This window comes from Tauraco erythrolophus, chromosome Z (genome assembly GCF_009769465.1).
Source record: "Tauraco erythrolophus isolate bTauEry1 chromosome Z, bTauEry1.pri, whole genome shotgun sequence".
NCBI classification, from domain to species: Eukaryota; Metazoa; Chordata; class Aves; order Musophagiformes; family Musophagidae; genus Tauraco; species Tauraco erythrolophus.
The window spans coordinates 13,864,591-14,108,522 of NC_141496.1; the positions used below are offsets into that span (position 1 = coordinate 13,864,591).

Genomic DNA, 243,932 nt, shown 5'->3' on the forward strand with positions numbered 1-243,932 from the left:
CTTGTAGGATGGACAGATAGAGGTTGCATATATAACAATTGGCAGACAGTCAGTGGTTACTTATGAAACGTAGTAAATAACTTCTCTCTGTAGCTATTCCTGGATACCTACATCTACATTACATAAAATTCTGCTTAAGCATAGGTAATATCAAGCAGTTCTCATGTATTTCCATAAAACTGATACAGCCACTGACTGACAACTGGTTTTGTACAGAAGTCATTGGGGAAAATGGACAACTGATTGCTTAAATCCACCCACACTCTAGGGACTCTATTTCTACTAAAATTATGGAGGGAATCACTAGAGCCACAAGCGCATGTTTTCCCTGCATGCTGATTTCATTTCGAGTTGATGCTAGGCAGCCAAAAGGCAGCTCCTTTGCCGGGTGCGGCATGCCTGGCTAGGCCAAAGAACTGCAGCAAGCCATGACACACAGAGCAACAGGCAGCAGAAACTGCTCATCAGGCTGTGTGCTGTGCAGCAGGTGATCAGGGAACACTTAAACAGCCTTTGCAAAAGCAGAGGGAGCTTCAACTCATTTCTCAATTCAATTCCTTCCTCTCCCTTGCACATGTGCAGGATGCTGCCTCTGTGGGCTGGAGATCCGCACTTTGTGAAGCAAGGAGGAGAAGCTTCCTGCAACTTCCATAGGGTGTTACGAGGCTGAACCCATGGATAGATGCCCAGGTGGAGTTTGGTAACTGAGTGCAAACTGATGGTGCTCGCTACGCAAGCATATATGCCTAACTGTCTCTCCGGGACTGCACGTCCAGGAAGAGGGTTAGTGTGACAAGTTTCTGGGCATCAGGGGGCATCAGCAGTACTTGCAAAACTTGAGTATCGAAAAGATTCTGGGGCGCAGTGAGAGGTGAGGGAGTGGGCATGATCATATTTTATACAACTGTTCAGGAAAACAAATACATCCCACAATAGGCATGCACACATCTGCTGCCAAGGAGCTAAGGCACATCTGCTTGGGCTAGAAGTGGTAAGATGTCAACTATTTCATAGGAAATAACTAAGCCTATTAATACATATTTTTACTTAGCACCATGCTTTAATCTACCGCTTTTCGCTCGCCCTTTTTAATTATCTCTTTTATATCAGAATACCAAGCATCAAAGTACCTCAATGATGAGGATTCCCCTAGAATAGAAAAGATGCTTTCTAAGGCTTTTTTCCTTGGAATTCCATCTTATGAATCTTCTTGCACCGGAAACATAAAATACCAGAGACATCAGACATTAGCAATGCCATTTATTGAAGCTTGAAACAAATATGTCATCATAGTTTGCTTTTTAAACCTTGAAATCTTAGAACAAGCAGTGAATGTGCCAAATACGCATTTTTTCCTGAGCAACCCATTGAAGCTGATGTGTCTTAGGCTAATACGATAATATAATGATATTACAGCTCTGCACTTAATCCTCTACTCAGTTTTCAGAATAGTGATCAACTGGGTTAGGATCATAAATCCACCTTTACTTAAAAGGAGTTATGCCATAAGAAATGAACCTTGGTAAATGGATGAGAGAGATGACTGCACATATTATTAGCATAGAGGAGATATTAGGCTGATGAGTGCGATGTGAGAACTTATGTAAAACAGAGCAGTGGCACTGCTCTATTAAAACAGTTCATGTTGTTGTCACAGTCTTTTCCATAAAGTTTTAAGCTGAGCAACAGTGATGACCGTGCTTCCCTGGGTAGAAAGATTATTTTGATTAATGTCCATAATTTAATTTATTCACTTTAATCCATTTAAAATGAAATAACAGCTCCCTGAAGAAAACAACAAAGCCAGAAATGGTTACACTCCACATTAGCCATAAGGAGCACCGGAAAGGACAACTCCCCCAGGCACTTTTCCTCTGACCTGCACTACATCCACTCAGTCAGTCCTCTATCGCCAGTCCACATACCTGATGGTCTAATTCTGCTGACCTCTGTGGATAAAATGTTGTAGGTACCTCTGCGCACAGAAGATTTTGACTCTGAAGTGAATCTAACTTCGTCCTGCTCAAATCCTAGAAGATGCTTCGGGAAACATCAGAAGTGTCTCCACTGTCCACCACTCTAGGTTGTTTGGCCATCAAAGAACTGCCTTGGACGTAGCAGCAGAGGCTCTGCTCTACAACACAGCCTGAGGCCAAGCCCTGCCCAAACGCCTCCTGAATCAGATGGGCCACCTCCACTCCTTCACATGATTCAGTGTTTCTGTGTCCAGTGGAGTAGAACTGCCCAGATTTCTATTGCTCAGAGGGTCAGTAGCCATTCAGGACCTTAGGAGGACATAAGCACACTGTGAAACTTAAAAAGCATTATGCCTGGCATTGGCCAGCAACACCACAGACATGTATTATTTTAAGAGTATGTGCATGTGTGCTATATACACACATGCATGCACACGCACCATTGGAAGTCATCCCCCGCATCTGTTATACTAGCACCATGTTTTTAGCAGTGGATTTTAAGTTTTATCAGCACCTATAACTGGGGTTATATTGCCATCACAGAGGTTAATAAATCTAACCTTACCATGCTGCATATCCTGAACTTCCAGAGACTTCAAGTGAAGAAGTGAGCCCTTAGCCTAAGGCCACAAACCTATGAAAAAGGACAATTAGACTTGTGGCCTTCATTAGGCTAATACATTATAGCCAGGCCCAAATATTTCTATTAATTTTCATAAAGATCTGTCTAGAAATAGGGCTATTGATAGTCACAGCTCTGAAACTATAGTGACACTTGGATTCATGGCTGTGTGTCTCACTGTACATTGCATAAAATGTGACATTTCCCTGTATTACAGTGTCAAATTGTCAGGTAGCTAGGGAGTAAATCTGAGATTTTCAGAAGAGCATGAAGAACCGAGGTGCCCAAATCCTATAGAATTTCTAAGACATCTAAATGTCAGACTCTGCCCAGCTCTTTTGAAAATGCTCAGCTTTGCTTCAAAGGGTCCAGTCTGGTCTCCCTAAAGTTTGTTCTGCTGTTTTCTTCAATAGCAAAACAGATATAGGGTAGTGCTTTCCTAACACCTGAGGCCCAGAGCTGTGCACACACTCTGGGTCTCAGGCTCCTGTCCCAAGTGCCCTCACCCTCACTGTGGTCAAGGATTGGCACTGGAGGAAAAGTTTGCTGTGAGCGAGGTGATAAGAGTACTCATGTGGATGTGGGCTTACACTCTACCAGGAGGTACTGGACTAAATGATACTCTACCATGGAATATTAGTGTGAATTATAATCTGTCTATCAGGGTGGTAGATGCAAACAGCCTTGCTTTCACGGTACCAAGAAATGTTGCTTAAAACATATTTGGGAACTTAACATCCCATATTTGTTGGGGTTTTGAGGTTAGAGTAAGACTTTTGCAGCTGAAGAAAACTGGCCAGGACAGGCTATTGCTGAGGTATCCTTTAGACGTTCAGTCAAGTACTAAATGAACATTTTTTCTTTTGAAAAACCCAATGTTTCAATTCGGCCCGAGTATCATAATTAGTTATTATAAAACTCTACTTTTAAATTTATGAAGTGAGCAAACAATTTACAGAAACACTGCCACTTCACCTCGATTCCTAAAAAAACAGAAAAGTGAGTGAGCATAGAGGGATCTGGCCCACAGTACAGATCTGTGTCTGCTTCCCTGTTGGCCGCCCTCACTCAGCACTCTTGAGTAAGCGGTGCTGCTGTTTCAAGTGGGTTTCAGAAAAGAGATGGAAGAAAGGACAAGTAAAACATTCATTTAAAAAAATCCCCAAATTCTTGCAAGCTTGTTTCTAGCCTCTATGCATGCCTAAGAAGTACTAGCTGCTGGTACATCGCAAATTACATTAGAAATTTTGGACTTTTACAGAGAAAAATTTGAAGCAGTAAATTCGGACTGATAACCGTAAGGGATGTGTTTTCCCAGTTTTGGTCACAGATTTCCATTTATGCTGGATGGTTCAGAAAATAAAAAGAAGTAATGTAAAACCTGTAAACAGAAGCCCTATTTGAAGCAACTAGATAAAAAAACAGCTAGAGCCGAGCAGCTTGGTCGTTGTTTTCCTGGTTCTGAGGTGATTTTCTTCTAGATTTAGTGTAATTTTGTTGTTTGAGGCCTCGCTGATCCCCGTATCTTGCTTTGTTACGAATTCGGGGCTGACTACACGTGAAGCAGCACTGAGTCTGTATTGATGGCAGCAGGCACTTGCCAATGCCCTTCAGCCTCTGGCAGAAGTGAACCGACAACTGGTCTTTGCTGCAAGGTAGCCCTGTGGTGGAGAACATGAAAGGAATTAGCTATATTTTGCTGACAAATTATATGTATTTCTAGAATTTTAAACTGCTTTATGCCAGACAGTCATGCCTGTTAAGGCTCTTATTTATGATGGCTTTCTCCTCCTTTGTACTACGGGTTAGCTTGATCCCCCTGAAATTTTAGGACTTTTAAGTCAACAGGTCCTATTAACCTTCACAGAACCTCCTGCCTTTGAAAACAGCACTTTTTTATTATTGTTCAGTGAGGCTTCACTTTTGCAACAGATATAGCTGATCTATGTTTTTCACTTTAATGTTTCCGCTCTCAAGAACTGCCAGAGACAGTCTAGCAACAATGATTTGTGAGTCTGGTGCTGTCGCACTCTTGTAACACCACATTTAAGACAAGCACGATGGGCGGGCAGCGTGCTGCAGAGCCATGCAGGGCAGGGCAGGGCAAGGCAGGGCAGGCAGAAGAGCACAGATGAGGAAATGACATGTTCAGCTTGACTACGCTTCAATTTCTGCAGCACTAGAATAAGCAAAGGACTGGTACCGTCTGTATTATGGTGCTGATAGGTCTGTGGTAGCTTTAATAAACTGAGATGTGCTAGGTTTAGTTAGATATTACAAAACGGGGGTCCTCAGCTGTATGAAGAGGTGGCTGCGGGGGGAGAGTCAAGGTTTGCAAAAGCAGGAAGGTGTTGGATTAACCAAATGCAAGGCTCTTGTTCAGCAAATCCCTCAACACTAGAACTAGGGAAACTCAATGAAACTAGTATAACCTTAGTTCAAAACAGATACAAGCACTTTTCACAGCAGGCTGTGAACCTCTGGAACTTCCTGCCAACAGAAGAGGGTGGAAGCAGACCACATCACAGGGTCCAAAAGGGATGCAACACATTCATGGACAAAGTTTCACAAATTTAAACTAAAAGGCACTAAAAAGGGTGCCTTTAGTAGGCCTAGTATGTCAGTTGGGAATGCTGGAGGAAGACCCTGGAAACAAATCACAGGAAAGGACTGAGCTTCTGTATTCTCTCTAAGTAGCACCTTCTAATGCCACTGCTGGAGACACAATATCAAGTTGCATGAACCACTGGTCTACTCAGCAGGACATTTTTATGTTTTACTGGCCCCTTGAGCTTCCATTCACAGAAATAACTATTACTAATCGGGGTAGGTAGTATTTTTCTGAGTCCTTCTGAACATGAGAGGGACAGGAGATAAGCAGACCAATCAACCCTAGGGCAAAAGGTGTGACTGCACAGCAGCAGAAGTGATGCATCACTACCAAGCGTATGTCAGATCTGCACTGTCCTTGGGAGTCAAGCTCTTGTCTCATTGCCAGACTGGACTCTTACTGTTGACTTGCTAACAGGAAAGATTCCTTCTCCAAAAGGCCATTAAAGGCTCTTCCAGAAGGACTTTGAGCTGTTGTTGTTCTTACCTTAGCGTACCTCCTGGATACTGCAGCACACAGAGTACAGAGATTCAGGTTTTCCTCTGCTTTGCATTTGTCACAAACAGGGATAAAGATACCCTTCTGTAAGATTCCCTCACCCCTTTCTTTTCTGGGCTATTGCCATCTGGCTCCTGGGCCCTTGAAGGAGAGAGGTACAGCACACCCTGAGTCACAAGGGCACTCCTCTCCACCTGTTCATTTTGGAGACAGTCTCACCCTGTGAGACGCTGAATTCATAGTTCCGAGACTGCACATGCGTTCACTGCCAGCCAGATTTTTCTTACAGTGTCTGCCTCACTTTGCTTGCTTGTACTCCCAGTCCAGAATTTGTGGTTCCCATAGCGATATCTGCCTTCAGAAACAGCATCTGTTTGGACTCACAGCATGTCCTTCCACAGCCCTCAAAGCAGCCTGTGAATTACCTAAAACAGGTCAATACAAGCAGACCTCTTCATTTAGTTGGGGCACCATAAATTAGGGATGCATGCTCAGAGAACTGCATTTCCCATCATGGCAACACAAGGCCAGCAGGGCTGGAGAACATGACAACGTGATTCTGCCAACGGTGCAGCTGAGCAGAAGCAGATACAGGCAGAGCATAATAACAGAGCCTGTAGTATTCACAACAAGCTGATAAATGGGGTCAGCTCCTAGTTTTTGCAGAATCTCAGCACAAATGGAGAACTTTTGGAAACTGCTGGATGCAGGTGTATTATCTTACCTGTAATTTTCCTGCAGTCTTGCAGACTGCATTTCTGATAATCTGTGGGCTTGGGTTTATCCACACACATACTGTCATCTTCAGTTTCATTAGTTTCTATATTCATGCACTTCACAGTTCTTTGCTGAATGCCTCCTCCGCAAGAAACGGTGCACTGAAAGAGAGTAATTTTAACATAAATAAATGTGTTTTACATGAAAATTGTGTAACATACCAATACTTGAGCTGTAATGTGACAGAGAGCTAAAAATGCCACATGATCCAGAACCAATGACACTTAAGTATTTTGTGTACTGCATTCTCCATACAGACATCTCCACAGTGCATCGTGGCAGGATATGGTGGTGGGGTGAATAGTACAAATACAGCATCTTCAAACGGGTAACCAGGGTAAGAAGACTGTTTTCTAAAGAGAGGGAGGAGAAGGATGATCTGCAATGTAAGTCCTACAAAGTAAGAGAGTAGTAATACAAATTAGTACTGCACACTGACATGTTTTGCTTCCTGTGCTTTCTCACCATCTAAATTAAACACAAATAATCAATTGCAATGTCAGGTCTAGAAATGACCGAACCGAAGATTTCAAAAAAGCTCAGTGAGATGTTTTTAATTTGGTGACATTTACACTGTGGCTACCCTTTCTTTACGACCATAAAACAACTGCCAGCTGCTTGTTATGGCTGCACACAGATGGCCACGAAAAAGAGCATTTTCAAAACATGTCCTTGTACTATTCTGCAAATGTGCTTAATCCTTCTGACGTCTGAGAATTCCAGTTAATTTTAAACTCTTTTTCTCTTCAGATAAATAGTGGCATGCAAGATAAAGCCTGTCAGCTAATGAAGCACAAGAGATGAAGATAGGACTGCTACCTCTGTATTTTTTCTGCAAATTATCCTCTCTCTAATGTACGTCTCTGCACATAAGATACAATATTACTGGTGTGAAATACATTAAAAGATCTCAGGTACCCTCATGGCAACTTTAGATTAATGTTTAAAATAGTTTTTTTTTATAAAGTGTAATAAATGGGATTAATAAATCAGTAAAAGATCTGCTATACATTCAGTTGCTTATTTTATGCATGTCCCAACATTTCACTTCCATATTTAAGTGTGGAACTCTTTAACATATTTAAATCTACATTACATTATACTCATATCCCACCTAATGGCTTTATGTCAAAAGCAATCATTAAATTTTCTGCGTTGAATGACTCTCCTTTATTTTCTTATTTGTGGCTCCTGGCTTTTGGTGTTCTTTCAATGTTCTCTTCTGCTGTGAGGACTATTTGTAACGTATGAATAGGCTTATTAAGGAAACTGGAGGGAAAGGTTTATTAGATATGCCAGTTTCTTTATAACTAAACATGCATTACAGATACCGGAAGGTTCCCCAAAGATAGACCCCATATTTATCAATTAGATTTCCAGAAGCCAAAGTAGAGGGCTACTGGTCAAAATTCAGAATTTCTGTTTGCGTGGATAAACTCAATATTCCACAAAGCTGCTTTAAGGGTCACCCCCCTGCCCTCCTCTCCAAATATTCTCGAACATTAAAACATTACAACTACTGGAGAGGCTCTGGAAGCACAGACAGATCGAATAGCCTGGTTGTACTTGGGAGGATTCGGCTAGATGTGTAGCAGGGGCTTCTACTAGCAATTCAACCTTTTCCCTCCCTCTCTAAAAATGCTCTGTCCTGCCATCCTCTTGAAACGTTACCTTATTCTATATCTAAGTGAGTATGATGGAATTTACCATCCAGCAGCCTCTTCCAGTGGAAAATTTCAAATGAGTAATGGAAAAATGTCAATGGTAACTCCCTTTTTATTAGAAAAGGAAAAAAAATACCAACCCAGCCCTCCATCCAACAACATCTAATGCAGCAACAAACATCTGACTACTGGAGGAACAGAGATGGGCTAGCTCTGAAATGTTTAGTATTATTTTCAAAAGATCTTTCTTTGTAGCTCCAGCTGCGCATAAGAAACTATACTTGCCATAGGGACCGAGGTTGACAGACAAGTGGATCATATGACCAAATATGGCCAACTGATGACAACAATCAAACCAAAGAAGAACTGAATCCTACCGGGCCCCACTCCTGGTTAATCCACTGTGTACAAGGTTGCCTGTTACACGACGCAATGGCATTAGGCCTTTTTGTCCAGTCACAGTAGCCGCCTTCAGGGCAGTAGATACGTCGCTTTTGCTGGCCACCACCACATGATCTTGAACACTAACAAAAGAAGCACACAAACCCGTGAGGAGAGAGGTGGGAATGGATGAGAACCCAGACAGACCATAAAGACAGTAGAAAATGTTCTTCATTTAGAAATGTGGAGCCACAGGTAACAAGAAGCATGTCACTGACCCATGTGATTTAGAAAGATATACAGGGTAGCCTGCATACCAAGTCTTACAGTCCAGATATGAAGAAAAGCTCTGCGTTAAGACATTTATTTCATTGCATGTTTGGAAAGAGACAGGGAAGAAGCCATCATGGGTCCAAAATCCTTGGTATAAAGCTGCTCCTGACATGGATTCATGCAAGGAATACAGGTCAGCACAGAGGTGGCGACATAAACAGGCAACACTGAACTGCTCATGCAGCACCACCAGCAAGTAACTTCCCCAACAGGAATGAGATTGGAAGTCACATGTTTGTAGAATTAATCTGCTATATTTACTGAAAACATTGCAAGTTCATGAGATGCAACATCTTGTTTTTATGGGGCAGTTGCGGACATTAAAATTCACCCAATGCATACAATAAATTAACTATTTGGCAATAAAAGTGTCATACGAAGACAGTGACCCAGGTTATTTTTCAAACAATCTTTTGTCCACGTTCTGTTGGCCTATTATTACCAACTAATTTTTATTTAATTTATTTTTGTTTTATTTCATTTACTATTACAGAATCACAGAATGTTAGGGATTGGAAGGGACCTCAAAGAATCATCTGGTCCAATCCCTCTGCTGGAGCAGGACCACCTAGATTAGATCACACAAGAAAGTGTCCAGGCGGGTTTGGAACATCTCCAGAGAAGGAGACTCCACAACCTCTCTGGGCAGCCTGTTCCAGTGTTCTGTTACCCTTACTGGGAAGAAGTTCTTGCTTAGGCAGAACCTCCTATGTTCCAGCTTATATCCATTTCCCCTTGTCCTATCATTGGATGCCACTGAGAAGAGCCTGGCTCCATCCTCATGACAGTCACCCTTTACATATTTATAAACATTAATGAGGTCTCCCCTCAGTCTCCTCTTCTCCAAGCTAAAGAGACCCAGCTCCCTCAGCCTTTCCTCATAAGGGAGATGCTCCACTCCCTTCATCATCTTTGTGGCCCTGCGCTGGACTCTCTTAAGCAGTCCCTTGTCCTTGTTGAACTGAGGGACCCAGAACTGGACACAATATTCCAGATGTGGCCTCACCAGGGAAGAGTAGAGGGGGAGAAGAACCTCTCTCGATCTACTAACCACACCCCTTCTAATACACCCCAGGATGCCATTGGCCTTCTTGGCCACAAGGGCACATTGCTGGCTCATGGTCATCCTGCTGTCCACCAGGGCCCCCACGTCCCCTTCCTCTGTGCTGCTCCCCAACAGTTCAGCCCCCAACTTGTACTGGTACATGGGGTTGTTCTTACCCAGATGCAAGACTCTACACTTGCCCTTGTTGTATTTCATAAAATTTCTCCCCGCCCAATTCTCCAGCCTGTCCAGGTCTCTCTGAATGGCAGCACAGCCTTCAGGTGTGTCAGCCACTCCTCCCAGTTTTGTGTCGTCAGCAAACTTGCTGACAATGCACTCTATCCCCTCATCCAAGTCATTGATGAATATGTTTAATAATACAGGTCCCAGTACAGACCCTTGAGGGACTCCACTGAATACAGGCCTCCAACTGGACTCTGTCCCATTGACCACTACTCTCTGGCTTCTATCCTTCAGCCAGTTCACAATCCACCTCGCTATCCGATCATGCAGACCACACTTCCTCAGTTTAGCTGTGAGGTGCTGTGGGAGACTGTGTCAAATGCTTTACTGAAGTCAAGATAGACCACATCCACTGCTCTACCATCACCCACCCACTGGGTGATGGCCTCATAAAAGGCTATCAGGTTTGTCAAGCACGACTTCCCCTTAGTGAAGCCACGTTGACTGCCCCTAATGACCCTCTTATCCTTGATATGCCTAGAGACAGCACCAAGGATAAGTTGTTCCATTATCTTTCCAGGGATGGAGGTGAGGCTGACCTGTCTATAGTTACCTGGGTCTTCCTTCTTGCCCTTTTTGAAGACCGGAGGGACATTTGCTTTCCTCCAGTCCTCAGGCACCTCTCCCGTTCCCCACGATTTAGCAAAGATGATGGTGAGTGGCCTGGCAATGACATCTGCCATCTCCCTCAGCACCCGCGGGTGCATCCCATCAGGACCCATGGACTTATGGATGGCCAAGTTGCTTAACTGGTCCCTAACCAAGTCCTCATCAACCAGGGTAGACTCCTCCTCTATCCTGACTTCCTCAGGAGCCTCAGGGTTCCAGGGCTCATCAGGATAGCCTCCAGCAGTATAGACTGAGGCAAAGAAGGCATTCAGTAACTCTGCCTTCTTATCCTCTGTCACCAGGGCACCCTCCTCATTCAGCAGTGGGCCTACATTGCCTCTAGTGTTAGTTTTATCTGCAATGTATTTGAAGAAGCCCTTTATTCACCTATTGTTGAAGAAGCCATTTACTCATGTATTATATAGAAGCCTATTATTCACCAGGCCTGCAGTAGAGTCTTGAAATATGCCCAAAATTTCGTACTCGGACATGAAATAAGGCGTCAAATGCACCAGATATACTTTGAATAATGTATTGTTCCTATCCTACAAGGAACTGCATCCCTATGGACAGAGGACCAGAACTGACATCTGATAAATGAACCTTTTCAATCCAATTCTATCCAGTATCCTCATCATGAAGGCAACTGCCAGCATTGGACAAGTGGTTTTGTAAGATATTTTAAGTGGCAAACAAGCACAATCATAAGGTTACTCTTATTTTTCAGCCCTTGCTGACTGCTCTGACAGGAAACCTGTATGCTGCACAGAGGATGAGGTCTCCTCCTTATTACAGGTGCGATCACCTCCCTTGAAATCTAAAAGCATCAGGTCCACAGTGCTGCAAACATTGTGGCGCTTTCTCCAAAGCTGCTTTTAGTGGAAGCAAATATTAAAATGTAATCAGACCATGTGTTTTAGCTGACATAAGTATGTGCCTGGCTGCCTATGAAAGTTTGTTGAAATAGATTTATATTACAAAGTGACCCAAAAGTCAGATTTATCTTATGTCTGACCTCAGTCTCTGGCTCCATAAAATTCCAGTCAAAAAGTGTAAAGGAAAATTCTGAATTAATCATAATTAGAAAGCAACATTAAAATGGAAGCAAAAGGGATTAGTCTGAATTAATCACATTTACCGATCCAGTAGGAAAGCTAAAATAAATCTTCCAGGCCATCTGCTTCTCTGTTTCATGGTATGGTAATTGACAGCTCTACCTGTGTATCACATGCAATCCTAGGACTGATTCTGGGAAGTCGTATGAATGTCTGTGATAATTTTTGCTGTAACCATACACAGGGACTACATAGCCTTTGAGTAGTACTAGCTGTTAGTCATCCTTTGAGTAAAAGTTTACCTAACATCATGGTCACTGTTAACTGACAGATAACTGCTCATATCAAAGTTTCTTTTAAAGAACAATACCTCATTCCAGGGCTCCACATGCCACTGCAAGCAAGGCTCCATGTTACAACTAGTGTTGAGTTGTGGTTTATATCCAAGTAATTGGCAATGAAAAGGCCTGAGAAGTCGCTTTTCACGAACATCAATGCAGTGAACATCTCGGGTCTTGAAACCACCATTGCAGTTGGCAGAGCACTGTACAGAAAACAGAAAAGGGCACATCTCCAAATGATGCTTTGCTGAGCAGCTGTTCCTTCCCCAGTTGTGGAGGACAGGCGTGAGCTTTGAGCATTCTGACTCACAGAGGAAATTTCCAGTTTACCGTAACAACAATCCGTTGTTAGGCTTAAAAACTGTGGTTTTCATCACAGCAAATCAGAACACACCACATAAATATTTCCCTTTCTTCACTGAAACATCCATTAATAACGTGGATGAATATTTAATTAGGAAATCTTGCCAGCTATTTCAAAACATGTCATAGTGAAAGAGTCATAATGCAATAAATGCAAAAAGCAAATCCTGTATGCAGGGAAATTGGCCGTTCTCCAGTTGTTTCTGAGGGAGGGAGAGAGGAAAGAGGCACAGTTGCGTGAGCTGATTTCTCGTTCACCCATGGAAGAGGTAGGTGTCCATGGCAGCAGATTGCTCAGGCTGGCAAAACTGCTTCTTGTCTTAGCCCATAAACTTGAGTTGCTGCTGATACAAATGCCAGATGGTGGACCCATCCTGCACTAGCAGTTCCCACCCTCACCTTCCTCACCTCTCCACAGCACCAGGAAGATCTATATCCCAAGGGCAGCTTAAACATGAGACAATGAGAGAGAAGGGCAAGACACCCTGAGCCTCACTCACAGCCTGTGAAATCAGTTCTCAGCTTGGAGCATGACTGGCGAGCCAAGCGAGCCCTTCCAGTCTCCTATTTCTCCCCAGAGCTTGCTTGAAGGCCTCAAGCAGCAGCACCAGGTTCTGTCCCCACATATCAAAGAGCAGGATCTCTCCTGCTGCTGAGGAAGAACTGGATTTCCTACCCCAAGGGTAAGGACAAATGCACATTTAATTCTTTTGTCTTCATCCAGAATCAAAGCCAATTCTGCCTGCACCACTGAGTAACCTCAGATCAGCTTTCATCTTTACCACCATGATGCAATATAAGAACTGATGCTCTTCTCCTTTGCATTAAATAAGCCTACTTCAGTTGAACAAGGAACCTGAATATAATGTTTGCCCTGGCAGCCGAAGGATGGATGGAAAGGGAGCCCATACCCTTGTTCACAAGGCACAAGAAACTTCTGCCCCTCTGGATAGAAATCACGGGCAGAAGTGTTCTGAAGAAACACAAATTGTGTGCAAGAAACTGAGTACACACAGCCTTAAAATACCTGCAAATTACATTCCGTATTAAACTCAGACTGTAAGATCTAGTCTGAGGCACCTTTCTTTTAGGGATGAGCATAAAGGAACAGAGAAACCTCTACTACACTAGCAGGAGAATATGGGCATCTTGCTGTGATAAGATGCCTTAAAAATATTTGAAACACGTAGTGAGAAAAACAATTGCCACTTGCAAAAGCAAAAAAAAAAAATAGCCATTTTTATATATGAAATTGTAATCAGGTTTGTATAGTTCAATTCCTTAAAAATAAGCGTGGCTAACACAATAGAAATACGCTAGGAAAAGTCTTTTGTCTCAACTGGCCTCACAACTGGACTGACACTTTAAAACATTTGTTCCCATAATATTTTACCATTAAACCTGATTTCTAGCTACTTTCTGTGACATAACTATCATCCACTTGTTGCAAGAGCGATAACGTTTACAAAGAAAAAGTGAAGGTGAAACATGCCCTCCTGCAACTGAGACTGCAGAATGTCTATGTATCATTGAAAATGAATTTTGAAGGTTTAAATGTGGTTATGCAATGCCTTGGCCTTGCCTGGACTTTCTAAACAGGCACGTATTTCACATACAAATCAACTCTATGTCACAGAGCTCAACAATATAACACAGGTTTTGTGACTATAACCTCTTCTGCAGACTCTTCTTTGTATGCATCTGCCCTCTAGTCCAATGGTAACAGCACTGTCTGCAAAAATGATACATATTGACAAAGTCTGACATCTATCTTTTTCTTTATTAAAGCAACATTATTTCAAATAGAATTTCATAGTTTTTCTCTTCTGAGACTTGAAAAATAACTCACTGTTTGAAGCCTCAATTTTAGACAGCATGAAGACGAAATGTAACGAGCTTCAAGAAGTCACTGAAGTCCTTCCAGGTGTTCCTCACATGTCTTACAATACCAAAAAAGAACGTAAATGCAATTCCTTCGGTTCCACTTACCACCTTGGACACTCTTCTGTCTCTCGACCAGGCTTGTGCACACAACTAGGACCAAATAAGACCCTAGACATAACAGGTATCCTCCCCAATACATTTTTCTTTAGTTTTTGTAACGTGAAACTTACAGGTTACATGAATGGGGAACAGATCATGTCATGTAAGAGACTAATACACACTGGCAAGGGTGAAGAGGAATATGTTGACTCCCTCTCCCGAATTCCCACCTGCTTTTTAAAATTAGAATATACCTCTGGAGGCAGACATCAAAAAGAAGCCACATGCAAATATGTACAGCTTTGCCCTAGGATCACCACAGAATATGGACGGTGAGCCCTGCTTTAGCTCTAGATACAAGAGTTAAAGAGCATGACGCCCACAGGGAAAGAACAAAATTCACAGCAGATGCGTTTCCATAAATAACTTAGTCAGGAAATTAGTAAATCAGTGCCGAATGGTCAACTGGGAATCATGTATGCATTCACTGAGTAAATAATTATTTTTAAAATGAAGTATTTAGTACTCCCTAGTCTTTGAAGTTAGCAAGTTTACTGTTCACACACAGCTCTGAATGAAGGTACCTTGCTCCAATTTCCTGTTTTCCAGCTAGCACATGGGCGGACATAACATTTTCTTGCAGGATCAGGCTTTTTCATGTGCTGACAGCGAGATGTGTTCCCACTGCTGCACTCCACATGTCTCCAGAAAGTCCCCATTCCACAGGTGGTAGAACACTGCACAAGGGTGAGAGGAAAGCAGAGGGGCAAACTCAATGTTAGTAAATAATTCCAGAAACAATCCAGGAACCTAAATATAAATATCTAGAGCCATTTCAGATGACCTAGCTTAACTGAGATGCCCAAAAGAAGATTTCAAATTCACTTAAATCTTACTTAAGGTTCTGAAGGAGTGCTTTTTGTTGCGTTGTTAAGAAAATACCAATTCTGATTTATACCATGCACTGCTCTTCTTTGGCAAACTCCTGCTTACTGAGACATTCTAAATCTGTACCAGGTGGTCCACCGTTTCCTTCTCTGACTTTTGGGGATCCGATGCAAAATGTCATTGAATCCAGTCTTCATCACTGTTTCCTCTCTAATACTGCTGATGAGATATTCAGCAAACAGAGTGCGTGATACTGAATATCTGAAATAAATTGTGTGACGCTCTTGGGAAAACTGTGCAGGAAAAGAATTTTTTAAATGACAAATTCAGAGAGTGGCTAAGTATTTCCAACATTTGAGTGGGTTTTAGTGTCTGAAGTATAAGAATATTGATCATGTCAGTCCAGATCCCAAGAGTGCACACTCTTCACCAAAAGAGACACTAACATTATATTCTGAAGCAGAAAGAAGTGAAAAGTGGCTGGAGACACCCATTTACTTTTTTCTGCCTTAAAAAGGGAAGAACAGTGAGCTATTCACTTAAGAGTCAAATCCAACAGATGCAAAGGAGTCTGTAGCTGGCATGACAAACAGCATAATTTTGGATTAAGACAGCACATTAACAAAGAGAGCAATTGCTATTGTGTGGTTTGAACTGCATGAACAGAAGTGGGAGAGTTAAACAGGAAAAGCTGAGTAAGTGTCCTTGGAAAGATAAGGAAAGCTAAAGTGAAGCTAGGGCAGGAGAAAAAAGACAATTGAAGGCATGGAGTTGCTACCAGATTCAATCAGAGAAATGGAAAAATGATTAATGGTCACAACAAAGAATTTTTGAAAAGTTGCACATTATGAAGAGTGTGAATCTGCAATGCCTGTGCAGCATGCCATCTCCAGCTTCCAAGATTACTGGGACAGTTGTCCGAGACGTCATAAAGACCCTGTTAAAGGGGACTGTGTACCACTGTTCCGTCTTGCATAGTCACATATCTATCCAAGACAACTTGTCTGTTCAAGAGGATGGACTATCCTCGCCTTAGGTGCTGACTGTTGATGGCTCCCCTCAACCCTGCTATACCAATCTGACAACACCAAGACTTTACTGAAGGGCTGCTTGGTCTTTGACCAAAGCCCCATTCTGAGCATTTAAACTCCAGGGATGATGCTAGGCAGATCACACTTACAAAGCTTTCTGTTCTTTTCTGAGGATCATGAAACACAGCAGAATTCTTTCAAAAAATGCTGTGTGCAGGTACAGGAACAGGAGAGAAAGGTGTAAGTAACACTTGGAGAAAGCTTTAGCTTTCTTGACCATGGTTTCATATTTCACAAAGGACAACAACTGGAGGATGTTCATATATATACACCTGCTCTGACGTTCAGGAAGAGTTAAGAGGCAAGCTTATCACTTTTCCCTCCTGTCATTCAGAAACCAAAACTTCCTCTTGTCACAGTCTATGTCTGTTACACAGAGGGAGGAGGTGCAGGTGACTTTTTATGTCCAATAACGGAGGTGCAGAATGAGCAGATCTGGTGGTAATGGAGTATCTTTGGTACCCAGAAAGCTCTTAGAAAGGGAAAATGACAGGCCAGAATGACCTGGGAAAGTTGTAAGAAAGAAGTTAAAAGTTACAGATAGAGACACTGGAGTCATTGGATGATGTTTTGCCCTATTCTAATTAGCAATCTCCCTTGGCAGTTAAGTGTCAACAGCGCTATGGGATATGTCACACTATTTATCTCAGTGATCATTGCTATTCTTGGGCACTATTTATTTACTAGTATACACATATTCTAAGAAACAAAGAAATGTCAGAATATTGGCAGCCACTAAAAGAGAAAGATAGAGACCATAGCAAGAGATTCATGTAGGTAGATGTGGCGGTCTTGAAATACCAATGCCTTGGAGAGATATTATCTAAAAACAGGCACAAAGTTTTACTAAGTGCAGGAAAAGAGAAAGAGCAAAAATAAAGTCAGAAAACTGGCTCCACAGTAACTACTGCCTGAGGACACAGCAAGGTAACAGCACAGAAACCTGTCAAAAAGCCTGGTGCTGGGTATTGGTAAAGGAACGTCAAGAGCAATAAATGAAGAACAGTAAGCACTTCTCTGAGGGCAGAGAAAACTTTGCAATCTATATTGCTCCTGCACAGAAAGTAGAAGTTACCCAAGTATTACCATTCTGTAATGACCAGAGATCAGAAGAGTCTCAGATAAGTCATCACCTTTCAGAATAAGTATCTTCCGAATGCTTTACACCTCAAAGGAGTTTTCAAACTCCCTGTAAGACGTACTTGTTTCATTTACTCAAACAGAAAGACAGTGCTTTCAAAAGTGAGTATTAGAGGATATTAACACCTATTCTGATTGAATTTAATTACCTTTAGAAACCGAAAAGTTCATTTTGGCACAACCATTAATGCAGATAAAATAACTGTTCATTTCTACAATCAAACAAGACATAGTATAACACTGTAATTATTAGCTGCTGTATCCAGAGAATACTGCACAATCACAACTGGCCTGATAATTTTAATTTCTATGTCAACCAGATAAAAAATCTTTTACTTTACCACTGCTACAACCCAGTTCCAATGCATAATCACCTAAACTTCAAACAAAGCTGTAGAACTCCAAATTACAATGTCTACCCATGGGCATGTGCTGGACAAAGTACAAACCCCGGATACACCACTTTAACTTTGGACTAATATTCTTATCTTTTCTTTGTAGACTCAAACTGGTTTTACCAGGCTGAATGCTACTCTGAGTTCAGAGGCATTTGCTTAATGGTGGATGCAAACTCTGATGGTGGGATGAGATAGAAATGCACCACAAAAATCTGTTTTACATTAACAGACAACTAAAAATATGTTTAAGTATCCACGGTCTTAAAGTGCTTTATACAGTAATAAAGCTAGTTTACCTACATGACCCTGGTCACGTACTAAGTTAGAAAACACACATAATTTAGAGCGAAATGATACGTAAGTGAAGGTTAGAACATAACGGCACATCTACAGCTAATTTGTGCTATGTACGTATTTGGAAATACAAGCATATTAATTTGGTGTGTACAGGATTCACCTAATATCTGAATTTTTTGCTGTGCTCCAAAACAAAATTCTTGAGGTGTTTCTAGTTATAGTCAAACCTAAATATCATGCCCCTGGAAGAGTTACAGAATAGAGTAGAATAGAATAGAGTAGAATAGAACAGAATAGAACAGAATAGAATATTTTAGTTGGAAGAGACTACATCAATCATCTAGTCCAACTGCCTGACCACTTCAGGGCTGACCAGAAGTTAAGGCAAGTTATTAAGGGCATTGTCTAAATATCCCTTAAATATAGACAGACTTGGAGCATTGTCCACCTCTCCAGGAAGCCTGTTCCAGGGTTTGACCACCCTCTTGGTAAAGAAATTCTTCCTAATGTCCAGTGTAAGCCTCCCCTAGCTCTGCTTTGAACCATTCCCACATGTCCTGTCACTGGATGCCAGGGAGAAGAGCTCAGCACCTCTCCCTCCGCGTCGTCTCCTCAGGAAGCTGGAGAGAGCCATGAGGTGGCCTCTCAGCCTCCTTTTCTCCAAAATAGACAGCCCAAAGTCCTCAGCCGCTCTTCACAGGACATGCCTTCCAACCCTTTCACCAGCTTTGTTGCCCTCCTCATCCCTTCACATCCTTCTTAAATTGTGGGGCCCACAACTGCACACAGTGCTCCAGGTGAGGCCACACCAACGGTGAATAGAGAGGGATAATCCGCTCTCTTACTGGCTGGTTATGCTGTTTGATGCACCCCAGGATGCGGTTTGCCCCCTTGGCTGCCAGGGCACACTGCCGACTCACGTTAAGCCTGCTGCTGACCAGCACCCCCAGATCCCTTTCTGCAGGGCTGTTCTCCAGCCACTCATCTCCTAATTTATACTTGTGCCCGGCGTTACTCTATCGTAGCTGCAGAATCCGGCATTTTGAGTTGTTAAATTTAATCCCATTAATGATTGTCCAATGCTCCAATCTATCTAGATTCCTCTGCAAGGCCTCTGGTCCCTCAAGAGAGTCAACAGCACCTCCCAGTTTACTATCATCAGCAAACTTGCTCATGGTGCATTCAGCTCCTGTCTCCAGATCATTGATAAATATATTGAACAGATCAGGCCTTATGATTGAACCCTGAGAAATGCTGCTGGTGACTGGTCACCAGCCAGATGTAGCCTCATTCACTACAATCCTTTCAGCCCTGCCCTTCAGCCAGTTCTTCACTCAGTGCACCAGAAACCTGCTCATCCCACAGCCTGGCAACTTGTCCAGAAGGATGCTGTGAGGGACAGCATCAAAAGCCTTACTAGGATCCAGAAAAACTATATCCACTGCATTCCCTTCATCCACTAGGCGAGTGACCTTAACATAGAAGGATATCACGTTAGCTAAACAGGACTTTCCCTTTGTGAACCATGTTGACTGTGCCTGATCATCACATTGTTCTTTAAATGCCTTTCAACAGTACGCAGCATAATCTTCTCCATACTTTTTCCAGGAACTGAGGGCAGACTAACAGGTCTGTAGATCCCCCGATCTTCCCCAGGGAAGATTTAGAGCAGTCCTAAGGAGGACTTAGGGGTATTGGCTGATAAGAAGCTCAACATGAGCCGGCAATGTGCACTGGCAGCCCAGAAAGCCAACCGTATCCTGGGCTGCATCCAAAGAAGCATGGCCAGCAGGTCGAGGGAGGGGATTCTGCCCCTCTACTCGGCTCTCGTGAGACCCCACCTGGAATACTGCATTCAGCTCTGGAGTCCCCAACACAAGAAGGACATGGAGCTGTTGGAATGAGTCCAGAGGAGGGCCACGAAGATGATCAGAGGGCTGGAGCACTTCTTCTATGAAGACAGGCTGAGAGAGTTGGGGCTGTTCAGCCTGGAGAAGAGAAGGCTCAGGAGTGATCTTATAGCAGCCTTCCATTACTTAAAGGGGGTCTACAGGAAAGCTGGAGAGGGACTTTTTACAAGGGCGTGTAGTGACAGGACAAGGGGCAGTGGATTTAAATTGAAAGAGGGTAGATTTAGATTTGATCTAAGGAAGAAATTTTTCACTCAGAGGGTGGTGAGGCACTGGAACAGGTTGCCCAGAGAAGTTGTGGATGGCCCATCCCTGGAAGTGTTCAAGGCCAGGTTGGATGAGGCTTTGAGCAACCTGATCTAGGGGAAGGTGTCCCTACCCATGGCAGAGGGGGTGGAACTAGATGATCTTTACGGTCCCTTCCAACCTAAACCATTCTATGATTCTATGATTCCCTCACACCCTTTTTGCAAATTGGAATAACATTGGCTAGCTTCCAGTCAGCAGGGACCTCATCAGACTCCCAAGACTTTTTGTAGATGATCAAAAAGGGTCTTGCTATAATCTCTGCCAGCTCCTTCAGTACTCTGGGATGAATCCCAACAGTCCCATGGACTTCTGAATTTCCAGTTGATACAGCTGGTCCCTTAAAATTTTAGTGTCCACTTAGGCATAGTATTGCAGAATCCACAAATACAGGCACATTCTATGCAAGCAATCTAGTTTAGATATTTCAAGTCACAATTTTTTTTTGTGACCAGTATTTCGAGTGTATGATACTCATTTTAGATAATCGTGACAAACTAAGAAGCTTTACTTCCTCAGCAGTGGTTCAGACAGCTGTTAACACTCTCCACTTGTTATGAGTTAAAAATAACTTACCTCACTCCAGTTGCCCACTATCCAGTAGGCATCACCAGGCAAACTGTTAGATGTTACTAGCTGGCTGTTTTCTGTGACGTTTGTTAAAACACCCACGGATATTGCACTTTGGTTCCTGAGAGCACGATCGAGAGCTGACGATTGTGTGCTGGAAGTTAGGGGGTCAGGTAGCTTAATTTCTTTTCTGTTGTCAGTCTGGTCTCTTGGTACATGATCAAAGACTGTGGGCATTACTGTAGCTGACACTTGTGGAGTAGTTACTTCCACAAAAGGCACATCAACTTGTAGACTGATATAGTTTGCTGTTGTTGGAAATGCCATCCCTTGTGCTGCTCTTCTAATGGGAAGGAGTGTAGAAGGGTCTAGGTCATGAGATGCTGGGGGGCGCTGAGAAGTCACACTCTCATTTTGAAGGATGTGAGAGTCGATATCCAGGGTTGTGTCCCTGGTTCTGATTTCAGGACTGAGTTCTGTGCTGTAAAGATCAATCGGTTTCTCACTGCCTCCAACTGACCCATCAATGTCGTCAGATTCTTCAGTCAAGTAATCATAGCTGGAAGTTATTTCTGGGCTATGGGTAAAAGAGGAGACAGGAGTGTCTTCACTCTCACTCGCTACAGTAGAAACTAGCTCACTCTCAGAAATATTTTCAGTGTGCCTTATAATTTCAGTACTTAAGCTATTATGAAAAGACCACGAAGTAGTATTTTGGTGTGAACTGTTTTCAGTAGAAACAACTGGATAATTGTAAACATCACTTGGTCCACCAAAATGATTTTGTAATGTTTCGTTGGCTATTCGTTCTTTTTCTGAGGCATTACCCAAACCAGAGGACGTAGGCGAACAGGGAGTTACACTTTCAGGCTCAGGTATTTTTGTTGTTGTATGGGACGTTGGGCTTGGTACGGGTATTCTCTGAGGAGGACTCCATTCAGGATTAGTAGCTGTTTTTCTGATTATGATTTTTCCTCTTCTGGGTGCCAGTGGGGGTATCAGAAATCTTCCAGCAGAAGGACATTGCTGGAGACCACACAGGGCCTTAGAGTTTGGTCTCTTCGAAGTATCACATGGCTCATAATTATTTTTGGCACAAGTGACATTACGAGTCCTTATTCCACCACCACAAGTAACTGTGCACTGCAAAGGAAACAGAATTAATACATCTCACCTTTTCATTCTGGTGCACATATAAATAAAAATGAGTATCAAATGGCATCCATTTACAATAAAGAAGCATCATTACAAATAATCAATAACAAAGCTTTTCCTGCAGAACAAGTCCTTCACTCTACTGATATTCTGCTATTACGGAGCTCTTTCCAAATTTTTAGAACAATAAATGTCACCTTGGAAAAAGAGCAGTGAAAAAAGACTACACAATAAAAACAAAATATGAAAGCAATATGCTAGAATTTCATTTCTTCAGTGAATCATAGAAGTTCTCTAGCCAATACCTTTCCCACTAGGGTTATAAAAAGCAGCCTAAAAACATGCCATCAAAAAGGTATCTGACTGGCTCAGTGCTGGCTACTTACAGTGCCACAAACCTGCTGCCATCATCTGTGCAGCTCACAGATTCTTGTTGACTTTATGAAATGGATTTTTCATTCAGTCTTAGTGCAATCACCACATGCTGCCAGGGCTGCTAGCATGTCTCTCCTAAATTACAGACTACTGAAAGTAATTAACTTATCTGCTTCTATTTATTTAACTTATCTGCCTCTCTATGAATGCCCGCAGCTTGGGCAATAAACAAGAGGAGCTGGAGATGCTTGTGAGCCTGCAGCGCTATGGCCTGATCAGCATCACAGAGACATGGTGGAATGACTCCTGCGATTGGTGTGTTGGACTAGACGGGTATAAACTGTTCAGGAAGGACAGGCAGGGTAGATGAGGAGGTGGTGTTGTCCTCTATGTCAAAGAACAGCTAGAATGCATGGAGCTCCACCTGGCAAGTGATGACGAAAGAACCGAGTGCCTGGGCCAGGATGAAAGGAACGGTAGGAGACTTTACAGTGGGACTGTGCTACAGACCACCCAATCAGGAGGACCAAGTGGATGAGGCACTACATAGGCAGACAGGAGGTGCTGCTCGTTCACAAGCCCTGGTCCTCATGGGGGATTTTAACCACCCTGATATCAGTTGGAAAAACAACACGTTGGGGAACAAGCAATCCAGGGGATTCCTGGAATGCATTAACGATAACTTCCTTATCCAAGTGACAGAGGAACCAACAAGGAGAGGTGCCATGTTAGACCTCGTTCTCGGCAACAGGGAAGGGCTGGTAAGTAATGTTGAACTCGTGGGTAGCCTTGGCTGGAGTGACCATGAGATGGTGGAGTTTGAGATCCTAAGGGCAGCTAAGAGGGGGAAGCTCAGCAAGCTTAAAACCCCCGATTTCAGAAGAGCTGACTTTTGCTGCTTCAGGAACCTCCTTGGTAGTGTGCCATGGGATAAAGCCCTGGAAGGACTGGGAGCCCAAGATTGCTGGTTGACTTTCAAGGATCATCTCCTCCAAGTTCAAAGGCATTGCATCCCTAAAAGGAAGAAATCAGTCAAAAACACCAGGAGACCTATAGGGATAAACAAAGAACGCCTGGCTAAAATCAAATACAAAAGGGGATTACACAAAGCATGGAAGCAGGGACCGGTAACACGGGATGAGTACAAGGAAGTTGCTTGTGTACTCACAGACCAGGCTAGAAAAGCTAAGGCCCTGACAGAGTCAAATCTGGCCAGCAATATTAGAAATAACAGAAAAGGATTTTATAGGTATGTGAGAGAAAAAAGGAAAATGAGAGAGAATGTGGGGTGTCTCCGGAAAGATACGGGTGACCTGGTTGCTGAGGACATGGAGAAGGCTGAAATTTTCAACAACTTTTCTGCCTCAGTCTTCACTGGCAACCACTTGAACCACACCACCCAAATCACAGAGGATGTTGGCTGGGTCTGGGAGAGTGAAGAACCACCCAGGGTAGGAGTAGATCAGGTCCGGAAACACCTAGAGAACCTGAAGGTGCACAAGTCCATGCGACCTGATGAGATACATCCACAGGTCCTGAAGGAACTGGCGGCTGAAGTTGCTAGGCCACTAGCCATCATACTTGAGAGGTCCTGGCAGTCTGGTGAGGTTCCTACAGATTGGAAAAGGGCAAACATAACCCCCATCTTTAAAAAAGGGACCAAGGACAACCTGGGAAACTACAGACCAGTCAGCCTTACCTCTGTGCCAGGTAAAATCATGGAACAGATTCTCCTGGTAGCTGTACTAAGGCACATAACAAATAACCAAGTGGTTGGTGACAGCCAACATGGCTTCACTAGGGGCAAGTCGTGCCTGACTAATTTAGTGGCCTTCTACGACAAAGCTACAGCGCTGGTTGACGTGGGTAAAGCAACGGATGTCGTTTTCCTGGACTTGTGCAAGGCGTTTGACACTGTCCCACATGACATCCTTGTCTCTAAAATGGAGAGACACGCATTTGACAAATGGACCACTTGGTGGATAAAGAACTGGCTGGATGGTCGCACTCAAAGAGTTGTGGTCAATGGTGCAATGTCTACATGGAGACCAGTGTCAAGCGGTGTCCCTCAGGGGTCTGTTCTGGGTCCAGTGCTGTTCAACATCTTTGTCAGCGACATGGATGACGGCATTGAGTGCACCCTCAGTAAGTTTGCCGATGACACCAAGTTGTGTGGTGCCGTGGACTCACTTGAGGGAAGAGATGCCATCCAGAGGGACCTTGCTAGGCTCGAGAAATGGGCCAGTGCAAACTGCATGAGCTTCAACAAGTCAAAATGCAAGGTCCTTCACCTGGGTCGGGCCAATCCTAGGCACAAATAAAAACTAGGCACAGAGTCGGTTGAGAGTAGCCCTGAAGAGAAGGATTTGGGAGTGTTTATAGATGAGAAGCTCAACATGAGCCGGCAGTGCGCTCATGCGGCCCAGAAGGCCAACTGCATCCTGGGGTGTATCAAGAGAAGCGTGGTCAGCAGGTCAAGAGAGGTGATTCTCCCCCTCTACTCTGCTCTTGTGAGACCCCACCTCGAATACTGCGTCCAGTTCTGGTGTCCCCACCATACGAGAGACATAGATTTGTTGGAGTGTGTTCAGAGGAGGGCCACAAAGATGATCCAGGGGCTGGAGCACCTCTGCTACGAGGACAGGTTGCGGGAGCTGGGATTGTTCAGCCTTGAAAAGAGAAGACTTCGGGGGGACCTAATAGCTGCCTTCCAGTACGTGAAGGGAACTTACAGGAAGGCTGGGAGGGACTTTTTACAAGAGTGTCCACTGATAGGACAAGGGGAAATGGGTTTAAGTTGAAGGAGAACAGATTTAGATTGGATCTTAGGAAGAAATTCTTCAGTACGAGGGTGGTAGGACTTTAGAATAAAGTGCCCAGAGCAGTTGTGGATGCCCCCTCCCTGGAGGTGTTCAAGGCCAGGTTGGATGGAGCCTTGAGTAGCCTGGTCTAGTTCAGAGCCGTCCCTGCCCATGACAGGGAGGTTGGATTAGATGATCTCTAAAGTCCCTTCCAGCCTATGCCATTCTATGATTCTATGATTCTACGATTCTATGATTCTATGATTCTATTTAAATGGGACCACTGTTTTTTATTGTTTGGAAGCTAAGGAGATCCAGTTTTTCTGTAATGTTTTTCACCCTCAGCCCCACAGTCATGCCTTGAGCAGCTGTCACTCTACTGAGGACTTTCTGAAATTTCAACACACTTCTCTGGTTTGAAGTACTAGGGCTGGATGATTGGTTGGGTATGAATGGAGATGTTACATATAACCTGTTGGAGGAAGTCTTCCCAGGATATGTGGGAGCCTGACCAGCTAATACAGCTGGCTTAAACCAGATGCTCGACGTGAAGTGATGAACACTCCTACTGCCAGCACTTTAAAGCCCCTGGCAGATCTAACACTTTTCAGAGCTAGTCTAGGTCACAGGGCAGTAGAAACACCAGTGACCTTGTGTTATTGGGGCACTTTCTGTTACTAACACCTGTAATATAATACCAGCTCCGGATGGAAAGTAGAGTAACATCAGGAGACAAGTTCATTAGCTATTCCGCCTGTCCTCCTTGTGCTTCCAGCTGTATAGCACATTTAAAGTACTCAGAGCGATGCAATTTGACCTCTGAAGCTATTCAGTAAAGGATTTTGCTTATTGAGGAAGACAGCATCTACTAATACTACGTTGCTGCCACTTGGATGATTTAGATTAGCATTCGTGTGAGTTAAAAGGAACATTCGACCTCATTAACTTTTTGGGGTAATGGCTGCCTCCCAGAATTAGCTTTGAAAATGTCTGCTTTAGATTACAACCATGTACTAAAAAGAGATTCCAGAATTGCTACAACACTCTATCCTCATTGTCTGCCTGATTAAGTACGTTCAGTTTATAAGATACAGAATGATTTTCTAGCACTCAGATAAGTTCAGAACAAAAGGCAGCTTTGCCTGTGTAAAATATCTTCTTTATATTCACCAGTAAAGAACATTTTGCAGTTACAAGTCTCCTGACAATCCTGTCCTTTGTGCAGGAGAAACAGTCTGTCCTACACTCCCTTGCCAATTTCTACAGCCGTAGAAATTTATTTCTGTCAGTAACTCACAAATATCATCCAACGACACACAAGCGTAGGCTGCATTCTGTAACAGCATGCCATTTCTATAAATCATACTGCTAGCCATGTACTTCCAGTATGTTTTCACAGGCAGTTGAAACATGGTGGCTACTAAATTCACAAAACAATCAGCATTCAGTGATGATGGTTTGTAAGCTGTATAAATTGAATTAATACTGTCACAAAATTCGATTACTTCAGTACCTGTATCTGCTCTCAAGCACAATAGTAAATTTGGTAAAAAAAGGAGTTAGGAGAAATAAGGGAGAGGAGTTTTCAAAAAGGAAAGTCTTAGAAGTTTTAAAAAACTTAGTAATTTTTATTGACACCTGAAACGGAAAATATTTGCTGTGCATTTGTTGTCATGATTGCTGGCTACGCTGATAACTGAAGTGCCTAGCTGTGAGGTGAACCATGAACAAGTCTTACTAGAATAGAATCATAAGGAGACAATTTTAAAATTCCACATGACTCAAAACCTACTTCCCCCTCCAGAAGAAATATCTTCATTCCTTTTTACTTTTCAAGAAGAAGTAGACTGTTTCAGTGTTTGTCAGGGCTCCAGACTAACACTAGAAGTAAAAAGCTTGCATGCTGTGGCAAAAATAGCAGTGTTATGCATAAAAGATACATGAATGAAAAAAAACGTAAAAATGTTTCTTTGTATGCCTATAGACATGACACAGAGGCTCCTCCCATTTGGTCTACAGCAGTAATGAGTACTGCACAGATGTCTGAGCATGCAAGCATGCTCTCTTTGACAGTCCCAAAAACTCAGCAAGCCAAACCCCTAGAAACAGCTAGCATGCCACATATGGTGAGGTCTTTAGCAAGCAGTACAGCTATTTTTCCTCTGTGCAATGGACTTGTGAAGACATGTTAACAAAAAAAAATTAAAAAAAGGCAAAAAAGCAAGTCATTGGTCCTCTCTGCTAACTATAATAGGTCATTTTAAAGTAAACGTTCAATATTCAGTTGACATGAATTTACCTGGGTCCAGTTGCTCACTGTCCAGTCAGATGGACACAAGACATCTCTGTTGCATGACAGATGCGTCTTTGGTTTGAGCAGGTGCTGGCATTCCGTGGCAGCCAACGCCTGCTCATCAGATCCCACTGTCTGGATGCAAAGCACAGTTCGCTTCTTCTGGCCTGTTGGGCCACACGTAGTCGAACATTTCTGCCATTCTCCTGCCCACCACCTGAAAAACAGGGGGGTGAGAAACATCAGAAAACAATCCATCACAAGCACATTAAGGAAAAGGTCAGAGACCACACGAAAAAGCACCAGAAATTTCAATTCTGGGTTCAGATACATGCTTTTCATATTAAATCCAGAGCACTCAAGCTTTCGCATCTGCCTTGTGCTTTAGTGCAAGCCAGTCATCGACAGACGCTGATTTCCAGACAGCAGTAGGCACTGAGAATTATATTTCTACAACACGTAAGAATCCAGTGCGTAGATAGCCTTTAAAATCCACATTTGAAGAACTGCTAGGAAGTTTAGTAATCTATTTACTCTATCCTATTTTTTATCTGCGTATTGTTACCTCAGTACAGAAAGAGTTAAGAAATGAGAACCACTGGAGAGTCTGTAATTACAGCACAGAGGTGGAAAAGATCCCCTCATACATGTCTATGCAAGTGCTTAAACTGGCCTTGGTGTGTCACTTCCAGAAAGGGAAGTAGCAAGGCACACACCTCCAAAAGACCAGGCTACTCAGAGCTGTGCTGCGTGCTCCCACGTGGGATCAGTGCCCCGCAGTGCCGTATCTCTGAGCCCAGCTAGGTGGTCTGTACTAGGCTGGGCTTTCCTGTACTTCGCTCCTTCATGAAGTGAAAGCGAGCCCCTTACGTGTCTCTCTCTTGATTAAAGATAGTCTTAGAATCATAGAATGGTTAAGGTTGGAAGGGACCTCAAAGATCATCTAGCTCCAAACCCCACTGCCATGGGCAGGGAAACCCTCCACTACACCACGTTGCCCAAAGCCTCATCCAACCTGGCCTTGAACACTTCCAGGGATGGGGCATCCACAACTTCTCTGTGCAACCTGTTCCAGTGCCTCACCACCCTCTGAGTGAAAAATTTCTTCCTTAGATCAAATCTAAATCTGCCCTCTTTCAGTTTAAAGACATTGCCCCTTGTCCTATCACTACACGTCCTTGTAAAAAGTCCCTCTCCAGCTTTCCTGTAGGCCCCCTTTAAGTAATGGAAGGCTGTGATAAGATCACCCCGGAGCCTCCTCTTCTCCAGGCTGAACAGCCCCAACTCTCTCAGCCTGTCTTCATAGCAGAGGTGCTCCAGCCCTCGCATCATCTTCGTGGCCCTCCTCTGGACTTGCTGCAGCAGCTCCATGTCTTTCTTGTGTTGAGGACTCCAGAGCTGAATGCAGTATTCCAGGTGGGGTCTCACGAGAGCAGAGTAGAGGGGCAGAAACCCCTCCCTTGACCTGCTGGCCACGCTTCTTTGGATGGTTGGCTTTCTGGGCTGCCAGCACACATTGCTGGCTCATGTTGAGCTTCTCGTCCACCAGCACTCCTGAGTCCTTTTCCTCAGGGCTGCTCTCAATCCATTCTCCGCCCAGCCTGCACTTGTGCTTGGCATTACCCTGACCCACATGCAGGACCTTGCACTTGGCCTTGTTGAACTTCATGAAGTTCTCACAGGCCCACCTCTCCAGCCTGTCAAGGTCCCTCTGGATGGCATCCCTTCCCTCCAGCGTGTCCACAACACCACACAACATGGTGTCATCTGCAAACTTGCTGAGGGTGCACTTGATCCCACTGTCCATGTCGCCAACAAAGATGTTAAATAGCACTGGCCCCAGTACTGACCCCCGAGGAACACCACTCATCACTGGCCTCCACTTGAGCATTGAACCGTTCACCACAACTCTTTCAGTGCGACCATCCAGCCAATTCCTTATCGACCCAAGTGGTCCATCCATCAAAATCATGTCTTTTCCAGTTTAGAGACAAGGATGTTGTGTGGGACAGTAACAAATGCTCTGGATAAGTCCAGGTAGGCGATGTCAGTTGCTCTTCCCTTATCCATCAATGCTGTAACCTCATCATAGAAGGCTTCCAAATTAATCAGGCAGGATTTGCCCTTAGTGAAGCCATGTTGACTGTCACCAATCACCTTCTTGTTTTCTATGTGCCTTAGCATAGTCGCCAGGAGGATCTGGTCCATGACTGGCCTGTAGTTCCCTGGGTCTTCCTTTTTTCCCTTTTTAAAGATGGGGGCTATGTTTTCCCTTTTCCAGTCATTGGGAACTTCACCGGACTGCCACGACTTCTGAAATATGATGGATAGTGGCTTAGCAATTTCATCTGCCAGTTCCCTCAGGACCCGCGGATGAACCTCATCAGGTCCCATGGACTTGTCCACCTTCAGGTTCTTTAGATGGTCTTGAACCTGATCTTCTCCTACAGTGGGTGGTTCTTCATTCTCCCAGTCCCTGCCTTTGCCTTCCGTGACTTAGGCTGTGCAGCTGGAGCTCTTGCCAGTGAAGACTGAGGCAAAGAAATCATTGAGAACCTCAGCCTTCTCCATATCCCGGGTAGCCAGGTCCCCTGTTTCCTTCCAGAGAAGGCCTACGTTTTCCCTTTTTATCACTGACATATCTATAGAAGTTTTTCTTGTTGCCCTTGATGTCCCTGGCCAGATTTAACTCTATCAGGGCTTTAGCTTTCCTAACCTGATCTCTGGTTGCTTGGACCATTTCTCTGTATTCTTCCCAGGCTGCCTGTCCTTGCTTCCACCATACTATGTCTTCCATAGTATAGTATGCAATGTTCTACTATACGAAAGATAAATGTTTCCTCTAGTGCAGTATTTTCTAATGCAAAACACCTTACTATAAGAGCCGTCCCCTTTGTATTTGGTTTACCTTATATTCTTCCCTCAGGTTCATCCAAGTATTTATCCCCATGCTGACCCAGAGTGGGTCAAATATCTGCATACCTGCCTTGCATGGTAAGAAAGGAGGACAAATGTGTCTGGGTTTCTACTTGAGAAGCACTGGCATCAACTGTGAAACATGCCACTTACCTAAAGATTTACCTTTAGAATTTAGAAAAAAAAAAAAAAAAAGTCTTATTTCTTCCAGTTTAGAGTGCCCTAGGGAAGAACACAGCTCCAAAGTGCTGTATAATAAATGTGGCCCAGCTCTGAACTCTAAGCCTCAAAAGCTCCTAGACATTATTACGAGTTTTAAAGCAGGTCATGCCAAAGCCTTACACTGGAAACAAAACAAGGATATATTTAGAAAACACCTTTCTAGACAGAAAGGTGAAAAAGTGGGTTTGGCTTACAACTAACATAATTATATTGTATTTTTTTTCCTTTTAAGATCAATAAACTTAGAGCAAAATAATCACATTCTGGTAAATACATCAAAGTTCAATGTCGTGTTTTATTACAGTTTTTACTCCTTGCCTTGACTACCATCTTACTGCATTTCTAGGTTCTTCAGTTTACTGACAATTCCTGTCCCCTTTCCTCTGTAGTTTCCATGTTCCTTCTCTGTGTCCTGACTAATTTATTCTTCAATTGCTGACGAGCTGTCACTGATGTGGAAGGCATTGACACCTATTATTATTATTATTATTATTATTATTATTATTATTATTATTATTATTATTATTATTATTATTATTATTATTATTATTATTATTATTATTATTATTATTGTAATAATAATAGTAATAATAAAGACTCAGAGCAATCAAGCTATGAACACAGCTCATTTGTGCAACCATCTGGTCTTCTCTGAGGTACCTATGCTTACCTTCCTTCTCTTTAGTTATTTTAAAGTTATTTCCTTTTAAATTACTCTATAAGCCCTTGGGGCACAGGCTGTTTGGCTACATGATGTAGAATGCAGTCCATTGTCACCACAACCCTGTGTGAGGCCTCTGGACATTGCTGTCATAAAAGAACAAATTATTTTTCTCCTCCAGCCTTTCTTTGGATTGTTTCTTGCTATTCCAGGCTTCTACAAACAACAAAGGAAAACTAACAAGTGGTTAAAGAGCAAAAGCGAGTGCACCTCAGTCGAACACAGCAATAAAAATGAGAAAAATACATTAGTGCAACGTGAATCAAGCCATTTCAGGGCTGTTTTTATCCCTTGCATCTTCTTTCCAATTTTATCATCTCTAGTATTTTGTAAATTGCCGACACTTCAGCACAAATGCAACTTGAAGTATGTGAATTGCCCTATTAATTTTAATGGAACCAGATCACATATTTCAAGCTACAGACGTGCTAAACTGACACCCCCTCCCATGGCATTTTCAAATGGCTCTGAGTGCAGGTTCAGCAATTTGCAGGTTTAAATACTGAACTCCTAGCAATAAATTATCAGAGCTTACTACGGAACCTATCTTGATCAGCACTAATGGTGCAAGATCAATTATTGCATACAAAACATTTTTAAAAAGTCATGGAAGAAAGTAAGGTGATCCATAGTTAGGAAATTTCAGAATTAAGATTTTATCCTATTGCACCTTCATGGTCAATCTTAAATTACATTTAGTCATGTAACTTTTTCTATAGCGTCCTTCCTCATTCAGTGCAGGTAACAGATGGTACTGGGGAGCAAAGCAGTTAATTGCCCAGCACTTTGTTTACCAGACACAACTTCAAAAAACTTGCTCTGACTAAAAGCTTATTCTTACCAGTAACTGGAGTTTTCAATGGTGCATTTTCCATATTTCCATTCTAGGGTACATGCACATGCCTTAAACACTCAAGCATGAGCAACTTAACATGGAAGCGCATGCACTCTTGTCTCTTCATGGTCCCTACTGAGGACTTTGGAACTGTGGCATCCCAGCCAAAAGGGAAGAAAGGCAAAGCAAAGACGACAGAATATCTACCATCCATTTGTCTGTTCTGGTACAGGATGCCCCAAAGCAGGTCCTGGACCACACAGAAGGGAGCAGTGCCTAAGTGACTACTTTGCCAATCACTACTTATCTTGGAGCTTCTGCTCTCTCCTCACACTGCAGAGGCAAAACCAAACTGGAGGTGACTGCTGAGCACACATCCAGAATTGACACAGCAATCTGAGATCCAAACATGCAGCTTTTAAGTTGAAATGACCAAGCTGTCAGACCTCCCAGCTGTAAGCTAAAGAGCAGAGGGCACTGCCAGACAGACTTGGCTTTGGGCAGATTGTACACGAGGCTTTATTCAGATCACACGTACAGAGCGATGCTTGGTGAAGAAAAGGATACGGGGAAGCAAACTAGTAGGTAGTTGTGCTGATTGTAGTGAGAGACTGGGCTGAACTGGTGGAAACTGAAGCCTGATGGCATTTACCACCACAGCAACTGAGTCATTCTTAAATATTAATGTGTCATTTGGTTCCTGCACCTTATCTCCACAGGCAGGCATGGCATGGAAAGATTGTGGTACCAAACAAACAAGCAAAATGGATAATTTGGGCAATTAATTCATGTAAGCACTAATGTTCCTGAGTTCCTGTTGAACTAGAGAGCAGTCTGTATGGTGAAAGCATAACCTCAATCAGTTTTCAGCTGCAGCTGTGCGTGCTCTTCTGTAATCCAGCCTGGGACAGAGGTAGGAAGAAAATCTGATTCCCTCAGGTGGCACTTAAATGAGACCTCTCTCTTTTTCCTATCACACTGAGTTTCCACGGTCTGTAACAATTAAGGCAGGGCCCAACAGCCTTGTCCATTTTACAGTCCGCATATACAACTACATGATGTGTTATGAATGAGGTGTGGATCCTGTTGAAAAAGTAGTAGTACGGGATTTTGGAACAAAAGTTCACTATATTAATGCCTACAGGGCTGAATGTTCCCTCCAACCATATTGTGTCACACCTGAAGAATGACTGTCTTCTTTCACTATGTGTTTGTACAGCATCAGGCACAGCAGATCCCAACAGGGCGCTGATTTTTACTTTGTATATTATAGTAGAAAAAATATTTTCTGTCATATTATGCAGCTGGAGTTTACTAAGAGTTTTGAAGCAGGACAATACAGTATCAGCTGATAAAAAGAATATCCCAAGTACTTGAAAAATAATCTATTTATGATTACTGTGCTCAAGTGGGTAGTCAGGTTAAAAAGGCTAAAGGCAATTTTCTTTAAAGGGGAGTGCAAAACTTTTATTCACAACACTATGAACAGTTAAAATCTCACCCTTTTTCTTCAAGTACCATTTATTGATTTTTATCATTAACACCCATGGAGCTAAATACTTGCCTATCAAAGAAACACATAACTGGAAACCATATTCCATAGCACAACATGGAAAAAAGCATACATTGATGCTACAGTATCATTGCACTTCTGCTAAGCAGTATCACTCAAGCTTTATATGAGTGGTCGCATGACATTTTACCTCTCAGCGTTCAGTCATCTTCATGTCTGGTGAAGTTCCCACTGACTGGAAAAGGGGAAACATAGCCCCCATCTTTAAAAAAGGAAAAAAAGAAGACCCAGGGAACTACAGGCCAGTCAGTCTCACCTCTGTGCCTGGCAAGATGATGGAGCAGATCCTCCTGGCGACTATGCTAAGGCACATAGAAAATAAGGAGGTGATTGGTGACAGCCAACATGGCTTCACTAAGGGCAAATCCTGCCTGATCAATTTGGAAGCCTTCTGTGATGAGGTTACAGCATTGATGGATAAGGGAAGAGCAACTGACATCGCCTACCTGGACTTATCCAAAGCATTTGATACTGTCCCACGTGACATCCTTGTCTCTAAACTGGAAAAGACATGGTTTTGATGGATGGACCACTCGGTGGATAAGGAATCAGCTGGATGGTCGGTCTCAAAGAGTTGTGGTCAACAGCTTGATGTCCAAGTGGAGGCTAGTGACGAGTGGTGTTCCTCAGGGGTCAGGATTGGGGCCAGTGCTATGTAACATCTTTGTTGGAGACATGGACAGTGGGATTGAGTGCACCCTCAGCAAGTTTGCAGATGACACCAAGCTGTGTGGTGTTGTGGACACGCTGGAGGGAAGGGATGCCATCCAGAGGGACCTCGACAGGCTGGAGAGATGGGCCTGTGAGAACCTCATGAAGTTCAACAAGGCCAAGTGCAAGGTCCTGCACATGGGTCGGGGCAATCCCAAACCCAAGTACAGGCTGGGCGAAGAATGGATTGAGAGCAGCCCTGAGGAAAAGGACTTGGGAGTGCTGGTGGATGAGAAGCTCAACACGAGCCAGCAATGTGTGCTGGCAGCCCAGAAAGTCAACCATATCCTGGGCTGCATCAAAAGGAGTGTGGCCAGCAGGTCGAGGGAGGGGATTCTGCCCCTCTACTCTGCTCTCGTGAGACCCCACCTGGAACACTGTGTTCAGCTCTGGAGTCCCCAACACAAGAAAGACATGGGCTGCTGGAGTGGGTCCAGAGGAGGGCCGCGAAGATGATGCGAGGGCTGGAACACCTCTGCTATGAAGAGAGGCTTCAGAGAGTTGGGGCTGTTCAGCCTGGAGAAGAGACGGCTCCAGGGTGATCTTATCACAGCCTTCCAGTACTTAAAGGGGGCCTACAGGAAAGCTGGAGAGGGACTTTTTACAAGGACGTGTAGTGATAGGACAAGGGGCAATGGCTTTAAACTGAAGGAGCGTAGATTTAGATTTGATCTAAGGAAGAAATTTTTCACTCAGAGGGTGGTGAGGCACTGGAACAGGTTGCACAGAGAAGTTGTAGGTGCCCCATCCCTGGAAGTGCTCAAGGCCAGGTTGGATGAGGCTTTGGGCAACGTGGTGTAGTGGAGGGTTTCCCTGCCCATGGCAGTGGGGTTTGGAGCTAGATGATCTTTAAGGTCCCTTCCAATCCAAACCATTCCATGATTCTATGATTCTATGATTTATTTTGTTCTAAGCCAACATGAGGCATACATGTACTGTGATATTTTAAATATTTTATTTGTTTTGCTTCAGATTCTTTTAGTAGAAAGTGTGGGAAAAAAAAATGTAGACCAAGTCAGCTAACAAACAAGAATGTTAAGATGTGGACTTATCACAAGCCTGTCATTTAAATGGTTTATAATTAACTTCCTGAAATGGATTAATGAGATAAGATCTGGTTTGTGACAGTCACAAGCATTATAGTGATGTTATTCTTTGTCTGTAGCTACTGTTTTGATAAATTATTGAATTCTGATTTAATTGTCTAGTAGCTAATTTCATGGTGGCATGTTTTCCATCAGTGGGATTTGACAGATCACTGGAGGGAGAGTTGTGCAAAGTAACGTCCTTCTTGTTTTAGACAGGATGTTCCTATAAAGAAACTGGTTCACTGTTGGCAAGCATGATATCATCTAATGATTTCAGTCCTGTGGCTACAGCATTAACCAAAGGTCCCCATCAGTGCTGTGTTTAACGACAGTGTCCTCAACTCTAGCACAGAATTTAGACATCTCTCTAAAGACTGGCAGCTTCACATGAACCCTGTTAGCTGCATCATGCCGTATGGGACAGTCACACCTTCCTCTAGCATTCAGATTTTCTTTAGAACCAACAAACCACCAGACTGCACTATCCTGTGGGCTTGAAGTGCCTTCTTGCTTTTCAGATGGAGATGTGTAACTGTCTATCTGAATTAGAGTTGACACATACGCCATGGAAACTAAATACCAACTAAATTCCACGCTGGGACTACAGCTTGGAACAGAGACCAGATCTACAAAATGGGAGGGCTACTACTACATGAGGGGCTGTATATACTTCCAGAGGAAGCTGTATATGATAGAAGTTTTATAAGGTTGCAGAGTGAGGCTGGACAAGTACTTAGAAGAGAGGTCCACTGGAAGTTACTGATTAGACAAGCCATAAAAGCCTCTGGAAATGTCATGAATTAAAAACAGTTGGAAGCTGGAAGAATATTATAAAGCGATATAATTTATGCTTCTTGTCTTTACTCTTCCTTAGGCATGTAGGCTCCACTGGGAGTCAGAAGAGCGACTTAGATAGACCCTTGGTCAAACTACTTCAGTCACTTCTCTGTTCTTAAGAGAAAAATAAGTACACAATGTGACTCTAGAACTAAATATGTATGGGTTTCCTGCACTGCATTTTGTCAGTATTTCGCTATCCTCAGGAGGATAACCAGTCCTTTCCTCTGCAGTGCAGAATGAGCTTGAGAAGCATCAGTCAGGCTGGTAGCACATGAGAGCTTTTCTGCCTGACCTGCAGAAGAGCTTGGTTCACACGTCACATAATTGTACAATCTTCCCAACAGGGGACAAATTCTGATCCCTGATGTTCAAGAGCAGGTCTGAATAGTGCAGTCACTTAGAACAAATGAGATAAACTGACCTAGATGAAACTCCGTAACAAGTAGCACAGTTTATACATGCTATAAATAAAAAACACCCCTATGCACATGGGTAGCCTCAGCTGTTAACTAATGAACTAGTTAATAAGTTTGATCTACTGTCAAATCTACTGCTGATTTCCTAGCAATCTACACAGAATTATGAAATGCTTGTAGTTTAGGCTTTTAACAGTCATTTATAGAGGCAGCAAGTGCGAAGATGTAATTCCCAGGGGAGGCATCATATACTGTTGCAAAGATACTTGGAAACGACTAATAAAACTAACAGCCATGCAGAATTTTTTACATTAAAGCTTCATGAAATTCACTGCTGGCAAATGTAACGCAATACACTTTAAGGGAATCATTGTAATGACTTCCATTTGCTTCTGACTTAACTGGAATTACTAGGGAAATACTGGTATACCATGTGAACAGCATGATAAACAATTTCCAAAGCCAATGAAAGATAAAAGCAAGTTGTTCCGGTACCTGAAGCATGAAACTAAAACCAGCACTGATCCCCTCCAGCAAATTTGTGCCTATTTTACAAGCCCACAGTTCTGCTGTCACCTGGAATGAATGTTTGCTGTCATTAGTCTTCCTTATCCTACTCCCTAAAATGGCACAACAGCAAAAATAGAGATGAAGAGGAATTAAAATAACATTGTAGGGATGGAAAAAATTATTCCTGCGTGATCACAGAATGAAGAAAGCTGCACTTCACTGAAAGGAAAAAACAAGAAGGGACATGATAAAAAGAAGCTAAATAACAAGTGTGTTAAAGAAGGTATAATAATTCAAGATAGAAGTGGGTATTTCCACTCATCCTCTCCCATGAAAAGGACAAAAGAGTATCAAAAATACTGAAAAATAGCATCAAAAGGCCTAAAAAAACCTCTCTGCAAGTTAGTTTTCGAAACACACAATAATACATTATCACTTGAGCTAAGACAGTACTAGGATTTTTAAAATAAGTAAGAATTTGTATGGTTTTCAGGCACACCTGCACATAAACTGAACAAAAAGAGGATCTATACAGGTGAGAGAGCAATCTCTGCCATTCCCAGCATGTGCTGTGCAGGAACCCATGCTGGAAACCTCTGAGGGCAGCTCAGCCCTCCCTTGTTCATTACCGGGTTGCTGCCATCCTCCTCTGAAATACTTGGGAGCTCTCACCGTGGCAGGCCCTAGATAACACACTAATCTGGGATTTAGAAACATCATCTCCGTTTGAACAAGGCTGCTATTTAAGACTATCAGAGCCCTCTCCGTATCCATTACCTGGGTGGACAGTCCTTTTCATAGCATTTCTTTTGTCGCCCTTTTGGCTGCGTTGCTGGCTCGCAGAAAGAGTTTTTGATCGCTCCACTTCCCTTCCACATGCAGTGGGCAATCTGGCGCCGCACTCCTGCAAGAGAAAGACAAAAAAACGGAAGAGTAATCCCTGTAAGGCTGGGGAGGATGTCCAGAAATCCTATAGCATAAGAAAGACACATCGGTCATAATCCACATCCCAGAATACAATAACAGCTGTGAAAGTCAGTTCTGCTGAATGCTGAGCTAAATCAGGTGGGAGTATCAACCTGAAAGGTGTTAGGCAGGGCTCTTCTGGATCAGATATCTCAAGCAACACATCAGAAAGCACTTTATCTAATCTCAAGCTAGTTGTCAGCCTCCGAAGGGGCTCCTGCAGGCCCTGAGGCAGGTTTAAAGGCCTGTGAATTGTTTTGGACTACTCACAGATAAGACAGTAGCATCAGACTACTCAGAGCAAAGGTATTTTTATAGAATCATAGAATGGTTTGGGTTGGAAGGGACCTCAAAGATCACCTAGTTCCAAACCCCACTGCCATGGGCAGGGAAACCCTCCACTACACCAGGTTGCCCAAAGCCTCATCCAACCTGGCCTTGAGCACTTCCAGGGATGGGGCACCTACAACTTCTCTGGGCAACCTGTTCCAGTGCCTCACCACCCTCTGAGTGAAAAATTTCTTCCTAATATCCAATCTAAATCTCCCCTCTTTCAGTTTACATGCCCTTGTAAAAAGTCTCTCTCCAGCTTTCCTGTAGGCCCCCTTTAAGTACTGGAAGGCTGCTATGAGATCACCCCGGAGCCTTCTCTTCTCCAGGCTGAACAGCCCCAACTCTCTGAAGCCTGTCTTCATAGCAGAGGTGTTCCAGCCCTCAGATCATCTTCGTGGCCCTTCTCTGGACCCGCTCCAGCAGCCCATGTCTTTCTTGTGTTGGGGACTCCAGAGCTGAACACAGTATTCCAGGTGGGGTCTAACGAGAGCTGAGTAGAGGGGCAGAATCCCCTCCCTCGACCTGCTAGCCACGCTCCTTTGGATACAGCCCAGGATACGGTTGGCTTTCTGGGCTGCCAGCGCACATTGCCGGCTCATGCTGAGCTTCTCATCCACCAGCACTCCCAAGTCCTTTTCCTCAGGGCTGCTCTCAATCCATTCTCCGCCCAGCCTGCACTTGTGCTTGGCATTGTCCCGACCCATGTGCAGGACCTTGCACTTGGCCTTGTTGAACTTCATGAGGTTCTCACAGGCCCACCTCTCCAGCCTGTCGAGGTCCCTCTGGATGGCATCCCTTCCCTCCAGCGTGTCCACAACACCACACAGCCTGGTGTCATCTGCAAACTTGCTGAGGGTGCACTCGATCCCACTGTCCATGTCGCCAACAAAGATGTTAAATAGCACTGGCCCCAATCCTAACCCCTGAGGAACACCACTCATCACTGGCCTCCACATGGACATTGAACTGTTGACCACAACTCTTTGGGAGCGACCATCCAGCCAATTCCTTATCCACCGAGTGGTCCATCCATCAAAACCACGTCTCTCCAGTTTAGAGACAAGGATGTCACGTGGGATAGTATCAAATGCTTTGGATAAGTCCAGGTAGACAATGTCAGTTGCTCTTCCCCTATCCATCAATGCTGTAACCTCATCATAGAAGGCCACCAAATTAGTCGGGCAGGATTTGCCCTTAGTGAAGCCATGTTGGCTGTCACCAATCACCTCCTTATTTTCTATGTGCCTTAGCATAGTCGCCAGAAGGATCTGCTCCATGATCTTGCCGGGCACAGAGGTGACACTGACTGGCCTGTAGTTCCCGGGTCTTCTTTTTTTCCCTTTTTAAAGATGGGGGCTATGTTTCCCCTTTTCCAGTCAGTGGGAACTTGGGAACATCGTGACTTTTTTGGGAACATCATGACTCTGAAATAGGATGGATAGTGGCTTAGCAATTTCATTTGCCAGTTCCCTCAGGACCTGCTGATGCACCTCATCAGGTCCCATGGACTTGTCCACCTTCAGGTTCTTTAGATGGTCTCGGACCCGATCTTCTCTTACAGTGGGCAGTTCTACATTCTCCCAGTCCCTGACTTTGCCTTCTGTGGCTTGGGCTGTGCAGCTGGAGCTCTTGCCAGTGAAGACTGAGGCAAAGAAATCATTGAGAACCTCAGCCTTCTCCATATCCTGGGTGGCCAGGTCCCCCATTTCCTTCCGGAGAGGGCCTACATTTTCCCTAGATCTCTTTTTATCACTGACATATCTATAGAAGTTTTTCTTGTTGCTCTTGATGTCCTCGGCCAGATTTAACTCTATCAGGGCTTTAGCTTTCCTAATCTGATCTCTGGTTGCTCGGACGATCGCTCTGTATTCTTCCCATGCTACCTGTCCTTCTTTCCATCCTCTGTAGGCCTTCTTTTTGTGCCCGAGTTGGTCCAGGAGCTACTTGTTCATCCATGCAGGCCTCCTGGTGTTCCTACCTGGCTTTCTCTTTATTGGGATGCACTGCTCCTGATCTTGGAAGGAGATGATCCTTGAATATTAACCAGCTTTCTTGGGCCCCTCTTCCTTCTAGAGCAGCATCCCATTGTACTCTACCGAGGAGATACCTGAAGAGGTTGAAGTCTGCTCTCCCGAAATCCATGGTAGTGAGCTTGCTGTACACTCTCCTTGATTCCCTAAGAATCTTGAATTCCACCATTTCATGATCACTGCAGCCAAGGCTGTCCTTGTGCGTCACGTTCCCCACTAGCTCTTCTTTGGTGGTGAGAACAAGGTCCACCAAAGCACCTCTCCTCATTGGTTCCTCTACCACTTGGAGAAGGAAGTTATCATCCATGCATTCCAGGAACCCCCTGGATTGCCTATGCCCTTCTGTGTTGTCCCTTCAACAGATATTGGGGTGGTTGAAGTCCCCCACGAAGACCAGGGCTTGTGAACGTTAGGCAGCTCCTATCTGTCTGTAGAGGGCCTCATCCACATGGTCCTCCTGGTCAGCAGGTCTGTAGCAGACCCCTACTACTACGTCCCCTGTCCCTGCTCTGCCTTTAATCCTAACCCATAAGCTCTCAGTTGGGACCTCATCCACTCCCAGGTGCAGCTCCATGCACTCCAGCTGGTCTGTGACAGAAAGGACAACCCCTCCTCCTCTTCTCCCCTGCCTGTCCTTCCTAAAGAACCTGAATCCTTCCATTCTGACACTCTAGTCATAGGATTTATCTCACCACGTCTCCGTGATGCCAGTAAGATCATATTCCAACAGGTGCACACACACTTCTAACTCCTCTTGCTTGTTCCCCATGCTGCGCGTATTTGCATAGAGGCATTTAAGTTGGGCCCCAGATGAATCTGACTTCCTGGCTGGAGTGGCTGGAATTCCAGCATATCTATATGGCTTCCAGCACATCTTTATCAGTCTTGGTATTGCCCCCCTCCCCCTTCATATCTAGTTTAAAGCCCTGTCAATGAGCCCCGCTAGCTGTTGCGCTAAGATCCTTGTTCCCCTTTTTTTGCTGATCTTTTCTTTGTACTTCTGGAAGGGCTGTTTAAACAGAACATACTGGATCATAACAGCAAAACTATAACCCTGTGACCCTTAATGCTGAATTCCACTTTTAAGATATTTCGGTACAAATCTTGACCGAAAATGATGATGTCATAATACGAGGGAGAATATCATCTGTTTTCTAAATAACCAATACACAACACTTATCACAAGAGGCAAAGCACAGTAATGACGAGAGAGACAGAGACATCCCATACATACATACAATTTGGGCTATTTCCTAACAGTTCCACTTAACCAAAACTCCCACTCATTTAACAGAAAGGAATATGAACCAAAATACTGCATTACTCTAGTGTGAATCTAAAGAAAGCCAGTATCCAGGGGTCTGCATTCCACAGAGTTTTGCAATAATTTGAGGTAGGTCCTGTGCTGCAAACCCAGTGTAAAAAACACTATTGCAATATCACAGTTTGAAAGGTTGTAGCTAGACTGACATAGAGGCATTAAAATACTAGCATTACACCCAAACAAATCCTTGGGACTAATAAAGACTGAAAAAACTTTGTTTATTAACTCTTGTTAAATTAACTGTGCTATTAATCCACAGCAATTAATAAGCAGACGATAGGTCACTGTATCTCTGTGTCTTTTAGCCTTCTCCTGGGAAGCAAAGAGCCTGATAGCATGTTACTATGGTGTTAGAGATAAGTGTTAGGCTATTTCGCAGCCTGTTTAGGAATCAAGCTTTTACTTGCCCCTCACCTCCTAATAACTAGTGTAGGAAACTATCTGGAAGATAAAAACAGCAATCTATAGATAATAATACCTGGAAAATATGAAACTATTCCTGTATACAACATATTCTTGTATTCCTCTATACAGCAATGTCCCCATATATGGCAATTGAAATGTAGTTCCTAAAATTTCATGCTACCGTTATGGCTATCTTGCTTTAAGTAATTTCACAGCATTCAAATTCTTTCTCCTCTGAAAAATTTAACAATCTACTCATAAAAATAAATACAAAAAAACCCCAAAATACCAACTCTAATACTAGGAAATAGAAAGCTAACAACAGAGGTAACTTTTGGTGGAAGAACTGAGCATGGACTGTATCTGTGAATATTACTGCAAAATGCCTCCACAACACAAGCAAATTAAAAACTTTCTATGCATATTTGGTTCATTCCATAGAAGCAGATGGAAACCTATATCTCATTTTTACAGCACCTCATGACATCAGGTCTGTGACATTGTGAGGAAATGCTATAGCTTCTAGAGTACTTTCAGACTTGTGACTGAGACATATATGACAATTACCGACAACAGCACAGGATTTGATGACTGAGTCTCCTCCAGTCATACACGAAGGCTGACTTTCTAGAACAAGAATTAGTTTATTTTAGAAGGGAGGATTAGAGGACTGCAGCCCTGTGCTGCCACTAATACTCATCGCTGAGGTATGTGGAAGTAGCTGCACGACTCTGTGCGGTGGCTGGACATGGCTGTCTCCTCTCCCTAGGAGACTTTGAGCTTTATGGTTCAGTGCAGGACTCCCAGGGAGCAGTGCTCTGTTTTATGCTATGAAAGATACAACTGGAATAGTTAGTGACCTCCCTGCTAGTTGTAAACAAAGCCATTCACAGAAATACATTACTGTCCCTTTCAAAATCATGATATGTTGCTGTTACAAATGCAAATAAGAGAACCCTTTTGCTTTCATAAATTGTTTAGTGTCATTTCAACTGCTATAATTCACTTTAAAACCACTATAAACCTTTGCAAAACTTTTGTTTTGAGGCTAAATATTATCATAAAACATTTGCTGATCGCTAACATCAATAAACTAATTTATTCACATAAACAATTTTTATTATGGATGTTATGTGACCTCTCACTGTAATTTCAAAATCTGAAAGTTCTGGGATGGATGTATACATTTAAAGAAGCCATAAATGCACAGTTTTTTCATCACGACTATGTATAATTCAGTTTCAAAGTTGGAAGAAATTCTATATGTGTATATTTCTACACATACATATGTATAGGTATACATATAATGACATAATGAAATAAAATTTGTTTTTTCAGCTTGAGGAAGCTGAACTAGAAAACATCGCATAAGTAGAAATGTAGTCACCTCTCACAGACTCTGCCCTACCGAACACTTACACAGTTATATAATTTATATCTCTAATATCCCACTTAAGTCCCAGATTAAAAACTCTAAATATATTTAAAACTCAGAAAAATTGGAAACCTAACCACTATTTCTATAGGGCTCTGTAAGGATAGCTGTTTTCCTCCCTTCACCTCTTTTACTTCCCTCTGACCTCAGTGCTAACTAGTACATGCTGACAACTGTTTTGCATGCACAAAGACGGCAGCTGTATTCATCATCTGTGATCATAATACCACTGCAAAGATCTTGCTTTTTCCTCTGGAGTGGGAACAACCTATTCCTTTCAGCTCAACTCAGCGCTCATTGCACCGTAGGTTTCACTACCATCCCTTCACCATCTCCCTTGCTGTAATAGTCACTTGCAAGTAAATATAAAGCTAGCTGAAGCAGCCCCTTCCACACGCACGTTTCTTTACACAGTAGTGTACCATCTTAGTTCCGTAAAAAAACCACTACAAATATTTTTGGAAAAAAAAGAGAAACCAAGAACGACAGAGTCAGATCAAAGAACGGTGTTGATTTCACTAAATTTGCTCAGAGACTGCTTTTACCTCTCTCTGCCACTTCATCCCTAACGCAGGACTTTTCAGATGGGCGGCTGACCCATGTGACTCCTGATTTCTCACTTGTTTGCAAAAAAAGATGCCAGTTTTAAATCACTGGGGTGTGGAATGTTTTTGAAACAGAGATTAGAAATCCGTTGGCTGAAAAGCCCTCAGTTTGGGAAAAATTAAGGCTGAGAACAACAGAAATGAAGGACTAGAAGCAAACATACAAAACGTGTATGCAAAAGAGCATATTTGATTGTAAAACTAATTTAACATGTAATTCATAGAATCATAGAATCACAGCATCATAGAATGTTTTGGGTTGGAAGGGACCTCAAAGATCATCTAGTTCCAACCCCCCTGCCATAAGCAGGGAAACCCTCCACACTACACCACGTTGCCCAAAGCCTCATCCAACCTGGCCTTGAGCGCTTCCAGGGATGGGGCACCTACAACTTCTCTGGGCAACCTGTTTCAGTGCCTCACCACCCTGAGTGAAAAATTTCTTCCTTATATCCAATCTAAATCTTCCCTCTTTCAGTTTACATGCCATTGCCCCTTGTCCTATCACTACAAGCCCTTGTAAAAAGTCTCTCTCCAGCTATCCTGTAGGCTCCCTTTAAGTAATGGAAGGCTGCTGGAAGATCACCCCGGAGCCTTCTCTTCTCCAGGCTGAACTGCCCCAACTCTCTCAGCCTGTCTTCATAGAAGAAGTGTTCCAGCCCTCAGATCATCTTCGTGGCCTCCTCTGGACCTGCTCCAGCAGCTTCATGTCCTTCTTCTGTTGGGGACTCCAGAGCTGAACACAGTATTCCAGGTGGGGTCTCACGAGAGCAGAGTAGAGGGGCAGAATCCCCTCCCTTGACCTGCTGGCCACGCTCCTTTGGATACAGCCCAGGATACGGTTGGCTTTCTGGGCTGCCAGTGCACATTGCCAGCTCATGTTGAGCTTCTCATCCACCAGCACTCCCAAGTCCTTTTCCTCAGGGCTGCTCTCAATCCATTCTCCGCCCAGCCTGTACTTGTGCTTGGCATTGTCCCGACCCATGTGCAGGACCTTGCACTTGGCCTTGTTGAACTTCATGAGGTTCTCACAGGCCCACCTCTCCAGCCTGTCGAGGTCCCTCTGGATGGCATCCCTTCCCTCCAGCGTGTCCACAACACCACACAGCTTGGTGTCATCTGCAAACTTGCTGAGGGTGCACTCGATCCCACTGTCCATGTCACCAACAAAGATGTTAAATAGCACTGGCAATTGTCACAGTTGTGCATCAAATCAGATACTCTGCAAGGAGTTCACTTTGGTATTTGAATGAATATATTCAGCACATGTTCAAGTTAGGTACACAATACAAGACGCAACCTTTATATTCTTGGTGTTGTAAAACTTACACTCATAATATCAAAGGAAAACACAGTGACCCCTGTTTTTTAAAATCCACGCTATAACTTTCAACACTACATTTCAGCTCAGGAACACCTAAAGGTAATTTTGCAAAGCAGCCCTGATAACAGCAGTAAAGGATTTAGAGGGCACACAACAATTAACCCCTCAACCAATTTTACTGTTAAGTCCTTTTGCCAAGCTTTGAAAACTTGCCAGTTACTGATGTTATCTATGGAGAAGTAAATCGTTGAAGTTGCCTAATATTCTCCCTTAGTTGCAGCTGTGCTGCGCTTTGCTTCTCCTTACATTCAATGCCACTCAAAGCTAGTCTAAGAAATACAATTAAAGCCTTTAAACAAGGATGAAGGATTATACTTGTAATTTCTAATTGACCATTATTCAAAGAAAGCTTAAGGGCTTTACATGCTGTCTTGACAGCAGGCTCTGGAGGGACAGGCTCTTGGCCAGAGGGTGCAGCAGTTTGCAGGACAGTATCCAGTGTGCACACATCCTGGCTGCAAAGCAGTTCCTTTCTGCATAAGGCAAAAGGCAGGCAATGATTTAAACCGTCCTACAGTGAGGACAGAGCAAGGCTTATGATTCTTACCATAAATTGTCCCCTTCAGCATTTCTTTGCCATGAAATTGATTGCAATGTAATTACTGAACTAACTCCTACACTGCAAATGGATATTAGATGCGTTCTCCTTTTCCCTGCATGCAGTATTAGGTATGTTTGCAACACAAAACACTGATTTTTCAGACAGTATTTTTTTCCCTGTTAAATGGTGTTATTGTAGGCTGGTCAGACCCACTCTTTAAGACTACAAAAGACAGGCACATGAAGGAAATGAAAGAAAACCTAAGCACATTTGCTTCTTCTCTTTCTCTGTTGCAATATAGTTGGGGAAGGACACGAGGGAGGGCATGGCACGGTGCTACCTTAAGGCCACGAGCCTTTTGGAAAATATCTCTAGGGAGCTGCCCTGGGTTAATTCTGAGAAGGACAGTCTCACTCTAAGAAGACATTATTAATCATTGGGAATTTTTCGAGGTACATTTCCCTTGGATAAGGAGCTGTATCATAGAGTTAAAACCCTATTTTTTCCCTTAGCACAGATGAGGTTTTCCTGCATCATCCCATTTCCTGTAGCCTGCAGCCCCATCTGTCAATCCCTAACTCAGCTTCGCTCTCTTTGCTCCAGAAAGTATTTGTTTGCATTCCTCTGATCTCTGTTGCCTACAAAAGACCAAAGTGCCCTTGGATTTACTGCTACCATATTGACCAGTAACAATGAGAGACCTTATGTTGAATCTTTAGACAGATCCAGGTTTGCCAAGACAACAAAATTCTAGTTAAGGATCAATTTCTTCCACTGGCTATGGCTGCCAAAGTTAGTTCAAAGTTCACCTTCCCTGGCCCTCCCTTTTATCCTGAAAAACTAATTGTTTATTACTTACCAAATGATGACTGCAGAACTCCTTGAAGGTTATTTTGCCACCACATTAAGTCTAAATAAATGCAAAATTTCTTATCTCCTTGACTCCCACTGTCAGCTCGTGGTAAGTCTTCAGTAAGACTTATCATGCTGCATACTGATAGCAGAAGATGATCTTCTTGCCTACATCAATGCACTTTATCTCAGAAACCTTTCAAAACCCTTCAAATGCCTGAGATTTGGCACAACAGGTCTGTTGTTGCCACTGGCAATATATTGTGAATCTCAACAGAGCGTACGTTCAGATAAAATCAATCTCATCATTTAAAGTCAGAAGGAAGTTTTGTAGAAGTTAGAGAAGGGTGTTGCTTAATTCAACAACACTGGGAACATTCAGTTCTGCCTTTTTTCTGCCTCCTGGTCCTGAACTGAACTCGAGGGGATCACACCACAGCAATGCATAACCACGTAAGGCTTTCCAGTTCTAGGTCAACAATTACTACCATGCTCATTCCCTGCTAAATGTAGCAAGACTTCAGATCTTCCAAATTTCCATAATGATGCAGAGCTAATACTTTTCAGATAAACCTTCTCTGCTACTACACCCTGTTTTCCATGCAGCAGAGCTGCAGGTTTTTTTGCTGATGTGTTTGTGCTCTGCTCATCTAGGCATAAAACTGCAATATTAAAGGACCAGTGTGGTGCTCAGGGCGGCCAGCTAGCTCAGACTCGGTGCCAAGCTAACATGACAACAGCCTGTCTGGTCCACATTCAGACAGCCCAGAGCACAGCCAGATAAAGCACAGGGTATCTGGAGAAAACTGCAGACAGACTGTAGTATCAGAGCTCCATCGGTTCAAGTTATGCACTGAAGCTCTGTGCCAGGGTTTCCCTTTTTTTCTGGACATGGAGTAAGTGACAATCCCTGACTGCATCTAATGTTCGCAGGTTACATCCTCCTTTAGACTTGTTCAGTTACTTTCATACATGTATGTATCTAAGAGGAAAGAGAGCAAAGGGTCTTTTCATTCCTTTTCTCCTGTCCGTGAGGGAATGCAGAAAACTGGGAAGGGCAACAAGAAAGGCTTCTATAGATATGTCAGTGATAAAAAGAGATCTAGGGAAAATGTAGGCCCTCTCTGGAAGGAAATGGGGGACCTGGCCACCCAGGATATGGAGAAGGCTGAGGTTCTCAATGATATCTTTGCCTCAGTCTTCACTGGCAAGAGCTCTAGCGGCATGGCCCAAGTCACGGAAGGCAAAGGCAGGGACTGGGAGAATGAAGAACCGCCCACTGTAGGAGAAGATCAGGTCCGAGACCGTCTAAAGAACCTGAAGGTGGACAAGTCCGTGGGACCTGATGAGGTGCATCCACAGGTCCTGAGGGAACTGGCAGATGAAGTTGCTAAGCCACTAACCATCATATTTCAGAAGTCGTGGCAATCTGGTGAAGTTCCCAATGACTGGAAAAGGGGAAACATAGCCCCCATCTTTAAAAAGGGGAAAAAAGAAGACCCAGGGAACTACAGGCCAGTCAGTGTCACCTCTGTGCCCGGCAAGATCATGGACCAGATCCTCCTGGCGACTATGCTAAGGCACATAGAAAATAAGGTGATTGGTAACAGCCAGCATGGCTTCACTAAGGGCAAATCCTGCCTGATTAATTTGGTGGCCTTCTATGATGAGGCTGCAGCATTGATGGATAGGGGAAGAGCAACTGACATTGTCTACCTGGACTTATCCAAAGCATTTGATACTGTCCCACATGACATCCTTGTCTCTAAACTGGAAAGATGTGGTTTTGATGGATGGACCACTCGGTGGATAAGGAATTGGCTGGATGGTCACACTCAAAGAGTTGTGCTCAATGGTTCAATGTCCACATGGAGGCCAGTGACGAGTGGTGTTCCTCAGGGGTCGGTACTGGGACCAGTGCTATTTAACATCTTTGTTGGAGACACGGACAGTGGAATCGAGTGCACCCTCAGCAAGTTTGCAGATGACACCAAGTTGTGTGGTGTTGTGGACACGCTGGAGGGAAGGGATGCCATCCAGAGGGACCTCGACAGGCTGGAGAGGTGGGCCTGTGAGAACCTCATGAAGTTCAACAAGGCCAAGTGCAAGGTCCTGCACATGGGTCGGGACAATGCCAAGCACAAGTGCAGGCTGGGCGGAGAACGGATTGAGAGCAGCCCTGAGGAGAAGGACTTGGGAGTGCTGGTGGATGAGAAGCTCAACATGAGCCGGCAATGTGCGCTGGCAGCCCAGAAAGCCAACCGTGTCCTGGGCTGTATCAAAAGGAGCGTGGCCAGCAGGTCAAGGGAGGGGATTCTGCCCCTCTACTCAGCTCTCGTGAGACCCCACCTGGAATACTGTGTTCAGCTCTGGAGTCCTCAACACAAGAAGGACATGGACCTACTAGAACAAGTCCAGAGGAGGGCCACAAAGATGATCAGAGGGCTGGAGCACCTCTGCTATGAAGACAGGCTGAGAGAGTTGGGGCTGTTCAGCCTGGAGAAGAGAAGGCTCCAGAGTGATCTTATTGCAGCCTTCCATTACTTAAAGGGGGCCTACAGGAAAGCTGGAGAGGGACTTTTTACAAGGGCGTGTAGTGATAGGACAAGGGGCAATGGATTTAAAATGAAAGAGGGCAGATTTAGGTTAGATATAAGAGAGAAATTCTTTACATTGAGGGTGGGGAGGTACTGGAACAGGTTGCCCAGACAAGTTGTGGATGCCCCATCCCTGGAGGTGTTCAAGGCCAGGCTGGATGAGGCTTTGGGCAACCTGGTGTAGTGGAGGGTTTCCCTGCCATGGCAGGGGGGTTGGTACTAGATGATCTTTGAGGTTCCTTTCCAACCCTAACCATTCTATGATTCTATGATTCTATGATTCTTTGCTCTTTTTGAACTGTGATGCACCTCTTGGTTGCCCTGTAAATTCGTGTCAATAAGTGCACAATCTTGCCTGAAACATATCATTTCTACTTACGCAAAGAAAAAGCCAATGAGCTAAAGAAATATTTATTAAAAGCTCTAAGACAGTAAACAGGGGAAGCCACTTATTTAATAAAAACTGGAAAAAAACCCACCATATCCTGCAGTACTCTACTTAAGTAATCCACGTGGCAGTTAGAAATCAAAGCCAAGCCACATAGTTCTTTAGCCCAAAGGTAGTACACAGGGTTATAATTTACTTAGTGAGAAATAGTTCTGGGAAAAGTGGAGCTGATGTGAAAAAAAACACAAAACAACATAAGAAGCAGTCTAATAACACTCTCTAACCCCTCTTTTTGTTATCATGCCAATTGTTATATTAAACACAACTAGGTAACAGAACTAGAACACAGAGTGTAATTAAGCAAAACACTTGTTTTGGGTACCTATTTAAAGAAAATATTTTTTTTTTCTGTAACCAGAAAGCACATGGTGTTTTGTGCTGACTCTTCTCAAAGAAAAAACCCCAAACCAAACCACAGAGGTATTAGCACAAACATATACTTATGGATGGATGGATGGATGGATGGATGGATGGATGGATGGATGGATGGATGGATGTGCAAACATCTTTCTGTCTACTATATATATCAAAATATTTTTTTAACATATAGGAATGTTATTGGAGCGGTGTAATTTACACTATTCTTCTAAAATTCTTCTTTTAATCTTCTAAAATGAAGGCCATACAATGCGTTTTGTTCCAATCTCTGAAAAGGCATTTTTTTAGTGTCTTCCCTGACAAGAAATATTTAAAAATTGTTACTCCTGTAATCATCACTACTGCTAGACTCCCAGCTCAATTTGTTACAACATTTGTTGTCTTTTTCTTTCTTTCTGAAAAGTAGTTAAAGCAAGCAGTGATTATCAAAAAACACCAACAAACTCCTAGTACTAGAAAGAGAAAAGGCTTATTTCATGTTTTGTCCAGTGGCTGTAACATTGATCTTCTACTGTTTTGTACACTTTTCACACAGACAGTCAAAGAACAAAGTTCCCATTGTATCTCCAGGACTCTTCTTCTGTCCAGTCAAACTCATAAACTAATTCCGACAGAAGGCTGCAATGTCTTCTCCTCAAGTGCAGACTTCCTTTCACACATAACATTTTTCTCATCTTTTAAAAACCTATTCCCACAAAGAATGGATTAGAAACCTTTACTTTTGTAAAGATACTTTCAATCCTTTGATCAGTATCATTGGCTTACTGCTAGCATTAACTTCATCTCATTGATTCTCTAAGCACTGTAAAGAAAGTTTGCCTGCTAGCATTTTCTGTGTGCTACCAAAGGCAAACTTCTAGACCTGTTGTTATATTCCACCTCTGGTTGTCATTCTGCCTGTCTGGTTTAACATGGTGCACAGAACTACAATATAACTGCAGCTATTCCCAAGCCATTTTACTGAGAGTGGCAGATTCATAAGTTCTCAAGACTGATGTAAATAATTATTGAGAAAGGCACAAAAGGAATTGTTGCTTATCAAGGCAGGACAGAAATAAATAATATTTTTTGTAGTTCAACATATTGGAAAGATTCAGTAGGGAAACAATACTAGGCCACGAATTAGTATTGCTGAGAAGCAGCGTTGCTGCGACCAACATTGACAACAGACTATGAGGAAAAGAAAAATGTAGTTTTTGCTTTCAATTCACAGAGGTAGAGAATTTCTGGGCAGGTATTATAGAAACTTATTTACCTTAAATGATTTAATAACATTTTATTTTAAAGCCCAAATATATTACTATAACCATGTGATCTGCTTTCCCACCAAACGTAGATTAAAGAGCCTTACCTCTTTGAGAACACTGTCTGGATAACTTAAAAGTAAAGATGAGATTTACCAGTAATGAAGATGAACAGTAATAGAAAAAGGAAGTGAGGAATTACCTTTTCCACAGGTAACGCTGCAGGCTGTCCAGTCTCCATACTGCCAAAAATACTCGGGCTCTCCAATCTCATTCTGATGACTTTCTTCTTTACGTACAGTATATTCATACTTGATTCCAGGGTTAGTTTCTTGAAAAAGTAGCTGGAAAAAGAGTGTGGTATTTATGATTTCCATAATCTACTGGCCCAAAGCTTTCTAAGCGTGAAAACAGAAGAATTGACAAGGTTTAAACCAGCCCATTTTGGAGCATACTACCAGTTCAGAGAAGGAGACCAGCAAAATTTCCATTTGTGCACCAAGACTAGTGCACACGTGTATCTTTCTAAGATATAGCTGTTTGCCATGCACTTTTGCAAGCACAGGTGGGAGTAAGTGGGTCAGCACAACTGGTATCCTATTGACTGTAAGAAAATATAATGCAAAGCCCATCCAAGGCACTGTCAAATGTGCTGCTGATTAAGAGCTATTGCCTAACACCATTATAAATGATAATTTCCCTACCCATAGGAAAGAGCTGTTACAAAATAACCAGTAGGTCAGAAAATTAGAGACTTCATTCAGATAACTGCCTTGTTATTTTTCCGTGTTTCTGGATTAAGAAGGAAAATTCCACTTGAGAAGAGCCACTCGAGAAATTTACTGAGGGATAAAAGAAAAACATCGTCAAGAGATAAGACTTCAGCAATGAAATTCTACTCTTCCTCCTAATCGTTTCCTTGACCTTGTTTCTGACAGTGAACGTTGAGCACCCACTAGGTGTGCCTTCTCACCAGACATTCAAAGTGTCTAAGTGGCTCTCATCACTCCCCTAATACTTCTAATTGCATGGTGGATACACAGGCAAACAAGTCAGGAAAGACACATTCAGAGAACAAAGAGGCAATTTAAAACTATTTTTGCAGAATTAAAAGAAGCTGAATAAGTTTAAGTCAGAATCTATAAAACAACAGACAAGAAACAAAGAGAGCAACCTCTTTGGATGCTAAATGGATACATTTCACTTACCATAAGATATTAATCCATCTATCTAACGTTGCATTTTCTTGCTCAGTGTACGCTGTCACTGCTGTCAGCATTCCCTAGCTCTCGCTCAACACAGCCTTACTGCAGCTCTTTTTTTGTGATCAACAGTTACTTTTCATTTGGGTCTAGCTCAGATCACAGCCATGTGTTGGTCTAAGCTGGCACAAGAGACAGGGAAATTTAGGCATAGGACTGTCCAACTACAGGTGGAAAGATCCCTATCCTATTGACAGCACCAGATATACCAGCCCTTAATAATCATCAAACTATGACACTGGACATCTATTTTCAGGCAGGATGAACAAACCTCTTAAGCAATTTGTTTACTTCTCTCCAAAATAGCTCAACTGATATTTGCAAGACAGCATGCTAATAGAGTGGTTCATATACAAATATAAGTATTTTTCCAGCCTCAGTTTCAGAGCCTCAGCACATTCTGCTGACATTCAAATCCAGCAGGTTCTGCTAGTGATCTCCTATTTACCTGAATCCATATTGATTCATTGGTGGGTCCTGGAGCACTGAGATTTTCTAGATCCCCTGTTCTGTCATACTGAAATATCGTTCCTGCCACTTTGTATTCACCATTCCACTGGATGATAAAGCCTCCATTCAGATAGTATTTTTCTGGGTCTTTGCTTCGCACAGCAAGGAAATTTCCTGCTTCTGCAACTTCCATGACTTTGATTCCCCTTGCACCTTTCGGAATTAGCCCAATATCAACGTATCCTAAGAGACAAGAAAGGTTCACAGAGGTGAACAACAAAAATATCACTGCATTGTACTTAGGTATAAGATTATTAAAACACCAGCTTTGCTTGAAAATATATACAAATGTGCTATCACAGAACCTGTATTTCAGTTAGTTAACAGTGTGACTTCCCAACCCAGGTTTTCCAGCATCAGCTGGGGAATACGAGTACGTATTGTGGCATTCAGAAGGGATATGGAGGTGAATGCTTTTCTGAGCAGGACCAGGTGAAATCTACTCCATAGATGAGCATCAACATCTCCGTAACAATATCCAAGGACTCTGGCATTCTCCAACTCTGGAGAAATGCCAGGGATTCCCAGCAAATTAACAGCCTGTTGTGGGAAAGGTCTTTTCAATTTGCAAGGAAAGTTTTCATCTGTCACCAATGTACAGGTATGTGCATCATTCCATGTACCTTCTCCTAAGTCATGTACCTTCCATGTACGTTCTCTTAACTTCTCCACAACTGTTTCCCATAGATGGCCTTGCTACCAAAACCCAAACATCATTGAAATGCCTCAAATTACTATGATCAGCTAAACAGATTTTTATGAACTACTGATTTTCATAGAATCATAGAATTTCTAGGTTGGAAAAGACCTTAGAGATCATCCAGTCCAACCGTCCCTAATCCCCCATTAAACCATATCCCTAAGCAGTTCATCCACCCTTTTCTTAAATACATCCAGGGATGGGGACTCAACCACCTCCCTGGACAGCCTATTCCAGTGGCTGACAACCCTTTCAGAGAAGAAATTCTTTTTAACATCCAACCTGAACCTCCCCTGACTAAGCTTGTACCCATTTCCTCTTGTCCTATCACCCATAACAAGGTGACAACAAGGTGGGGAGGCTTTCGCTGAACCAGGTCTGATGGCACCGGATGGGACTTGCCTTTCTCAGAGGGGAACCAGGGTCTTAGCTCAAAAGCTAGCAGGGATCATTGGCAGGGCTTTAAACTAGATTTGAAGGGGGAAGGGGGGAATACCAAGAATGATAAAGATATGCTGGAAGTACCTGTAGAACAGAAGAAGGGAATTCCAGCCGCTCCAGCCAAGAAGTCAGAGTCATACGGCTGTCAGCATGGCACCAGTGCCAGCACCGAGGGTCCAGAAGCTGAGGAAGGATCGCAGGTATGTTCAAACGAACTTACACTGCCGTCCAAGAGAACCCCTGTCGCTCCAGCCAGCGAGTCGGCTTTGTCGGAGGCCCAGCTGAAGTGTATGTACACCAACGCACGCAGCATGGGAAATAAACAGGATGAGCTGGAGATGCGTGCACATGAGCAGGGCTACGACCTTATTGGCATCACGGAGACGTGGTGGGACGACTCCTATGACTGGAGTGTCAACATGGAGGGGTATAAGCTTTTTAGAAAGGACAGGAAGGGGAGACGAGGAGGGGGTGTCGCTCTCTACGTCAGCAACCGGCTGGAGTGCGTGGAGCTTCGCCTGGGGTTGGAGGACGAGCTGACAGAGAGCTTATGGGTCAAGATTAGAGGACGGGGACGGATAGGGGATGTTATGGTAGGGGTCTGTTACAGGCCACCTGGCCAGGAGGACAGAGCAGATGAGGCGCTTTATAGCCAGATAGAAGCAGCCTCACGGTCACAAGCCCTGGTCCTCATGGGGGACTTCAACCACCCTGACATCTGTTGGAGAGACAATACGTCAGGGCACGGGCAGTCCAGGAGGTTCCTGGAATGCGTGGACGACAACTTCCTCCTGCAAGTGATAGAGGAGCCGACAAGGAGGGGTGCCATGCTTGACCTTGTGCTCACCAACAGGGAGGGACTGGTGGGCGATGTGAAACTTAAGGACAGCCTTGGCTGCAGTGACCACGACACGGTGGAGTTCAAGATCCACGGGGCAGCAAGGAAACTATACAGCAAGCTCTGTGCCCTAGACTTCAAGAAGGCGGACTTCAGCCTCTTCAAGGACCTGATGGGCAAAGTGCCGTGGGAGGCGGCCCTGGAGGGACGAGGGGCCCAGGAAAGTTGGTCCACATTCAAGGAGCACCTCCTCCAAGCTCAGCAGAGGTGCATCCCGATGAAGAACAAGTCAGGCAAAAAGACCAGGAAGCCCGCGTGGATGAGCAAGGAGCTCCTGGACCAACTGAAAATGAAGAGGTTAGCCTATAGAGGGTGGAAGCGGAGACAGATAGCCTGGGAGGAATACAGAGAAGCTGTACGAGTGACCAGGGATCAGGTGAGGAAGGCTAAAGCCCTGAAGGAATTGAATTTGGCAAGGGATATAAAAAGCAATAAGAAGAGCTTCTATAGGTATGTAGGGGACAAAAGGAAGTCCAAGGAGAATGTAGGCCCCCTCCGGAAGGATACTGGTGCTCTGGTCACCCGCGACATAGAGAAGGCTGAGTTACTCAATGACTTTTTTGCCTCAGTCTTCACTGATAAAGCCTCTTGTCTTACTGCCCAAGCTGTGGAAAGAACTAGCAGGGACTGTGAGGATGAACCACTGCCCACTGTACTTGAAGAGCAGGTTCGGGAACATCTGAGGAACTTGAAGGTGCACAAGTCCATGGGACCTGATGAGATCCATCCACGGGTCCTGAAGGAACTGGCGGATGAAGTTGCCAAGCCACTGGCCATTGTATTTGAGAAGTCGTGGCGGTCTGGCGAGGTCCCTGATGACTGGAAGAGAGGGAACGTAACCCCCATATTTAAAAAGGGGAACAAGGAGGACCCGGGCAACTACAGGCCGGTCAGCCTCACCTCTGTGCCTGGCAAGGTCATGGAGCAGATTCTCCTGGGAACCATGCTAAGGCACATGGAGAGCAAGGAGGTGGTGGGTGACAGCCAACACGGCTTCACCAAAGGCAGATCGTGCCTGACCAACTTGGTGGCCTTTTATGATGGGGTGACAGCATCGGTGGACAAGGGTCGACCAACGGATATCATCTACCTGGACTTGTGCAAAGCTTTTGACACTGTCCCGCACAACATTCTTCTCTCTAAACTAGAGAGGCATGGGTTTGATGGATGGACCACTCGGTGAATAAGGAATTGGCTCAATGGCTGCACTCAGAGAGTAGTGGTCAACGGCTCGATGTCCAAGTGGAGACCGGTCACGAGTGGCGTCCCTCAGGGGTCCATGTTGGGCCCGGCCCTCTTCAACATCTTTGTCGGTGACATGGACAGTGGCATGGAGTGCACCCTCAGCAAGTTCGCCGATGACAACAAGCTGTGTGGTGCCGTCGACACGCTGGAAGGGAGGGATGCCATCCAGAGGGACCTCGACAGGCTGGAGAGGTGGGCCCGTGTCAACCTCATGAAGTTCAACCAGGCCAAGTGCAAGGTCCTACATCTGGGTCGTGGCAATCCCAGGCACAAATACAGACTGGGTGGTGAATGGATCGAGAGCAGCCCTGAGGAGAAGGACTTGGGAGTACTGGTGGATGAGAAGCTCAATATGAGCCAGCAATGTGCTCTTGCGGCCCAGAAGGCCAACCGCGTCCTGGGCTGCATCAAGAGGAGCTTGGCCAGCAGGTCGAGAGAGGTGATTCTCCCCCTCTACTCTGCCCTCATGAAACCTCACCTGGAGTACTGCATCCAGTTCTGGAGCCCCCAACATAAGAAGGACATGGACCAGTTGGAGAGGGTCCAGAGGAGGGCCACGAAGATGATAAGAGGGCTGGAGCACCTTTCCTATGAGGACAGGCTGAAACAGTCGGGGCTGTTCAGCCTGGAGAAGAGGAGGCTCTGGGGTGACCTTATAGCGGTCTTCCAGTACCTCAAGGGGGCCTACAAGAAAGATGGGGAGAGGCTGTTCAGGAGGGCCAGTTGTGATAGGACAAGGGGTAATGGTTTTAAAATAGAGGGAGGTAGATTCAGATTGGATATTAGGAAAAAATTTTTTACCATGAGAGTTGTAGAACACTGGAACAGGTTGCCCAGAGAGGTGGTGGATGCTCCATCCCTGGAGATGTTCGAGGCCAGGTTGGACGAGGCCCTGAGCAACCTGATCTAGTTGGAGATATCCCTGTTCCTTGCAGGGGGGTTGGACTAGATGACCTTTGAAGGTCCCTTCGAGCCCTAACCATTCTATGATCCTATGATTCTAACTAATAGAATCATTATTAATATTCTTTACATAAGAGCCCTTCCCCCACCTCCCCACCATCCCTTCTCAAGTATTTGTAGGCTGTAATCAGGTCTCCCCTCAGCCTCCTCTTCTCTAGGCTAAACAGCCCCAATTCCCTCAGCCGCTCCTCATAAGTTTTATTTTCCAGCCCCTTGACCAGTTTAGTCGCCCTTCTCTGGACTTGCTCCAGGAGCTCAATATCTCTCTTAAAGCGAGGGGCCCAAAACTGGACACAATATTCCAGGTGCGGCCTCACCAGTGCTGAGTAAAGGGGCAGGATCACTTCCTTGTTCCTGCTGGTCACACTATTCTTGATACACACCAGTATCCCATTGGCCTTTTTGGCCACCTGGGCACACTGCTGGCTCATATCAAGCCGGTAGTCAACCAACACTTCCAGGTCCTTCTCCGCCAGGCAGCTCTCCAGCCACTCTTCCCCGAGCCTATAGCGATGCTTGGGGTTTTTGTACCCCAAGTGAAGGACTCTGCACTTGGCCTTATTAAAGCTCATGCCATTGGCCTCAGCCCAACGATCCAGTCTGTTCAAATCCCTCTGAAGGGCCTCCCTACCCTCGAGCAGATCGACACAGCCTCCCAGCTTGGTGTCGTCCGCAAATTTACTGAGGGTACATTCGATCCCCTCATCCAGGTCATTGATAAAGATGTTAAACAGAACCGGACCCAGCACTGAGCCCTGGGGAACCCCACTGGTGACCGGCCTCCAGCCGGATTTAGCCCCATTTACCACCACTCTTTGGGCCCGGCCATCCAGCCAGTTTTTAACCCAAAGGAGGGTGTGCCTATCCAGGCCAGCAGTTATCAGTTTCTCAACCAGAACACTATGAGAAACTGTATCAAAGACTTCACTGAGGTCAAGGAAACTACATCCACAGCCCTTCCCTCGTCAACCAGGCGGGTCACCCCATCATAGAAGGTGATCAGGTTTGATTGGCAAGACCTGCCTTTCATAAACCCATGTTGACTGGGCCTGATCACCCGGTTAACCTGTATGTGCTCATTAATAGCACTCAAGATAACCTGTTCCATGACTTTGCCCGTCACTGAGGTCAGACTGACAGGCCTGTAGTTCCCCGGATCCTCCTTCCGCCCTTTTTTGTAAATGGGGGTAACATCCACCAGCCTCCAGTCCAGCGGAACCTCCCCAGTGAGCCAAGACTGCCCAGAGATAATGGACATGGGTTTGGCAATGACATCCGCCAGCTCTCTCAGGAACCTCGGGTGGATACCACCAGGCCCCATAGACTTGTGGGCATCCAGCTGGTGAAGCAGATCCTTGACCCGTTCCTCTTGGATCACAGGAGCTTCGATTTGCTCTCCCTCCCTGCCCTCAGACACCGAAGGCCAGCTCACCTGGGAACTACTAACCTTATTATTAAAGACTGAGGCAAAGAAGGCATTAAGGACCTCAGCCTTGTCCTCGTCCCTAGTGACTTAATGTACTCCTTTTGTCCAGTAGGAGCTGGAGGTGATCTTTAGCCCTCCTTTTGTTATTAATGTATTTATAGAAGGACTTTTTGTTGTCCTTTACGGAGCAGGCTAGTCTAAGTTCCAGTTGGGCTTTTGCCCCCCTGATTATCTCCCTACATGCCCTAACTTCCTCCCTGTAGTCCTCCCTGGATGTCTGCCCATTCTTCCAAAACTTATAGACATCCCTTTTTCTTTTTCCTTCTTCTTCACAAGGAAGTTCAACAGCTCCTCATGTATAAAGTTATCTGTAAAAAGAGAATTTTGGCATGTGTGTTAAGAATGAATCCGCAGTATCTATTACAGAACTTTGTACCACAGGCAATATATGACATCAGCCTCTATGCTTCTACCTTCTAGGGAACTGCTATTGCTACTGAATAAAATCGGTAAAAATAGAAGTTCACATAGAAATTTGAACGCAGACTAGGATAGCTTTCTTACTATTGCTCCTGGCTGGGCTTTAGAAATTGAATGGGTAACAGCTCTACAAGCAGGCACCTTGGCAGTGTGAGCTGCAGTTTCTGCTGGTTTTACTTCAAGGTTGGAACGTACGTGGTTCCTCATTTCTCATCGCACACTCCTGAGGTCATGAACTAAACTCTGAGATTCACATCCCACTCGCCTTTCTTGTGAAATAAGCTTATCACCTTTGATTACTTACTCTCATGAGTGTGATAAACCACACTGAGCACACAAAGTGATCTTCAGTACCAATGCTCTCCACCTACCAGAGGTACTTATATGCTGTACAACAACCTACTGTCATAAGTAAATGCCCCAAAGTCTTTAATACATGAATTTTCTTTGCAGGTCTATTGTGGCGTGGTAAATATTTGTTCTGTCTTATGTTGCTTATGGTACCAAAAAAAAAAAAAATCTATCTACTTCAGTCCCTTCCAAATGAAATGCCATATATATTTTTCCTGTGAATAGCATTCAGCAGGGAGAGTTTCCCAGTTGTCACCTTTTACAAGTTTCCTAGCCTGACCGTGGAAATTCAAACTTTTCAGTTTTTCATAAGTGAAGAGAATAGCAAAATCTGGAGGATTACTGAATAACTTTATTATAGGAAATCAGTCTAGGCCTACTACAAGTAACCAAGCTCTAGTGACTCTCCCAAATGTTCTATTCAGTCAGCGTAGAGGAGACGTGTCATGAACACAGTGTGTGATCATGTAACTAAAGACTTGATTAGAAAGTATACTCACAAGTAGGCCAAATTAACACAGTGTGAGAAATCTTAATTGTGTCATGTCCTGAGAGCTTGGCTTTGCAACCTTGGTATCCTTTTCCAGTAGGTTTTTTTTTTTTTTAGTATAATTAGAATAACATTTATTCAAAACACACAGTATAAAAACAATAAAACATAATTTTCTTTCTGTTTTAACATAAAAATCTGTATCCTCTCAAGCTTTTGCGTAATTATTTGTCTGTATCACCTGCTGTTGCTCACAAACCTGATTTTAAACATATTGCAACTGTCTGGTGATAGAGGTTACCATTTTGTCAATGTATCACATTCGCTTCCTCCCTGCCGTCCCTTTTTTAAATAGCTAAATTACCTCCTGATTTCCCAGAACCTCATGCTAATTCCCAATGAATATTATCTGCTTTTGAAAGCAAAGCTAATCAGCAGCAAGCTTTTGAGTTTACCATTCAACATAATAAATTTTTGTTTAAAAATGATGTGGATGGCATTTATAGAATTTTTCCTGGTTATATGGTTTCATCCGATAAGGATCTATGAGATCCGAGATTCAATAATAGTCAAAATGTCAGCTGTCCAACCTACATGCTGTGTTCATTAAATCCTGAAGCATCCATATTGTGGGTGCTCCCACACACCCGTGAAATGGCAGCTCTCAGATGCTATTAATCTTCCCTTTCTGATTAAAATTAAATCTATATTCTCTTGAACATGGATGACAGTACAAAGTGAATAAATTCATGCAACCCTTGTTGTGGGCACAGTTCTACCAGGACTGAAAAGCTTGTTTCTATTTTCCCATTGCTGTGAGAAAGGAGTAATTTCACCGAGGTCGTTTGCACAGTATCACAGATCAGTTGATAATCAGATCTAGCTATTCTTACCACAACACCTCACATCCCACTCTCTAGTTTGTCCTATCTGTGAGCTTCTCTCTCTTAAAACTGCATGTTCCTGAGACACAACTTTCCTCTAGGCCAGGCTCTAGGCACTACCACAAGAATATTACAGCACAGGCTTCCACTGGCATATTCGGTTTGCAAGTCAAGGTATGGAATACTCCCATGGAATAGAAGGAGCATTGCAGCGTGTGATGGTAACGGGAAAAAACGATAGTCCAGAGAGAGTCTCTGAAATGAGGCTCCAGAAGACCTTCCAGCCTCTTAGACCCATATTTGCATCATGGCTGGGTTCAGACTCCATCTTGAATCATATACCAGGCATGTACCAGATTTGTCTGCACTTGGTTGCACAAAACAGAAACAGGGGTAGCAAGGAGACCATGGCATGTGTTGATTCAGTCCCAGCCAAGTTGGTCAGGAGGATAACAGGACCAGGATAAACTTCAGGTTAGGGTGAGTACAGTCACAGTTTCCTTGTTTTCCCATCACTTTGCTAAAATTCAGCCCTCCACAGGAGTGACATGCACCTAATTTCACCTTCTGACAGACACAGTAAGACACCTCCAGCCCTACTGTACAATCCTTCATGTCCAAATTTTCATAAATTTAAATCCATTGTCCTCTTGCCACTAAAAACTGGAAAATTCGTTCCTACCTATACGCACAAAAGGGTGAAGACAGGACAATTCTTCATCTTTAGGATCATCATCCTTTTCCCAGCCACCCTCCACCTCCCAGGCAGATACTCACAACCTCATTCCCCCTTTTTGCTACCCACTTAATCCACACTCCATTCACTTACCACAGCCCTAAGCCCCTGTCCCTTGTGCCTCAGTCTTTCTTCTGCCCAGTCTTTCTTCTATCCCAACACTTCTCCCCATCCAGCCCTGCAATTCATTCTCCTTCCAAAAGAGGTGGCACACCTCGTGAATGATCTGCTGCACACAAAAATGCTCTTTTACAGCCATCACAACATGAACAAGAACAGGGATTTCCCATTTCAAACACTTTAGCTTAAAATAAAGCTGACTTCTTCTACCTTATCAACAGGAGAGCTTGTAACTTCTTTGCCCAGGCCTGAGCTCTGCTTTTCAATTCCCTGCTCATGTTGCAATGTTTCTGCTATAACAGTCCAGCTGAAGCAACTTGAATGATTCTCAAATGAACCTTCTGAAAACAAAGTACAGACTACGTACTTGCTAATATTACTGTCAACAGCTGAGACCATCTGTGCACATCAAACCTCTGACTTGTTTTCCATCACAAAACTCTAACGGAATCCATTACACACATGAAGCTGTCATTCCTGCAGCTGTCTTGGGAGCCCCTGGCCCACTCTTCCCATTTTGCGCTCACAGGAAAGACAAAGAATTTTAAAGAAAACCCAAGTAATAATACAGATTTAAAACTTTCTGAACATGAAGAGGTAAGACTGCAGGTAAAACTGATCACCCTGCCCTGCAGTGAAAGGCTGAATTATTAAAATGCTCTTTCCTAGCATTTCATTAGTCTGAGCTGGCAACTTAGTAAACTTGGAGACAGAATACACACTGCTGCAGCACCAGACCCAAGAAAGGCCCTGCTGAACTTTAGTTCTGAGGAAAGCTTTAAATCAAAACATATTAGCTTTGATTTTCTATTTCTCTGTGCCTTTAAACATAGGAAAACCTCTTTGAATCTTCCATGCCAGTGACTGGCAGCATGATTTGGTCTAGTTTTGTTACCTTTACGGAATTTATGAGCCTTAAGTCTTCATGCTTACATTAACTATTCAGTAGTCAGTCTGCCATAAATCTGTACTGCAAGACAGAAAATCACAGTACCTGTCAGAGACAAAAAGAAGCCAGATATTGTGAATAAAACTATTTTCCTATTCTCAGTTTAACACTTGTGAACATCAGTGAGATCCATATATTGTCTTAAAAGCTGAGAAGCCCACCTCTACCTTTCCTGACACTTTTTCTTATTTTTTTCTGCAAAGTAGTCAACATCTTTAGAGGGGAATAATCTGCAGAATCAATCCATTTTTTACTGAATCTAAAGAAAGCAATGAAATAATTTTACTTAATATCCCTCAGCAGCACCTATCAGTGAGGTTTATCGAATCTTCGGGCAAGAAAAACTAAGTGAAGAGGAAAACAGAAAATGAGTTTACATAAAATAAGAGGCACTTATCCTCCCATGTGTTACAGTACTGGACCTTCTTTTTGAAACAAACTTCACATCATCTGCAGCCTTCGAAAACCCACACACAGTCAAAGGCAGAGTGAATGTTAGAGTAGCAGAAGTAAAAGATCAGAGGCTGGAGGATTACTGTAGTATTGGAGGAGAAGAGAGCTCTAGATTTTCCTTTGTAAGTCTCACGTACATACACAGCCTCCACTGCTGCAAGGTGGCAGGCATCTTCACAGTTCACCTATGGGATATGGAGCAGAGGGAAGCAAATCCAAGAATCATAGAATCATGGAATCATAGAATGGTTAGGGTTGGAAGGGACCTTAAAGATCATCTAGTTCCAAACCCCCCGGACATGGGCAGAGAATCCTCCACTACACCAGATTGCCCAAAGCCTCATCTAACCTGGCCTTGAACACTTCCAGGGAAGTGTTCCACTTTCTTTCTCTTTTAAGCAAGGCATTTAACAGTGAATCATCCCAGTATGGCAAAAATGAGTTTGCAGTGCTATAAAAATTCTGCAGGTATTAGTGGTGCTTTAAAATAAAACTACAACACATTCTACCTTAAAATTATGTTGAAAATAGAAGATATGGACCCTAACTTGGAAGGCCAGTGCAGATAAATCCATCAGAAAATGAGAGGAAGTTGTGTTTATAATTCTTGCTTACATAAAGATCTTGTTTAAGCTTGTTTAAGATCTTCAAATCTATATATTTGATCTATTCTAGATGCTAGAACTGTGATTTCATAGCAAGGAAGAAATTTGATTAAAAAAGAGAAATTAAACTTTAGAGAACTAGAGATTTGAGAACATTTTAGAAGAGTCATTTGGAAATTCCAGAAATCAGATTGTGGTACTACAGAATAACCCTACTCATCTGCAGAATCAGATTACACCTAGAAAACGTTAGAATTTAAAAAGCCAGGCAAACATTTTGCAAATTAATACTGCAGTTCATCAGATCAAACTCTGGGATAAATCATGTGCCCTACCACACATGACCCTTGGCTCCATATCACTGTAGAAGTAATTGTCAATTTTAATGCTAATGTTGAAATTAGACACAGGACAGAAAAAAATCCAAAATATTAAAAAGTGCTTTTCCCCCAAACTTTGGAAAAATCTTCTCAAACCAGCTCTAAATTATTAGCACAAATCGTATTTGTGCAAGTTGTTTTATGAAAACAAACAAAGAAAACCCAACAACAAACCAAAAGCCAGCCAAAGCCACGCCCTCACACCACACTTTTTCCCTTCTCACTAGCATGGTAACGATTATTGCTCTTGAGACTTCCCACCTCTGTACCAGGCCAACTCTTCAGACACAGACCTTGCTCTAAGTACGCTCTCCAGTGCCCTGTATTCTCACCTCTCCCTCTCCTGTCCTCTCCTGTTCTGGCTCCCCATTCAAAGCTGTTCATCTTGTCTCTCTCTCATCTCCAACTCACTGCCATGATTCTCATTCAGTTTTAGTCTCCCAATCCCTCTTCTAGATGCTTTGGCTCCCATTCATCCCACACAAGGCAATTAAAGCTCGAATGTCTCACTGCTGTCAGTGAAGAAAGGCTCAGTTCTCGAAGTGCTGACTCAGACCAACTTAACCCTGCAGAGAGCTACTTTCCTCCCCCTTCCAAGCCAGAGGCATGCCACAGAAAATTTTAGAGGAACCAGAAGTGCAAAGTTCTGCATGGAGAAGAGGTGGCACACAGTCAACCAGAAACAATGGTATCAGATTTATGCCACTTGGAAATGAATCCCAAAACCACTGACTCCAGCATTTTCTTGGTGCTTTACACTGCCAGAGCCTTGGTCCTGATTTTCCAAGGCGGTAAATTACATTCATTTTGCAAATGTATTTGCTATTCTGGGTTTTATTATCATTTGTGTAGGGTCTGGTTGGTCTCTGACCTCAGTTTTATTAGACAAGGTGAACTTAAAAACTGTGACACATCCATTTACAATTTCCTACGCTGATCGATCACTCAGTTAGCAATGAGAAGCGCTTAAGCCTTTTTATGAAGAGAAATGACTTCACTAACTGAAGAATTTAAACAAAGAACTCATTTTACCAAATCCTTCACTTTGATTAAACATCATCTTCACTGTACGACAAGCAGAGCCATCTCCCAGGCAAACTCCACACTGGTCTTCAGTTGCATTGGAATTATCTCATAATCACAGCCAACAGTCTAGAAGGAAAAACAGTTTCAGAATAAATGTGGTTTCCCACGGTGAAATACTCAAAAGCACTGTGTCACTGCCTTCAGTGTACTCCGCTCTTTCAAGGAGGGAAATAATCAGTTGTGGAAGAGTATACATCCCATACACAAAACCTAAGAGTAGAGATTGTTATATCTAGGTCAACTCATGTGTATCAATGAAGGTTAAAAAAACATGAACATACAGTAGTGATCAGACAGTTACTTGAGACGGAAACGTACCACTTCAAATGCCTCAACATCTAGGACAGGCCAATACATCTAGGATTTGTGTCTGCTTGCTTATGTCGTAGAAGCAAACCATGGATTCCCAGGAATACAATCCAGTAACAGAACCGAAATCTCTGTGCTAGCTTTTCATGGCAGTCAGACAGTGCAGGACTGCTACTGCAGACAAACCCCCGCTTCAGCAGGTGTGAAGATTTATACTCGTGACAGCTGCTTCTCTAGCTAGCCAGCATAGGGCAATAGGTCAAAGAGAAAGTTCTGGCAAAGACTGATTTTTCAGTCATGCTTGCTACAGGGAAAAAGTGAGAGATAAAGTTATTTTGAGTCAGAATAAATTTCCTCCTTGCCAAACCAAAAATTCTGTGCACTAATTCCTTTAAACATCAACAAAAACTTCATTCAGTTTTGGGGTGGTTTTTGCCTCTCTTTAAAAACAAACAAGGTTGCAGAATAGAATCATAGAATCGTAGAATGGTTTGGGTTGGGAGGGACCTCAAAGATCACCTAGTTCCAACCCCACTGCCATGGGCAGGGACACCTCCACTACACCAGGTTGCTCAAAGCCTCATCCACCTGGCCTTGAACACTTCCAGGGATGGGCCATCCACAACTTCTCTGGGCAACCTGTTCCAGTGCCTCACCACCCTCTAAGTGAAAAAATTTCTTCCTAATATCCAATCTAAATCTCCCCTCTTTCAGTTTGAATCCATTGCCCCTTGTCCTATCACTACATGCCCTTGGAAAAAGTCCCTCTCCAGCTTTCCTGTAGGCTCCCTTTAAGTAATGGAAGGCTGCAATAAGATCACTCTGGAGCCTTCTCTTCTCCAGGCCTGAACAGCCCCAACTCTCTCAGCCTGTCTTCATAGCAGAGGTGCTCCAGCCCTCAGATCATCTTCATGGCCCTCCTCTGGACCCGCTGCAGCAGCTCCATGTCTTTCTTGTGTTGGGACTCCAGAGCTGAACACAGTATTCCAGGTGGGGTCTCACGAGAGCTGAGTAGAGGGGCAGAACCACCTCCCTGGGTCTGCTGGCCACGCTTCTTTGGATGCAGCCCAGGATACGGTTGGCTTTCTGGGCTGCCAGCACACATTGCTGGCTCATGTTGAGCTTCTCATCCACCAGCACTCCCAAGTCCTTTCCTCAGGGCTGCTCTCAATCCGTTCTCCACCCAGCCTGTACTTGTGCTTGGGATTGCCCCGACCCACGTGCAGGACCTTGCACTTGGCCTGTTGAACTTCACGAGGTTCTCACAGGCCCACCTCTCCAGCCTGTCAAGGTCCCTCTGGATGGCATCCCTTCCACTTAGCAGCTGTCAATAGTATCTAAGACATCTGGAGACCTGTGATTCAGATGAATGGCCATGTTTGGTGGCATGCAAAGTTCTTCTTGGCTGATTTTTCTCCAAATAAGCTTTCAGGTTCAGCATCTGCCAACTTACCTAACTCCCTCTTGATGTATGAAAATCTGGGTATCCCTTCTTTTGATTCTGATCTTATTTTACCTTCAGTAAATCAGCTACCTTAATATTCTGCAAGCTTCTGACAGGGAAATCCATCTGTTAGACTAACATAAGGATAAAGGCTCCTTCAACTCTATTCTATTTTTCTGTCATTTTCAGCTCAAGAAACACTGAGCTTTTTCCTCTGTGTGTCAGTGACTTAACGAACAGCTAAAGAAGCTGCAAAAACAGAAGCACGGAAAGGCCTCAAGTTACAAATGGTGTTAAACCCTGTCACTTGCCTTCTTACAGAGGATTCAAAAAGACTCATCCATCACTTAATGCCAATACTTAGCCAGCACATTTGAAACCTGCTCTGAAAAAACCATGGCCATTCCAAAAGGTTCTGCAGCAGCCTCAACTTCTCTCTCCTTTCAGAGAAGTCTACTTTCACAAAAGGGAAAGTTTGGTAAGGCCTTTCACACAAAACATATCTCAGCTCCAAGGACCATGTTATGAGCAGTGCAGAAGGCTACAGAGATAAGCACATGCTAAGAAGGTTCATGACTACAGTTTTGCCTTCAAGCACGTAGCTATTTGATCAAGAATGTATTTAATGAAGTACTCAAATATGCGGATGCCACTCGCTGCAGTGCAGGATGATTCTTTATCTTGTCAGAGTTCAGATCCAACTGATAATCTGTTAGCTAAGGATGCACTGCAGTTTTATAGTTGACACTTCCTAAGAATTTAAAGAGGTAGGTGTGCAGCTATGTTCTTAAAGATACGCATTCTGCAGTATATTTGCTGTACTATCAGTACGTTTGTTAATGATCCACAAACAGTTAGTAAAGTCATTGTTATCGGGTTTATTATTAGACCAGACCAGCCTCTCTGGGGAGTCCTGCAAGCTGAAGTTTATTTTCTATTCTATACAAACATCACTATTAATAGAAAGCTGGGGATAAAATCTGGGGACAGAAACTTGGCATTGCAATTTTGATTTTTTAGATTTTATCTTACCAAAAAAAAAAATAATTTTTAAAACTACAAAAAGAAAATTCTGAAAACAGAAACACTTCCACTTCATGTTTTGCTATTATAAAATATTATTAATGGGTATTTTGGAGCTTCTCTTTTGACTTCTGAAAGAAAAAAAGTAAAACAAAAGACATGTCTTCAAATTGTATCATTTCTGCCAAATTAGCATTCTAGTGGAAAATGCATGTTCTTGAAATGGTTTCTGTTCATCTCTACTGCTCAGGCTTGTTTGAGTGATTACACCTAGAAATGTAACTAGTTCAGGCTGCCAATCCACATTCTGAAATTAACATCACTGAGCGTATTTCCCTTGTGAATACTGTGTAGTGTAAAAATCCCCAAGCACTGAACAAATTAGTCCTGAACTACTGCACTGGCACTAGCAAACGAGTCTGGCAGCCGCACCACAGTATCATGGCTTTCCTGCCTTTGGGGTGCCAGTCTGAGTCTCTGCATGGGCCGTACTCTGTATCAGCTCAGTCAGGATTGGCTCAGATGTTTCCCACTTGGTCATAAATATCCCACCCTTAGCAACACATCCATGGCATCAAAGTATGACATCGTTATGACATGAAGGGAATCTCTTTGTCCCTTCCAGTTACAACCACAGAAGCCTGTATTTTGTTTCTCTTCTGACAATGAAACATCGTTTGTATCTGAATCAGGCATCACAGTCTATCACTGTGCGCCTATACGCGTGGCACAGCGCGGTACAGAGACACCCAAAAATCAGGCACTACAGGCAAGCACAGCAGGGCAAGGCAGTTTACTGTGTCACAGTAAATGAGGTGTTCGTTTTAATTCCCTAGCTCTGGTCATCATCTTACAAGGCCCTTAATGACCATCACAAAGTGTATATTCTCATGCGTCACAGTAAAACAGATCCAGGAGTCGTCATTCATTCTAAATACATTTACATGAATTTTAATTTCCAGGCCATGTTTACTTTCCCACTCCAGTGAATTCACATTATTTTTGTCATTCGTTAGATTCATTTCTAGATGCTTCCTCTTCTCTTTTTTCTTGCTTTCCTCATTCTTTTGATTCTTCTAAATAGCCGTATTTTCTGAAACTGCCCTAAATAATGTTGCCTCAAATTTCTGCCAAATTGTCTGTTAAAAGGGATCTGGAGTCCAAATGCAGGTTATTAAAACCAGAAAAAAAAAATCAGAAGCAATTAGGCTCTGATTCTTTTGCACACACACGTCCTTGTATACTCTGTCAGTGAAACACACTGTGCTACAGCAACCACCGCGTGCCACAGCATGTGTATTGCAAATTATCATCGCTCCATGCAGCCCTTTGCCATTGCCCCATTCACCAAGAGCCTCTTTGACGCCCGGAGACTAGCTTTATTACTGGTCCCGCCACACAGTGTGGAGGCAGAAATAATGACCTGTATTGCTTGGCTGCATTACAGGAAGGATAAACAATTTATTTCCTGCTGCTCAGGGACTAAAGGGAAAACATCCAGAGATATTACCCTTTTGCCACTTCAATGTCAAATGGCAGCAGGGTGCAGATACAAAAAGTCTTTGCTGTCGCTGAAGGGTACCGCCTGGATGTACTGGCTGAATATCGAAGTTACATGGATGTTACATCATGCTTTTAAGCTCTTCCTTTAGTTTCTCCCCCACTGGTCTCCAAATAAAGAAATCATGTTCATGTCATGTTGGCCATAACATTGCCTTGAACGGGGAGAACGTGTCCTGATGTACCTGTTTCTCTTATAATTTATCTAGATGGGTCTGAATCAATGCCCTTTAGGGCTAGCAGTGGCAGGAGAAGACTGAACCATAGTGAGAGGTAGCAAAGTTACTACAAAAAATATGAGACTGTAATCTGCTTTTCAGCACGATAAAAAAATGTAATTTTCCACCCTGGTGCTACATAGCTGTGTAATTCTCCATTACCATGTTCGTCTCTCTACATAATTGCATGACTGAAGGTCATTTAAGCATATTAAAATTCTGTGCGGGAAATGAAGGCTTGCGAGGAACAGCAGAGATGCCAGGTCCTCCATCCTCAGTGTCTGCACGCTCTCAGAGCATACAGTACGCAAGACTTCACTTTTAGATGATGCCATAACCAAACTCCTCAGTTATGATATATCAGTTATAGGTATATATCAGTTATGTATATATCAGTGCTCAACAAACATACTCTGGTGGCAGCATCTTTGCTTATTAAACACTGGGAGAGCCACTGACTGCTCTAGTAAGATTAGAGTGCACATGTGATGTATAACTTAAACACAGGAAGATCGGATATGTGCTTTAAAGATCTTCTAAATAAAGGGAAAAAAGTGATACTCAAAGGATGAGTGCAGAGGAATATGGTGAAATAGCAAACTAGTCAGGATATATCTTGATTTTAGATTAAATTACTGACAGACCATGTTGACCCTTCCACTCAAAGCTGTTTAGAAGTCAGACCTCATGACAGGAGGGAGTGTAAGAAGGCACCTGACAGAAAGCTAGGCTGGGTGCAAATACAATAAAAGGATTAAGGGGACTGCATCTCTTATCTCCTTATTAGCACCACCTAGAACACAACATGGTTGCAACTGCAGGCATGTAGCTTTGAGATCCCCCTTAGCAGTCATTTGTGCCAGCACTGAGTGATTTAATGGCATTACACACATGCTTAGGGAACTCCTGTGTAAGGACAAAGCTGAGAGAGGACCCAGGTATTTTATATGCCAGACCCTCAAACGACTTAGCAATTCTTGTCTTTGAATTGATGAGGCAATTTCTAAAGGAAATAGCATACCAACACCTCCTCACTGGTAAGGCTTCCTTCTGCATTGAGGCATAGGCAGCACTTCTGAAAAATTAGAATCGTAGAACATACAGATCCACTAGATCAGGTTGCTCAATGCTCCATTCAACCCGGCCTTGAACACTTCCAGGGATAAGGCAACTACAGCTTCTCTGGACAATCTGTTCCAGGGCCTCATGACAGTGAAGAATTTCTTTTCCATAGCTAATCGAAATCTACCCTTTCAATTTAAATCCATTGGCTCTTGTCTTATCACTGCAGGCCCTTGGAAAAAGTCCCTCTCCAGCCTTCCTGTAGGCCCCCTTTAAGTACTGTAAGGCAGTGATAAGATCACCCCAGAGCCTTCTCCTTCTCCAGCCTGAAGAGCCCCAACTCTCTCAGCCTGTCTTCATAGGAGAGGTGCTCCAGCCCTCGGATCATTTTTGTGGCCCTCCTCTGGACTTGCTCCAACTGCTCCATGTGCTTCTGATGTTGGGGACTCCAGAGCTGAACGCAGTACTGCAGCTGGGGTCTCACGAGAGCAGAAGGACCCATATATTGGATGAATTGCAATGACCAAATGAATCAGCGCTAGTGTCTGCCTGTACCTACTTCCTGCTTGAAGGTGCACATTATGGCTTGCCAAGGTGGCTAGGAAAGCACCTAGTATACCTCAGGTAGCTAAAATGAGGCATCACAATCCATATTTAGCCATCCAAGTAAGAACAATTTCTCTGACTGCTTGGAACAAAACCACAATAAACTGCAAAATCTGATTGAAATCAGCTGAATTTAGAAGATTAAGTTCTTAATTGAATCTGAATCTATCTACCTTGTTTCGACATATCCAGTTGGAAAACTCTGAACTCAGTTGTTAAAATATAGCTACTCTGCACACCAAACCCATGAGCAATACAGACAGTGAATCTAATGTACAACATCTCACCATTTTAAATTTTTGCTAAATTTCAGACTTAAGTGAAGTGTTATTTTACTACTCAGAACCAATGTGAAGTGCTTTTATAAGATATAACACTGAAAACCATAACAGGGCTTTAATGGACATTGCCACTAATGTTTGTGGACATCTTTTTCACATCATTAGCAACATGATGCTATCGGAGTACAAGAATTATGTACCACACTTATATATTAAATGCATTTCTGGATTTATTCACCATGACCTGCAATCTATGTATTGTGTTTAACTAGCCACATAAAATACTAGTGAATTATATGGAAATACCTGAAAAAGCTTCTCCTCAAGTGTTATGTTGGGTACCTATTTCAGATAAAAACACACTGTCTTCAGAAATGTGAGCTCTTTTGGTTACTTATTCATTGTTTGGTCTCATTTGTGGCAGTTCACAGAATCACAGAATCACAGAATGTTAGGGATTGGAAGGGACCTCAAAGGATCATCTAGTCCAATTCCTCTGCCGGAGCAGGACCACCTAGATCAGATCACACAAGAACGCGTCCAGGCAGGTTTTGAACATCTCCAGAGAAGACGACTCCACAACCTCTCTGGGCAGCCTGTTCCAGTGTTCTGTTACCCTTATTGGGAAGTTTTTCCTCATGTTCAAGCAGAACCTCCTATGTTCCAGCTTATATCCATTTCCCCTTGTCCTATCATTGGATGCCACTGAGAAGAGCCTGGCTCCATCCTCATGACAGTCACCCTTTACATATTTATAAACATTAATGAGGTCCCCCCTCAGTCTCCTCCAAGCTAAAGAGACGCAGCTCCCTCAGCCTTTCCTCATAAGGCAGATGCTCCACTCCCTTCATCATCTTTGTGGCCCTGCGCTGGACTCTCTCAAGCAGTCCCTTGTCCTTCTTGAACTGAGGGGCCCAGAACTGGACACAATATTCCAGATGTGGCCTCACCAGAGCAGAGTAGAGAGGGAGGAGAACCTCTCTCGACCTGCTAACCACACCCCTTCTAATACACCCCAGGATGCCATTGGCCTTCTTGGCCACAAGGGCGCATTGCTGGCTCATGGTCATCCTGCTGTCCGCCAGGACCCCCAGGTCCCTTTCCCCTGTGCTGTTCCCCAGCAGTTCAGTCCCCAACTTGTACTGCTACATGGGGTTGTTCTACCCAGATGCAAGACTCTACACTTGCCCTTGTTGTATTTCATAAAATTTCTCCCCCCCCAATTCTCCAGCCCGTCCAGGTCTCTCTGAATGGCAGCACAGCCTTCAGGTGTGTCAGCCACTCCTCCAGTTTTGTGTCATCAGCAAACTTGCTGACCATGCACTCTATCCCCTCATCCAAGTCATTGATGAATATGTTGAACAATACTGGTCCCAGTACCGACCCTTGAGGGACTCCACTGGATACAGGCCTCCAACTGGACTCTGTCCCATTGACCACTACTCTCTGGCTTCTATCCTTCAGCCAGTTCACAATCCACCTCAATATCTGATCATCCAGATCACACTTCCTCAGTTTAGCTGTGAGGATGCCATGGGAGACTGTGTCAAATGCTTTACTGAAGTCAAGATAGATCACATCTCCTGCTCTACCATCATCCACCCACTGGGTGATGGCCTCATAAAGAGCTGACAGGTTTGTCAAGCACGACTTCCCCTTAGTGAAGCCATGTTGACCGCCCCTAATGACCCTCTTATCCTTGATATGCCTAGAGACAGCACCAAGGATAAGTTGTTCCATTATCTTTCCAGGGATGGAGGTGAGGCTGACCTGTCTATAGTTACCTGGGTCTTCCTTCTTGCCCTTTTTGAAGACCGGAGGGACATTTGCTTTCCTCCAGTCCTCAGGCACCTCTCCCGTTCCCCACAATTTAGCAAAGATGACGGCGAGTGGCCTGGCAATGACATCCGCCAGCTCCCTCAGCACCCACGGGTGCATCACATCAGGACCTATGGATTTATGGATGGCCAGGTTGCTTAACTGGTCCCTAACCAAGTCCTCATCAACCAGGGTAGACTCCTCCTCTATCCTGACTTCCTCAGGAGCCTCAGGGTTCCAGGGCTCATCAGGATAGCCTTCAGCAGAGGCAAAGAAGGCATTCGGTAACTCTGCCTTCTTCTTATCCTCTGTCACCAGGGCACCCTTCTCATTCACCAGTGGGCCTACATTGCCTCTAGTTTTAGTTTATCTGCAATGTATTTGAAGAAGCCTTTTCTGTTGTCCTTGACCTTTCTTGCAAGGTTTAATTCCAAGGAGGTTTTAGCTTTCCTAGTTGTCTCCCTACATCCTTGACAGCAGACCTATATTCCTCCTAAGTGACCTGCCACTCCTTCCATGATTTGTACACTCTCTTTTTCCACTGAGTTTGCCCAACAGTTCCCCATTTAACCATGCAGGTCTCTGGTACCATTTCTTGACTTCCTACCTGTTGGGATGCACCGGTCTTGAGCTTGTTCACTCCGTGATTCTGACCCCAATTCAATCTGTTTGTCAGAAGATGCGCAACAGTAGTCAACATGTGAAATGCTGACAAAACTGTATTTATGATAGCATCAGTACCTTGAAGGAAATTTTTTAGAAAGGCTTTGAGTCCCCAGAACTATTAGTGCTGAAGTATATCTAGTATCTACAAACTGCAATTAGAATTAGCTTTCCTTTCATCTCTAATGAGTTAAGTTTTTAAAACAGATATAAATTTGAACTGTCACAGTCAAGGTTCAAAATAGAAAGCACTTGAACTGCTCACGGCCAGGTAAGGTCTTTCACCATCATAGTTAAAAGGCCCATCCTGGCTCCTGGCTCTCACCAAAATCAAGCAGAATCTCTTCGCTATGCATTTGAGCAGGGACTCCCAATTGCATGTCCTGCAAGGAAAGCTTAAAACAAATCTTTTACTGCTGCTCTCTGTGACACTGGCATTCTACTAAAATACAAAGTCTTCAGAGAGGATATGCCAATGACCTATTAAAAATATGAAGTTTCCATTTCTAGAAGTCTTTAAGAAAAGAATGTGAAAATGTCAAAAAAGGAACATGATTCTGTAAAGGGATTAAACAGATGACTTCTTAAAGACCCTTCTAGTTGCATTTTATATGATTCAATGACTTAGAACATACAATCCCAAGCTCCCTATAGTAAGCTAATATGGTTTACACAAGACACTTAAGTCCTGCTCTTGTTTCAAAGTTGTTGAAGTGAGAAAACTATCAGGCTTCAAGAGGGTACAGCACACAAATCCCCAGTTTGAAGAAATAAACCAAAGCACATCCCCTACAAGCAAAGTACTCATTTTATTTATGAGAACTCACTAAAACCAATGCTAAGACTGTGGGTGTTACAGCACTTACAGAACACACCTTCAAATGCCACAAACACACACGTCATCCTGGAAACCTATTATCAACACGCAGAACATGCAGAGAACTTTATACTTATTCTTTAATAAATGGAACGTTATTGAACCATATACTCTATGTTTGCCCATTATCTCATTGCGCAACATTATTCAATTTACTGTTGTAAACAAATTTTTACTGCCCTCAAGTGCAAATGTTTGATCCTATTACAAGTCAGTTCAGAACTGCTACATAACGTGCAATGTTAAACTGCATTTTCATTAAAAAACCACAAGGAACGGTGACACCAATTACAACCCTAGAGCCACAAACTTTTGTGAAAACATCTCAACAGAAACAGATTTTCTTAAATTGATGTTTTAAAACAATGGAAGAAGAAGAGACGTGTTAAAAGGTACAAAAAGTAAGTAGCACTTAGTCTACTGGATTCATTAAAAATGATGAAAATGACTCTTACGTCAACTTGGAAAAGCTGTTTCTATAAACTTGTTTCTGTGATCATTTAGAAAATGTGATAAAATGGAGTACTTGGCCTCGATCCTTCAAAAAAACTCATTAAACATTTTCCCTTAACTTTAAAAAATAAAATTGTAGAGAAAGAAACATGCAAACATACCCAATACCTTACACATGCCATTGATACAGATATCTCGGCTGTGCCTTCCTTCAAAGCAAGGAGTACCATCAGTCACTGCATCAAGCATCTTCTCTGAAAAATGTCCGTCTATTGGGCGACAGTGGAGCTCACAGGGGTTTGCTGAAAGGAAAATAAAGACATTTTCTCAGAAAATACTTCAGTGGGACATTGCACTGTAATGCACAGGGAATGATAGTATGTCTTTACTGCACCATCCACTCACTTTCCCTGGCATTTGCCAGAAATGGCCTAATTAGAAGCAGTTAGCAGAGTCAGGGCTGCATTGCTAACAGAGTGACACAGGGCTGACGAATTACACTTGTGGACTTCTATGAGGCAGCTGGAGGTTGGTGCCCTCAAGCCTCCATGCTCTCCATCGCTGGTAGTTAACAGCCACTTGGCTGAGTCCAGCAGCAATGAGGCCGTCAGCTGTGGCAGAGAAAGGGACAGGAAACCAATGAAAACAGCTGTCATTAGTGAGGGGAAAGGAGGAATCTAGGGGTGAGATTTCCAAGGACACTGACAAGCAACAGTTTTCCATCAGCTGATGACTGTGTGATTTCAGATATAACTACCCATCACTGCTGCCAGCCTCTCTCAGAGAGCAGTCAAATGTTTGCTTCTGATCTTCTGCATGTCAGTTGAGTGTCACATCACTGCTTATTTTCAACTATCTCCTGGTACTTAACAAATTATTTCAAACACTGAACTTTCATCCTACTTGGCAACTTATGAAATGGGGATAATATTGGCTGGTCTGACTGACCCAGGCTGTTCTTGGATAGATGTGCACAGAAGCAACTGGGAAGAGAAAAGCTGTAGCAAAAGCAATCTGTGGGTCTCTGAAACAAGATTTTCTGAAATAGACCAGTCTTAGTCTACTCCATCTACGGAGTGACAAGAGCCAAACACACACTGCCCTGCCTCACAGACACTGGCTCTTGGGAATGGGAAACTTTGAAACTCAGGCTTTGGAGAGTTAAAAGACTCAAGTTTGATAATACATTGTGTACATGGAAGGCAAGTTAGAATCAAAACCTGGGTCAAGGCAAAGACAGATATAATCCCTGTCCTTATATCACTCCCTGCAAACCCTCCAGCAGAGCCAGAGCTATCTGACCGAAAAAAAATCATCCACTCTCATGTTGATGAGGGACAGCAACAGAGGACTTGTCTTCTGGGTTTGGTCTACTCCAAGATCCCAGTCTAGCCAGTTGCTAAAGCAATTTGTTCATGCTCAGCAAGCTGAAATGCTTTGCTGAGCCAAGCAGCGGGCCTTAAAACCACCAGTCAGTAGGGACTTCAAGGCACCATTATTGGGCCATTTTAATACAAACTCCCTGTGTGCTGCACAGGTGCCTCTGCTGAATGACAGTTTCATTCTATGCCTGACAGAGCTGACAAAAGCCATCCCTTGGTCTCAGAGGGATGAAGGGTAACTACAAATCTTCTACATCCTGGCTAATGAATTTCTTTCTCCCTCTTCCTCCTTTTCCTCCTTTGTTGACCTGGCTCATGTCATACAAAGGACTGTGTTTGAAATTGGAGGAATTTCTAGTAGTGAAAGAAACTTTTGGTAATGCAAAGAAACTAAATAATTTCCTTTAAAAGGGTTTGTTCTTTTGAAGGGAGAAATTTGCTCTCATTGCTCTCGTTTGTACAGCATCAACATATACAGAGGATCTCACAATGCAAAAAAGTGACAGCAGCTTCTGCCCCCAAAGTGCTTGCAGCTTAAGGACTGAATCCTACACAGCTTTGAGCTTTTAAAACTATGCATCTCATGCATGTAAACAGGATCTTTGCAGAACTGGGATCCAAAATATCAAAAAGGGGATGCTAAAGGAAATTAAAAATCTTAATAGGGAGTTTGTGTTTACCCCTCTTGTCAGTAGAGCTAAAATGGCATCTTAGGACTGACAATAGTGTCGTGCATGTGGCTTCTCAAACAAAGATGCCTTTGTAAAGGGCAGTAGAGTGATTATAGGCAGAGGACATACATGCACCAAGGTTATAAAACTGGTGAATTCAAGGTGATGTGTAGTCATGTTCAAAAATTATCAACAAGATGAAGCTACGAAAGAGTCTCAGGCAAGAACATCAAGTTTGTAACCCTTACCAGCCCTCAGCCTCTCTGTGAAAACTGCAGTCACAACATCCATCAGTTTGTTCTGATAAGGAGCTGTCACGTAAAGCATTACAAGTAATTTTACTTCTATCTGCAGAAATCTTTTTCTGGCCATGTGGCTAGTTAGATTACTTTAGTGCTCCATTTTGTTTCAGCTTGCTTACCTTCTCCATTTACCATGTTTTTAACACAAAGCACAATACCCTTATGGAAAGAAGAATCCCAGAATTCCAGCTAGCCTGTTATCTGCTCAGAATTGATTCTGACAGACAGACTTTGTAGAAAGCTATTTCAGCTTTTACATTGCTCAGAAGGAAACATGTTAGAGCAGCAGTTTCGATATCTGCACCTCCTCCCTAGTTGTGTGCTGTCATAACAGCAAGATGGTATTCCAATTTCATTCAGAAATCACTGAGTAAGAATAAGCAGGCAGTGCTGACTGCTGACATATTCCTCTCATAACTACGATGCTCTAAGTATATAACTCAGAAGAAGTTTGTAAGAAGAAAGATAACTCCCTCACTAAGTCAAATAAAAAAGCAAAAACAAATACAAGCAAACTTTTAGACTTCCAAAGGTTCATGATTCAAAGAAGAGCTTTTCTAGGCATGAAAGATTTCCTGGTTTTCCTAACTGTAGAAACTGATCTAAAATTAGATCCTACGTGTGCCCACAAATTTCGTATTGCTTTCTTCTTACCAGTTTTCTACTGAGCCCCACTGGAAATGAGGAGAATAGAGCTCCCTCTGCACAAACTCAATCTTATCCAATATTTATACTTCTGCCATGAGTCTTCAAGTTATTTTGATATTTCGTGTGCACAGAAGGCTGGTAGGGCACCACTAAGGAAATTATCCTAGAACTGTACTAGTCATTCATTTTCTAAAATTACTTACTTATCTATTGTTATTATTTTTTTACAGCTGAGCTCAGGGACCTGACAAAAGATCAGAGCTCCGTTATTCTAGCTGTAAATAAACCGTACCAGAATCAGCCACTGTCCTCAAGAAGTCTAACATTTTAAACATGAAACAGATACAGTTGTGGAAAGTATTTTCACTTCCTATTTTCAGATAGGGGATTGACACACAAGGAAAATAAGTAAATGATGGAAGAACTTGAAAGCAAATGCTGACATTGAATTCAGATTTTCTAAACTCTTATTTCAATCCCAAAAATCTAAAAGATTAAACTGAGATTATATGAACACTAGGGTTGCTCAGAAAGAACGCATTAAAGCAGTTGTTTGGTTTCATTTACTTCAGCAAATTTGATTAATTCATGATGAGACTTTAACAAAAAGACTGTCATCTTAGTAACTTTTAGGCCAAAATACACAAAAATTCTTGCAATCCAGCATATCCATAAAATACTAGATTCAATCTGTGAACACTCGGTAATGACCATGATCACACCATCCTTGTTCAGAAAAAGCACACTGAAGTCCTGTTTAAACAGAGCTGATTTCTGCCTGTGTAAAGCCTACAGAATTTTACTCATCCTTCCACACCAAATATGATCAAAGCTCCTTAGACTGCTCCTGCTTAGATTGTATTTATATCTACAATGATAATATAATCACTCCAAACACTCTAGGCAACCTGCTCTAATGTTTAAACCACCCACATGGCAATGAAGATTTCTTAATGTGTACACTAAAGTTCCCTCATGCTGTTTTGGCTATTTCTTTCTTTGTCCTACCTTTCATGGACATGAAGAACTGCTGGACTGTCTCTCTCTAGGGATTCCTGTACTGTTTGAGTGAAGGGGATGGAAGGTGCAGTATGAAGTACAGTGGCAGAAAACTTGATGCCAATCCCAGTTTGAAAGTAGAAGAGCTACATGTAAACAGAGCTGATAAGGCCACAAGGTCCTGCTTTCAAAGTCAGTTAACAAGGGCACAGAACTGCTTGGATCTTGACGTTTTCTTCCAGACCTGAGCACAACACTGCATGGAGCACATGCAGTCTTGCTAGCCTGTGTCTCTACTGTCTCAGGGATATGCATGCTAAATACCCTTAGAAAGTCTCTTCCAGTAGTTGGCATTTAACTCACTCCATCTTCTCTTTTCTAGAGCAAAACTTGCTTTCTCAACCTTTCCCATAAACTACATATTTCAAATCATTTGACTTCCATGGTGCTCTCCTGTAAACCTCCTCCACTTTGTCTATACCCTTCTGGCAGTGCATTGCTCCCAGCTGGACATAAGATTTTAGCTGAGGTGCCACCAATATTCAGCAGCCCTAGAAAAATTACATCCTGTTTTTCATCTGTAGTGCCCATATCCTGCACCCAAGGTTATGCTGCTGGTTCGAACAGAGACAAGATCAATCCTCTAATATACAGAAGAAACTCAGATGTAATGGAATCCCAAGCCACAGAGCTCTCATAAGTGCCTAGGGACTTATCTGTAATCAAATGGGACTGAGGAAGCAAGCCAGCAAGGCTGAGTAAAAATTCTAAAATTCAGGTATGTGATTTTTTCCCCTGTGCATGTTATAACAGAGTTCAGATTCACCAGTGTAAACAGAACATGAAGATAACTAGAAAGGAACATATTCCCTTCCCAATTTAAATTGGTTTGCCTTGCAGCTGACTCCCATGAGCTCACACGCAGGAAGGATACAGCTTAACCTGACTGAGAAGGATGGATTAATGTGTCTGCCAGCAGAAGATAAGTCTCAATATTTTTTCCTACTTCACAAGGAAGAAAAGAGGTGGGCCTCTTCTCTTCAAACCCCTCATCTCTGTGAGAGCTCAGAATTGGATGAGAAAATCCAAAAACAAAGAAAATTAGAAAAGACAATTACCAAACACAGGACAAAACAGAGGAAAAAAAGCTGAGGTGAAGCTACTTCATCACTTTAACCAAGCTTGCAACTCCAAAAGAAAGTTTAATTTCAAAGCAATGGCAGCAGAAACATTATCTCATGCCCCTGCAACTATATCAGTACAGATCTTACTTGATACACGTTTTGGAAGAAATATGAAATTTAAGACACTTTAGCAACATAGCCACTATCTGCCAGTACATGACATGATCCTGGCACTGATTGAGAAAAGGAAGGTATTTATACGATTCAATGTAGGACTCATACTTACTACATGGAAGTTAAGCCCTGAGAAGCTATCAGATTCAGATAAATGTAATTTGTCAAACGGTATGAAATCATAAATGTTGGGGTCAGCCTAATGGCAGAGAATTGGATGAGCACAAAAGTCTGACTAAAGTGTTAAAGTAGGAGCAATATATCCTGGTCAGAGCTGCTGGATGCTTAGTCAGCCTTGAACCTGGACTCCCCTTCACATCAAGACTCCCAGGGATACTCAGGTGCACCAGCTTGAGCACACGGGTTTCTGTGCTCTGGGGCAAATCCACAATAGGACAATGCAATTCCCCAATAGGCCCAAACTAATGTAAAACAGAAGGGAAAAACTCTCATTTGAAACCTTAAAGATAGTTAGCCTAGGTAACGCGAGATGTCATTCACTGCTTTTCTGCCAGGTGGCTTGTTTAAAGCTGTTCGTTGCATCTCATAGAATCATAGAATGGTTAGGGACCATCTCCATAGAATCATAGAATGGAAGGGACCTCAAAGATCATCTAGTTCCCACCCCACTGCCATGGGCAGGGAAAACCTCCACTACACCACGTTGCCCAAGCCTCATCCAACCTGGCCTTGAACACTTCCAGGGATGGGGTATCCCACAACTTCTCTGGGCACCTGTTCCAGTGCCTCACCACCCTCTGAGTGTAAAATTTCTTCTTTATATCTAATCAAAATCTCCCCTCTTTTAGTTTAAATCATTGCCCCTTGTCCTATCACTACTGCCCTTGGAAAAGTCCCTCTCCAGCTTCCTGTAGGCCCCTTTAGGTACTGGAAGGCTGCAATAAGATCACTCTGGAGCCTTCTCTTCTCCAGCCTGAACAGCCCCAACTCTCTCAGCCTGTTCTCATAGTAGGAGGTGCTCCAGCCCTCGCATCATCTTTGTGGCCCTCCTCTGGACCCGCTGCAGCAGCTCCATGTCTTTCTTGTGTTGAGGACTCCAGAGCTGAACGCAGTATCCCAGGTTGGGGTCTCATGAGAGCAAAGGGGCAGAATCCCCTCCCTTGGCCTGCTGGCCACACTTCTTTGGATGCAGCCCAGAATACGATTGGCTTTCTGGGCTGCCAGCGCACATTGCTGGCTCATGTTGAGCTTTTGAAAAAGCCTTTGTCCTCTTGTGAAGGTACAATTTACACAACAGAAAAGGACGAGTGTTTAACTATGTGACATTCATTAGAACGGGCCATATGTAAGCTATGAAATTAAAGCCAGGAGAGAGAACTGCAACCGTCTAGATCATTTACTGTTTATCCAGCAGGGTGAAGGAACACAGAATGTCTATTTGTCACAAATTGTCTAGCTCTGGATTTCATCTCCTCACCTAGACACTTCCACACAAAAACTGCTATGTGCACACAGGGTTTGGAAAAGTTTCAATGTGTTTTCTTTTCCTCTTATATTGCATGTGCAGCATAAGAGGATTTAAAATGCCTGACAATATAACACAAGCCAAACCTTCTGGCAGCAAGCTAAAGTAGTTAACACAGTGCTGTGAAAAGTCTTTGAAGTTGGATTGCACCAGTTAAGGTAAAAAGCAAGGGAAGCCGGTGTACACTGACAAAAAGTTGGTATACATATGGTGGACATGATGATTAAGTCTCCAGAGCCCTGAAACATCATCTCTTTTTGTGTAGGGTTTACAAGAGGTTGGTGGTTTGCTTTTGTTTAAAGTCTTGGTTTGTTTAGGACAAAACACTCACAAGAAAAGCTCAAACTGCGCCATCTCACTGAGAAAGCACTGTTTCATGAGTCTATTTGAAGTTATTTCGCCCAAGACACCATTAGAAACCATGGAAGGTGAAAGAAAACTTGAAACTGAGGCGGCAGGAAAACTCTCAGATGTATTTCAGTGCAGTAGGTAATGCTGGCAGGACAAAACTGGAAGCAGTGTGCCCACAATAGACATCCACCCTCAATCATACAAACAATGATGTCAAATTAAGGATCAGCACAGGATTTGGCCAACTCCTTGTCTAGATAAGTGCTTCCAGGAGAGCCTGTCTATCCAAGGAAACCAGGATTTTGTAAGTTAGAGTTTAGGCAGCAAGAAAAGACTTCAAATGCTGTTAATGGAATGTAAGAATGATGTCGCAAACATTAAGGCCCTCAAAGATCACAGGGGAGACACGTAACTCTAGATTGAATTCTGGCTGTTGAGAACACAGGTGAAAACAGTCAAAAAAGCCCTTCAAGACAAAGAATAAATATTTTCTTGGTATTTTAGGGACTTTGCAAAAGGTCACTGAAACCCAGGATGTCCCAGATGAAGTACATCAGGATCGACAACCTAGCATTTTAAAGATAAGTGGTTTGTCTGTAAGCTCCAGTCAGTTCTATTTGAAATACGGCATGGACACACCATAGGCCTGCCTTCCTATGTGCAGGAAGCATTTGATTCATGATTCTTAATGCCTTTTAAAAGCAGACCTTCTGCAACAAATGCACATGCAGAACTACCTGTTCTGTAGTACTGCCCTAGAGTGGCGATGACCAGAGCAAACGCTGTACCCTGCAGAGGTACACACGACTAACAGAGAGGACTGGAATCCCAAATTCAATGACAGGCGCCTGCAGAAAACGGTTTATGAGTTTGGCTTGGACTAAGCCAAAGCCTTGTTAGCATTTGCCGTGGTTGTTCTATGGGAGTCCTTCTGAAAAAGTCCTTTTCTATCAACCATATTGTCTTTCATCGGAAATTTTACCGGAAGTCTGTATGCTCCAGGCTCATCTTCCAACAGTGCATTTGTTAGACAAAATTGAAACAGTAGCTGGAATTTAGGAAACTTATTCAGAACTGCCAATAACACTGAAAATGCAATGAATATGCTGAAAAATACTACTGGCAAACAAAATTGAAAGTTGACTTTTGAGCTTCACTTCCTAACTGGTTTATTTTTTCATTAAAAATAAAATCTATTGCTAACTTCTACTGGATAATATGCTCCTTACATTTATGCATACACCAAGAATCAAACTGCATGGTAATAACTATTACCCCTGTATTAGTAACTAGCTGTTACATAGCAAGTTATAAGGCAGAGACATCAATTCTGTCTCTACAATACAGGGCAGTACAATACTGAACCTTTTGAGGTACTACTTCCTCAGTGTGGTGTCAGGTACACTTCCATGCAGATCTGAGTTTGGAAGAAGTAAAGCTACATTTGTGCAGCAGAAGAGGTCTGCTTATTGGGTGCAGTGATGCCTGCAGGCCCAAACATGCAGTTCTACACTACACTGCTGTACTCCTTGTTCTGCAGTTGACACTGGAAAAGATGGTTTAGGTCTATCCCAAACAATTAGTATAGACACAACTTCAAACAGCTTTTCTTAGCACAATATCTTCCAGGAACCAGGATAGTTACACTCAGAGCCAGTATCACCAGAGCTTTGCAAAAACATCTACGGTGTACAGAACCACTGCCTTTGTGTATACACAAAAGGCACACCCGCATATAGAAGCACACCAGATTCTTAAAAGACTTAAAATTCAGTAACTTCTTGCCCTCACAGAGGTTTCTCATAGGTCTGTAAATCCGATTTTTTTATACAAGATATTAAAAAATTTGTAGCTTCTTACCCAGTGTTATAAACAGGAACCCAGTGGTAGAATTCATTCTGGTAGGGAACGGTATCAAATTCACTGCACTGCATCTGACGAAAGGTTGGCAAGCCTTTGCGACAGGGACTAATGTTTACACATGCGATAGCGCTTCCTTTCTCCAGTGCAGTAATCTCCTCCAAATTGTGGTCTAGAAAAGGCACATTGAGACTGGGACATGAGATTCTGGGTAAAAAATAGTTTTAAAAGAGCAAGGTCCTTCCAGGTTAAAATGGGATAACAAGGTGCATCTGAATCCTTGACAGGGTAGAGATAACGTTCACGTGTTCAAGTAACCAAACACGTCAGTATGGAGTACAGAAATCTAGACAAACCCTTGTATCCCCAAGAAGTGCTTGGTACATTGGCCGGCTGAGCTTACAACAAACTACCTTATCAAACGAACTCCCCCAAAATACCGTATTTCCCAGAATGTTTGACAGTTCTTCCAGAAAATCCAAGTGATTTCTGCTGTTAGGCACTCTCTTGGTGATTTCTGAAATGAGACGTAGGTCTTCATGAACTCAGATCTGTATTAGAAAATTCTGACTTCTTGTTCTGTACCTATCAACTTATGCATCTGAAGCTCAAAAAAGCTGATGACTAGAACAAAACATGAAAGGTGAGTCCTTGATTTCCCTCAGGAACAGATTGCTAGCTGTTGTTCTCACCTGGTGTTTAAGGACATTTATTTATTCATGGCAGTATTATTAAAGCAACATTTATATTATTTCTGCAAAGTATGAATGCTAAATAACAGGATTTTTTTTTCATTTTGTGTAGTAGTAAGCTCCATGGAGGGTAAGGAATAAAGAATGAGAAGATGATTGTAAAACACGAGACAACTGATTTTCACACAGGTATACTTATCTGGGAAGGAGAGGTGTTCAGTGTCTCTCTTGCTGTAGCACCTGCTGGTAACAGTCTCATACAAAGAGTTTCCAATATTTTAAGTACCTCAAAGATTTTTAATAAAAGGTAAGAAAAGATTGTGCACTCAGCTTACTCTGGGTTATCGCACGGTCTCTCTGCACTCTGAACTCCTGCCCCACATGTCCTTGTGCAATGGGACCAGGATGACCAAACACCCCATCCGCCATGGATTGCTTCTGGAGTCTTGCCTACCGTAATGCACTCACCAGAAAAGCACCACTGAAGAGAGAAGGGAAAGGACAAACAGCTTAAGATCATTACAGCAGAAAATGTTATTGTGAATCATTCATTTCAGTCCCTACAGGTTGAAGACTTAAGTGGAAATGTAAATTGAGATGTTACAGGATGTTCCTCCTTCACACTAAATAACGGCAAAGCTACTGATGGTTCCTCAGCTGCCCTTTTGCAGGCAGCGCAGCTCGCAGGCAGCGTGGCTCACGGTCACCTTGTTTTCCTCCGCATCGAGTTCCATCTGCAGCTGCATCCAGTTTGGAGCGGCAGGAGCCTTTCACTGAGCACCAGAGTGTTTGGCAAAGGTTCTGCAAAAAGAAAGAAAATGCAGCAGTCTGAAGTAAAGCTGAACTCCTATGGCCAAGATTTGAAAAAGTCTCCCACAGTTTTGTACATCCATTTACAAAGCTTTATAAGTTCTGCATTTTCAGAGATAGATGTTCAGGGCTCTCCACAAGTTACAACCCACCGCGGGTCAAAATTTAGGTTCATTAGTGTACAGGAAAGGACTATCTGACAAACACAAAATGATGAATACTTTCTCTCAAGTGAATTACGTGAACTATGTGTGTTGAAATATTCTCCTCATTGGCTGCTCAGCTCCCAGCTACATACAGGAAAAATGGCTTTACAAAGTTGGGACACTACTGTTTATAATAAAGGCGAACAGAGTTTGCGTTATTTTCATTTGATGAGTACTAACGAATACAATGTTCAGTTTTGCATTGCTGTCTGCCTGAAAATATTCAGTGAAATCAAAGGTCAGAAAACCTAGCCAGGTAAGTAAAAATGACATCATGTCTCCAAGTACAACTCAGGTTAACATTCACGGAGGTCCCAAAACCGGATGAGGAAAAAGAGATCAAGACTCATCAGCCAAGCAGATGGCAAAGGAACGATCTAAAAAGAAGCAGTCTAGGTTAGCTGGCAGAGAAAAAAAGCATAGAGGGCCGGGTAGAGTTAGGGCTCTGGTTAGCAAATGCTTACATATTAAGTTACTCAGAAACTGGTGCCAGTTTAATGCAGTACATTGCCAGTAAAGCACAGCATTTCAGCTGCTGCTCCACATGCAGTGGTGAACTCCACAGAAGGGATAGAACTCCTGACAGTCAACAAAACTAGGGAGGCAACAAACACTACAGCTACTTTATAACAAGTCTTCCTCATCAAACTACTCTGTAGAGAGTGAGGATAGACACCACATTGAGGGCTATTCCCCCCTCCTCAGTTCACATACACATGAGCCTCTCTTTTGGTTGACACACAGGCACTCTGCATGCTTGGGAACTCCTGAATGAGCCAGGCTTTGTGTGGAAGACCAGTTCCAAGGTGGAGAAACTAGGGGTGTCATAGAGACTGTGCACTCCCAACTGGAACAGCAGAGGCAAAAGCCCAGGGGCTCTGGTCCAGCTCTTGGCTGAGGGTGTTTGAACTGCAGAGTTCAGCACTGGGAGAGGGAACAGAGCTGGCAGCATCTACCTGTGAAGCAGGGACAGCTGTAAGGGTCATCAGAGAAAGAAGTCGACATGAAAGATCCCACTAGCAGCAACCACTGGGATTCACAGAGCAAACAACATGCCAGGTTTGGGAGCCAACACGGAAATTGGGCACTGGTGAAAATTCAGCCCCAATAAGCTAGCAGCAATATTGGCCAAGTGTGAAATGCCAAACTCAGCTCCTGGTTTCTGACCTGCTTCTACTTTAAGAGAAAGTTTTGAAAGAGTTGTCTTATATTTACTTTTTGCATTGCGTGTACACCTTGTTCATCTAGAACACCGGAAAGAAAGTTGATACTACAGAACATGTCAAAGCACCTCCAGATCTCCAGTTGGAATGCAATGTCTGGGGTACTGCATCTCGGCTCATTCAGCTTCTTTTGGGCAACGTATACAAGTCAAAGGTGTTTTGCAGTTCCCCATTCATAGTTGAAGAGTAGCATCACTTAGCAACTCTTGCGGAGGCCACCATAAGGTTCTTTAGGCAGAGCTACCCAAGTATTCTGGCTGATTAATTTTCTTTCATTATAAAATTAATGCTTTATTTTTAACTCTTGTATATAGAACATGTTTTGTGCTTTTTAGTGTATAAAGTTCACTCTTGCACTGTGCTTCAGATATCAGAGAAAGGCACAGAAACCGAACACAGCTTTCCCTGACAGTTACATTTTTTTGAGGTGCACCCATACATTTCAAGTCAAGAGTTCACAGAGAAAATTATCTATGCAAGAATTTTTCCATATTGATCTACATGTACCAGAGCTTTTTTCCATCTTTAAGAATACTGGAATAACAATACTACAAGAAAAAGCAATGTTTACTGTGTGCTTTTGGAAGTAACAGCAAAAAATTCATGACTCTATCATGGACTCACTGCAGGGCAAGTGATTTTTATCATCAGCATTACAGTATACACCCAACCTAGAAGATCAGAGTCTATATCCTGAGGAAAGCTGAGTCAAAAAAACCCCGAGTTTCACTGCAGTCAATGGAAATTTTTGAGATAAAGAGAGGGCAACAAGATAAGGGTTCTGAGCTCCTATAGCCTGTCTCTAGGAAGCTACAGATCTACCTACAACTTGGAAAATTTCTCCCCCTAATCTGCATTTTGCTTTTCTTTTCCTTATTAGAGAGACATTATTTATGTACTTCACAAGATGCTTGGAAGACTTACTACCTAAATGGTTCATGGAAACCACTTTCCTCAATTCTAAATCTCAGTCTTTTCCAAGTCTAATCACTGAGCTCCTGGGCATCTTCAGCTAAACACAACGCTTCTCTCAAAAAGAATCCATGAATCGAATTCAGTCAGACATTAAAAGTTATAAAACAAATGTAGCCTGGTGAGTGAATGAGTGTAAACAGCAGAAAGGCAAAGAACAATCAGACCTCTTAGTTGAAATGACTATACTGATCATTTAACATACCAGGCAGACTATACTATTCACAATTCCTCTCCTTGAGAGTGCAGCTACCTGCAAAGCACCAGCCTTCCAGTAAAATGTAAAATGAGATGATAGCAATTAATTTTCTGACATATGTCTAGCTGTAAATTGGTTAATCGGGAAATACTGAACGTAAAGGCCTACTAGGTTCAAATCCAAGGAGACACAAAATGAACCAATACTGTAAAATTACACTTCAATTTCTATCTGTACCAAGACAAACTACAGTAACTGAGGAAACTGGAACAGTCAATACCTGCTTCAGATTCAGTAGATGCAGTTCAACACTGGTAATCATGTTATCTATTGAGGCTGAGAAGATTAATCAGAAAGAATCTCCCTAATAGATGAGGTAGATGACGACACAAGTAATTATCTGAATGGAATAAACAGTCAACATCAGCAGTCCCCAGTTCACAGCTGTGCACAATACCTTGCCTAAAAAACACTCCAGCACTGCCAATAGCCTTAACACCACTTCTGCCACAGCCCTGTTTAAGAGAGGGAGCAAGCTGGCCGTTGTCTGCAACATTTGCTGCGTATTGCTGCCCAAATACAGCAAAAATTAGTGATCACTTAGCTAGAGTAGCACTTGAAACCACTGTTTCTGAACTGTTCTATGTAGAAAAGTGTTGCACGGAGCCAAATAGCTCTGAAAATGCTAGATACACCATACCACTGCACCTTAGTTAATATAACCCATTACTCTGCAGTGGCTCCTAGCTCTTGTCTAGAGTTGTGCTGCTGTGACTATACTTCTCCCTTGCATCTCCACACAACATTGTTTTGCTGCACTGTGAGACCAACCTCAGGGTACCGTGTAAATTATGTGTTTCCACATAAGAATCTCATATTTGATAGGAAAATAAAGATTCTTCAAGGTACATGGACCAAAATCTCCTTTAATTAGTTAGACCATCAAGAGCTTGAAAAATCAGGACATATGGGAAGACAGCACAATCCTGATCTCTTCAGAAAACTCTTCCTGGAACTGAAGATTTGTTTCCAGAGTGGTTTGGTCTGTTGAAAGCTATAAGCTAGAAGGATCTTGATTTTTAAAATGGGATTTTAGCTGCATTGACAATTTGCCTAAGATCAGTATTGTAAGTTTAAAAACAAAGTGATGCCACTGCTGCAGGACAGGCATTTAACAACAGGTATGTGGCCAGATCCAGTAAAGGTCTTGCAAAATACAAGGCAAACAGTGCAAAAACTCACTTGCAGAATCTGCAGAGTGGAATTAAAACAGTGTTAGGCAATGCCTGCACCGCACATTTAGCCTATGAGACTCTGAACATGCTGCATTTGCAGTTAGCAATGGAGGTTCAACTGACTGCACTTTCCACACCGTTCAGAAGCTTAAGTTCTTATTAGGAGAATGAAGAAAAATACACAGCACTTACATCCACGTCTTCACAGAAAGTAGCATTGGAACCATACTGAAGCTGGCACTGGTGATGCACATCATAAATCACTCCAGGAGCAATGACCGGGGACTTTAAAACTTCTTTTTGGGGGATATCATCCAGACAGAATCCCCACCCGCGGCTAAAAGACAAAAACTGCATATTAAAAAAGCACCACAGCCACACTTTTTTGACACTTCTATACAGACTTGCAGTATCTAATTTTTAATGGTAACTTTTGATATGGGAAATAGTACTTCCAGATTCCAGCTAAGATATACTAAAGCGCAGCTAACAAACAGCATGCCATTTAGTTTGGGAGGGTTACAAAGGCAAAATATAGCTGTCCAAATGGAAATATTATAAGGTTGTTGTGGTTTGCAGAGAGGCTTCAGAGCACACCACAGCCTCTGCTTAAAGTTATATCACATTGCTGCTCTTAAAAAGAACCGAACAAATTTGAGCAACTCATTGAAGTCAAGCACATGTCATTGTTGCCACAGACAAGGTTTATGATGTTCCATCAGAGTCCCTGATGGAAAGGCTGCTTTCTTCCAGATAACTGTGAAGTGCTGCAGGTGGAACCCAACCTGAGCCAATATGACAAGACTTGAGTTTCCTTCCAGAAAACAAGAATATAATGGAGCTTTTCCCAAATACTAAGTAAGCCATAAGCTTGGAGTATGCCCTCCATGGGAATTAACTCAAGCATACTACCAAAACCTACACCTAGTAATGTAATAATACAGGATTTACCTTAAAATCCACATAAACATCTCGTACACAGTTGTAATCATTTCAGGGAATCTGCTACAATCTGATCACTCACTCTAGGAAACGTGTGATGTATTCCTTGCTGCACTGCGACCAGGTGAGTGGAGTAGGATCATACTGCAACTGTCGGGACATAATATACGGGCGCTTTCCAACAGGCTCACAGTCATTCTCTTTTCCATCATGCTGGATACCAAAACTGAAGATAAAAAACAGTATCTAATAATTCCAGCTGATTGGTTGTACTACAACACCCGTCTATCGGTTCCACACAGTGCTTTTAAAGACACTGAGGTTGCTTCTTCACCTGGTGGGCTGTAGATACCTTTTGCTAAGAAAAAACACATAGATGATCTGACCCAAAGCCTACTAAAAAATCTACACTCCAACAGGCTTTCAAACATGTCTGTTATGTACAGCAATATTGTCCAGCACAAAATAAAGAACAGATTGCCAGGGACTATATTCAGGGGAGTCAAAACACTATTGCACAGCTGGGCCAGGAGTCACAGTTTAAACCTCAGTTACGTTAAAGCTGCTAAAGCTGCAAGCTTCCTAGCTCTTGGATGTGAGTAATTTCAGAATTGTACCACTTTAACTAAGATCAGGCTTTGTTGCATTCTGTCTTACACTGTCTTATAATCATGTCTTACTGCTTGTTTCTTTTTAAATCTCTTTTGAGACAGAAATACGTTTTCTAAATTACTGAACGTTCAGCAAATTAGCCTCCAACCTCCAGTTCTTCCTCCTACTTAGCATTCTCAAACTGTGCCTTACAAACAGACCTCCATAGCAGGTCTTCCCAACATAGTTCTCTACAGTTTCTCTAACTTATTAAGGAATTGCTTTATTCAAGAACTTATAACAGTCATAAACATTAAAAACTTCAGGTAGGACTCAGGTGATTAAATATCCATGACTCCAAGTCATCTCATTGCAAAGGAGATTAGCTGAAATAATAATATACAAAGAAATTGACATATGAAGATGTTGACACTGAGACTGTTAACATCTGAAGGTATGTAAGACCTTGTATGAAAAAGCAGTGAAAACTGACTCAGGTCATGATTCAGTCATGGATCAGACAAAGTGAGTTCAAATCACTTAAGACACTGTTTCTGGAAAATGTAATTGTACCATGACTCAAATGTTCCAAAAGCAGGGAACGATTTCCGTCTGATTCAACTTCAGTAATGAGTCTGTGGTATAAAAACAAGTGTGTCCCCTTATTGACAAGCTCTTTCCCATGAACGGAGTCTGTTGACACAGGAGAAGGTGAACGTCTAAAGGGACAGTATGGGAAAGAGTTGGCTTTTAGCATCCACAGAATGGGTGCATGGCTTTCTTCTCATTTTTGTTCACCTATTCTTACAGACTTTGATTGTCCATATTTGAACCTATTAACATACAAACTCTAACCTGGCCTGAGGGAAGGATGGTTTCATGTTAACAACAAACGCTACAGTATTCAATTTTCTTTGTGGAGACAATTCTTATGGGCATGGCCCTGCACCACTCCCGGAAAGGCAAGTATAGCACAGCACAGCATAGCTCTGACTCACAGCATCCAAAGGACAGCGAGTTACCAGCCATGCAGGCTAGATCAGGAGAAGGTCACACACAGTTCTATGGGTGTGGAAAAAACAGCAAAAAGGTGAAGAAGTGTCTTCTGATAATTGATGTTAATGAAAAAAGCTCCCTGTCTGCAAGAGGTTGTGGGATACAAGTAATTAAACTCAGAGTAGCCAGATCCAATTGTAACTGGAAATGGGAATTGGCATGTGGAAAATAAGGAGATGACTGGTGACAGCCAACATGGCTTCACTAAGGGCGAATCCTGCCTGACTAATTTGGTGACCTTCTACGATGAGGTTACAGCATTGATGGAAAAGGGAAGGGCAAATGACATCATCTACCTGGACTTGTCCAAAACATTTGATATTGTCCCACATGACATCCTTGTCTCTAAACTAGAGAGATATGGATTTGACGGATTGTCCACTTGGTGGAGAAGGAATTGGCTGGATGGTTGCACTCAAAGTGTTGTGGTCAACGGTTCAATGTCCAAGTGGAGGCCAGTGACGAGAGGTGTTCCTGAGGGGTCAGTACGGGGACCGGTGCTATTTAACATCTTTGTTGGTGACATGGACAGTGGAATCGAGTTCACTCTCAGCAAGTTTGCAGATGACACCAAGCTGGGTGGTGTTGTGGACACGCTGGAGGGAAGGGATGCCATCCAGAGGGACCTTGACAGGCTGGAGAGGTGGGCCTGTGAGAACCTCATGAAGTTCAACAAGGCCAAGTGCAAGGGCCTGCACACGGATCGGGGCTATCCCAAGCACAAGTACAGGCTGGGCGGAGAAGGGATTGAGAGCAGCCCTGAGGAAAAAGACTTGGGAGTGCTGGTGGATGAGAAGCTCAACATGAGCCAGCAATGTACGCTGGCAGCCCAGAAAGCCAAGCGTGTCTTGGGCTGCATCGAATGAAGCGTGGCCAGCAGGTCAGGGAGGTGATTGTGCCCCTTTACTCTGCTCTCGTGAGACCCCACCTGGAATACTGCATTCAGCTCTGGAGTCCCCAACACAAGAAGGACATGGAGCTGCTGAAGCAGGTCCAGAGGAGGGCCACGAAGATGATCAGAGGGCTGGAACACCTCTGCTGTGGAGACAGGCTGAGAGAGTTGGGGCTGTTCAGCCTGAAGAAGCTCCACAACACCACTCAACTTTGTGTCATTGGTGTCATCTGCAAACTTGCTGAAGGTGAACTTGATTCCACTGTCCATGTCACCAACAAAGATGTTAAACAGCACCGGCCCCAGTACTGACCCCAGAGGAACACCACTCGTCACTGGTCTCCACTTGGACACTGAACCGTTCACCACAACTCTTTGAGTGTGACCATCCAGACGATTCCTTATCCACCGAGCGGTCCATCCATCAAAACCATGTCTTTCCAGTTTAGAGATAAGGATGCTGTGTGAGACAGTATCAAATGCTTTGGACAAGTCCAGGTAGATGATGTCAGTTGCTCTTCCCCTATCCATCAATGCTGTAACCTCATCATAGAAGGACATCAAATCAGTCAGGCAGGATTTGCCCTTAGTGAAGCCATGTTGACTGTCACCAATCACCTCCTTATTCTCCATGTGCCTTAGCGTAGTCACCAGGAGGATCTGCTCCATGATCTTGCCAGGCACAGAGGTGACACTGACTGGCCTGTAGTTCCCTGGGTCTTCTTTTTTCCCCTTTTTAAAAATGGGGGCTATGTTTCCCCTTTTCCAGCCACTGGGAACTTCACCGGACTGCCACACTTCTGAAATATGATGGATAGTGGCTTAGGAACTTCATCCGCCAGTTCCCTCAGGACCCACAGATGCACCTCATCAGGTCCCATGGACTTGTCCACCTTCAGGTTCTTTAGATGGTCTTGGACCTGATCTTCTCCTACAGTGGGCAATTCTTCAATCTCACAGTCCCTGCCTTTGCTTTCTGTGACTTGGGCTGTGCCGCTGGAGCTCTTGCCAGTGAAGACTGAGGCAAAGAAGTCATTGAGAACCTCAGCCTTCTCCATATCCCAGGTAGCCAGGTCCCCCGTTTCCTTCCGGAGAGGGCATACATTTTCTCTGGATCTCTTTTTATCACTGACATATCTATAGAAGTTTTTCTTGTTGCCCTTGATGTCCCTGGCCAGATTTAACTCTATCAGGGCTTTAGCTTTCCTAACCTTATCTCTGATTGCTCCCACAATTTCTTTGTATTCTTCCCAGTCCACCTGTCCTTGCTTCCATCCCCTGAAGGCCTTCTTTTTGTGTCCGAGTTGGTCCAGGAGCTCCTTGTTCATCCATGCAGGCCTCCTGGTGTGCCTACCTGACTTTGTCTTTGTTGGGATGCACCACTCCTGAGCTCGGAGGAGGTGATCCTGGTCTCAGCTAATCTGCACTATGGAAATACTCTGATACAATCAAACAAGTATATTTTCTGTAAATGATTTGGATTGATTTGGAAATCATCTAAAGTAATTCCACAGTAATTCAGTATATGTTCGGAAAAATTAGCACGATTAAGTGATGTTTCTTTGTGGCTTAATTATTTCATCCTATGTACTGCCTTAGTAGACTGTTATAAGTGGCAGACCAAATAGTCGTAAATATAAATAAAGGTCAAAGGCTGAAGAATCTATTTCTTATTCCTTTGCTTTGAAAAAACACAGTTTTGATTTGAAAAATTGAGACACTAACACAATCCTTGGTTTGCTTCCATCTGACAATTGGAGTATTAACATACAAATAATAAATTATACTCATCTAGGTCCCCTCTTCACTTTCAACTATACCTGTGTCCAAGTTCATGAGCAATAGTGAAAGCCAACGGAAGGCCAGAATCCTCGTTGATGTTACAGCTTCTGTGAGGCTGACACATGCCTGACAGATGAGACAAACCTAAGGTTTCACAGGGACGATTCATGCCAGCACAAATGTCCTTTCTAGAATCACAGAAAAGACGTGTCATTAAAAGAGCTTAAAAACAACTGTAGACTGTCACTTAAATTGGGTGGTAAGTCTCCATCTCATATATAGCGTATCAATGCTAAATTGCATTTTAAGCAAGCATAGCGTTAACATTTTACAAACATACATGCAACAACAACATGCACTTGTTCTGCTACTACCATATTGTACTGCTACAATTTGCAGCCAATATTTATGTTGCTGTAGTGCCTAAATACATGTTTATTGTCAACTTGCATAAGAAAAAGTTTTAAAACTTCCACTTCTGACAGCGTTTTAAGGTATGGTTTACTAAACTCACCACAACTCAGCTTCATCCAGGTGAACTGTTTGAAGCTTGTTTATTTGGAGAGGTAAACCACGCATCATTGTGAGACTTCTTTTTCCTCATTCTTATTTTAAAATCTATTGACTCTCTTCTTTACTGTGCGACTTGAAAGGGTTCTTTTTGCGTTGTTGTTTTTCTGTCTGACAGACTTTAACTTGGGACTTTTTTTTGCAGGCTTTAGACCCAATCTTTTCTCTCAGTTGTGTGCAGATTGGATCAATTTCTAAGGCCCTGTAGTTCTGTTTCATGCCCTGCCACAAACTCCCTGTGTAACCTCAGACATTACCTTTAAGTTTTCTGAGCCTCCCTTGCTCAATGTAAAAAAATATTTTGTGTTGCCTTAAATACAGAGATAATACTTTAAATTCATACACGTTAAAGCTTAAAAATAAATGGCACTATGATTGCAAAATACACTTCCGTTCTGAGCTGCACCTATGTATTCCTTTAGGATTTGTCATTATGAAGTTGTTCATCTACATGCTACACTGTTTTGGTATATTGACTCAAAGAATAGAGAAGTGACCAAGCACAAAATGAGTTGGATCAAGTGGGGAACAAGACCTGAGCTCTGCAAATTGCTAGTCTCTTGGGACATACAGATCTCAATTTCCTGACTAAGATGCATCTCTAATAAAACACCCACGTGCACACATAAAGTTTATATGTACTTTGAAAACAAATTAAAAACAATCTCTTTAAAAGGTACAGCAGCTCTAACTTTAACCACACGTTTTTATAATATAGCTCATATTCTCTTCCTGTTTGAGTGTCAGACACTCACACTAGGTTATTTTCTAATTAACACTGGGTTTCAGAAACAGCATGTTTCAATAGCTCACTTTACACAATCAGATCACTTTACCAGGTTCTATGCAGGATGAACTAAATGATGGCATGAGCCTATAAAAGAAAAATCATCACCCAAAAATCACAACTAAACAATAGTCAGTCACGGCCACTGAACAGCTATCACACCTGGTTAGAAGGACGGCCACGTCATGGTGTGTGGGGTTGACGTCACTCTTGGGATTGACACTCTTCTGCCACTTGCAGAAGCTTGCTAGTGTCTTATCAGCATGGTGAACTATCTTCAAACCTTGCTAATAGGAAATGAAGGAAAATGTTATTTTGAAGACCACACTGCATTGCAATAGCATGTCAGTGATGTTAGCAGTGAATTTGGTTAATCTGTGAAATGCAACTGATTATGCTTTTACCTGAAGTTAGAGCCATCATTAGGAGAAAATACATCTATTTGTGTAACATATTGGATATTAAGTTAAAATGTTGATATTTTTGTAATTGGGCAGCTAAAGGAAAAAAATAAATGCAGAAATGTACCATTTTTTTTTTGTAAATGAGCTTCATAAGATCCAACATTGAATTGAAACTTTCAAACAAACATTTTCTATTCTCTTGAAAACAAGTTTTCCTCTACAGAGAACGTAAAGACTAATTAGTCTGGGACTTCATGCTGAAGTTTGTCACTCAATATTATGTGAACAATGTCATGCTCAGTGAACAATTATGTTTCTAAAAGTGTATTTCTTTCATAATATTTTTCAATTCCAAAGAGAAACAATGCAGTCACAGATGTTTCTTCCTCATCTTATTATTATGTAGTAAACATGCAAGTTACTGAAATTTCTTCTGAAATACAGACAACGCAAAATAAATTAATTGAAAAACATATTTTTCTCATTTCTGTTCTTGGCCATTCCCTGTATCTTGTATCACTGTATTTAAGTAAACTTTTTACAAAGCATCTAAATAACATTGTTACCAGATAGCAATTTCGGGATAACAAACCAGATTTTGAAAGATAGCCAACACTGTTGCTTCCAATATTGCCCTACTCAACTGAACAGGAATCCATGGTTTATTACGAAAACAGTCACAGAAGTTTAGCAAGTAAACTTAACAGGAGGTCACCATGGACTTTAGGTCCTAATTGTCCTGCTAAGATGCGAACTACAGATTTTGGCCTGCATATTCTTACACCGAGGACTATAAGGATAGACTCTATCCTAATAATTATTTCAGAAGTTATAGCCTGGCCTCATAGCTTGGTTCGCTGCCTTCTACAGCATTGGGATCATCTGGCCTGTGGTGGCCATAAAATATAAGCCACTGAGAAAATCCTTTTAATGTGTTCCTGCAATCAGAACGAGCCTTGCCATGCACAGGGCTTTAAAAGTAACTACAAATTGATGACAATCAGCATATATTTAAGCATGTAGCAACATACTAGTGAATGAGAGACACTGGAAACTATCAGAACACAGCTAGTTTACAGTAATTAGCTTCTACTTAGTCCTAAATTTTTGGTTTGAAAAAGATCTAAAAATAACAATGTATGTTTGAGCTGCACAATAACGGATTTACTTCTTCAGAGATCTGCAAATATAAATACTCTAGCATTACACTTGTTAATACATTTCAGGTAATGCCAAGTAATTAGATTCTGAGTGATGATGAACATGTTAATTTCTGTTTCTCATCTAGTCTTCCTTGGCATTTCGTGTTCTTTTGACACTGAGGAGATTCCACTTCCCCATTCCTAATCTGCCTGTTTTGATTACATTTTCCTTGGTAATTTTATGCAGAAATACCTGAAGTCATCAGCTAATTACTTTGCTATCCAGGGCAGCATTTATTCCAAAACCAGACATGCTGAGGATTAATAGAAGAGGAAAACAAACATATTATTTTAAGCAAATAAACTCTCCTCTCCATAATTCTGGCTCAATGCATTGAACTCCCAAGTTTTATTAAGTTACTTGAGGAAAATAGAAACCTTACCTCTTCCTCCTCAAAGAGGATGAGCCGGACCAGCACAATGTGAATTGCATTGCCAATGCTTGGATCATGGAACAACCCAGTGACCTGTGCCAGAGCCAGGAGGTATGAGATTAACTGATTCCTCTATAGCAGAACAGGACTTTAGAGAGAAAACACATTTACTTCAAGCACACTGTTCATCTTGGGGTAGGGGTGGTGTTTTGTTTTTTAAAACCTCAATGCACTTCATTGAAAGTTCACTGAAATGCAACAAATAAGGCCAGGTTGGACGGAGCCTTGAGTAGCCTGGTCTAGTTGAGAGGCGTCCCTGCCCATGACAGGGAGGTTGGATTAGATGATCTCTGAGGCCCCTTCCAGTCTATGCCATTCTGTGATTCTATGATTCTATGATACTGCAAAGGACAGCTCTGCCAAATGACAGATGATACAGGATTTGGCAGAAGTTACTAAACTAAAGAGCAAGAGCACACACAAGATTATTTATGTCCATTTCCTTTCAAGAACACCAGAGTTCTTAAAAAACACTAGCAGAAAAGAATGCAACATCTGGAGTTACGTAACACTGATGGAGAGGTCCACTCGGTGTGCTAAAAAAAAACAGCATATCAAATCATTGTTTTTGATTCGACAGGAATCAGCTTTTGCCACAACAAAGCAAAAATTAGTCGGTACTAGGCAAAGAGAAATCAGTTAAATGATGGATACTCTTGTGCTTCAACAGCACAGAAGAGTATCATAAGAACAAAAACAAAGATAATGAATCAATTAAAAAACATCCACATTAAAAAATGCAAGAACTGAACTCAGCAAAATTTGACCCCAATAAAATGTCAAAAATGTCACCACAATGTTGAATTAGGCAGGAGGAAAGCGAATCAGAAGAGCAGATAGTAATAGTCTATCTATATGTGAGCTATGCCATATATCACAAGAAATACGAATGAACAAAATGGATTGTGTTTGGATCAAAACTGTTCTGGAGAAAATCATTAAAGGAGAAATTACTGAAATGAAGTAGAAATTGTATTTATAGAGATCTGATTTCGTTATGGGTCTTTTCAAGGTATTAAACTGAAAATCGAATCATTGTGAGTAACCCTACCATCTCAGGTATAGACTACAGAGAAAATGTTAATATTTGTTTGTTCCTGAATCTGATTGTGACAGAAAATATATTCCATGTATTTTCCGTGTGTGGACAAAACCTCACGTGCTCAAATCAGCTTTATGTCTGTTTAATCAGTAGCTAGTCAGACTGCTTGGGACACAGTCAGGAACATACTGTATAAACATATGGGAAAGACCGGTTACCATGGCTAGGAATTACACTGTGATTAATTTCACATATATTACACGCGTACCATGATAATGACATAGAACACATCCTCAATAGACTCTCCAAGGTCAATACTCGCTATGATACAGATAATAACAGGAGACATATCTGTAGGCAGGCTCATGAAAAGCTATTGCTTTTCCCAGATCAATTTACATTTTGAAACTTGCCATGCAGGAGAACACGGGAAGTTAAATTTTCCTTTTTTTTTCAACATGGACTTTGTATTATGGCCAGGATACTTATCGGGAAAAGCAGTTGTACTTGTTTGAACTCAGACAGAGTTAACTTTCCTCATAATAGCTCATATGGTGCTGTTTGGATTTGCAACCAAGCAGTAACACACTGATATTTTAATTCTTGCTAAGTTACTACAATTTCCAGTGGGCTCCTGTATGCCTTTCTCATTCACAGACATGGGAAAGAATCCATATGCTTAAAACCATAGAATTTCTCTCTAAAACCGTAGAATTTCTCTCTATCGCTGTAGCTACCAATGAACAACAGGTTCCAGGAGAGACAGGGAATTTCAGTGGAAATAAAATTAGTGCTAGCATTTATAGCTATGAAACTTCTCTCACTTAAAGTCCAGAAAAAAATTGTGACTATGAAAATATAAGGTAACAAATGCTTTAAAATACTGAGTTTCAAAGCACACATATGAATGATACTCCATTTCTTTCAGTGAATAATGTTACAGACTTGTTTCAAGGTGACCAGTAACATAACCAAATTAAACTTGGCTTCATACACCTATCTGAAAAAAGGAAATGTTGTACATACCATATTCATTATAGTGAGGATATATGATTCCACATGGTCACTTCCATGATATTCAACCATCTTACTGTCTGCAACCACAAGCGTCTCCACCCATCGCTCCTTGCTGATAGAGCGCCGAGAAACCTTTCTGACAGCCATATGATTTTGTTGCCATCTCTCCCTCCGATGCTGCTGCTGTTTGAAAAAGCTGAGGGTATCTGGAAGAGTAAGAAGCAATGCTGACTAGAAAATACTTTCAAGCTTGATTTGAAGCGTATGTCTGCAACACTTGCAGACAGAACAGCAGCATCGCAGAACCACAGGATGATATACTGAGACTTCTGGCTGCCACCTGTCTGACACCACGCAGGACCAACTCCCAAGTGACACCAGCCCGCTGAGGGCCCTGTTCAGTAAAGTTCTGAATACCCTCCAAGATGGATTAAACATGCATCCAAAAGTTACCCCTACTCAAATGCCAGGGATTAACATGCGAGATAGAGCCAAGCCAAAAAAAATGAATTGGGAATGCCAATGAAGAGGTTGCCCAGAGAAGCTGTGGATGCCCCAGCCCTGGAAACGTTCAAGGCCAGGTTGGATGAGGCTTTGGGCAACCTGGTCTAGTGGAAGGTGTCCCTGCCATGGCAGGGGGTTGGAACTAGATGATTTTCAAAGTCCCTTCCAACCCTAACTATTCTACGATTCTATGATTTTCAAGGAATTTTTCTTCTGCTGTTTGGTTCCAAACTTTCTAATGACATCAGTTATTATTTTAAGACAGGGATATGCTTTCTCCACAGGCAGCTCTTATTCTCAGCAGGATGGTACATTAAGCCTAGTGCTTTGGCACATCAATGAAACATTTGTTTTGTGCATGGAAAATATTCCTGAGGTGCAGGGACACTTCACCAGTAGGTGTCATCTAAATACCAGCCAGGCAGACGGCTGCGGGCTCTCCAGCTGCTATCATCTTGTCTGACTAACAGGCGAGACTTGCTTAGTGCTTCCACTGCAATTTTGGGATCTGTGCATCTAAATCCTTTCAAGAAGGTATATTTACTCTGTAGACTCACTAGGAACCTTGCACTGTGCTCAGTGGAGTTAATTACTCTCCACTTATTCTAGCTTTGAACACCAGCTGACTGTGTTACCAAGGAAATACTGGGAATGTAAATACCACTATGCCTGCAAAAGAAGTGAGAGATGCCAGTTTCACAGCAACTGGTGGCATTTTTCCAATCTAGAAGCCAGAGAAACACTTCTACGGTGCTGGGATTCCCTGAGTCCTAGGAATGATCAGGAGCACTTGTTGCTATTACTGATACTACACTAGTCCTTTGGCATCTCACTCACAGAAGAGGATGTCTGTATTCCAGATGGGGCAAATTCACAGACCAGAAAGACAGCTCCTGCCTTAAAGTGCTTATGGCCTGTCCAGTGTAAGCCCCACTACTGTGTGGCACGGGACAGTTATCCAGCACTACCTCCATCTCCCAGCACTAGCAAGCATTGAGGGAGAGTTACCCAGACCACTCTTCCCTTCAAGAATGGAAGACCTGGCAGCTAAGTCCCAAATTTTGTGTTCATACCAGCAGAAGATCATAGAATCAGAATGATTACAGCAGAAGATCTGTTATGCCTTTATTGTGAGCACGCTCTTTGCCTTTTAGAAGACCTAAATTCAGCCAGAATGTATCATAGTGTCTTGCTTGTCTACAAAATGTGGCGCCACTGGACTATTAATGATGTGTATAATACATCTCTGAGAGTAAAAGGTGATCATATCTTGGCTTATTGTGTATGTGCAACAGAAGATGCATGGGTTTCTAGAAATGGGTTCTCCGAGGTCAGTCTGAAAGACTCCTAGAAAAAGAAATGCTGGTACTGGTAACACATTATGTAGAGAATAGAAATATGTCTTATTAATAATCAAAACGACAACAGCCACACTACACACTCAGAACTGAGCTGCAATGCACAAGTGTGCAGTGCATAGCAGCTCCATTAGTTGACACACACTGTGACCAGTTATCACCGCACTGCAGTACCAGTTCAGGATTTCAGTCAGCACCAGGCATGTATCACTGAGAACCACACAAATCTACAAACCTATCCTAGCCAGGTTCATTCTACCATATGGGCACTCGTACCTCCCTGGACCACCATTTAAAGTATACTGTAGGAAGCTGAATTAATATACTAAGCAGAATGTCATGCATTCTATATTGTAGGTTTCGAATATAATAAATCAATAAATAAGTACACGTGTAAGTAAACTTCTTTTTGCATGAACTGGCATTTGTATTTTAAAAGAGGCTGAAAAGACTGCTTCTGAAGGACAAAGAACTGTAAATTTTTGACCTGCTTGGCAAGGCAAACAGCATAAAAAGTCATTGAACATAAGAGAAGTTTGAATAAACGTAAATAAACTCCAATAAACATGTAAGCTTCTAATTTTTACTATCCATACATTGTCATAATAAAGAGCCCAAGAATATAAATTTCCTTTGAGCTTACCAACCCAGACCACTTATCAGTGTCATCCTGTGCAACCACACAAGCAGATTCTGTCCTGTAGATACATCAACTAGTGAAAAAAGTTAGCCAATAAAGAAAGCTGCCTTCCCACCAACACAAGGGACTCAAAGAAAGGCATGCATTTTTGTATTAAGATACATGATTAAGATCATGAAGAAGGAACTGCATGGAAAAATAGCTTATTGTCTACATGGAAGAATATAATTTGTGAGTAAAGACAAAGAAAAGAAAGTGGGTGGTTTATTTGGTTTTGTTGGTTTGGGGGGGGTTTGTTTTAAGAGAAGAGAAACGGACTATCACTGCTATAAGCTCTACTCTAACCCCACTAACCCAGGCTGCAGCATCCCTCCGGCTGTTCCCCTCAATCTTTGTTCAGTTATTGCAATAGTCATCTCTACCAGGGGCTATTTTATGAGCTGCATACGTTAGTCTCTCTTGTACATTTGCATGGTTTTCAGCATTCTTCTTTCTATGAAGCACAGTTCTCAGTATCTACATTTTCAAGGGTTTTGTGCTGAGAAAAACCTTCCCCACAGCTATCTGAACAAAAAATCTGTTCAGACTGCTGGTTAAGTGATTTGTTTATGGGCAAAGAAAACATCGCACCAGCTGTCAGGCTTTGTATTCACATCTAGCAAAGACTTTTGTTTATTGTCTGGACAGGTGATAGCACTGGAGATAAAAATGTTTAAAGCCATACAGACTGCAATGGCGAACAACTCTCAGAGAAAGGTTAGGAGATCTGGTTAAGCACGAGGCTATGTACCGCAGGAAAATCTCAGAAGAGATTTGACTTGTGAAAATTAATGCCAGGTAGCAAGAGGCTTCTGCAGACAAAACCCTCTCCTTGGTGACCAATGCCCTCCAGAAAAGAGATCTAACCTGGAAGGGAGTCCTCTAAGGACTGGATCCCTGCTGTGTTAAGTCTCTTGGAAGCTTTTTTAGTTAGATGAAGCAGAGAGGGAGAACCTCTTGGAGCTACACTAACATACAGGACGCTATAAAGTATGTTTCTACTTCTGCTTTTATATCTCTCCAAATGATGATTGTCTCTGTTAAGCTTTTCATTCTGAAGTAAAATAATCTCACCTTGTTTTTACCTTAAATTAGCAAAGTGTTCCAAGTGATTTCAGGTTTCCTGAGAAATTACAAGTGCTCCATTGTTCAGGAATGGAAATACTGACCAGGAGCCCACCAGTTCAGGAATACCCAAGCAGTGATGGATGGTTTGAGACGTAGTAACTCACGGTGCTGTCTGAGAAATGCCTGCCTCTCCATACTCTTCCCTCATAACTGTTCAGCAGAGCACACACCAGAAGCAGCAGAAGAGAGAAAGCGGATACTTGATCCCTAAGGATTTCCATGCATTTTTGAGAAAGAGGTATAACACAGGTAGGCATAGTGCTGGAGTCCTTAGGAACAGAAATGAAGATAGTGCTAAATGGACACCCAGGATAGCCTAAGACTAAATGAAAAGAAGGCTGGTAAGAGATCCAGGTAACAAACTGCATGAAATTCAAGCAATAATATTCAGAAGTTTCTGTCTGTTGTGGGAGATAATTTCGCAGTTGTGAGGACTGTATTAGAAAACCTGATTCAGTCAAATAAGTCACATACTATGTTCCATGAGTCATATGTGATATCCAGCCATATCACTGCATAACCAGGAGAAACGGTGTAGATGGCAACATTTTGTCAACTTCTAACTAGAAATGTCTAATGAATTTCAGCAAAAGGGTTGTTTTTTAAAATCAAAATTCAAATTGTTTTTAGTTAAAAATCAAAATGTCCCCTGAAACTATCCATACAAATCCTACCTGATTAATTCAACAACAGACGGGACCCTTAACTCTCAGCTACAAGGAAAAATGTTAACTGTAAGACTCAGCTATATATATGAAAAAACACTACTATACAAACTTCAGTACAGGCTAAGGCAGCATGGCTTCTATGTAGGAAAAAAAAGGTTATATTCTCTCTTTTAGCAAAACAATTTCATTTTTCATTAGGTGACAACAGAACTATATCATACTTTGCCAATCCCTATCAAGAAACAGCTTTCGAATCTTTAAGAGTAATATCAATAAAAAAAAACCATGTAAGTTCTTTACTTTGAACAACTCATTCACTCAAAATGTTCTTGATTTGTTTTTTGTTAATTTCTGCTTTTTTTTCCCCCCAAAATGCCCTTAAAGAACAGATATGACTCACCTCACTTCAAGGTATTATGTGAGATTTTCATATCAAAGGCTTTTTTTTCACCTTTGTTTCCTGCAGATGTTGGTTAAGGAAGAACGCAGCACACAGTGCAACACAAGGAGACCTCAAAGTGCTAACTGCACACAGTCACCTTTCAACACCTTTGGAGGTACACAGGGCTTTGCAGAAGCAAGGTGAAAATGTCTGGAAATTCCCAGAAGAGGAGAATGTAAGCTACAACCGAAGGCTGTCAGACAAAACATAGTAGTACAGATTTACATCTTCACTTCCGATCCTCACCTCCTTTCTCTTTGTGCAAAAGCTCTTTCATTTTCACCACTCTATGTTATTCACAGTCAAAATGCTACATCTCCAGACATGAGGCATGAATGATGCTAGGGATGCTAGACTAATAAATCCCACACTGTTCAGGACTTGCTATATTACGATTTTTCCTATAACCTTCCCTTCGTCTTTGTTCTAAGACATGTCTTTAAGTATTAACAAAAAGAGTATAGTTTTGGGGCAAGTTTTCAAGAGGTCAATAAACTCTGTTGAAACAGAGTAATTGTACAAGGGGAGAAGAATAAACATGTGAAATTGTCATAATCAACATCAACCTAGCACTAAAAACTATGCATTTAGTCATAGACTAAATAAACGAAAGGCTGAGGATTGACTCAGTGTTGTGATTTTAGGCCGATCCAGCAACTAAAACTCACACAGTCGCTCCGTCTCCAGTAAAGTGGAGAGGAGAGAAATACAATCAAGGGACTGAGGGTTGAGACAAGAACAGAGGGAGCACCCACCAACCATGGTCCTGGGCAAAACAGACTGGGCTTTCTTAAAGCAAAACAATTTATTAATGGTTACTTAAGAGGACAAAGGGAAACAAAACCGGTTACTTTAAAGGATAAAAAGAAACAAAGCCAGACCTTAAAACCGACACCTTCCCCCCGCCCTCCCCCCTTTCTTTTCTTCCTGGCTCTACCTCCCCCCCCAGCAGTGCAGGGGGCAGGGACTGGGGGAGTGCAGGTCAGTTCATTCCGTGCTGTTACTGCCGCTTCTTTCTTAAAGGAGGAGGAGTCCTTACACCCTTTTCCCCTGCTCCAGTGGATCCCCTACTCACAAGGAAAAATCCACAAACTTTTCCAGTGTGAGTCCAGCCCACAGGAAACAATCCTTCCCCATCGGATTGCCCCAGTGTGGGCTTTACCACAGTCTCGGATTCTCAGGAAGCTGTAGCCACTCGCTCCAGTGTGGGTCATCACGCAGACTCCAGATGCCTCTCTGCCTTGTCATGCGTCCCGACACGACTGTCCTCAGGCTCAGGCATCTCCTCTCCAAGGGCTGCGAGTGGGTCTCTGCTCCACCAAGACCATCCTGGTTGCAGGGGGGCAGTGCCCTCCTCCCTTCTCTCCTCGCTCCTGGGCAAAGCACCTTTTCTGGTTCCTTTGTCCCGACTTAAATAGGGCAATTCGCAGAGGCGCTGATTGGCTCAGCCCCGAGGGGGATGGCAGTCCGATCTGGTGGCCAGAACCAGGTCTAACCTGGTTCCAAAACCAGGGAGGTCACAGGGAGCAACGCCCCTCTCCTGCCACCAGAACCCCCAACCCCCCCCTACATCAAACCATGACACCCAGCTAATAAGAATTAAAAGGACAGTAAAGTAGAAGAAATCAACACAGTTTTCTGAAAAGTTATTATTATCCACTCAGCTTTGGGCTAAATCTAATAAGAGACTTGGGATTTCCCAGGACAGTGCTCTAGCCACTACCCTTCTGGATAAAGAAGGTGGGACCTTTTCCTCTTTCACTCATGAAGGGGAGCAACTCTAATAGCTGATTTACTGCAAGAATTTACAAATTATTTACAAAACTCCAATACATTAAGTGAATCCCTTCCCCTATTCTAACTATCTCTGCTGAAATAAATAAGGCAGCCATCTAGAAGAGCTCACTGAAAACAAATACACTAGACAGTATCTTCTTACACACACAATCGTGGTTACAAATATCTGTAACAAAACTAAGCCTGGAGGCTGACTGTGTGAGAGTAAGGGCTCACACACTATACAGAAAAACTGTTTTAAAACAAGGAAGAAAGGATGTGCATTTAAAACCGAACAGGTAACCAAACCAGCTCTTTCTATAAGGATTTCTGAAACAGGCTAAGCTAGATGACAAACGCTTTTCAAGTATGAAGCAGTGTTCACATCGGAAACTATTACAGCTATTGAATCACGTACTTCACCATGTTGACAACCCCCAAGTCCCAACAAAAACAAGCACAGAGAAAGAAAACCCACAGCTTTACAAGCTTTGTTTAATTTTAACATTCCTGCTGTCAAAACACGAAGTATCAAACAGTGGAGTCACACCACTCTAATGCAGAACAAAGACAAAATTGTACCTGTGTTGACTGATGCACTTAATCAGCTACTGCTGCTGAGTGTGTTTGCCGTTCATTACCACTTATGCTGGAAGGATGCAATGATAAATATTCTGGGCCACTGGCATCAGGAGGTACAGAGAGAACAACATCGTGGGAAACAGCTATAACTGGAGCTGCCTACATTTTGCAATCACAATTTTCCTTCTGCCTGAATGCTCTAATTATTTTTTTCCAGGGATTAAACCCAAGTCGATAAGTGACGATAAAAAATTATAGCTTCAAAAGATGCTGTCCTAGGAGTACAGTACTTAATGTCATTTGAACTTTCCATGCTCATTCACCTGGTAACTTGAGTGGCTGGTTCCTCTTATTTTGGTGAAAACATTAATGATATGGATTAGAAGAACAAGGCGACTTTTTTATGAATTAATCTAGCACTTAGAAAAATGGCATCTGAATACAATTAAACTTGAAGCATAATTCTACTTTCATTTCATGAAAAACAAGTATCTTCTAAAACAGAATACGACTCACTGCAAAACAAATCTGCAGACTGAAAATTCCCAGTAAATTATGTTTATGTCTTAATGTCTGCTACCAACTAAGTTAAGAACTGTTGACCTAAAAATGACGGAGATATGCAGTTTTGGGAAACCATTATGATGTAAATGAGAACATAAACATATGGGCTTTATTAATAATTTTTCTTATTTTTACATATCTATATGAAAATTCATTCGCATAAAATGAATGCAAAAAACTGAAAGTGACATCTTGAAATAGTTGTCCTGTGCATTTTCAGAGTTGATCTGCTTTCCAGTGAGGCAAGCTCTTGAAATAGACTGCAAAAATTTCTATTAATGTTCTAATAAATTTCATTCACATAATAATGAAGAAAAAACAAACTGGTTATATGCTGGTGATTAGAGGTCACCAACCTGCTTAAATCAGGAATAAGAATAAAGCTAAAAGGCTACAAGGAGATTGTAGCAAGGTGGAGGTTGGTCTCTTCTCCCAGGTAACAAACAATAGGACAAAAGAAAATCGCTTCAAGTTGTGCCAGAGGAGGTTTAGATTCGATATTATGAAAAATATCTTCACCAAATGGGTTGTCAAGCATTGGAACAGGCTTCCCAGGGAAGTGCTGGACTCACCATGGAGGTACTTAAAAGACATGTAGATGCGGTGCTTAGGGACATGGTTTAGTGGTGGACTTGGCAGTGTTAGGTTAGTTGTTGGACTCAATGATCTTAAGAGTCTTTTCCAACCTAAATGATTCCATGATTCTATTCTGTAAACTCACTGCAGGTAAGTTTGCACAGGCACTCCAGAATTCAGCAGTGAAAGAAAGTGTTGAAACTCTGGAAGGATGCATGCTTTGTGGAGCTTCTTGGACATACGGAGAGGAGGACAGTTATGAACCAGTAGGATCCAGAAATTGGCAGCACAGGTGTCTGGAACAACCATTAGCTCTTCGAAGTTACCTAAGTGAGTTCCACAACAGACACTCATTGCAGGCTGCCCTAATGCCAATCTTCAAGAGCTGGTGAGAACACAGGAATGGTGGACAGAGTATCAATGCAAGTAAAGGCGCCAGAAAAAAGCAAAACAATGCTAGAAGAGGCAAAGGATGGGAAAGGACTACTACTGGTTTTAATTCCAAGGATTTGGGTGGTGTGAGTGATTTGATAGAAGGTTTGCTCTTCACATGTGGTAGAGACAAGACAGTAACGGGGTTTTCAAGCTGTGCAGGTTGCAACGAGCCAATGCAGGGACTCAAGAGGCAGCTGAAAGAGGCCTCCATCTCCTGGGCTTTAATAAGCTTATGTATTTAGTGGTAGGCCAGGTGCCATACCATCGGGACTGGAGAGAGCCACTTCTCTTGGGCAAAGGCCATTAAGGCAGCTTATGTATCCATATTTACATATTTAAATTCACAATATTATCTGAATCTAAAACTGGTGAACATCAGCAGTCCTCTCTTCAAGAAAGAATGACTGAGAATAATCACATTTGATTCAGGGATTATAACTAAACTGATGCATTTCGCTGTGCAAATATCTTACGCCAGAAATGTCGCGCAGCTCCTCCTCTATCAGACACCAAATGGTACACATGGTACACATACCTATTTAAGTCCTAAATCGACGAAACATTTTGTTCCATTCTCAAACAGAACCATAAGCTGAAGCACAACAAAGCAGGCAGGTATGTCAGCACAATGCTCTCCTCTGGTCCATAACACACGCTTCCTTCCACACTTGTACATCCTTCAGCCAGCGTGTAAGTTTCCTGTGGTTTGACCAGGGATATACAGCTGCAGAGCAGAAAAGGAGGGTTTAGGATTCCCCTTGAGGAAAAACAAGAGGCCTCTTTTCCCACTTGCAGTCTTGCTCAGCTCTCTGCAAACACTTCAAGATTTCCCTGCACTTCCCTGGAGAGGACAGACTGCTGCTCCATACACCCAAGATGCCCATATTGGCTTTTTCAGTCTTGCAACAACTGAGGATGGACTCCTTCAACATTGATATCCTTCTGAAAATCCTCTCTGTACTATCACCATCACCACCAAAACAATATGTCCAGCACTATTTCACCTGTATATGTCTCCCACCTTGCATAATCACAAATGTTGGGTGGGTTTAAAAGCCTCCTTTAGGTCTCCAAGAGCCAACCTGTGCACCACAGAAACTCCTCTCTGGCAAGAGAGGAAACTCATCATCATTCCTCTTCAGTAAAAAGAGCAAAATCAGCCACTTGCATCTCTCTGTGCTTGTAGATGACAAGTACAGAATCAGCTGGGACCAGCTGCTCCTGCCTCCTCTCGTGGAGGGATAGGAAGTCAGAGGCAAACACACACAGGCAGCACAGAACAGCTGCAAGATGCCACCACTCCTGTGTTTATCCAGCTGCTTAGGGGTCCCAAAACAGGATGCAGCCCCCCTGTGGGCTGTGACCCTGCTCCAGCTCACAGTTTCACCCTCACAAAGAAAACTGCAAGTTAACAAGAACTGAATCTCAGCTGTTTGACTTGCAAATGTCTGTGAAAAGCGTGGTTACTGAACCACATCACCCACCTCTGTTCTCCTGTTTGGCCTCCTGCTCTTCATATTTTTCTGCATCTCTTGTCCTAACTGCACCTCTTCTCAAAACACCAAGCAACTCTCCTTGCTGAATACACCAAGATTCCAGCTCAGCTGTGACTTCCATGAGGGAGAGCAGACATCCTGAACTCCGCATGCCGTTTTCGGGGATGACCCTCAGTTGTCAGAACACTCTGCTCTGCTGCCTCCACTCTGCTCGGACTTGTTCTGGGTCAAAGACAGCTCAGAAAGTGCTGCTCAGCAAATCCCCCAGGAAGCTCCTGATAGATTCTAATAGTCAAAACTGGCAAGCAGACAATTGTGCCTGTCAGGCCTTCTTCGACCTTGTGAATTAATTATCCATATTCTCCTGGCTAAAAGTTGAATCATAGAGAGATTTTTCATCTGAGGAAAGCATTAACATTGCCTTGCAAGTAGTAGTTATTGTCAGCTGTGTTTGTAACATGAGTGTTACAAAAATACAGGAATTCAGGATATGACTCCACGTCAAAAGCTTGAGCTGAGATCTGCCACATCCTACATGAACCATGGAATGAATCACCTAAAATTACATATGGGACAGGGCCCACCTACCTATACATGGGCTGGCTGAGGACAGAACAGACTCCAGAAATATTTAGAGATTGGAACAGGTCCTCTAAGTTGTGTCAAAACAAGGCACCAACAGGTACGAGCTCTTTATCTTTCCAAACTGTCCCCAAGCCCATAGCATGTATTCCCCACTCCAGACATCTTACTGGGTACCATGAATGAACGCTATCTACGTACATTGAGTCTCTACATAAAACCTAACAACAGCTATTGTGTAACTGCTCTCGAGTAGTCTCTTGTAGTTATGTTCTCTGAATAAGGCTTGCTGTCATGAGGAGGGCTCACAGTCTAAATAGGCTTTGTAAAGAAACAGAAACTTAACAATATTCCATAACAATTGACTGTTTCTAGCTTCCAAATAACATTGCCTGTTAAAAATACTGAGTAGATTTGCTTTTCATTATCTCCATTGGCTTCTGGAAGTCAATGGCAGTTCTTTCCATCTCAGCTAATATTACTAGAAATAGTAATTTTGCAGTTTCTTGCACTTGGGTAATATTACCAGTACACTGGGCCACTACCTTATAGATAATCATCTCACTTTTCTCTACACATAGAGATTATTTTTGATAGCACCTTAAAAGACATTACATTTCACCTCTCTCTATAATTCTAGTATTGGCTTCATTTACTGCCAGGGAAAAAGGGAACAGAAACTGACGGTATTTGTGTCGCAACAGATTGGAAAAACATGGCAAGAGGTTAAACTTAGCAGTGGCATCCAGTACAGCTCATATTTGTTATTTAACTAAACTATTAAAGTTGACCCCCTTAAGTTACAGACCGTCTGAAGTATTCTGTAGCAATGTTTCTTGACCACTCATGATCCATGAAACATCTATAAGACAGTTCAAAAATACTAACACTTCCACACATATGAGCCAACAAAATAAGAGCCACAAATGCTCACTCAAAGCTTAGCCAATTTTTAGCTGGACATAAATGATAACTGCACAAAACACTGTTTTTTTTCTCACCCAAACCAATTGATCCTGCAACTAAAAAAAGGTTCAGAAACACTATTCTGTAACAGCAGTTAGTAATGACCATAATTCTTGACTTGCTATTTGTTAGCATGGGGAGTATTCATCAAAACACTATTACAGCGTTCATTTCTGACATTAATGTTCAACTGCTTGTCTCTACGGCTGTAGATTCAAGTGACTGAGAAAGTGCTATTCTGACATATGAACACCATCAAGAGCTGCAAGAAAATTTTCAGCATGCTATTTCTGTCACCAAAAACAGAGTCAAGTTTACCTTAAAATTAATTCAAAGAAACGCCATAAAAGTCAAATGACCAACCTGTTGGTCATACCTCAGCAGCTGCAAGCAGAAATCACTGAGCAGTGACAATGAGAATTTCCTGGTCTTATAACCAGCAGTATAAAAATCCTGACTTACAATACAAAAGGACAGGAGAATACTAAGAAAATAATCTAGATTACACTTTCTTCTTTTTCTGCATCTTATCTTAGGCCTATTAACGTAGAAGACAGAACCCCATTTTTTTCGAAACTTACCAGAAGGTATCCTCTATGTCAGTCATAAAACTACTTACTGTACATGGCAGCCACATCAAAGAAAATGTATTATACATTTTTTTCACAAAAAATACAGAGAGAGAAGGAGGTGGAAGAAGAATATTCTACAATCCAATACAAAGTATTTCGAGTAGCCCTCATAACTTTTAAACAAATTTCTCCATCATCCAAGGAACTGAACAGAAGGTCCATTAGTGTTCCTTATATGAATTGCCAGGCTTTGTTCTAGCACTGTGTTTCAACATTTTGTTTAGCTCATGGATATAAACACATTCCTTTTCATCCTTTTTTCTCCCCAAATTTTCTTACAATTAATAGGTAGTGTACACTAATAGGACAGGAAAGAGGTATGAAAAGCTAAAAAGCAAGGAAGTAATCAGTGCTTTCCAAATAGTCCAAAAGCCTGCTGAAAAAACAGTGTCCTTGGACGTACGTAAAGCAAAGATGAAACCCTAAATTGGTATTTGTATTAGCTATTTTATGAGTCATTGCTATCCTCAGCGATTCTCCAGTGCTCTTATTCTACAAACTGTACCTGCTCATTAATTTAGCTAAAGGTAAGTTTACACAGGACAAACCAGAAACGACTGCAGCACACTGGACACGGCACAGCAGACAGGCTAAGACACCACGGAATTCAAGTCACAGTGTCACATCCACCTGAGAATCGAGAAAAATTAGTCTACACCAAGAGCCCCGTATGAGCACTGGCAGTGTAGCAGTGCTCCCAGTGCCCTTCATCCATGGCAGCTCTGCAGTTCTGCAGATCTAGAAGGCACAACTGCCTCCGTGCCTTTCCCTGCGAAAGGATGTAAAACATACTGTGGTGGATCATATAGCATAGTTAGAGAGCAAATAAAGCTGATGTGTGCTTCCAAAATGAAGTGTAATCCAACATTCCCTGGCAAAAACATCTTAGCCGACAGTTCTGCTTCACCTCTTCCAGGCTGCCACTGTGTCTGTCCCACTCTCATTTCGTGAGCTCCAGATCTCTTGGAAATATGTCAGTACCAAAGTGGTTTCCATAGCAAAACCCAAGCCTAAGAGAAAATCCAGAAGCATCTCCAACCATTTCACCCACTAACATTGAGTTTTACTATGTAAAAGCCTAGAAATGACAAATCAATCTGAAGACGCCAATAGATGGTAATATTCTGAGAGCATTTATCTGAACTAGCAGAGCAAATAATTAATGTCAATAATTTTATAACAGAACTAATCAGCTATTGTAATGAACTGCACAAGTCCTGATGTTTCCCTTCTAACATTACGTTTATAGGATTTAAATTTCAACCGCTTTTTTGCCCCTCCTTCCTCTAGAACTATGGAGAAAATAGTACTTTTTCTAGACATTATTCAAAGCTATCATGACTTATTTTCATTATGAAGTGACTGTGAGGAGCACAATGAGCATGAGCCATTATGGGGTAGCAAGGGTGAAAGCTAGAGAGAATGGCTGGATCCTATTCCTTTGCTCATCAGCCATCCTTAGAAACACCCAAAACAAACAGCTACTTCCCCAAAATACTGTAGCCTATTCAAGCTTTTTGGCATCATCATAAGAGATGCAATCTGAAAGGAAGATGGGGGAGTGGACAGTGCTGGGTGGCAGGTGTCAAGTCAATTAAATTCTGTGCCTCATTTTCCCCATCTCCCAATCTTCATGCACCTATTTGAAGACCTTCATGCTGGAGGCATGCTGCAGACACAGAGGCCAAGTTCTCATGAATGCACCATCCACCAGTAAGTGCACATTCCTGGCAGAGCAGCCTGTTATACATGGAAAATTGCCATTTCAGTAATTCCAGAAACTTGAACTGTTTAACAGAAGTCTCAGTTTTAGATGTTTCAAAGATAGTTTAAGAAATGTAAAGTACCCCAACTAAATTAATGTATAAGAGAAAAGGCTACTCACAGAATAGGTCTTTGAAGTGGTAGTTAAAATATGCCTTTTGATTAGTTTGGTTTAAATTCACATTACTAAGGAAAAAAGAAGAGAAAGACAGTCTAGAATCAATCTTGAAACAAAATGCTATTCTTTCAAGGTTTGATATGATATCTTTAAGAAATGCTGCATATGCTATAACCTTCTTATCTCTGGGATTATACAACAGAGTTTATTTGTCCTCTTTCTGGACCAGCTGTTGTTTTTCCATTCCATTTCTCCACTGTGTTTAAAACATACCAATCCCCCAAGGGTGTTCAAAGGAAAATACACATGCTAGCACTTTAAGCACCCTCCTTGTCCTTGGCTGAGGCCAAATGTCTTGTGTATCGCATGACATTACTAGAGCAATACAGCCTTCAAAGCCTCAGCCCCAACCCTGCTGTGCTTCTGCAGCAAACATTAGCAGTGCAAGAGCAGCTCTCACAGGTGAGGACTCTCCTCTGAGCCTGGGCCTCAGAAAGGGTTGGTCAGCCTGAGAATTACTGAAACAAATTATGCTAATATAACATCTTGTAAATCTCAGATTCATACTGCTTCTAATGTTTTTTCTTCTTAGAAGCAGGTCCTGATAACAACATTTTCCAACTCCATGACACTTTGAAAGATGACCATGGAGGTTCTCCTTCTCCAACTCAGCAGACGAGATTTCATTTTGCCTGATTAAGCCCCTGAAGAGGCATCTGTGCACAGACACCAGCTGTTGAAACGGCAGAGCAGGGACAGCCCATCACCCAGCTACTCTGTTGTGCAACTGGGGAGAGCATCTGTAAACTTCTAGAATAAGCAAGGGAAAGAACAGCACAAATGACATTGACACGTCTCAGGGGAGGCAGCTGACAGCATCTTTGCATGCAACAGGTTACAGACTCCTGCCACTGGGCACCTCGCACGAGCGGTCAGGTGTTAGGATAACACCGTCTTGGAGTGACTGGTGCCATTCTCAACTTTTCATGAGAACCACCAAATGGGATGAAGTATGTTTCCAGTTGTAGACAGTTTTCAGAGTGACTTTTTCCTTTGATTCCAGTTTCCTATCAAAGATCGGTTATGAGAGGCATTACAACCTGTTGGATGTCACAATCCCATTAATTCAATTCCAGTTTTGTCATGCATAGGGTGGCGGTTCACCATTAACACCAGCTGTAATTAACTGGACTCCCTGTGGTTTGCTGCCTACAGAAAACTATGCCAGAATCCTTCAAAGACAGGAGCTATTGGGGCACAGCAAAATGTCAAGAAGTTTGAAAATGTTTGCTTAGACTGCGTTTCAGTTTTGAAATTTGCACTCCAATGGAAAGAGAATCAAGCAAAGCCCTGTCAACAGACCCAGCCTCTGTTATTTTCTAAATGACAATCTCAGTCTTCATTGGCAGAAAGTTCCTGGCTCTTCTTTCCAGGTAGCACTGAAATTATAAAGGTATGTAAACGCACGGGACCAGAAAGAGAGAAAAATGCAGAAGCGTTTGCCTGAAAGAAATATCCAGTTCACACACATCATAAAACAGTATGATTAATTATAGCTTAAGGAGAGAAAAATATCCCAAAAATGGATAATGGTGGATAAAATCAGGTTACACCCATCAGCTGGAGGAAGGGGCTGTTATTAATCCATTCCCCAATGTTAAGGCTATATCTGCTTGGATAACTTTCAGCTGCCCATCAATGCTACTGGTCTGGTTTGCAGGAAACTTCTTTCTTTTATTGCCCTTCTTCCTCGTTACCTCCCTGGCAGATGAAATTTCATCCCTCTCATCTCTTTCTGTCTCCTCTGAGGAAGACCTGACTGACAGAAGCACCTCATGATGGGCAATGGATGCAACTGGGACACTGAAAAGAAAATATCATAAAACAGAGAGTGGTTCAGTGAATATTTTACCTGGAGAATGTCAGGCAAATAATACAGAAAATGTCAGGACTGATCCTTGTTAAAACTGCAGCACCTGAAAGAAGACTTTGATCCAAATCCAAATTCTCCACAGAGCTGAGGGGAATCCAGACTGGGGGCTCAACTGACAATACTGCAGATCAGAGCAGAAGGAACTTGATTCAGCTTGTTTTAGAGCTCAGGCAGGCAAGAAACTTGCTGCTAATTCTAACTTCAGCAGAGTAAAAGACTCAGGCTGAAGCTGTTTTTTAATCCTGTTTTCAAAGTATTTAAAATACAAAAATCTGTCTCTCGGTAGCTTCAACTCAAACACTGTTTTGCAGATGAGCAAAATATTAGACAAGACCTTTTTTTAAATGAGTACAAACCAGAGATGGAACGGAATTAGACCTTTTTTTTTTAATAAATGAATAAAGGACATCAAGACTTTGGACTTTCTCTTTTGCACTAAGATTCATTTTGAGGCAGTGTTTCTTGAGACTGACTAGAACAGTTGAGAAGAGACTTTCTCTAATTTAACAGTCTAATTTATATGCAGAAAGACTTCATCATTAGTTGTTTAAAGAGGACAGAAATACGTAGTTTTTTCGGCGAAGCCACATGATAACATGTTGCTTGCTGAAGTAAGTTTAAGTTGAATATTTGCAAGAGAAGAAAAGCAGAAGTGTAGAAGAGATCACGGCAAAAAAAAATCAATATTCTCTTTTATGCTCTTTCATATAGAAACCTGGACATGCATCAAATGGTTCCACAGTCTTCAAACAAGTGCAGAATTTAAGGGCATCAACTAAAAACATTCTCTATACTTTTCAGCATAGCAATCTTCCAGTCTTTTTTTTTTTTTTCTCATAAAGGTGGACGCCTATTTCTGTTGGACAATTTCTTTTTCCAGAAAAAAAAAAGCGTGTGTAATTCTGTATGATCTTTAAGTGAATAGCACCCCTCCAGCCTGTAATTTACATGCAGTTTTTTCAGGAGAGTTCAGAAATAGGACACAGTAAAGAGGTATTATTTGCAAAGATACCCTGAACAGGTACTCTTTACACGAACACCATAAAACTGAGGAACAAACCTCACTCTACCAGAAGTCTTTCACAACAAATCAAATCCAGCTAGCAAGTCCAGTAGCTCACTAAGTATGTGTTGAGACAGATCTTTGTTTTCCACAAAAAAATGTAAAAAAAGTTCACACATAAAGACCTGTGTCAAAAATTACATCCTGGTCTCCAAAAGATGTCCTTGGCAGGCTGCTGTCTAGTGAAATTGCACGTACTAAACTCAATGTCCCAAGCTACTCAATATTGCCAGAAATTCATTATGAGGACAGTCCCCACAAGCACCCATCACAGGAGTTGAGAACTCAATCCTACACTCTGCACATAATCTGGAGTGCAGAATAGAATCTGTGTACCCCAGAACATTCTACTGAGTAATTGTGCATGGAGTGGGATAAGTCCAGGCATGGGCCCACTTCTACCTAAAAAGGAGAGAACTTACAGTTCTCTACAAGACAACTGAAGTAGTGGTAAATAGAAAAAAATCTCATAAACTCCTAAGTTATGCAATTCCCCTTGTTATCCACTAATCATAAAGCTAAAATCTAGGCAGAGATAAGTATGATCTCCTTTTAAGTACAATTCATCCAGAGGAGTCTCTCCAAGTACACAAAATGCATCCCAGTTTAAGTAGATGCTGGGAGCATGGTGTGAAGAACACCAGCCCCAAGCAAGAAGAGGACAAGCTGCTGGACACTGTACTTCATGCAGAAAAACTGTGCTCAGGCACCTGTTTAAAATGAGTCACGTATGACAGGAGGCTGCCAGAGGCTCATCAGGGACACGCAGACTTCGGAGAAATGAGCTGTGAACACTGAGCCCATATTAGTGCATTAGCCCCACAGCACAAGTCCAGCACTTCTCAGAAGAATTAGAAATCTGTGATCTGCCCAGAAATAATAAGGTAATTGTAGTTTCTTTTTAGAAAGTTCACAGGGAGTTCAGTACGACTGAGAAATCTGGCACTAACCAGACTGGAGGCTGAACAGCTTTGCCAATACTACTCCATTAATGGGTCAAGTGCTCTGAGCAAATTTTCAGACTCCTGAAACAAAAATGTTTTATAAATGCAGCCTTCTGGGTTTTCTATTTCAGCTGTGGAAATAAGGTTTAATATTGTTCAAGGCTAGCGTTATCCTACAAAAGAGAAAGGGATGGCATGTGGCATGTAACAGTTTAATTTTAAAGCTTGCTATTGATCTCCTGTGTTGGGTTTGTGCGGTGGGGTTTTGGTGGTGGGGGAGGGTCTACAGGGACCACTCCTGTGAGAAGCTGGCAGAAGCTTCCCTGGCTCCAAGTGGGACCCACCTCTGGCCAGGGCTGAGTCATTCAGCGCCTCTGGGAATGACATACGTTAAGAAGGGACAAAGAAACCTGTGCCATGAGGAACCTGCAGCAGAGAGAGGGGCAAGGCGCGGGTGGGTGGCTCTCTGCACTGCGCCGCCGCCCCTCGCCTGGCAGCAGGAGGTGGGGGGCAGCCACAGCTTGGAGCGGCTTGGCACGTTCCGAAGCTCCCCGCTCCCAGGGTATCCACTAGGCAGAGCTTGTCCCAGGTGCTGCCAGGCTTTGTGGGGCCAGTCAGGCCCAGCATGGCTGTAGCGGACAGAGGAGCGGGATGTGAGAGAAACAACTCTGCAGACACCATGTCAGTGCAGATGGAGCAGGAGGAGGTGTGCTGGAGCTGGGATTCCCCTGCAGCCCGTGGTGAGATGGCAGTGGCCCCTCTGCAGCCTGTGAAGATTAACGGTGGTGCAGTTCGTGAAGACCTGCAGCCCATGGAAGACCCTACATGGAGCAGGTGGCTGCACCCAAAGTAGGCTATGACTCCGTGGGAAGCCTGTGCTGGAGCAGTCTGTTCCTGAAGGACTGCACCCAGTGCGAGGGACCCACACTGGAGCTGTTCGTGTAGAGCTGCAGCCCATGGGAAGGACCCATGTTGGAGAAGTTCGTGGAGGACTGCCTTCCATGGGAAGAGAGCCCACGTTGGAGCAGAGGAAAGAGTCCTGTCCTGAGGGGAAGGAGCGGCAGAAACAGCATGTCATGAATTGACCACAACCCCCATTCCCTGTCCTCCTGCGCCGCAGGGAGGGAGGAAGTAGAGCCGAGAAGAAGGTAGGGGTGGGGGAAAGTGTTTTTAAGATCTGGCTTTGTTTCTCGTTATCCTCTCTGATTTGACTGATAACAAATTAAATTGATTTTTCCCCGAGTCGAGCCTGTTTTGCCATGACCATAATGGGTGAGTGATCCCTCCCTTTCCCTGTTTCAGCTCTCGAGTCTGTTATTATATTTTCTCCATCCCACCAGGGAGAGGTATGCGTGAGCAGCTGTGTGATGCTTAGTTGCTGGCTGGGCTAAACCACGACACCTCCGAATCAATACTACACCAATTTAACATTCACGTGACCAAAGTATTTTTTTACCCAATCAACAGCAACACTCAAAGCGTGCAATAGCATCACATACAGTTTGACAAGCTGTAGGCACAGAGCAAGAGCAGAACACATTCCTCTACGACAGTACATGGTTGGTTAGAAATGCAGAAGTAAATTCAGCCTGAATCCAGACACTCCTCAATCTGATGGGTGGTTAAGCAAATGGTTTCAATGAAGACAAAGTAGAGACCACAATCTGCCCTTTAAACTACAGGAAAGCAAGTGCAGTAAGGAAGCATGGTGTAGCAAACACTACTTCTTTCCAGTGACACAGGGACTGAACAGAAACACTGCTGAAACAGTGAAGCAGATTTTTCCCTCCTTATAGTTTTGACTCACATTATTTGGAAAATGGCCTATCACAGAACTATAAAATTTATCCAGTCATTGAGTGAGGAAGTATATCACACTTCTGATACCTTTTGGTGGCAACAAGTGGCTATTACCCCATTACAACAACAATTTCCTGATTTCACATTTTTCTCCCCATCTCCCACACAACACAAGTACTTACGGAAAGAATCTTGTTTCAGTTAGTAGGAGCTAGTGAAATTATGAAGGTTAAATTCTAGGGGAAAAGAGAAGAAGATGAGTAAACAATCAGAGAAGGGGAAAGCAGGTGCTAGCACTCTGCCAGCATTGAGCTTTCTCTGGCCCCTGTTCAGCACAGACTTTGGATCCACTTGGAGAAAGTTCTAGTTCTGACTCTGCGCTCATTTAACTGGAGAGGAAGAATTGCACAAAATACAGTATTTTATTCCTTTCTACTCTACCAATATTTCTACTGCCTGTAACTACAGCCTAGGCAGCTCCCAAAGACAGTTCATCCCAAAAGTCAAAGACGACATCGTAGGATAGGACGAATCAGCCTTTGACAATGACTGTTCTACTACCCTAACTATAGAAGGAGCCAGCTTGTAACACAATTATCTTAAACTAAAGTATTTATCTGCTAGAATACTCAAGAGATAAGAACCTTATCCTGTGTCCTTAAAACTGGAACTAAAGTTCAAGTAATAGTAAACATATCTATTAAACATTTGTATGCTAATGAAATGTAGAATCCTTTTTTATTGCTTTGCAAGGCTACACATTTGCGCCTGCTCATTTGTTAGAAGTAACAGGATTTTTGACAGCAAAGTGAAATGAACACAAGAGTCTTCTTAAATTCCTATGCAAGATGTTAGAAACTCAAAGTTGAAGGATTCTTATTCCCTCGGCACAGAATGCAGAAGTTTTAGAAACAGAAGAGGATTCTTCCTTTTTCTGGAGAAGGAAAGCACAAGACAATGAAAAAAGCTCTATCTTATCTATGACTAGCTTATAGAGAGAAACTGAAAAAAACTTTTTCTGAAACCTAAAAGAAAGTTAGAATCTTCTGCTTTCATTTCATGAGCTCCTTTGGAGGGCAAAAAAATCTCTTTATAGCACTTAGCAGCAATTGTTTCATCCACTGCTAGAACAAACCAGCTATCACGTCGTTGTTTCCCAGGCACCCCACCCCTGAAATGCTGAATCTCTTGCTGTCTGCAGAAGCAGGCACTCACTGTTTTCAGCTCAATGCAAACTGTTCCAGAGCCGAGAGATACTCCATGTACTCCTGCAAGCTGTTTGTTTTGTTCCTATTTTACAACAGAAGTCATTCTGACTGAATGTATCTATTTGCTCTTTTATCATGGCAAGCATCTTTTAAACAGGTTAGTAGAGCCTGTTCGTAGAAAGCAGAGGGATGCAGGGAGAAAGATGCTCTTGCTTCTACATTGAATTAATCTCAGTTACTACAATTCAATGTGTGAACTCACCACCCTAAGAATAATAGTCTCTGTGTTTTGGAAAAACTACACAAATTAGGCTGCATAATAACTGATGTGGTTAAATATAGGATAAACAAATACTGGAAAAATGTCAGCATCATTCTTTATCAGATATGGAGGCTACACAGCATGTACCAGGGGTTCTGCCAGCAAGCAAGGCTGCTTACGTTGGCCACAATGTTCTTCCAAAAAAAGATAAGCTATCCTTCGAGAATAAAACAAGTGTCCTGGGCTTTTTCTCCCTCCCTCTTCCAAGTGGTTAAACAAAGGACTTCACTGTCAAAAGCCAATACTAAGTTTATACTGTACACTTGCAGACAGGAAAATTGAAGAGAATCCTCTGGCAGCATGAAGTTAATTATCGAAAAGCAAGACCATGATTGAATAAAATCCTGCATTAAGACATAACCCTTAGGAAGAACAACAGGTAATTAACTATCATTTGAAACAGCTTAATGGCACTCTTATCACCTGTTAAATGAACTATGCCACCAAGCCATCATTCAAAAGACTTAAAAAACAGCTTTGCATGGATGATGATGCTCTGCTTTTTCAGCTCATTTCGCCTCTCTGCTCATTTCACACAGCACCCAGTCTCAGTCTCCTCCCTCCCATCCTAGCCTTATTCCATCCCAGCTCCAATGCAAAATTACTTCGAATGCAAAATTTTCAGTTCTAAGATTTATAACTCCTCTGCAGACAAATAATTGGAGGTCCATGCACAATCCAAACTAAGCCTAATTCTGATCTGCGTGGAACTCATCTATTAAATCCTTTCAATGCTACAATGAGCAAAAACATATGATAACTTCTACATACCTAAAGCTTCAATGAAGCATTCTCAGAGGTCTATTTTAATACTCTAAACCTTTCTTTCCTTAGTTATATATTACAGCTTACTGTAGCAATCACTGCAGTGCAGTCTGAGTACCCAATTACCCTCCTTCTAAACAACAGCAGCCTGACCACCTCACCAGTCCAGGTAAAGGAAGTCCATCCGTTCGTATCATGTCAGTCCCCTCTGTAGCACTTAGTCAGGAAGAGCTCCATTATATCACAGCATTCACATTCACAAACTTCACAAAAATTCTCCATTTTGCAGCTAACAAACAAACCAATACCTTGTGGCAGACCACATGAAAACAAACAGAAAGAAACTGGAGCAGATCTTTTCTTATTCTGTAGAACAGAAGATAATTTCTTCTCTCTTGCATTATGTCTCAAAACACTGTCAAGCTTTTAAGATAACCTACTTAGAAAAACAAAACAAATCCCCAGATCTTTAGTTTCCTCTCTACAGGCACAAATTATTAGAGAAGTTATTTATAAAGCTCAGGGATGTTTTTCATTTATCATTTTTGCTACTTCTCACACAGAATTCAAACGGTACAGTAAGACAGCCGCTTACAACGTGCAGTATTGTAATGCTACTTTGAAGATCAGCACTCAGTTTTGCATGCAGCTAATGACTGAGTCATCTGGCAGTTGCCTAAGCAGCAGTGCGTACAGTACAAACCTAAGTTTTAATTTACATCATTATCACAATGACTTTTCTCCAAATATCTGAAACTGTTAAAAATATTGCAAATTATAAAATAAGTAATATAATCATTGCAAAAGCACAGGAATGTAACTGATGCTACAGTATTACTGTATGTAGATGAGACAGACGACAAGCAGGTTGGAGCCTGGAGATTCGTGTGGTGGTTAGAATCATAGAATCATAGAATGGTTAGGGCTGGAAGGGACCTTCAAAGGTCATCTAGTCCAACCCCCCTGCAAGGAACAGGGATATTTGCATCCTGGCTATTATTTAAATAAAGGGACTGACTAAAAAGAAAGCTCGTCTGCTGACTCGCCAAAGTTATGGCTTAGATTGTTACTGGTAAAATTCTACAAACTCTTCTAAACTGTTCTTTTTGCGTGGTGGCCTCCCTGAAGGCACCCTAGTGCATGGTTAACTTTGGGTGAGTTCTGACAGAGCTCATTCCCAGCACGAGTTTGGTGCCAACCAGGATTCTCCTGAACTCCGAGCCACGGTCTGGCAGTCAGCATTGGCAAACTGGCACTGGTGGTTCGGATCCCGTGGGGCAGGATGGGATGGGTCATACCAGCCTTCGTTTTAAGGTTCTGCTGTACTGATCCATGTTTTCCTGTGGTGCTTGGGTCTAACAAAGGAGGCTAAAAAAAGTGCAAGAGACCTTTAATTTCCGCATTACAGATCTTTTGGGGAAACTTGGAGATAGTTCGTGACAGATGAGAGTTGTAGAACACTGGAACAGGTTGCCCAGAGAGGTGGTGGATGCTCCATCCCTGGAGACGTTCAAGGTCAGGTTGGACGAGGCCCTGAGCAACCTTATCTAGTTGGAGTTATCCCTGTTCCTTGCAGGGGGGTTGGACTAGATGACCTTTGAAGGTCCCTTCCAGCCCTAACCATTCTATGATTCTATGATTCTATGATTCTGTATCTCCAACTAGATCAGGTTGCTCAGGGCCTCGTCCAACCTGGCCTTGAACGTCTCATGGGATGGAGCATCCACCACCTCTCTGGGCAACCTGTTCCAGTGTTCTACAACTCTCATGGTAAAAAATCTTTTCCTAATATCCAATCTGAATCTACCTCCCGCTATTTTAAAACCATTACCCCTTGTCCTATCACAACAGGCCCGCCTGAACAGCCTCTCCCCATCTTTCTTGTAGGCCCCCTTGAGGTACTGGAAGACCGCTATAAGGTCACCCCGGAGCCTCCTCTTCTCCAGGCTGAACAGCCCCAACTCTTTCAGCCTGTCCTCATAGGAAAGGTGCTCCAGCCCTCTTATCATCTTCGTGGCCCTCCTCTGGACCCTCTCCAACTGGTCCATGTCCTTCTTATGTTGGGGACTCCAGAACTGGACGCAATACTCCAGGTGAGGTCTCACGAGGGCAGAGTAGAGGGGGAGAATCACCTCCCTCGACCTGCTGGCCACGCCCCTCTTGATGCAGCCCAGGATGCGGTTGGCCTTCTGGGCCGCAAGAGCACGTTGCTGGCTCATATTGAGCTTCTCGTCCACCAGTACTCCCAAGTCCTTCTCCTCAGGGCTGCTCTCAATCCATTCACCACCCAGTCTGTATTTGTGCCTGGGATTGCCACGACCCAGATGTAGGACCTTGCACTTGGCCTGGTTGAACTTCATAAGTTTGGCACGGGCCCACCTCTCCAGCCTGTCGAGGTCCCTCTGGATGGCATCCCTCCCTTCCAGCGTGTCGACGGCACCACACAGCTTGTGGTGTCATCGGCGAACTTGCTGAGGGTGCACTCCATGCCACTGTCCACATCACCAATAAAGATGTTGAAGAAGCGCCGAGCCCAACACGGACCCCTGAGGGACGCCACTCGTGACCGGTCTCCACTTGGACATCGAGCCGTTGACCACCACTCTCTGAGTGCGGCCATTGAGCCAATTCCTTATCCACCGAGTGGTCCATCCATCAAACCCATGCTTCTCTAGTTTAGAGAGAAGAATGTCGTGTGGGACAGTGTCAAAAGCTTTGCACAAGTCCAGGTAGATGATATCCGTTGGTCGACCCTTGTCCACCGATGCTGTCACCCCATCATAAAAGGCCACAAAGTTGGTCAGGCACGATCTGCCTTTGGTGAAGCCATGTTGGCTGTCACCCACCACCTTCTTGCTCTCCATGTGCCTTAGCATAGTTCCCAGGAGAATCTGCTCCATGACCTTGCCAGGCACAGAGGTGAGGCTGACCGGTCTGTAGTTGCCCGGCTCCTCCTTGTTCCCCTTTTTAAAAATGGGGGTTATGTTCCCTCTCTTCCAGTCATGGGGGACCTCGCCAGACCGCCACGACTTCTCAAATACAATGGCCAGTGGCTTGGCAACTTCATCCGCCAGTTCCTTCAGGACCCGCGGATGGATCTCATCAGGTCCCATGGACTTGTGCACCTTCAAGTTCCTCGGATGTTCTCGAACCTGCTCTTCAAGTACAGTGGGCGGTGGTTCATCCTCACAGTCCCTGCTAGTTCTTTCCACAGCTTGGGTGGTAAGACAAGAGGCTTTATCAGTGAAGACTGAGGCAAAAAATTCATTGAGTACCTCAGCTTTCTCTATGTCCCAGGTAACCAGAGCACCAGTATCCTTCCGGAGGGGGCCTACATTCTCCTTGGACATCCTTTTGTCCCCTACATACCTATAGAAGCTCTTCTTATTGCTTTTTATATCCCTTGCCAAATTCAATTCCTTCAGGGCTTTAGCCTTCCTCACCTGATCCCTGGTCACTCATACAGCTTCTCTGTATTCCTCCCAGGCTATCTGTCTCCGCTTCCACCCTCTGTAGGCTATCCTCTTCATTTTCAGTTGGTCCAGGAAAATTATGTCAGTTGGTTGTCACAGTAAAAGTCATGAACACACTGCACAGGGCTTCTTCCATGAGGTGACATGGTCCTTGCATTAAAAAAAAACTTGAGAAAGACCGACAGGAGGTCAGCATCCTCTACCTATTCTCTCCCACAGTAATTCCTCTATTTTGATTTTGCCTGTCAAACTAGTCTTTACATTCCTTGCCTGACAGACAGGTTAGTTCTGACTGAAAGATTACTATTATCACCACTCAATTTTGTATGCTGACTCGAAAGCATCCAGGCTCAAGTTTTCCAAGCAAAACTCACCACTACATTTTATCCTGGACATACAAAGGGTTTCCCAAGCACAAGTCTTAGAAATAATTCAATTGCCTTAGCTTAAGTTTAAAAAACAAATAGAATCAGAGCTCAAATAAACAAAAGCACACACTCTGTACGATGAAACTCAGCTCACGAAGTTAAAACACTTGATTCTGAAAACCAGTTCCTACAAAGAGATAAGGCAGGTAACTCTTCATCAGTTAAGCCCCAGCTCAGTGGGGACAAAGCTAGGGCTGAGACTACAAAATGGTCATGATGTTTAATCTGTAAAATAGAACTCATTTCTACAATTAAATGTGAACTGTAAATTGAAATTGTTTTGCTTTAAGGTGATCCCAAGAGGCATTACTCTAGGCCATCTGTGGTATCATGTGGGTGTACCAGACTTTCGGCATAAAACCTAACAGCATGAAGTGCTTGAGATCTTGAAAAGGGTGAAGACTTAACTTATCACCTTTAAAATTTATTTAGGCACCAGGTACTCCCCAAATGTGGTGAAAATACTCAGCACAGAAAGTAAGAATTAACTCACTTTCCTTTTTTTGTTCTGTATTTCACTTCTAACAAGAGCAATTGCTCTGACAATGCATAGTGTAAGTGGGAGATGCCGCTGACTTTTTTCTACCCTTCTTGAAGAGCTGGCTACCACAGAAATGAGGTAACAAAACGTAACACACAAATTAAACATTAAGGGTTTTAGAGGAACCAATGGTTGCTATATCCTATCACATTAAGGGCGAAAATGTAACGAAGGAAATGCTTTTTTCCCCCATGCACTTTTTCACACTGATTACTTAACTTTGATGACAGTCAAGCAGATTACCTCTAAGGGCTGATCAAGCCAGTTAAACATACATGACAGTATATTACTTCGTTAGTTCATAAAACACTCCCTTTGTTAGCCTGGAATATCATGAACATATTATTACCACCAGAAATAGTTCTGTCACATTAGAATGAATAACATCAGTCAGGCAGTTTAAATTCAAAAGTCTATTAGAGTAAAATTAGCCAGTCTAAGTGATGAAATCTCAGGGAAGCTGTGCTCAGATTATCCCAGAGTCCAGGTACAGCCAGTCTGTCTCATTCTGCAGGACTTTGAAAGAAGACACGAGACAAAAAGTGAGAGATAGAAAGGAAACAAGCAGGTTACACAAAACAAACACACAGCATGATCTCTGGTATCTTGTCTGTCCTCTCCATATTTAAAAATTATTGCTTACAGATGTTATTTCATCCATAAAAGAAACCTGGAAGATAGTAGGCAAGAACATTTCCTCATTCTTCACAGGCAAATCTAAACTAATTCCTCTCATTTATCCCAGCAGTCATCAGAAGAAAAGGAAAATCAGGGAGCTATTTTAGATTTAAACCAAAATAGTCAACAACTTTAGATGTTCATGGCTTTTTAACTTCCAGGCTTGTTTGTCTAACAAGTAGGTATATTTTTATCTAATGAAAAATAATAAGGAACAGCCTATATATTAGTTCTTACGGCTTCCCCTTATCCTCACCTTCCCAGAAGACTGAACAGCTCCCCCACAAGCCATGAGCTTTCTGGTTTCCCCCAGCTATCATTTCACATTGCTCTTGGCCAACAAGAAAGAAGTGCAAAGCAGGTCTATGACCAGGAACACTGTAGGGCTGTGTTGTTGTTTGATTCTTTAATTTATCAATTCATACTACACAGTAGTAAAATTTCAGCAGCACTTGTGACTGAGGATTAAAAATTGCTACATTCCTCCTTGTTTTCCACCCCTGGAAAGGAACTAACTACTTTTAACCATAACCTGTGAAAGACAGAAACATACTCCTGCATATTCTGCAACTCCATTTATACATAATTTGGGCCTTTCATCATTTAGGTTATTATTCTGTCTCCCTACCAACACTGTACCTTTTCTAAAGTTTGGTGCAGACTCAGCTTGAAGGCCTCAAGCATCAGAGAACCAATGTAAGAATTCAATCAAGTAAATTATTTTACTAAATAAAGGAATTCATTTTGTAATTCTGAGATGTCAACTACCCTCTAGGTAACACTCTTCCTTTCCATGACAGTGTATTTGTTTTCCCAAAAGACATGATGCTGAGTATTACTGCACCAATATTTAAGTTATTTTTACTTACACTTCTACAAAAAACACCTTGCTGTTGATGGCCTGCATTCCACTTTCAGAACAACCAAATAAAAGTATTTTAATATTCTGGTAACTATCACAGAGAATCTAGAAATCCTAAATTTAAACTATGGATTAGAAGGGGGATATTTTATGTTGAGGGCAGTATTTGCACGTGGTGATAATATTTTATTAAAAACAATAATTACTGCAATTCTTGTCATCCCAGAACTACTCAAGAATTGAAGCCAAACTCACTGAACAGTTCTGCTAGGAGAAAAAGTGAAGAGTAGAAAGGATCAATGGTGTGAAAAACATATTCCAGCAGTCATAAGGGGAATTCAAGTTCTCAGAAAGGAACCTTCAGAAAGGGTGGCTGGCTCCCGAGGTGTTTTGACTGAGATGCTCCCATTTTGCATAATCTCTTTTTACAGAATTTAAAAAAGCCTGGCAGAAGGAAAGGTATAGACCACTGAAAAATAAAAGCTGCTTAAAAAGATGTAGAAAGTAAATAGGCAGAAATACAGCAGTATTTGTACCATTCAATCCACATGCTTGTTCTTTTTCAATTGGGATTGCCCGTCTTCTCCTTAAAGCATTTTGAAGGATGTTTGCCCCATAGATAATATGAGGACGAGGTGTTCCCTCCTTCTGTGGATGCTTTTTAATGGGCTCAATGAAGTAATCCCCATGAGGCAGATGGAAATATCCAGTCTGAAAATAAGCACAAAAGAGTTAATCTCTACTATCCAGTACTGGAAATGAAAAACAAAATAGACTTTTTTCGCATCACCATCCTGGGCTTTTCTCATAAGCCAGTCATTACACTGCAGAAATACGAAAACAACAGGTTTCCAGCATTTATTTTGCTGCATACATCAAGGTTGCTTCATAACTCACAAAGGCGTAACAGTCCAAAGGAGAATAGAAAAAATATCTTCTTCCTAATAACCTAAAATCCTGTATACTGAGGCAGAGGTTCCCATATTTGTGCAAAGCCACTGAAAGGTCAAAAGTTAATTTGTCAAACATGATGCACTAGGAAGAGTTGCGACTTCTTCTTCTGGTGCTTTGCATCCATTTCCCAGAGAACCAGACCTGAATAGAAGTTGTTTCATAAGTGCCAAGCATAATTCTGCTCTTAGCTGCAATTCCACGGTCAGACTACGCAACCCATCAAATGGGTTGGACTGTGTGGTCCCCTCTTGAATGAGATGACAAATCCCTCTGGCCCCCAGGCTTCCAGTGGCAGAAATAAGCAGCTTTTCACAAATTATAGCAAGCTATTGTGATCATACAATAGATCTGTCTAACAAAGGCTGAAACGTTTCTCAAGCTATAACGTCTGCATCAATCTCCCAGCTTTGACTGAGCTACAGGGCCTTTGATATCCATCTGGACTACAGAGGATTAGTTTACACCTCCTTCTGCCATGAGCTAAGAGACACATGCAACTGGACATGACCTTGGTCACTTGTGTCTCAGCATTCAGTGCTATTTAACATCTCTGTGGGTGACATGGACAGTGGGATCGAGTGCACCCTCAGTAAGTTTGCTGATGACAACAAGCTGTGCGGTGTTGTGGACACGCTGGAGGGAAGGGATGCCATCCAGAGGGACCTTGACAGGCTGGAGAGGTGGGCCTGTGAGAACCTCATGAAGTTCAACAAGGCCAAGTGCAAGGTCCTGCACATGGGTCGGGGCAATCCCAGGCACAAGTATAGGCTGGGTGGGGAATGGATTGAGAGCAGCCCTGAGGAGAAGGACTTGGGAGTGCTGGTGGATGAGAAGCTCAACATGAGCCGGCAATGTGCGCTGGCAGCCCAGAAAGCCAACCGTATCCTGGGCTGCATCAAAAGAAGCGTTGCCAGCAGGTCGAGGGAAGTGATTCTACCCCTCTGCTCTGCTCTCGTGAGACCCCACCTGGAGTACTGTGTTCAGGTCTGGAGTCCCAACACAAGAAGGACATGGAGCTACTGGAACAAGTCCAGAGGAGGGCCACAAAGATGATCCAAGGGCTGGAGCACCTCTCCTATGGAGACGGGTGGCGAGAGTTGGGGCTGTTCAGCCTGGAGAAGAGAAGGCTCCGGGGTGATCTTATAGCAGCTTTCTAGTACCTAAAGGGGGCCTACAGGAGAGCTGGAGAGGGACTTTTTACAAGGGCATGTAGTGATAGGACAAGGAGCAATGGATTTAAACTGAAAGAGGGGAGATTTAGGTTAGATATAAGAAAGAAATTCTTTACATTAGGGTGGTGTGGCACTGGAACAGGTTGCCCGGAGAACTTGTGGATGCCCCATCCCTGGAGGTGTTCAAGGCCAGGTTGGATGAGGCTTTGGGCAACGTGGTGTAGTGGAGGATTTCTCTGCCCATGGCAGGGGGGTTGGAACTAGATGATCTTTGAGGTCCCTTGCAACCCTAACCATTCTATGATTCTATGATTCTGTGAAATAAGCCAGCCTTATTTATGTCCATTACAGAGTTTAGTTTTCACCACAGAAAAAAATTACTGCGGCCAAGTATCCCTCATTTAAACTTCTTTATGAAAAGCTACCACGTAAAATAGTAATAGAAATGGCCAGAAAAGAGAGGGTGATGGGAAGGGGGGGAGGGGTGTTGGATGGTTGGGATGTGTTGGGCAAGTGGAGGGTGTGGGACGTGTGTGTGGTCGGGGGGCGGGGGACACGCGCGCGCACGTGTGTCTGTGTGTGTAAACAATGCCTACAGGGGAAAACTGAAAAATCTAGTACATATTTTTTTTCTAAATTGTTGTTCTCCCCTCCTTCAAATCTCCCCCTTCGCCTCCAAATTCTGACATATTTTGGCCAAAAATGTTTCCCAGACTGTATCTGGAAGTGCTGCTACATTCTTTACATCATTACATACATTAATGCGATTTTTAGTTCAAGTGCCTCACTATTTTGACACAAACAGCTCCCTGGACACATCGCATCTCCCACACTGCATATCACTCGCCAGGAGGACATGGTGATCTTGGGACAGTTCTGTCTCAAAGTTTTCAACCATCTTTTTTGATTTCAGTAGAAATCTGCATTTTCTAGTAGAAAGCAGATATTTTTCACATATTTCTTCCAGTCAAAAGTTCAGGGGTTTTGTCAAAATATATTTTCTGGCAGAATTTTTCCAATCAATTCCACATGGGAAGCTGAAGCCAAGTCCTGTGGGAAGGAAAAGAGCAGCTTTAGCCTTGGCTAAGGTTTTGCAGTCACTTCCAGACAGGAGGGGCTGGAATTAGTGGGTGGATGCCAGGAGAAGAAGAGAGAGAAAAAAACAACAATCTGCAGTCTAAAGCTATATAACTGAGAATGCTGACAATAATGCCAAAAAATAACATCTGTAGTGAGAACAGTGTGTAGCTCACCGAAAACAGACGGCAATATTTCTGACAACAGGGCAGCAACAGACTCTGAAAATATGGTGAATTTTCAGAAGCAACGCAAAACAAAAATAAGAAGACAATATACTGGTTTTACCTTTCAATACTTTGCTCCAGCTGCTTATTACAACTGCAATGGATGGTAAAAGAAATTAATTTTGAAGAAAACAATTTTCTAATTAAAGAAAAAATTGTGCCTTAGGAAACATGCATTACCAAATAACTTCAGCCACAAATAATCAAAACTGAACAGGTGAAGTAAATTATCTGTAAACATTACACATACTGAGTTTATTTTCTTTTTTCAGCTTATGACTTAATTATTTTCTGTAGCTGTCTTTTTTTTTCTCAAGGATCTTTCTCTTTGAGTCATCATCTGTTCATATCTCAGCCAGAACACACCCAGTGACATGAGGGTCCAGATGAGATTTTCACATACACCCTCAGCTAGAGCTACAAAAAGTGGACCTGTCATACTGTGGCTCAGGCAGAAAGAGCAGGTTGACTATTTTTTAGGTACTGAGAAATTTGACAAAAGACTTTTATGAACATCACCCACAGAAAGAACAATATTCTAGCTCTTAGAGATCTACAGAAAAAACCCCAATGTTTTCAGCAGGATTTGGTGAAAAAGGTGCCACAACACTGGAACACAGCCCTGTAGTTTAACATAGCTTTGGTCCAAAATTAAAATAGCTTATTTTTAAGATGACGAGGTAAGTAAAAGCATGCGATACCATGACATCATAAGATTTTACATTCTTTTGTCACGCTTGCTACCTCGTATATTTTACAAGCTGCCAGAAAACTAGCCAGGGGTGTCAAAAATGTGCAGAGTTAGGCCCTGCACACTGTGGTCTCAGAAAGTTCAAACGCAAAGAAGAGGAAAAAGAAAACCAATGCAAAGCCAAATTTACAGTAAGGTGGACTTTTATGGAACAAAATAAGGTATCAGAGAAGGAAGAAGCATCTGATATCCTCCAGTTCTCAGGTTCTTAACAGTCAGACATCAGTCCTGGATACTTCAGAGATAAGGGTCTTTCTGGCTGGGGACACACCCTCAGCAAAGGAGAATAGTCAAGTTTCTATGGTAATGTGGATCAGCTACCATACAACTACTTACAATACATCATCACTCAGCTGAGAGACTTGGCAGAGAAACATTACTCCGAGTTATGGCATCAGCTTACTGCTGACCACACTCAACTTCTTTTCTTCTTTTCACTGCACTTGAGCAGGACAGATTAACATCCTTTCCCACAGTTTAGTGGAGGTGGATGAAGGTTATCTAGGATACATTTTAAGAAGCTAAAGCATTAAAAATCCAACCTTCATAAAAATGAAGAAGAGAAGCAAACAGTCCAAGTCCTGTGTTCAGCTGCTCCTCTGGTGTGCCCCAGAATCAATTCAGTAGGTAATACTGATAGCCAAGAATAATTTCTATGGACTTCTAACTCACTGCAAGTATTGCATCTCTTACATAATCTGAAGTACCCTGGCTACATTCATTTATACTCAAGGAAATTCTCTGTGAAATTAATGTCCTGTGGAGATTTGGGCATGCTCACATGAAAAAAATACAACTTGGAAGACATCATTTTAAAAGACATTTTTGTTCACACCTCAGGTCATGGCGTCCCCCACTATCAATCTTTGTTGCCCATCTCAAAAACATTACTTCTTCCAACTATTTTCTGATTATCCTCAGAAGAAACAGTCCAGGTATCTTACACATTCACTTGTGGGTGCCCTCTTTGCCATGGCTGTATTTGCATTGTAGAAATATCTCGTCTTGCTTCTTTTCTTATGATAGAAGATCCACAAACAAAAGATAATAATGGTGTGCCTGTGAAGCTGCTTAGAGCCTCGTTAGTCTCTCTACAGGCTTCTGCTTTGGGACCTCCAGCAGTTCATGAGAAACATGAAGCTGTGTTCCCACAGCTTCTACATCTCTAACTGTATCACAGTGCCCAGCAGCAGTCACTTCACATCCAATTCCCAGAGAGCCATTCAGCTTCCTTCCACATTCTCATTTTCTACTTTTTGAAATATGTCCCATTTGATTTTCTTAAGCCAGAACTGTCCTCCTTTGCTGCATCTAAAGCTCAGACACACCATTAAATTCCAACAGGGTAAAAATTTATTGTCCATTAGAGAAGATTTAGTAACTAGCCATTTTTATAGTCTTAAAATACAACAAAGATGACATTTAATAAATTTAAGCAACTTCCAGTGCTGGTTATATTAAGTTGAAACAAGCCTGTGTTTGCCACAGGCTTAGTATCCAGCAGGGAGATTGCACGGCACAGCTGACTCTTAATTCATAAACCCAAATACAGTTTGAACCCTTATTCTATTTACCAGTGTAATTTCCACTTTGCAGCTGAGAGATGGACTACGAAGGGCTCTCTGAAGCCCAGAGAACTCCTGAGATCTGAGGCACCTTTTATCAACATTTTCTTTGTCTCTCAATTGCTGACAAGTACGTTGTGTCTTCAGAGAAGACAATGTTGTAGTCCTTTGGGCTGCCTTGTCTACCCAAAGCCAGTGAGGACACCCCATCGGGACAGGCTGGGTGGATGGTACCTAGTCTGTGCTCTGAGCCTGTCCACACAGCAAATTACATCGCTTCTGAGGATAAAGCACACTCAGAAGTCTTTCCTCCTGCAAAAATCAGCTAGGTCACATAGGGCAATCCATCAAGCAAGGAGTATGAAGAAGTATTCAATAAAGCCTCAAGCTCTGCCTCAGGGCAAATCTAATAGCAAGTTATATCTAAATTAAAAATCAATAAGCTTTGCTATCCAGCCTGAAGGACACTCTTTGGTGAACAATAACAGAATGTTTTTCTGAGTCTTTGACTCTTCTTCTTAACCACGCTTTCTCCCTACCCCTTCTTCCCTGTTTTTGCACTGGAAGTTTTAAAGGCAGCATGTGCTGCAAGAAAAAAGTGAGCTGTTTCTCCAGGTGCAAGAGGCTTACTTTGACTACAGTCACCAGAGAGTGAGACTCTTCCAAGTTTTTTACTTCATTTGGTATCCAAAAACAACTTGGCAAGTGTCACTGTTCTGAGACAAAACAAAAAGTTTGCCCAATTCTTCCAAAAACGACCTTTAGTTTGGAAGAGTAGGAAAAGAGCAACAGCTGTTTTATTCCTGGAAAATGCTCTTGGAACATCTAATTAAGATCTTTCTAATTAAACTTGTTCAGAAAGCACTGTATCCAGGGGGCTTATAATGTACAAATAGATTTTTTTTTCATCTCATTAATATCAAAACAGCCTCTCATGAAAATGAAAATAAACACTATAAAAATGATGTGTACTACGGAGCATTTGAAATCTCCTCAGAGACTTTTGATAGCAGGATGAGAAGTTCTAAAGCTTTGATTTGGAAGACAGTAAACTTCTACAGCTTGCAAAGCAGATCAAGTTTGACGATTTAAAGCCTATGTAACACTGAAAAGTAAAGATTTAAACACCAGATTGGTAAGAGGTTCTGTCATGGTTTGATGTGGAGGGGGGGTGGTTCTGGTGGCAGGAGAGGGATTTTGCTCCCTGCGACCTCCCCGGTTTTGGATCCGGGTTAGGCTTAGTTCTGGCCACCCGATCAGACTGCCATCCCCCTCGGGGTTGAGCCAATAGGGCGCCTCTGCGAATTGCCCTATTTAAGTCAGGACAAGGGAACCGGAAAAGGTGCTTCGCCCAGGATCGACCAGAGAAGGGAGGAGGGCACTGCCCCCGCTCCCTGGCTCCCGGCCGGGCGGCTGCCTGCGTCGGGCCGGCGCCGCCCATGGAGAATGGCGGCGGCGGAGCCAGCTGGGGAACTCGGGGGCACCCCACTCCCAGGGTGCCCACTGGGCTGAGTTCACCTGGAGAGGACTGAGATCTGAGAGAAACAGCCGCATCGACAGCAGGTCAGTGAGGATGGAGCGGGAGGAGGTGTGCCGGAGCCGAGTTTCCCCTGCGGCTGATGGTGAGATAGCAGGCGGCCCCCCTGCAACCAGGACGGCCTCGGTGGAGCAGCGACCCACTCGCAGCCCGTGGGGAGAAGATGCCTGAGCCCGAGGATGGTCGTGTTGGGGGCACGACAAGGCAGAAAGGCATCTGGAGTCTTCGTGACGACCCACGCCGGAGCGAGTGGCTACAGCTCCCTAAGTACCCGAGACTGTGGTAAAGCCCACACCGGAGCAATCTGTGGGGAAGGATTGTTTCCAGTGGGCTGGACTCACGTTGGAGAAATTTGTGGATTTTTTCCTCGTGGGTAGGGGATCCATTGGAGCAGGGGAAAAGGGTGTAAGGACTCCTTCTCCTTTAAGAAAGAAGCAGCAGTAACAGCACAGAATGAACTGACCTGCACTCCCCCAGTCCCTGCCCCCTGTGCTGCTGGGGGGAGGAGGTAGAGCCGGGAGGAAAAGGAAGGTGGGGGGAGGGAAGGTGTCGGTTTTAAGATCTGGTTTTGTTTCTTTCTGTCCTCTCAAGTAATCGGTTTTTATTTCCCTTTGTCCTTCTAAGTAATCATTAATAAACTGTTTTGCTTTGAGAAAAGCGCTGCCTGTTTTGCCCAGGACCATGGTTGGTGGGTGCTCCCTCTGTTCTTGCCTCAACCCTCAGTCCTTTTTTTTTTTTTTTTTTTTTTTCCTCTCCTCTCTACTTTATTGGAGAAGGAGAGACTGTGTGAGTTTTAGTTGCTGGATCAGCCTAAAACCACAACAGGTTCCTTGCCTAAACTGTGCTTTCTGTTAACAATAAAAACACAAGCAAGAGGATCCACAGCATGGACATGATCTCTAATCCTAGAGACAGAAAGCCCTGTGGCTTACTTCCTGCTTACTTATATTTTAAAACTAATTTCAAGCTAGTGAGCATGACAACATTAATAATGCAGAGCTCAAGCTTTATTAGAGAGTAACTAAATGCAAATATTTTATCAAATGACAAGTGGCATTGTTTCTATTGACAAGTATGTTTGTATTACTGTGACCCACAGGAACCCCAGTCAACAGCCTGAAAAGCAGAGACAGAAATGATGACAACTGCCACAACGTGGGCAGATAGATGGAAGAAAGCACAATTATCCCTTTTCCCAGTGGATGAAAGCCTGGCAGGAGCTCTACTCTCCTCAAGATCAGAGCAAGAGAAGGTCACAGCCCAACTTCTTCCACTCCACAGAAATTATTTTGCTCAAAGAAACATAAGTCTGTGGGGAAAAGCAACACTGACCCATCTGCTGACCCACTCCGAGCTTCATTCTGTCCAGCCCAAAAGCAAGCAGAGATATCAAGAGTAGATGGCACATTTTAGGTCTGCAGTCGTGATCATAGGCGTGTTGGAGTAAGAGGATTCTGGATCTCTTTTCTCCAAGCTCATGAAGACTCTGGCTGTGCACCGCAGAAGGGACTCAGGAATGAATTTCAGCATGCCTAGGAAGAGTCATGCTACCTCTTATCATACAAGTGTCACATCAAGGTGCCCTAAAAGCCAGCCCGTACTGATGTCCTCAGTCTCTTCTTCACTTAAAACTTATGCTTCCAATGCCTTTCTAAAAGGTGACTTCCCCACACTGAAGGATAAGGCCAGAGCAGGACTGTGACAGAGTTTCAGCTCCGTTCCTACAGGAAGAATCATGGCTTCTGCTTAACAACTGCAACTTGAAACACACTGTCCTCATTTCTGTGGGTGGTATGAGAAAACAGGTGCTTCATTTGCTCTGCACAGCCTTGCAACAGGCTGTAAGTCATGCTCATGCTGCAGCTTGCTGCACTGTCACTAGGGAGGAATGAAGAGGGAGGGAGCTTATCAAAACCAAATACCTTACAAAACAGGAAAATACAGTCTTCACTTGAGGGCAGTGCTGGTGCGTTAAGATATCAGTGTAAATGAGTGGCACACTACACCAAAAAGGTTATTCTGCATCACAACGAGTGTTTGCGTTGAAAAAGGATTGAGAGTAAAAAATGGGATGTGGAAGGAGAGGGGAGAAGAAGTAAAATGAAACCATAAGAATAAGGTCCAAATCGAGTCCTAGAACTTGGACGACAAAAGTGCAGTCTCTAGTACGCAGCTGATGTTTCGCACATGGCAGTCTGGGAACCAGCACAACGATAACTAGCAATCACAACAGAAGTGCTAAACTTCTGCTGGCCTGAGGCAAATCACATGCCACTCATTTGACTTTCCCTGTTATTTCTGTCTGCCTGAGAAAAGAGAGCGAAGTGATTTTATGACTGCATCTGGCAGACCACCATAAATTTTTTTACAAATCTAGTACAAGCCCCAGCTCCCATGCATACCAAAGTTGAAGGCTGATCAGATTTAGCCCTGGGTTTCAAATCAGTTTAAAAGCATAAAGCACTTAAATTAGCTCTGAACTTGATTTAAATCCCCCCTGGAAGACTGAATTCTGACTGAAATCCATTTCCCTTGATATAAGAAGTACAGTGCACATACTCATATATCATCAAAGTTACCTGCATGCATGTGATGCTACAGCTTGCATGCAGAAAATAAACAGCTCCCTCAGAGGTACAGAGAGATGACCCATGCTTTGAAATTCAAGTTGTGCAAAAAAAACCCCAACAAAACACCCAATAAGAGCAAAAGTCTGAAAGACAAACAAATACTCCTCAATCTCTTCACAGTCAAGTTTCAGCTCAAAAATTGGCAGGACATATAGGCAATAAGAACCAAATCAATTTGGTACAAAAGCAATAACTGAGTAAACTACTTATGCTAAGACTACAATAAAACCTCTGCTAATTCCAAAGCCCACCCTGCTAGGAGATCCATCTGATGAAATGCCGACTACCTTCTCTAAGGTGCTGAACACTTTAAGGTCCTGAAGCTGGCGGGAAATCAGCAAGTTCAATGCTCTTCAGAGCAAGGCCCTGTATAACGACCACCTGAAAAGGCTGGAAAAAAGACAATATGGGGAAGCAGCACAGAGAAACTGGAAAGCTTCTGCCTGTTTGTTGCCTGCCCTAGCACAAGATGTAGGGAGCTTCAAAAGAAGCTGGCTGGCAACAAAAGATTTTTTCACCCAGGACACACTTAAGCTGAAGGAGCATTCACCACAGAAAATTGCAAATTGGAAATATTTTAAAGTGGTACCAGAAATGGCTGGATAAATCCATGCAGGGAAAATTAGTCCCGCATTTTAAATAGAAAAATACCACCTACAGCTCAGAAACAGACAGCATGTCAAGGAGATGTCCCTATTTTTCAGCCTTGTTCTTACACCTCTCCCCAGGAATCTGCTGTTGACGATTATTTCCTTCTGAAAGCCAGCAGTGTACTCAACAAAGGGTCTGGCAAATTAACACCCTCCACCAACACATAAATCACAATGTGCTGCTCAGGTGCTGCCTTTGTAGGAGCTTTTTCAGCAGAAAAAGAGGCTTTCTCAGTTGGGTGCTTAGCCTTCTTCGTTGCTTTTGCAGCCCTAGGGGCTTGTTCCTATTGTGCCTTTCAGCTCCAGGTTTCTATTTTCTTCTAGCCATAACATCAGACCAAGATGCCCTCCTGGGACTTCATAGCAGGGCATGTGCACTCCTTTCTATCTCTTTAGACTAGCTCTTCTCTCTCAAGACTGACTATGGGGCAGGCTGGACCTTGTACCGCCATAGTCTTAACTTTTCATGCAAGCAGCAACCACTTCCTTTAAAAAGTGCCTTTTCCAAACTTTTCTTGGGGATACACTTTCGCAAGCTTGCAAAAAGAAAATGTCTTAGTTGTGTAGCTCATCCACGGAGACAGATTTCAGTCTAAAAATTATTAATTTAGAATTTTCATTTTTAAGTGGTTTGATACATGTTTGCTTCTTTTGTAGAATATTTCTGTAAAAAACTAGGCTTTGCCTGTTGAAAAAAAGCTATTGTTTTTATTTAAAACTGACAGAAGAATTAGACTTTCCATCAAAATAATTCTTTGTTTGACTGCAAAGAGATTGCTTTTGCTATTTTGGCAATACAGCACTGTTTGTAATAAAAGCATTTCATTTTGTCTTGCTTAAAAGCAGCAGCCAGCCTTTTAGATTTGAATGTGGTATCCTGTAGCACAAAAAAAAAAGACAATAGAGAGAAGAATTGGGCTATTTATCTTAAAAAAAAAAAAAAAAGGCAGTAAAACATTCTTTGGAACCAGGCAGCTGAGGAAAAGTATTTTGCTATAGTAAAAGGACTAATTTTCTTTCTGCTAAAGCTCTGCTGTCACCTCTTCTTTTGCTCACAGGATGTTAAAGTTTTGTCTTTAAAATTGGTATGTTTTGAAATCCTCATAATGTACCTTTCAAGAATCCAGAAATGATGAAAATCCCTTTTAATTTGAAAAAATGGCATGGATATTCAGTATTTCTAAGAATTCAGCAGTTTGTTTCTTTAGGATGTATAATACTTTTCATACAAAAATGATACAGTGATATGTAGGAAAATATGCAAAAGAGTAAGAAAATATTTCTTGTACAGATCAGACAGATGTTGTCTGCAGATGAAACACCTTCCCGAAGACATGCTCATAGTTCCGTAGAATAAAATGTTTTACTGAAAAAGTAAAAGTTTACTCAAACCATAAAGATACTAAGTATCTTCAGCTCCAACTCAGCATGATTCTTGCTAGTCTAAGAATACTGAAAATTCAAAAACTTGATATCAATGGAAAGAAATAGAAGATAATAAAGGCTATATCGTATACACTCCTGACAGAACTCCAATGGACTTAAGAGTTCTTTAAAAGAGAGGTGTATTTGACCCATAAACCTCTAAAAAGCTTTGGTGTGATCAGAGGACTGTTTAGAAACAAATTTAGGAAGGAAGTCAGGACTGAATCATCAATAATTCCCAACTCACCCCCTCACAAAGGTGAACTTACAAAAACAGTATGTACAATAAGCAATTCACTCTGTTCTCACGATTAGCTAGAGCTGCACAGCCAAATATCAGAATTTTACAGCAGAAATCTTTAAAATTGAGAGATGAGACTGTAGCTTTTTGAAAGACGTTTTCAAAACCAGGATTTTTGTACAGGATGGTGCCATATCATGACAGAGACACAGAAGCATCAATAATGGAAATGTTATTGTTGAAAAAATTATGGGTTTGCATTAGCCGAGCAAAAGCTATTTTTGCTTCTCTCTAAAACAATTCAGGCAAAACTTCGAGTTGACATGTCTTTTTGTGAGTGCCACGTCTTCTTTCCTTCTTCCCTCCGACAATGAAAACCAGAAGACAAACACTGAATCAAATACACCTCTGACTCAACCTCATTGATTTATGTGCAGCAGGAATAGACCTGACAGCCTACATCACCACAAACTATGTGCAGGTTCCAAAGGCAATGAATAAACACCTCTAGGTTCAGATGCAAAATATGTGCATTGTTCTCATCTCTTCTTTTGCTACTTTAAAATATGCTTGACCTAACTCTATGCTCAGTACTCCACACATGGTGGCACTTACAGATCCCCAACCAGACTTTTTGTAAGAGAAAGACTTTCAAGGCAAGTTCTGCCAGAGCTGAGCTGGAAACACCGAGATGGTTTAGCAGAACTGGCTGTTAAAAATCACTTTCATCAGGCTTCCTTCCCCAGTGTTGCTGGCTGTTTTCCAAGAGCTACACCACCTACTCCTAGCCCAAGATGCTCGTTCTCCTTTCCTTTCCTTCCACAGACTGGCTCAAATCCCAAAAAACGGTTGTTGTTTGGCAGCACATCTCTGGATTCTGCTCTATTTTGTTCAAAATGTCAAGATTCGCACATGTCTTGTTGCAGCTTCAAGAGGTCTGCCCAGTGCTGCTGAGACAACAGCTGTGACTGCCTATTCAATGTCCAGCTACCCCCTCCTTAGGCTCTAGACTTCCTTATGAAGCTACTGCCCAAACTGTACAAAACCTTGTGTTTAGTTTCCCAAGATAATCTGATTGGATTAATTTGGCACAGCCTTTGATTACCTTTCACTGAGAAGCATTTGAGAACATTTAAAGATAGAAGCTGTGTCCAGTTACTGAATAAACCCTATTTTTATCTTTAGCCTTCTTAGTTTTCAGACAATCTTTTCAGAACTTTTTTTCCATAGTTCAAATCTCAGCAATTATTTTGTGAGGCTCCAGGGAATCTTTTGGGATTTTCTTGTCTGCTGTCCTTAAACAATAATTCTGCTAATTCAGGAAGACTGTAACACAGATGCAGAAGTGAAAGATTAGCTCTAGCTCCAGGATCTGAAATCATGTCCACCTCTCAGTCACAGTAGTGTAAACTGCAGAACGCAAGCAAACGAAGGATAGGCAAAGGATGCAATTACACACATACACAGAGTAAAATCAAGCACATATGAAATATAAGAATTGTAACAAAGACCTCAGTTTGATCCCTGCAATTATAGATAAGGCTTGAGCAATTGTGCACTATAGCTAGACTAGAACTGAAAAGTGAACTTTTAGCACAGGAATTTTTCACTAATCCTTGACTTGCAACATGCCAGCTGACATTTGTCTCATTCTTTTGGCAATGCATAAACAAAAATAAGTGATTTTAACTAAATTTGCAGTCCTCCAGATGGGACATTTGTTTTTTAAAAAATAAAAAATATATATATATGTTAGTCTTTTTCAAACTGTAGATAAATAATTTGCCTCTACAGCCATAAATCCTTTAGAAATGTCATACTCCAACTTGCTGCAAGCATGTGTGTGCCTGTATACAAGAAAGAGAGACAGAGAGAAGTTCAGAGCATATGAGCCCATTTTATTGATCATTGGCCACGGATCCTTCAGACATAAGGGATCCACAAGAATTTTTGGACAATATGGTGTAAGCCACAAGTCTGAATTATCTGTAGGAATAACAGCCAACAAACCGCAGATTCTGTCCTGCTGACACTAATACCCAGCAGCAAACACTGCCTCACTGGTGACACATACCATCTGCATGTTTTAGGACTTCTCACAGAACTGCTGGGATTTGCCAGCTGGGTTTCAGAACTGAAAGGCTGAAAAAACCCCTCAGAATCAAACCAAAAACTCCACTCCCTTTCTTGAAAAGAATAGGTAGAACACTAAAATGTATGTCAAACATAGCATTTCCCAAGGGAAAACATCCTTTTCCAGCCTCCACTCATCCTGCTGCCTTTTGTTCCACTCTCAGTCTCACAGCAATGAATAAATTTTTGGTGGTTATGCAGAACACAGCACAATGCCTCTGACTCAGACACGCAGCACTACTACCATGTGAATTATTACTCTTGATAATAATAACAATGAAAATGAGTAATACCCAACAGGAGTAAAATTTATTTTACTGCTTGGGGTCCCTATAGAGATATGGCTTGAAAAAACATCTGACAAACACCACCATGTACACCGACTTGCCACAATGGGGTGCATAGGTGTGTTCACAGAACTCCCTCTGAGTCTTAGCAGCACAAAACATCCATGTTATAGCCAAAGCTGCAAGATGTCATGGGCTCTGCTTTATCTCTTGAGGCGCCCTGCAAACCCTTTGAGTGGTGGTACGTTCATCACAAAAACATGCTTCCTATGAAGCAATATGACTAGTCACCAACTAAGTGATTTTTTTTTAATGCCTGGCAGACTCCAGAATGTTAAACATACACTAAACACAGAGGAATCAGAAGCACATCAGAAAGCCAATCTATAAAGGAGACAATTGTCTGAAGTTCGTCTGTATACTGAAGTTTGTCTGTACTTCTACAGACACAGGCCACTTCTGGTTCTCCAAGAACAACAATGTATTAGTCTTGTTTCAAACTGTAACAAGGTCTGGAACATAAACTTTTTAATTTATATGGTTTTATTTTGCAACATTTACTACTTTTCAAACACAGTATTTTCCTATTTCCAGAAAAGCTTCGCAATCCTTATGCTCTAAGTTAAATATAATCCTTTCCTAGGTAATTAACATGAGTCACTTCTGCAAAGAGTGAAAGAATAAGAATTTCACCACAGTCCCCTGCTGCCATGGATTGATTTCTAATAAGAAAGCCCAAATGAAAACAGAAAGCTGCAAGCAGAAGTGTGAAATACATGTGAGACGTGCATTTGCATCAATTTTTATCAGACCTGTATCCAAATTCAGACCTGTCCACTTAGACCACGGCATGTTCCTGCCAACATCTGGAATTCAGAAAATACATTCATTTAGTAAGTGGCATATTATGTAATTTGGCATCAAAGAAAAACATCATATGTTTTACAAAATTTGGAGGAGTCTATGGAAATTTCCATGATGTTCAAAGAACTCGTTGCAAAACAAAAACCCACAGGATTTTCATTTCACTGTTCAGGTGAGTCCTGCTTTCACTGCTTCTTGATAAAAATTGGATTCCTCATGGTGCAATTACCTTCCTGCCAGCTCTTCCCTGCACTGGCTGTCTCAGTTGTCCAGTTGGACATGACCAAACACGTGAAAAGGTGTGGGCAAAAGCAATGGTACTGCCATTGCTTATGCTTCCACAGGGTACAGGCAGGAATTAAGTAACAAATTTTGTGATTCTGCTCAGCTAGCTTTGAAGGCTGCTGCAGCAGAATTGTACCTCTGAGTTTGCCACCCAAGAATCAGCCTTAAAACATCTGCTGAGGTAATTCTCAATCCAGGGAAAAGTACTTTGGAAGGACAAGGACTGATTCTGAGGGTTGACAGCCTGATGTTGTGGAGCTGTGAAAGCCTTCACAGAACAAGAGGTGTAGCCATCATGGTGATCTCAGGTGCTTTAATGCAGGTCACCTCAAGACAACAAAGATCTGATGGCTGGCAGGATCTGGACTCTTTTGTGAAACAGACTTCACTGCAGAGGCTCTACTGTGCTGTTCAGGCAGATATTCTGGACATCCTTACACCTCAGGTGAACGCCTCATGTGCTTCTGGAGCCAGTGCTGTGTGTGGTGCTGTGTGTAGGATCCCAGGCTGAAGTGCTGTGAGGTGGAAGAAGTGGAGTAGAGCTGGACAAGAGCCAGAAACTTTCTGAAAGGCCAATGCTTAAGTCATGTTGGTGCATAATATACTTAACCTCTTCTTTCCTTTCTTCACGTGTTCCTTGCTCCTTCTAAAACTCAACTTTGCTGAATGACACAGTTGCTTTAGCAGAACTCAGCCCTTTCACCAGTGAGACACCAAAGCGTCTTTGAAGATTTAGACATTTGGAGGGAAGGGAATGGCCAAGCCCACACAGAGGGCTGGGGAGCAGAAAGGGCTACTACACAGAATCCTCGAGCTCTCGTGAGGTTCTGCTGCTTGTTCCCAGAAGCAAACCTGTGACAAAAGCTGCAGTGAATAGACAAGTCTATGCTTCACATATCATTGTGTAACACTAGAGAGCAGCAGGATGTTTTGGCTTGCCACAGGCTACAATCTCCTTAATTTCACAGCACAGCAGTGACTATTGACTGGAATTAACACTACCACTTTGACAACATCACCTAGTCTTTGATCTCATGTTTAAACCATCACACAAACAACTTTCAGTTGCTCTGTCTTTTATAACTTTGTCTTTGGAAAGAGACAGGTATCCTCAGAGGATGACTGAAACCATGGGCTACAGAAGGACCACAGATTAAGGAGGTGTCTAATTTAAAATCTCAGTTAAGTAGGTGGGAATACTTTAGAGCGAGATATTCAGGGTAACATTGGATAGTAAAAGGAACAGGAATTAGCAGAGGTAGGCAACAGAAATCAAAACATACACTGAACTGCTAACATTGCCTAATTTATTCTGTATTTGTAACTAGCCTGAGCTGAGATCTTTCAGCAAGGCCAATGAGACAGAGGTAGCACTGCTGTCCTGCAGTCCCTGGTGCATACAGAGAGGCACAACTGGGAACATAAGCAGGAGATTTAAGCAGGCAGGATTTGACAGTAAAGATCAAAGGGTTTTCTCTGATCTTTTGAGAAACTATTGAGCCTCACAAGTGTAACTTTCTCAAGCCTCCTGAGTTTGAGAACATGATTTAAGGGACACTTGACACACTGAGATCCAATAATGACTCAAGATAGAAAAACAATGTAGCTTGCTAGAAAAAGTTCTCTGAAAATGATTTAATTTTTTTATTTTTTATTTTTTAAATACTGAATTCAGCCAATAGCCAGGAGGAAAAAGAATTTCAAGCCCTTTCACAGTAGCTCGAGGCACCAGCATCAGTTGCTTGCATCTGTGTGCAGTACTAAATCATGAAGGTTCGAGAAAAGGACTGTCTTTGTCTGCTTGGACTAGACAGGAGCAGCTTTCCGCCCCAGACAATGACAGCCAGGCCAGTCTGCCTGTGGGCAGCTTAATTAAAGATCCGCAATCTCTTGGCATTGACTAGTCATGTTTCCCCATCCATATTCTTCACTGATAAATCATTTGTTACCATCGCGATCAGAAGCATCTGTTCTCTCTCTGAGGGAAAAGTACTGTCCTCTTTTAACTGGCAACATAGAGAATGCAATATTGGAAATGTCTTTTTTTATTTTGACTTGCACAAATCAGGCTGACTTGCATTTTGATGCAATATGTGCAGTAATGAGTAACAGTACGGAGTTCAAATAAAATAAATTGCTCATATGCTGCATTACTGAGACTCTAGCAATGACCTGAAACAGATGAAATTTAAAAAAACAAGAACAGCATGAAGAGTCACTACGTGTAGCGCTACAGCAGGAGACGCAAGTCTATTTCCCAGTTCCAGCTGGTCACCAGTTCAAATCCTGGCCAAACACACTCACACAGTTACTGTGCAATAATGATCTTGTTTATGATCTGATTCTTGTCTAAACTATGCTTACTAGGAGTTTAATGTAAATCTAGTCAAGTATAAAAATTCACATTAGTGTGTACTGGACTGTGGTGAATGGAACAGTGACTGAGGAGATTCCTGACATGACTGAGAGGGTCAATGATCCCAGGCTGAAACCCAAGACACAAGCGCAGGTTTAAAAAGCAAAAGAGGGATCAGATTGCTGGTTCTGAAAGGAAAGGAACTCATGCTGCCATCAGCCCACATTATTGCAGCAAGACGACTGTAGAGTCTTCAGAAGCATCTCTGAAGTAACGCAGAAGATCCCATTCGGCAGAGTCAATAAGCATCTATGGATTTTGTGGCTATATATTAATTGTTTACAGAACTGGCTACCAATGAAACTGTTACTTCAGTCGTGTAAACCAGTATTTACTTTAGCCCTACATTAGGGGACAGGCCACATATTGACTTTCTTTTAGGGAGACTTTTCATTGCTGCTTTTATTCCTTTAGATTCCCTCCCTGCCCCCCAGTGTCTTGTCTCTGGCACTGTGTGACTGGCAAAGCTGGTAAAAATTAATCTCAGATGTTAAACTTATTCTTACAAGCTGAAACAAAGACAAAGAAACAGAAAAAATATCCTCCCAGTGCTGAGCATATTGGACCCAATGAGCTTCACCCATAATTTAGTATTTTTCAAGGCCAAAGTCTCAAATGCCAGATGTGGCATTCATGTGACCACACGTAAATATATACCTCTAAGCTTGTGGCCTCAGGATCTCCTTGATAACCGGTGAAGAAGAGGCAAGCTCATCTGATCTGAACCATCAATCCTGGGAGGAGTTCCACTCTGAACTGCATCCAAGAAAATGTCGCAGAAGTGTCCTCTTCATTGGCCCTGTAGAAGGTCTAAACAAGCTCAGTGGACACCTATCCATGAGACATTCATGTTTGGACAGACACATCTCATTTACAGTGATCTGGGACACAATTAGACTATTCTGTATTCCACACAATGATTTTCTCCCTGTCACAGTGAGGAACACCAAATAGCTACACTCAATTGTAAAAGACTGACTACTGAGCAGTCTGTATTGCTGTGCAAAGTCCAGATACCCGGGGCATAACATCTGCATCCAGCTCATGTAAAATTCAGCATGTGTACATAACACCCGTAGCCCAACAAACAGCAGTGAGGATATCCTTCACTGTACAGAGATACTTCTAATCACCACATAAAGAAAGGATAGAGGTTCTGGAATATTTTTAATTTCTGAATTATGATCACTTGCAGTAAGTTTTCACCTGTCCGACTAATAAAACATTTAAAACTGTAAAGCACTGAAAGCAAAATATAACAAGTGTTTCATTTAGAAGCACGTGCCTAAATATTCTTACTAATTTACATAACTGAGTCTCTCTCCAGAAAGAGACTGATTTTATTTTTTTGATTTATTTCTTTTTGATTATCACTTCATAATATTGAAATTACAGTGGCAATATCTGTAAATAAAATACTGGACCAGCCAGTGGATCCACTGTGTTGTTCTTATGCTTCTGTGTAAATTTTTGTTGCTATGAATGCCATTACTCAGAAAATACTACCTCCCTCCACTGTCTTTACTCCTACACCTCACGAAGCAGACCTGAGATTCAATTCTTCCATCCCATTTCAATCCAGCTGAATTACAGTGTTCATTATCATCAGCAAATTGTAGCAATAATGAAATAAAAAAATAACAAAGCAGTTTGTAAAAATGACACTCCATTAACACTAAAAGATGTTACCTCTGAAACAATATCATTTAATCAGAATTATTTTTACTAATTCATATAGATGATGCTTATTATCCATTCCCACTTGGAACTCTCTACTGCATTATCCATTCCCACTTGGAACTCTCTACTGCACACTGATGGGAAAGCCAGTTTAGAGCACCGAGTGCTAAGTATACTACATTAGTTCTTAAAGCAAAAGGAACGGGATCCCATAGAGTGAAAATAAAGTCAAGAAACACTACCACTTCAGACCATTCTTTTTTTTTTAAGATAGTTTCTTGCCATTACAGATGTGAAAGACTTGTGAAAACGCAGCCAGCGTCTACATACGAACCTTTAGATTTGCTTGAGATTGCAGGAAGTCTGAAATAAGTGCTCTGAGACACATTCTGCTTTGTTTTCAAATAATAGTAGTATCTCAGATACCAAGAAGAACACAATAGCCTCGTGAAGGCTGTCCTTCTTCAAAGCACACACAGACGAAGAGGAATTCAGTCACGGAGAACTCTGCCAGTGCTCTCCAAAGCAAGCATAGCCGGTGTTCACAGCAGGGTTTATTAAAGAGTACAGTTCTTGTCAGTTGCACTAAAAAAAGGGACCAATCCTTAACTTCACGTGGGTGGAAAAGACAAGACATTCTTCCCCCAAAGAATAACACCATTATAATGCTTTTACATATTATGTGGCAGATAAAAATAATTTTGCTCTGATGTAGTCACTTCTGCAGTGCTACAAAAACATATTTTGGAACTTGGCACCACTTCCCTGAAGCCTTGCTTGCAGGTCCTTATTGTCCTGCAGAATCCCTTCCTAGACAGTTGCAGCAGCAGCCAGAAATGCTTGTTTATTTATCCCTTTGGAGATCTCTCCCTCACCCTTTGCTAATGCTCCATACATGGTTTCCAGTAATTGCAAACTAGAGTTAGCAAGCAGCAGCTAAATTGGGATTACCCTAGTGCCTCTCACACTGCTGTGTTTGCCTTGAATTTCTGGCTGCTCCTGAAGCAGAGGTGCTAATTGAACAAATGGGACCTTTGCTGACTACTTAGGAATCCTTTACTGGTTTTAAAACAGCAATATGGGGAAAAGTGTACGCAGACATACTGACAAGGCCTTCACTGCCAGTCACGTGGAACAGACTTTTTACAACACTACCTACATTCTTCCCCTAAATTCCATTAGGTCTAGTAGTCAAAATAGTGAGCCTTCATCTGAAAATAGCATCAGTTTTAATCCAAACTATGTCAGTTTTGCTCAGTCAGTGTGACAACTTCACAGGCTGGTGCTGCAAGATACTAGGAGAATGTTACAAACTGTGTTAAAATGAAGTGCAGTTTGCCCAAAGAATTAAAAGCTAGCTGACCGTCAGAATGACATTTATGTGCTAACAACCAAGCTCATATTCCAAATTCCAGTCCCTATGTGTAATCATTCCAACAAAATTGCAGCTGATTGCAGCTCTACCTAATATGGCATTGAGTTCCAGATTTTGGACCATGGCACTATGCTATGGGTTATTTCTGAATAAAATCTGTCTCATCAGCCAAGTTATAAAACCAACAGAAAGAGCAGGGGCACATTCCACTTCAGTTTATGCAATAACTCTTGTTTTTCCCCAATACAATCAACAGTTTCTCAAGCCATCTGCAAGTATTTTACTAACATTTTTTAAATATCAATATACAATTCATAGGTAACAAATGACCTAGCTGTTACGGGCTTGGCAAAAGCTGAATTTTTGACTTGGCTCTCCCAAAGCAGACTGTCCTCAATAGAAGCAATAAGTAATTGCTTATGTCTACTGCTGCAGCTACAGGACAATGTGCGAAGCCAGATTCTCCTATCCACTTATGCTGCTCTACCCATTTATAGCAACTCACTGTATTTTAGAAAAAAAGGAAAGAAAAAGGTTGCATGATTAGACCACCATTTGTTCGTATCTGTGAGCATATGCTGGAAGAGTATAAAAGACTTATTGTTAAAGCAATCTTCGATAATTTAATTCTACCACCGCATCTGTTGTAGCATTCTTATTTGATGTTGGGCTCACCACTAACACAAAATGTCATAAGCAACCTCTAATAACATATTACTTTCTTTTTTTTTTTTTTTTAATATCTAACCTGCAATGAAAGCTAGCAGGAGCTGAACATACAAAAACTTGTGATTTTACATTCCCAGGGAAAATATAAATGAACTTTCTGACACTTTACAGTAAATATCTCAAAGCAGTGAACCTATCTGATTTTAATCTCTCTGTACTCAGAGTTATAATATGTAAAACAGAGTAACACTATCACCTTAGCCACTTTGGCTTTGTGAAAAATACATGGATTTTTGTTAAAGCCACACTGATGAGCACAGAAAAACACAGGAAGAACTCCCTAAATTTGTTCTCAAAATAAAATACATATCCTCATTAAATAAAACACAGGTCCACACAGCAAGCAATGAGAAACAGTTGAAATGACAACAAATTTATAACCTTCTTTTAAAGATCTCCCACCACATGCACCCTTGATTCCATACCTGAAAGTTGTAACAGCAACAGCGCAGCAGGCATTTCTCAACCTTAACGCTGTTACACTAGCTTTCTTTAATAAAAATCATGTAACAACTCAATTTGTTGTGGGTTCTTCTCTCATGTGGCCACCTTTTGCAGGAGTGATGTATTTGACAAGTACACTATGTTTACTGCTCCAAAGTACCTCCCCACAGCACAGCCATCAATAATAAACAGCATACAGCAGCATGTATTCTATCAGGTGGCAGAGTGGGAATTGTTGGGAAAAAAAAACACACACAAAACCAAAAAAACAAAAACAACCCAGCCCACACACAACCCAACAACAACAACATTGCTTTAATGCAACTGTTTCTAATTCTCAGTAACAGAATTACAGGATTGGAGGGAAGTGAGGCCCTACCTATGGCTTCCCAGGATCTGCCATTCACATTCACATGAAATCAACAAAATCTTATTTTTAAAAGCTAAAAGGATAAAGAGGACTGAGTCTGTTTCCTAGAGACTGCGCCTTCATCCAGACATAACTGGTCTCCATACATGGTCTCCAACAAACTTCCAAATACAATAATCCTTTGGGAGAAAAAATATTTTTGTTGCTGTTTTGTATCTGTTCATCCCTTAATTTATTTTGCACGTAATCAGCAATCTAGTCCTGAAGCTCAAGGAGAGGGGTTTTTTTCTTGTTTTCCTAAGGCAATTAACAGCTTTCAATGAAGCCTCTCTTGAAGAAGAACAAAGCAGTTCTCTTGTACTCTTCAGATTCACCTACAGTTCTTTACTTCAGTTTTCTTTGAAATAATCAGAACCAGAGAGGCCTAAGTAAGAGTTTCAAGCAAAGTAAAGATGATCTAAAAGAAACAGATTTATCAACCGATGTATTGTTCCAGACCATGTCATTCCCTGCACTTTTCTTTTGTGCACACCATTCCAATGCTCAGACTACATACTGTGTACCATCTAACCATACACAGTATGCAAGTCTTGGTCCAAGACAGCTTTCTCCTCTCCGAGTAATGCTAATTACTGGCTGTGAGGCTAAGGCAACTACTTCTGTAAAAATTTACTACCTGTAAGAAAGAGAGCACTTCTTAACATTAAACCGAAGGAAAATTAAAAGCAATAAACCACAGAGATGGGTAAGTGCCCTTAGTGAAAGAAATAGACTGGAGCATCTTCAGATTTCAGACGCAATTCTGAACTCAAACCAGTTTTCTCTGACTGTCTGCTGACATCTGGGATGAGTCAGATGCAAATTAATCCTGGCTTAAAGACCAAAAAAAAGGCTTCTGTTAACATCCTTCAGCAACAGGCTAATCGAATTGTTAGTTGCATACAGTGGTGGAAAAGGCCTAGAGAAACTGCCTTCAATGAAAATCTGCCTTTGGCAAAGAGGAACATAGCTCAGAAGGATAAAACCCACCTGGGTCACCAATTTAAATGCTGCAGAAGCAGGAGGAATATCTGCATAGAACTGCCACCTTGCACCCGCAACAATTAAGAAGTTGGAAAGCCCATTAACAGTAAGAGGCATTACTGATTTTCAAATGCTCTTACGACAAAAGAAATGGTTACGTTTTGCATCAGTCGAGATTCCTTCTCAATCCAAAACAGGGGAAACAAAAGAATAAATTTCAGTCAGCAGCATAGTCATCCAAAAGATCATAACCAGCCTTCACACACACAGAAACCCCAGATTTGCCAGACGTATAAGGGAAATTACCCATCTTTGGGCTATCCTACGCTCAAGTGGAGACCAGTGCCGAGTGGCGTTCCTCGGGGGTCAGTATTGGAGCCAGGCTGTTTAACATCTTTGTCAGCGACATGGACAGTGGGATCGAGTGCACCCTCAGCAAGTTTGCATATGACACCAAGTTGTGTGGTGTTGTGGACACGCTGGAGGGAAGGCATGCCATCCAGAGGGACTTTGACAGGCTGGAGAGGTGGGCCTGTGAGAACCTCATGAAGTTCAACAAGGCCAAGTGTAAGGTCTTGCACATGGGTCGGGGCAATCCCAAGCACAAGTACAGGCTGGGTGGAGAATGGATTGAGAGCAGCCCTGAGGAAAAGGACTTGGGAGCACTAGTTGATGAGAAGCTCAACATGAGCCGGCAATGTGCGCTGGCAGCCCAGAAAGCCAACCATAACCTGGGCTGTATCAAAAGAAGAGTGGCCAGCAGGTCAAGAGAGGTGATTCTGCCCCTCTACTCTGCTCTCGTGAGACCCCACCTGGAATACTGTGTTCAGCTCTGGAGTCCCCAACACAAGAAGGACATGGAGCTGTTGGAATGAGTCCAGAGAAGGGCCACGAAGATCATCTGAGGGCTGGAGCACCTCTCCCATGGAGACAGGCTGAGAGATTGGGGCTGTTCAGCTTGGAGAAGAGAAGGCTCTGGGGTGATCTTACAGCAGCCTTCCAGTACTTAAAGGTGGCCTACAGGAAAGCTGGAGAGGGACTTTTTACAAGGGTGTGTAGTGATAGGACAAGGCGCAATGGCTTTAAACTGAAAGAGGGCAGATTTAGATTAGATCTAAGGAAGGAATTTTTCACTCGGTGGTGAGGCAGTGGAACAGGTTGTCCAGAGAACTTGTGGATGCCTCATCCCTGGAAGTGTTTAAGGCCAGGCTGGATGAGGCTTTGGGCAACCTGGTGTAGTGGGGGGTGTCCCTGCCCATGGCAGCGGGGTTGGAACTAGATGATCTTTGAGGTCCCTTTCAACCCTAACCAGTCTATGATTCTATGATTCCATGATTTTGAGCCAAAAAAAAAAAAAATTCCACCACTGCATAAATAATGCAAAGCATGTTGCATGTATGGGTTTGAAAATAATAATTCTGAAATTTCTAAACCTGAAGTAGGAGGTTGGATTCATCTGTTTAGGACTCAATCTCAGTTTGAGCTTTTCAATTTCATTTTTCGCGCTTAAGCAGCCTGCCTTGCCAAAGCACACTAGGGACTATCCTGTTTTCATGACTATACAAGCTGTATACGTGCACACTCACAAACCCAATAAATTATACAGCCACGTATTTAACAAGGTATAATATATTTTCCTGTAAACAGCAGAAGAATTTACTCAAATTACCAAAACAACTCAGAAAAATAGTCAAGTGTGTCTGCTTATCATGCTTGAACTTTAGGATTCATTTAGAAGAACAGCTCAGATGTAACTTGCCTAACAATACAATCCACAATTCAAACATAACACAGCTGAAATTTAAATAAAGCATGAAGCTAGTATCTATGCTGGTTCGCTTAAAAAGCTTCAGATAGGGGAAAAAATACTCACAAATAAGATTTGTTTCAATAATACACATAAACTACTGAGTACGATACCGACATCAACAATGCTATCCTTACCAAAGCTACACAAAAGTAAGACTTGGACTCAAAGTCTCCAATGACTCGAAACTGGATAGTACAAAAGCCCTTTTATCTATACCAGGAAAAGCAAATGTGTAAATCTATTCTATACCAGACTTACCAGCACAGCATTAAACAACAGTAAGTCCCCAGAACAGCCTGGACAGATTTTCAGTGATGGAAACACCAGTTAGGATTGTAAGATGTTTGTTTTCAAATGAGATTTTGATCTCTTGCCATTCATGCATGTCAAAAATCTTTCTCAGGTCTAGCACACTAGCTGCAATAAAAACCATAGTAAGTCGCACATCATCCATCTTGTTTTTTTTTACTGTCTCACTCTGCTTTTCCTCAGCATGCACAGCATCACCTACTTTTTGTCAGGGATTTTTTGTCATGGGGTTGTTTGGTGGTTTGTTTGGTCAGTAGGGGTTTTTTTTTGAGGGGTAGGGATACCTAAAAGGCTATGCCTCCCTCTCATTTCCATAGAGGGAGAGGGTACCCTCCCCCAAAAAGAGCAGGGACTGAATGCTATCTTGTCTACAATGAGTGCAGATAACAGAAGGTGCAAAATCTTCCTGTCCCTCCCTCAGCTCTGGTTCCCCAACCTCTGCATATTTTAAGGATCAGGCACCATGTAACGCTAAGGAACCTACAGTCAATACAATTTGATTACATCTGTACAGCTCTTCATTTTGTAGGTTCAGAAAAAAAGTGGAGCTGAAGGCTGAAAGATCAAGTTCTTTACCTCTGGGATGTTAATAACATGTTTACATTCAGAAAGCTTTGAGATCTGTCTTTGAAAAGCAAATGAAAAAAGCAAACATAGGATTAAGTTTAAGACCCATGTGGTCTATCCCAGTGAAGGGCTGTACAATGAAGTCCTTCTCTCAGCTCTGCAGTTTTGAATACTTCACATAAAATCACACAGCCTATTTAGTCACCTATTTAAGCAGATGTACCACAGATTTAAGCATTTAATTCTAGACGGTTTACTTCTCAAGGCTGAAGTAAACCCTGCATTTCCTGGATGTGCCACGGAAAAATGAAAAGCTCTTGAGTTGAGCCTTGAAATGGGTCACCTGCTTACTAAGATATTCTCACAAGCAGGCTATAACACAAATGATGAACATTATATCCCAAAGTCATTGCCACAACCACAATTAACTTTGCATCACCTTCACTATAATCTAGGACTGCAGCCCAACTGCAAGTGAGATGTTAGAGTGTAGGAGCTTTCAGAGTTAGACAGCTCCAGAACGTAAGGAGACCGAATCTTTTTGTGGGACTGTGGTAAGATTTTATGTACCTGGCTTAATGATTAAATAGGATTCAGACAGGATCTTCTCTTCAGATATCTGGTCTCCCTCTTTTCCCTTCAGCACAGCTGAAGGGAAATACACATTGTAATAACTTTTGCCAGAACACGACGTGTTCCTAAGCAGTCACCACTTTGAAAAGTAGATAATGTCTTGAACCCAACAAACTATTAATACCTGTTTCATGTGCATTGCAGACATCTTTGAAATAAAATTCATTACTTCTGTCTGTCACCAACGTGGTACTATCAATGCAGAGAAGTGAGTATTGTCCAAAACTCTGCATTATTCAGTAGTCTCAAGTACATCATAGGACAGCAATAGGTAATGTACAGAATACAAGTGTATCGAAGACAGGGTGACCATGTACCACCAAAAATATGTATTTTTCAGCTGTTTACTTTCACAAGAAAAAGGAGGAGTGGCTGGGTTTGGAGCTGCCACACCAAAGAAAGGAAAATGCAATTGCTGATTACTGCGGGGACAGGCTGTGCTCCTGCAAGCAAACTCTGCAAGGAAAAGATACTTGAAAACTTGTATCTGACAGCTATTTAGAGAAAAAAGTTGTAATGAATTTCAAGCACGCTTCAGCTGGAAAATCCACTCTTCTCATATCATCTTCATGCAAGCTAAAGAGCATTCACCAGTTTTCCTAGGCTCAGCACACACAACAAGAGGACTATGACTGGGGAAAAAAATCCAAACAACTATGAGATGTAACCCATAAAAATGCTTGATAGATTAGGGTTTTTCCAGATTAACTTTTTCTTTTACCCCAAGAAAAATATTAGAAAAACCATATGCAGGAAGATCAGCTGTGTCAGTCACGCACATCCCTTTTTCAAAAAGAAGAGCTACAATTTCAAACACATTCCTATGTACCGCCAGATGTGGAAAAGTCTGTAGCCCAGAGCCACACTGCAAAGGCCATTTCGATTTCATTTATTACTTTCACACACCAGAGCTTCCAAACAAGCAAATAACACAGAGGGAGAGCTTTATTTATGTTTTTAAGCAGAAAGGCTTATTCAAATCGGGCTCATGCAGAACTACAGCTCCACACTGCCTTTAAATACAGGTAAGTGGTAGCACTTAAGCAACCAGAGTCATTAGATAATAACTTAGCAGCTGCTGGAAACAAGAATAAATTTTGATACCTGGTTATTTAATATGCTTTTATACTTCAGTAAGCTCTCCCTCATGCAAGACATGTAATGGAGCCTGTATTTAGTTACAGCCCTGCATGACACAGCTATGGAGTAGAACACCACAGCTGGTGCTGAATTCGTCTTGTCCAGGACAGGAGAGAACTGTTTGGGCTGCGGTCAGGAGGTGGAGTTTGCTGGGGCCGGACCTTTCTGGTACCTGAGCTAATCTAATCCTTGTTTGCACATCTCCGTGTTCCACTGCATTACAAAGTGCAGAGGTCAGCAAAGACAGCTGGATACTCAGGCAAGCCCGGTGACAGCTGAGCTGCTATACAATCTCTTCGCTATTCTCCTTCAATTACCTTATACTTAACAGAAGACAACTCAGCCCTCTTGTCCATCTGAGTAGCACCTAAACAATCCTTCTGCCTGCTGTCCCTGTCAACTCTTCATTCTTGGAATATCGTTACAGAGTCTGTTCCCTTCATTACAGCCGCATCACATGAAATGACCCTTGAACAAAGCTGACTTACACCTGTTACACTGAGAGCAAAAATTGGCCCTCTGATGAAATCCAGGATCTTCTACCAACTCATTTAGAGGCAGTTCACTCTTTAGGAAAAAAAAAAAAAAAAGTAACATTATAACATAAAAGTAGGAATAAAAGTAGTTTCAAAAAAATAAAAGCATTTATAAACAAAGCAGGAAGTCATATATCTAGTCATTTGATACCCATTACTTCAACCTGTGGATATCTCCAAACCACACATATTAAGCTACCTGGTAGGAGACATTGCTAGAAAGATCAAAACCACAAAAGAATACATGGCGCCTACCTCTAATAATTTAATTTAAGATAAGGCACAACAGGTTCATGTAACATTTTAGAGGAGAACAGAGGGGAGTGAGAGACAACAGTGTTCCGAAATTAACTCTCATTTCGCTGTTAGCTATCGCTGACTTTGATTGCCACACATCATTAACAAGTTCTCAGACCAAATGAAAAGCAGTCAGAAACAAAATGAGAAAAAACAACCCTGGGGTTATACTTGAAATGAGAAAAATGCACATATTTTTAACCAGATGGTTTTCTCTCTGAGTTATAAGCTTTTATAACATGAAATCACTCCGTAAAATAAGTATTACTACTCTCTTGCTTGCACACATTTTTAAATTCTAAGAAAACCTAACTGCTGCATCACTTGCAGCAGAGACTTTCAGAAAATGTTAAGAATCAGGCTACTAGTCCCTCCAGCATCAACCTGTTTATTGAGCAGCAGCCCAGAGTTAAAAGCCCAATCAACTGTGCCATGGGCTCACGCGTACTCAATGAAGTCAAATATTTGTCAAGATAATTTGCTTCGGCTGGCACGGAAAAAAGAAAGGAAAACAGCCAGAACTATGAAAAAGGCAAAAAGCCACCATTTGGTCCAGAAAAGATGTTAAATTATGGAGCTGTAGCCTAGACAAAATGTCTCATTAAACCAGTCAATTGGTAAGGATTCAAACTACCATTTTAAGAGCCTTCAGGTATGACATAAACCTGAAGTGAGAACAGATAAGAAATTGGAAAAATCCTGACTGTAGTAACTTCATTCCTTTTTGAACGTGCAGACTTAATCCCTGCTTAAGTCAGGGATAACACCATAGATCCCCTCCACCCAGCTTCAGGCACACAAAATACCTATCAAAGTTATTAAAGAAAGAAAAACATGACCTAGGCTAGATAAGGCCTTCACAGAGCTACAAAGCGCCAATAACCACAGTTAAGAGCTCAGTTACTGAAGGACCCATTTAGAGGTCTGCAGAAGAATGACTCTGACCTTTAGCAGGTCAGATCACCCACCTGAACAACTGCGCTCCCACCTCAAGATCCTTGAGTAAGTGTCCAAAATAAACCCATATGAATGTAGTTCTAGGAGCACTGTTTAACACATGGAAAAAAAAATAGAATTGGTGTCCATCTCTCTGAATGCACCTGTTTTCGTTCAGACTCTCTTTAAAATGCTGCCAACCAAATCAGCAATATAAAACCATCAGACAGTTACCTATCCAACTTCAACAGTCCACAGGAAAGCACAATTAACATCTGTGACTTGATTTCCTTCAAAACAAAGACAGGACATCAGCCTTCATCAAAATGCCATATGGTAGTGCCAACCTATGCTTCATGTTTTCCTGAGAACCAGTTTCTCAGAAACAGGGGAGCACAAATGTTCAGCCTTCTAATTCACAGTAAAGAATTATTTTACGAGATATTTCAGAAAATGAGGGTAGCGTATCAAAGAACGTTTCTAAAAAGTACAAGAGCAAGTTGCTATGTATTTTTCAGTAATAATTAACTGACCATCAACTTCTCAAATGCCACTTACTTTCTTTCATATGAGAACTGCTTTATCTCTCGTTCCAATATGCAACAGCCTGACAGAACACAACTGCAAACAGCTTTCCGGATCATTGTCTGTGGACTCAAATACAAGCTGTATTAATGTTCTTTTCCCCAGTGTTAAATGTTTTTGATAGCTAAGAGAAAGGCTCCATAGTGTAAGAGCTAGTTGCTAGATGAGGGCATCCCACTGTGGGCTGTATTTGGCACTTCTTTCCTATAATGTGAAAGCATGACACCCATTAGTATAATTGGGATTTACAAGCCTGCACAATGAAGCAAAACTTATAAAAGACCCAAGAGAGTGAACATAAGCTATCATCAACAGGGGTGAATTTGACGTGTAAGCCATAATGCCGCTACTAGAGCATTTCTGGCTTTCATGAAAAACAAAATTCTTAGTATTGTTTGGTATTCATATAGTTGATCTATTTTGTGCTTTTATCTCACACTAGTTTTTAAAAATAAAAGTGTAAAGTCAAAATAAACAAAGTTGTCCTAAAACATTATACAAATACACATTAATTAAAAAAAAAAAATCTTTGAAAGGGAGAAATAGGTGGAGTAAAACCTTCAGGGAGATAGATGTGCAGGTCTTCATTGCTTCAGCTTTCACATTAGCTACTTCAAAGGATTGACCTTATGCAGGTGGCACAGTCTGAATAACTGATTTTCTCTGAACTATACTTGTGAAAGGATTTTTTTAAGAGTCTGTTTCTTTTTAACACTGCAATCAAAATCTGGTAAATCTAAGCCAAGGTCCTGCATCTGTCCACTAGAACTTGGCTTATCTCATGTGCAAGCTGAGTTCAAACACAATGGTTTATCTGCTCCAAAAGCTGCCCACATACTACTGTGTTATTTTAACTAATACTGTCCTTGCAATCTCATCCTAATATACTGTACCTACCATATGTCTGTTTACATTCATGAACAAGTCATGCTACCTGACTCAAAAGCAAGGACTGGGATTTGCAAGTTTCCTCTAGAAAAAAAACCTCAAGCAAAATGAACAGATGCCCAGTTCAGCAGAGAGCAATGATCAAAGAATTCAGTTGAGGTAGACATCTACTTTGTCTACATCCTTTCTAATACTCAGACAGTGATTACCAAGCAAGTGAAATACAAATACAACATATCTGTTGAAAATGAAACTAAAAATATAACTTCTGGTCCATTATTAAATGGAAATGATCAAACTGTTGACACACAGAAGATAGTTACATAAAAAAAAAAAAAAAGCCAAAACCAATCAACAACAAACAAGCAAAGCAAACAAAAAACCTCAACCAACCAAAACCAGAATTGCTTGATTATTAAAGTGTTCTTGTTTTGTACATGGGAAGACTGTCTTGCAATGTAGTCATACTATTTCTACCTCAAAAGTAACTAAGGAAGACGTTAAGGAGCAACTCCTAAAGCTTGATGCTTTCAGGGACAGTAAGTTTTGATAACTTTTATCCAAGAGTTGCAAAAGTGAAGGTCAAGAACTGTGTGAGAACTTCACAGAGTTGTTGGATAAACTCTGAGAGGAGAAATTTTCCCAAGAACTGACAAAATCAATGCTGGCATAGTGTTTCCTGACGGCACACAGCACAACACAGGACATCACAGTCATGTCAGCTTGACTTGATTCAGGGTGGGCAGGGAGGGAAAGAAGGAAAGACAGCTGATATTAACCAGACTAGTAAGGAATTAACAGCAGGAAATTATGGCCAAAGCCAACTTTATAAACAACAGATCCTATCTAATGAGATTAAAATTTTTACATTTTCTAATCACATTTCCTAATAAGATTACAAGTTTGACCAGTAAAAGACACAGTATCCTTACGACACATTTACGCTTTGTAAGGCATTTATCTTGGCACATTTTGATGAGGAATGATTTAAAAGAAAATCAGTACTATACACATTCCAGTGATTCAAAACCTGGCTAACTGAGAGAGCTTAAGACACAATCATAAATGAGGAGACATTTTCAAGCAGGTACATTTCTACCAAAACTCTCTGGAGGTATCAGTTTTGCCCCTCTGCCACTGAACATTCTTACAAAGATTTGAAAGACTACATGAAAATGTTCCTGGTGCCAGTCTGCAGATAATACAAAGATTGTAGGAATGTATCTTTATCAGATGGACAGGTGACAGACACGCAACCACCAGAGCCATTTGTAATCTGAGCTCCAGGAAACAGCACAAATTGCTGTACATTCAAACAAAATGTCACATAACAGAGAAATTAAGCCTCAGGAAAAGGCTGTAGTCTATAAAGCAGCAACTCTGAGACTCTCAGTGTCACCTTGGGGTGGCTGAACACCAGCTCTTAACAGACCTCTGCAGTCAAAAGGGTTAACACAACCCTGGGAGACATACAAAAGGATCTAGGACTCTCTCCTGGCCTCTGCCATCTATTGCTGCAGGGGCCTCCTTATGTCTCTGCCAACTCTGCTTTGCCTGGGAGATACATTTACTCTGCTTTCACCAATACCCTGGCTTCTCTCAGCGCAGAAAAGCTTTGCTAGAAAGCTGGTATCAGGCTAATATTGCTTTCTTTTTTCAGAGCTGCCATACCAAATGACAAGAAAAAGTATACACTTCAAAATTAGATGTTGCAATCTACCATCATACAGTAAGAAGTATTACATTTCATATTTTTCTCCATGGTCTTTTTTACTTCAGCTGCCCGTACAGTTAGACCTTTACTTATGCAAACTATACTTACGACAACCTCGTTATTCTTCCATCTGCCAATGTTGATTTGCTCATATCAGCAGGCTAGCTTATGTTTCCTCAGAAACAAAGAAAAACATCCCTGTGGCACAGTGACTGCCATTGCTTTATGATTCTCTCCAATCTTTATGTTTCGGTAAATCCAAAGCAGCAGGAATTTATTTATCTTTCTTTGCAAAGACACATAACCAGCTTCTGAAAATCAAGGATCCAAACTGTTTAAATCTGTCCCCATTATTAGCCTTTCAATTGCTATTCATTGGCGTGTGCTTCTGAAATGATACACATGTAGTATTTTTAGGACAGTGTATACTGGGCAGTGTAAGAAGAAGGCATGTGTGGCAGCTCAGGAAAATATCCTATGAGTTTCCAACCAGGCTCAAGTCAGCCCAGTCCTAAGGCCATGAACTTGCTATTTTTTCCAGTAAGCTCAAAAGCATTTCCATGTGTGTTGTGTCTGTGTGGCAGGGTTTTGTTAGTGGGGGGAGCTACAGGGACGGCTCCTGGAAGAAGCTGTCAGAAGCTTCCTTGGCTCCAAGTCCGACCCGCTGCCAATCAGTGATGGTAGTAGCACAGCTGCAGTGGAGAGAGGAGTGGGATGGGAGAGAAACAGCTCTGCAGACACCAGGTCAGCGCAGATGGAGTGGGAGGAGTTGTGCTGGAGCTGGGATCCCCACGTAGCCCATGGTGAGACGGCAGAGGCACCCCTGCAGCCCATGCGAGACACGGTGGAGCAGAGACCCACCCGCAGCCTGTGGAGAACCCCACGCTAGAGCAGGCAGCTGCACCCACAGAAGGCCATGACTTGGTGGGAAGCCTGCACTGGAGCAGTCTGTTGGGAAAGGACTGCACCCTGCAGGAGGGACCCATGCTGGAGCCCTTCGTGAAGAGCTGCAGCCTGTGGGAAGGAGCCATGTTGAAGAAGTTCATGGAGGACTATCTCCCGTGGGAGGGACCCCACGCTGGAGCAGGGGAAGAGTGTGAGGAGTCCTCCCACTAAGCAGGAAGGATCAGCAGAAATGACCTGTGATGAACTGACCACAACCCCCATTTCCCGTCCCCCTGCGCACCTGCGGGAGAGAAGGCAGAGAAAATCAGGAGTTGAGCCCAGGAAGAAAGGAGTGGTGGGGGGAAAGTGTTTTTAAGATTTGATTTCTCATTATCCTACTCTGATGTGATTGGTAACAAATTAAACTGATTTTTCCCCAAGTCAAGTCTGGTTTGCTCGTGACTGTAATCGGTGAGTGATCACTCCCTGTCCTTGTCTCGAACCACAAGCTTTTTGTTGTAGTACGTCCTCCCCATCCCACCGGAGAGGAAGAGTGAGTGAGCAGCTGCAGTGCCTAGTTGCCAGCTGGGCTAAACCAAGACACCATGCTTGCAGGAGCAGTCTACATATAAAACAAACTGCTTAAAAATTAACTTTTATTAGATTCCCAGGGGATTCTTCCCTACTGCCTGCTGCCTTTCTTATAGGCTTGTTATTTCTATAAATATCAGCTGTGGCCTGCTACATTTTTCTGTATGCAAGGAGATTCTGTTTTCCACCTTAAATTGAACTATATAAAGTACATTTCAAAAAAACTAACAACAACAAAAAAAATCTCAACCATTATGGATGCAAACTCCACATTCTGGGTAGGATGCAGTAATTAAAACAGCAAACTGTCTGTTCTGATAACAGAAGTGGGGAGTGTGCTGGTCTTGCATTCTCACGTCAGACATTCCATTTCCACAGCCACATATGCCTCGTGAGCCACAGCCATAAGAAACAGTCTAAACTGCAGCAAGCAGACTTCCAGCACTCACAAGTGTCTCCTTCACTGGTAATCTGCACCCACCACTCCTGCTCGCAGCGTCAGGATACTACTCCCAGACGTCCCACTTTCTGCTCCATCCCATTCCTGGATTCTCCCGCCCGTCTCTTCTAGTTCCTTACAGAGCTTATCAGGCATGCTTCCTGATTTCTCTCATGGGTTTGAAAACTTTCCTGTACCCTCCTTCTATCATTAGCAGTCACATAGACAAGTAGTTCACTTCAAATTTTCTATTGTCAACTCCAGTTTCAAATGGTACAGAACTATATTTAATAGGGCCAACTAGATACCAACATTACTTCTGCATACGGTTCTTGACAAGATCACTCAAGTAACCTGAGCTATATTGAAAATACTGAAGTTATACTCTTTGGTAAAACTGTCAGATTGTAGACCCTGCCTTTGCATGACAACTGTGTTGTCTAATAATCCTAGCAAAATGGAAGCACTACATTCTTGCTTCATGATACACAAAGAATTATGTATCAACATACAGCCAAAGATCTAAAGTTGCTCTGAGCATACAAAAACATTCAACTTCACACTCTGTTGTTTATCCTTTTCTTGGCTGTGAACAAGAGCAGAATTTGGCCCCTAGCTGCGACTGACTTTTGCAAACATTCTTATGAGTTTTTATGGCTCAGAAAATGTTGTTTTGCTTATGACAAAAATTCCCCCTTTTCTCATACTCCAAAATCCCCTGGTGATAGTATTCCAAACTGCTACTATACTACAGCTTAACTAGCCCTTGTACAGAGCAAATTCATGTGCAAAACCAAATACTCTGCGTTTAAACATCCCCTTTAATTAGTATTTCACAATTGGATTGGGCTCGCAGTGGCTAGTCTGACTGGGCAGAGGAGCCAGCCGTCCAGATCGTGGGAGCCATGTGGGTGACAAGAGTCACCACTGGCTTCTGCCCATAGAGGTAGGCAAGAAAACGGAGCAAGGTCCCCAGCAGCCGTGGGCACCCACTACACCTGCTCACCTTGATTCTCAGCTGTAACTATCACTCCTCCATTCCCATGCCTGACCCCAGCACCTCTTATCGTCTCTAGTGGGAGCAGTTCTACCCATTTTACGGACTAAAAAAATTTGGCCCAGTTAACGAGTCACAAACAATGCAGAACATTATCTGGGACTACTCTCTCTTTTCCTTCTGTAACCACAGCATAAAACTGCCCCCCTGGGTAAATCTTTGCTCTAATGATATGCAATACAACATGAAGAACTGTGTTACAAGTCAGTCATTAAGTTTACGCTGCTGCAGAAGCCAGAGAGAGCACATTTCATTCTTCGACATTACAGTAACACAGAAAACCAGAGATGGTTTTTGTCTCAGCCTCTACACAAGACAGATCTGGAAGCACTACCAGAGTATTTTCTGTGATGTTCTCCAACACTTACACAGAGCCAAACAATTAGAATTTCTTGTCGTCAGCATCAAGTTCACCTCTCTCTGTTCTTACCACAGTCGCTGGAGCACAAATTAGCCTTTCAGAGATAAAAAAAGCAGAGACCACAGAGTAAGCACCATGTCTGCTGTCTGACTAAAACCAATGCAAGCTACACAGAAAAGAATCCAAACCAGAAAGTAAATAGTTTGCTGCCTCACATACTTGCCTAGTCTTAGAGTGAAAGATGACCCCAAAAAACTTTTCAGCCCTGGCAAACTCCTCAGAAAACAATTCTCTAAAAAGTTAATCTGGCTCTTACATTGCAGAATTTAGTATGCAAGTATAGGATGCCCAGGCTTCTCTCTCTGCAACTCCTGTGCACTGTGATCATGTAACAAAACAATGTAAGAGACATTATCTTCCTTCAGCAACAGAAAGTAGTGAAATTTTAATCCTTCATGAAACCAACACCAAAAAGACATACGATAGTACTAGGAACAGTAGCACTATTAAGCCTTCTGGACAAAGGGTGAGTGAGCTTCAGCGAACTCCAAGCAGCACCTATAGCCACCCCCAGGTTACTCTGCTCTTGCTGAAAAGCAAGGATATGGCCCTGGGACACACCTACAAAAGATGGTAGGCAGTAACTGCAGCCTATCTAATTATAAAAGACAGAGTGTTTAGAGTAACTCGTCCCCTCTTGTCATCTCTTCACTCCCTCAACGTTTGACACCTCTGCTCTCAATCTGTCTTCTCCTACAACCAAACATTTCTGATACCACAAAAAAGCACCACAGCACTTTGCTGAAGAGAAAAAAGGATGCCACCAACCGCAGGGAGGGAAGGGAGCCTACCCTCCTCGGTTTTGGACTGAAGAGATAATTCAAGCAGCCAGCCCTAGCTGAAAGCAGGGGTCAGAGGAAGTAACAAAAGCCAGAGAAAGCAATGAACAGAACAGGGCTGAGCCGCATCACACAGAGCAGTGCACGGCAGATGACAGTCACACCTAAAAGCAGGTATTACACTACAGAATTGCACTCACAAAGCAACGTGGCATCAGTATGTCATCCACAAAGGGAAAAAAGGGGTCTTATGACAAAGCTCTGTGAAGACAGAGATGTTCATTTGCTTTAGACATCATATACTCTAAGGTATGGCTAATGGATTCAAAATACCATGGCAAGTACAGTACGATCAAAGCAAAGAGAAAATTTTAGGAGGACCTTTTTCTTGTTTGGTATTTGTGAAAACTATTATGGTGGACTCGTGCTCTTTAGTGCATCCTGCCTGAATGATCCAGCAACCCTCACTGCTCCGTTCACAAATTGTTCTTTCGAAAGAAAATTTGCCAAGAAGATGCGACTGTAAGGAGGGGGGAAAAAAAACCTTCTGAAGCTTGCCCCATTCAGCATCTCCAGAATGCTGATGTTCACAGATATTGCTTTTACCAGGCTGTGCTTGCCAAGCATGGCGGAGCATCCCATACCATCACTGCTCCCCAGGGTTCACCATCTACAGCAGACAGGTATGAAATGTATTTGCACAGGCAGGTTCATCTCAGAACAGGACAAAGAAAGAGGTTATAAAAACCTCTTAAGCCCTGTCTGGAACTCATGCTGTCTCCGCCCTTTCACTGCATCAAATGCCAAAGCACCTGCTGTTGTGGGCACTGCACCCTGCACATCCCAAAGTACTAAGATGCTCTCTCCTGCTTTTCTGAGCTAGACACTCCAGTAACCTATACTTTGTTCTCCTAAAGGAAAGAGATTGGGCAAAAGTCTGATGAGGAGAGGATGATATTTGATCAGGTCCAGTGAGCAGAGTTCTCAGGCAAACCCCGTTTTCAGGATCCATTTCATCTTCTCTTGCTGTGTAACAGTAGTGACCAGCAGAGAAACACTTAGTATTAGGGAACAGAAATGCTCCGGATGGAAGGCAAACAGGACAGCCTGAAAGAACTCATTCACAAATATGCTTTTTGCCCAGAACAACGTTTTCTGCTACAACCAGCAGCAAAGAGGTTAACTCCATAGCTGCAAGGCTGTGGCATCCACACCCTGCTGCCCCTGACTGAAAGGATCAGAGAATTATTCCACAACACCCCTGAAAAGCAGGGCACATTTCAGGTATTTTGCTGCTCTTTTTTAAAGAGTCTTCAGAAGTTTCTAAAGTTCTGCTGCATTCTCTGTAAGCATCTGTGTTCCCAAATAAAGCCACTGGCGAGCAGATGCTCCTGAGGAATACCGCTGCAAAGCGCTCCCTGGCACAAGCTCTACAGGAATACTGCTGCACTTGCTGCCTTTTAGATGTATGCACGCTGCGTGCCTCGGCTTCTGCGTGTAACAGATCCCAGACAACTGAACTTTACAGCTGCCAAGACCTTTTCTCTGCAATCAACTAAACGAACAACACCCTGTCCTTTTTTCTTTTTCCTTTTTTTTCTCCCCCCCTTTGTGTTAAAGTTCTCTCGCCTTCTTCTCTACTCTGTCTCCCTTTATTATCCACAAGCATGTTAATTTAGCTCGTGTCAGGTATCTCACTTGGTTCAAAAGTCTTCTGGGTATTGGGAGGCTTACATTTGGACAAGGTGCTGGTTTTTTAAGAACTGCATTATCTGGACTCATGCCAAATACAGGTACACTGTGCCCTGGAGAATTATCTTCACTTAGCCTTTATATCCTTTAAAATAAAGATAAGTTTGAAGACAACAAAAGCCACTTGTGAAGGAGATAAGAGGTTTATCAATCCGATGTCAGAGTAGTGCTAAAAGGGAATGTCTTGACTTCTTGAAATCTCACCCTCGGATAAGTCGAAGCATGTCTAAACCATCTCCCGCAGTTACCTAATCTCTTATGCTCCAATTCAAAGTTTATTTACTTTTCCTTAGTTTTCCAGGTCTTCCCAAGAATGTTAGCCTGCTTGTTCCAAGAATAGTCTGTGAATTCTCACAAGCCACTCTGGTCTGAGCATCTAAAAGAGTGCTCAGGCAGCTAGAAACAGCATGTGAAAGTAAATCCTAAATCAACAGATCCAGTTGCCAGTTCTCCACTGTAAAAATTAAATCTTACCTAAGAAGAGCAGGACTGGCTCAGACCAACATCTGAGTCCCCCACCCTATTTCCCAGAACTCCGAAATGCAGACACCTGGAGAACAGTAAAATAAGACATGATACTTCCAAATAGTTCTTTCCCTGTCTTTTTCAAACTGTGTGACGAGAAATGCCTGCTCCATTCTAAGTGAACCTTTAGCCACATTTTCCTGTATTTTTCTAATCTCTGCTCAATCCTAGGATCTTTTTTCTTTTTTCCCCCCGAGGTAACATCCTGCTAGTAATAAAATAGTAAAAAAACTCCAAACTATAAAGCAAGTATATTCAAGTCTTGGTCTTAAAGTTCCAACAGATGAGCTTTTAAAAGCAGAAATTCCTAGTATTTGATAAATTCACGACATCACGCTCCAGACTATGACACTTTCCCCCCTTGCAACTTCAAGTCTAACATTATCTGTTTCAGTGATACAACATCCCAGTCCTTCTCTGTACTGATGATACTTTTCAGCTTTGTGTCTTGCCCAAAGTTCCTCACGTTCCTTATTCTTGTCCCATGAGTATCAATAAAAATTTTAAATAAAAGCAGCCCCGGAACAAAAATTCAAGAAACTATGTGAACTGTCTGACTTCTCCCAATAATTTCCTCTCACTTTATATTCTTCCAATTTATGAAGCTATGAAATCCAGTAGACTGACTTAAAATCTTTGCTGCAGTATTGACAGTTTTATTGGCTTCCTCCTCTAGCACTCCAGAATGAAAGCTGTTACTTTCCTGTCCAGGACCTGTGGTACATATGTCCCACCGCACTTCCACTTGCCCTAGCAAGTAGGTTTCTAGCACATCAGGAGGTTTCCACTGTCTGTTTTACACTGGAGTCTGTTACACACTCTGCCCCAGTCAGAAAACCTCTGCGTGATTACTAGCCCCTTGTCCCTAGGGCTTGCATCCAAGTTCCTCTTTACCACCGTTGGATTAGACAAATCGGACTACTATTCTGCAATCAGTCAGATACTACATCGAGGAGAGCAATGAGCAACACAGATAAGCTGTGTCATCCAAGCTCAACTCCCTTTCTAATCACTGGATAGGAAGCGTTGCAGTGTCTAAATCAGAACTGAGCACAGCAGCTCATGTCTTGACACCAGACGGAAGAAAGCCAAGTACCACTCACCTGCAACCTGTAATCCCAAGTAACACAGTGCTCGGAAGTGCAGAGCTATCATTTACACTCGATTTGTGTCAAGTACTAGGGAGTAAATGCTACACACAGATACATATATACTCATCTTGCCACATGATATATCACCAGCCCGCTTAGCTGGACATAACCAGGTGGGCAGAAGGAATGAAAGGCAGCTCCGAAATGCCTAACACAACTCCTCTCAGACAGCAACGCAGTCTGCTTCACCAATGGTAAATGTACCATGCAAGTATCTAAATTAGCGTTCTGATTTAATTCTAGAGTGGACAAATGACAGTGAAAGATACTACTTGACTCTGTGTGGCATTGCTACAGATCTAACACAGACAAACAGCTCAACCTACTGCCATGGTCAGGTTAAACACCTGAAGAGACCTTGTCTTTTAAGTTAAAAAAAGAAAAAAGAGAGGCCTTGGAAACACTGGTGGGGTTTTGAGGGGATTTTAGGGGGGCTGTGGAAGTTTTACGGTTTAATTTTTTTGCTTTATTTAGTTTTTAAATCAGATCAGTCTGATCTCCTGACTTGGACAGAAATGAGACCGAAGTGACTTGCTCAGTCACAAAAATAGCCTGTACGAGGGCTAAGAGTCAGGAATGCCAGTGGTAGACTAACAATTCACAAATTCCTACACTTCACAGAAATCCATCCACTTTGAGAGTCTGAGCTATTGTGCCTCATGTGTTTCTCTGATTTGGGCTTTTAACCCCCTCAAGACTTACCCATTTACAGGCTTTGTACATCGCTGCGTCTCTGTATTCTGCATCTTGAGTCTTCATACTGTAGTGTCTGCATGAATAAAGACTTTGCACTCAGGTGGGACCTCATATAGTTCAAAGAACAGAAATTCTTAGTAATGGGGAAAGACAGAACATTTGTCAAAGGATGAAAAAAGCAACTGTGTTTGGCTAGCTTCAGCCTCCATAAAGACGCGTGACATAAACAAACTTGGCTGGTTTACATTTTAATGTATCTAATTGTCATTCAAGCTTTTTACAGAACACATTTCTTGAGAAATGTTATGATAATCCACTTAACTAGAAAAAATACCATATAAAGCAACATTCACAGCTATAACACGAAGAGACTAGGCTAAAAGCTCCTCTGCTGTCTTGCTGTATGAAGAAATGTCCTAATTACAAGAAAATGGCCAAAACAGTAACACAACCGGGTTGGAGATCATATTCCTTTCTAATGACCAGAGTAATTCAGAGCACAGCCACAAAACAAAGTTGACAGCCTAAATCAGTGTAGCTGGTGATTTGGCATTACATATTTAATTAATTTAATATTTATTATTTCTATTTAACATGACTAAATCATTAATATTTAATATTACACTCTTTCAATACACAGTTAGCCCTTTTCCTGGAAGACAGTGATTACCACTGCAAGCATGGGCATTACAGACAGTCATAGCTAATTAACACTCTCCAGTTTCATTTCTTCCTTAGGTTTGGATTGCTTCCCATGGGAGCAGTAATGATCATTTAGCTTTATAGCTCCCCTCGGCATCCCTCCTGAATTGCTACTACTCTTGGACTTTTGAACTCTTCTCCAAAGCCAAGTGAAACCCATTTCCTCATCTGAAAGAGGACACTTAATTTCATAAACAAGTGGCCTGTTGTCCCTGTAGCTTAGCAAGCAATAAAATAAGAAACATGCATTTGTCTATGTAAGGAGAAACCTGTACTTTTCTAATTAATCTCTTTTTTCTGGCTGTTGGAAGTGAGGTCCTTCTTTGAAGAAACAGTAGTAGCTTCCTCTAAAAAGGTTATATGCACCTGTCATTTTTTGACAAGCTTCTGCTACCAGGTTGCAATTTAACTAGATTATATAAAGATACATCAAAAACTGTCAGCAGGTACCGAGCCACTGTGAATTGGCATGATGTAAAAATCATAGAATCATAGAATTTCTAGGTTGGAAAAGACCTTAGAGATCATCGAGTCCAACCGTCTCTATACCCCCACTAAACGATGTCCCTAAGCAGTTCATCCATCCTTTTCTTAAACACATCCAGGGATGGGAACTCAACCACCTCCCTGGGCAGCCTATTCCAGTGGCTGACAACACTTTCAGAGAAGAAATTCTTTCTAACATCCAACCTGAATCTCCCCTGACTAAGCTTATACCCATTTCCTCTTGTTCTATCACCCATCACTAATGTAAAGAGCCCTTCCCCCACCTCCCCACCATCCATTCTCAAGTATTTGTAGGCTGTAATCAGGTCTCCCCTCAGCCTCCTCTTCTCCAGGCTAAACAGCCCCAACTCCCTCAGCCGCTCCCCATAAGTTTTATTTTCCAGCCCCTTGACCAGTTTAGTCGCCCTTCTTTGGACTCGCTCCAGGAGCGCAATATCTCTCTTAAAGCAAGGGGCCCAAAACTGGACACAATATTCCAGGTGCAGCCTCACCAGTGCCGAGTACAGGGGCAGGATCACTTCCCTATTCCTGCTGGTTACACTGTTCTTGATACACGCCAGTATCCCATTGGCCTTTTTGGCCACCTGGGCACACTGCTGGCTCATATCAAGCCAGCCAACACCCCCAGGTCCTTCTCCGCCAGGCAGCTCTCCAGCCACTCCTCCCGAGCCTATAGCGATGCTTGGGGTTTTTATACCCCAAGTGAAGGACTCTGCACTTGGCCTTATTAAAGCTCATGCCATTGGCCTCAGCCCAACGATCCAGTCTGTTCAAATCCCTCTGAAGGGCCTCCCTACCCTCGAGCAGATCGACACAGCCTCCCAGCTTGGTGTCGTCCGCAAACTTACTGAGGGTACACTCGATCCCCTCATCCAGGTCATTGATAAAGATGTTAAACAGAACCGGACCCAGCACTGAGCCCTGGGGAACCCCACTGGTGACCGGCCTCCAGCCAGATTTAGCCCCATTTACCACCACTCTTAGGGCCCGGCCATCCAGCCAGTTTTTAACCCAAAGGAGGGTGTGCCTATCCAGGCCAGCAGTTACGAAATTTGTTGAGGGAAGAAATACAGCATCTCCCCTTGGTTATGAGATTTTAGGAAAAAGACAACAGCCGCTGCAAAATGTGTAGGCAATGCAGTTCAAATGCTTTGGTGTCACCTATAGACATGACAAAGACTCGACAAAGGCTAATGCAGATTAAGGTCTAATGAGGCCCTTGGAGGACAAAGAGCAACAAAGGACATTAAGATTTCATATGGAAAACAAAGACAGAGATAAGTTATTTTTAAAAGAAAACCTCTCCTCTCAAGGCAGCAACACCTGTCAATTGTTGTTCTATACCATGCACAACTTTCAAAAGAAGGCATCTGTATCAACAAATAGATACAGCCAAATACTCCAGGTTGGTTAAAGCCCATTACATATCCTATGCTATAACAGCACAGGAATGGCCAGACTTGATCAAAATAAAGATCCCTTCAACCCAGTAGCCTTCATCTGGCAGCAGACAAGAGCAGACAACAGTAGGTTCTTACAGAAAGGCTGTAAGAACAGTTAATGGATGAAAGACACAACGACTGATCTCCCGATGTTCTGGCAATCTTCCAGTTAGGGACTTCTTAAGTTAAAGGCTGCTGGAGTTAAACTCTCATCACTTTGCTGGAGTTTTCCTCCATCTGTTGCTCATTTGATCCATGTACTCCTCTGCCATCCAAGATATCTCATTGCCCACTACCTACCAGCTTCTAAGGTCAATTTAAATGATAGATTATGTCTCACAATTAATAATTCAGCAATTTTATATTAATTCCTTTTGAAGAATACCTCATCTTCATGACTGTTTTGTTTTTCATTAAATAATGTAGCTGCTCTGCTATGGCCTTGTCTCCTTCTACCACTTCTTCTATTCTCAATCACATACTTGTTAAAAGAATCTCAGGAAGGCTTCTTGATTCTAAAATGTTTGAAGAAGCTGCCGATTTGTGCATCTTTAACAAATTTGCTTTAAGACATTTTTTGCTCATGAACCAAGTTTTTTTAGCATAGAAGCTGCTAAGATAACTGATTTTCACTTTTCCCCCACCTGAATATAATTACTGTATTTGCAAGAACAAAATTTTGTTTTTCCTCTTACTTGCTTTTATTTCGACTGTCTATTTTCACCAGCTTTTTGTGGTTTTCTTTTTTTAAAGAATTAAGACAATAATCATGAGTTATCACTTGTCTTGAGCTTCCAAGAAGATACCATTAAACAAGGCCCATACAACTTCACTATTTTACCCCACCAGCTGCTTCTTTTTAACCCTTCACCATTTTTAAGCTTCTAAAAGTTTCCCTTTTAGAAGTTAAGCAGACCCGTAGAGGAAGCACAGTAGATTTACAGGATTAGAAATCAGAATGGCAAGCTCCAGTACAAATTAACAGTTACAAAACATTGTTTGTAACTATAACTGATCTTGGAGTCCTACTCTTAGATCCAGTACCTTATTATATTCAATACAGCACTAGCACAATATAAAGACGTTTTTCATCCTAGCAGAAGAACCTGACAGTCATAGTGTTAAAAAGAAGCGATAACAAAGACTGAGAAACACATTGTTTTACCACATTTAAAAACTCAAAAATATAATATGAAATACAATGCATCACTAAGACAAGCACAGTTTCCTCCTTCTATCCATTTTGTGCACCTTAACAGAGCAGAAAGACTGGGGAGGGCAAATGCTACGTATTTAATACCTGTTTGTACAAACATTTAAAGATATAAATAATCCTCCTCATCGAGTAAGACCACAGATAAAAGTAGTACTCACTGACAGCTATTGTAACAATACCTAAGTTGGCTAAAGAAACTTAGAGGAAAGTACAAACGAAATACAGCAATCTCAAGGATAGTTAGTTCTACTCTGGCAGCTGGTGTATTATGCCATGCTGCACAACAGGTAAAGGAAAGAAAAAAACAACACATCAGTGACACTGCAAAAAATCAGCTTTAATCCATTCATGATTCCATACTCCATTTAACACACTTCAGTATACAGCCACTGACTAAGAAGTGAAGATACGACACCAACTTTAATTGCCAACGTATAACGACATCAACTCCAGGTATCTGTGAGCACGATTCACTACAATTATTCATAAATCAAGTTTGGAAGTCCTTTCTTCCAAGACATGAAATTTTCCCTTTCCTGAAGGAACAGCAGATTGGAAACCTACACACACACCCCAGAGAGATCTCCAAACACTTTTTGCCTCATGTGCTCTCTGTGAAGCAGGCTGCTGGGGTCCATTGGTTTTATTCCTGGGAATAAAATCCTGGGAACTACAGGCCAGTCAGTCTCACCTCTGTGCCCGGCAAGATCATGGAGCAGATCCTCCTGGCGACTATGCTAAGGCACATAGAAAACAAGAAGGTGATTGGTGACAGCCAACATGGCTTCACTAAGGGCAAATCCTGCCTGACTAATTTGGTGGCCTTCTATGATGAGGTTACAGCATTGATGGATAGGGGAAGAGCAACTGGCATTGTCTACCTGGACTTATCCAAAGCATTTGATACTATCCCACGTGACATCCTTATCTCTAAACTGGAAAGACGTGGTTTTGATGGATGGACCACTTGGTGGATAAGGAATTGGCTGGATGGTCACACTCAAAGAGTCGTGGTCAACAGTTCAATGTCCACGTGGAGGCCAGGGTCGGTACTGGGACCAGTGCTACTTAACATCTTTGTTGGAGACATGGACAGTGGGATTGAGTGCACCCTCAGCAAGTTTGCAGATGATGCCAAGTTGTGTGCTGTTGTGGACACGCTGGAGGGAAGGCATGCCATCCAGAGGGACCTTGACAGGCTGGAGAGGTGGGCCTGTGAGAACCTCATGAAGTTCAACAAGGCCAAGTGCAAGGGCCTGCACATGGGTCGGGGCAATCCCAAGCACAAGTACAGGCTGGGCACAGAATGGATTGAGAGCAGCCCTGAGGAAAAGGACTTGGGAGTGCTGGTGGATAAGAAACTCAACATGAGCCAGCAATGTGCGCTGGCAGCCCAGAAAGCCAACCGTATCCTGAGCTGCATCCAAAGAAGCGTGGCCAGCAGGTCGAGGGAAGTGATTCTGCCCCTCTACTCAGCTCTCATGATACCCCACCTGGAATACTGTGTTCAGCTCTGGAGTCCCCAACACAAGAAGGACATGGAGCTACTGGAACAAGTCCAGAGGAGGGCCACGAAGATGATCAGAGGGCTGGTGCACCTCTGCTATGAAGACAGGCTGAGAGAGTTGGGGCTGTTCAGCCTGGAGAAGAGAAGGCTCCGGGGTGATCTTACTGCAGCTTTCAGGTACCTAAAGGGGGCCTACAGGAAAGCTGGAGAGGGACTTTTTACAAGGGCATGTAGTGATAGGACAAGGGGCAATGGATTTAAACTGAAAGAGGGGAGATTTAGGTTAGATATAAGAAAGATATTTTTCACTCTGAGAGTGGTGAGGCAGTGGAACAAGTTGTCCAGAGAAGTTGTGGATGCCTCATCCCTGGAACTGTTCAAGGCCAGGTTGGATGAGGCTTTGGGCAACCTGGTGTAGTGGAAGGTTTCCCTGCCCATGGCAGGGGGGTTGGAACTAGATGATCTTTACGGTCCCTTGCAACCCTAACCATTCTATGATTCTATGATTCTATTCTACATACTGCTTCACATCACATCAGCTAGTTTGTCAGTCACCTGCCAGCATACTGTATGCTGTTAGAAATGCTTCCTTATATGGCAAATCTGCTACACAAAAGGCATATTAAAAAAATCCACCTTATGAAAAAAAGACTCTTTCCCACCCACATGAGATGCAAGTCTCAGCCTTATTTGTAATAAGCAGTATTTTTTTTAGTGTCATACTGGTACATATGACAACATCTGAACTAGTCAATCTCCACTGCCCTCCAAAGCAAGTGGCACACAGTACGTTACCTTCAGATGGAGGTGGAGACCAAAGGAAGGACCCATGTTTTGAGCCTCTCGCTCCTCCTGGCTGAAGCACATTCTGAACATACAATGTTTCCTGGCATGTGGGACCAGCTGTAGTGGCCCCTTCACACTGTCTAACCTTAACTGCCTCCTGTCTGATGGTTCCCAGACCTGGGAAGCAGCAGCAGCACCGAGCACTAGAGTGAGGGCGAGGGAGCATCACAGTTCCTTGCTGCCCAAACAGATCCAGACATTTAACTGGCTTCATGCAGCAGTGCACTGCAAGAACCAGGTGTGTGATGTCTACAGATTCTCACTCGACCCTCTGGCCTTCATACAAATTTCAAAATTTACATTGCAGTAGCATATTCATGCCTTGAGCAGGAAGGGTTCCATGCCATGAAACCATACACAAAGGAGCAGAGAAGGACAGTGACAGCTTACATTCATCAAGCACTCTTATTCAAGCTCTTTCTTCATTTAACTGCCTGCAAGTGGGCAGAGTTGTGAGGGGTCAGAGAAGTTGCAGCACTGAGACTGTTTTAGAGTCAACAGCATCAAACTGAGTTTTAACCTAAATGCGCTCAAGTCTACACCTTCCCCATACATGATTATTTACATCTCAAGACACAGCCCCTGGAAGTCCCTAACAGTGCTTCCTCTTAAAACCAGTTACTCAATTGTCTGGGGCAAACCATGGTATACATGGCCTAGAAAAATTGATGATTTCTGTCTTAAGTACATTATTACCAGAGAGCAACAGTTCCAGAGAACAGTGCAGACACAATTTTCTTTCACTTAAAGGACCTGAGGATAAAAAAAAAAACCAACATAAATTTAGGAAATTATGTGCCAGGCTTGTTTGTTTCCAAGTTAAGATGATGTCTCTGACTAGAAACACTCCCAGATAACAATATTCCTCTCACAATCTTGCAAATACAAATTTGACCCATTGTAGAACATAAAAATGATTTGCAATGGATAGATTGCCATCACTGTGCAAATCCTGAACAACAGTCACACAACATTCAAAACATCAAAGACATTAGAAATATTTGCATGGATGCAAATTCAACACTGACAGAAATACAGCCGAAAAGAAAATTGTACCAGTTCAGCTGCCACGGTGCTCACCTCCAAAGCAACAGGCATCTCATCAGGAACTAATTAAACAAAATTTTTCAGGTGGGAACAACTTTTTTTTTCAAACTACCTGGCATTCAGAAACAAAAAAGTAGAGGATTTTTTCTGTCAACTCCCACCCACTCCCTAAAAAAATTCTACAGCTTGGGATCAACTAAAGCAATGTAATGACCAAATTGGGATAATTTTTTTTCCAATTTTCTCTGTAATTCCAAAACAAAACCTGTTTGCTAGCTTTCATTTTAGGAAGTTATCCAAAACTACATATTGAGAGGCAAAATCCTAAACAAAAATTTTGGTTTGGATCCAACTAAAGTTCCAGTTTAAATTACACTATGTGAGCATTTCGGGAAAAGGCGGGTGTGGAGAAATGTTTTGTTCAGTGATAAAACTTTCCAAATTAAATGTGATCTGAAGTTACTAAAAGTAATTATCCATAGTATGATTCCTGGCAGAGACATTTTTCTCAAGCGGTACACACAAACTGAAGCATAATGGACTTCAGTAAGGGTGAAATACTACCTACAATGTTATTCCAGCTCCATAAGAATCCATGCAGGAGATTCATAGTGGTACAAATTATTTATACTTCTCTTGCTAACACAGGAAGCATGTGTTAACAGAGGAGCTTCTGCAAAAAGAAAATAAATTACCTAGCAATTGGGTTTTTTTTCAAAAAAACAAACATGCTTTGTCATCCATTACCTAATCCACTATTTGCTTGGTCTGATCTAATCATAAAGACAGCAGACCTGACTAGATCTTGATTTATCTATTTAATAAACTCAAACTAGCAAAAAATATGGGGGAATAGAAAATGAAGGTAAAAACCACAGGTATCAAAAATGAAGAAAAACATTCGCTTGAAGTGTTAAGTCCCATTAAGCTGCAGAGCTGTGGCCATGTTTACATTTTGGATTGAAAACTAGTTTAGAGTCTGTTACGCAGGATATAACAGCTATAAGAAGTTGTTCAGGAGAGCACGGACAAAGGACAACCAACGAACTTCAGAAAACCCTCCTGAGCCTAAGCAGTTGGACAAGAAGAAGGAAGCTGTAATTCATGTAGATTAATGAAAATTGATAAACCATGGCATGGTGAAGCAGAAAAGGCAGCAGAGAAATAGTATCAATCTTTGTGCATTAAAATGACAGGCTCTGACCCACCTGCTACTGTGCAGAAATAGGAACATGAGCTTCCATTGTCATGGAAAAAAAAAAAATTGGAACTATATAGCAAGCCCAACTCAACAGCTATCCAAAAAGGCTGTCAAGTGTTCAGAATTACCAAGAAACAAAAAAATAATGAAGAATACACTATGTCACTGAGTAAGCCACCTCAAACACTGGGCTCAGAAAGTGAACTCAGCCTGTTGTCTCCTCCAAGACAATAGCTTCAGGAGGCATCACAGGAAGCTGACAAAAAGTTAATGAAAAACGAAGATATCTCTAAATTCATTTTTAAGTGTTACAATTTGTAATAAAGATTCGCGTTTCTAGCGCCAAGTGATTCAGGGGAGACAAAGAAAGTATGTGAAAGACTAACCCATCAACACATTCTCAACAAAGAAAACATACACATATCCAGAAATTTGAACGGAGTTGAAAACAGAAACAAGGATGAACAAAAGGGAGATATCCTACTTCCCTGTTCTTACTCTTCTCTAGATATTTACTTAGTCATTGTTGGACAGAGGATGCTGGATAAAATAGCCATTCACCTTATCCACAGTCTGTTCTTACGATTTTGACCAGATTTGGCCCATGACTGTTCTAGATAAGGAACCAGATACAGTTAACTTTGCATCCAAATAAACGAATTCTAAAGTTTGGATTAAGCATTTAGAATCGTCTTTGTTTAAAATATATACATGTAAAAATGGAAAAAAAGTAAAAATCTGAACAAAGGAAAATTTTGAATCAAAAACAGTGTCTGCATGAGCCTCTATGGTGAGTTACAACCACAATGGATTTATATCTACTCTTCGGATTTCCATGCATCAACAAGCCCAAGCACTGTACTAAGGATTTGCTGTTTGCCATGAAAATTGGAATGCACAATGAATGCTTTTAAACATAGGCACTGTTTAGCCAAGACAACCAGCTTTTTTAATGACTACTTATTTACTTATTCATTTTTAAAGCATGCAACTTCAGATGAGTCTTTCTCCAGAGCATGCCCTGGAGCCAGTGTGTATATAAAGCACACAAATATCCCAGCCTAAATGACTAAATATTTAAATTCTGTTGCAATTTATAAATGCGTTGGGAAAGTCCATCGTTAAGCATCAGCTTCTGGGAAAACCCAACATATTTGGCCACGGCTTAGTAATACCCAATACACAGAACAGCACAGAAGCCTTCTCAGCACACAGCATGGGTCTTAAACCAAGAGATTTAACTGCAGTGTAACTGTTCTGCAATCACAGAGCTACATACATGTGTGCAGACTTGCATGTTTGTGTGTGTCTAACACACATGTATATAAAACCACACACTGGTGCTAACACTGCTCAGGGACTGCAGCTGCTCCTCCCTGACAGACAAAGGGAATTGAAGAGGCCAGACCTGATCTTCAGGCCTGCTGGTCTTCAGCTGGTGCCAGAAGCCAGACTCACATGGCTGCTGTAAAATCACCACTAGCTCATCTATCCTCTAAGTGCGAGCAGTCGACACAGACTCTTTGGGTCTATTGTTCACATCACCCATTGCCATTCACCACCTAACGTCCTGCCAATGTTTGTCTGCTCAGAACAGGAGCAAGATAGGCTTTTCTTAGTAATTTTATTTTTTCTTATAACAGCTAGAAAATAAGGCATGCAATTGGCAAGATTTGTCCCTATTAATGTCACATTATATGCATCACTGACTGAGTATGTAGGAAAGCTTCGGTTCTTCCCCTCTCTTCTGCTCATCATTAATGATTACATACAAAGCATGCGCTGTGATGGGCAGCAGGTACAGCACATTGTTAATACAGTAACCAGTGCAAACAATTCTGTTTACTTCCAAGCTGGACCCTTCCTTTCAGCATCATGAAAACAAATTAAAGAAAAAAAAAATCTATGTACAGCAGAACTATCAAAACCTCATTTCCCCACAGACTTGCTTCTCTCATGTGCTCCATTTCCTCACTTTCTCATTTCTCAAAAGTCATTTTCTCCAATCTCTCCTGAAGCCTCCAGCACTCCTCACCATCAGCTGGGCATGGAGTAGCACTGCACCTTGCTCAGTAACAACTTGGAGTTGTGCTGAGCCACTGGTCAACCTGCATGTGTTCACCCATCATTTCCCTGATCAGAAGTTCCTACTTTTACCTGCAAAATTCTTAAGAATTTAATGGCTTTGATACCTTCATTTCTTTTTCAAATTGGGCTGAATTTGGCCAACAACTTCCAAAGATACTAGAAGAAACAAAAAGCAGATCATCTGACAAACCTCACATTATTAAGAATCAAGGCAAAATAGATCTTATGTACATTTTTTCCTTTTCTGAACCTTTAGACTGAAGTCACAATCCCATGGTTTTCCCTCAGTAAACGACACACTTTTTATAAAAAACACCACACTCATGAAATCATGAGTGAAAAAAAATACACACACACGTAAAAAGAAGATTCATTAAAAACACTCATGGAAACCGGAAATATGATTGACAACTCTGCATACTAACAATACTCCTAAGTAATTAGCAAACAAGTAGATAAAGATTTAAAAAAAAAAGAGAATAAGATTTCTTAAAAGTATTTAAAAAAAAGTCTTTCATATTCTTAAAAAATAGTTTTATCTTAAAGGAGAAAGACATTCTAATCCTAGATGCTCCATTCAAATCAGTTCATACTGACTAATCCTTACTTTAACCTACCCCATCAATGACTGTTTCACTGAAACGTTAACAACTCCATTACAAAAACTCCAGCCATATCCAGCTTCTGGGCTAACAACTTCTTATTGGTTAAAGGTGACAAGGCCAAGACCAGGAGCCACAGACACAGCCGGATTCTCATGTATTGAGATCACTGATGAGATTCGTTTGACCTGTCAATTAGAGTATTTCTGCAGACAAAAGACTGGGGGAAGGGAGCTGGCAGATGGATAGTTGAAATTCAAACACAAAGAAAAAGGATGGATGTTCAAGTACTGCAGCAAATACTAGTCAAATTTTAAATGATGAATCTGTTGGGGGGGGGGGGGGAGAAACAACCAACAAAACAAAACCACCACCACACTGTGTCTTTGGATCATCTTCAAAAAAAAACAACCAAAACCAAAAACACACAACACAACCACAAGACTAGTCAAGCAAGGAGAATATCCAGATATTTTTTATTATCTGGAGGAATCTGGTGAACCAAGCATGACACAGAACTGATGCACAGAGAACACTGTATTATTTACTTCCAGTGTACATTTTTCTACTTACAGCATTTTCCATACTACTGCCTAAGAGAAGAAACATACAGCAGATACGCAACAGAGTTACTTCGCAGGTCTTTCCTTCTTTACACATGCCAGAACAAGCCAAATCACAACACTCAGACTTTGGAAGCTCCATTATATCCAACCAGGGAGCAATTCCCATCCCCAAGGAAAGGGCTGGTAGCTTGCTTTCATGCCTGCCATTCTCCAAACACCTTATCCCTACATTTTGGTTCCAGCAGATTATCACTAGCTGGACAAACCAAAAGAGGCTGTTGTGGAGATGCCATTGACATCTAAATAAGAAGACATGACTCGCAGATAGGGCCAACTGCCAGAATTTCAACCACAAGCAGGACCCACCAAGTATTATAAGGCAGTGGAATGGGAAACAAAGAAGTGAGAGACTCTCTTGGAGAAAGCAAGGAGAGATGAGTGAAGGGCAAGAGATCCCTGGAGAAGAACTTGTGTACTTGTCTCCCAGTACTCTCTTTTCCAGAAAGGAAGTCATTTATTTGAGGTAGCACAACAGGAATACACTCCAATTCATCTTTTAAAATAGCAGCCACCAAAAGAGCATGTGTGTCTAAACGTGTTCTGGGGCTGTACAATTCCACGTCAGGTATCAGTGCTGAATCCAGTTTCAGGTGGTCGCAAGTGCAACTGAAGAAAACGTTCCATCTCCCCTTTCCTCAACTGTATTTCCGTAGTGGCACATACTTACCATAATCGAAAACTGCTTGCATTTGAAGATAAATTGGTTGCAGGTACACCACAAGGGAATAGAAAGACATGGTCTACAGACCATATACGTCTATAGAAAGACACTTTTCTGGGCTATTGGAGTGAATCGTGTGCAACAGTAGCTTTGCAGATAACACCATATTAGCAAACAAATTGCTAATAACCAATCAACCTCACAAACTGGCAGAAACAGAAGCAGATAAAAATTTTATTATAAATTTAGAAATCCATTTTATTCTTCCATTACTTTAGAACAAAATCTTATAAAAATGTTTCAAAGTAAATATTCCTTTATCCCTAAACCTCATATAACGAAAATACCAACTAGTCTGACACCCTGATGCAGGCTTTCCATATCCATAGAAGAAAGTCTGAACAGCAGTATTAGACCACTTTCACAGGTCACACTACCACTGCAGTACTGTTATGGTACCTGCACAGAACTGTTCAACCTGGGGCAGATGGTAAGATGATAACACGTGGGTCAGCATGGAAAAGGCATCTCATGCTAACTAGAACTGAGATCATGCTGAATTTCCCAAAACTGAAGCAAGTCTGCAACAGAAAAAATGCCAGTGGTGGATTTTATGCTACATTCAGTGGACCAGATTAAGAACATAGACAACACTGCGTTAGTACCAGAGCTCATTCTCTACGCTTCATATAGTGGTGATATCCCGCAATAATGAGAAAGGTTACATTCGTGCAGAATTCAGCCACCATTCCACTGTTCAGCGACAAACATGCCACATGCATCAGAGCAGACACAGACCTGCCCACAGAGGACCCACTTGGAGCATCTCCCACCAGCTGCCATATAAAGAGAAACTGTCATACAGCCACCAACTAAACATTCACAGAGGGCTGCCCTGACTGTGGTTGGGGAAGAAGGGGAAGAACTGAGGTGGGGGAAACCTTTCAAAAATCCTGGGTACAGGCAGCATACTTAATCCAGTTTTCTACAGATTGCCAGGGTATGGAGCAGCCACCAGGTTTGATGCATATGTCTGTCTCTGATAAGAAGCGGCAGCGTTCTGCAGTAGCTGGATTTTTGGGAAGGGGAGTAAATAAACAAACAGTGCTTCATGACTTTGTATTGCGCTGCCGTTGCCTGGGCAGCAGATGACCACAGCACTTCTTGTAACGCTGATGCCCATCAGGACAGAGGCAACTCTCCCACCAGCCAGAGACGGCCAAAGCACGATCTGCCCACAGAGCTACGCAAGGCCCAGTATGGCCAGAAGCCTACAAGGTGTACGGATCATTCTCAATTTCCACACTAATGTTCTTCCATTCTTCTGCCATTTCCGTGCTAATGCTTGTACAGCCTTTGAAGACAAAAGTATTACCAGAAGCAACTGTCGATTGACAGCTCTACACTATAAACAAGTGTCAAGGAAACAAAGCCTCAATGACAGTCTGTCATCTAAAAATACTATAAACAATGCCTGTGTGATGGATGAATAAGAGGGCCTTGTTTCTAATGAAGAGGAGAGACTATTAGACAATAATTCACTTCCCAGCTCTATAGGGCCCAATGCAAAAACCTGGGGTATTCATTAAACTTCACTGAACTTTGCTCCCTCCCAGTCCTACTGAGGGACAAGCTGACACTACTGCTACTATATAAAGGATTGCAGGACTAACACACAACCGAAAATTAAGGCATTAGTACTTGGAAAAGTTAATTACAATCTTCTGCGGAAAGGGAATGTGGAAACACAAAGTATTATTAGAAATGTGCCCTAAACAGCCTCCCAAGACAAACCCAAATATTACATATACTGAGAGAGTCAGAAATGAAACCATTTTCTCCCCTTATTTCCTCTTGAAAACCTTCCTGTACCTAAGAGATTTCATGTCTGCTCTCTTCCCAAGTGTCACAGTTTGATACTTCTCTGGTCTTCCAGTAGTGACTTCCTCTCTAGGGTTTCCTCCTCCAACTGTGACCCAAAATAAACAGCAAGGTCTATCCCACTCTTTCCATGTTAACGCAGTCTCATGCATTATTATATAAGATCCAGAAGTATAAAAGACTTAACTAGTCAACTGACCAGGAGAAGAAGAGATAGAGCTTACAGCATCATGTCCTTCATCCTGTCAAGGAGGTAATCACCTATTTAGCACAGAAGGGACACACAGATACCACAAGGTGTTAGAAAAAAAATGTATTTTGAAATTACAGCCTAGTTCCTCCAGATCTCTGCTAGTTTGTCCTCTTTATTCTCTTCTCCGATTCTGCCCAAACCCCTTTATGAACCTAGCCATTTGTTTCCAAATATATTTCTGAAAAGTGAGACATATCTATATTTTTAAAAATTAGCAATGTTTTGCAATGACTGTCCCCCCCATTGTTGTATCTCAAGTCTATTGCTCTGTTATTCCCCTTGCAGGCTGTTTTAGGAACATTTAAATATATAGGAAAATGAAATTTCTAAGACATGAGTGTACTTTGTTTTCAAAACAACTAAGGAAACACGGCAATTCCTAAGCATGACGACATTCTAGCTGAAAAAGCAACATACTGTCAATCTGGAGAAGCACTAATGGCAAAAAGCTGTTCATACGTTTTGAAAGTGTTGCTTTTATTTTTTCAATTAATATGAGTTCATCAAACAATTTTTTGAACAATTGCATGGGCCAGCACCAGGCTTACTGGCACCGGATGGGACTTGCCTTTCTCAGAGGGGATCAAAGGTCTTAGCACAACAGCTAGCAGGGCTCATTGACAGCACTTTAAAATAGACTCGAAGTGGGAGGGGGATAATACCAAGCTTGATCAAGATATGCTGGAAGCACCTGAAGAGCAGCAGAAGGGAATTCTAGTCACTCCAGCCAGGAAGACAGATTCATCTGGGGTCCAGCTTAAATGCCTCTATGCTAACACGCACAGCATGAGGAATAAGCAAGAGGAGTTAGAGGTGTGTGCGTGCCTGTTGGGATATGATCTTATTGGCATCACGGAGACATGGTGGGATGAATCCTGTGACTGGAGTGTCAAAATGGAAGGGTACAGGCTCTTTAGGAAGGACAGGCAGGGGAGAGGAGGAGGAGGTATCACCCCCTATGTCAAAGACCAGCTGGAGTGCATGGAGCTGCACCTGGGGACGGATGAGGAGCCAACTGAGCGCTTACGAGCCAGGATTAAAGGGAGGGCAGGGACAGGGAACATAGTAGTGAGGGTCTGCTACAGGCCACCTCATGAGGAAGACTGAGTGGATGAGGCCCTCTACAGACAGATAGGAGCAGCCTCACGTTCATGAGCCCTGGTCTTCATGGGGGACTTCAACCACCCTGATATCTGTTGGAGGGACAACACAGCAGGGCATAGGCAATCTAGGAGGTTCCTGAAATGCATGGATGATAACTTCCTTCTCCAAGTGGTAGAGGAACCAACAAAGAGAGGTGCTTTGCTGGACCTTGTTCTCACCAACAGAGAAGGGCTGGTGGGGAACGTGATGCTCAAGGACAGCCTTGGCTGCAGTGATCATGAAATGGTGGAATTCAAGATTCTTAGGGAAGCAAGGAGGGTGCACAGCAAGCTCACTACCCTGGATTTCAGGAGAGCGGACTTCGGCCTCTTCAGAGATCTCCTCGGTTGAGTACAATTGGATGAAGCCCTGGAGGGAAGAGGGGCCCAAGAAAGCTGGTTAATATTCAAGGATCACCTCCTCCAAGCTCAGGAGCGGTGCATCCCAACAAAGCGAAAGTCAGGTAGGAACACCAGGAGGCCCGCATGGATGAACAAGGAGCTCCTGGACCAACTCGGACACAAAAAGAAGGCCTGCAGAGAATAGAAGCAAGGACAGGTAGCCTGGAAGAATACAGAAAATTGTCCGAGCAACCAGAGATCAGGTTAGGAAAGCTAAAGCCCTGATAGAGTTAAACCTGGCCAGGGACATCAAGGGCAACAAGAAAAACTTCTATAGATATGTCAGTGATAAAAAGAAATCTATGGAAAATGAAGGCCCTCTCTGGAAGGAAATGGGAGACCTGGCTACCCGAGATATGGAGAAGGCTGAGGTACTCAATGACTTCTTTGCCTCAGTCTTCACTGGCAAGAGCTCCAGCTGCACAGCCCAGAAGGCAAAGGCAGGCACTGGGAGAATGAAAAACCACCCATTGTAGGAGAAAATCAGGTTCAAGACCATCTAAAGAACCTGAAGGTGGACAAGTCCATGTGAACTGATGAGGTGCATCCGTGGGTCCAGAGGGAACTGGCAGATGAAGTTGTTAAGCCACTATCCATCATATTTCAGAAGTCATGGCAGTCCGGTGAAGTTCCCAATGACTGGAAAAGGGGAAACATAGCCCCCATATTTAAAAAGGGATAAAAAAGAAGACCCAGGGAGCTACAGGCCAGTCAGTCTCACCTCTGTACCTGGCAAGATCATGGGGCAGGTCCTCCTGGTGACTACACTAAGGCACATGGAAAGGAGGTGATTGGTGACAACCAATGTGGCTTCACTAAGGGCAAATCCTGCCTGACTAATTTGGTGGCCTTCTATGATGAGGTTACAGCATTGATGGACAGGGGAAGAGCAACTGACATCGTCTACCTGAACTTGTCCAAAGCATTTGATACTGTCCCACATGACATCCTTGTCTCTAAAATGGAAAGACATGGATTTGATGGATGGACCACTCGGTGGATAAGGAATTGGCTGGATGGTCACACTTAAAGTGTTGTGGTCAACGGTTCAATGTCCACTTGGAGGCCAGTGACGAGTGGTGTTCCTCGAGGGTCAGCTCTGGGGCCGGTGCTGTTTTAACATCTTTGTCGGCAACATGGACAGTGGAATCGAGTGCTGCACCCTCATCAAGTTTGCAGATGACACCAAGTTGTGTGGTGTTGAGGACACGCTGGAGGGAAGGGATGCCATCCAGAGGGACCTTGACAGGCTGGAGAGGTGGGCCTGTGAAAACCTCATGAAGTTCAACAAGGCCAAGTGCAAGGGCCTGCACATGGGTCGGGGCAATACCAAGCACACGTACAGGCTGGGCACAGAATGGATTGAGAGCAGCCCTGAGGAAAAGGACTTAGGAGTGCTGGTGGATAAGAAACTCAACATGAGCCAGCAATGTGTGCTTGCAGCCCAGAAAGCCAATCGTATCCTGGGCGGCATCCAAAGAAGCGTGGCCAGCAGGTCGAGGGAGGTGATTCTGCCCCTCTACTCTGCTCTCATGAGACCCCACCTGGAATACTGCATTCAGCTCTGGAGTCCCCAACACAAGAAGGACATGGAGCTGCTGGAGCAGGTCCAGAGGAAAGCCACAAAGATGATCAGAGGGCTGGAGCACCTCTCCCATGAAGACAGGCTGAGAGAGTTGGGGCTGTTCAGCCTGGAGAAGAGAAGGCTCCAGGGTGATCTTATTGCAGCCTTCCAGTATTTAAAGGGGGCCTACAGGAAAGCTGGAGAGGGACTTTTTCCAAGGGCATGTAGTGATAGGACAAGGGGAAGTGGATTTAAACTGAAAGAGGGCAGATTTAGATTAGATCTAAGGAAGAAATTTTTCACTCAGAGGGTGGTGAGGCACTGGAACAGGTTGCCCAGAGAAGTTGTAGATGCCCCATCCCTGGAAGCGTTCACTGCCAGGTTAGATGAAGCTTTGGGCAACCTGGTGTAGTGGAAGGTGTCCTTGCCCATGGCAGTGGGGTTGGAACTAGATGATCTTTACGGTCCCTTCCAACCCCAACCATTCTATGATTCTATGAAACAGATGGCCTTCTTAAAGATATCTTCTCACCTCTATTCGTTTGATTTATGTACAAGTTTGATTCTGAAAGCGTCAGAAATAAAAAAATTAATATTAAGAGTTATATCTTTGCTACCTGAGCAATGTTCGTGCAATGCCAATGGAAGGAGGAATATATTTCAAAGTAAAAACACAGGGGAGATGAAAATCCATTTCCAGGTTTTCTATGCTTTCAGTGCTGTGTGAGAGTGATCTTTATGACAGAACACAAATCTACATCACATATCTTTGTTTTGTTCTTATACACTGCTACTACCCTGGAAATTCAGGAACTTTCAAATATGAACCAAACAGACTTCACATGAGAGGATATCAACCAAGAGAGAGGACTAAAGCTGGGATTCCCCTCCCACAGACATCTTTATGATTTTATTTTGCCCCACTTCAGGCCAAAATTTTTTTTTTTGAGGGAGTGGAGTGGGCTGTGTTGCAAAAGATGGCCTATTCTTAGCAATTCACTTGTTATCTTCTAACTTTGTCCATTTCAATCATTTCCCTAAAAATGTCAGCAAAAGGGACGTTCCAGTAAAACACATTTACTTAATCAAATCAGTATTTTCCAGTATTACACACTTTTTTACCAGCTCCTACCACTAAGAAAGCCAAAAACTAGCAGTTAGGGATCACACACTTTCCCATTACTCATTACCATGGTAAACTGGTGCCTCGTTTAGCTTCTTAAAGACTATCTCACCAAGAAAAAGCACAGTAGGCTTATCATTTCATAACGTTCCTGAGCTGTCAAGCCAAAACGGCATCCGGAAAGGAACATCACTAATGCTCCCCGTATTTGAAGGCTAAGATACTGGTTCTTACCAGCTCTTGAGTTATGAGGCTTAAGCACATCAGCACCCTGCCAACTCACAGTGGTGGGCTGAGGAGATAAGTTTTATTGGGACCCATTTGCCAAGGCACACACTCAGAGTGCAGTCCTGATCCAGGCTGTCACAGATGAGGACCCATACAGCAGCCACCGCTGCCAAAGCATATTCTGGGAAGCTGGCACCTTTCAACCACAGTTTTGTTATCTTCCTCTTTTTCTCACCTCAGCCCCAAGGATCCTTATCAACTAACCCTGTGCATCTCACTGTTTCATGTAACTCTTTTTTTCAAGTAGTTCAGAATTAATCTCCTACAGTAAATTTTAATTATAATTTCTCTTCATGGGATAGGTTTTTAGTATCTCAAATTATTTGCTCTAGTTCCATGCTGTTTACCTATTCTCAGTTCTCCTTCCCTCCCTCATAATAAACAGAAAAATTCTTTTCAATGGAGAAACACAACACATTCCAGGAAGAAAATAAAGAAGAAAAAAGAAAAAAACAGAAATACACATGGTGCTGATCCCCCAAAAAAATATCGGGATCTCCAGGACAGAAATAATTTACCATTAGCTCAGGAAGCAGCAGACCATCTGTGCTGGGTTTACATGATGGGGTTTTGGTAGCATGGGAGGGGCTGCAGAGATGGACCCTGTATGTAGCTGTAAAAATCTTTCCCTGGCTCCAAAATCCATCGAACTGGCCTCTGCCCAGGTCGGACCCCCCATCCCCTCAGGCCAGGGCTGAGCCAGTCAGCACCTCTGTGAATGCCATATTTAAGATGAGAACAAAGGAGGCCAAACCAGGGCTAGACCTACACTGGAAAGAGAGGGGAGGCAGGGGCTGGCCCATGGGCCTCTGAGGCGGGCAAGTGCCCATGCTGGGCCACCGCCCAACTGGAGATGGCTGCAGCAGCACGGCTTGGGGAGCTCCGAAGTGCCCCACTCCCGGGGTGCTTGCTGGGAGGAGTTGGTCCTGCCGGGACTGCTGAGGTTCATGGGGCTGGCATGGCTGCAGAGGAGATAGGACCTGGGGGAAGCAGCTACACAGACACCAGGTCAGTCAAGACAGAGCAGGACGAGGTGTGCTGGAGCTGGGACTCCCCTGCAGCCCGTGGTGAGACGGGAGCGGCCGCACTGCCACCTGTGGAGATTAACAGTGGAGCAGAGATCCACCCACAGCCTGTGGAGAACCTCACGCTGGAGCCAAGACCTGAAGGAGGTTGTAGAGACTGGTCTCCGTGAGCTGCTGGAGACTGACGACGAGGCGGAGAGGCATCTGAAGCCCATGGAGAACCCCACGCCAGAGCAGGTGGCAGCTCCCTAAGAGGCCGTGACTGTGGGGAAGCAGCCCGTGCTGGAGCAATGTGATGGCTAAGGATTGCATCCTGCGGGAAGGACTCGCGTTGGAGAAGTCTATGGACTGTCCTATGAGGAGGAGATACATTGCAGCAGGGGAAAAGAGTGTAAAGAGTCCTCCTCCTTTAACAAAGGAGCAGCAGAAGGAAGGTGTGACGAACTGACCTGCAAACCCCCATTTCCCGTTCCCCTGCGCCGCTGGGGGAGGAGGTGAAGCTGGGAAGAAGGGAGGGGTGGGGGAAGGTGTTTTTAAGATCTGGCTTTGGTTCTGGTTATCCACTCTGAAAGAACTGTTAACAAATTAAATTGATTTGTCCCCAAGCCATTTTGCCCAGGACCATGGTCGGTGGGTGATCCCTCTCTGTTCTTATCTCAACCCTCAGGCCTCTTGTCACATTTTTCTCCTCTCCACCTCACTGAGAGGGAGGACTGAGCGAGCGAAATTGTGGTGGCTGAGCTGTCAGATGGGCTAAACCATGACACCATCACAAACAGTTTCAGAAACATCAGGTTTTTATCCTGAAAAACAGATGGCATTTCTCAATGCTGGCTAAACTATTAATTAATGAATGTTTTCATATGAGACTAGGTCTTCTGGAAAACGTTCAGGGGAAAGGCAAGCTAAACCATCTATCCTCAGCTTGTGGTACTCAGAGGAATTAAGGGATTCAGACTCAACTCTTCCTGCAACCTCTTCAGAGCAGTGACTGCTGGACTTCAAAAGTCATCACATCAAAACCATCATGTTTTTCCCCAGAGGCTGCTTTCAATCCGAATTAATTCATGATTCTATATTTTCAAAGTTTCATTTTGGGTTAGGGGGGGAAACCAAACCATAACAGTATGTTTCTGATACGAGTGTTTTGCCAAAAAGAAAGAATTCCCAAGCCTGTATCTAGCAAAACATTGTTCCACAAACCTCCAAATCAAAGTAAACCTCAAAAAGTTTGTAACCCAAATGAAAGGATCACTTTGAAACATATTACCAAGCTGAATTTAAAATGTAATTTGAGGTGTATTTTTTAAATCGTTGTTGCATACTAAATACTTCAGAAGGCATAATGAAGATCTAGCACCTCATTTTCAAGTTCTCATCCTAATGAAAATTGCAATGAAAACTAAAAAAGCACAAGACAAACCAACCAAAGGAACTACTTGTATCGTCATATCTTGTTTTGCTTACTGACTCTGTATGGCCATAACGTGTTTCAGTGAAGTTTTGCCAAGTTGGTCCCCACTGGAAGAATTACTTACAAAATCCCTGATCTTCATGCCTGTGAGACTGACGCTTCTGACCTCAAGCAATGGTCTGTCTCTCTAGGCAACATGACAAAGGGTTATCGATGCTTGTATAAGATTCCAAAGTTTCCCCTTTCATCTACATCACAGCTGTCTACATGTTACTTTTTGTACATTGCCAGGATACTTCTGTAACACACTGATTTTCCAAAGCTTCTGAAAGCTTCATACTTCTCAACAGCAAGGAACACACTTTGATACTGACAGGCTGGTCTGGAAAAGATGTACTTTACAGACACTCACCTCGGTGCTGAGTTCAGGCTCAAGAGTGAAGAAACATCAGTCTGTAGCCTATTGCAGACTGAGATGTGCTGGCCAATAGACATCCATGCACTGCTTTACGCACTTTCCAATACTGTTGTCACTCAAGGATCAAGGTGCTAGAGCACACGCACACTGCATGCACTTCACCACCTCTCCCTGCACACTCCACAAACGCTCTGCGTTTTGCCTCTTACAGATTACGTGCATGTAGTGATAGGACAAGGGGCAATGGCTTTAAATTGAAAGAGGGAAGATTTAGATTAGATCTAAGGAAGAAATTTTTCACTCAGAGGGTGGCGAGGCACTGGAACAGGTTGCCCAGAAAAGCTGTAGATGCCCCTTTCCTGGAAGTGTTCAAGGCCAGGCTGGATGAGGCTTTGGGCAACCTGGTGTAGGGGAGGGTGTCCCCGCCCATGGCAGGGGGGTTGGAACTAGATGATCTTTGAGATCTCTTCCAACCCAAACCATTCTGTGATTCTATGATTCTACGATTTTACGCAGCTCCCTACAGCATCCCCTTCACATTCAGGCAGTTTGTCTCTTCTTCCTGTCCCTGACAAGATTGGTTCAGCCTTATCCTCTAGAACTAGAAACCTAAGCTATGGTAGTGCTAAAAAACAAAGCACAGTCTGAACCGCAGGCTACTGAGAAATGTAAGACTACCAGCTCCAGTGTTAGAAGTGCTCTTTGGAATGAGGGATACCTACAGGTGTTTCAGGCTTCAATTTAAAGCTCTGGCTAAGGTTGCATCTATCCTACCATTTATTTCTGAAGTTGCAGTGCAGTTCTGAAGCAAATCTTCTTGTTCTCCCAACCTAATATCAGTTGGTTTGATTTGCAGAGCAGTTTCAGTGGTCTGATTTGCAGAGCAGTTTCAGTCCACTGGACCTCTATTCCATTTACAGGAAACTAAAACAGAAGGTCACATCCAGATGCATACCAAAGGCAAACTAACTGCTAACGAGATCCAAGCAGTGACTAGATATTTGGATGGCTTCAAGCTGTTTGAATGACAGAGATGCTCAGTTCAAACAACCAAAAAACAAAAATATATAAGGCCCTAAGACGCCTCCGCATCAACTTTTAACTTCCTGATTCTCTCCTCCAAAAATCCAAGTGACATCCATAGTATTAAACTGATTCTTTCAGAGCATTATGTCAGTAAGGTGTCAGATTGGCTCATCCAGTTTCTTACCAGACATGTTCATATACCAGTGCTCTAGTGCAGTTCTAATGACACCAAAACTAGCCCAGAAGCCCAGTAAAGGTCACATCACTTACCAGGCCATTGCAAGTGCTGATCGCTGCTGTCCCGCTCCCAGAACCTGGCTGCAACACTGAGCCAATGAAGTGGCAAGGAACTCCCAAGCGAGTTGTAATCTTCGCACTAGTGTGGTTGCCACGTCTTCTTTCTACTACGTAGTTACGGGAAAGAAATTCCATGTGGATCGTCAAGTTAAAAAACAGATCCTTCTCCTCATGGTTAACTTTATAATATACCACATTTTCCTTTTTGCTGAGATCTCTCTTCTTCCTCGAGTTTGAGATGTGATGGCGTAAATTAAAAGAAAGAAAATGCCCACTTGCATCTACTCTTGCTGGATCAACCACGTGGTATTCTGGCAACGTCTTGATAAATTGCTCTGAGAGGAAGGGGAAAAGAAAAGAAGCAAAGCTAGGGTAAGTGCTAGCCTGTTCAGATTCTGAATGATTTAAAAGGAAACTCAAAAGTGACAGCAATTCACCATACCATCCAACCCACAGAAAAGCAGGCAGTGCACAGACCACCGTGTAATACAATCCTCATTTTGGCTTTCTACTCTCGCATTATAACACTCAATTTAGAAGCTAAACACTCTTCTTTACAAATATTTTGTCATCATTCATATAAAGAATTTACTTTCACACATGCATCCTTTCCCAGTCCCACAAAAGCTGGGAACCATCTCTGTCCTAGGTCCCCAGCACAGGAGGCTCTGATCAAGGGGCAGTTCGCGCAGGCAGGGCGCGTCAGGGAGGGCGCCGACCCGGGACGTTTGCTGTTCCTGGTTCTCAGGACAACATGGCCAACACCCGCCTTAGAGCAAGGGCTGCAGCTTCGGCCGCGAGGTCTGCACCGGCTCCCCCTGCGGCAGTCGATGCCTCCGTGCAGACGGAACAGCCAAGGGGAGAGGCTGCGGTGCAGACCCTGGCCTGCAGGCAGTGCCTGGATCCTACTTCTAGGGCAGGCACCGGCCCTGACTGCAGAAGGTGCATCCAGGTGGAGGAGCTCCTGCGGCAGGTGGCTGAACTGCAAGAGGCTGTCAGGAGGCTGAGGGACATCAGGGAGGCTGAGAGGGAGCTGGATGCTTGGTTCCAGGCACAGTCTGCACCTGAACCGCAGCAACCAGTGCACCAACCAAAAACCCCTCCACTGACACATAAGGTAAGTAAGAAAGCAGAAGATGCCAACAAATGGGAAGTTGTACGGCGCAGCAGGTGCAGCAGGAAGAAGCAGCAGCTTCCCCAGAACCCCACGATACCCCTGCAGAACCGCTTTGCCACTCTGCAGACCGAAGAAGTAAAACCTAGCACCTCGGGGGAGGCACTGGAAAAAGACGAGGCAGCTCAACCAACAAGGGTGGTAACTAGCGCCACCAAGAAAAAAAGGCGCATGGTGGTAGTGGGTGACTCCCTCCTAAGAGGTACAGAGGCACCCATCTGCCGACCCGATGCGCTGTCTCGGGAGGTATGCTGTCTCCCCGGCGCTCGTATCAGGGATGTTACTGAGAGAATACCTGGCCTCATACGGCCCACAGACTATTACCCACTACTGGTGTTTCATGTGGGTGCCAGTGATACAGCTGTCAGCAATCTGAAAAACATCAGAAGGGACTTCAGGGCCTTGGGTGCAGCAGTCAAGGACTCTGGGGCACAGATAGTGTTCTCATCAGTGCTTCCAGTCGAGGGGCAGGGACCTGCAAGGGCCAAACGTATCTGGCAGGTTAACTCATGGCTCAGGGACTGGTGCTACAGCCAGGGCTTTGGGTATTTTGACCATGGGGTAAATTTTGAGAAGCCTGGGTTGCTAGGGGCAGATGGCGTGCACCTAACCGAGAAAGGGAAGAAGGTGCTTGGACAAAGGCTTGCCAGACTTGTGCAAAGAGCTTTAAACTAGTATTGCCGGGGGAGAGGGCGCACAGTTCAGCCCACTGCTGTCAGCATGGCGCCAGTGCCAGCACCAAGGGTCCAGAGGCTGAGGAAGGATCACAGGTATGTTCAAATGAACTTATGCTGCCACCCAAGAGAACCCCTGTCGCTCCAGCCAGCGAGTCGGCTTTGTCGGGAGCCCAGCTAAAGTGTATGTACACCAACGCACGCAGCATGGGAAATAAACAGGATGAGCTGGAGATGCGTGCACATGAGCAGGGCTACGACCTTATTGGCATCACGGAGACGTGGTGGGACGACTCCTATGACTGGAGTGTCAACATGGAGGGGTATAAGCTTTTTAGAAAGGACAGGAAGGGGAGACGAGGAGGGGGTGTCGCTCTCTACGTCAGCAACCGGCTGGAGTGCGTGGAGCTTCGCCTGGGGTCAGAGGACGAGCTGACAGAGAGCTTATGGGTCAAGATTAGAGGACAGGGACGGATAGGCGATGTTACGGTAGGGGTCTGTTACAGGCCACCTGGCCAGGAGGACAGAGCAGATGAGGCGCTTTATAGCCAGATAGGAGCAGCCTCGCGGTCACAAGCCCTGGTCTTCATGGGGGACTTCAACCACCCTGACATCTGTTGGAGAGACAATACGGCAGGGCACAGGCAGTCCAGGAGGTTCCTGGAATGCGTGGACGACAACTTCCTCCTGCAGGTGATAGAGGAGCCGACACGGTGGGGTGCCATGCTCGACCTTGTGCTCACCAACAGGGAGAGACTGGTGGGCGATGTGAAACTTAAGGACAGCCTTGGCTGCAGTGACCACGACACGGTGGAGTTCAAGATCCATGGGGCAGCAAGGAAACCACTCAGCAAGCTCTGTGCCCTAGACTTCAAGAAGGCGGACTTCGGCCTCTTCAAGGACCTGATGGGCAAAGTGCCGTGGGAGGCGGCCCTGGAGGGACGAGGGGCCCAGGAAAGTTGGTCCACATTCAAGGAGCACCTCCTCCAAGCTCAGCAGAGGTGCATCCCGACGAAGAACAAGTCGGGCAAAAAGAGCAGGAGGCCTGTGTGGATAAGCAAGGAGCTCCTGGACCAACTGAAAATGAAGAGGTTAGCCTATAGAGGGTGGAAGCGGAGACAGATAGCCTGGGAGGAATACAGAGAAACTGTACGAGTGACCAGGGATCAAGTGAGGAAGGCTAAAGCTCTGAAGGAACTGAATTTGGCAAGGGATATAAAAAGCAATAAGAAATGCTTCTATAGGTATGTAGGGGACAAAAGGAAGTCCAAGGAGAATGTAGGCCCCCTCCGGAAGGATACTGGTGCTCTGGTCACCCTGGACATAGAGAAGGCTGAGGTACTCAATGAATTTTTTGCCTCAGTCTTCACTGATAAAGCCTCTTGTCTTACTGCCCAAGCTGTGGAAAGAACTAGCAGGGACTGTGAGGATGAACCACCGCCCACTGTACTTGAAGAGCAGGTTCGGGAACATCTGAGGAACTTGAAAGTGCACAAGTCCATGGGACCTGATGAGATCCATCCGCGGGTCCTGAAGGAACTGGCGGATGAAGTTGCCAAGCCACTGGCCATTGTATTTGAGAAGTCGTGGCGGTCTGGCGAGGTCCCCCGATGACTGGAAGAGAGGGAACATAACCCCCATTTTTAAAAAGGGGAACAAGGAAGACCCGGGCAACTACAGGCTGGTCAGCCTCACCTCTGTGCCTGGCAAGGTCATGGAGCAGATTCTCCTGGGAACCATGCTAAGGCACATGGAGAGCAAGGAGGTGGTGGGTGACAGCCAACATGGCTTCACCAAAGGCAGATCGTGCCTGACCAACTTGGTGGCCTTTTACGATGGGGTGACAGCATCGGTGGACAAGGGTCGACCAACAGATGTCATCTACCTGGACTTGTGCAAAGCTTTTGACACTGTCCCGCACGACATTCTTCTCTCTAAACTAGAGAGGCATGGGTTTGATGGATGGAGCACTCGGTGAATAAGGAATTGGCTCAATGGCCGCACTCAGAGAGTAGTGGTCAACGGCTCGATGTCCAAGTGGAGACCGGTCACGAGTGGCGTCCCTCAGGGGTCCGTGTTGGGCCCGGCCCTCTTCAACATATTTGTCGGTGACGTGGACAGTGGCATGGAGTGCACCCTCAGCAAGTTCGCCGATGACACCAAGCTGTGTGGTGCCGTCGACACGCTGGAAGGGAGGGATGCCATCCAGAGGGATCTCGACAGGCTGGAGAGGTGGGCCTGCACCAACCTCATGAAGTTTAACCAGGCCAAGTGCAAGGTCCTACATCTGGGTCATGGCAATCCCAGGCACAAATACAGACTGGGCGGAGAATGGATCGAGAGCAGCCCTGAGGAGAAGGACTTGGGAGTACTGGTGGACGAGAAGTTCAATATGAGCCGGCAATGTGCTCTTGCGGCCCAGAAGGCCAACCGCGTCCTGGGCTGCATCAAGAGGAGCGTGGCCAGCAGGTCGAGGGAGGTGATTCTCCCCCTCTACTCTGCCCTCGTGAGACCTCACTTGGAGTATTGCGTCCAGTTCTGGAGTCCCCAACATAAGAAGGACATGGACCAGTTGGAGAGGGTCCAGAGGAGGGCCACGAAGATGATAAGAGGGCTGGAGCACCTTTCCTATGAGGACAGGCTGAAAGAGTTGGGGCTGTTCAGCCTGGAGAAGAGGAGGCTCCGGGGTGACCTTATAGCGGTCTTCCAGTACCTCAAGGGGGCCTACAAGAAAAATGGGGAGAGGCTGTTCAGGAGGGCCTGTTGTGATAGGACAAGAGGTAATGGTTTTAAAATAGAGGGAGGTAGATTCAGGTTGGATATTAGGAAAAAATTTTTTACCATGAGAGTTGTAGAACACTGGAACAGGTTGCCCAGAGAGGTGGTGGATGCTCCATCCCTGGAGACGTTCAAGGCCCGGTTGGATGAGGCCCTGAGCAACCTGATCTAGTTGGAGATATCCCTGTTCCTTGCAGGGGGGTTGGACTAGATGGCCTTTGAAGGTCCCTTCCAGCCCTAACGATTCTATGATTCTCACACATCCAGAAAGCTGACCACCTGAAGTAGGACAGAGTCTTACAAATACACACGACTGAAGACAACATTATGAACTGGCTCAACAGGCTGTAGCAACAGCGCCTCAGTAGCACCAGCTTTAGCAGATGTTGCAGAAGAGGAGAGAATTTTAAAGAGGGGTTTGAAGGGGAATGATGTAACCATGCCCTTTTGTATAAAGGGTTCCAACCAGGGTAAGGTGGGACACCTTATCACTTGTCAGGATCTAGCAGGGAAAGAAAGCATTACCGGCATTCTTGTCTCCTGCTATGATACAGAACAAACAACACCTGTTCCTAATTTTTTTTTAATTAGTGTAAAACTCAAAAGTCTCAAGCAGATAACAGAAATCCACATAAAACACAGTCCCTACGAGCTCATACCCTAAGGGCCAGATCTTCCACTGACATACTTGACTTCAGCCCAAGAAGTCACAGTCTGAACCTATTTCGTCAAAAAGAAAATGTGAGGATACATTTCATTCCAGTTCTTCTTTCCCCAGGGCTGTACTTCGTTCCCAAACTCCCAGCCACTTACACATAAAGTGATTACACCTCATTAATTAATTAAGCTGGTTAAAAAGCAATTAGCCTGCTCCAGGTACTTCCAGAGTAATTTACTCCTCCGAAGACTGGTAAGACAATCCTTTTAAGAGACACTTCTCTCTCCACTCCCTGCATCTTCAAAGCCACACCAGATAAATCATGCCCAGACAGACAGCTGTCTGGATTCATCCCCTTCAGGAAAGAATATATCTCCTTTGTCCTCATTAGCTGCAGTATGACACGTGGCTGCTTGCGTTTCCTCAGGCCACAGACCCTTGAGACACATTCACTGAAATACTTCCAAGAAAAAAAAAAACAAACAAAACAAAACACAGAAAAAAAAAACCAAAAACCATTTCCCAGCACATATACAAAAATACATGAGAAATTTGGCTTTGTCTCGGTAGCATCTTTATTTCAGAAGGAAGTTTACTTTCATACACAGATTTCTTCATACGCAACCTTTCCACCAGCCTACAACGACTTTGTGCCTTTGCAGGACAGACACAGCAGTGGGCTTTTAGATCTTCGCAGTGGCAGGTCCTGACAATATGGAGACTAACACCCACCACAAGTTCTGAGAGACACCTCTTGCCCTTGTCCACATAAGCACAGCGGGGACTGAGACACCGGAAACTCAGTCCACACCTTCACGACCGCAGTTTACACAGCTTGTAGACAGTACAAAAGGTGTCAGCTGCCTGACAATTTAGCAGTTGAAGCTACACCGAGGTCCCCCCTTCCTCATACTCCAGAGGGAAGCAAAAAACGAGCACGGGGAAGAGAAGAGAAACAAACACCCAAAAACACGGCTTACCTGCAGACGCTGAATTATAAGACTTCTCAGAAGTCCCACATCCCGTATTGTGCTTAGCAAAGACAGGCTAACAGAGAACGCCGCAAGAGCAGGCCCCCATTTCTGTGATTTTCAGCACAGCTCACGAAATAATCAAATTAAATACCTGAAGGAAAACTTACTCGTTTGCTGTCACAGTGCAGTTTCCCTCTGCTTGATGTCTTGAGATTAATTTGTTGTGGCTTAACTGTTAAGGTGCAAGACCAAAGACTTGCAGGTTTGGACTTCAAACCATTCAAGGAAGTTTTTTATTTCACCACTACAGTAATTAGCATGTAGAGGTTAAGGTAAATTAGACATCATCAGCAGCAAAAGAGAAAATAATGCCTAAGCATACAGTGGCAGCAGGATTGTCAAAGCAGAGAAGTCTAACTTCTTCCACCCACTCCTTCAATACTTATTTCTGAACACTAGTCACTGGAGAAGGGATTTATGCTGCAATAATAATATACAGTAATACAACTGGAGAAAGGAATTATTTAAAAGTTTCCAAAAGACGAGAGGGAACAAGATTACAACACAAAGTTTAGCAAGACGAGGCTAAAGATATTTTTGTATGTCATCACCATCGGTTTTGTCTAGACTGTTGAAGAGGTCAGCAAAGGCAATCCTACCAATAACAGAACAATTTACTGAGCTCCACACTAAGCCTAACATACTGCTTGATCTTTCTAGCTGGAGAAGAGTCTAAAACAGAGACAAGAGGTACAATTTTGTTGATACCTTTCTGCCCTTCTAGGAAAGACTAACACTCAACTAGAAGCTAGAGGCAACAAACAGAATAACTTAATACATGCAACCCACACTGCACAAGAGTAAGTGTTGTATTCTTCAACACTGACTGTCTCAGTTTTCCTAAAGTAATAATTCATATTAAAACACCACAGGTTCCCATAAAACTTAGTGCCAGCAAACGTTAAATGGAGAGAATCTATCTCAGCATCACCGACAAGCCTTGGAGCTGGCATGTCACGGAATCCTCCTCGGCCACCTAAACTACTCTCTGCTCCAGGAGAGCCCTGCCTGTAGAGTGGCACCGCTCAGGATTTAGAGACCAGGAAAGGGAAGACTTCCTTGGGCAGCTTGTGTAGCTCCAGAGAATGCTCCATCTTTCCACAACTGCAGCCTGACCACACCGGTTTGCATCGGTGCCACAAGCAAGACCAAAACATCACACTGAGCAGGACACGTTCACGTCAGTACTCTGCCTTGCAACCATGGTGTTTGCACAGGCCCTTCTGGGCACATGGGACAAGCAAGGTTCAGGCCCTTCCCGCTTGTTTGACAGGTTTAAGAATTGTTTAAGTGGCTGGAGAAATCTTCCCTGCAGGCTCTCTTAATTCTGCATCATTGAAAACATCTGATAATATTCAAAACCACTGCTATCTGTTCTGCTCCTCTGTGGATTCAAACTCATCACACATGGCACAGAACTGTTTATATTAAGAACGGCTGTACACAAAGTGAATGAACTAGGATAAAGAGAAAAACACACACGGTCTGTCACACATGACAGGAACAGCATGATGTCTTTTAGACAGAGAACGTGTTTTCTGACAAAACTCCTTTAAAATGTGACACATCATCATTTGCCATTGTTTCATCTCCATCTTCGTAGTTCATCTACATCTGCCCCTCAGACCCTCTGGCTTCTTTTCAAACAATTCCTTGGGATAGGAAATAGAGTTGCTCATCTCTGGAGGAAGTGTACTCCCGAGCCAAAGAAAAGCTCTGTACCCAAGAAGCACCCTGAGCTGCGAAGCCCCGTTGCAGGGAGCAGGCCTTCAACACTCAGCAAGGGCATCCTTAACTGTCCCATCCGCCACATTCCTGGATGCGGAGGGAGCACAACACTTAGCAGCCACTTCAGCTACCTGTGACAAATTTTAGCACTTCGCAAGTAGCACTGCATTCGATCCTCCTTTGCAAAAACTTAGCCAAATTTTGAACTGTACATTTAAACAAAGCTATTCACAGACTACTAGAAAAGCCTAGGTTTTTCATGCCTAGAAAGTTAAATTAATTTTACATTAATTTCCAAATGCCTGATAATTAAACAGCTACTACGTGCTAACACAGCCATCCCTGTTCTGTCTCATGTAGAGGCGCAGGAATGCAACGATTGTTTGCATTCACTTTAAATGAATCCAGCAGGAACTAACTTCAGATAACCGTTAGCTTTTCAGGCAGCTTGCTTAACCACTTTTCCTTTCCACGACCTCTGAGGGGCACAGAAGGTGTTCTCCTCTGTGTTCAGACTTTCCCACTGACAGCTCCACAGCTGTTGATTGCATCAGGAAGGTTTTCAGGAAACAAATTTCCTCCTACAGTTTCGGGTCTTTTACCACCAGGCAGAGTCTTTCAGCTAATCACAATTTTTCTCTTTTGGGAGCTGCTTCTCTGATTTCCCTTAAACAGGCAACAGGATAAAATTCCTGAGTTACACTCCTCCAAGGACGTGTGCAGCCAGTACCAACTAGGGGGATGAAGTTAATCTGCCTGAGGCAGCAGCCTCAAGAGACTCCTACTGTAGACGAAGCCTCGCTTTTAATTTACCATCCTCATTGAGTAACTCACAGCGGGTTTTACACCCTGATAACACCGATCCTGCAGTACAGAAGCGATCATTTGTTTAAAACCATCAAAAAAAATCAGGAGAGTAAACTTTTCCAGTTTATGAGCACAAAACGATTCCGGTGTTTAGAGAGCTGCCTTTTAACGAGGAAGACGACCACAAAGCGAGATTTAGCAATACTTTCCTCCACACGGTGCAACTCAGTGACTTCCAAAAAGCAGCAGCAAGGCACAGCCAAAACTCTGCGCTTTCACCCCAAAACTTTACATCCCGGCGCAGCTCGCCCCGGGAGGCGACACCAGACCGGGGGCGGCGGGGGGCCCGAGGCGCGGCTCGCTGCCGCTCCCGCTCCAGCAGCGCCGAGGAGCCGCGGCTCCACCGGCTGGAAGCACACCGGCGGCGAGGCGGCGGGAAGCCGCTCTCCCCCGCGCCGTGCCCGGGGCACTCCCCGCACCCCAGCTCGCCCGCTGCCACTGACCTTGCCTCCCGTCCGGGAACAGGGAGCCGCCGGCCGGCGGGGCCCTGCCCGGGCAGGGCGCTGGGACGTGCAGGACGAGGAGCCAGAAGGAGACGTGTGCCGCCCAGCTCCGCGGGACACATGGCATGGTGCGGGCGGGGAGCGCTGAGCGGGGCGCCGCGACCGCCGACGCCTAGCCGGGCCGCGGCATGGCCGGGCGGCGGGGCAGCGGCGGAGCGGCCTCCCGGCGCCGCTCGCTGCAGCGGCTCCGCGGGGCCGCCGCGGTGTCCGGTTTCTGCCGGCGGAGGAAGGAGGGCTGCGCGGAGGGAGCCGCTCCCGGGAGCCTCCGCCTCGGAGCCGCCGGGGTTAACGCGCCGGAGCGAACCGGGCCGGGCCAGCCGGGGTGGGAGGAGAGGCCGCGAGCGGGGCCTGCCGCCCCCCCGCCCTCCACAGCGGCAAAGGTGGGGCGTTCGCCCCGGCCGCCGCGGGGCGGGCTGTCCCGCAGGAGGGAGCCTCCCCTCCGCGGGGACCGCCGCGCAGGGCGGGGGAAAGAGCCCGCCGCGGCCTCGCAGCCCCGCGGCCGCCCCGGCAGCGCTTTCCCCTCGGGCTTGTGGCAAGCGCGCCCGGAGGACGCGGGTGTGCGGGCGCGTTCCGCCGCTTCCCGCCCCGCCGCGGCGGCGAGGGGCGGTGTGGGACCCCCCTGCCGCGGCGAGGGGCCCCGCGCAGGTGGAGCCTCGCAGCCAGGCTGCGTGTCCCCCGTTTTTGGGGTTTAGTTGGGGCTCCTTCGGGATGTCACCTCTGCGTAGCGGGAGTTTCTCACTGCCGTGACTGCCCTCCATGTGTTTTCCACCAGGGATCCGCTCACACCGCCTCTGCCGAGGTGACCGCCGGCTGCCGCTCCCCGTGCCAGCGCAGGCGGGTACCCGGGGCACTGCTTCGGCCGTCCTGTCCGTGAGACCTGGGCTGAGGCTTAAAGTTGGCTCTCTTGTGTGTTTCTTGGGTAGTTTTCTGGCACCCTGCGCTTAATTGCGCTTATTGCTCTGCTCAAACTTGCCCAAAGGCGAATGGATGTCGCAATTCAGCTGCCTTAACCGCGAGAACTGTGCACCTCAAACTCTAGGGAACGAAAATGCACGAAAGAGTTAAAACTCCGAGGGTTTCTAAATCGGATAGAAATGTGGCTTCTCCTAGGCTTGAGATATGATAACTCTGGAAACAGAACATATTTTTTAAAGTGATATTTGGAGTCATAACATGCTTTGTTCTAGCTAATGAAGTGACACAGACTATGCAAAAGAGAGTGGATTTATGTAATGTTTGAAACCCAACACCACTTGCTAAGTGAAGATTTGTTCATTACAAACTATTTATTTTAATATAGCCATCTATATATTCCGCATATGAATAATGTTATCTCGCTTGTTACAGCAACAAGTTTCCTGGTGTGCTTGCCATTGGGATTCTTTGAATAGTCTGGTCATGTAGTGGGCACTCGCCTGTTCTGTGACACTGGACATTGTAGCCTGCTTAGCTCTTTGTCGGTACTTCCCTGAAATTAATTTAAAGCTAAGTGTGACTTGAAATTAATATAATGTCTATAGTAGTTAATATTTTAAAAACACCTGACAATTGTTGCATAAAACAAGCAACATAATTTGCTATGAATGTTTTAAAACGATTCAAGAATGAGGACTGATTAAAATGAGGACAGTCTAGAACCCTTGGAAAGAAGGAGTGAAAGTTCAAGGGGCGTATGTTTACAAAGTACTGGTTTAACAAACTTCTTGAAGGCAATCAGAAAAACAGCCCTTTTGTGAGAAGCACATCACTATTTGCTTCAATTTCCAGTCATCCTTTTGGGTAGGCATTCACTGTGTCTGATGTGAGCAACTAGTATTTCATGCAGGCTTCCGTCTTGGTTTCTTCCTCCGCAGGAAAAGTTAATTCCCATTGCCTATATTTCTCTCTAAGCATGAGATGTTTTTCCTTCTGCACTTTCCTGAGACTACAGAGTTTCTCATTCTGGACTCTGTCAAACTGTTAATCCTGCCTGTTTTCTTCCCTGTTATCTCTTCTCCAGACAGCATCACATGAGAGAAAGAAAAAAATCAGGAAATGATGGAGAAATAAAAGCTTTAGGAACTCAGGAGGGTTTGTGGGAATGTGGGTGTTTTGTTTAGATTTGATTTTAAAAAAAAAAAATGACCAAAAATTGTAGATGCAAAAGTCATACAGAATGGAGGAAGAGAACTGTGGGAATCTGATCCAAAATATCTATAATTCCCTGGGCTTTGTGCCAACACGCACATACACAGAAGAAATGATTCACTGGGTGTCATGTCAGAGAATACCCTGGGGGACAGTAGGGTTCCTGCTTAAAGGATGCTGTGACTGTAGCTGACATCACAGCTACAGTCACATCCAGTTAAAATGTGAAGCAATGGCACAAGCAGAAAGCACTTTCCTGCTGTGAGGACGTACTGAGGCCAGCTATTTAAGTGAACAGAATTTGTGGAACTGTGTCTTCCCAGTACAGACTGGATTTAGGAGAGCATTTGTGGGCTATTAAAATAAGATGCCTATATATTTAAACTATTTGTTCACTCGCAAAGAATTGTAAAAATCTAGTGATAAGAAATTAATTAGTGGTTTCTCATTCCCAAAGAGATATAACTGGAGGTGAGGTTCTGGAGACTTATGAGTGTAAGGGCATTTGATTTTTTGGTAACACAGCCTCAGTTATAAAAAGAAAACGAACACAATCCCAAATCAGTTATGTTCCTGTGAGAGCAAAGGTATTGCAGATCAGTAACTGCAGCTCGACAGAGAAAACCCTGTGCAGTTATTGAAAGGAAGCTAGAGAAAACCAAGATATGTTATCGAGAGACACAGTCAAGCTTGGATTAACATCCAGGCACAATCAATATCTCGGTTCTTTTAAATTTAAGTAGACCTCCATGCCAGAAGTAAATGAAATGTGTGTATAGGAATTTATATGCTTCTCTAGATGTGTACAGAGAGACAGAAAAGCAGAGTTATGAGTAGTGAGTTATGAGTATTGAGCAACATAAATTACATGATTTGACCTTGAGGAGTTGCTACAAAATGAAGCCCAGCTGGAGACTGTCAGGAAATTTTGCTTCACTGGGAATTAGATTCTCCTGCCCAAAGTTTGAAGATCTATAAGGCATCTAACATACGCTTGCTTGTCCACTCCTCCAGTCAGTAAGGAGAGAGGATGCCTTTGGAGGATAACACGTCCTTCTCTGTTGTATACAAGGTGAAACACTGTCCGGGCCTCGCTATCTGTTAACTGCGGGCATCTTAACAATTTGCTTGGACGAGAAACATTAAGAAGACGAATCACACATGATGCAGTCGACCGTGTTAAAGGTACTGAGTATTAGCAGAGAGATGAACTGAAAGGGAATGATTCTGAATCCCAAAGGCTCTCTGGAGTTTGCTGGGTAATTATTGTGCATCCCTTGATTTTTTTTTTTTCTGAGACAGATTTAGGTGCAAATTTGTGAGTACTTTTTTAAAATCTTATTTCCTCTTTCTCATTTAGAGGGACAGCCTGTTAACACAGCTGAATATTGGTAACTGAATCAGAGACACTGTTGGATCTCTCAACTTCCCTTTCAATTATAGTCTTTAAATATTTTTGGAATTTCATAAGTTACTCATGAAAAAAAAAAAATATTTGCTGACATTCCATTATGGTATGTCTGTGGGCAGATTTAAGTAACAGAATGAAGCAAACTCTGTAGTCAGTGATTCTGTTTCATGAAATTGTTTTGGATGCTCATGTTCGGATTCCTGATCAGCATTCAAACATGGATTGTTATTTGTAATTGGTGAGCTAATTCACAAAATGATAACATTGTGCTTGGACTATGTGAACTTAAAAGCTCACTTGATCTAACTATCCATATTAAGAGTTTTAAAGTAAGTTTCTGGAGCAACTTTTTATGAAAATTAGTGCCAGGAAAATATGTGCTCAGTGATCTACCTAGAACGCAAATGAGGAGAGGTCGTGGACATGACTGAAGTAATTTTTTACATTAAAATTTACGTCTGTACTCTAATACTTTCTGGAGAACATGTCTGTGCTCCATGAAGGATACCAATAATATTTTCTTCTGGGTATGATGACTGTGTTACCTAACTGAAGTGTTATAGTTAAAACATGTACATGTTTCTTTCTACACTTTTAGGAAAAGAATTGCCATGGAAATCTTCCCATGGTAGATACAGGTGAAGACACACCAAACCTTCATTCTCAGGATGGAGAAAGTAGGGTTGCAAGACAACCGTATCCTGGGCTGCATCCGAAGAAGCATGGCCAGCAGGTCGAGGGAAGTGATTCTGCCCCTCTACTCTGCTCTCATGAGACTGGAATACTGCATTCAGCTTTGGGGTCCCCAACACAAGAAGGACATGGAGCTACTGGAAAGAGTCCAGAGGAGGGCCATGAAGATGATCAGAGGGCTGGAGCACCTCTGCTGTGAACACAGGCTGAGAGAGTTGGGGCTGTTCAGCCTGGAGAAGAGAAGGCTCCGGGGTGATCTTATAGCAGCTTTCCAGTACCTAAAGGGGGCCTACAGGAAAGCTGGAGAGGGACTTTTTCCAAGGACATGTAGTGATAGGACAAGGGACAATGGCTTTAAACTGGAAGAGGGGAGATTTAGATTAGATCTAAGGAAGAAATTTTTCACTCAGAGGGTGGTGAGGCAGTGGAACAGGTTGCCCAGAGAAGTTGTAGATGCCCCATCCCTGGAAGTGTTCAAGGTCAGGTTGGATGAGGCTTTGGGCAACCTGGTGTAGTGGGGGGTTGGAACTGGATGATCTTTGAGGTCCCTTCCAACCCTAACCATTCTATGATTCTATGATTCTAAAATCCAGTTCGAAGTGTCACTGTTAACAATTATTGTCTGAGTGTAGTCAAAAGCATGAGATTGCAGCCCTGAGCTCATAAAAAGCCAAAGGAAGACCATATGGGTTCCAGAAACTAGAAATGAGAAAATAAGCAAATATGAAATGTCTTTTTTTCCTATCTCACTTTCCTTCCTCTGCTTCAAAAGTTTGCTTTAATTAGAAGAAAATGCCATTAAAAGAATTATTCTTAAAACAGAATTACATGGCAATAGTGCAACATTTAAGAGTAATATAAAGCCCATCTAAATAACACATATTAATAACTCTTTTTAATGAAATCTGTTCAAGAACTTTACTATTACTGCTCTTTTCTTCAGTATGTTGAATAGAAAAAGGTAAAAAATTCCTTCGCTGCTACAAAAATGCCCTGAGAAATAGTCCCATGTTTCTGTGTTTAAAATAGTGATGCATTCAATATTTCGAAAATCTACTTTAAGCTACAAAAACGGCTTTCATCTTGAAAACAGAAGCCCATCTCCCTTGCTGAAACATTTCAGAACAGCATACAGCTGGCTCAGTCACTATTGTAATCATAATCCATCCTTCGTTTGCGTACGAGGTCTGTAAAGGAAGTGAAAAACAATAGGGATCCTTCGGAGTAAATTGTAGGAAAATTATCATTTTCAGCAAATGTTTATTTGGCGTACTTATCTCAGGCATTTTTAAGGGCTATTTGAGCAATACTTGCAGGGACACTTTTATCTCTGATGCAGTATAGTCAAAATCGATGGGCAGTTTCTGTTGGTGGTCTGAACTGCTGCAAGCTTTTTGAGTTTACTGTGCAGATTGATGGCACCTGAGGGCAAACTAGCAACCTTAGCCCGATGGATTGTTTTGGCATAGTGCTATATAAACACCAAAAAGCCTCTTACAAACTCTGCAGGATCTGTTTCAGATTTCCAAAGTAAACAAATCTGCCATTATTTCCCTGTTATCACCAGAATACTTCCCGAAAGTCTATGACCATCAATTTTGTTACAGTTTCCAAAAAGATTGAGTCCGTAACAACAATTACACTGATGCTTTGATAAAAAGAAGACTCCAGAAAGTTACGTGTTAGCAACAAGCCTTTGGCAGCATTGGTGGAATAAATAAGGAACAAATAGAGGACAGTGTTTTCCAGAGTAGTTATCCTTAGATAATGTATCTGATGAATTTTGAAATACTTTTTCAAAATAGCTGATGACTTTTTAAACATTTTTCCAACTGTGGAAATGTGCTGACGATGTGATGAATAAATTTTTCAGTGAATATTTCTTTCATTATTCATCTAGGTGGAGCAAGTTCCCTTACCTGCCTCTAAAACTTCTTCTCTGAAGTGAAGAATGACGAAAAAAGAAGACAAACACCCAATGCTGAAAAGGAATTTGTCTGCTGGTCAGAATATGAGCAAAAAAACTGGACAAGCATTTCACATTTGCAGCCTCGTGTCCAAAATCCACTACCTGCGTTCCTGTGAGGTACCTCAGTTCACACTCTGTTTTGCTTTCTCTGGGTGGCTAACAAAATAAGCAATATATCTCCAGACATGATTTCTCTCCTCCTCCCCTTTCTGAATCTTTATTACTGTTCAGCATCCACAATATATCAAAAGGATGTGCTGAGCAGGGAAACATTCAAATGGTAGAAAAATAATTTCACGCAAGACACGGTTTCTGCAATTTTTCCTCTGAAATACTTAAAATTGAGTGTTAAGATAGTAGCAGTGCTACCAGAGTGGAAAATGTCCACTTCTGCACCGTATATCCTGCTAATGATTTACCAAGTGAACGTGTCATAGTCTCTGCATGACTCAATTACAGACCATTTTTTCCTTGTGAGCTAATAGTGGAAGGAGTAAGTAGAGGGGAGAAAATGAACAAGAACTTCCTTATTTCAACTATTTTACTAACCTTCATTTTAGATAAGTGCTGAAACTAGTGCTAAGGCAGCCAGCGCTGCTGAGGGCAGGGGGGCACTTCACCTCCTTTACCATTTGCACAACCTCTGCGGTGGTGCAGCTCTGATTAAAACTCAGCGTTTTCACTTTGCTTGTTTATATGGTAGTTGCACTGCTGGTGTTGAGGGATCTGTGGCTTTCTTTCCTGCCAGTACCGTTTTACAGTTGGCTGTGCAAGACTGATGGGTCTGATGGGGTTGTTAGGTTTCACAGCAAGGACGGTTTACTTTGGGTGAGAGAATTTGAGAAACTGCTGCCGTTCAGCAGGCTAAGGGATGCAACTTAATGCCTTGCTACTGAAAATGTCGCCTGAATGGAACCCTAGTCGGTGATTAAGAGGTATGGAATCCTAGACAAAATCCATGATTTAGCAGGGTAGGAATGTCAGGAGTCCATTTTTCAAGGCCTACTGCAGTCAGCCTTTTGAAGGCTTTAAATTTAAAAATTGGATTTAATTTTTTGTTTGTTTGTTTCATTCTAGTACCAATGTGTTTAATGTAACAAGTAGTCTGGAGGCTAAGCCTTCCCAGAGCATGGCATTCCTAATTCCGGTGAGTTGTACTCTCATTATATGCAATACGAATGATGTATAAAACTTCCTAATTACTGTTGTTCCCCTTTAGCTCTCCCATGACCTAGCTGATACTTTTACAGAATCACTCTAGATACAAACCAGAGTGATGAGTGGGCTGCTGGCAAAAAAAAAAAAAAAAAAAAAAAAAAAATGGCACACGCCGCAGTGTCTTTGCAGGAATTTCAATAAGACAAATCAGTTTAAAGACTATGGAGAAATAATTTACTTGTTAAATCTTTCCTTGATCTCCCCCAGTGGCTGATTTATAGTGCTTTGTTTAGGTATATTGAGAATCTATTCAGTTTTCAAAATGTGCACTTATTTTGGTTTATTTGGAAGCGGGATGGGAGAAGGAAAGCCTCGGCTCCTGTTCCCATCGGTTGCTTTCTGTTCCCGCTGCAGACCTGGTGGCAAAGCGAGTTTCGGGCACGGCCCAAGGCGCGTATGGGGCCGGCTGCAGCCGCCGAGCATCCCGGGCCGCCGGTGCCGGCCGCCGCCGCTTCCCGGCGCGCCGGGGCCCCCTGCGGGCGGGCAGCTGCCGGGAGCCCGGGGAAGCGGCTTCTGCCCGCTTTTGCCTTCGCTGCGTGCTGCCGGCAGCCCGACTTCACAGCTTCGTTGTCCGAGCCGTTCATTTCAAAATCAGGGGTAGCCGCCGTCTGCCGATGTCCCGAAAGCAGGAAAGGCGCTCGTCTGTCCCTGTCCTGAGTGTGGGCGTTTTGGGGACGGAGCAGCGCGCCCAGGGTTAGTGCCGAGGTTTTTTCCCAGGCAGGAAAGCGCAGGCGGCTTCGGGCTCGCCCCGCAGCTGAGCGGAGGTGAGAGGCCGCCAGCGCTTCCCAGGCGCAGGAGGGAAGGCAGGGCATTTTCTTCGGGAGCCGACCCGGGAGAGGCGATCGCCTCCGGCCGGCCGCGCTCAGCCCACGGAGACGCGCGCGGGCCCCGGCCGGGCGGGCGGAACCGGGCGGGGGCGGGCGGCGGGACGGAGGGCGCCGCCGCCAGCGGGTGCCGCGGGGGAGGGGGCGGGGGCGGGGGCGCGGCCGCCCGCGCTCAGCACCCGGGAGAGCTCCGCCGCTGCACCGCGCATGCGCCGGCCCCGCCGGCGCGGATATAACCGCGCGCGGCGCGAGGCGGGACCGGCGCCAGCCGCGCGGACCCGCCGGGCCGGAGGGACGCCGGGCGCCCGCCCGCCCGCCCGCCGGAGAGGCTGCCCGCCGCTGCTGGCCCGGGGGTCTGCGGAAAGGCTCCCGCGGACCCGTCGCGCCCCCTCCCACCCTAGCATGGGATGGGCGAGCCCTGTGAGCGCGGTGCCTGCTCGCCGGCCGCCGGCATGAAGGAGGGAGCGGACTGGGAGTCCTGGGACGTGCCGCTGGGTTTCCTGGAGGGCGCCCAGATGGACAACAGGAGCAACATGTCCTTGCTGCAGCTCTTTAAGACCATCAACCTGGAGCGAGCCGACGGGATGCAGGGGGACAGCTCCAACGTGGTGCGGATTGTCATCTCGCTGGTGTACTCCGTGGTGTGCGCCCTGGGGCTGGTGGGCAACCTGCTGGTGCTCTACCTGATGAAAAGCAAACAAGGCTGGAGAAAGTCCTCCATCAACCTCTTTGTGACCAGCCTGGCAGTGACTGACTTCCAGTTTGTGCTGACCTTGCCATTCTGGGCGGTGGAGAATGCGCTGGACTTCAACTGGCTCTTCGGCAAGGCAATGTGTAAGATTGTTTCATATGTGACAGCCATGAATATGTATGCCAGTGTCTTCTTTCTCACCGCCATGAGTATGGCTCGATACCGCTCTGTAGCCTCAGCCTTGAAGAATCAGCGACGAGGTGACCCCCTGGGTGGCTGCTGCTCTGCCAAGTGGCTTTGTGCGCTCATCTGGCTGTTAGCTATCCTGGTTTCCCTGCCCCATGCCATTTTTTCCACCACTGCCACCGTCTTTGATGATGTGCTCTGCCTCGTGAAGTTCCCTGAGAGCCGAGGCAGCAATGCCCAGTTCTGGCTGGGTCTGTACCACATCCAGAAGGTGCTGCTGGGTTTCGTGGTGCCACTGGCCATCATCAGCCTCTGCTACTTGCTCCTAGTGCGCTTCATCAGTGACAAGCACGTCGGCAGCACCTGCAGCGGCCCCAGCACCAAGCGCCGCTCCAAAGTGACTAAGTCGGTGTCCATCGTGGTACTGTCTTTCTTCTTGTGCTGGCTGCCTAACCAAGCGCTCACGACCTGGGGCATCCTCATCAAACTCAACGTGGTGCACTTCAGTACTGAGTACTTCCTCTCCCAAGTGTACCTCTTCCCCATCAGCGTGTGCCTGGCACACTCCAACAGCTGCCTCAATCCCATCCTCTACTGCCTCATGCGCAGGGAGTTCCGCAAGGCACTGAAGAGCCTCCTCTGGAGGATCACCTCACCTTCCCTCACCACCATGCGCCCTTTCACCGACACCACCAAGCCCGAGCAGGAGGAGCAGGCCCTGCACGCCTTGGTGCCTGTCCACCCTGTCAACGCTTCTTCCCCTGCTGCAACCGTCCAGCCGGAGGTGGCCTACTACCCCCCCGGGGTGGTGATGTACAGCAGCCGCTGTGACCTGCTGCCCGCTAGCTCCACGGAGCAGCGCTGCTGAGATGAGCAGGGGGCTCTGGGTGGTGGGACTGGGGGAATCTGTGCAAGATGTGGCCCTGAGATATGGAATGCCTGGTAGGGACAAGGGGAGGAGGGTTGGGTAAAGGAGGGCTTCTGTGTGAGAGATGCTCTTTTGGGGTTGTGTCTGCTCTTGGAAGCTTGTTGGTGGAAATCATTGTCTTGAAAATGTCCCCCAGATTGGAGAACAGAATTAGGAGGAGGCGGTGGTGCACTGGGGATTGAAGTGTCTCTAGGAGATGCTTTTTAGTGCTTGTACTCGTTGTAGGGAACAGGAACTGGGTGGGGCTGTGTCCCCCCAACCTGGAGGTACAAACAGCAAGGGGCCAGCAGCCTTCCTGCCCCTGTGTGTCTTTGTGGCAGGGGGAGGGAGCTGGGCTGCTTTCTCACTGCTGCGTGGCATGGCAAATGATGCCAGCCTGGCTGCAGTCACTGCTCCCCGGGCTCCATTGAGGGCACAGGGATCAGGCAGCCTACATCTTGTTTCACACCTGCCCTGATGGGAACAGCCAGCACAAGTGGGTAGAAGGCTACTGCTTGTTCAGGCTTGGCCCCTTTCCCCTCTCTTAGAGACCTAGGAAAAAGAGGGGACAAGGAGCACTGTGTTCCCTTCCAAATCTGTGCAGGATCTGCTTTTCCAACTCCTGCCATCCCCTCTGCTGCTGCCAGGATATAGAGTGACCCCGACAGCCAAGGAGAAACCCAAGGACAGGACTTGAAGCTTCATGGGGAGATAGTACTTTGTCAGGGTTTGGAGGGGAGGGTGTGAGCCCCCTGACATCATGTTCCCCAGCCTCTCTCCAGGCTGCTGGGGGGGAACCCACAGCCCCAAACTGTGTGCAGCAAGGCGGATGTCTCTCCCAGGGCGCTGAGGCTGCAGGCTTTGTTCTTGTTGTGCTTCAGACTGTTTGTGTTTCACTCCAGGAAATCAGCACAACTGTAAATAAAAAAAAACAGGGGAAAAAGAAATAAATTGTAGCCACTTCATCAAAATGCGTGCTCTGGGATACTTCTGAGTTCAGCTAAAACCAAGCACAAAGTTTTTTGTTCTGGTAAAGTGTTTGTTGAGGGTCTGCACTGATACTTGCCAGTGTTTCAGTTAACTGCAGTTCAATTCCTCCGGTGCGAACAACCCTAGAGCCTGCAGTTCGGTGCTCTTGCACCCTGGAGAAGGGCAGGGACAATGTCTGTCCCAGCCTGTATTCCAGAGAAACATCTGGGAAATAATTTAATGAACTTCTAAAAGCATGAAAAGAGTGTAATTTTAAGCTGTGAAACTTTTTATGGCAATGATACATATTTACTTTTTTAATATTTTTTTTTAAATTTTGAGGGGAAAATAAAATAGGTCAAAATATTTCTTTTAAAAGATGTAAAAATGCAACAGTTCTGTTTTTTTTATCAAAATACAAGTTTCGTTAATCCTCAGTACTGCATATAGGACAAAGATATAAATATAACATACAAACCCCCTCTCTATTTCCAGCCCTTTCTCCTGCAGCCTAACTCTAACATCTGCCTGACTGCTAAAAAAGCATTTCTGCAGAGGGTTGTTTGTCACCTCTAAGTACTGATGTGGAGCAAACTTGCTATTTCTATCTAGAGAAAATTATAGTGCCGTTAGTGGCAATTATGCTTTGCAGACTCAGTTAGGTTTGCTGTACATGTCGGTAACTCCTGTTATGAAATTTGAGTTTGGTCTGGAAGCAGCTGGTTCTGCTACTTGCAAGGAGAAGCTGCTCTATTTTTTCAAGGCAGACAAGACTTCTACTACAGCTTTTGACACTTGCTAACTGGGAAGGTACAGGTGCCTGGAGAACAGCAGAAGTGAGCTGGCAGCTGATGGACATATTTCTACAGATGCAAAGTCTCTGAAGCAATCAGATATATCCACAGAAGAACTTGAGCATCTAAGTACTGTACAACTGTCCCTCTAAGCTCCTAAATCCTGACTTGGCTGCCAGTTGAAGTCTGTAGGTGCTTGAAGCTTTTTCTAGTAAATTTTTTTTGTGCCTAGACGTCCTGAGCATGTCTAAATCTGCTTAACTCTGTAGCATTTACCTCTCTGCTTCATGGGGATCTCTGTCGGGACTGGCCACAGTGTGTATCCTAAGCGAGGGAGGCAGCTCTGCATCCCAACACACACTACGCCAGACCACACACACTAAGCTAGGAGGGGCTGTAAATTTAACTCATTCCCCCCATCCCTTTGCATCTATGTCTAGATACCCTTCTCCCGTCCCAGCTTCAATGTATGTGCAGGTTATGCTCCTTCCTCTTCCCTTTTGAAATGCTAAATAAGTGGGCAGAGTTTTTGCCCACAGCCTAGGAGACTCAGCTTCCCCCCTTCCATGTCCCTGGGGAATGACTGAATCTCTGGGCTGCTCCGTGAATATGCTCAAATCCTCTGGTTGAAACAGTTCCCTGTTGCGTGAGTTGCTTATCATTGCTGGATCATAAAGGGAAAGCAAGCCCTTGAATGCTACTTTGCAGCATAGTTGTTAGGGTGTGAGTCCAAAAGAGGAAGTGCCAAGATTTTTTTCCTTGTAAATACGGAAGAGAAACTGGATCCAGGTCTCTCCTTTCCAAGAACAATGATTAACTTGCTCCCAGGTCCTGCTTCAATTAAAGTTTCAGTATGCTTTGCAAGAGCCTGAGAGCTTTCTAGACCTATAAATGCAGCAGCCTGTGTCAAAGGATTTGTAGGAACTGCATTTGAGTTTCATTTTTTCGGAGAAAGCCTAATGCCAGTGCTAGCAGATGAAGAAAGCTACACCATTGTGTGAGAAAAGGTTACCACAAACACTTAACTCCAGAGTTCAGAGAGATCTGTAGGTCAGGTGAGAGAATCTAAATCAAGAACAGGGGATGAATCTCAAAGCCAGACTCTCTTCTTAGTGTTCACTTTTGAAAGCATAGTTTCTTGCTTGGCTTGCTGGAAATTTAATCCATCTCCTGATGCTTAAATGTTCTTGTGCATAACATAGAAAGCTATCCAGCTGTCTAAAGCATAACTGTGAATTTCTGTAGATAGCAAATTGGCTAAAAGACATCCTCTGCAGTGCTCAGCATGAAAAAACCCATGTGCTTTTGTGGATGTCAATGTAGACATAATTTTATACCAGCAAACTGACACAGAAAAATAGATGATGTTCAGAACAACCCATAGTTAGCCCAAAATACTAGCAAGATGCTATGCCCAGAGGAAGCCCCAGGTATCTGATCGCTAAAGACATGAAAACCTTATGTCTGGCAAATCACTCAAATAGGAAAATACTTTGGGTGTGTAGGGACTGGACTCTGGATTTAGGGGCAACTCTCAACCTGCCGATCCACCAGGTGTAGGTCATGAATCTGCTGTTCGATAGAGGTGCAACCCATCCACAATTAAGCAAATGTTGGTTAAGGCCAGACCAGGAATTCAGGCTGTTTGGGTCAATGTGTGTCCAGCATGGTCAAAGAGCGCTGCTCTAGCTGTGCATGAGCGGGAGAAATTTTGCTTCTTGTGTGCTGTGAATCTCAACTACTGGTGCATGAAATCTGGGCTGTGTGTTGCACGGGCAAGGGCACCAGGCTGCACATTGCAAGCAAGGGGCAGTGGCTCTGAGTGTGCACACAGCATTAGGCATGTGGCCAGAGCAGAGGGTCTTTCCAGCGCCCGCTTTGAGACTACATGTTAACAACAACCCCCATTGTCACCCCCATTTACAAAAAAGGGCAGAAGGAGGATCCAGGGAACTACAGGCCTGTCAGTCTGACCTCAGTGATGGGCAAGTCATGGAACAGGTTATCTTGAGTGCTATTAATGAGCACATACAGGTTAACCGGGTGATCAGGCCCAGTCAACATGGGTTTATGAAAGGCAGGTCTTGCCAATCAAACCTGATCACCTTCTATGATGGGGTGGCCCGCCTGGTTGACGAGGGAAGGGCTGTGCATGTAGTTTTCCTTGACCTCAGTTAAGCCTTTGATACAGTTTCTCATAGTGTTCTGGTTGAGAAACTGGTAACTGCTGGCCTGGATAGGCACACCCTCCTTTGGGTTAAAAACTGGCTGGATGGCCGGGCCCAAAGAGTGGTGGTAAATGGGGCTAAATCCGGCTGGAGGCCGGTCACCAGTGGGGTTCCCCAGGGCTCAGTGCTGGGTCCAGTTCTGTTTAACATCTTTATCAATGACCTGGATGAGGGGATCGAGTGTACCCTCAGTAAGTTTGTGGACGACACCAAGCTGGGAGGCTGTGTCGATCTGCTCGAGGGTAGGGAGGCCCTTCAGAGGGATTTGAACAGACTGGATCGTTGGGCTGAGGCCAATGGCATGAGCTTTAATAAGGCCAAGTGCAGAGTCCTTCACTTGGGGTATAAAAACCCCAAGCATCGCTATAGGCTCGGGAAAGAGTAGCTGGAGAGCTGCCTGGCGGAGAAGGACCTGGGGGTGTTGGTTGACTACCGGCTTGATATGAGCCAGCAGTGTGCCCAGGTGGCCAAAAAGGCCGATGGGATACTGGCGTGTATCAAGAATAGTGTGACCAGCAGGAACAGGGAAGTGATCCTGCTCCTGTACTCGGCACTGGTGAGGCTGCACCTGGAATATTGTGTCCAGTTTTGGGCCCCTCGCTTGAAGAGAGATATTGAGCTCCTGGAGCGGGTCCAAAGAAGGGTGACTAAACTGGTCAAGGGGATGGAAAATAAAACTTATGAGGAGCAGCTGAGGGAGTTGGGGCTGTTTAGCCTGGAGAAGAGGAGGCTGAGGGGAGACCTGATTACAGCCTATAAATACTTGAGAAGGGATGGTGGGGAGGTGGGGGAAGGGCTCTTTACATTAGTGATGGGTGATAGAACAAGAGGAAATGGGTATAAGCTTAGTCAGGGGAGATTCAGGTTGGATGTTAGGAAGTATTTCTTCTCTGAAAGGGTTGTCAGCCACTGGAATAGGCTGCCCAGGGAGATGGTTGAGTCCCCATCCCTGGATGTGTTTAAGAAAAGGGTGGATTAACTACTTGGGGATATGGTTTAATGGGAGATTAGGGATGGTTGGACTGGATGATCTCTAAGTTCTTTTCCAACCTAGAAATCTATGAATCTATGAATCTATGAAACAACAAATCCAACTTGGTATCTGGCGGTTTCCTAAGTAATCAAGACAATGCTCTTCAAAAACACTGCTGTTTCCTCCAAATGTTCATGTCAACATTCATTTGTAACAATCACCTTTTCGTGGACTAAAATAAACACAACTGAAGGATACAAACCACTATTTACAGAGTTCTTTAAGAGATTTTTGTGACTGGTCTCCTTGTGTTGGAGATCTCTGGTGGGGTGTGGGCAGAGAGGTGCACATTGCCTGGGAATGATAGGGACCCGAAGGTGCAGGCTGACATCTAGTGACAAACTGAAAGAACCTTTAAAGCCCAGATATTCTCATTAGGCGCTGATTTTGATTGCCTGAGGACTTTTAAGTACCTGCCTCCAAATAACTAACTAAGCTCTTAATGTAATAATAAACTCCAATTGAATTTCCATGTTTCCCTTTGAAATGCCTTTTCAGCAGAAGTATTGCTTCACTTTCTCTCTGAGTTATTTTGGCACTTACTTAAGCAGTAAAAAAGAATCCAGTACCCTTCATTCCTGTTCATGACTGTATGCTTTAAAACTTGATTATTCAATCGAGTGCCTGTGCGGAAGCTCTGATCTAATCGGTATCCCTGAGCTTGAGCAGGCATAGGTATGGGTGTGGTGCAGCTCAAGGACATGAGAGTGGGAGCTTGGATCTCCAATTTGTAGTGAGGGTTATTTCTCTCCTGCTTCAAAAGAAAATTCTGATTAATCTATTCAGAAGGGGTTATTGAAAACGTCTTTTTATCATGATTAAGCAGTTATAAGAATCTCCTCCAGGTATATTCTCAGCATCAGTCAGTGTAGCAGCAGTTGAGACAAACTCTGCAAGAATAGGCTGGACAGCCAGTTAACTCATTTCTTTGCTAAAGTTCAGCTGGTAAAATGCCTTAGACATGTTCCCTAGTTGCAGGGAGTTGTTTACTTAGAACCAGCTCCTTCAAATCCTACACATATGTGCAGGTTTCTCATCCTATGTTTGTGCATAGCCTCAGAGTCCTTCCCAAAATCTTACCTGTAAAATACAGACTCACAGGATGCCTGAGCAAATTGGGCCAAAAAACCAACTGGAAATTTATTTAGTCGTTCATGTTTTTTTGAAACCTTGACCTACCTGCTTGGGGAGTGCGAACAGAAAGTTAACATGACCGACTGCAGACTATTCAGTGTGGGAAATAACAAAACAAAGATAGTTCACTCAGATAATAACTTGCTCCCTCACTCATCCATTCCTTGGGACAATGAGATACTATTTCTCGGACGACCTGTGCTATTCCTTGCACAGACCAACTGAATAAGCACACTCATTGCACAATGACCAAATTAACTATACGACACTGACTTCTAGCATCATTGTTCAATGAACCTTCCCACTTCCATTCAGAAGTCACATTTAACCTAATGTTGGATGAAACTTGAATCTTGTGGAAAAATCCCTTCTCTGTGTAGTTGTGAAAAAATCTCTGATCAGCTTAGACAAGAAGTCTGAAAATCAAATACTTTCAAATTTATTTTCAGATGAAATCCTAAACCTGAGATAATAAAGTTACTGTCAATTCCTAGCTACCAACAATTAGCCCACAGTTAAGACGATGGGGAAATCCCATCCGACTAAGCTGATGATGAGACAACTGGCTTGGTGGGTAAGGGAACAGCACTGGATGTTGTTTATCTTGATTTAAATAAGGTTTTGATGCTCTCTGCCATGACATCCCCATAGGCAAACCAATGAAGAATGGACTAGGTAAGTGGAAAGTGAGCTGGATCGAAACTGTCTGAACTGCCAGGTTTAAAGGGTTGTGATTAGGAAGACAAAGCCCAGCCGGAGGGCAGTGACCAGAGGTGTGCCCCAGAGATCAATACTGAGACCAGTCCTTTTCATTAATGAGCTGAGTGATGGGACATAGTACACCTCAGCATGTTTGCAATTGGTACAAAAGTGGGAGGAGTGGCTGATACGCCAGAGGGTTGTGTCACCATTCAGAATCCTTCATGGGCTGCAGAAATGAGCTGACAGGAACCTCAGGCAGTTCAACAAAGGAAAACAAAAAGTTCTGCACCCGGCTACAGATAACCCCCAGCACCGGTACAAACTAAGGGCCAATCGAGGGAAAAGCAGCTTTGCAGAGAAGGACCTGGGGATCCTGATAGACAAGTGTCCTAGTTTTAGGTGGGACAGAGTTAGCTCTTCTTTTTAACAGCTAGAAGAGCTCCGTGTTTTGGTTTTACTCAGAGGCTCGCTCTGAGAAGAATGCTGATAGCAAGCTGATGTTTGCGGTTGAACGTGAGACTCCAAGGACTTTTCAGTGTGCCGGAGTGCAGAAGCACGGCGGGATAAGGGGGGAGCATAGCTGGGACAAGGGGGACACGATTCCCCTTGTGATTTGTGGCGGATCTTAAGATTGAGGGCCAAACTGGCCAATTAGTATTCCATATCATGCAGCGTCATGGCCAGTATAAAGGTGAGGGGCAGCCGGACAGAAGGGCTTTTTGCGCTTTGGCTCTTTCGCCGCTTCTGCTGTTTTGCGCTTGCTGCGCTTTTGCTCTATTGCTTTTTTTTTTTTTTTCCTCCTCTCTCTCCCAGTACTCCCACTCTCGGAGTACTCTCTCTCTCTCTGCCCCTCTCTATTTTGGGGCCTCGCATTTGTCTGGGATTGCAGCTTCGGGACAAGACGGGCTTCGCATAGGAGGGGGTGGTGAGCATCTACACTGTGTATTAAATCATCTGTATTAAATTGTTCTTATCTCAACCCACAGGTTTCCCGTTTCTCCTTTAATTCTCTTCCTCATTCCTGGGGGTGGGGGAGGGGGAGTGACCGGCTGTGTGGGAGGGTCAGCCTAACCCACGACAACAAGTTGAACATGTGCAAACAACGTGCCCTTGCAGCAAAGAAAGCCAACAGCTCCATTAGGTAGAGCATTGCTAGCAGATCAAGGGATGTGATCTTTCACCTCTGCTCAGCCTGGTGAGCAGTTGATGCTCATGACCAGTTCTGGGCTCCCCAGTACAAGAGAGAGATGAACATAGTGGAGAGGCTTCAGTATGATGTAGGGCTTGGAGCATCTGCCATGTGAGAAGAGGCTGACAGAGCTGGTATTTAGCCTGGAGCTGAGAAGGCTCAGGGGGATCTTATCAATGTGTGTAAATACCTGATGAAGTGGGGGCTTAAAGAAGGTGGAACCCGACTTTTCTCAGTGTTGTCCAGGTAATGGACAAGAGGCAATAGGCACAATTTGAAATTCAATGAATTTCATGTAAATGGAAGAAAAAACACCTTTTTTTACAGTGAGTGTGGTCAAGCACTGGAACAGGTTGCCCAGAGATGTTGTGAAGTCTCCATCTTTGGAGGATCTGAGCGGACACAGCCTGATCAGACTGCTCTAGCAACTGTGCGCTGAGCAGAGGGATTGGACTACGTCATGTCGAGTGGCAACCTCAACTATTCTGTGCTTCTGTGTGATTCTATGATGGCAAATGAATTGCTATGAATACGTCTTTGTTCCAGTACAGTACAATAAGCATGTCTGTCTTGCTTAGCATTTATTCTGAAAAACCTCTGAAAACTTTATGCCCTGAAGTCATCTTCTACCGTATATTTGAAATAATCTATTATATATTTATGGTCATAAACAGATTTCAAAAATGTTCTTACTGCTTTTTATTTCTGCCTAAACAGCTGAGGGGGCTCAGAGGAAATATACTTTTCCTTTTACCCATTAAAAGGCATTTCCTGATGAACTCCAGTCCCTTATTCATAGGCAAATTTGGTGATGCATATAGAGGTAGAGCTACCCATAAGCTCCTGAACTGAAGGTAACAGAGATCCTACAGTACTGTATTAAATAACTGCTCAACCTGTACAGTTGATTATAAATAGTGAAGGGAAGAATCTAGTTTGAATTTAAGAGTTGGGATTACATTTTCAGATGTAGACTTAAATCTTGAATTTTGAGCGCACTTGATATAAAGTAATTTCAAGTAAAATACTTCAAAAAACAAAATTTCTGTTCAGAAAAGAACGACGCCCTTTGATAAAGTGTCATCTCTCAGAGATAACCATATTTTTAACAACTATTTTATTGCCACGTTTTGGAATGTTATGGCAATCTAACGATATTCGAGACATACTTCTTAAAGGTTTACTTTTGGGGATTGGGTGTTACATTGGAATTTCAGCACTTAGTAAAGAAACAAGTACTTCAGCCCTTGAAGTCCCTGCAAACTGTATTGCAAGATGGCATTTGTCTATTAAAAGAAAATAAAATTCAGATCTGAATGTTGAAAAGCAAAGCAAACAATTTGAGATACAGTTGCTCTTATATGGTGATCTGCCAACCATGCAACTCCAGGCTAGTGCTGCCAGCCTTTAACAAAAGGCATCTCTGCCAGAACCTTTTCCTTTTCCTCATGCTACTCCTTAGACCTCACAGTTCTGCTATTTTCCCCTCTCCTCCTTAGCACCTAATGAGCAGAGAGGCCCTGAAAACAGAGGCGTTAAAAAGCCCGGCACTGCTTATTGTCCTTCCTATGTGCCGTGACCACTGTCCTGCCTTCTGATGCACCTTGCCTGTTGAGAACCAATGCAGCAAATATTCATCTGCCAAACAAATGGGGGACAGCTGCACTGCAGGATTGACTCTTGGCATTAGCACTGAAGGTTTTGAAGGCCAGCTTCTACCATGAGTTTGATGCTAAGCATGTCCTCACTGGGCTCCTACCACAACATGCCTGTATGGCAGTGTCTTAATTGGCATTTACGCAGCTGGATTCCAGCTAGTAGCACGCAACTTTCCTTTGTTGTCTACGCACGAAAAAAGACAACTGAACTTCAGCAGCGCATCACTATAAGGCAACTTCAGAGTAAGATGAAACAGAGGGGAAGAGGATTGAGGTTAGAAAGTGATGCAAGGAAAGGCAGGCAGCTCCTATGCCCTGGAGAAGTGCTATAATGTCATTGAACACCGGGGGGCAACCAAGCACCCAGCCTTTGGGAAGAAAAGTACTCGATCCTCAGAAAAACAGCCTCATTCCTTTTCCTCCTTGGAGCAGACATAGCCTTTGATAACTATCCTTTCAAAAAGCAGCCTATTTTTTAAAAAAGGTCACAGATCTCTGTCTTTGAAAATAGCAGTCAGGATCTGCTTATGTCAGTCTACTGTGCAACACACAGAGGAAAGTACTGAATTTTGTTTTCCCTCTACTTCAAGTACTTACCCAGAGCAACACAAGGCTAGATTTGATGTCTCTGCACGGTGTGAAGTCATTATCTTTAATACACAGGTGAAATATTAATACACGGGGAGGTAGAAAGCTCATTTGCAGGAAGAAACTTTAGAAAATACAACTGATTAACACACCTTGCACAACTAAAGGAGCAATGTATGAAACAGAATGCACTGTAGAAGGCAACAGAATTATGAATCACTTTTCACAGTTTAGTCTTGGATAAGTGGCCCCAAATGTTTGCTGCTTAAATAAACAAAGAAGGAGCAGCTAGGGAATAAGCAATGAATGCTGGAAACTTAAGAGGAAAAGTTTTGGTTTATAGATCATTCTTTGTAGCTTTATCATGCCAAAAATCATTTGAAGACATTTTACAGCAGATACTTCCACCCTTTTCCCCCATGAAGCAATCCCTCTACAGTTCAGAAATATCAAATGTCATCATTGTCACATCTCCTCACACCATTCTCCTTACCTTTTGACATACTGCAGGGGATGGTACCAATTCATGGGCGACGATGCTAAAGCTGTGAGTTCTGGCAAGACAAAGACAGTTATGATTCATCGTGGCCTGTGTAGTTTACCTGGAAGAAAAGCGTCTCCTACAAACCACCTCAGTTGCTTGTTTTCAATGTAGTGAAAGAAGCTTAAGAAGACCACTATGAAAGACAGAATGAACACTGGGAAAAAAAACAATTGTGACATTACTAATACTGCAAGTCCTCTAAACAAAAGAACCAAAACTTCCTTGAATGGTTTGCTTGCATGAAATGTGTGCTTGTTGAATGGGAATAAGTGGCAGGCATTTGTAAGAGTAAGAAAAAGGCAAGTGTCATGAAGTAAGATGGCAGACTTGTCTCCTGCTTTGTTTCACTCAGCCAATACTAGTTGTGTTAAAGTGGGAGGGAGGAGGGGCTGATTATCTGAAGACATCTCGTCTTCATCTAAAAGTATAATTTGTGTGAACATTACATAGAGAATATCTTAATTTTTTTGATTTTATGTGTATGGAAATAAAACCAGATGAGAAAGATCAGACCCAGGGTACTTCTAACTTTGAAACTCACATCATTGCAATAAAAGCTGATATTAAGTACAATAACTGATCATATTGATAACTCAAGTCCTGAACTAATCAGGACAGACAAGATGGAACTTCTTAAATCAGTAGCACCACAGTTCAGTTCTTCAGTGCCTTTAACATTTTTAACATTTTAGCATTTCTGTTGCTGAAAGAAATACTTATCCCTTCTCATGAATTAGTAGCGTTTTAGATATTGTTTTCAGTAGCACCCAAAATAAATTTTTGACTTCAGAAGGAGCACCATAATTTTTCTGTTTTAAACACTGGTTTTCAAGTTGTACATAGTTTTTGTCTGCTTGCTATTTTTGACAAAGACCTATTGAGAAAGACATTATCTTGAAGTCTTACAAACAAGTATTGGATGTTTTTATGAAGGGATTTCCAAAGAAAAACTGACTTTATTCTGTTCTGTAGCATGCAGTGAATTTCAAAAGGAAAGATCATGAGAAAGATGATAATGTGAGTTCTTGAAACAGTTTCCTCTGAATAATTTTGTAAATAGAAGCATTGATATATGTGATGATCACATCTCTCTTCTTTCTGAAGGCTCACAATTCTCGTTATGTTGCTACAGATCCACAGTCACTCTGTGGGCCTGAATCAATGCCAGCTCTCTCTTTGTGTTACAGAGCAGAGATAGCACTGACCATTGAAATTTTCATGTTCTGATGGTGTTAAACCTCAAAGAAAATCTTGACAAAGTCATAGGTAAACATGGCAAAGTTCCTTTCCCAGCCTCACACTGGAATCGGAGCTTTATGTCCTCAGCTCCTGGAGCATGGGTTTACATGGTGCTTCAGGTCCTGCAGTCCTATAAACCCAAATCACCTCCTCCTTGTTCTGTTTTTATGGCTCCACAGAAGCCTTGCACTTCCCTTAAAAATTCCTCCTCTCAGAAGATACTGAATTAATGAAAGTTAGTGTGTTAACGATGGCATAGAGCTAATTCAAAAGATAACCATCCTTCATCTTCTGGCCTTCTCTTGTTTGTCCTGGTTGAAACCCTTGTGCTCCAGCCATCTCAGCACCTACAAAGTGTTTCAAGCATGGTCCAGGGGCTCAGTCTTCCAAGCTTTTTCTTTCCCATAGGTGTGACATGAGGGGGATTCACGAAGAGCCACAAAATGAAAGAAATTGTAAAACATAGCTTTTTCATAAGGCAGGATGCAAGAGCTGTGAAGAAAGGTTAGGTTTGTCATGCACTGAGCCCTGTTTTGGGCCTGTAGTGGAAACACAATCGTCAACAAGAAAAGGTAGCCAAGGCTGCCATGAGCTTGTTACAATTAACAAGAGTTGGCTTAAGGGAAAGTTGTTTTTCCCGAGAATAGATGTCTCACCGTACTCTTGAAAACATACGAGAAGGATGAAGTTGGTGCCTCTCTGCAGAGGCACCTCATGCTCAAATCTAACCATTTATTTGCGGTGTTGTCAGTTCGTACCGTGCAGAACTTCTCAGAGCTGATCGGCTCAACAGTGCATTTGACTGAAAGCGTTGATGATACCCGTGCAACATTTAAAAAAACCCAAACAAACACCGTACCTGGCAGCAGCCTCTCTGTGTCCCTGTTCATTAACAATATCGCATTAGCAGATGGCTTCACGTGCCTTAGCTCGTAACATAGCAAATGGATACCACCGTTTTCAGCACAGAGGAAGCACAGTATAAAACCTTCACAAAGCGCACCACCTCCACAAATATAGGATTTTCAAAACCCTGGCAATATTATAAAAATAAGAATGAAGCTTCAAATGCAATTAAATACAAATAACTGGACTTAAGTATTTACTATACAATAATTCCTGATAGTGCTTTGCAGAACTGAATTTATTTACAATATTCTGTAAATAGCAAACATCATTTCACTCAAAGCTAGATGCGTGAAGGAAAACAGAGAAAACAGATGCTACTTTAAGGCAAATACTGTCATATCCAATGTCAAGGTTTAAGTGGCTTACAACCATTCATAAAATTCATATTTTGGCCCAGTTTATTTTTTTCAATTACAGTATCAAAGTCAAGAGGCCAGTGTTTTAGGAAGGAAGATATGGCAGCTGTTTCCCATAGAGGGATCATTTAGGTGCCTACACATGGATTTGCAGAGCAGCCTTAGGCAGACTTTCATGACAAGCTCGGTCAGTACTTTCACTTCATTTACACAGAAGCAGCAGGACACAGTATAAAATAATTACTTTACAGTTACACTTTTAAACAATAGGCTTCGATCTTTTTTATATTCCCATCGTCTTTCACCCACAAATCTGCTTGTGACAGTAGCTGGGAATTAACTGATCCCATTTAACAACACTACTGATCACAACACAATTGCACCCTGCATAGCCTATGACACCTGTTTGATCCTCCTTGCAGCTTTCGACTACAGGAGGAAAATATCCCCAAACTTAAGATACTTCAAAAATAAGATAAATAACAACTGTTTGCCTAACTCTGTCCATTTTAATTACTTATTCAATTTATCGTATGCTTCATCTATTAACTTCCACAAATTGGTAATGAGAAGTTTCGTAACGACTCCTCTTGTAAGGCATCAAGATACCATGGGCACACACACTATTGTGTGTAATAGCATGTTAACACACTGAGGTCAGCAGGAATGAAGTAACAAAGCAGTCAAAATACAGAAGCTTTCAATCTGAGGCATTAGGCAACCAGTTCTATCAAGTCTCCGTTTCATAAAGCTCTGGAATTGCAACCACTCCGAGGAGGTAAGAGAGGAGGACGTGCCAGCAGCATCAGCACGGCAACAGCACCAGTACTACTGACCCAGAAAGAGAACGCTCCCCTGGGGAGATTTCTTCCAATTGCTTCACACAGTCCTACTCCACAAATCGAACGCAAAAAGCAACAAAGCAGCAGCCGATCAGTGCCACCATAGATGCCGAAATCACAGTGACTGCGCTGCCAGCAACACTAACCAAGAGCCCCAGGCCCACACCAAGAATGATCTGGGCCAGTTGGACCATGCAAGTAAGAGCGGCACAGTCGATGCCCTTCCCTCGCCCGTGCTCTCCAGCTTGTTCCCCATCCTGCAGCTTCAGGATCTGCAAATAAGCACAAAACAAAACCCAGTGAAACGAGACGGCGCCAACAACTTACAGCTCTCCGCCAATGCAGCGCTCCCCCAGTGCAGCAAGACAGGCCAATAACTCTCTGCTTCCTTTCTGTCTTTTCTGCTTGTCCCACAGAGTAACCTCTCTGGAATTCAAACAGAGATTTTACAAGTGATAATGAGTTTTCCAAGCTCCCCTCAAATTGTCCCGTTTCTCCCATCTGCAGTTTTTCCCTCTATCCCTTCTCTCAAGGAAAGAATTGAAACCTGATCAGAAAAATTAGCTGTTTCCTTGAAGTTCAGGTCTATTTGAGCTCTGGAAAGCTGACGTTTTACAGTACAGGACACCTCATCATGGACAACTTAGCTCTAACTCTCATGGTTGAAGGAGAGCCTCAAAGGATGTTGAGTCCCACACACATACAGAGCATAGGTCGTTATGATGGAGCACTGTTCTGAAGTTACGGCTAAAAGCACGTAAAGCAGTTCAGTATTAAAATTGAAATGTAATGCTTTTATTGCTGGTGGAAAAAAAATATATTCTGAAAACAAATGTCCTAACTAGGATTCTTCTACACTACCAAAGACCATTATTAACTACTGATTATCTGTGTATCTGCTATCCTATACGTAGCAGAGTGAGAGTTCATATATTATATACAAAGATCTTGTGTGTAAGCACTAAGCACCCTGTGAGGGTGGTTGACCAGGTTGAGCAGGTTGACCAGAGGGGTTGTGGATTGTCCGTCCTTGGAAATATTCACACCAGACTGGACACGACCCTGGGCAACCTGCTCCAAGTGGCTGCGCTTGAGCAGGGCGGTTGGACTACACGATCTCTGGAGGTCCCTTGTAACTTCAGCTGTTCTGTGATTCCCTCCAGGAAGGAACTATTCTGTTTTGTTGGAAAATGGCATGATAGTTCACATATTTATTGTTCTTCTTGCACTGGCTGTTGAATGGAGAAGGTTGTATTGTAACAAAAAAGAGGTTTCTCTGCTGTAGGCTAGCTGTGCTGCTGTCTTCTGGTATCCAAACACTCTCAGCCATTAAGATGATTTTTGGCTTTTCGCAAGACCTATTACATTGCCTGTGAACTGTTACCACACAAAGCTGAAAAGTACTGGAGACAAACAGTCTCTTCCTAATCTAGTAGACAAAACTGAATTTGGATCCTAGGGAACAGCAGCACGGAACAGGAGTTGAAATGGCAGCATTTTAAAACTCAGCACATGATTTTGGTAGAATGCATAGTGAGGGAAAATGTCTGCTCTTTGTTCTGGAATGATACAGTCCTTTTACCTGAAGTATTTCTAATTTTAAGACACTATTTTGTTGGAATTATATCTGTTTTGCTGGACTGTGCCCAGTGTTCTGGCACATAGGTGCCAGCAGTTCTGACCACAATTATATGAATGTGTAGATGAATACAATCTTGCACTTGATGTTTCCTCTTAATTTTTCCTATCTTGTACATTATAGAAGATTTGAGCTAAACCTAATTCTGCTAATACCAGATCTAACATAGAATTATGTATCATTTAACATCTGGCATAGCAAGTAAAATATACCAAACAATAAACAATCACTCGTCACACAAGTAACACTTGAATATATTAGCCTATTAAATAAAAAGTACATGCACACTTCAGCATATTTTATTTCAACTCTGTCTTAGAACAGTTCTGAATCAAAGCTAGACTACAGTTTTGCCTTTACTCCCCCCCTCTGAGCTGACAGGCCCAATGTTAGGATTGTGATCACACCCTAAACTGGGTTCGTTCCCTGTCCTTTGTTTTAGCTTTCTAAAACTCTTCATCATGATCATTCTCTGTTGGAAGGAACAGAGATATTAACGAAAAAGTTAGGAATCACATCTAGGAAATATTTTACCACATTGAGACATCCTCCTAGGATTCAGTAGAATAATTCAGAGTTATTTTCATATTCATCATTCAGATGGTGATGCTTAAAAGTTGTACAGAACAGCAGGACGTGTTCTCAAGGACTTGATTTAGCCCTGTGCTGATCTCAGCTATGTTTCTATGTTGGTTCAACATTTCCTTTATTAATTTCTTCAAATGTCCCCAGATACAATGAGAACTTTCCCTAAGCCCTCCCAACTGTCCTTAATCCTTCTTGTTTCCAGCTCTCTCACTAACTTAAGAGACTTGAGAGAACTTTTCCATTAAAGAGCACAAAACATAAAGATCCTGCTGTGCTCAGAAACATGATATAAGGAATGAAAGCTTTTACAGATTTTCCTTGGAAACAGGATTTTGTGCTGTGGAGGACCGAAAACCAACCCTGGACATTTAGAGAGAATGTGGTATATAATTTAATACTGAACTGTATAAAATTGTTTGTACTTGAATTTCCTATCTTTATTAGCTAACAGCTTTTGTTACACTTTGCAGTTAACTAAAAATTCTGCAAGCCTTTACAGTATGGTTATTAACTTTAGGAACTCAGAAGTCAAGTCCTCAGCTAACACACCTGGAAGGAAGGATATAAGGAAGGTAGTGCTTGAAGGCAACACAAGTGGAGCCCTGTTATCTGCTTACTGCCTGAACACGTACTGTGATTGCCTTTGTTTCAGTTGTGATGCTAAATAATTATTTGTCTCACTGCAGGACTGTTCAGAGAGTTTGCAGCTGGGACCTTAACTCTCTCTGTCAGAAACTTTCCATTCATAACATGTGTCATGATAAATAGTTTGAAATCAAAATTAAAAACTGCTCACCAGTTCTATCCAGTTTTCTGCCAAAATAGACTAAACAGACCCAGGCAGATACAAACTTACCCTTCCTCAGACATTGAACTTACTTCTTCTTCCCTATGATACTCTGCAATGAGGTGGAATGGCACTGTATACAGCGTGCTGGACATGACGCCAAAGAGTGAACATAGAGCCAGAGTGGAATAGACATTGGGAAACAAGCCAATTAATCCAGTACCCAATCCAAAAAGTAGATATCCGGTGAAATAAAGTCCCTTTAATCCTATGTATGGCAGAAGTATTTTCTGCAGGTCTGTGAAAAGAAAGTGAAAATGCTGATAAGACTGAAACAAAACAGGTCACATTTCATCAGGGAGTTCCTTTAAGGGGTTTTATTTTGTAAAATGCAATGCAAAGAGATAACGTTACTGATATTGGAAGTTGCCTCAAATTTTTGTAGGTATAAACTCTCCAAAGAATACTTGCTGTCTCTGGGGATAGTTTTCTTCTGGCACAGTCAACTCCAGAGAAGAAGTAGTTAACCAGCACTCTGGAAGAACAGCCCTCATTGGCAACCTCAGACATTTCCGCTGTTTGATTATAATACGGACATTTGGCATCAATCTCTAAGCTGGGAAAGGCGCTGCAGAAATGACAGTAGCTGAGCTCCAAAGGGGAAAAGATTTCCTTCAAGCCTCTTTTAGATGCTCAATTCAGCCCCCAAATGCTACTCATTTGAGTTTTTGGATCACAAATAATTACTTTAATCTTTGGTAAGAGCTATGGTGAAATCTGTCTGGGGAACTGTGCTAGCATATTTGCACAGAATTTTGGAGAGCAAGGTTCATGCTTCTGGCAAGAATTTCTACTGCACAGGGAAAAAGTTATTTTACAAGGAATGCAGCTGGGGAGAGGCCACCAGAGGGACCTTCGAGAACCTATGGCTACAGCACTGCTGAGTGAAAGAGCATCTCAGAATGATGCCCATAGCATTCTTTTAGCCTGATATTGAACTTCAGCATGATTTTCAGTGTTCAGGGTCAGTTCACATGCAGAACAATGCCTTACTCCTAGCGTGACCCCTCATCATGTGATCAGGAACTGTTCATGTTAAGATACTAGTTTCTAACAATGCTGAGAATGTAACACTACTTAATGTGGAAAAAAACCCCAGTTAATTTGGCACCACTTTATTTTTTTTTTAAACAATGGCAAACGGCTAACAGTTTAAACACTGTTTCAAAACAATGTTGGAGTACATTCCTCAGTACTTACAAGAATAGAGTGATGAAGAAATTGCATTGATGCACAGCCCCCAGCATCCCATCTCTACTCCTGTTTTGTAGGTAAGGTAAAGCGTGGAGTTATGAGGTGCGTAAGGACTACCCTGGTATACAACCTGAAAGAGACCACGAAGATCACAGAAGGCAAAGATGGACTGCATGTATATAATACCTCTTTTTACGGAAACAGGGTACCCAACACAGGGCCTCATCCCTGGTAGGGCAGATAATTAGTGCCCAGGAATTCTGTTAAGCAGTGCCCTGACCTTCCCTTCACAGGTTTCCAGATTTCATTCTTTTCTCCCAGACTATCACATCCCAGGCTCCTCCTCTTTTATTCACCCTCTAACTTTCACTGGAGTGTCCACTCTACACTGACTCGTTTGCTCTTTTTCCTTTGTGTGTCTCATTTCCCACTCTCCTTCTCTCTCCACTTCTATCTTCTTGCCTTAGCCTTTCTTTCCCTAATTTATCTACAATTATTTTTTCGTTTGTTTTCTCTTTCAGGATTCCCCCAACACACTCAGTTTTCCACCCAGTAATTGTCTTATTCAATTTCTTATCTAGGCAAGAAAAATTCTTTTCTTTCAGCTGCTCATGTATACTGCGGGGGGAAAAAATACCCCTCCCTTTCATCTACAGAGACAAAAAAAGAAGGCAAAGAAATGGGAATATTGGGTGGAAACCACAGAAGAAAGGATGTGGCAATAAGAGGATTTGTGCCAGGAACATATTTGTATCCTGGAAGAAAGGAGGTAGGCAGGATCATATAGATGAGAATCACTGGCAGGGACGTATAGTTTTACTTCCTGGAAATGGCATGGAAAAGTGAGCACTTGGTATCACAAAGGCAAATAGTTTCTGGCAGAGAAGACTCAGGGAAAGGTATAGCAGGGACAGCCAAATTCAAGGAGATAAGAGCTTTCAGCTACCAAGTATGTCAGTGTGTGCAAAGAGCTGCTGAGCTTGGGGCCAGGGAGGCTGCAGCGGAGACGGACAGCGTTGTGTGACAGTGCCCATGCACCAGGACAAGGCCAGGTACATCCACGCAACATCAGCACTACTCTCGTTAGGAAACCTGCCCGTCTTGGAGCAGTTCCAAAGCCAAAGCAGAGAATGGATGTATTTGGAACAACTCTGAGAGCTTCATTTGGAACAGTTAAATAGACACAAATAGCCTTACAAATACCAAAAGATTTTCCCCAAAGATCCAACAGACCAGCTCAAAATAAGGGCCTGAGATCCATTAGCTGTTTGACAAAACTCTTGTTGAGCCATCCAGATATTACTGGCTCTGCCACCACTGTCACTTCTTCAGGATGATAACACTCATTTCTTTTTGGTAGAGGAGGAGGTGCTAGGAGGAAAGAAAAGCAAGAGGATTTTATGCTTTTTTACCTGTCCCATGAAATCCGTGAAGAAGAGCATGTTGGACAGGAAAGCCATCCATCCAAAGAGGTGGCTCACACACAGACAGCGATAGTGGGATGGCATGCTTAAAAGTGTCTTCAAGAGTGATTTAAGGGTCATCCGCCTTTGATCCTAAAAGCAAGTATTTAACAATAATGCTGTATTATTGCCCTGAAGGCTAATAAAATAGCTGGCAGCAAATGAAGAAGGCCTCAGCATCTTTTAATTGCTAAACCTCTATTTTTTTTATTTTTTGCTGGGAACTGTTGCTTGGGTACTGAATGTACTTCAAGATATATTTGGTTTGTAGAGCCATTGCCTAATAAAGTCATCTGAAAGATTCACAGAGACTCTGGGAGAGCTGGAGTGTATCAGCAAGCATGTAACATTTCTTGCTGTTATAATCAGTAGGATTATTATATACTTGTAGAACCAAGTGAAAATTTTCTGCCAGAACAGACTCAGTGGAGTTTCAAAAAACCCCCAAACAGAAATAAAAATAATTTCTTTATGGAGACAATCAGCTTTACATTGGAAATTTAAAGCTGCCATGGAAAAAATGAAATTCAGAATACTTCCTGAGGATTAAAATGTATCTGTTGTGGAATACAGCACTTTTGAGACCTCATTGCCATTCCCTTCTAGGTGCTAAATTCCCTAGAAAACTTCACTTCTTCTGGCATATCATAAGATTTCCACTACATACTGTCCTCCCCTCTGTGAAGCAGGGAGAGACTGAGATACATCACGGCAGATGCAGCACCCCTCAAAATCCTACCACTCAGAGAACAGGAGCTCCAGGACCTGAATTCTTCATCCCATGGGAGACATAATTCATTTCAAAATCAAAATGCTACTGGTGCTGGTTAACAAATCTCACCAATGGGGAAAAACAAAATTTCTCACCCTCCCTTATCTCCCTCCTTCTTGTCTGAGCCCTGTGCCCCAAAACCCTCTCTCAGTTTCTTTTGCAGTCACATTTATCAGATCACTTGTATCACTCAAATTGTTTTTAGTACTGTAGGTGTGTCCTACATGTCAGGCATTCACAACATAAAATTCTTACTGCTTTGAAGCTCCTACATGGCTCTTTGCTTCTGAAGAAAAAAAAGATATTTTATCTGTGTGTGATGGAACGCTTCCAATTTTCTCTAGTGATGTTTGGAGGCAACAGTATCGGGAGAGATGATAAGGGAAGCTGTATGGTCACAAAATGTGGAAGAACTGTAGAAGTTACGTTCATTGCTGGGAAGCTGAATTTAGCCTTCAATTTGCTGGAAGATAATGACATTTTTTACTTCCTTCAGTGCTCTGCTTACTTTTCACAATTCTGCTTTCATTTGAACTAGGTTATGCTGCAAGCTCCTCTATGAATAATCACTACATATAAAGTTGGAAAATACTTTCCTCCAGTGGGAGGCTTTTAATCCTCATAGGAATGCCAAAATTCAAGTTGCCAACTTTCACCTTGAACTGCATATTGTCCAAATCCCTTGGAATTTCTCTTGGCATCACTATCTCTTTCAAACAGGGTAAGCTTTCTATTTTTCTACAGTTACAAAAAACAACAACAACAAAAAATCCACATTATCTCATTAGTGTTATCTCAAGGATAATTACTATCATTTTACTTGGCTTATTTAATTTCTTCAATTCTGCCACCTAGTTAGAACAGCCTTTCCAATCAAAGTGTTAATGAAAGGTCAGGGAACTACAAAGGACACTGCTGTAACTACGAGCAATAATTTGGCAGCTAGATAGAAACATTTGCTTTCTATTTAGATACTTTAGAGAGTGGAAATGGAAACAGAAATGTTTAATGCACACATTTAATACACACCAACACACAAACCCCACACTGGTTTAAATGATGTGCTGAAGTTTGGCTCTGTTTAAGTGCCTTATCCTTCCAAAGCTCACAATACCTCCCCGTTTTCTCTGTAAAATCACTATAACTCAAGGCCTAAGATGATTCATAAGGATACAATGGAATCAATATAACTTGGGGTTCATGGCAGTAGATCCTGAGTAATTTGGCACCAAACTAAAGAACGAAAGACGAATCACTTTGGATGTCTGCTCATACTGTAACAGGTCAAATCTCATTAATAATCATGGTAGCTATTAGCATGTAAGAGCACAGTCCTTAATTTAGAAGATAGAGGGCCATGATGCCTGGAGCAATAAAGAGACACAGGAAAACAGGAAGCCAAACCATTTCTTCAAGGAAACAATTACAGTAATGAATGAACTCAGAAAACATGTGCCACAAGAGACAGACCGCTAACGCAGTGAGCGTCAGGACTTTATACCCAATTTATCAAGACTTGTATCAGGGATAGATATACATGGCACCGAGAGAACAGAAGTGAAATTAAAACAACAAGCAACTGTTTCATCGCTTACTGTTACACTGGAGCCGGACTCACACATTGGCCTTTGCTTACCCAGGGTACTGTGAGAGTGCAGCGAGGATTCCTAGCACTAAAAGTCATCAACAAAACAGTAAAAACTATTATCTGTTCCCAAGTCCATTCTCAAAATGTGCTCTCCAGATATTTTTCAAGTAGATTCACCTTTTCCTAATTGCCTTAGATTGAAGTTCTCTCTCATAAAAATGCAGCAGAAACAAAACAACAGTGATGATTTGAAAGTACTCGCTATTTCTCTCTCACTTAAAAGTTCTGCCAAAGACATAGCAACAACATCACTTCAAAATAAAAATAAAACCCAGGAAGCAAGGTAGCATTGTTGTAGAAGTAGCAATTTTAAACACGTCGGTACTGTCAATAAATCCTCAATGAAACGTTGAGCAGCAGCATAACTGGAATGTTTACCAGATCAGGGAGCAAACTCTTCATATGTACTGTGTATGGAAGTGTGCAGACTACAATGGGAGTTAGAGATGTGCATCAAAGATTAACAGTTTGTAGTACTTGTCCACCATGTGATGTTAATTCTGTCAAGGCTAAAGGACAAAGTATATCCTCCTGACAAAATTCACATGAGGCGGATATTAGGAGACTGATACAGACCAGAAACCTGAACCTTGTTCTCCCTCATCCCTGCCAACTATTCAAAGCATCAGGACTAGCCCATCTCATCGCTCTTGCTGGAAATACTTTATAAATTAAAAAAGAGAAAAGCAACCAGGCTTTCTGCTGACCCCATATCCTAGTGGAGGATTATTTTTCTGTGTGTATGAAAGGGCTGCATTCCAAATAATAAGAATCAGCTAATTAAAGGGTCTCCAAGGATGGAATGACGTGGGTTACAAAATTGTCACGGCACTTACCTCTGTACACGACGTAACAGCGTATTTCCCTGGTTCAGCTGCAGCCTTTATTTCAGTACATGTTGATTTTAAGTAACTATTCTTGATTTCCTCCTCTATGGAGCTATATTTATAGGATTCAGTCACTTCCAACAAGAACTTTGTCTCTTCATTTTCATATCTGAGTGGGACTTCAGGAATACTGTGCAGATGTACAGTAAGGCAGGTTAGGAAAACCAAGGCTGCGAAGAAGAAAATCACCTGGAACTCCGATGCCAGGGAATATCCTAGTACAAGTTGACCCCAATCCATAGCACCTGTCAGGTAACCCAGGGCTCCTCCTAAACCTACAGGGGTGGGAAAGAAACGAGAAAAAAGATCTACTGGCATTGATAAAATAAACAAACAGTACACAATACCCTCAAAATGTGATGTCCTCTAGAAATGACTGAATAGTCACTCTCCAGATACTACTTACAAGAAATAGGAATACTGAGCTAATCACATACATGAGCAGTTACCAAAACATCTCTTGAAAAATCTCCTCAGCTCTGGTGGACAGAGGTGTCAAAAAAACGCCTGAATATCTAGCAACATGGGCCTCCACCTCTTTTCTTGAGTCTTTGAGGCTTATTTTCTTTGAAACAGTAATGCAAAATAAAATCCTACTGAAATTTATGGGCTTTTTAACTTTACAGAACAAACAAACATTTTTTTAATTATAACGAGACTATCATTTTGACTTTGTAAAACGTATTTTATGTAGCTGATTCTAGACAGAAATACTGTCTCCATGTGAGATTAAAAAAAAAAAAAAGGAAATAAAACTAAAAGCATTGTTTTGTAGTTATCAAAATCCAAGTACCTCACCACTTGGAAAAGAAAATAAAAATGATCAAACACAAATGTGTAATTCCGCTCACTGATTTTCTCAGAAAAGTTTGAATAAAAGATAAAATGAGAATACTACCTCCTGTCTTGAAGTTAACAAAACCAGTGTTCAGTCCAGTTTTTCAAAAACTTCTTACTTTTGTTATTAGTGCATACAGTTCCGGAAGAGGAAGAAAGTACATACTGTTATATACAGTACAGAGCACTGGCAGGGAAAGTAGAGTTCAGACATCTTGCTAACCAGGTGGCTCTGTGGGACGTGGGAGTCAAGCAGGACAGAAGCATTTGAAGGAATTGGAAGTATTTCTAGTCTTCTGCTCAGGAGAACTGAAGACAATGTATGTATGACAGAACCATTCCATCTAACAAAGAGTAACAGAGGTAATAGGACCTACATTTGCTTCACCTACCAAACACAGGATTTTGATTTAATTCTGGGCTTTCTGTATTTGTTTCCCTCTTTGAGTCTGATTATGGCCCTCCTTCATTGTGTCCTACTGCATTTTACAGAGGACTGTATCCTTGCTTGTACTCATGAAAAACAATTAAGCCGTTAATAACTTTTTGAAGAAAACCTACACTAAATGTTCGCACCAAGTGAATGTCTGATGTTGGAGGTCATCTTTGCGTACTGCTTTGACCAAAAGTAATCACAATGTAGGAATGCAGTTTGAGTGTTGCGTGTTGGATATATGCACTCTTCCTTTTACTTGTCTCAGAGGTCATAAATTTCGTAACTGCAAAGCTATCAAGTTTCATGCATAAACCTTAAACTGAAGACAAACTGGAGGGCAAAATCTTGGAGAGATTTAGTATAAAATAAAGGAACCAAACAGGGGAAACAAAATAACTCAGTATCTAAAACAGAAGCTAGAAAAAAAATGGGAAGATTGCTGTCTGTGTCTAATAGGGATAGAACAAGGAATGATAAATGAAAATTGTAGGGAATGGATATCAAGATCAGATTTTAGGGAAAACCATCTAACAACAAGGCCAGCGAAGTGATGGAAAAGGCTGCCTTGGCAGGGCTGAAGAACATCTATCGAGGGAGGATTTCAAAAAAAGGCTAGGTAATTACCCAGTAGGAAGGGTGAAGATACCGATGATCTTGCTGTAAAGGGCACAGGGTGCTAGACCAAATAATCCAGTCTGTTTCAGGATTACTTGATGTGATTTTTCCCATATTGCTTTTCACAGTTCAGTACACAAATGAATCAGCTAAATCTGTAGCTCCAAATTTAGAAATCAAGCCTTTCCAGCATCATCCAAGGAAAAATTGCAACCAGAGTGCTGCTGAAGGCAAGAATATACATAGAGACTCACTCCTCTCTCTGTCCGAACAAGTGATTGTCCGAAATTTTATCTGTCAGTTTCTAATGGACAATACTGACTTCATTCCCATGTGGCTTTCAGATTCCCTTAAAATCTGTGATCCCAGACACAGCTATTTCGTATGTCCAAAATCAGCCTGTTGTCAATAGCTACTACACCTCTCCTCCTCAACTAGAGTAACTGCCACTGAATCTGCGTGCATCTGCTCTTGGTATGGCTCAGTAGCCACAAAAATCTGCATCAACACAGATGGTAAGATTTGTCATCTAGCCTACTTTTTGCTTAGTCCTTTCATGATGACTGCTCTCAGACATGGCTGGAAGCTTCTCCTGAGTCACGTTACAGGTACACAGCCTTATGTGTCTTTCCTGTGCGTTTTCTCAACACGGGGCTCACATAGTAAACATTTCCTTCTGTACAGAAGGTTTCCTTCTGTAACTCAGCAACATTACAAACATCTATAAAGGCAAATGAAGCTCTTACTTAATTTGCAAAAGCCTAGACTGAACCACTTGGACTTATTTTGTGGAAGATATGAAGCTCTGAATTTTAACACAGAACTTCTATTTCTATACAGGAAAGCAGCATATACCGGAGCACTGCTGAAGAACGGAAATCAACTATACTGGTTTGTGCAGTTCTTGCTTTGTATCACATGCTGAGTCGAATTTTTTTTTTTTTTTTTAACAAGGTATAGCAAGGAAACAAGTTACATCCCTTAATTTTTGCTTCACCAAAAACTTGAAAAAAAAGAGAACAAGATGAATAAACACTACTTCACTTTTTAAAATAATTAACTACTCTTACTTAAATCATGGCTATGTTGCTATAAATGTTTATGCCTGCAGCCTTCTGGAGCAGAACTCTTGAAGCAGCAATCACAAGCTGCTGTTCTCTGGAGTAGTGAAAACCCAGCAACAAAAGACTCGTGACTGAAGTGCAGGATCACATGATCAGTTCATTCAAGATTAGAAACACAGTGAGAATAAAATCCATGCAATTACCTTCCCCTCCGTCGAGAGGCAGGGAGGAAAAGAAGGGATCTGAGTACCTGTAAGGAGGGCGTGGTAATGCAGACCCTTCTCTTTATCCTCATGAGAGCAGACATCAAATAAATACGCTTTGATGGGGCCATCAATAAAATCAGCTGCAAAATCAAAAAGCACCACTCCCAGCATGGTAATGACTATTGCCCACGTCCGCCGCTTGTCTCTCTCACTGATGAAAGCTACAAAAGAAAAACACCCTCATTCGGACAGCAGCAGTGCCATGTTCTGCAAAACCACATTTTATCTTTCCCGTTATCTCCAAATCTACCCAATGCTTAGTTATGCAAGAGGGAGCAGTGATGCCATAATCACACCAGAGACAGGATAACCGAGTCTCTGTAGCACTGAGCTGTGCCATGCTGACTTACTGCCTTAAGTCAGCACAAACTCAGGGTACTCCAAGCTCCACAATCGAGAGCATCTCTAGCCTTACTCCTTTGCACCTCCATGGCATGCTCTGGTAGCCTAGCACACATGCTTTTCATAGTACTTTTCTTTATCCTATTTGTCCCACTCTTCCATTGTTTTAGATAATCAAGAGTTAACTGTAACATCTCTTTGTGGGCAAATGAACACAAGTATATTCCACACCAACAACATACAGGAAGAGAGAATAAATCAATCCATAAAAATGCACACCTCCCCCCCTCTGCCAATTCATAATAACAAAAACAACTTTCCATCAAGACTTTAGGAAGTTACACCTCAAGCTGAAATATAACAGTGTCTAGTGATGTCACTACTATATGATTTCACACATTCCAGATGCAACACCGTTTCCAAGGAGTTGCTGATTCCTATTATTCAGCAGCACAATGCATTCCTGAGACAAGCCAATGCTGCAGGAATTAAAGATACGTATTTTGAATGCTAATGCATCTAAAATAGGGGTTAACAGATATTCAGTTTGGATGAGTATTGCATCACACAAACAATACTGATCTTTTAACTTAACAAGGTAGATTTTAGTTCTTAAAAACTTCTCTGGGCCTGAGCATTGCTTTACTTGTACGAACTGGTTCAGGCAACCACACCAACATACAACATGCTGTTAATCCCACGCACAAACTACAGAACACTATGCACAGGGTACACAACATGCAGCAGAAACATTGCACCCGTGTGCAGACTGCAGCGTTCCCCAGCTCCTTCAGTGCAGCTGAGTAACATCACACCCGATTTTAACAACCCATTTGAGCAGGGAATAAAGGAACCCCTCCTTTTTTTCTGATTCAAAAGGCTAGGGTGAGTTTTGTCTGTCAGCACAGCGCATGCCCCTCACTCACCTGAGATCATCACGTCCCCATTGAGGTACAAAGCCATGCCTAACAGCATTATGATGCCCAGACCCAGAATGTAAGGTCGCCTCTTGCCCCAGCTACAGGTGCAGTGATCACTGGCGGAACCTACCACAGGCTGCAGCACGAAGCCCAGGATAGGGCTGATGAGCCACACTAGGCTGTAGAGGTTCTTGGGCAGCCCTACACTGAGCAGCACCGGCGTGACAAAGGCGGCCTCCACGGCATAGCAGAACTCCCGGCCGAACATCGCCATGCTGTGCATGACCAGCCTTCCCACCGCTCGCTTCCTTGGCGCCGCTGCTCCAGTCCTCATCACAGATTGCAGCAAAGCCTCCTCCTTCTCTCTAGTGCTGTCCATGTTGGCTTTGGCCACCTCAGGAGGAAGAGTCCCGTGGAAACTCTCTTTCATTAAGGTCATGGCTCTGGCTATGCGCAGCGCCCCGGCAAGTCGGTGCTGCCCGCCCTGGCTGACATGGAGCCTAGATCATATGCCGGGTGGTATCGGTCTGTGCTGGGGGAGGGACTCACATACTTTCATGGCTCTGCGATCACAAGTTATGCAAGGAAGGGGGCGGGGAAGCGTGTGTTAGCATTAGCAGATCTGAGCTCTTGGGTGTCTGCAAAGCTCCCAGCTATCCACAACTAAAGAACTACTGTTAAAGCACGAAACACACACATAACGGGAACATGCATCACATGGGCGAGGCACGGAGTTAGCCTGACACAAAGCCATTCCTCTTGTCGCTGCAAGACAGCAGAGATATCCAGAAACCTGAGCCCACATCTTCCCCTTCAGTAAACACGGGCCCCAGAGAGGGTCGATTTCCTGTTGATCAAACAGAGGGGAAAACAATCTATAATACAGATGCGGACAAGGATCTCAATACACTTCATGAAGATAAGTCAGTGAACCTACCTATTGTCCTGGAGTGTTAGCGGCCGATAAAAAGCTTGACAGATGTCTGTCAAACAGCAAATGGTGAATATTTTTTTTGGCTGCTGTGTGCCACCCTCAATACAACTGATTACTTTCTCGGTTTCCGAAAAACAAAGGATATCAGGGCCACTTAGGGTGGGTTTATTTTTAAGTGTCTTACCTGACAAGAGGAGACCTTAAAAGAGATCTGTAGCGACATGCCCAAACTGTACCTTTCAGGTTGGCCACCCGAGTGAGGCGGCTGATCCAACCTATGCTGAAGGTAACATGAGTCTTTACATTGACTTAAGTTTTGACCCCAAAAATCGCTGAAGCGCACTGGAGATTACACTTGACAACATTTATTGTTCGCCAACATGATCAGATGCATCTGGGCTAAGCAAATTTAAGTCTTACTGTAAACGTGTATAATAGTCAGTAATTTACATTAGAGTCATTATCTGGAGTCATAAGCTGGAAACTTAAGATGGTTTTGCCGGCTGTTTATCTAATTTGTCAGGACCTACTAGATAATTCTTGCTTCCAGGCAGGTGTTTATGTGGCAGAATGTAAAAGTTTTTTCATAGTAATAATGCTGACATTTTGGGCATGACACATGTAAAATGAGCTGTAGCTTTGGAAGTGTTTTTGCCCCATAAGGGCAACAAACTAACTTTCAGCAAGGTAAACAGTGACAAGCTGGACTTAAGAAAACTGTATTAAGGCTATACAACTACATTTTTTAAAAAAATTGAGGGTTTTTTGCCTTAAAGGAGACTGTTTCAAATGAGAGTTTAATTCTGAAGGAAATGAAAACCACCATGGAATAACCATTGTTTAAAACCTGTGAAGCTAAGTTGCCTACCATTTTTTCAAAAACAGAGGAAAGGATTAATATTTGGCAGCTATGTTAAAACAACAAATTTTGTTCTGAAGTGATTTTCTAGGCAAACTGAAATTCCAAATGTAATATAATCAGGAGATTGCATTAAGAAAATGTAGTAGTCAGGCTATGAAACAGAATTACTTTATTATAATAATTCTACAGCAGCACATAAGAAAACAGCATTATTACGATCATTGTTTTGGCATGATTAGGCAAATGAATTAATACCATAAGATAGAGAAAAAATCCCTTCTAATTTATGAGGACACAACACAATCACTTGTTGAGGAAGAATGTAACTACATTTTATGAAAAGTATTGCTTTCATGTAATTACAACCTGTATTACAAAGCAACAGTGTAACTAAGTACTAAAAGAAACAAACATTTCACAGGATATGATATTTAA

The 243,932-nt window shown here is 43.0% G+C and overlaps 3 protein-coding genes across 4 annotated transcripts; 1 reads left to right on the plus strand and 2 right to left on the minus strand.

Moving 5' to 3' along the window:
* Nucleotides 1-4,023: 4,023 nt before the first annotated feature.
* ADAMTS12 (ADAM metallopeptidase with thrombospondin type 1 motif 12) lies at nt 4,024-204,039 on the minus strand. Its single transcript, XM_086629244.1, is given in 26 exon segments — nt 4,024-4,259; nt 6,432-6,585; nt 8,526-8,672; nt 12,185-12,358; nt 15,086-15,238; nt 21,108-22,244; nt 27,732-27,942; nt 38,335-38,461; nt 52,302-52,443; nt 53,810-54,054; nt 66,025-66,123; nt 66,126-66,144; nt 76,561-76,697; nt 85,394-85,505; nt 85,507-85,561; nt 86,417-86,566; nt 86,794-86,882; nt 90,919-91,063; nt 91,751-91,894; nt 96,028-96,177; nt 97,509-97,633; nt 99,336-99,419; nt 101,455-101,651; nt 130,269-130,443; nt 194,530-194,891; nt 203,913-204,039. Coding segments are annotated over 26 exon segments (4,896 nt in total).
* An 8,582-nt stretch (nt 204,040-212,621) lies between these two features.
* RXFP3 (relaxin family peptide receptor 3) lies at nt 212,622-213,959 on the plus strand. The gene has a single exon (XM_009982548.2). The coding sequence runs from the start codon at nt 212,622-212,624 to the stop codon at nt 213,957-213,959; it is 1,338 nt and encodes a 445-aa protein (XP_009980850.2).
* A 14,271-nt stretch (nt 213,960-228,230) lies between these two features.
* On the minus strand, nt 228,231-242,140 carry SLC45A2 (solute carrier family 45 member 2). Of its 2 annotated transcripts, XM_086629555.1 has the most exons (8): nt 241,708-242,140; nt 240,424-240,600; nt 237,411-237,496; nt 233,864-234,007; nt 232,458-232,581; nt 231,290-231,495; nt 228,562-228,579; nt 228,231-228,440 (listed from the first exon to the last, which is right to left on the minus strand). In XM_086629555.1, the coding sequence occupies exons 1-8, from the start codon at nt 242,138-242,140 to the stop codon at nt 228,231-228,233; spliced, it is 1,398 nt and encodes a 465-aa protein (XP_086485681.1). The 2 variants fall into 2 exon arrangements, with proteins under 2 accessions (XP_086485681.1, XP_086485680.1); XM_086629554.1 differs by lacking the exon at nt 228,562-228,579 and having other exon boundaries at nt 228,231-228,455; nt 237,171-237,496.
* Between the last annotated feature and the right edge of the window lie 1,792 nt (nt 242,141-243,932).

What these genes read in the sequence shown, in the direction of transcription:
- SLC45A2 (XM_086629554.1), bottom strand. Translation starts at nt 242,140, where the DNA reads ATGACCTTAATGAAAGAGAGTTTCCACGGGACTCTTCCTCCTGAGGTG. An exon ending in CTGTTACGTCGTGTACAGAG is followed by an intron (nt 234,008 to 237,170) that starts GTAAGTGCCGTG and finishes ACTTGCTTTTAG; the next exon opens with GATCAAAGGCGGATGACCCT. An exon ending in AGTATCATAGGGAAGAAGAA is followed by an intron (nt 228,456 to 231,289) that starts GTAAGTTCAATG and finishes GCTTATTTGCAG; the next exon opens with ATCCTGAAGCTGCAGGATGG.
- RXFP3 (XM_009982548.2), top strand. Translation starts at nt 212,622, where the DNA reads ATGGGCGAGCCCTGTGAGCGCGGTGCCTGCTCGCCGGCCGCCGGCATG.